The sequence below is a fragment of the Neovison vison genome, chromosome 12, assembly GCF_020171115.1.
Source record: "Neovison vison isolate M4711 chromosome 12, ASM_NN_V1, whole genome shotgun sequence".
In the NCBI taxonomy this organism is placed as follows: Eukaryota; Metazoa; Chordata; class Mammalia; order Carnivora; family Mustelidae; genus Neogale; species Neogale vison.
In genome coordinates this window covers 10,266,282-10,522,175 of record NC_058102.1, presented here as the reverse complement: position 1 = coordinate 10,522,175, position 255,894 = coordinate 10,266,282, and the positions used below count along the sequence as shown (strand labels likewise).

The window sequence follows — 255,894 nt, the reverse complement described above, 5'->3', positions numbered from 1 at the left end:
AGGTTGAAATCCCTACTCTGCCCCTCAATCAGTACTGGACTTCGGGGAGCTGGAAACTCCTCTCTTGACTTAGTCTCCCCCGCCCATGCAGTGGGCCCAGTCTGAACAAAATGTGAAACTGTGACCTGGCACAGGCTCTGGAACCAGACTGCCTGCATTCAAAGCCCTCTCTTGGTGCCTCGGTCTCTTCATCTGTGAAATGGGGAGGATAAGAGTACCAATCGGGGGCGCCTGGGTGGCTCAGTGGGTTAAAGCCTCTGCCTTCCGCTCGGGTCATGATCCTGGGGTTCTGGGATCGAGCCACAGTCAGGCTCTCTGCTCAGCAGGGAGCCTGCTTCCTCTTCTCTCTCTGCCTGCCTCACTGCCTACTTGCAATCTCTATCTGTCAAATAAACAAATAAAATCTTTAAAAAAAAAAAAAAAAGAGTACCAATCAGATAGAACTATTATGAGGATGAAATGAGTTAACACACTCAGTGCCCGGCACGTAATAGGTGTTCAGTATAGTACCGGCTGCTGGAATCCACGAGGGCTCTGTCTGCTGGGAAGGCCCACAACCAGCAGGTTCTACCCCGGTCCTGGCCACCCTACCTCCACATTCGTCCTGGCTTCAGTGCCCGCACACTTGGACCCCAAAGGAACCTCTGCCCTAGTCTATCTGGAATGTTCCTCCCTCCCTTTTCCTCATGACTGGCTCCTGTCTACCCTTTAATTCTCTGCTCATAGGTTCCCCCCTCAGAGCAGTTTCCTTGTCTGTTTTGCAGAAAGGACACCCTCCCGTTACTTCTCTTGGCTCCCCCTCCTTCTTTTGCCCTTTGGGGCTCTTGTGAAAATCTGCCAGTTCTTCAGTGCATCTGTCCGCATCCAACCCTAATAGAATGCAAGTCCCTAAGGGCAAATGTGGTATCCACGCCTGCATCCCGGCATCTGCAGAGTCTAGCTCGGTGCCTGGCACACAGCGGGTACAGCAGCAATACACGGAGAGTAAATGAATGAGCGAATGAATAATACATATTAGGGTCCCATGCATCTCACAAACCAAGTAAGCTCCCAGAGCTCAGAGCTGACAGGACCCCAGGGCTTGGGGCAATAATAAGGCTCACCAACACTGTGGAAATGCTTCCTGTATGCTGGGGTCATTCTGGGGGCTTTCCACAGATTAATCCTCACCACAGACCTGGGAATTAGCCACTACTACCACCCCATTCCATGGATGAGAAGACTGAGGCTAAGTAAGTTGCCCAAGGGCACCCACCTGGGAAGTCAGAAATCTGGGAATTTAACGCAGACATAATCTACTTATGGAGTCAGCTTGCTTTTTTTCTTTTTTAATAGGCTTTTTTTTTTTAGAGCAGTTTTAGGTTCACAATAAAACTGACTGGAAGGTACAGAGATTTCCCAAATAATTCCTGCCTCCCCCATTATGACCATCAGCTTGCTTGTCGGCACTGCCCAACTGCAGACAGGAAGGCTTCCTGGAGGAGGCAGGGCGGAAGCTGAGCCTGGGATATTGGAAGAGATTTCTGCTTGCAGACAGGGGGAGATGGCCTGCTCCTGCAGGAGGGAACTGAATGTACCTGGGCGCAGCTGGCAGGAGACGAGCAGAGAGGGCCTGGAGGGAGCCCTGGGGAAGAAAGTTCGGAGGTGTTCTGGTTGCCTGTTGGTGCATATCAACTCAGCCCAAACAGCAGCATGAAAAAACCACCACCACTTTATTTGGCTTTGTGACTTGGCAGTGGAGTAGCTGGTCTCAGTTCCCATGGCATCCGCTGGGACACGTGAAAGGGCGGCGTAGGCTAGACAGTTGCAGCTCCTCTGGCCCTTCTCTCTTTCCGTGGGCTCACAGCACGGTCTATCTCCAGGGCGTGGTGGCAGCGGGACAGCCAGCTTCCCAAACAGCGGTTTCAAAAACACACGACAATAAGAGAGTCAGGGGAAGCCATCCCACTTTATGACCTGGCCCTGGAAGTCAGCCAGGGTCACTTTGGTCACCCTCCACTGGTCAAAGCAGTCACAAGCTTGCCCAGGTTTGGCAGGGACGGGGGACAGGGCATAGACGGCCCCTCTGGATGGAGGAGTGCAGAGTTCCGCCAGACATTTTGGGGAGATTTATTCCGTCCCAGCAGACGGCTGGGGCTGGATCAAGGTGTTAGCCAGGAAGCCCGTACACCGTAGATTCAGTCTCTGAGGCGTGGGGGAGGGTGACCTTATGCCCCAAGCCTTTCTTTAAGGCTCCGCAAACATTTTTACCCCTGTCTAAAACACAGGAAGTTGCACAGATCTTAAGCGAGAGCTCAACTGATTTCTACGTTTGCGCATACCCGGGCGACCGCCCCCGCAATCAAGGTACTGACTGTTCTCCACGCCTAGTCAAGACCCCCCTCCAGAGGCAGTGACTCTCCCATCCTGGATCCCCATGGACTGAGTTTCAGCAATTGTGCTCTTCCCATGCAGGGACCCACACAGCAGGTGCCCTTTGGTCTCTAGGGCCTTTCACGCGGGTACCTGTGCCTGTAGTCTGCCCGTTCTCGGTCCTGAGTGTTGCTCTGTTACATGACCAGCCCGTGGGGTGGGCATCTGGGGCAGTTCCTGTTGGGGTTCACCGCTGCTGTGAACATGTGAGAGCACTTCTTTTTTTTTTTTTTTTTAAGATCTTATTTATTTATTTGTCAGAGAGAGAGAGAGAGAGCACAAGCAGGTAGAGAGAGCAGGCTCCCCAATGAGCAAGGAGCCCGATGTGGGACTCGATCCCAGGACCCTGGGATCATGACCTGAGCCAAACGCAGCAGCTTAACTGACTGAACCACCCAGGGGTCCCAGGGAGCACTTCTGATAAACACATCAGGCATTTCTGTTGGATTCATCCTCCAACAGGGAGCTGGCCTGATCAGGGGGTGGTTCCCTGCGGGGCCTTGGTGATCTGCCAGGCAGTCAGCCTTCCCCATGCCAGCACCACGGTACCCTCCCGGTCCACACCCTCCGCGGCACATGCTGAGATCAGTTTAATTTAAGCCAGCCTCTTGGAGGTGAAGTGGAAACCACTTTTTTGAGCTCGGTCTTCCTCCCGTTTCTAAGACAAATGAAAGCAGACGTGAAGTGAAAGCGAGCGCTAGGGAACACGGTGTCTGTGTTGGACTTGGTTGACCCTGTGTTATGTATCGCTACTTTTATCGGGGTGATTCTGTATGATAAGATGAAAAATAATAAACATCAGGCATGTCTGAGGCTTTCCTGGAAAGGTTGCCGGCAAGGACAAGGAGCCACGTAGGAGAAGACCCTAGAGTAATGATCTCAGAAATGGGGAAGCCGTGGGGACCAAGGCGAGCACGAAATCCATCTCACTATAGAATTAAAACGAAACAAGGGAAGAAGTTAGAGTGGGGGAAAAAACCCACAAAACCTAAGTGTCATAAACTCCAACAAAGCAAAAATAATGTAAGCAATAATAACAGAGAAGTGAGAAGGAGGGCAGGTGGGAGAAAGCGGAGAGGGAATCCAACGTCAAAGAGTCCATTCATGGGGCGCCTGGGTGGCTCAGTGGGTTAAAGCCTCTGCCTTTGGCTCGGGTCGTGATCTCAGGGTCCTGGGATCTAGCCCCTCATCAGGCTCTCTGCTCAGCAGGGAGCCTGCTTCCTCCTCTCTCTCTGCCTGCCTCTCTGCCTTCTTGTGATCTGTCTGACAAATAAATAAAATCTTAAAAAAAAAAAGTGTCCATTCATTCTGACTAAATGGAAATATGTCATTTTTTGGTTTTACTCCAAATATTCCAAGGGAAAGATAAAATTGTGCAACTAGATACAAATAACCAACCCAACTATGTGCTACATATGAGAGACACGATTTAAATCTAAGGACACAGAAAGGTTGAAAAGGTTAGAAAGACATACCACACAGGGCACTTGGCTGGCTCAATTGTCTGAGCGTCTGACTCTTCGTTTCGGCTCAGGTCATGATTTCTGGGTCGTGAAATCGAGCCCTGCATCGGGCTCCTTGCTCAGTGCAGAGTCTGCTTGAATTTCTCTCTCTCCCTCTCCCTCTGCCCTTCACCCCCGCTCATGCACTCTCTCTCTGTGTCTCATAAATAAATCTTTCCCAAAAAAAGAAAGGCAGGGACGCCTGGGTGGCTCAGTTCGTTAAGTGGCTGCCTTCAGCTCAGGTCATGATCCCAGGGTTCTGGGATCGAGTCCCACCTCCGGCTCCTGGCTCAGCAAGAAGCCTGCTTCTCCCTTCCACTCTGCCTGCTGCTCTCCCTGCTTGTACTCTCCCTCTCTATTAAATAAATAAATAAAATCTTTTTTAAAAAAAGAAGAAAGACATACCACCCAAACCATAACCAATCAAGTCTGCTACAGCTGTCCCAGAGTAGACCTGCAGATGAGAAGCATTACTAGAAATAAAAGTGGACATGTCAGGAAGATATCAATCATCCCAGATGTGTCCGTACCCCGGGGCAGAGCTTCAAAATACAAGTAAAACCTACTGGAACTGGGTCACCCGGCTGGCTCAATTGGTGGAACATGTGACTCTTGATCTCAGGGTTGTGAGTTCGAGCCCCACATTGGGTGTAGAGATTACTAAAAAAAAAATAAATAAACTTGAGAAGTATAGAAATTTTTTCAAAAAGATGCTCATCGTATGTCATTAGGGAATTGCACGTTCAATCAACTGTGAGATTACACATCTATTAGCATGGCCAAATCCAAAACATTGACAAACACCAAATGCTGTCGAAGATGTGGAGCCACAGGAGGGCTCATCCATGGTTGGTGGGAATACAAGAAGGTACAGTCCCTTTGGAAGACAGCTTGGCAGTTTCTAACAAAATTAAACAGACTTTTATCTCACGATCCTGCTGTCACACTCCTTGGTCTTTACCCAGAAGAGTTGAAAACTTAAGGTCACACAAAAACCCACGCATGGATGTTTGTGGCAGCTTTATTCACAATTGCCAAAAATTGGAAGCAACCAAAATATCCTTCATCAGGTGAACGAATAAATAAACTACGGCATCCCCAAGCAATGGTATATTTTTCAGCGCCAAAAAGGAATGAGCTGTCAAGCCATGAAAAATAAGGAAGAACCTCGAATGTATATTCCTGAGAGAAGCTAATATGAAAAGACAAGATATAGTATGACTCTAACTCTGTGACTTTCTGGAAAAAAGCAAAACTATGGAGAGGTCAAAAAGATCAGTGGTTTCCAGGGGTTGGTGGCGAAGGAGGGATGAAGAGACAGACACAGAGGACTTTTAGAACGGTGAGACTAGTCTGTATGGTCCTATAATGATGAGCCCATGTCGTTTCAAATTTGTCCAAACCCATAAAACGTACAACACCAAGAATCAACCCTAACGTAAGCAATGGACTTTAGGCAATAAGCGTCAGTGTAGTTTGGTTCTTGATAAAACAGACTGTGTGTAGTAGCGGGAGCTACATGTGCAAGGGATATATGGAAACCCTCTGAACCTTCTGCTCAGTTTTGCTGTGAACCTAAAACTGCTCTAAAAAATAAAATCTGGACACCTGGGTGGCTCAGTGGATTAGGCGACTGCCTTTGGCTCAGGTCATGATCCTGGAGTCGCGGGATCAAGTCCCAAATCGGGCTCCCTGCTTGGCAGGGAGTCTGCTTCTCCCTCTGACCCTTCCCCTTCTCATGCTCGCTTTCTCTCTCTCTCTCTCTCTCATTCTCTCTCTCTCTCAAATAAATAAGATCTTTAAAAAAATAAAAAATTAAAAAATAAAATCCATGCTCCATCTATAAGTGCATCAAAAACATCAACTTCCGGGGTGCCTGGGTGGCTCAGTGGGTTAAAGCCTCTGCCTTCAGCTCAGGTCATGATCTCAGGGTCCTGGCATTGAGCCCCACATTGGGCTTTCTGCTCAGCAGGGTGCCTGCTTCCCCCCTCTTACTCTGCCTGCCTCTCTGCCTACTTGTGATCTCTCTCTGTCAAATGAATAAATAAAATCTTTAAAAAAAAAACAAAAACATCAACTTCCTAGGCATACAGGTTTCCCCCACTATGCACAAGTGGAGTGTTGCTATGAAAACTTTTGTTTTCACAAATCCTGTAAACTGAGGGACCGTTACCATTCATTTCTATGGGAACATGTCTGAGTGTTCCCAGACCCCAAAGAAACAACCTGTCTTAGGCTTTTCTGATAGCTGCGGACACATCTTGCTAAGAGATGCGTAGAATAAACCTAGATAAAGCAAAGATGTGCAGAGTTCAAAGCTCTGGCGGCTGGATGCGGAGGGTACTCCCAGGGAAGGAGCTCAATGGGGTGACCCTTGCCATTCGGGGTGGCAGGGGCAGGCTGCTTCTATAATGGCTCCTTGCAAAACCAATGCTGAATGTTTTTGCTTTGGGCCTTTTTTGGTAAGACTGAAAATCTTCAGATTTCTTTAAGCTAGTGAAAACAGGTGCCAATGGAGGTCCTCTGTAAAAACGAAGTGGTGAGACACCAACTTTGGAAAATTGGGGCGGGGGGACCCAAAAACCGAACAGTGTGCAAGATCCCTACACTGAAAATACAAAATCAGATTTAGCGTCAGGAAAATAAAAACAGAAACCACAAGAAGATCATATTCCACACCCACAAGAATACCTTAATCAAAATGACAGACAGTAGCAAGTGTTGGCCAGGATGCAGAGAAATGAGAATGCTCCTCCATTGCGGATAGGAATGCAAAAAAAAAAAAAAAAAAAAAAAGGTGCAGCCACTTTGGAAAAGAGTTTAGCAGGTTTTCAAAAAGTTAAATATAGAGTTCCCAGATGATTCAGCCATTTTCACCTCAGGTATAAAATATCCAAGAGAATCAAAAATATATCTGCCCACACAAAGACTTACACATGATGTCCATCGCAGTGTTATTCACAAGAGCCCAAACGTGGAAACAAACCTAAATGTTCATCAGCTGATGCATGAACAAAATGTGTATATTCCTGCAATTAAATATTATCCAGCCACGAAAAGGAATGAAGTCCCGACACCTGCTACAACATGAATGAACCTGGGAGACATTATGTGGTGTGAAAGAAGCCAGACATATTTTTATTCCATTTATTTTTTTAAGAGTTCATTTATTTAGAGAGAGTAGGGGAGGGGAGTGGGGAGGTGGAGGAAAAGAGGGAGAAAGAATCTCAAGCAGATTCCGCTCTCAGCACAGAGCCGGATGTAGGACTCTATCTCACAACCCTGAGATCATGACGTGAGCAGAAATCAAGAGTTGGATGCTTAACCGGCTGTGCCACCCAGACGTCCCTGGTTGATTCCATTTATATGAAATGTCCAGCAGAAGCAAATCCATAGAGACAGGAGATGACAAGTGTTTGTCAAGTGCTGGGAGTGGGGACAATAATGAATGGCTACTACTGGGTATGGAGTTTCTTTGGGGAGTGATAATAATAATTAGGAATTAGATAGTGATACTAATTTTACACCTTTGTAAATATGCTAAAAAGCCACTAAATTGTAAACTGGCGAGTTTTATGGCACGTGAATTATATCTCAGCTTCTAATTTTTTAATAACATTTTAGTGTCGAGCTACAATAAGATCAAAAAGAACTGAAATTAAATAAGATCTAAATAAATCGAGGAACATGTCATGTTTATGGACTAGAAGACTCAATATTGTAAACATATCAACTCTTCTCTGATTACAGATTCAGTTGAATCCCAATCAAAATCCCAGAAGCTGAAATTAGCATGCTGATTCTCAAACTTACATGGAGATGCAAAGAAATAGCCATGATATAAAATACAAAAATAAAGGACAAAACCGGAGAACGTACTATACCAGATATTAAGAACAATTGGAAGTATCAAAATGTAGACATTGTGGGGGCACCTGGGTGGCTCAGTGGGTTAAACCTCTGCCTTCGGCTCAGGTCATGATCTCAGGGTCCTGGGATCGAGCCCCACATCAGGCTCTCTGCTCAGCAGGAAGCCTGCTTCCTCCTCTCTCTCTGCCTGCCTCTCTGCCTACTTGTGATCTCTCTCTCTCTCTCTCTGTCAAATAAATAAATAAATAATCTTTTTTTAAAAATGTAGACATTGTGGTGTTGCTATAAGAATAGATAAACAGATTAATGGTACAGAATAGAGTCCAAAAACACCACACACCGGGTCTATGACAAAATGACGCCACAGTGTGGTGCAGAAGGATGATCTTTTTAGTAAATAGTGCTGGATCAACTGGGCAGGACTGGGGAAACGTGTGTGTGTGTGTGAAAGAGAGAGAGAGAGAGAGAGGGAAAGAAATCTCCCTCTGCCTTCCTCCTATAAAGATATATGTCGTTGGGGCGCCTGGGTGGTTCAGTAGGTTAAGTGTGTGCTTTCAGCTCAGGGCATTACCTCAGGGTCCTGGGATCGAGTTCCACAATGGGCTCCCTGTTCAGAGGGGAGCCTGCTTCTCCCTCCGCCCCACCCCCACTCATAAAAATAAGTAAATAAAACCTTTTAAAAAAGGGTACATGTGGTTGTGTTTAAGACCCAACTAGAGGGACGCCTGGGTGGCTCAGTTGGTTGGACGACTGCCTCCGGCCCAGGGCGTGATCCTGGAGTCCCGGGATCCAGTCCCACATCAGGCTCCCAGCTCCATGGGGAGTCTGCTTTGCTCTCTGACCTTCTCCTCGCTCATGCTCTCTCTCACTGTCTCTCTCTCTCAAATAAATAAATAAAATCTTAAAAAAAAAAAAAAAGACCCAACTAGATAAGCCAGGATAATCTCCCTATCTCAAAATCCTTAACTTAATCACATCTGCAAACACACTGCAAGGGTTGGGGTGGGCACATCTTTGAGAGCCCAATTTTCAGCCTACCACAATCCCTACCTCACACCATAAACAGAAATAAATTCCATACCTAAATGTGAAAGATTAAAACAATAAAGCCTTAGAAGAAAATACAAGAGCACATCTTCATGACCTTGGAACAGACAAAGTTCTCTTAAACCAAAAACAAAAGCACTAACCATTAAAAATAAAAAAGCCATATGTAGGTGTAAATGGACGATACTAAAATTAAGAAATATGTTCAGGGCGCCTGGGTGGCTCAGTGGGTTGGGCCTCTGCTTTCGGCTCAGGTCATGATCTCAGGGTCCTGGGATGGAGCCCCGCATCGGGCTCTGCTCAGCGGGGAGCCTGCTTCTCCCTCTCTCTCTGCCTGCCTCTCTGCCTACTTGTGATCTCTGTCTGTCAAATAAATAAACAAAATCTTTAAAAAAAAAAAATAGAAAGAAAGAAATATGTTCAACAGGGGCACCTGGATGGCTCAATCAACTAAGCCTCTGTCTTCAGCTCAGGTCACGATCCCAGGATCCTGGGATTGAGCCCTGTGTCAGGCTCTCCACTCAGCAGCAAGTCTGCTTCTCCTTCTCCCTCTGTGATTTCTCTCGCTTTCACTCTCTTGCAAATAAACAAATAAAATCTTTAAAAAAAAAAAAAAAAGGAAGAAGAAGAGTTAAAAGACAACCCACAAAGTGGGGGAGGATATTTACAATATACACATTCAACAAAAAACTCTACTTTATATATATGTATAAATATATATATGTGTGTGTGTGTGTGTATACAAAGCTCTTACAAATCAGTATGAGAAAGGCAGACATCCCAATAGAAACATAAGCAAAAGACTTAAACAGATAAAAGAGAATACCCAGATGGCCAGTAAATGCATGGAAAGGGGCTCAACCTCATTAGTCATCAGGGAAATACAGACTAAAACCACGAGGCAACTGCACTGTACACCTACCAGAATGGCCAAAATGAAAAAGTTCAAAAATGCAAGTCAGGGAGGATGTTGAGTAATCAGAACTGATGGGAACGTAAATTGCTTGCTACCATCACCTGGGAAAATCTTTAGGGCAGCTTCTGCTAAAACAAAACATTAGCAGACCTCTGACCCAGCAGGTCTGTCCCTAGGTATACACCCAACATACTCACCAAAAGACACGTAGCACTCTAGAAAACTAATAGCAACACTGTTTGTAACAGGCAAAACCTGTAAACTCTCCGAATGTCCATCAGTGGGAGAATAGACAAAATGTGGGCACCTGGGTGCCTCAGTCGGTTAAGTGTCCGACTCTTGATCTCAGCTCAGGTCTTGATCTCAGGGTCAAGCCCCATGTTAGATGTGAACTTACTTAAAAAGAGAGAGAATGCGGCGCCTGGGTGGCTCAGTCCTTAAGGGTCTGCCTTCAGCTCAGGTCATGGTCCCAGGGTCCTGGGATCAAGCCCCACTTTGGGCTCCCTGCTCAGCGGGGAGTCTGCTTTTCCCTCTCCCTCTGCCTCTCCCCCTGCTTGTGCTCTCTCTCCCTCTCTCTCTGTCAAATAAATAAGTAAAATATTTTTAAAAAGAAAGAAAGAAAAGAAAAGAAAGAGAGAGAAAACTGTAGAATAGATAAAATAAAGTGTGGTATATTCATTCGCACACTGGACGACCACACAGCAATGTGAACAAATAGTGTACAAGCACAGTGACAACACGGAGGGTCCCACAAACATGGTGTTGAGCAAGAGAAGCTGAAGACAAAAGAGGATATGATTCTATTCACACAGAGAACAAAAATAGGTCAAAATTTAAGAGGTCAGGACAGTGGTTCCCTTTGTGGGGAGTTGCAAGGGGCACAGAGTTCATGAGGGGCTGGTGGTGTTCAGTGTCTTAAGTTATTATTTTTATTGTTTTTTAAAGGTTTTATTTATTTGAGAGAGAGAGAGAGTACCAGCCGGGACAGGGTGCAGGGCGGTGGGGGGAGAGGGAGAGGGAGAAGCAGGCTTTCCGCTGAGCAGGGAGCCTGATGTGGGGCTCGATCCCAGGACTCTGGGATCATGACCTGAGCTGCAGGCAGACTTAACAGAATGAGCCACCCAGGTGCCTTTGTTATTTTTTATTTTTTAAAAGTAGGCTCCATGACCAACATGGGGCTTGAATTCACGAGATCAAGATTTGCTGTTTGGGGCACCTGGATGGCTCAGTCCATTAGACGTCTGCCTTCGGCTCAGGTCATGATCTCGGGGTCCTGGGATCAAGCCCCACATCAGGCTCCCTGCTCAGCAGGAAGCGTGCTTCTCACTCTCCCTCTGCTGCTCCCCCAGCTTGTGCTCTCTGGCTCTCTCTCTCTGTCAAATACATAAATAAAATCTTTAAAAAAAAAAAAAGAAAGAAAGAAAAAAAGAAAAAAGTTCACATGTTCTACCAACTGAGCCAGTCAGGTGCCCCTCCATGTGTGGGTGCTGGCTGCTTATCAAGTTCAGTCTGTATACACTTACGAGTTTTGCATGTAGAGTTATATTCAATAGAAAATTGTACCCACAAAAGTAAATTACACATACTAGTATAGGTCAAATGTAAAAATGTAATAAAGTGACAAAGTAAATGCAGAATGTATATTGCATGCCACCATTTGTTTCAAAACATGGGGGGGGGTGTGAATATGTGTGCGTGGGTGTGTATAAGTGCATGTATATATGCAAACATATACAGATATATGCATATGCAGACTTCATCCCCTGACGGAATCTAGAAGCTGCCTTCAACTTACTGTCTTTCGGAGCAGGACCTGGAGGCCTGCGTGAGGTTTTATCCAGGAAGTACATTTTCAAAACTATTAAATAGTTCACACATGTGAAAGTGTTTACAGAAAGACAATAAACACCTTAAAAAAATGTCTGAAAGACCAGTATTTGGAAAGTACTGGGAAGTGGCAAGGTCCACAGGATACCTCATTTGGGTTTCTTTTTTTTTTTTTTTAACTTTTTTTGTTTAAGTTTTCTTTTTTTTTTTTTTTTAAGATTTTATTGATTTATTCTTTGAGAAAGACAGAGAGAGAGAGAGAGAGCATGAGTGGAGAGAGGGAAAAGCAGACTCCCGGCTGAGCCTGGAGCTCCATCCCAAGACTCAGATCATGACCTGAGGGGAAGGCAGGCAGATGCTTAACTCAGGTGCCCCCTCATTTGGGTTTCTGTCGAGATCAGAGAAGGCGTGGGGGGCGCGCACCCCCTCTCCTTTACAGGCCAGGAAACCCTGAGATAGAACGGGCAGCCCAAGTGTGCGCAGCGTGCCCCCCTCCCCCCAGGTTTGACTCCGGCCAGAGGCGGGGCTTTGGAGTCCGTTGGGGGTGGAAAGTTGTGTGACCTCTGAGCCGGGCTCTGCTAGTCTGAAAGTGGGGACAATAACCTCCACTCCGTTCAGATGTCAGCAGAACCGAGGTATGTGGGTGGAGTGGCCGGCGGGCCCCGGGAGCTCTCTAAGTGGCCGCCTCACATCGCCTGCCCGGAGGGGACTGCCCGGAGTCGCCGCGCGCTCCAGTCCAAAAGGGACACACGGTGGCGCCCTCCCCCCGCGGGTCCCGCGAAGTCCCAGCCTCCGAGGGCCGTGGAGGCTGGAGGGAGGGAGAGGTGGGCGGAAGCTGCGTGGACACACTCGGCTCAGGCTTCAGGGCCCTGGGGTTGGAAGGGTGAAAGGCGGAGGGCATCCCTGCTCAGGGAGGCAGGACCGTAGGGACTGGCTAATAAGCCCAGGAAGGAGGGAAAAGGCAAAAAAAAATTCCATCGGGCTCTTGGTTAAGATCTTGCCGTGTGTTGAGGGGTGGTCCCCTAAAAGATACGTCCACCTGGAGCACGTGAATGTGACCTTATTCAGAAAAAGAGTCTTTGCAGATGTAATTAACACAAGACTCTAGAGATGAGATCATTGGATTACCCAGGCTGGTCCTAAACCAATGACAGGTGTCCTTGGGAGGGAAGACACAGACTGGGAGAAGGCCTTGTGGGGGCAGTAGAGGTTGAAGTGTTGCAGCCATGAGCCAAGGAAACCAGGAAAGAAGCAAGAAAGGACCCTCCCCCTAGAGCCTTCCGGGGAGCCTCACCTGCCAACACCTTGATTTCAGACTTCTGGCCTCCAGAACCAAGAGGAAATAAATTTCTGTTCTAAGTCACCTAGTTTGTGGTCATTCGTTCTAACGGCCCCAGGAAACCAATACATGTTTAAATTCTTTCGCTGCTGCTCAGGCTGCTGACTCCCAGCCCCAATAGCCTACAGGACAGCACCCGAGGCCCCCTAGCTCCTGACCCCACGATTTGCTCCCCAAATCCAAGTTCCACCATACCCACTGCTTCCCAAGCATGGGCTCTTTCACACCTCTATGCTTTTGCTTTCAGTGGCCTGCTGCCTGGGGTGCCCCTCCTTATGGGTCCCCACCCCCCACATACAACTCCTATACACCCTTCAAAGTCCTCCTTAAACATCCTCTCCATCTCTCCCCAGGACTCTTGTGCCACTCCTCACCACAGTGTTCCGCTGAGGCCCAGAAGGAAGAACCTTCAGAAGTGGCAGAAGGATCTGACCCCAGCCTGCACTGTGGCTCCTCCCATGGGGGTCCTAGTCGAACACTGCCGATGCCTCCCCTTACCCACACCGCAGCTCCTGGCCCCAAATTCATGGCTGGCTCTTCTATGGATTCTTAACCTTGTCAACACAGTCCTCCAGTGAGCAGGAGTGACCCGATCACACGATGCTCTCCCCACTAGGAAGCGCCTGAAAAACTCTCTTTACTTCCCTTGCTCAGTGGTAACTGAGCAATAGCAATGGAGGGGTTCTGTAAACCAGAATGAATGAGCGAGCCATTCTGAATGACAAAATGGTTTCCAAGGATGTTAGGTCCTGGGAATGTATCACTCTCCTCAAAGGCCAGAATAAATTATGCATATCTCTGAAGCCAGACTTTTTGCCTTCTCGCTCCCTGCCTCCTTCCTCCAACCACCTCCACCCGCCCCCCCCACCAGGTTTCTGGGAGGGCACTGGGCTCTCCAGAAAATGCCCCAGGCTCTCTAGTGGCCCGTTTCCTGATTACAGACGAAACTAGAGCTTAAAGCCGGGTGAATCACTAGCAGCCACCAGCCAGGGCCTGTTGGGGTGTCGGGCAGGAAGGGAGAAACCAGGCTCCCCCACCCGCCTCCCCTACTCCTGCCACCACCAGCCCCGCCATCACTATACAACTTGGAAAACCTCTGTAGTCTTGGCCCTACAAGGTGGAAAGTGCCGAGCCCTGGTGCAGGCGACTTTGCTCAGCTCCAAGACTGTCCCCACTCCCAAAACCCACTTGGTCACACCCAGATCCCAAAGAACCCACAGCCTGAACAGCTTGTAAACCCTCTTCCCATCCCTGGCAACTCACCAATGACACCCAGGTACAGCAGCCCCATTTGAGCAGTAGGGAAACCAGTTCAGGGAGCAGGAACTACTGAGACCATCGTCAAGTGTTCCTGGGGCTGGAGGCAGAGGTGGGGGAACTATAGAACCCAATAGTTAAGAGCCCAAGTCCAGGTTCAAATTCTAAGTCAACTCTGGCAAGTCTCGGGATCCTGGCAAACTTGGGCACATTTCTTAGCTTCTATAGGCCTCAGTTTCCCTGTCAATAAAAATGGGAGTCCTGGGGTGCCTGGGTGGCTCAGTGGATTAAAGCCTCTGCCTTTGGCTCAGGTCATGATCCCGGGGTCCTGGGATCGAGCGCCCCCCCCCCAAAATCAGGCTCTCTGCTCAGCAGGGAGCCTGCTTCCCTTCCTTTGCTCTCTCTCTGCCTGCCTCTCTGCCTACTTGTGATCTCTGTCAAGTAAATAAATAAAATCTTTTTAAAAAAATAAATAAATAATAAAATAAAGTGGGAGTCCCTCTAAGTACCTGCACATCTCAAGATTGTTTTAAGGATCCCGTGAGTTGACACAGAGAAGGCTTAGAACAAGCAACGCATCCTCTATAAACAGTGGCTGTTTTTTAAAGGGTATTTTGAAGGAATCTTTTCCCAAGGACAAAGCATTTAGAAGAATCCTTGTCATCAGAGAGGAATGTTCTCCACACCTGTCTGGTAGAAAGCTTAGGCCTGGGGCCTCCTTATAAATCCTGAGGCCTGCCCCCCCATCCCCGCCACACCTGCCAGGTCAGAGTCTGGGGGTGGGAAGTTGATGTTTTTAATAAGGGCCCCCAGGGTTCCTTGAATCAGGCAAGTCTGGAGATCTCAAAAGACTTGGAAAGTCAAGTCTTCTGAAGATTCGTCTGGTAACATACCTTCCGCCCACCTGTCAACAGGTCCTTGGGGGGAAAACCAACTTTCTCTTTTTCCCAATTAGTAACACCACTCCTTGTAAACCAGTATAAGCACTCACCAGCGATACTGAATACTAAACTCATTCCATCCATCAACAGCCCTCTAAGGCAGGTTCTCTCTCTAGCCCCATTCTACAGAGGCAGAAACTGAGGCCAGGGAACTTGGCAGAGCCAGGACTTCATTCGCCATCCCAGGGTGGCCTGTGCCAGCAGCCCCAGCTCCTCAAGGACGTGCCTAGACGCTCTGGGACAGGTGTCTCAGGAATCTGCAGTCTTCTCCAGCTGCTTCGCAGAGCTAGAGGCCAAGGTCCCAGTCCCAGTCCCCAGGACCTTCCCTTCACCTTGGTCATGAAACCACACCAAATCCTGCGGGCTCCTTTACTGGACTCCCCTTTGCCTCCTGGCCTAAGAGCAGAAGAGGGCGCTCCAGAGCCAAGGCAAGTCCAGGCTTTGAGGCATCCCCCATCCCACCCTCTCTCCCCTCGCTCCCTCACCTGCTCCTTTCTCCAGCTCTATCGTGTCACTAGCGTTTCTCTGGAAGTGCAGTGCCTTTGACCAGGCTGTTTCCCACCCCCCACCAGGCCCTCCCTTTCCCGATTGTAAGCTTCCATGTTGAGAGGGCAGCCTCCTCCAGGAAGCCCTCCTGACTGCTGCTCTGGGTTAGTTGGCTCCTCGGTGCCCCCACCGCCCTCTAGGGCATGACTGCCTCAAACAGGGATGATGCTGTGACCTAAGGATCTATCTCCAGGTACTCTAAGCTGGTGGGGAAAGCAGGGAGGAGGAGCAGAGACAGAGAACAGGTGTCACTCACCTCCTTCCAGGCAAGGCAGGGGAAGAGGGACAGGGCCAGTCTCCCTGCCCTGCCTCTTCCACTGGCCATGACCCCAGGCCCTTAGTCAATACCTGTTGGGCAACCACAGGACACGCTGGCAGGGATTGACTGGAGGGGGAGGAGGGTAGAGCTGTTTGCTTCCTGAGGGGCAACTTTGACCAGCCCCACCCCTCTCTGCACCCCCCCAAGACACACACACCTGTGCTTGGCCTGGGGCGGAGCTTGGAACACGGAGGGATTCCTTGAGGTGTGACTTCTTGATGGGTGGTCTCTCCAGGGGTCCCAAGCCTCCAGGAAGCCCCTGCCCCATCCTCCCGGGGACCCCACGGGAACGAGGATGATGTTGTCACTGGCCCGTGGCCCTTGCCCACAGATGAGAGCCTGTGGCTTCCAGAGTCCGGTCAAGCCAGAGCTGAAGTCTTGTGGCCCCAGTGAGGCCGGATGGGGTCTGGCCTCCTCCCTCCCAGCTCCCACAGCCCTCCCTTCTCCAAGCAAGGGAGGGCGCTGGGGTGGGGGGAAGAGAATGGGGCCGGGTGCCCAGAAGGTGGGGGTGGGGGCTGGGCTCTGGAGCCAGGGATGCTTCCTGCGGACATTCTGGACATTCGACTCCCACATTCCGGGCCATTCCAAAGACTCCTCACTCCTCCTCCCTTCTCCCTTTCCCGGTGTAGGGGGAGGGCAGTGGCCCGGGTCTGAGCTAGCCGGCACGGGGGCCTCTCGAGGAGGGACTGAGGTCTGGACTGGAGGGGCTGCCCCGAGTCCTGTCCGAGGCACCGCCCCAGGGGTCCTTGTGATTCTCATAAACAGGAAGTCCCCCCCCACAACCGTTGCAGACAGGCCCCTGTGTGTGCAGACGCTGGCTCTGGAGGCCCAGCGGTCCTTGACCTCTCCGGCTGCTTCCTGTTAGCTGGGCCAGAGGAGAGAGAGGGAGACAGAAATGACCCGAGATGGGGAGAGGCCTGAGGGAGTGAGAGAGCAGCAGAGACAAGCACAGTGAGGCCAAGAAGGGGGGAGGCCAGACGTCTGGCCCATAGTAGGTGCTCAGGAAATAACGCGGCCTGCGGCTGAGTAGAGAGGAGCAGGCCACTCTGGGGACAGGAGCACAGTTAGGGGAGACAGAGGCACCCCACTCTCACTGAAGCCTGGCACGTAGTAGGTGCTCAGCAAGCATGGGAGGCCTATGTTTAGGATAGGCAAGAAGGGACTATTCTTGGGTGAGTAGCACTACTGGGGGGCGGGGATAAAGGGGCTCCCCTGGCCTGGCTGCTCCCTGTGTGCGGACAGCCCCCCAAGGCTCAGCATCCCATTGTCCCTGTCTGGCCCCCACTCACACCACCCCCCACAACTGGCTGGGCCAGGCCACTGTCTCAAGGCCCTTTATTTTTAAAATCCCTGTGGTGTTCCCACCCCAAACCGAAGGAGCGGTGCCAGCCACAGATCGGCCTGCGGCCTGGGCTCAGGGCCCAGAGGCACTGGGGGCGGGGCATCCGGCCAGCCTGCAGCTGCTGGGACAATTCCGGGAGGCCAGTGAGGCCAGCGAGGCTCCTGGGATGCCCCCACACTGGGCCCAAGGGGTTAGAGCCCAGAGGCCCCCTGGGGCAGCAACCAGAGGAGCATGTTAAATCCAGTGATATATTCTTCTGCCCAGCAAACGTCCGTGTCCCCCACAGTCCACCAGACATAGGAGCACAGCACCTACTGGGGGGTAAGGAAGGACCAGCAGGCTTGACCTCAAGAGGGGTGACAGGTGGGGTCTTGCAAGGATGCAAGTGCGACATCTGTGGAGCAATTCTGGAAAGGGCCCCCAGCTCCTCCCAGGCAGTGTGGCCTTGGGCATGGCATGCGGCCTCTCTGAGCCTCGGGCTCCTCCAGTAAGACAGGACAGTGAGAGCCACCACAGAAAGCTGTGTGCCACCTCCCTGTGCAGCAGTGAGCAGGGCAGCAGTGGTTCCTGCCCTCGGGGACCTTAATGTCCTGGGTGGAGGGGAGGGGCCCCTGTATGAGCAAGGTCATGGTAGTCTCTTAAGACACAGAGGAGAGGCACAGGAGGGAGTGTGCACGTGAAGGTCTATGAGGCTAGGGGTGGCTCCGAAGTTCATTTAAATGGGTGGTCTGGGAGCGCCTGGGTGGCTCAGTCGTTAAGCATCTCTCTTCGGCTCAGGTCATGATCCCAGGGTCCTGGGATGGAGCCCCACATCGGGCTCCCTGCTCAGTGGGAGGCCTGCTTCTCCCTCTCCCACTGGTCCATCTCTCACTGTCTTTCTCTGTCAAATAAATAAAATCTCTAAAAAAAGAAAGAAAGAAACAATAAAAGGTAAAACGTATCCCCTTAAATAAATAAATAAATAAATGGGTGGTGTAGCAGGCTTCCGAGGAGGTGAATTGGGGCTGACAAGGAGGCCGACTTTCACTTAACTTGGGGAAGAGTGTTCCGGGCAGAGGAAGGGCAGAGGAAGATGCAGTGCAAAGGCCCTGAGGCAGGGATGGAGGGGAGAGCCTCAGATCATGGGTAGAAAAGGACTTTGTAAACTCTGGGGGCTGTGCACTTGCCCTTCCAAGCCTTCTTGGTATTGTCATTATGTCGGTTCTGGGGAGGAGACAGGAATGTCCCATACACTCAAACCGCCGCTGAGGGCCGTCCAGGCATCTGTTCCCCTTCATTTACTCCACCTAGAGAATGCCAGGCTGGCTGGCTAGCCAGCCGAGGTGCGTGGGCCCTTGGACTACAAAGGGTGTTCACTCTGGCCCAACCCGTTTTCTCCTTTGATCCTCCCAATGGCTATGAGGTAGAGAGGAGGGGCGCTCATTATCACTGGGTCCATTTGATGGACGGGCAAACCGAGACCGGGGGTGGACGCTAGATGGTGGCGGTGGCTTGCTGAGATCACCCAGCTCATTAAGGGCAAAACAAAGCCATGTACCCAAGTAGCCTGGTTCCCAGGCAAGTCCATTTCCCCCCCTCAGTCGTCCCTTGAGACCTCCCCCAGGCCTCCCCCAAAAAGCATTTCCCTACCTTACCCCAGCATCTACGTTGGCACCCATAAACCAGCATGCAAACTCCACCAGGAGGTACCAGCCTCCCCCCAGGCTCTCGCCAGAGAAGAATGTGGCCTGACCCTCCCCGCGGGAGCTCTGGCCAGCAGGCCTTGGCAGAAGAGACTCTGGCTGAGTCAACAAGAGACTGGCAGGGGCTCAGCCTGCCCACCGAGTAGAGTCAGAGACCAAGAGGGGGCTGCCCATCTCCTGCCCCTCACTCTCCAGACCACCCACCCTCCTCCTGGTCTCGGCAACCCCCAACCCGCTTAACCCCTACAGGCCTGCCCAGGAGGTGGCCTGGTGAGAATCAGTTGGTCAGTCCCCTGCAGAGAGGTGCTGTGTGACCTCAGGTAGGCTGCTCCACCTCTCTGGGTCTGTTTTCTTACCTGTGAGACCCTCTACTCACCCCTGAGGCTGTCGTTGGCTTTGTGAATGAATCAAGGTTACTCTGCACAGAAAACCACAAGCCACTGTGTCTCTGCGAGCTGCAGGGGGCGCTCCAGAGTCCAAAGGCAAGAGCTGTGGCCTGTTGCCTGTGCCAAGTAGGTACTTCCCGAGCGCTTGCTGGGGTGCGACAACGGAGCCCATGGAACAATGCAGAGAAGGACAAGAAGGCTAAACATCTGCGATCGATCATGACCCACATCCCCAGCCTGTGTGTGCAAAGGTCCTTTCCCAGCTATTTTCCTTGATCACAGGCATTGTCATTCCCATTTTACAGATGAGAAAACTGAGGCCTTTGGAGGTGAAGGAACTGGCCCCATCCATAGCTGGGACTAATGGGAGCCAGGTCTTCTGACTCCTATGGGGAACATTGGGAGAGGGGGATCCCCCGGGGGCCTCTGTGTGCAGCATCAGGAGGTGGAGGAAGGTAGAATGAGCAGGGGTTATAGGGAGTCCATTTTGGCTCCATTTCAGGGAAAAATTCTTGACTGGCAGAGCTGTCCCCTCGGGATGAGCTCCCAGTCACCAGAAAGGTAGAGACAACACCCAGTAGTCAAGACTGCTTCTGAGCAAGTCCAGCACCAGGAGGACGCGTGTGTGGCCCTTCCAAGACACTAAGACTGACGGAACAGGGTCCCTCGTGGCCTCAGAGCCTTTGCCCTCAAGGCAGCCGAGCACTGGGGACACCACAAGCCTGGGCTTGAATCCCGTGGGACCACTTCCACACTGTGAGAGGTTGAGGAAGTCACTTTACCTCCTTGGCCTCAGTTTCCTCGTCTGTACAATGGGGGTGTGAGGATTAGAGCAAACCCAAGTAAAGTGCCCAACCCAGAGCTCAAGCTCGACCCAGACAACTTAGGTGGTGTTTCGTGAATGTTCTTCTGGCTTCTGATAACCTTCCTCTTGCCCTCAGTCTCAGAGAGGAAGGAGAAAACCAGGAGCTGAGAAGAGGTGGCAGGGAGAAGGGTCACTGGATGAACCCAAGACTTGGGAGCCGGGAGCCCCGGGTTTGAGCCCCAGCTCCACCAGGAACAGGATACCTGCTTCCCCTCCTCTGTAAGAGACCAGGTCCTTAAAAGCCCTTCATCGACCCAAGCGAGCCAGCTTTTGTTAGAAGAAAACAGATGGACCCATGCATCCTGGAATGAGCGTCAGGGTGAGAAAGGAACCCCGAACCCCCATCTTGGGGCCACATAAAGCCCCAAGGGCTGGGTGAGGTGGCTGGGGGGAGGTGATCCTGGAGATGGTCAGGCCAAGGCAGCGCTGGCTCCCAGCCCACAGGCCTATCTCTCAAGCCAGGCTGGACCGCAGAGAATAGTCCATTGTTTCTGCTCCTCAAATACTTTTCCTGTCCCCCTTGCCCCTCCTCTCTCCACACCCCACCCCTACCTTGAGAACAAAGATCTCCTGGAAGACCCCCTCCTCACTGCCCTTCCATCTAGGCTCCTGGACGCCTGGCCCAGCTCTGGAGAACCTGGTTCCTTCATCCCTGGGACAACAGGGTCACCAGGTCCAGACCCTTCGGCTGCCCTTCCCCACCTCCTGCGGTTACGGGCCCCTCAGACCCCCACCCCCGCCTCCATCCATCCATCGGACTGTCCTCCTCAGGGGTGGGGCTGGAGGAACTGACCCTACATCCTTCCTAGCCACCGTCCAACTTCTTGTCCTGTTCTCCAAGAGAAAGGGAGCCTGGCTTCCCCGCCCCCATTTCCCTGCAGAGCAGGGAACAAGGAATCAGAGCTGAGTTGGCCTGCAAGGGTCCAGCTGAGAAAACTCTTCCACATGGCCGGCCCTTTTCCCAGAGCCTGGAATTCTAGAGGCGTTTCCGGCCCTGACAGCTGCCTGCCTCCGGGAGCTGAGCTCTCCCTCCAGGCCTCCCAGCCACGCCCTCCCAAATACCCTTGGGATTAACTCCCATCCTAACCCCACAGTTCCAACAAGCCACTCACACCCAGGCATCACCCCTAGAAACAGCTGAGCTGGACAGCCAGGGACTAATCTGCCATCACCTGGCCCTCAGGCCACCCGCCAGCCCCGCGGCGGGGCTGGGGGAGGGGGGGCATTGTCCCTTATCACTCAGTCATCACTCCAGCCGAAGCCTCATGGGGCACACACTCGTGCCAGACACGCACACTTAGTGTACTCAGCCTGGCTCACACGCTTTCTGCTTTGCACAGCTTCACACATCTGTAGAGAGCCCCATCCTGCCTCCTCCAGGAAGCCTTCCTGGGAGCCCTGCCAAGTCCATGCTCTGTCTGAGCCTTCACTGTGTGAGTTTGTGTGTTTCATCATTAGGGCTGGGAGAAGGCACCAGTAGGCACTCAGCAGATGGTCACCCACACCGAAGGCAGCCCTGGGGAGTGTGGCTTCCGGGGACTCCCAGCTCTGCTGTGGGCTGGCTGGGTAGCCCTGACAAGACCTGACTTCTCTGGGCCTCAGTGTCGCCACAGCCCTCTGAGGCCCTGACACTCCACAACCAGTGTTGACTCCTGGGGCCCTCCTGTAAAGAGGAAGGAATGAGAGGATGGGAGTTTCCTTCCAGAAGGGTCTCCATCCCGTGGCTCCCTCAGAGCACATTCCTGTCCTCTAGGTCCACCAGGGGAGAAAGACCTGGGGCTAGCTTGCTGTCTGGTCTATTAGTGAGGAAACCCCAACCAGGCTCCCAAAGCACCCCACTCCCAAAGGCAGCCCTCACTGGGGGCAGAGCAGCAGCCCAAGCTAGCTCAGGCCACAGAGGGCCTGGCATTCAAGGCTTCTATCCCATCCCCCATAGTAGACCCTTCCTAGCTCATCCTCTACCCTTCTGGCCCCTGTTCTCTACCCAGCTCACCTATGGGCTATGATTCCCCAAGATATGAAGCACAGTTCAAATACCACCTCCTCCAGGAAGCCTCCCTGGGCCTCCTCAATCAGTCCACTGGCTCCCTGGCCCCTTCTGCCACCGTTTTGACCCTTCGTCCTCACCAGTATCTTCCCTGTGTCTTCCCTACCAGACCAGAAGTCTCTGGAGAATAGGAACGACATGCCTTACTCACAGCTGCCTCCTCACAAGACACCCCGCCTGGGGCCCTGACCCACAGCAGGAACTTACTTAAAATGTATTAAACGAAATCATCTTTGGGGAAAGAAAATAATAGTAACTGTCTTTCCTTGAGCAGTAACTATACAGGTCAGGCAGTGAACGTTCTAGCCCATCACAGACAACACAAATGAGGCCCAGGCAAAAAAGCGGCTTGTCCAAGGTCACTTTGCTAGTGAGAGGCAAAGCCGGGATTTGGATATGGGTTGGTCCAACTTGCAGATACACGCTGGGCTATACAGGTTAGAGCATTAAGTTGGGGGGGGGGACATGTAACCCCCTCAGTGCCATTGCCAGTCTACCCTAGCAGACGACATAATCTGTCTCATGAAATTCCTCAGGCACCCAGTGCTGTCCCCTCCCCCTGCAACGCCTAGGCATGTCTGAGACCCTGCCAGGAGTCTGGCCCACAGAGTCTCCCTAGAGTGGTCCTAGGAGGAGGGCTCCTGCCCTTATGGTGAGGGCAGTCAAGTTCAGGGTACAAGGATCCCCTTCGGATGCTGCCTGTGACCATGCACTTCCCCAAATGTGCCAGGAGTACTGGGAGACCCTCTCCTGGGAGACCTCGCAGGCCAACAGACATCAATATGCAGGACGGACCCGGTGCAGGGGAGAGGCTCGCTCTGAAGGAGGACCTCCAGGAGGAGGCGATATTTCAAAGCAGCCCATCAAGGATGTTTTGCCCCAGGGTGACCCACTGATGGAGGTGAGCGAGGTCTGTGAATGTGAGAAAGATGAAGAAGACAAGTTCAGAGACCATTGCTGGTCCGCAGAAACCAGGTGTGAGTCGAAGTAAGGGTTTGGACAGAATGGACAGGGGAAAGAAGGAGTGAGCACGGGAAAGGGTACGGGGGTGGGTGGGGCTAGTGGGTCAGCTGAGGAGTGGCTAAGTGGTTAGGTGATTGGAGGGGTAACAGGTCAACAGATGGGTGAGTGGGTGGATGAAGAGAGGGTGGAGGGGGAGTCGAGGGACAGATACGAGCGTGGGTGGCATGCGGGAGGATGGAATGGTGACTGCATCCGTAGATGGATGGACCACTGGCTGCTCAGGAGAGAGAGTACCGCGAACACCCATCAATGGGCCAAAAAGCCCAGGCAGACTTTGGGATGGAAAGGGTACGTGCTACACTCCCTAAGGAGGGGCTGGGATGAGGGCTGATAGATGTGGCCAAGCCAACTCACTCCGCTCAAGGATCCCACTCCAAACCTCACTGGAGCCGGGTGGGCAGCCACTGGCATTCTTGAGTCCCCAAGAGGGAAGTGTCCCTCTCTAGCTGTTCCCTGAGAGGACACCCGGCCCAGAAACTGCCTCCTGTGCATAAGCCCCAAGCCTCAGCCCACCCAGTCTGCAGGGGTGAGTTGAGGGGGCAGCTGAGCTCTGTGATTCAGCCCAACTCCACCCTCCTCCCCACCCGCAGCCCCCTTCCTCCGGGACAGAGGAGGAGCTACTAGTGGCTCCTGAATTCTAGGCAGCCAGAACCCACTAGCAGCTCCCAGTCCCTGGCTGGGACACATTTGTTCTGCATTCTACACGGTGATTACAGCTCCCCAGGGTTAACCCGTGCACTCCTGGACACAGACAGCCCCTCCACAGGGGAAGGAAAGGGACCCTGAGAAATTTGGTGGAGGAAAAAAAAAGCACCGGAAATGGGGACTACCTAGCCTTTCATCCTTCATAAGGGTGCCAAGATCCCTCCAATCCACCCATTTTCCAAAGGGAAAAACTGAGTTGGATCCTTAAATCAGGAGTAGAGCAAGGAACAGGAACACAGCCTACATGGAGAGGTAACTTCTATCTGGAGAGAGGCTTTGAATGAAGGTAGAGAGCATCTCTTAGCCTCAGTTTACCTATCTGTAAAATGGGGCCCAAAAAAAAAAATTCCTGGGCGCCTGGGTGGCTCAGTGGGTTAAAGCTTCTGCCTTTGGCTCAGGTCATGATCTCAGGGTCCTGGGATCGAGTCCCACATCGGGCTCTCTGCTCGGCAGGGAGCCTGCTTCCTCCTCTCTCTCTCTCTGCCTGCCTCTCTGCCTACTTGTGATCTCTCTCTGTCAAATAAATAAATAAAATCTTTAAAAAAAAAAAAATTCCTGACTCACAGACCGCCTTGCCATGTGCTAGTGGAGACCAAGTACCTCGCACATAGAAGGAAGGTTCTCAGCCACTGGTTCCCTGCCCCCAGTCCGGAGCTGGAGAGGATGGAGGGAGTGTGCAGCAGGCTGTAAGCATTCCCACTAAGACTGCCTTCTCAGCCATCTCTGGGGCTGGCGACAAGTAGCAAATATCTGTCCTGGTATATACCATTTTACAGACAAGAAACTAGAGGATCAGAGAGGCCAAGTGCCTTTCCCCCAGTCACACAGTGCCTGGGAAGCCGCTTGAGCCAAGTTTTGGGTTCAAGGCCTTTGACACGGCACTAAATTGCTTCCTTTGCTAGTTGTTCTGGGGATCCTCTGGCTACAATGCCAAGTAATTTATTGTCTAAATAGGTCACCTTTGAGAGTAAAAGGAACTGTTGTTAATACGCTGAGGGGGCGCTTGGCTGCGTGAGCAACTCTTGATACGACGGTTGTAAGTTCAAGCCCCACACAGGGTATAGAGATTACTTAAAAATAAAACCTTAGAGGTGCCTGGGTTGCTCAGTTGGTTAAGTGTCCTGCTCCGGACTTCAGCTCAGGTCATGGTTTCAGGGTTGTGGGATCCGGCCCAGTGTCAGGCTCTGTGCTTGGCATGGAGTCTGCTTGAGATTGTCTCTCCCTCTGCCTCCTCCCCTCTCCTCTCTCTCTCTCTCTCAGATAAACAACTCTTTAAAAAAAATTTTAATAACATCTTTTAAAAGATAAAATCATTGTGCTGGGCCCAACCTGGGCAAACAGGGAAGTATGGCCATCGTGCGAGAGCAGGAAGCTTTGGGCAAATCACTGCACGTCTCTGCAAAACGGACACGAGGCACTATTGTCCCTATGGGGCTCTCATGAGGGTTAAATGTGGCAGTGCCTGTAAGAGGCTGTAAGGGACTAGTAGACACTCGGTGCTCAATAAATGCTGGTTATTACTACCACTATTAATGATAACAGCCCCTAGTCCCTGCCCCCGTCACCGTCCTTGCAGTCCATTCCTGGCTCAAAGAAAGGGCTTCCAAATACACATCTGACTCACACTGCCGGCTGGCTCCCCATCCTGCCCGGGAGAGGCTGGACTCCCGGCCCAAGGTTAAGCCCCCACCACCTGGCCCAGTTCTCTCCCTGCCCCCATTCCTGCCTCTCAGGGGTAGTCTCCCTTCTTCTTCAGCCATGCTCTTCAGCACCCCGAGACTGTCCCCAGTTCCCCCCCAGGACAAATCACCTCCGAGCCGGACCCCGAGGAAAGGGCTCTGACCCTCGGGAGGCTCAGTCCTCCTGCTGTGCCACTCGAGCAGATGCTGGGAATTCTTCGGGCCTCAGTTTCCCCACCTGTTCCTCTGTCCATCTGGGGAAATAACCCCGTGCCTTGGTGGTCAGTGTGAGGATTCAGGGAGCCAAAGCCAGAGGTTGAGCCCTCTGTCAACAGCAAAACCTTGTCTCCTCCACCTGAGGGCAAACACAGCCCTCCTCCCCAGCCCGGACAGAACACTCAGACAACTTCCTCTGGCAACACCCGCCTCCTCCAGGAGATCCTTAGCTCCAAATCTTTGCTTGTGCCCTTCCCCTCCGTTCCCCCTGCCTACGTGTCCCTTACAGCTTAAGTCTGCTATCACCTTTGCCCTTGCTGGGCCCCTACTCTCCCCTGAAGGCTGTTAGGGGTCTCTGTGCAATGACAGCCCCGGGAACCTTCTGCCTGTCCCCAAGGAATTCACAGTATCAGAGAAGGGGGGGAAATAAAAAGAGAGAGAGACAGAGACAGGGATCAGAGCTCTATCTTTCCTCCTTGAGGACCTGTGCAGGGCAGTTCCCTGCCCCTCCCAGCTGGGGTTGGGGGATGCTCAATAAAGCTTTTGGAACCCATCCGTCTCAGGTGTGGTCTTACCACCACTGCGCACCTGTTCAGCAGGCCTCCTAGGTGCTGACAGAGCAGAGAACAGCTAAGAACATAACATCTGATGCCTACTATTATCCTATTTTACAGATGGGAAACTGAGGGCCAGGAAGGATAAGCAGTGACTAGGCCCGGGAGGAAACCAGGCGGTTGGGTTCTAGGGCGCCCATCCTTGACTACCACACCACACACCACTCTACAAGTTGCCTACCGGGATCTGCTCACGGGTCTGGCTCAGTCAGGTCTTGTCCCAGCACCCCTGAGGCCTGCACTGGACTGAAAAGAATCCGGGATTGGGAGAAAGGCAGTGGGCATCCCAACTTGTAGAGCTCAGGGTCTACGCGGGTCTTCCCGGCATTCAAGGCCCCGAGACCCGAAAGGATGGGCTGGGGAGGCCAGGAGCCAGAGTCCTCAGGTCTGGGCGCCCCGAGGCCCCGCGGGGAGCCAATGGGGGAGGGGAGGGCTGCCGACGACGCGCGTCTCCCCACCCCCCGCCCGCCCCCGGGCACCCGCACTTTCCCCGGATCCCCCCTGCCCGGGGCCGCGGGCCAGAATCCCGGCCCCGCGCCCCGGCCGCCCCCCCTCCGGCTCTCACCGCCCTTCGGGGCGGCCCGACTGGTGCCCCGGAGGGGGCCCGGCCCCGCCCGCGGGCGGGAGGAGCGAAGCGCGGGGAGGGAGCGCGCCCACACCCCGCCCCCGCCCCCGGAGCCAGCCCGCGGAGCCCGCGGCCAGGGCGGCGCAGACCGGCCCAGCCACTCGCCCGGGCTGCGCGCCGCGACGCGCTGCCGCCACCCCTGCCGGCGCGTCCGCCCCTCGGCCCCCGGTCCCCGGCCCCCGGGGCTCGCGGAGCGAAGGTAACAGCGCCACCTGGGTGGGCGTGGACGCCGGCTGGGGTAGGGGGAACCCGGCACCCTCCTAGGCGCCCGGGGGCTGGGGTGGGGGCGAGGCCAGGCGGCCCAAGGCGCTCCTGGTGTCAACAAGGAAGGCCCAAACGCCGACCTCGGGAGCGGCGCGGGGTCCCTCCAAGTTTGGGGGTTGTTTTGTACTGTCCCCGGCGAGCGGAGGGGCGCAGAGTTGGGGTGGGTGAGCGATAAAGCGGGCTGCGGGAGGAGGGGGCGAGCGGAGGGCCGTCTACGCTCCTTCCTGCCCTGGGAAAGGAAGGGAAGGAACGGGGAGGGGGCGATGTCCCGGAACGTCGGGCCCCTTGGCGAGGCCGGCGTGGAGAGCGGGAAGTGGGGGGCGGGAGGGACCGCTGGGGAGATGGACCAGGCACCCTGCCCCCTCCCCAACCGCCGCATTCCAAGCCGAGCAGCGGATGAGGTCATCCCGTCCGGTTCCCCTCGGGCCACGGCAGCCGGCTGTCCCCTTCTCCCGCGGAGCGACCCTCCCCATTCTAAACCCCTGCCTCCCAGAGGGAATGTTTTATGGCCAAAGTCTTCACGGCACTTCCAACGCCAACTGGCCTCGAGATTGCTCTGTCCTTGCCTCTACCAGGCAAGACCCACGAAGTCTGAAGCCCATTTTCTAGACCAGGAAACTGAGGCCTAGAGAGGTAGAGGGACCCGCCGGAGGCCGCGCCAAGCGCCTTTCGGGGACTGGAAACCAGGACTGGGGGACACTTGGTCCGTGGCCAATCCCCTCCCCGAGTAGAGGGCTTTGGCCCTAACTTGGAGTGGTGGGCCAAGAAATGTCTCCCCCTGCCCCCCACGCTCTTCCCTCTCACTCCCCTGTGGCCCTTGGTGCTCCCTCCTAACCCCCTCAGACTCCAGGAACTTCGGACTTCGAAGCGACTTTGGACAGCTTGATGCCCTTTTCCTGGTTTCAGTTTGCCCGTCTCTCCACGTGCGGGGGTTGTGGGGGCTTTAAGGGCTACGAGGGTCCCCAGGGAGTTAATCTTTTATTCTAGGGCCAGTCCTGACCCAGGCAGGGCCGCGCTGTCCAGCGGTACTGGTGGTGTTACCTAGCTGGACACCGGTGGCGAGGGGGCTGTGTGCATGTGCGTGGCCTTTCTGGTGACAGGTGGCGCGCTGGCAGGCACGCGGATGACCCCCAGGTGAGACCGAGGGTGCAGCCTCCCCGCCTCTGTCCTCCCCCAATGTCAGACCGCCCCCTCCCTCCACCGCACCACGGAGCCTCCACAGCGGCCCCTGTCGGCCGCTGTGAAGCGTGGTCCCTGCTTCCCGCCTCAAACCTTGTCCTTTGCGGTCATGACCACCATTGAGTAACCTCTTCCCAAGTGCTTCCGCCTGACTATCCTCTGTAGACTAAATACAAGGACTGCTGGGACCTTGAGGCCGCTCGCTGACCACTCTTGCCTGGGTCACGGGCACTGAATCCACACAGCTGAGTCTTCTGCCTCCCAGGCCTGCCCTTTCTGAGTTCAGCTGCTGGGTATTACCTCCTCCAACAACCCTCACTGGGCCCTTGTGGTCCTGCCTCTGCCCTGGCATTTACTAGTGATGGTGACAGAATCCCAGGGGGGCTCCCGGCCACGGCACTTTCTTTGCTCTGTGACTTGGGGCCTGTCAGTCACCTTTTCTGCACCTCATTTTGTTCCCCTGTAAAATGGGTGTCCTGAGCGTTAACAGGTAGTAATTCTGGGCTGGTGGGAGGAAGTAGGCCTTGCACCGGGACACCCGGAGCCCCTTTTCCTCCAGGGCCAGGTGGGTGCATCTGATCTTCCCCCAATAAACCCTGCAGTCAGCACCTGGGGCCAAGTAGCTGGAACCAAGGGGGCCCCGAATGAGAGGTGTTAGTGCTGGCATGTTGGGTTTGCGCTCAGGCTGCTCTGCTCCAGGAACTGGGGCTTTTACAGCGCCTCTGGGGAAGTACCAGCTCTTGATGTTTGTACTTGTTTTCCACGTGGGAAAAGAGGTCCCCAGTAGCAATGCCCTGCCCTTGACCCCACAACCACTCTACAGGCAGGGTCTCTTTCTTGCAGGGTGCAAGGTAGAGGGTGAGGACAGACCTTCCAGAGGCATCTGGGAGGCAGGAGCATCCTAAGACTGGGGCAGAAGCTGGGCTCGCAAGTCAAAGTGGCCGTGGGGATTCGGTGGGCACCAGGGTCCCTTTTGCTGAGACAAGAGCAGCTACTTCGAGGTGGGGACTGGGAGAGCAGTGGGTATAGCCACAAGGCAGACATAGGGACCCCTCAAATGGCATCTCAGGGTGACCCCCCCCCAGTTCCTTCCCCCTCCCAAAAAGTCATCCCTCATCTCTGCAGAGTTCGGAAACCTGGCCCCTGCCGTGTACCGGCTAGGTGACCTTAGCCAAGTCCCTTCCCTCTGCACCTTGGCTCTCCCTGTAAAAATGGGCTAACCCCTCAGCTTTGCGGGGCTCTAGGAGTCCGATGACGTCATGTACTGGTTGGCCAACTGCAGAGTGCTCCGTAACTTAGCAAACATTCCACGAGGACTTGGTGCCGGGGGTGCCAGGGAAAAGGATGATTCACACAGCCCCCCCCCCAGGGGGAGGAGTTAGCGTTGGGGGAGGATCCGAAGGTGGGAAGGCAAGAGAATGTAGTCAGAGAACAAAGCAAGCTTTGTTTTATTGCTTTCTTTGTTTTTATCTTGTTATTTAACCTATTTTGAATTTCAAATAACATTGAGAGGGCAGTATTGAGATTTTTCTGCTTGGAGGTGGCTGCAAAATTAAAAAAAAAAAAAAAGTTGAGGCACAGATCTAGGTGTTCTTGTTAAGGATTATTATCAGCTTTTATCAGCTGAGGTCCCAGGCCCTTGGCAGTAGGTGACTTGCTCAAGGTCATACACTGAAGCTTTTTCCCACCCACCCACCTACCTGCCCTCCCTTGGAAGGTGGCAAGGGGTGATCTTTCGGCAGGAAGGTCGTTGTAGCTATCTCCTGCGATTGAACCCCTGTTGATAAGGCACTTGCCATGTGCAGATCCAAGCTGGGTGCCAGGAGGGAGGGAGACAGGAACCTGGAGACATCGGCCACACCTTCACAGTGTGTTGCCAATTTGGGGAAATAAGAACAGGCTCCAGGAGCCAGTCAAAGGCTATGTGAGTCAGAGGCTCTGAGTTCAAGTTTTGACTAGCTCTCTTGACGTGACCTGAGTTTAAGTCTTGACTGGCTCTCTTGAGATGACCTTGGACCCTCTCTGGGCCACAGGAAAACCAGAGATCAGACCACAGGCTCATAGGCCTTCTCCAGGGATGGGATCAGACCAAGAGGAGCTTAGAGAAGGATGGGGCCGGGCGGGGGGTCGGGGGGGGGGTGGAGAGTGAGGAATAGCTTCTGGCACCAACCTGACAGCAAGTCTCCTGCCTCAATTTGAAAATAGTAAAGTTCTTCCCTGCAGGCCTGCTCAGAGCCTTGAATCTGCTCAGGCATGCAATCAACAGCTGGGAAAAGCCACTTTTGACCACAGGATCCTTTTTCTGGGAAGCACCTTGAAGGTGGAGGGTTCTGAGAAACCTTGGTGCAGGCTATTTACACAGAAGTTCCCAAATTCCGTGTGGCAGGACACCACCTCCTTCCTGGCCTCTCTGAGTGGAAGAAAGTTTAACCCACAGAGAAGGAGGGTGATTTGCTCAACCTGGCAGCCGAGGAGACTGTAGCTTGGGGCTCAAGGACTCTGAGTTGGTGGGGCAGAGTAAGGGATGGGCTGTGCCTTGGCCTTTTTTTTTTTTTTTAACAGAAGAAACTTTTTTTTTTTTAAGATTTTATTTATTTAGTTGACACAGAGACACAGCGGGAGAGGGAACACAAGCAAGGCAAGTGAGAGGGAGAAGCAGGCTTTCCACTGAGCAGGAAGCCCGATTCGGGGCTCAATCCTAGGACCCTGGAATCATGACCTGAGCCAAAGGCAGACGCTTAATGGCTGAACCACCCAGGCGCCCCTGCCTTGGCCTTTTGACCGTGTAGACTCATGCAAGTCTGTTCACTTCTCGTTGCTGCCATTGCTGTAAAACAGTGCCTCCTCCCTCAGGGCTGTCTTGTGAGTTTCATTAGTGACAGAGGTAATTTATCAGCACTTAGTAGGTGCATCGCAGATGGGTGGCTATAAGGACCATCCACGCTTTTTCCTGCTGCACATCTCGAGTGGACAGCTGGGTGGATTATTCTGTCCCCCCTCCCAGTGGACCCTGCTCAGTGGCAACCACAATGCCGACCTAACCCCTGTCGTTTCCTTTGCCTACTCTTTAATGTCAGGTGCCCAGAATTATACAGCGTGTCCTCCTCGTGCACTGGTGACCCCCATCTCTGTCCGGTGGGTGTAGTCCCCTCCCTCGAGATGATTTGGACCCAGGATCCCCTGGGCCCACCATCATTTTCTCTCTTTCTTTCAGGAATCTACCCCTGGGCAGAGAGGGGCTGACCACACTCAAGACACAACCTGTCCCTTCCCTGTTCTGAGACTGAACACCTACAGGGGCTTCCTCGGGGCCAGGAGGCAGGCCCCAGGGAGAGAACAGCCATGGGCCTTCCATAGCCGCAGCCTTTGGGGGTGACCCCTTAGGAGCTCAGGGGGCGAGGGGGGCAGCTTTCTGCAGGGAAGGAGGGAGCTGAGACGTGGACCCCAAGCCCAAGCCCCGGGCAGGGGCATGGACCAGCAGCGGTGAAGAGCCAGAACTGATGCCAGGCCCCCAGGGGGCAGGAAGAGCCCCCGCCATGAGCCTGGGCAAGCTCTCACCCGTGGGCTGGGTGTCCAGCTCCCATGGGAAGAGGCGGCTAACAGCAGACATGATCAGCCCCCCGCTCGGGGACTTCCGCCACACCATGCACGTGGGCCGTGGCGGGGATGTCTTCGGCGACACCTCCTTTCTCAGCAACCACGGGGGCAACTCGGGGAGCACTCACCGCTCACCCCGAAGCTTCCTGGCCAAGAAGCTCCAGCAGGTGCGGCGGGTGGGGGCTCCGCCCCGGCGGATGGCCTCCCCGCCCGCACCCTCCCCTGCTCCACCCGCGGTCTCCCCGATCATCAAGAACGCCATCTCCCTGCCCCAGCTCAACCAGGCCGCCTACGACAGCCTCGTGGTGGGCAAATTCACCTTCGACCGCAGCCCTGCCAGCTCCATGGACGGCCGCTCCAGTTACGGTGAGGGCCCGGGCTCGATGCTTGTTCTGTAGGTGCTGAAAGGGTTTGATGGGTCAGCCCAGCCTCCGAGTGGCCGCTTTTCCCCCGCGTTAGTTTGGTTTCCCCACGGAGGCCAGGCCCAGTCTACAGACCGTGGATGGGGTGGGGGGCCAAGGGGGACAAGCCAGCTTACTCCCCAAAACCCAAAACACACTGAGGTTGAGAGGTGAGGAGCTTGGGTTGGAGTCCTATGGGCCTCTAACCTGCCCCGCTGTGTCTGGGCCCCTGGCTGAGCCAGCCCATCCTCTCCTGTCCCCTTCAACCGAAGCAGCCCTCTTGAATCAGAATGACAGAGTGGAGAGACTGGGATTCTGGACTCAGGATTAAAATCCTGGTTCTGCTTGATGTCCGACAAGCCAGCTGACCTCTATCAGGTCAAGGCCTGGCCTGTATCATGGGTCCACGAGGGTCATTGCTGGGATCCACAGATGGGATAACATGCATCAGGTATGGCCCCGAGTCGCAGAGTAGGTGCTTAGGACACAGGACTCACTGCTGTGTTCTTACTTGAACAGAAGTTCCTGTAACTTGGCCAGTTTGGAAGAAACACTCCCAGGGACAAAAGCCATAGGTCCCTCCTGCTGTGGAGGCACGTGGCCAGGGCCACTTGGGAGCCACTGCTCAGCTCACCTGGGAAGTGGAGCCCCTGCTGCCCCCTGGTGGCCATTCCCTGCCATGTGGCTTTGCCTCACTGCCCCGGGGCTTCCTCCAGGGCTCCGCCTCCCCCCTGCGCTGCTCAGATCTCCCTTGGGGGGCTGGTCCGCAGTAAACACCCCAGGCCTCCGGCCTGGCGGTCCTGGAGTGAGAGTGTGGTCCAGAGGTCCTTCGCAGGGCATCTGCCTGTCCTTTCAGTCCTTGATTTCTGTGCAGTCAGATCCTGGTTGCTGGTTCTTTCCCTGTGCCTACAAAACAGCCCACGAGCTGTGGGTTCGCCTGCAACCCTCGGCCCCTGTCATGGAAGGGGACCAGCGACCATGACCATCAGTTGGGAATGAGAGCCAGGAGGTTTGAGCTCCAGGCTTGGCTCCACCCCCTCAAACTCTGTGACCCAGGGCAAGCCTTTCCCCTGGTCTCCAACTAAGTCCTGCTTTCTTAATCTGCCAAATGGGAATGAGGACTGTGTGTCCACTTTCCACTTCTAGACTTGATAAGAAGATCCTGTGAGAGACTCCAGGGTTCACTATATTGGAAAGGGGAGAAACTGAGGCCAGATGGGAGAGCGACATGCTAGAGGCCACTTAGCGACCTGGGCCCGGTCCTGGCTATCCCCTCCCCAGTTCCTGGTTAGGGACCCCAGCTATGACCCTGCTCCCCGTTTTTCTTCCAGGCGTGGACTCTGGGTTCTGCACTATCTCCCGCCTGCCTCGCCAGGAAAAGCCTCGTGACCGAGACCGTGATAGTACCTTCCCCCCGGAGTCCGGGCTTCACCGCTCTGACTCCCTCCTGTCCTTCCACCTGGACCTCGACCTTGGCCCGTCTCTCCTCAGTGAGCTGCTTGGGGTCATGAGCCTTTCAGAAGCCTCTGCAGCTGAGACCCCAGCCCCCAACACAAGCCCCCCGGCCCCTGCATCAAGCCCCCAGTCCCATGGACACTGCCCCAATGGGGTAACTACTGGGTTGGGCCCAGCAGCTGAGATGAGGGCCAGCCCGGTGGAAGAGGATCCCCGTGCACCTGCTCACATGGCCCCTGGCAGGCACTGGGGAGCAAGCTGGGGGGACAGGGACAGGGACAGGCAGGGCAGCCACCACCACACTGAGATAGATTCCTGGCCAGAGCCCAGGAAGGTGCTTCCCCAGGCTCGGGCTTCTTGGGAGAGCCTGGACGAAGAGTGGGGGGCTCCCCAGGCAGCCAGCAGGACCCCCGTGCCCAGCACAGTGCAAGCAAACACCTTCGAGTTTGCTGATGCTGAGGAGGACGATGAAGTCAAGGTGTGAGCTCAGGATCCTGCCTGGGCCCAGGGCACCGCCCGGGAAGAGCCCAGGTGCAGAGCCTGCACCCTACAACTGGGTCTCCCGGTGACTGATGGGAGAGCCGAGTCGCCCCCAAGCTCCTCCGCACCTCTGCAGGACAGACGAGGGAGAGAGGCCAGAGGAGACCAGGCTCCTTCTGGGTCCTGCTGGGCTGCCTCGCCCTGCTCCCCCTGCCACTCTGGACCCACGGCCATTCCTGAGGCCCACCCCCACCCCTGTGCCACCCCCCGCTGCTTGTGGAGGGCCCAGCCTCACAGTGCAGCCTTTGTGCTGGAAAAACTGTCCTTGCTGGGGGTGGAAGGGGGGGCAGCGGGGTGCATACCACACAGGGCCTTTGTCTCCTCTCCCAAAGGGACTGCCTGTCCCTAGCTCATCCTAGAGCTGCCCCCAGCAGGGTCCCTGCTGCATGCCCAAGAGCCCCAGCCCTTGCCTAAGGTTGCTTCCCTGACATTACAAACCTAATCCCTGGCTTATCCCAAACGTCTCAGAGAAAAGTCAGGTGTGACCTCACAGGGGAGGCATCCCATCTTCCTGTGCACCCCAGACCCACTTCTGGGTCCTGATTAAAAAAAGCTTTTTTTAAAAAGTGTCCTGCAAGATACTTGGGGACCTGGGAGAACAGGGTCCCCTCCACCTGCTTAAACAGCCTACCATCATGTTTGGAAGACCAAAGAATCACACTTTCTCCCCCCCCCATCACCCACACCCCCGGGGGGCCCCCAGTGAGGGGAGGGGCCAAGGCAGGGGGTAATGAGTAACCAGGTTGGAATGAATGTTCCCGCGATAAAGAGGCGCAGGTGGGAGCCTTATCTACAGTTCCTGGAACAGCCCCTGGCCCAGGTGCCTGGAACCAGGGCCTGCCCCGTGATCCCAGGGGGGCAGCTTGGCGCTTGGCCTGGTGATAATCAGAGACAAATAGGCAGACGTGGGTGCTTGCAAGTGTTTGGGAGCACGTCCCGACCCCCACCCTGCAGCCCCATGACCTCGAGCCTCAGTTTCCTTCTCTGTAGCATGAGAATGCTGAGGGCGTGACAATGTATGGAAAACACTGGCCATGGAAAGACTGGCTAAAGACAGGTTCTTTTTGTTGGTTCTTAGCCTTAGGGAAGGAGAGGAGGGGCCCAGGGGCAGGAACCGCTGGTCCTGTGTGAGTGGGTAGAGAAGTCCAGGAGAGGGCATCTGCACCCGGGGTCCTCACTCCAGGGAGGTGCTGTCCCCTTAGTTGATCTTGAAGGAGGAGACGCTCAGCCCGTCCAGCACGCTCAGGTAGCTCAGGTGGCTGTGGCCCAGCCTGTTGGGAAAGGTCAGCTGGTGCCCATCTGGCAGCTTCACTTCGAATCCGTCATTCCCAAAGGTCACGGAGATCTGTGGAGGGAGGAGGGTTTCAGGGAGGCAGGAGGCCCCAGAAGTGGGCCTGGGCGGCCCGCGGTGGCTCATAACAGTGTCAACACATGTCTAGGCCAGGGGGCCCTACCCTCTGGGCTCTCCCAGTGACTTCCTCCTCAGGCGCCTTTCCCCTTCGACCTCACCTTGACCTCTGACCCGGGGCTGAAGCACATGTGACCTTCCCGTTGCTCCTCCCCCCAGCTGCCATCCCGCGAGTTGCAGACGATAGTGGAGTCATTGAAGCGTGGGTTGAAATGCAGGTTGAGCTGCTCCGACCCCTGGCCCAGATTGATCACAAATCTGCGGGGAAAAGGGTGACAAGTCAGGATTGGGGAAGAAGGGGGCAGGGGAGCTGGAGGCCAGCTCTGGGGAAAACGGCTTGGCTTGACCACAAGCTGAAAGGATCACGAGAGAAAGTTGTTCATTGCAGCCCGTGCCTTAAAACCCGGTCAAAGTTAGCATGGGCAGTACTGAGTTCCGTTTGGTGCCCGGACTCAGGCTCTGGACAGGAGGGTCACTGAGAGGGACAGTCTCCGGGATGGGAGATGCCCATCCTGGGGGGGGGGCGGGGGACTGCTGTCCTCAGGTATCTGGAGGCCTATTAAGTTTGACCCTAAACATTTTAAACGTTAAATGTGAGCTCCCCGTCATTGCAGGTTCTCGATCAGGGCTTGTGTGAGTTCTTGAAAGCATCACTACAGCCTGACTTAGGCTGTCAAGGTGCCCGAGAGTAGGACATGCTGAGTCACAAAGAAGGTGCCTTCAGAGGGGGGTCTCAGACCCGAGGGCTCACAAATGTCTGTAAACTTGAGGAACCCAAATAGGAGGAGGGGGTGACCTTGCTCTTGGCTCCTCCCACCTACATTAGGCCGCCCCTCCCCAACCAAAAGTTCGTGGAGATCGGCCCCAAGAAATTCTCTACCGGTTCTGCACACAGGTAGACCCTGATGCTGAGCTGCAACACGGGGAGGGTCACTGAGGCCCCTTCTAATGGAGAGGAGGCAAGTGAGACCCCTTCGCGCCCCCTGGTGGCTGTCTCTGTTGTAACGTGAGAGGCTGGCCCTCTGCCTGTTCAGCGGGGTAAAGAGGGTGATGGAGGGGGCGGGGGTGGGGTTTCAATAGATACACCTGACCCCTGGGGGACTGGGCAGAGCTCCAGGGGCTTCTCCACCTGCCCCTTCAACATTTTGGGGGACCATCTTTGGGGAGTTGAGCATATAGCATGAGCTGTGAAATTCTGAGGGTCCCCAAGCAGCCTCAGCCATGAAGGCAGGCCCCCTCACAGGAGGGGAACCAGCGGGGGCATGGGAGGGTGTGAGAATGAGCAAGGATGTAAAAAAGGCCCCTTTGGCCTGAGGTCGCTGTTCTCTGTGTGCACCTCACAGGGCTGCCCTGCTGGCTGCCAACTTCCAGGCCTGTTGGGGCCTGTGGACAGTTCCCCTGCCCCCTTCTGCCCCACCCCATCCCCGGCTCCCTGCCCCTCTCCTTGCTCACCCATCAGCATCACTGGCAATCTTGCCCTTGATCTTCAGGGTTGTCCCCAACTTCATGTCCATGTTCGTTATCTCAAATTTTCCCTGTGCCGACAGAGAAGCATTCCACAAAAAGCCCATCACACATGTGCCCAGAGCCTTTCTGCTGGCGGCGCCCATTCACGAGCATTGTCTCATGGGGCTGCACACTCGAGGACACTGAGCTGGGAAGGGTTCTCCCACCATTAATATAAGAGATTTGGACTGGGTGACTCTTTGGAGCAGGAGGGAAGAGAGGGCAGGGATGGGATGAGTGGAGAAGCGGAAAGAGGTCGGGAAGGTCTCTGGGCCACAGAGCCCACCCCCCCCACCGAGGCCGACGACAGGGACGACATCATCCCTGCCACACATGACCCCACCCGTGGCATTCACCTTCTGCACCTTTTTTTTTTTCTTTTTTAAGATGGTATTTATTTATTTGACAGAGAGATAGCAAGCACAAGTAGGCAGAGCGGCAGGCAGAGGGAGAGCGAGAAGCAGGCTCCCCGATGTGCAGGGACCCCCTAAATCCCAAGACCCTGGGATCATGACCTGAGCTGAAGGTAGCTGCTCAACCGACTGAGCCACCCAGGCGCCCCACACATTCTGCATCTTATTCGTACTGGCTTGAACGGTGTTTCCTAAAAAGTCACGGCCACCTAACACCTGAGGCTGTGACCTATCTGGAGATAGGGTCTTTGCAGATGCAATCAAGTTAAGAATTGCTTAGGGCGGGCCTTAAGCCCAATATGATTGGCATCCTGATAAGCAAAGGGAAAGTGGGTCCAAGGGCACAGACATGCAGAGGAGAAGGCTCCGAGGACAGAGGCAGAGATGGGAGTCGTCCGGCCACAGCAAGGACCACCGGACTCCCTGCAACCACCGGAAGCTGGAAGACACCAGAAAGGATCCTTGCCTGGAGCCTTCAGGGGAGACCTGACCCTGCTGACCCCTGGATTTCAGACTTCTACCCTCTGAAACTCTGAATCAATGTGTTAACGGCAGCCACGGGACACTAAGACTCCTTCTGATCCTCAGACGCCGTCTGTGACCAGTTCCACAAAGGCAGGAAACTGAGGCTCAGAGAGGGAGAGTGACTTGTCTGAAGCCACACAGGCAACTATGAGAGAGAACCAGGGACCGCAAAGAAGATCCACTCAAACTCCTGCACTTCACAGGCTGTGACCTTGGGCCACTTCCTCCCCCAGCCTCAGTTTCTTCATCTTTGGAAAGCTCAGTCGAGAGGCACCTGGATGGCTCCGCCGGTTCGCCTGCCTTGGTCTCAGGTCACGATCTCGGAGTCCTGAGTTTGAGGCCCGGCTCAGCAGGGAGTCTGTTTCTCCTTCTGCCCCTCCCCCTGCTCGTGTGCATGCTCGCTCGCTCTCTCTCTCTCTCTCTCTCAAATAAATAAATAATTTTCTAAAAACTCGGTGTTGGCAATTATTATTACTCCTAATATTATTATTACTATTATGGATAAGCAACGGAGTATAGAGATGGGGAGAGGCAGGTGCGGGCCCACTGCAGGGTGGTGGAAAGAGCAGAAAACATCCCTGCGGCAGGGCGTGGAGACCGTCTGTCTGTCCGTCCCACTCGGTCACTATACAGGTAGGGAAACCGAGGCCCAGAGTAGGGCAGCGATGCTCTGCTCCAGCCCCCCTCCCCACCAAGCCGCTGTGCTCAGGCAGAGATCCGGGAACAGAGGAGGGGAGCAGCCGGGAAGCCGGCATCCTCACCGACATGGTGGCAGCTCCTGGCCGCTGCTCTCAGGGACTCCTGAAGGCCTGGGCTCAGGATCGCACTTCCTGGCCCAGTTTATATTCTAGAATATTACACATTAACTCTCTCAAGGCCATAAATGGGGACTTTGGTCCCTTCTGCCGGGTGTCTCTCCACGGGCATCTCCCAGTACCCAGAACAAACAGGTGAGACGCTTCTCACCTGGGCGCGCCCAGCCCCACCCAGAGCATCCTCCGGACTTCCCTTCTCCCAGCCTCCTGCCTCCAGCCCCCCCCCCCACCTAGCCTCCAGACCCCCTGCTCCCAACGGCCCACCCCCTGCCCAGCCCAGCCCCAGCTGGGTGTCAGAGCCAGCACGAATCCCTGTGAGCTTGGCAAGCCACCCGAGGTCCCCAGCCCTGCTTCCTCATCCTCAAACAGAGACTTGCTCTGTAAAAAAAAACCTCGAAGCTTCTCATTTTCTCTGATGTCAAGATTCATTCTGAGAGCCTTTGTTTTGTTTTCTCCCCTCACCCTATGGTTTTTCTGATTGTATGAGTAAGTCTTAAAAGCAACCCGTGGTGGATTCAAGGAAAACTCTTGAAGTATCTACATCCAACTGTTAAAAATCAGAGAAGGTGGGGGTGGCTGAGGTGGGCAGGTACTGGGGGTTTAAATGCTTTGATCTTCGGTGACTTGCGTCACTGACAGGCTCACAAAGACAGTTCCAGATAATGAAGGGTGAAAAAAGTCAGAAACAAAGCAGGCACTCACAGCCCTCCCACCAGAAGGAAACCTGCTTGCTCTCCGGGTGCCCTTCCCTCCTCCCGGTTTTCTGTGGACTCTGTCGATACGGTTTTCTGTCCTGCTTCATTGAGTAAACGTTAACGCTCACAAATCTGTATTTCACAACGATCGTGTAATGCCCCTGAACTATTACGCTGTTCACTGGCTAAATTGATTGAACCCATTTCCTTTTGCTGAACACTTAACCTTAATTCTAAATGTTTGCTCTTAAAAGTGCGGCTGCATTAAATCTATTTGCATAGGACGTTTGACTGCATCCTAACCACGAATTTAGGGTGGATTCCTGAAAAAGCAGAATTTTTCTAGAATCCTGGTTTGGAGGGCCAGAGTGGCTTCCATCTGAGCTGGCCGCCACCGCTCTGGGAAGGGGTGAAGGGAAGCCGGCCCCGCGGGGAGCCCTCGGGTGCCAGGAGCTGACGGGTGGCTTGCTGCCCAGTGCTCACAGAGGACACCACCTCCAGGCCCCCTCCTGCCTCGAGAAGAGGGTGATTTCCTCATTTTAAGCCACAAGGAAATCAATCCCTTCTCGGCCTTCCTCCCAGGGCTGCAGCAAAGCCCAAGCAAGATAAGGAGTTTCCAAGTGCTCTGTACACAAAAACCCCTAATCAACAGAAACTACACCTTGTAAAGGTGCTATTCTTCTGATTATAGCGTAATTCTAGCTCCCCGAGGAAGGTTTCGATAAGCTCACAAAGTAGAAAGAACTTACACGCTCGCTCACTTGTTTTAGAAAAGTCCTGAAGGAGGGGAGCACATGGCCACGTTCTGAATCGGACACTCTTCTGTGTGTATGTGTGACATCAGTGAAAGATTTGTTGAAAGAGGGGCGCCTGAGTTTCTCAGTTAGTTGAACGACTGCCTTCGGCTCAGGTCAGGATCCCAGGGTTCTGGGATCGAGCCCCGAGTTGGGATCCTTGTTCAGCAGGGAACCTGCTTCTCCCTCACCCACTGCCTGCCACTCTGCCTGCTTGTTCTCTTTCTCTCTCTCTATCTCAAATAAAAAAATAAATAAATTTTCAAAAAATCTTTTAAAAGGAAGGGGAAAAGGAAGGGAGGGAGGAAAGAAAGAGAAGAAAAGAAAATATCTAAATGTCCAATTCTTGCATCACCAATCTTGTTCTCTTAATAACATCTGCCTTCTGGGATGCCTGGGTGGCTCAGTCTGTTTAAGCGTCTGCCTTTGGCTCAGGTCATGATCTCAGGATCCTGGGATGGAGCCCCGCATTGGTTCTCTGCTCCCCGGGGAGTTTGCTTCTCCTTCTCTCTCTCTCTCTCTCTCTCTCACTCTTTCTCAAGAAAATAAAATAAAGCCTTCCTCCTATAGGATACTCTGTCCAGCAGTTCACCAAGCCCTCATCACAATAAAGTCAACACATGGGACACCTGGGTGGCTCAGTTGGTTAAGCAGCTGCCTTCGGCTCAGGTCATGATCTCAGCGTCCTGGGATCGAGTCCCACATCGGGCTCTTTGCTCGGCAGGGAGCCTGCTTCTCCCTCTGCCTCTGCCTGCCTCTCTGTCTGCCTGTGCTCGCTCTCTCTCCCTCTCTCTCTGACAAATAAATAAATAAAATCTTTAAAAAAAAAATAAAGTCAACACATGTTCAAGTGATATTTATTATGATCCCATTTTTCGGATGGGGAAGGAAGGTCCCATGTAAGGACTGAGTAGCAGAGCTTGCCTTAGCTCCCAACCCATGGTTCGCGGCCCTCACTTAGCGAAAGGAAGAGTTGCCCTCCAGAAGGATGACCTTTGTGTGACACGCAGCCTGGGTCTTGGTGCCCAGAGATCCCTACCTCCTGCCATTCACACCTTCATATATTGACTCCCCTAGACTGTGGCTGGACCCAGAGACTTTCATGTAACCAGGAGAATACTAGAATAGGGCAAAAGACACAAGGTGTCACTTCCAAAATTAGGTTCTGAAAAGACTGATTACAAAAAGCAACATTAAAGAGAACTGTCCCCTCTCTCTCTCTCCCTCTCTCGCCCTCCTTCCCTCTCTCTCTGTGTCCTAACTCAGGGAAGCAAGCCACATTATGATCAGTCCTACCGACGAGGCCCGTGTGCCACGTGCCAAGGAATCCATGTCCCCAGCCCACTGCCAGTGAAGACCTGAGGCTCGCAGACAGCCCGCCGAGTGAACCTGGCAATGGATCCCCCCCCTCCCCGCCCCCTGGCCGACTTCAGCTGTGGGGTGGCGGAGGTCGCCAACAGCTTGACCGCAGCCTTGTGAGAGACCTCGCCAAGTCCTGTCCGGACTCCGGAGTACAGAAGCTGTGCAAAACCTGTTTCTGGTTTTATGTCTCTACGTTTGGATGAATTTGTTACACGGCGAGGGTAACTAGTACACTTGGCTGAACGATTACTACCAAAAGCTCGGTGGAAGAAATATCCATGAAGGCCCCCACTGAGGAATCTGCAATCCAGGCATGTCCCCAGACATCCCAGTGTACTGGTCTTCTTAAAGACCCAGCTTCTGGTTTTGTGTCCTTAATTCCTTCCTTTATGTCCTATTAGCTCTTCCTCTTGACGTTTCGTTTATTTTATTGCTCTTTTTCTCACTTCTCAAGTTGAATGTTCAGTTCATTCATTTTTCATCTCATCTTTTTACCAAGAAATGTATTTGAAGCTACAAATTTCCCTCGCTGCCTCCTTGGCCGCTTCTCAGAAAAAATTTTTTTAAGATTTTATCTCTTTATTTGAGAGAGAGAGAAAGAACGAGCAAGGGGGAGGATCAGAGGGAAAGGGAGAAGCAGACTCCCCGCCATGGAGGGAGCCCAATGCGGCACTCGATCCCCGGACCCTGAGATCATGACCTGAGCCAAAGGCAGAGGCTTAACCCACTGAGCCACGCAGGCACCCCACTTCTCAGAAGTTTCAAGATGTTCTGCTCATGATCCCAGTGTTACCTTGAACCGAAGCCAGACCACCAGAACGTTGCTCTCAGAACTCAGTACACGCTTAATAACTATTTGGGGACGGACCTACCGAAGAGAGACTCACCACCCCCATCATCACTAGGGAACGGTTGGAAAATAAAATATCACGGATCAGAGTTGGCTACATTCACATTTGCTAAGCAAACGAACCATCATAAGGCCATCAAAGGTCACATTTTGGGGGGTGCTGCTCTAAGAGGCAACATTGAGGACGAACCATAGCAAAGCTGCTTGTGTGGGCACCTCCAGGGGTGCCTCCAAGCTGGCCACACAGGGTCTCCATCCTGGAACACAGGCACCTACGACTATTCAAAACACAGCGGACTGGGGGCTCCTGGGTGGCTCAGTGGGTTGAGCCTCTATCTTCAGCTCAGGTCATGATCCGGGGTCCTGGGATCCAGCCCCGCATTGGGCTCTCTGCTCAGCAGGGAGCTTGCTTCCTCCTCTCTCTCTGCCTGCTTCTCTGCCTACTTGTGATCTCTGTCTGTCAAATAAATAAATAAAATCTTTTAAATAAATAAAGAGATCAAGCTTCAGCAGGGAGACAAGCTTGAGCACAGGAAACAACCAGAAAACAATTAATTACCCCCCCACCTCCGGCGGAAGGCTGCAGAAAGTTCCAGACTCCTGGGGCGGAAGGGGTCCTCGGATGTCCTTGAGAGGGCAATATGGAACCAGTGGAATCCTGGTTCTGCCACTTGCCAGCTGTGTGACCTCGGGCCCAGTTACTTAACCTCTCAGATCGACCTCTTCCTCTGTAAAATGAGAACAAAAGTGTTAAAAAGATTAAGGGAGATAACGCCTGGAGTTTTGTTAATAGTTAACGGATATTATTTGTTATTAGGACCAGGAGTGCAGTGCCCCCCTTGTGTTGGCTGTGAGGAGGGTAACGTATCCCCGAGACACACCCACACCTGGCAGCTGCGTGTGGACCCTCGGTCTCAGACCTCAGGCCTGTGAGAATGTTCTGACAACCTCCCAGGGCCCCGTTATGACTTCTGCGAGTCCAGGGTAATTCGGCCTTCGTGGGCCTCTTCCTGCAGTAACTGCGCGTATTTTCATGTACACATACATAAACACACACACCTATTGTCATGTCCACTGCACTCAGTGAATGTGTCAGTGTTTCTATATTAACACACCAGAAACCAACTTAACACTGTATGTTACAACCTGACTCTGGATTTCAGCTCAGGTCGTGATCTCAGCCTGAGATCGAGCCCCGTGGGGGGGCTCTGTGCTGAGCAGGGATCTGCTGGAGATTGTCTCTCCCTCCCCCTCTGCCTGTCTCTCCCTCTCTCTCTCAAAAAAAAAAAAATTAATGTTATATATTAAACATTTTCTCAGGGATGGGCGAAACGGATGAAGGGGTCAGAAGGTATAAACTTCCAGTTATAAAATAAAGAAGTCACGGGAGGTACACATGGTGACTATGCTTAAGTATACTCTAGCATATTTGAAAGCTGCTAACAGAATAGGTCTGAAAAGTCCTCATCATGAGAAAAAGCCAAGAGAAACAAAACAGGGACACGCAGTGGCAATGGTAGGCGGTGGTCACTTCTCCACATACACGGATGTCAAATCCTTCTCTTGCGTACCTGGAACTAATACTGTGTGATATGTCAACTATTTCTCAATTAAAAAAATAAAACCACCCAGAACACCCACACTTTTTTCATTTTTTTCCGATTTTATAAGAAATGGAAACCTTCCGGTGAGCCTCCGAAGGCTGCTGGGTTCACAGCACGGGGTCTGCAGTGCCCACTGCGGGAGCCAGTCCCGTGGGCTTCTGGGGACTGCTGCCCACTGGCCTTTTGCTGTTGGGGGACTTTGGTCCCGAGGTCTGTGAGATCCCGGCCTATCTCCTCTCCTGTCCTGCTCCTCCCAAAGAACAAACAGCCCAACGCATCCTTGGTCTTCTTCCTGCTTCCCTTCCTGCTCCCCTCCCCCCCAACAGCCTCCTTCAGATGGCAGAGGGAACAGGGCGGGAGCACAGAAGTCCCCGAGCTCTGGGCATCAAATGGGAAAAAGTCAAGTGTCACCTACGAGCTGAGGAGCCATGGCAAGTCACTCTGAGCCTCGGCTTCTTCATCTGTGAGAGGGAGCTAAGAGAGCCTTCTGCACGGGGTGACTGGGATAATGTTTTTTTAAATTTGATTTAAAAACTTACATGGCATGTGGGGCACATTCCTAGATGCTAAAAAGATAAATAAACTCGTATCTTCCTTCCTTTGGGAGGATTCCTGGAACGGTTCCACCTGCACTGATGACCCCAGAGCCCAGGAGAGTGGACAGAGCAGAAGCTCGGGTGAATCTGGAGCGAGCAGCCCCCACCAGCTGCGGACGGTGGGGGGCGAGCACACTCCTTCCCCTGCCCCCTGGGAGGACAGTTCTCCTTGGGAAGCCAGTGTCCATTCTGCCAGAGCCCGGGATCCTGGACAGGAGCATGGGGCACGAGAAGAAAGTTGCTGGTGACAGCCAGATGTACCATACACAAATATCGAATCCGCTGGGGGCCCCGTCTCCCAGATAGAGCTGGGGCTCGTGATCTATGCTTTGCAATCCCCATGGAGATTAAAACCCTCCTAGCCTCGGTCTTTCTTCAGGTGTGTTAGCCTCAGGCACAGGGAGGCTGGTCTATAGCTGTGTGACCTTGGGCAAGTCACGTAACCTCTCTGGGCTTCACTTTGTCCATCTGTAAAATGGGAACTGTCACACCTCACTGGGTAGATATGAATCTTAAAGGAGAATGTGCATGAAATGCTAAACACAGCGCTGAGCCAAGTTCAGTGTTAGATAAGCATTTGCTGGTATTAAATGTTATCTCTTGGGACAACTTGGATAATAGGGCTGCCAGAGTAGATGTCCAGGCCGGTTGCTGTAGCGCCAAACAGCCGCCATCCGTCCGTCCTTCAAGAGCCTTCCACTGGGTTCTTGCCTCATCTGCCTCAGGGATCTTCCTTATTTAACCTGACCCCAGTTTCTGTGGCTCCACTCTGAGCCCCAGCTGCTGGCTAGACCTGGCCGCAGGCCTGGCTCACATCCCTCCAGGACCGCTGAGGTCCCCTGGAGCCCTGGGGTCATCCTCACCTCACCTGGAATTGGGGAGGGGCCTCGAAGAAGGAAGCATTTTGGAGAAGTGGTAGGAGGGGATGGGCCACAGTCACTTAGCCGTACCCCCAAGCCGTCCTCCACTCTTTTTTTTTTTTTTTTTAAGATTAAATTTATTCATTTGACAGAGAGAGAGAGCACAGGCAGAGGGAGGGAGTGGCAGGCAGAGGGAGAAGCAGGTTCCCACTGAGCAAGGAGCCCGACGCATGGCTCAACCCCAGGACCCTGGGATCATGACCTGAGCTGAAGGAAGACGCTTAACCCACTGAGCCACCCAGGCGCCCCCGCACCCGCCCTGTCCTCCACTCTTGCCCCACAACCTTAGCCACCCACTGGGATCTTTATAAATCTAAGTGACAACACCCCAGCCTCCTGCACTAAACCCTCCAGTAGCTTCTTGCGGCATTTAGAACAAAATCCTAACTCCCCTCTTGGCCGACGAGACCTATTTAACCTGGTCCTGTCCACCTTGGAGCCTCATGTGACCTCCCATGTAACCCCCGGCCAGGCGGACCCTTGAATTCACCAAGCTCATTCCAGCCTCAAGCCTTTGTCCTTGCTGTTGCCTCTACCTAGAACTCTTCCCCAGCTCTTGGATGGAACTTATCATATCCATCTCAGCCCCAAGGTGGGTGGGTGTTGAATTTAAGTTTAAAAAAAAATTGGGGGGACGCCTGGGTGGCTCAGTTGGTTGGATGACTGCCTTCGGCTCAGGTCATGATCCCGGAGTCCCGGGATCGAGTCCCACATCGGGCTCCCAGCTCCACGGGAAGTCTGCTTCTCTCTGACCTTCTCCTTGCTCATGCTCTCTCTCACTGTGTCTCTCTCAAATAAATAAATAAAATCTTTAAAAAAAAAAAAAACTGGGGTGCCTGGGTGGCTCAGTTGGTTGGGCAGCTGTCTTGGGCTCAGGTCATGATCCTGGAGTCCCAGATCAAGTCCTGCATCGGGCTCCCTGCTCAGTGGGGAGTCTGCTTCTCCCTCTGACCCTCCCCACCTCATGCTCTCTCTCTCTCTCTCTCTTTCATTCTCTCTCTCAAATAAATAAAATCTTTAAAAAAGAAAAAAAAAAAAGGTGGGTGCCTGGATGGTGGATGGGTGGCTGGATGGTGGCTTGGCAGCAGAAGCCCTCATCAGAGAGTCCACAAGTGGGGGAATTTGCAGGAGCTCCATTCTAGGGACGCATGGCCCCATCACTTCCCTCCCTGCCCCCCAGCTTATTACCAGGTCCTTTGGACCAGGAAGGCTCCCTATCAGGGTAACACCTCCCTATGCCCAGACAGTGCTGGGAAGATTTACAGAGGAGGCCATCATGTGCTGGGTTCTGTTTCATGTAAGTGGCAAAGGAACATGTCCATAGAGAACGTCTCTCTAGAAATTAAGCAAGTATATCCAACTGTTTCTGTCCTTAGGTGGTCCTGTAATGCTCTTCCTGGCGGAGGGGAGACCCCAGCCCTGAGCCCCACTGCTCCTCCCGGGGCCACTCCGTCTTCCTGCGGACAATGGTCTGCTTTGATGTCCCTTATCACACAGCGGATGGAGCAGATCTGTGGGGGACAGAAATAGCCCCAAACTGACATTCCCATCCTGCTCCCCATCCCTGTCCCGGCAAACTCAAGGGCAGAACTCTCTCTGCCTCGGGGCAGATGGGCGGTCTTTGTGTGGGTGAGGGAAGGGGAAGGGGCCTTTATCTGCCCTGTTTTGGTAAACAGCAGAGGAAGCTCACTCCCTCCCAAGGCCTCTAGTCCACCTTGAGCTCCGGAAGCCACGAGAAAGACCTCCCTCTTATTGAGTCAACATCCGTCACCATCTTGCACCCCAGAATCAGAGTAGATGCTGCAGGGTTCCAGGGGCTGGTGAAGTCCTTAGGGGAAATACCCATGTCAGAGTCTGGCCCTCTCTATTTAAAGTGGGGATGGAGGGCGCCTGGGTGGCTCAGTGGGTTAAGCCGCTGCCTTCGGCTCAGGTCATGATCTCAGGGTCCTGGGATCGAGTCCCGCATCAGGCTCTCTGCTCAGCAGGGAGCCTGCTTCCTCCTTTCTCTCTCTGCCTGCCTCTCTGCCTACTTGTAATCTCTCTCTGTCAAATAAATAAATAAATAAATCTTTAAAAAAAATAAAAAAATAAAAAATAAAAAAAAATAAAAATAAAGTGGGGATGGAAACTGGGACCCATAATACTTCTATGAGTCAACATCACAATTCAGAGAGCCACCGCCCAGAGCTGTAATGGGCCCCTGTCCAACTCCCAGAGGCCCTGCGGGAGACCATAGGCCGCTGGCACAGGGCTAGACAAGAGCAGTGAGGATGGAGACCCCAAGTCCAGAATAGCTGCGGGGCGGGGGGCGGGGGTGTCAGTGGAATGACATCATCCTCAAGTCCTGGCTCCGCCCCTTACTCACTGCGTGACCTTGGCCAGGCCAGGTGGCCTCAGTTTCCCTGCCAGGAAAGTCATTTTGTTATTAGTTTTTTAAAGATTGCATTTATTGGGGCGCCTAGGTGGCTCAGTGGGTTAAGCCTCTGCCTTCGGCTCAGGTCATGATCTCAGGGTCCTGAGATCGAGCCCCCCATCCAGCTCTCTGCTCAGCAGGGAGCCTGCTTCACCCTCTCTCTCTGTCAGCCTCTCTGCCTACTTGTGATCTCTCTGTCAAATAAATAAATAGAATCTTAAAAAAAAAAAAAAAAAGATTGTATTTATTTATTTATTTATTTGAGAGAGAGAGTGACGGGGGAGGGGCAGGGGGAGAGAGAGAATCTTAAGCAGGGTCCACCCTGAGCCCAGAGCGCGACCCGGGGCTGATCTCCCGACCCTGAGATCAGGACCTGAGCCAAAATCAAGAGTCTGGTGTCTGAGCCCCCCTGGCGCCCTTGGAAAGTCGTTTTGGAGATTTCTACTTCACAGTATTGCCATGGGGCTAAACAGGAGAACACACGTGATGGGTTTCACTGTAGAGTCTGGCATGTGGTAGGACCTCCACTACTACAACTCTTCTGTCGCCAGTAGCTGACGGCTGGCATTTACCGGGTGGCTCCCACGCTCTCCCTCGCCGGCATCATCACATTTACCGTGAGGCACTCTGGGGCCCTCACAGAGCAAGCACTCTGGCGACAATCATCCTCTCATCCCGACCCACGAGAGCCCCCACCCTCAGTCTCCCCAGCTGCACGGAGAGGAGTTGGGAGCAATGACCCTCCAGCTCAATGTCCAGGGGTCTCTCTGGGTCTTGGTTTCTCCCTCTGCCACTCTGCCCTGCCATGGCCACCCACCTCTCAGCGGCTGGCAGTCCTGAGTGCCCCTCCCCTCAGCAGAATTCTAGAGGCTTCCCAGCCCCTCCCTCCCTGGTCTCCCCTCCCTTGGTCACCCTGGGCCCTGCCCCCAGAAATTGATTTGCAAAGAGGATAAGGGACTTCACCCTCAGCTCACTGGAGTCTGTCCATTTCCCTGCAAGCCACGGAGGCAACCCTTTAAGGTTTTTGGGGCACCTGGGTGGCTCAGTCAGTCAAGCATCTGACTCTTGATCTCAGCTCAGGTCTTGATCAGGGTCGTGAGTTCAAGTCCTGCTCTGGGCTCCACGCTGGGTGTAGAGCTTACTTAAAAAAAAAAAAAGAAAGAAGGAAAGAATGAATGAATGAAAGAAAAAGAAAGAAAGGAAAAGTCAAGGTTTCAACCCCGATTCATTGCAGGTAGGAATGTAAAAGCATGCAGCCATTATGGAAAACAGTTTGACCGTTCCTCAAAAAGCTCAAAGTAGGATTACCACGTGACCCAACAGTTTGACTCCTAGGTAGGGTCACAAGGGATGGACAAGGACTTGAAGAGATCCGTGTACACTCCTGTTTACAGCAACGTCAGTCACAACACAGAGGATGGAAACAGCCTAGCATCCATCAGCGGGTGGATGCATAAACAGGACGGGCCGAGCACCCATGATGGAACAGTATTCAACCTTAAAAAGGAACAAGAAGCCAATCCATGCCGCCACGTGGATGAAGTGAAGGAAGGAAGGAAGACACGCGAAGCCACACATCGCATGATTCCACTTTGATGAAGTCTCTGTCATAGATAAATCCATAGAGACAGAAAGGGCATAAGTGGTTATGGGGGGGCTGGGGCTGGGGAGTTACTATCTGATGAACACAGAGTTTCTATACGGAGCGATAAAAAAGTTTTGGTAATAGATGGTGACGTTGCGCAACATTGTGAATGCGATTACTGCCACTGAGTTATGCACTTAAAATAGTTAAAATGGAAATGTTTATGTTATAGGTATTTTGCTATGATTTTTTGTTTGTTTATTTGAGAGAGTGTGCACATGCACAAGCCGTGCAGCCGGGGGGGGGTGTGCCCAGCGCTCAGAGGGAAAGAATATTTTTTTTAAATTTTATTTATTTATTTGACAGACAGAGATCACAAGTAGGCAGAGAGGCAGGCAGAGAGAGGAAGGGAAGCAGGCTCCCTGCTGAGCAGAGAGCCTGATGGCTGGATCCCAGGACCCTAGGATCATGACCTGAGCCGAAGGCAGAGGCTTTAACCCACTGAGCCACCCAGGCACCCGGAAAGAGAGAATCTTAAGCAGCCTCTACTCCCAGCACAGACCCCATGGGCTCCATCTCATGAACCCTGAGATCATGACCTAAAATCAAGAGTCAGACACCTAACTGACCAAGCCATCCAGGCACCCCAATTTTGCTACAGTTTTTTAAAATTAACAATGCAACTTACCAAAAAAAAAAAAATTGAACTGTACACTTTAAGTGGCTGAGTGTTTTAGTATGTGAATTATACATCCCTAGAGCTATTTTTTTTAGATTTTATTTTTATGTAATGTCTACACCCAATGCAGTGCTTGAACTCATAACCCCGAGATCAAGAGTTGCCCACTCCACCAGCTAAGCCAGACAGGAGCCCTATGACAGAACTATTTTAAAATCAGAGCTTGCCTGGAGTTCATGATGGCAACTTCTTTCAGTTATTTTCCTCCTGAGGTCCTTCCTGGAGTCTGGGGTCCAGCCACAGAGCAGAGCCACTGTGTTTTTAGGAAGCTGTGGAAGGGATAACCTCTCTCCAGGAGAGAGAAAGCATTTGCCTCCTCCTGGTGGTCACTAAGAGAACAGTCTAAATTAGAAAGAAAAAAAAAAAAAAAAAAGTGGGGTGGTGGGGGTAAGCATCCACCTTTGGCTCAGGTCATGATCTCAGGGTCCTGGGACTGAGCCCCATGTAGCTCAGTAGGGAGCCTGCTTCTCCCTCTCCCTCTGCCTGCTGCTCCTCCTGCTTGTGCTCTCTCTCTCTCTGTCAAATAAATAAATGAAATATATATTTTTTAAGATTTAATTTTATTTATTTATTTGACAGACAGAGATCACAAGTAGGGAGAGAGGCAGGCAGAGAGAGAGGAGGAAGCAGGCTCCCAGCTGAGCAGAGAGCCCGATGTGGGGCTCGATCCCAGAACCCTGGGATCATGACCTGAGCGGAAGGCAGAGGGTTTTTTTTGTTTTTGTTTTTGTTTTTTTTTAAAGATTTTATTTATTTATTTGACAGAGAGAGATCACACGTAGGCAGAGAGGCAGGCAGAGGGCGGGGGGCAGGCTCTCCACTCAGCAGAGAGCCCGATGCGGGACTCAATCCCAGGACCCTGGGATCATGACCTGAGCCGAAGGCAGCGGCTTAACCCACTGAGCCACCCAGGCGCCCCTGAAATATTTTCAAAAGAATAAAGTAAGTTAACAAAAAAATTAGCTTATCAATTGCTAAGCATCTATATCAGAAAAATGAGAAATTACGACATGCACGTGATTTAGAAAATACTTCGTAGAGCTCGAAAGGGTTCGACAGAGAAAAAGCAAGTGTTCCCTTACGAAAATTCCCACGGCCACCCAGAGGAGAACACCATTCTCGAGTTTCCTTCCAGAGTGACGCTTCATGCCTCTCAAGTTGGAGCCTGCCATACCTACTGTCCCGTATCTTGGTTTTATTCTCTTAACGATTTGTCTCGGAAATTGTTCCATATCACTAAAACAATTTTCTCTCTCTAGAGGCTGGGTCTACCTTGAAGTCCAGCCATGGGAGGCCGAGTTGAATATGGCTTTAGTTGGAGTGTTAGAGGGTTATTATGCTAAAGCTCACGTCACTGCCAGGAATAGTTAGGTGATGGCTCCCTGCCCCGGCACAGACAGCCGTCTCCAGAAATTCAGCTGTCACCAATACCATCCCCCCTCTGCTGATCCAGCTGGTGTCCTGACATAAAGGTGCAGGGAAAGAGGTCCCTTCACTCTGTCACCAAGACTATACCCCAGGCACCCGACGCAGGAAGAATGTGGGAGAACCGAGGTCTGCATCGTACAGACCAGCAGGTGGACTACGGAAAACACTTCCAGTTCTCAGACAACTGGTAAACTCCATTCTGTCACCTAGCGACAAGTCACCTTCCCGCACGGTCGGGAAGACAGTCAATGACACGTTGTCATGTGTGACCCTAAATGTACCACACGCTGTTTTCTTCTTTGTTGGGAATCCTGTGCAATCGAATGACCAGAACGTCTCTGCTGTAGGACCCAAGCCTGTAACGAGCGCAAACACCAAGTGCCTTTGTGTGTTCCGCTGAAGGTTTTCTAGAACGCAGCACGTGGGGGTGTGTCTTGGCGTAGAAAGCATTTTGTTCTGACCAAACTTTACAGTTCCTGATGACACTACACACCAAGTTTGGCTTCCCCAAGCCTGAAAATATGAGAAATTTAAGATTTATGTGACATTTCCAGTAACAGATTATAAAAAGCAGAATAAAATAAAAAATAAAATACAAACCTTTTTTGATCAAACAGGCTAGAAGCCTGACTTTTCTTTCTCATTATAGAAAATGTAATAGGGTGCCTGGGCGGCTCAGTGGGTTAAAGCTCCTGCTTTTGGCTCAGGTCATGATCCCAGGATCCTGGGATCGAGTCCCACATCGGGTTCTCTGCTCGGCAGGGAGCCTGCTTCCCTTCCTCTCTCTCTGCCTGCCTCTCTGCCTACTTGTGATCTCTGTCTGTCAAATAAATAAATAAAATCTTTTGAAAAATGTTATAAAATCACCGGGGGTGCCCGGGTGGCTCAGTAGGTTAAGCAACTGCCTTCAGCTCAGGTCATGATCTCAGGGTCCTGGGATGGAGCCCCACATCAGGCTCCCTGCTCAGTGGGGAGCCTGCTTCTCCCTCACCCTCTGCTGCTCTGCCTGCTTGTGTCTCTCACTCTGTCAAATAAATAAATAAAATCTTAAAAAAAAATCACTGGTCTCTGAAGAGCATACAGCCCAAATTGTAGGAAAAAAAAAACTGTTGGGGTGCCTGGGTGGCTCAGTCAGTTGGGCATCTGCCTTCAGCTCAGGTCGTGACCTCGGGGTCCTAAGCGAGCCCCCCCCCCCACCTCAGGATCCTTGCCCAGCAGGGAATCGGCTTCTCCCTCTCCCTCTGCCCCTCCCCCTGCTCATGCACGCACTCTCTCTCTCAAATAAATAAAATCTTTTTAAAAATGTACTACGGTGGCATGTCAGGTAGTTAAGTAAAAATTTCTTATTGTTCTGATCTTACAAGTATGGTATTCGTCAGCTTTTTTAAAGTTTGTAATTCATAGGAATTTATTTTCTCACTCTCCATGAATACCTAATTTTGCGTGTGTCATTTCATATTCTTTTGTTTTAATGAGATCTCCAAAGTCTTATAAGCTTCAGGCTCCATAAAACTTGAGTTCCCCTTTGGGGCACCTGGGTGGCTCAGTGGATTAAGCCGCTGCCTTCAGCTCAGGAAATGATCCCAGGGTCCTGGGATCGAGCCCCGCATCGGGCTCTCTGCTCTGCGGGGATCCTGCTTCCTCCTCTCTCTCTGCCTGCCTCTCACCGACTTGTGATCTCTGTCTGTCAAATAAATAAATAAAATAACCTTTAAAAAAAAAAAAAAAAACTTGAGTTCCCCTTGTCCTTATGTAAAGCGCGTTGCTTACACTGGGTACCTGTCAAAAAAAAGGACTGAACACCCCCCCCTTTTTTTTCCCTAGTTATAGTCAGATGTTTATTTAAAAATCTGATCCAGGGGCGCCCCGGTGGCTTAGTCATTATGCGTCTGCCTTCGGCTCGGGTCACCATCCTGGGATTGAGTCCCACATTGGGCTCCCCGCTCATTGGGATGCCTGCTTCTCTCTCTTCACTCCTCCTGCTTTTGTTCCCTCTCTCACTCTCTGTCAAATAAATAAATAAAATCCTTAAAATAAATTAAATAAAATAAAAATCTGATAGCCCAATATAGCATTTTCCACAGGTGGAGGAAAGATGCAGAAACCTTCCCAGGCTTCACAATCTCTTGCTTAGTCGCTGTCTTCGTGGGAGCCATTGCTGTTGTTTTAGAAACTTGCTTAGCCTTTTTTGCTTCCTTGGCAGCCCTGATGGCCTTTTTGCTCCTTGAGCCTTCCTAACTTCAGGCTTCTGATTCCTCTGAGCCTTTGTATCAGCAAGAAATGCACCAGGGATGGCCCTTTGGAATTTGATTGCATGGCGCGTCCTTTTCTTTTGAATTTCTTCCAACTGTCCCTTGTTGTGCTTTCTTCTGTAGCGGACTATCCGGTTTATCTGCCAAGGATTAGATAAACGATCTCCGAGATTTCCTCCAGTTCCAGAATTCTCTCTGTGGGAAATGCGCCCTGCCCCGCTCCTCCCCTCAGCTTGACTCTGCAGAAAGACAAGGAAGTCCTGTCTTGGAGCTTATCCAAGTCTTTCCTGCTGTACTCCGTGTCCTTTTCCGGCAGGGAGACAAAGTACTGGGATGCAGAGCTCTGGAGGGCGAGGTGAAGATGGATACCTTGAAGGTATAAACTTTGGGGCAAAGGGAAGACAAAAGGGTAGGAACCAAACCCTAAATCTAGGGGATAGAACAGGGTGGGGGGGGGGAGAACTCCCACTATAACAGCACTAGTGACCGTTCAGAGCCTTCTTTCATTTAGCATTTAGTGAGTGCCTACTGTATGCTAGGTGTGGCACCGTGTTATCTCTAATCCTCCCCACTGTCGGGACTCAAAGTAGAGTGCCCTGCCCGAAGTCACAAGTAGCTCTGCTCTTTCCTGCCCTGCATGCCCTTCCCTCCAGCCAAGCCATACTTCCACATCCTGTCCCCTTCTCTCGGGGAGGGCATTCCCGCTTGTACTTTAGTTCTCTGCTCAAGGGCACCTCCCCTCTCACCCCTCAGTTCGACACCGGGATTACTGGTCTCCCCCCCCCACCCCACCCCCCGCAGCCCATGCCCCTGCAACACTTAGAAGACACCTAAAGGATGATGACTGTGCAGCCAGCTCACAGCTCCCTGGGGCATCATCTTCCTGGCATCACCCCATTGGAAATTATACTGTTCATTTACAGGTTTGTCAGTTTCGTAGAATGTAAATCCCACCAGGGCACATTAATGAATGGTAAGCCCCTGTCCATCCACAATTAGAGAAGAGTCATGTTTGAATATTGCCTTCCGATTGGTGAATTCTGGAGTTGCTTCTTCCTTCCAGCCAATAGGGTGAGGGTCATAGTGTGGTGTCTGTGGCCACACACCCCGGTAAACCAGCTCTCCTTGCCTGCTGGAAACGGGTGTAGGGGGAAAGCGGTGTTGCTTAGAGCCTTCATTCCCCCACCTTTTCCTCCTCCCTACCAGCTGGGTTGGCGTGTACAATTCAGTCCCTGGAAACTGTGCCTTTTGCTTGGTACATCTGAGAACCAAAGCAGGGAAAGGTTGATATTACAATGAGCTGGGGCAGAGGGAGGCCAGGAATCGGGGTCCCATTCTGCTGCAGAGATCATCCGTATGACCTCTGGTCGGACCTTCGAGCATGAGTCCGTGCAACGCTAAATGTGCCCATCTCAGATCCGAGGTCCTGGATCCAGGATGGGCAGGTGCTGGGGGCCCGGGGAGCAGGGGGTGGTACAGCTAACTTTGGACCGTGAATTCCTGGGCCACAATAGCAGCAAGTCCAAACTGAATATGAAGTTGTCCGGGAGCCTGTATCCTTCAGCAGCTCCCCAGGAGACATTAACACATAAAGTCACCTTGGAGGAAATCAGCAGGGTAGTCCCAGCGCAACTTCAGAAATCAAACAGAAATTGGTCCCAGCTCCCCACTAACTTGCAGCCTCAGTCATGATCTTCTTTAACCTCTCTGGGCCTCAGTTTCCTCCTCTGCAAAATGGGGAGATGAATCCCCATCTCAGAGGTGTGATAAATTTGTAAGAGTCACGGCACACTTGACTTTCAGATCAAGTCATTGGCACACACAGCCGGTGAGTCAATAACCGGTAGCAGGTTATCTTTGTCATGGAATCAAAGCGAAAACAGTGAAACTGTCACAGGAGAGATGCCCACCCATTGCCCAACCCCCCAGGACATGGAAAAGTTCAATGAACAAGTTCATTTCCCCAAGGGCCTCAACCCTCTCTCTCCCTCTACACACAAGAAATGACCCAGTCCCCTGAGAACACATGTTTACTGTCCCATTGTTTCAGGCAATCCAGATTTGCTGGGACAGCTCTCATTGTAAACAACCAATTAGATCCTTTTCTGTAATAGAGGCTTTAGATCTGCGCTGAATTTATCCTTCCTTCCACTTCAAAGGTCAATCTTTTCAATAAGGATAATTCATTAAATGTACAGGGGGATAGGGGAGTAAATGTACCGGGAAATAGGGCTGAATTTTAATACCTCATGAGCCTTCTCATTTATGTCAATTAATAAATCAGGGCAATAATCTTCCCTATACTATGTGGCCTAGTTCTGATTCAGAAAATAGGAGCCCCTGTCCCTGTCCCCGTGCACATATGGGAATGGCTGAAGACATAAGCCACATGAACCCTCTCACCTTTCTGATGCCTGCTTTCCCCTTGGCTAGCAGTCAAACCCAGAATCGTGGTTTCTGGAACAAAGCACATACTGGGTGCAGAGACCCAAGCTTGAGCTCAGATTCTGTCTCAGGTTTGCGGAGTCTGATGACCTCAGGACCTCGGCACTCAACGATTCTTTTGGCTTGGACATACTTCCTACAGCTAGCTCCTTCTCAGCTATTATGTGAACTCATCAGAAAGGGCTGCCTCCCCCCACCCACCCCCCCGGCACCCGGCCTCCACTCCCACAGCAGCCCATCGCAGTGTTTTTATAATTAATTCAGCAATTTTGTTTGTTTTTGTATTTTCTGTCCTTGGAAGGCAAGGACTCAGGTCTTACGTAGGTCCTTGTGACGGAGGCCACGTGGTGACACTGGTCAAACAGAGCCATACGCAGGGCCTCAGAATTCTCATCTGTAGGACTGGGAGCATAACACCCAGCTTTGAGGTCTGTGTGAGGATTACGGGACACAAGGACACCTGTGGTGCTTTGTCATCCTCCCCCCCACCCCCACCCTCCCCAATAGGCTGGAAGGGAGATGTAAGCACAGCTTACATTCTGGTGGGGAAAGAGTGACTAGCAAACGCAATGAAAAAAGAAAATACATACTAAAGATAAGTACTAAAGAGAAAAATTCAGCAAAGAAAGTGGGTAGGAAGCATGTGTTGGGGGAGTTCACTTTGCAGACACATTTCTTTGGATTCTCACAACGATGTTTCAGATGAGATCATAGCCTGAGATCTAGGGAGGCTAAGTGACTGCCCAAGGTCATATAGCTTGGAAAGCAGTGAAGGCAGAATTTGAATCCAGGTCAAATCTATGCTACCTTTAAAAAAGTTGACTCCTGACTGCCCTTAAATCAGTACGGTAAATACGGTTGCCTTTTATTTCTGGGATAATTCATTTCAGTAAAAAAAGAAGCAGAAAGAGGTCGAAGTACACATTACCTTAATGGCTTTTATTGAGCAATGCAATAAACGTACATATCACTTTCCTGCATAATTTTAACGGCCTGCGGGGAGAATTTTAGAAAAGCATCTCAGTCGGCTGCATGGTGAGTTTAGGGGAAAAACTGCCCCAGCACAACCTAACCCCTTCATCTCCCAGATGAGGTCACTGCAGTTCTGCAAGGTGACTCGAGGTCCTTCAAGGCGCTCACCAAGCCCAACCGGCTTCACCAGATTTCCTGGTCTCTGCGGCTTTAACCCTCCCCGGGCCTGAGTGGCTCCAGAGGGCGCTATGGACTGGTTCCCCCGAGGGCCGCCAGAGGGCGATAGACCGCAAAGGACTTGGGAGCCGGGGACCGGCTCCCCCCGGGCATGACGTCATCTTGCGATCCACCGGCCGCGGGTGGGAAAGCCAGAGGAGAGAGACCTTAGATGGAGGGAGAAACGGCAGGAGAAAAGACACTGTGGCTAGGAAGTGTGTCCATTCCGCCCTCCCTGACTTCAGACTAGCCCCCACCGGTACCGTCTCCCCGCTGTTGCCGCCTGGACCGCGCTAAAACAAAAGCCTGACTTTGTCGCCACCCCTGAAACTCTTCAACGACACCAACAAAGCTTACTGAAAACAAGCTAAACAGGGACCTGCATGATCTTGCCCTGGCCTAATTCCAGGCCCACCTCCTCTGGGGCCCTACGGACATGCTATCAATTCTCTAAACGCATCCTACTCTTTCTACCTTGCGGACCCTGCGGGCCCCGCAACGTTTGGTTCCCTCCACCTGAAAGACCCCTCCGTTCATCCGGAGAAATCCGTCTGTCTTTCTGCTGAATGTCACCTCCGTGAAACCTCCCCACACAAGAGCCCCTGCCTCATCCCCGAGACCCCTCAACTCCAGTTTGGAGCCGGGGCAACCCCCTGAGCTGCCACGACCCCACAGCACCCGCTACCGCACTGTAATAAATATCCGGCCTCGCCTTTCCCCTCCGGTTCTCCTCCAGCGCCCGTCACAGAACAAAGCAAAGGCAGAGTTCATTAAAAGATCGCAGAATGAATGCAGAGACAGCACGGGGTTTAGGTTCTGCCACTTGCGTGCCCTCAAACTATCTCATGGACTCATGGGTTTGTTGTGGGAGTGAACGCATTCATGCATAAGAAGTGCTTAGAACAACGCCCGGAACACTGTAAGCCCGCAACAAACTTTGACTTGTCATTTTCGCCGCGACCAACGTACATCATTGCCCTTTTAAGGGCCCCTCCCACTTTCGCACCTAAGCGGAAATAGCCCCTCAGGGTTCCGGAAGTGACCTCAGAGCCCCTCAGAAACATGGCCGCGGAGCGTTCTTCCGGAAGCGGTCACGGGCATCTTCGTGACGCAGAACGAGTTACAGCGTCCCGTGAGGTTTCCATGGTAGAGCTCTCGGCCCCCAGTCCCTGCGCTTCCTCTTCGACTTGAGCGCCCTGAACGGGAAGGCAGGCGCCGGGTCCCTCCCGCGCCGTAGACTCCACCTGGGGGGAGGAGTTAGGAGAGCTGGTGACGCTCTAGGCGAGCTCGTTCGCGTCTCTATGGTGTTGAGCACTCCTGTGCGCCGCTCCCGCGCGTCGGGGCGGACGTTGCCCCTTTAATCGGCGGAGGGCGGTGCCGAGGAGGTCCCGCGAGAGCAGCGGGGGGCGGGGGGCGGTGCCGAGGCTGGGGGCCCGTGGCGGATGGAGCCCGCGATGGAGCCGGAGACTCTGGAGGCGCGAATCAGTGAGTGTCCGGGAGGGGCGCGGGCCGGACCGGAACCGGAACCGGGGGCACGAGGCGGGCCCCTTCCCGGCGGGGGCGGGGTACGCGGCGCCCCCTCCCCACGCTCCGCCTCCGGCCCAGGAGAGGCGGTGCCGGGAGCCGGTTCCTCCGACCCTGGGGTGAAGGAAGACCCCACTAGCAGCGCGGGCCCGCGGTGGGAGCGGGCACCGCCCACCCATCCGACCTGTGGGCCGCGACCCTTGCGGAGGAGTGAGCTGCGCCCAGAACCCCCAGGACGGAGACAGTAGTGTCTAAGCCCCTGAGGCCCAGACTTCTCCACCGAGTGTCGGACCCCCCAGTCTTTCCTTTAGGCCCGGGAGGGGGAAAGCCAGCGGCCTTAGGGCTGCACATTAGCGGCCCTAGGGCTGCATCTCCCCGAGGGAGGGACCCTACTCTCTCTGGGCCCAAGTCCTCCACTCTCTGGCCCTGCATGGCGTGATTCCCTCCTATCCGTTCCTTGATCCTGGAGCTCCTCTCAGATTTGCTCGTTTCCTCGCCCAGGAAGGGAGGACTCAGTGGCCCATCAGATCCTCCAAGCTCTGGCCACACAGTGAGAAACCCTTAAACCACACAGGCTTAGGAGGGTCCCATTTGAGACTCCAGAAGTAATGTCAAGTTCTCTGTCACTACCCTCAGCCCAGCCCCTCAGGTTCTGTACCTCCACCCGAGACCCCATTCCCAGCCCTTGCTGACCTTCCTCCAGAGGCCCCTGAACGCTTTTCTGTGTGTGTCCTCAGGCAATGGTTCCTACTAGTCCGACCTCCTATCCCATATTGCTGATGGAGATCCACGGCTCTCGCAGCCCCACGCAGCCCCACGCTGTACTCTCCCTGGGCTAATGATAGCTCCCTCCCAGGTCTCTTCTCTCCTTGGTCCACGTCAATGTCAGGGCCTCAGGGACCCCTCCGTCATCTACCTTAAGTTCAGCTCCTTGGCCCTTGGCACACCAGGAAGCTGTGCAGGGTGATTTAAGGTCACAGTCAGCCCTTTTTGAGCTAGTCTTGAGCAGAATTGAACCCTGAGGTTGGCCCTAGAACCACAGCTTTTCCAGGCATGTTTCAGAGTCAGTCTAGTCAGTGGAGGTGGATGGCATGGAAAGGAAGCACTAGGTGGCCCTCGAGACTGTTCCAGAATGCCACAAGTGTCCAGCTCCCAGCAGCAGCTTGGGAGGATGGGCAGGGCCCTGGCTGACAGATCTGACAAACCTCAGGATTTGAGCTGAAGGTGATACAAAGCACTGTCAGGTTTAACAACAGTGGGGATTTTCTGAGAGTCCCAAGTCTCATCTGAGAAACAGGAGTCAGGACACCCGGGTTTGGCAGTAGGCTGGATTTTCAATAGACTGAGGCCACAGTCATTCTCTGTTTTTCTTCCCCTTTGTGCCCCACCAAAATTATAAGCTCTTCCCTCAGCATTGGTTTGGAGGTAAAGAGTAGTTTCTGGTAGATAAGTGATGATATTGTCACCACCGTGGAGTGACAGGGTAGAGTCGTGCCCTATTGTGAAAGACTTCCCTCTTGCCCTCCCTGGGTGTTCTCCCTTGCTTCCTGCCAGGGAAAGTGCTCCCCCCAGGTGGAGGTAAGAGGGCTGGGGGTTGGGGGCCCAGGCCACAGAGGTTGGTCAGGCCTTCTTGGACCCAGCGGTTCTCACTCTGAGCCAGATGCAGGCAGGGGAGAAAGCTGATGTCTCGTGATGCCCTCGCTTCTTCCTCACTGGCTTTTGACTCAGGAACAGTTTCTAGAATTAGCTTCTCTGTCCTCACTCAGACTCATGTGTCCGATACTTGTACGGGACTTCCCGTTTTAGGGTCTCCCTGCCAGTCCCATTCTATCTTTCTGACTCCAGAAGGGTGTGCCCCAGCCTCTGTCGCTTCGAGGGGACTAGAAGGCAGAGTAGTTGGGGTAGATTGAGTAGATTGGTTGGGGGTGGGGCAAGAGCGGCTGTTCCTGGATCCCTGGGCAGTCAGCAGGGGCTTCGTCTCCCTGAGGGACAAGAGGGCTCTGCAGGGCTCCTGGAACAGAGATTTGTACCCAGAGGAAAAATGTTTCATTCAGATCTCTGCTCAGCTGTGCCTCCTCTGAGAGCTGTGCCCGAGAGAGCAGCAGCCCCCCTCCCAATCAAGACACCTTCTATACGTTCTCCTTGTTTTGATTTTCTTTATGATGTTTAACAACAGCATGCAGTGTCCTGTTTATTTGTTTGTCTGAGTCGTTGGTGTTTCTCTTGCTGGGTTCTGAGCTCTGAGAGGGCAGGAATTTTGTCTTTTTCACCTCTGTAGCCCCAGCTCTCAGAATATTTCTTGAATAAATAGGAATGGACTAAATGGCTGCCCGGCACTGGGATCCCAGAGCTCTGGGCCTCCCACCACAACATAGAACCCAAGTGGGCAGGCGCCACATGCTGGGTCCCCAGCCTCCTGCCATCCACAGATCCTTCTCTGTCCCACCTGCTAGGTTGTGTTCCCTCCACACCCCGGCTCAATGTCAGGCTTGGGCAGAAGAGGCCAGGATAGGGAGAAGCTTAGTGAGAGGCTTCTGGGAAGGTGATAAGGATCCAGCTCTGGCTGTCGCCATGGCCCCACTTTACGTCACGAGTTTTGTCCTCTAAATCAGTCCACGTTTCACTCCAGTTTTACAAATGGAGAAACAGAGGTTCAGGGAAGTTATATTAGCTACTTGATTGTTTTCTAACCAGCGCTGGGTGTCAGGGAGGTGACTGTCTGGCCTGGTGTGTCACCCCCTCCTGTAGGCCTGTACCTTCTCCTGGCCACTGCCTGTACCTGGGTTCAGACTCCCCCAGACCCTGCGCCCACCTGCCAGCAGCTGAGCCCTCCTTCATTCATTCGTTTGCCGAGGGGAAACGGGCTTGTGCCCAAGAGGCTGGGATGCCGCACAACAGCAGACTTGGGCCCTCTGATGAAGGTCAGAGCTGAGGCACGCACGAGAAAGAGCTGATCCGGCCGTGCCCCCCTGGGCAAGAGCCTGGGATAGGGAAGACTTCGTGGAGGAAGTGATACTTGAGCCGCACTCCTTACCAAGGTCCTTCATGCCCTGCTCTGTGCCCAGTGATCCACATCTCACCTCCGCCTGCACAGCCCTTGTGCTGTCCCCAGCCCGGTTAACTCCTGCTTGAGTGTTGCCTCTTCCGGGCAGCCTGCCTGGCCTCAGGCCCAACTGAGTCCCCTGCTCGTGGCTCCCTCACCTCCCTTTTTTCACACTGTGTTGAGAACCTAGCTTCCCTTGGCCCACTTCCCAGCCACATGGCTCCTTGAGAGCAGAACTATGGCTTTTTTTTTTCTTACCTCTGGATCTGAGTGTGTAAATTCCATGAGAATTGTGAGGACACATTCTGAAGCAGAGTCAGAGGAGGTACAGGCAGGCAGGCGGACAGGCATGCAGCTACGGTGATGGGAGCCCTGGGGAGCGGGGGAACTCCACCCTGAGCACCATCTCTACAAGTAGGGCTCTCCGGGAAGGAGACCACAAGGGGAAGCCCATGTACGGGAGCTCATCTGTCCACTGATCCAGCCGAAAGATAATCGCTCAGGTCTTGAAGCTGTTGGGCCAGGAAGTCAAGGGGAGTCTTTTTGTTTGCTCAGTCCTCTCTCCCCGTCCCCTACCAGCCAACCTTGCTGCCGGAGTAGGGAGCGGGAGAGGCAGGAACCCTTTCACCAGGCTACGGGGGGCCCTCTCTCTCCTCCTGCAGACAGAGCCACCAACCCCCTAAACAAGGAACTGAATTGGGCCAGCATCAACGGCTTCTGCGAGCAGCTTAACGAGGACTTTGAGGGGTAGGTGGCCTCCTCTTTTGCTCACGTACTCAACAGAATCCACCGTGCGCCTGCGTGCCCACTCCACACCCTGGCCTGGGGTGGAGACTTGAGTGCGTTGCAACTCCATTTTCGTTCTCAACGAGCTCACAAACTCAGGATGGCGCCACTACCGTAAGGCGCGCCACTTGTAAACTGGGCCTCGCTGAACCCATCGTACAGGTGAAGAAGCTGAGGCCCAGGGAACTCGGGGGTTCCCCACAAAGAAAGTGGTAGCCCTGGACTTAATTAAGCCCAGGCCCGCCTGAGTCCTAGCCAGTGTTCTGTTGGGACATGCTCCCCAGCTGGGAGGAAGCCAGCGGGCCCTCTGCGCAAGGGAGAGCAAGAACCACCAGCATTAGAATTAGTGCTTGTCATTAATGCACATTTGGGGTTTGGTGCAGGCAGGGGCTAGAGTGACAGGTAGCATGGGGTGGCTTTGCTCAAGTCTGGGGAGCACAGCAGGCCACCCCGTGCGGGCGCTGTGCTCTGGGAGGCCGTGCATACAGCGTGATGGGCGCGACACGGAGTCTAGCTGCTGGGGAGCGAGTCCTGTCCCTCTGTCGGCTGAGTCAGCCAGGCAAGCTTCCATTTTTTCTGTTGTAAAATGGGGGCGAGAGGGCTCTCGACTCTGAAGGGCCCCACTGAAGGCTGTGCAGGGAAAGGCATCTGGGGTGTTTCATCCATTCTAAGCACTCTGTCCATGTTCAGTGTCACGGTCACCGGTGCTGGGTCTTTTGTGACCTAGTAGATGGTATCACCACCTCCACTGTGAGCTGCTTTGCCTTCGCCCAGCAAAATGTCCCAGGGAGCTCTGTCTGCCTGTCTTTCGTGGTCCATTGTCATGGTGTACTCCCAGACCAGGCCCTTGGAGGCCATGGCCCCCTCTCCAGCTCACAGTTCTCAGCAAAACCAGACTGAGCTGATGCCTTTTGAAGGTCCCCGGCTCTGCATCCTTGCTTGGTCCTTCCCTGTTGGGCCACCATCTCTGGCCCCATCAGACCAGAAAAGAAGCTGGGCCTTTGCATCTCCCTGCCCCGCTGATGCGGCGAAGGGCTGCGGTCCCAGCAGGGTGGTGTGGCAGACCTCCCCTGGGGCTCCTCAGGCTCTGGCCATTTGGGATCTGTGCTGTTCCTCTTGTCCAGGCCTCCACTTGCCACCCGGCTGTTGGCTCACAAGATCCAGTCACCGCAGGAGTGGGAGGCGATCCAAGCCCTGACGGTGAGAAGGGGAGAGAGGGTGCCATCTGGGCCCTGACCATGGGGATGGCACCCGGGGAGGCCACGATTGAGGTTGATTTGGGGTCCCGACAGACTCTTCTTTAGAACCCAAAGGAGTAGTGCCAGAATGGCCTAAACTGGGAGTCTGGGCCAGCCCTTGGGGGCCCGTGGCCTCCTGCACCAGCCCCTACACAGTTAGGCTTCTTCTTGGGGGGAAAGGCCCTAGGATCGTCTGGCCCAGGGGTTCCCTGCTCGAGACCTGTGTCAGATCTGCAGGAGGCTGGGCACATGCTGAACGAGGGCTGCACCCCAGTCTCGGTGAACCTGAACTTCAGTATCTGCTCCCAGGAATCAGCATATTCATAAAGGTCCCAGGAGCAGTGTGCAGCCTGTGGAGCCCATCAGGGGTCTCCAGACCCAGGATGGTGCTGCCCTTCCCATGACGGTTTGAGTGCTGATGCCAGGCTCAGGCCAGAGCTTTCAAAGCTGTATCAGCGGAAGACTGGGTGGGGGGTGCGCTGCGGCCCCCAAGCACGGGCCACACAGCAACCCACTGTAGAGCATGGCTAACCTCGGCTGGTAAATAGTTTTTCTTTTCATAGTTCCGCATTTATTTTGATGGGATCGGGTTTTCTCAGATATATCCTAGTCCTCTGAGGGCATGGATGCGTGGAATAAGGCAAAGTAGATGGTGCCTGTTGAACTTTTAAAAAATCATCAAAGAAAAATCACAGGAAAGTCATTTATAAGCAGTGCTGCTCCGTGGCCAGGCTAAAGCGGGGCTCCCCTGGCACTGCTATTAGGTATCGCCAGCCCTCGAGGTCGCCTTGGGGTGTGGCAGTCAGGCTCAGGGCTCTGACCCTCAGAGTCCTCTGGTCCTCAGGAGTCATTCCCCCCTACCTTCCAAATGCCCACCCCTGAGCTCCTGGGCCCTGGCCAAGGTGTGAGGGGAAGCTGTCTCCTCTGACTTCCCTCCCTGGGATCCCCCCAACCCAGGTTCTGGAAACATGCATGAAGAGCTGCGGCAAAAGGTTCCATGACGAGGTGGGCAAGTTCCGCTTTCTCAACGAGCTCATCAAGGTCGTGTCTCCCAAGGTGGGTGCTCTGAGCCCCAGCTCAGGCCTGCACTGTCGCTTGGGGGAGTTGGGGAAGGAGGACACCTGCTCGGCCCCTGTTAGAAGTCTGGCACAAACACTTCATAGCGAAGTCCGGGGAAGCGTGGGGTCTGGGACGGGGGCTTCCAGGCCACCTGCTGGCCGGTGGCTCTGGACCTGCTCACAGATGGGGCTGCCCAGGCTTGGTGAGGGGTGACCGCAGGGCATGCACACAGCTTGGCCACCCCGCCTCTGCTCTCTCCCCACGGACCTGACTGCAGTGCCCCCCACAAGGGTCTAGTGGAAGGTCTCCCTGTCCCCACCTCAGGATGCTGAGGCCCCACACCTAAGTGGGGGAGCCGCTAATGGGCCCAGCCCCGGCCTTGGCCTGGGAGGTCCTCCCATAGGACATGCACCTGTTTGAGGCCCCTTGGATGAGACCCCAGTCCTTCAGCCCCTCCTTCGCTCATACGCCCCTCTCGACCAGAGCAGCTGAATGTCCCTGCCAGCGCCGCGTTCTTTTCCCACAAGGCGACTGGTGTGAGAGCCAGCTGCCACTGCCTAGTCTGCTGCTAAGAGACTGGGAATGGGACCCGCTGAGTGGTGCCACACCTGTCCCTTCCCTGGCCTGCCCAGCCCGGCGGCTCCTCCTTCCCGAGGTCTCAGGGTTAAGCCCTAGACGAGCTGGCCTCGGGCACTGGGCTCCGCGCCTTCCCTGGGTCAGCCTTCATCCTCGCTGTGGTGCCGCTGCTGTCATCCCTGCTTAGCAGGTGGGCCAGCGGCGCTCAGAGGCGAGCTCGGTGTGCACCGGGTCGCTCGGGGGCAGGGAGGGAATGCCAGGGCCCTGCAGGCTGAGCTTTCCGGAGGGAGTCCTGGGGAGGCGGCCAGCTCGGGCCGGGGGTTGGGACCGCGGCGAGCGGGGCTGGACGATGGCAGCGGCCTCCTCTCCCCTCGGTCTCTGAAGTACCTGGGCTCGAGGACGTCAGAGAAGGTGAAGAATAAAATCTTGGAGCTCCTCTACAGCTGGACGGTCGGCCTGCCCGAGGAGGTGAAAATCGCCGAGGCCTACCAGATGCTGAAGAAGCAGGGTGAGGGCCCAAGGGTGAGGTGTGGACAGCGCCTCTGCCCCTCCTCCCCGAGCTGGGGCTTCTGGCAGCTTCTGGCAGTGAGGTCATGGGGCTCTCCTTTACCTTTTCAAGAAGCTTTAGCTAGTGGGGCCTTTCTATGGCTCTGTCTGAAGCTAGGTTGGGTGGAGGGAAGGTGCGTTTGGGTCAAACTTCTCCTCAGAGAGTGGCCCCCACAGAGTGGCCTCAAAATATGTCTGCCTAGACTCCGCCACGCAGTTCGACACTGTAGTTCCGAGCCAGCCCTGGCCCACCCGAGTCCAGAGCTGGCAGGCTGGAGAAAGAGCCCTCCTGCCCTCGCCTGCCCCCCCCCTTCCCATCCCCCACCCTGGCCCGAGGCCTTTTTCACAGCCTTCCTACCACCGTCTACTCCAGGCATTGTGAAGTCTGACCCGAAGCTTCCAGATGATGCCACCTTTCCTCTTCCTCCTCCACGACCCAAGAATGTGATTTTCGAAGACGAGGAGAAATCCAAGGTGCAGCTCCAGGGGCGGGTAGGAGGGGCACAGGAGGACCTTCAGGGCCTACGGTGTCCGAGCTCCAGGCGCTGGCTGCCCCGCCCCGAAGCAGGGGCTCATGAGGGCCGGGTCACCGTAGTGGGTGACAGGAGGGTCGGTGAAGCACTTCTGTGCGCTGAGCACGTCCCACCCAGAGTCCTAGCGTTCAGTAGACACGAGCCAGCGCACGTCTGGTGTCCCTGGGATTAGTTTGAGGGCATTTCATAGGTTGAGCAAGAGTTTGTGTATTTTTGTCTTCAGTCCTTGTGATGGTAATTTTACTAACTTCATGTTAAAGAAGCATGTGCTCACAGGCAAGAAACTAAACACTACGGAGAAGATAAGATAAAAAGCAAATATCTATCTAGTCCTGACCTAGAGAGTAAGCACTGTTGAGTTCCTGGTACATCTTTCCAGAAGATTCTCTGGTGAGAATAACATAACATTCTGTACCATCTGTTGAGGATTTTCTCGGGGAGTATTCACATGCAGTGTTTCAGTGCTCCCCAGTTAGGCTTCGGGAGATGCTCACTGTCTCACGGAGAGCTTAGTACAACCCCCAGTGAGGACATGGGGAGCCGGGATAAGACCCCAGGCCCAGTACTGGTGTCCCAGGTGTGCCCCTCTGTCCCTGCAGATGCTGGCCCGCTTGCTGAAGAGCTCCCACCCCGAGGACCTCCGAGCAGCCAACAAACTCATCAAGGAGATGGTGCAGGAGGTGATCGCCAAGCGCACAGTGCGGGGAGGAGGAAGAGGCAGGATTTGAGCTGGGCCACTGAGGGGGCTTGTGTATGTGCATACGAGAGCCCTGTGGTGGTCCCGTAAAGGGCTGTGCCAGCCAAGAAAGAGCTCACTGGGGGAGCCCAGTGGACAGAGCCAGGACCCACGTGGAGGGAGAATTTCCCAGCAGCCGAGCTAGCCTGCTCTAGTTGGGCTTCTGGGAGGCTGACGGCCTCTTCCACAAGAGGTAGAAATAAATGAGGCCTCTCTATATGTAAGGTACTTCTGTACGTATATTTATCACAAGAGAGAGAAGCGTGCATGTTTAAGTTCTAAGTGAGTGTACGGACGCTGAAGGTGCGCACTGAAACTTTTTGTGTGGACCAGGGCAGGTCATCAGAGCTTATGGTCTGGAGACCCGCAGGGCAGGAGTCCCAGGCTGTCTCCCAAGGGCCAGCTGTGCGCCCTGACAGTGCAGCAGGAGGTCGGGGTGGCCCCCCACAAGGAGGGTGACTATGGCACAGCACAGCACAAGCCCACCTTCCATCCCTCAAGGAAGGAGCTTATATAGTCAGCACAGGGGGCCTGGGGTGGGAGGTTCCCTGTCCTAGCTTCTGGTTGTACTGGGTGGCCTAGTGGCCCCCGTTCTCTCTTGAGTGTAGGCACCTCCTTTCAAAGGACAAACGCAAGGAGGGCAAGGGTCACAGAGAGCCACACGTGTGGTCTGCAGCTCTGGTCCTCCAGAAGCACCTGGGCCAGATTCCTGAGCGATCCTGGAGGTGGTGTCCGAGGGCCCCAGCCGTTCTGACAGCCTCATGCGGAGGCCGGGGGCCAGGGGCCGTCGGCAGGATGAGAGGAAGTGAGCATAGGGTTGGCAGAGGACTTCTTGGTCTAGAGTGCCCTGTGGTGGGCACGAGCCCCGTGAGCAGGGTCACAGCAAGCCAGTGCGAACTCTAGAGTGCTGTGGACGGTGCCTGGCTCAGAGCCGCCGTGACCTGGGCTCCCCGGGCGGTGGCCTCCCTAGGACCAGAAGCGGATGGAGAAGATCTCAAAGCGGGTGAGCGCCATTGAGGAGGTCAACAACAACGTGAAACTGCTGACCGAGATGGTGATGAGCCACAGCCAGGGCGGGGCCTCAGCCCACAGCAGCGAGGACCTCATGAAGGTGCGCCTCCTCCTTTGCCCAGCCCCTGCCCTCTCTAGGCCCCTGCCGGCCTGACCCCCCCCCCAAACCCTACTGCCCCAGGAGCTGTACCAGCGCTGTGAGCGGATGCGGCCAACGCTCTTCCGACTGGCCAGTGACACAGAAGACAATGACGAGGCCTTAGGTGAGCCCCTGGCTAAGTTGGTCCTGTTCCTCTGCCTCCTTCCCTCTCCTTTCCCGGGCCTTGTTAAGTATCTGCAGTTGGCAGGAGCTGCCACCAGGGGGCCCCCTTCTCCAGCCCCTACCTTGGGTTCCTCCACATCCAAGAGAAAGCAGAGAACAGGGGCTGATAGGGTGACCGGAGAGCCCAGGGGCCAAGTCCCTTCTCAGGCATTTCATGTGCTGCTCCTGAGCTGAACAACCTGGAATGGGGAGAAAGGACTGGCCCAGGTCACCGAGCCTGACAGTGGCGAAGCCAGGGTATGCTGGGGGCTCTCCCCAGACACTGCCTCCCGGGTAAGGGCCAGAAACTGCGCACAGATCCCACAGTCCAGAGCTGGGCCTCGTGACTGCTGCCAGGGCCACGGATCAGGTTCTCATCCTTGTTCTCTGCTGCTGTGTCAGCCAGAGTCTCTGGGGCCACAGTCTGGGTACCATCTCAGCCCCTGACTCCTTGGAAGCCCACTGAGGGCCTCCCTGTGCCAAGTGCCTGGTCCCTGCCCATGGGACTCGCTGCCCGGACCCCTCTGAGCCCGGCCCCTGAGGGCGTGATGTTGGTACGGGTCTAGTCTATGCCGGGTGCTATTCTAGTCCCTGGAGACGTGGTGTGCTTAAAATGGACCAAAGCCACGTCCTCAGCAGAGCATGTAGCCTAAGGAGAGGGGACGGACAAGAAACCAAGGCCGTGAGAATGGTCGTTTCTCAGGTGGTCATCAGGGAGAGGGGTCATCAGAGCGGGGAGGGGTGAGGAAAGGCCTCCTGAGGGGACTTAGTGTGAAGACCTGAAGGCAGGCAGGAAAGAAGCCACGCAGAGATGCGCGGGGCATCCGGGCAGCAGAGCCAGTGCCAAGACCTGGAGGCCAGAGCGTGCTGTCACGGTCGGGGCGGCAGGGACACTGGATAAGGGGAGGTGGCAGAGGGTCCGAGGGAGCAGAGCCGTTGGGCTGCTCCCGGCCCCACCCCCTCACACCCTCACACAAGGGTTCGGATGGAACAGGGTGTTCTTCTCCCCCAAGAGCCCCCCACCTTCCTTCAGCCTAGTCTCTCTCCTCCTGCGTGTTCCAGCCGAGATCCTGCAGGCCAACGACAACCTCACCCAGGTGATCAACCTGTACAAGCAGCTGGTGAGGGGAGAGGAGGTGAACGGCGATGCGGCAGCCGGCTCCCTGCCTGGTGAGCGGGTGGCGGGGAGCCCGGGAGGGGCCTGGCAGCTGGAGCGGGGCAGAGCCCAGAGGGGAAGTGCAGGTTCTAGAGCCTGGGGCTGGAACTGCCGGGGTGACCCTGCCCCCTTAAGATGGGGAAGGCCCCTAGGGAGAGAGCTGGAGGGAGTCTATGCCCAGGCTGCAGCTGTTGGGGGGAGGAAAGTGGGGACATGGGGCAGAGGGGTTTGGGAGCCAGGTTTTGGCAAGGATAGGCAGAAGAGGGATGCAGCTGTTGGGGGGAGGAAAGTGGGGACGTGGGGCAGAGGGGGTTGGGAGCCAGGTTTTGGCAAGGACAGGCAGAAGAGGGAAGACATTTCTCTCATTTGCTAAATCTGGTACCTGTTGTGCAGGGCTGGATGGCACCCTCCAGGCCTAGTCACTTCTCAAAAGGTGGTTGGTGGGAGGGAATGACACACAGAAGTTGCGGGCTCAGCTCCAGTCAGGGTGAAGGGACAGCCATGGGGGTGTGTGTTCTCTATTCTAACCACAGAGGTTAGAAGAGGCCCTGTTGGGGTGTGGGAGGTGCGGCGGGGGGGGCACCACACAGAAGCAGCAGAGTTCAAGCAAGATCTCAAAGGACGGGAGGCCGTTGGCCAAGTAGAGGGAAGGAGGAAATAGGTTCTGGACAGAAGGAACACCGTGGGCTAGACAAAGGGCCTAGTGGCAGATTTGGGAGCCAGGGCAGTGTGGCCAAGGAGGGGGAAGAAAGCAGGAGGGCTGTGAGGGGAAGGGGTGCAGCTTGCTGCCTCCCCCCGCCCCCCCGCAGGCACCTTGGCTTCCAAGAGCCTTACTGTCCTTCATCCAGGGCGTGCCTGACTCCTTTCCCCACAGGGAGCACCTCCGCCTTGTTGGACCTCTCTGGCCTGGATCTCCCTCCTGCGGGCACCACCTACCCTCCTGTGCCCACCCGCCCTGCTGACCCGGCCAGCCCCGAGCAGCCTAGCACCTCAGTTTCCCTGCTTGACGATGAGCTCATGTCTCTGGGTGAGGAGGGGGCGGGGCCTGGAGGAGGGCGGGGCGGCTGCAGGAGTGGGTGAGGCCTCTGGAGGCTGGGGCGGGGGTTAGGCCCATTTCACGACTGAGAAGGCTGAGGCTCAGGGAGGTTAGAGAGTTGGCACAAGTTCTCAGTCCGTGGGCGAGGCCAGCCAGCTTCTAAACCCACCTCCGGTGAGCCCGCCACAGCTGCGTTCCCGTGGCCCCGGGGAAACCAGCGGGACTTCCCTGCAGCGGGTTAGAGCCGAGAATGGGGCACAGGCTGGCAGCGGACCCGCAGGGAAGTGGGGAGCCGTGGCTGGCCCTGCCACACCAGAGCCCCAGGCACCTCGTGCCCTATGCTGGTCCTGGACCATAGGCCACGCGCAGGGCTCCAGAGCCCACGGGGAACTGGGCGCACTCCTGGGAAAGACAGTTGTCAGGAGTCTAGCTTTGTGGTGCAGCGGCCCCATCTGAGGGCTTGGAAGTAGAGGACCGTAGTGACAGCCTGAAGTTATTAAAGGCAGAGAGAGCTTGAGCTCTGTCAAAAGAATCTGGAAGGTTTTGTTGGGGAACCGATTTGGGAGGCAAGAGTCAGACTGTGTTCTCTTGAGCCAAGTCTGAGGTTAAAAACCCAACCTGACGGACCGGAAAAAGTGCTCATGTGCCGGGGTCCTGGGCAGGGGACTGGGCAGGGGGCTTCCCTAACAGCTGCTACCGCACCGTCGTATCACAGACCATCCTCCAAGGAGCAGGGGCCGCCGACATCCCTGCTTCACAGATGCGAAGCAAGCCTTGGGAAGGCAGGGTTACTTGCCCTAAGGGGGGCGCGCAGGTTAGAACGAGGCGCTCTGATCCTAAGGCCCCTCTCCGAGCCTCTCTGCTGCTTGAACTCACCTCCTTGGCCAGGAAAGGGACATAAGGACTTGGAATGGGACACAAAGGAGGGGGGACAGTGGACCACCAGCAGACACCCTCCCTAAGAGGGTCTGACCACAGGATGTCCAGGCTCAGGTGGCCCAGCAGGGCCGGCACCCGGTGGCCGGTGCCCCACTGGGCAGTTGGAGAGTGGGGGCTGGCCCCCCGGTGACCAGCAGGGACCGAGCTGCCACCTCATGAGAAGCAAGGTGTGCCTGGTACTTCCTGTCCAGCCGCTGAGCGGCTGCAGCAGAGCCCTGAGCCTCCAGCTTCCGTTCATTTCTACTCAAAGGCAGAGAAAATGTGGGAACAGGAACCGCAAGTGCCAGGGCTGCACCCGCCCGGCTTGGCGGAATAGAGGAAGCCCCAGGACCACAGAGGGGGCTTGTCCTAAACGGTTCTTTGTGGCAGGAAGGGTGAGGGCTGGGGGCAGGGGAAGCCACGCGGACTTCCCGCCCGCCAAGGAGGGTGTCCCGGCCCTGCTCAGGCACTTCCTCTGAAGGGCTGGTTTGTCGTGGTCCCCTCGTGCAGATGCTGTCGTCAGCTTGGTTTTACAGATGAGGCGCAGGGAGGTTGTCACCAGCCCGAAGTCACACAGCCGACTGGCCGGGCTGCGTTCAAACCCCTGTAAGGAGGTTATAAACTCCGTTCAGGTCCCGGTACTGCCCCTTGCCGGCCACGTGGCCTGGGGCAGATTCCCTGACCCCTCTTGGCATCCGTTTCCTCAGCCCGGAAAGAGGGGTGATATCTCTACACTGGCTTCCACGGTTGTTCAAGGAGTCAGTGAGCCCCGTGCCTGAGGAGCCTGACGTGTCAGGGGCCGGGGGTACGCGTGGGAAATGTTAGCGGCCACCCCCGTGGCGTCCCGGTTCTCGGGGCAGTGCGCCCGGAGAAGACCGAGTCTTCTGAGCTGCCTGCGCCAGGCTGCAGCTCGCTCCTGCAGGATTTGCTAGAAACAGGATGACGTGTCTTCCCTAGGTAAAGCCTGTGGTGCACTTGGCGGGGGTTACACTGGCTGGTGGCCTGCCGCACGGCAAGCTGGCGAGCAGAGCCATGCGGAGGGCCGCCGGCCCCCCTCAGCCCTAGCCAGCCCACGCTGTGGGCATGGGCCAGGGCAGAGAGGGCCTGTAGGGTCTGCGCCAGCTCCGCCGGCCAGCGTGCACGTGGGGACACCACAGCAGAGCCACGGGAGCTTGTTCAGTGTCTGGGGCACCGCCTACCCCCCAACCCGGACGCTCAGAGGCCATTGTGGGGGGTGGGGGAGTGCAGAATGGTGCCTCCGGTCCGTAGCTGCTCACCTGGTGTCTCCCACCCTCCCTCCCTCCCCACCACCCCTGGGCTGCCAGCCGCCAGCTCGCTTTGAAGACAGAATTCTGGGGTCCAGTGGTGGAGGTGGCTTTAGAGTGGCAGGCACGGAAGCATGAAGGGTTGCGGGGAATGGGCCTTTGGGCTCTCTGGTTTCTGCTGCTCTGCCGCTGGTTCCCTCTAAAAGTGGGTTCTCGCCTTTGAGCTAAGCCTCTCGGGGGGAATGCAGGCGGGCAGGCGCCAGCGACCCCCAGGCCAGCACGCAGCACCCCCAGCTCCTGTGCTTCTGCTCGGGAAATCTGTCTCCTTCACCTCCGTCTCGCTTCCTCGCAGGACTCAGCGACCCCACACCTCCTCCAGGCCCAAGCTTGGACGGTGCCGGATGGAACAGCTTCCAGGTAGGAGGGCCAGGAAGCAGCCTGAGCTGTCCCAGGGGGAGGATGGCTGGGCCAGGCAGCCTGCAGGGGTCAGTGAGGAGGGAGGATCCCGTTGGGGCCCTGGGCTAAGGCACCGTGCGCGGATGGTGGAGGGCCGGTGTGCTCTCCTCGCCCCCGCACCCTCTCCCTGTGTCTCCGTGTTCAGTTGTGATGGGGTTCCCCCTTCTTTTTCTCTTGAGGGCGACTTTAAGGTCCTTGGAATGTGATGGTTTCTAGACTAGAACCCCGGATCAGGCCAGCCCACAAGAGGGGTGTGGGCCAGCAGGAATGTTGTCCCCTTCCGTGCTGCTGCTTCCCCAGATGTCACCTGCCAGGTGGAGAAGGGGCCTCAGGGCAGTTCCCGTGACTGCTCCTTCTCCAGCACAGCTCTAGCCGTCTGCACGCTTTGTATATGCCCAACAGTCCTCCGATGGCGCAGAACCCCCAGCCCCGCCTCGGGTCCCCAGCACCGACAGCCAGCCCTCCGCGCAGACGCCCCTGCCAGCGAGCAGTGGACTGGACGACCTGGATCTCCTGGGGAAGACCCTCCTGCAGCAGTCACTGCCACCAGAGTCCCAGCAAGTGCGGTGGTGAGCGCCACCCCCCGCCCCCGGGCTGACGTAGGGTGGGAGTCACGCCCATCCCATCCCCCACCCACCCCCATGGGTGGCAGCTTCGGGGCTCTCCCAGGCCCAGCAGGGAGAGACCCGGTGCCCGCGTGCTCCTGCGAGCAACGGCTGCTGGAGGACCAGCATGTGCCTGGCTCTGTGCTGGGCTAGAGGAGGTGGTGGTGCCCAGGGCAGGTGCAGGGCCCCCGTCCCGTGGAGCACAGAGGTTATGGGAGAAGGGGGATCTGCGCCCTACAGGGCAGGGGTGGTGGGCAGGAGAGCAAGAGCTGCCTGTTCCAAGGTAAGGAGACCAAGGCCCAAGAGACAGGAGGCGTCTGAGCTGGCTATTTGGGATGGTCAGGAAGCACAGCCTTTCCTGTGCCCCTGATCTCTCAGCCTCCCAAGATTCACACCCCAATGCCACATCCCCCAACAAGGGAGAAGCAGCAGCCGGCCCCCCGGCTCACACTTCGGGACCTGCAGAATAAAAGCAACTGCAGCTCGCCCAGCTCCAGCGCCCCCAGCCTCCTCCACGCCGCCTCCCCCGAGCCCCCCGGGCCTCTGCAACAGCCCGCGACGACTGATTTCTCACTGGCCAGCATCACTGTGCCCCTGGAGTCCATCAAACCCAGTGAGTGGGCCGGGGGCGCCGGCGGGTACGGGCTGGGCCGGGACCCCCTCGCCATCCACTTGGGAGCTCTGGGCAAGGCCCTTGCCCTTTTTGGGCCTCTGCTTTCTCATCTGTGCCAGAGTGAGGGCAGAGCGCTCCGCAGAGCCCGGGCTCCCATAGGCAGGAGGACATTTTTTGCTAGGTGTGCCTCCCCCAGAAAGGCAGGGCCAGGGCAGAGAGGTTCAGGGTCTCTCCAAGATCGTGAAACTAAATGAGGCTCAAGCTGGAGGCCCAAGCCTGAGCTGCCCCTGCCCAGGAGCAAGAGGGAGGCCAGCCCAGCCCAGGCCGTGAACAGACCGATGAAGACTGGCAGGTCTTCTCGGCCTTGTCCCTCTCGTGACTACACCGTCACCAAGGGCCTCACCCCCAGTGCCCCCAAGAAGTGGGGAGTGGGAGCACCCTGAACAGCAGGGTGACCATCCCGGGGTCGCGTGGCGAGAGTGTGACCCCAGCTCACCCCTTGGCCTGCACTCCAGCACTTGGGGAGTCCTAGCTGCGACCCCGTCTGGGGTGGGTGTCCTGCCACCACCAACACAGTGAAAGTGTCCCTGCCCCATCTGGGTGCCAGCCTGCAGCCCCCGGCCGCCCTGCTACCCAGGGTCAAGGCGAGGACCTGAGCTCCCGGACCCGTCCACCCCTTCCCAGCAGCTCGGCGAGTGCTTGCGGGGAGCCGGGTGTGGGGAGTGGGCTGGTCTGGCCAGGGCTCGGGCCTAGCACCACCCATCAGCCCTCCCTTTCCCCCTGCCAGGCAGCATCTTGCCAGTGACGGTGTATGACCAGCATGGCTTCCGGGTCCTCTTCCACTTTGCCCGAGACCCGCTGCCTGGGCGCTCGGACGTGCTGGTGGTGGTGGTTTCCATGCTGAGCACCGCCCCCCAGCCCATCCGCAACATCGTTTTCCAGTCAGCTGTCCCCAAGGTGACACACGCATGCCTCCCTCCTTTGGAGGCAGGGTGACTTGGGGCTGAAAGGGAGCCAGCTGGTGGGGCGGGGGGGGGGCAGGGTCCCTCTGGGAATTAGGGGATGGAAGGGAACCAAAGGACAGAGCCCCAGGACCCCCAGAGGAGGAGCTGGCAGGCGGACTGGGCCCGGCCCACCAGGATGGGGCCAGGAAGCCGGGCTAGCCGGGTGCCGTCCTGCCCTACGGTCTGCAGGTCATGAAAGTGAAGCTGCAGCCGCCCTCAGGCACGGAGCTGCCAGCATTTAACCCCATCGTCCACCCCTCAGCCATCACCCAGGTCCTGCTCCTTGCCAACCCCCAGAAGGTGAGGGGCCTGGCTGTGACAGCGCACCGCTGTGGGGGTGGGGCGGCTTCTTCTCTCCCTCTGACTCTGCCTTCATCTCTGCCCCAGGAGAAGGTTCGGCTCCGCTACAAGCTTCTCTTCACCATGGGCGACCAGACCTACAACGAGATGGGGGATGTGGACCAGTTCCCCCCACCGGAGACCTGGGGGAGCCTCTAGAACAGGGAGGGGGCGGGGAGAGGAGAGGGCAGCGGGACCGGGCACCGTCTAGCCTGGGTGGGAGGCTGTGGTGGCCTAGGACACCCTTTATTCCCATGGTGAGATCCCTTGGGCCTGGTGCTTCTCCCCTCACCCCTGTGGCCCCCCTCCTTCCTCGTCCCCCTCCCCTGCGGAGCTGCTGGGCCTGGGTTTTCACTGCTGGGGACCTTCGCCACAGGGGGGAGCCTGGAGCAGGGAGCAGCTGCGTGGCCCTGGAAGGACCTGGGGTCATGGGGGAGAAGCATGGCTGTCAGGCAGGGGCCAGGACCTCAGGCCCAGACCTGACCCCAGCCCGGGGTGGGGTCATCCCCACCTTTCTCTTATGCCTTATGGGAAGGCCCAGCCATAACTCGGGGGGCCATGCTGGTGCGGGAACCAGCTCAGGTCTCCTCCATAGGAACCGGGTGACTGGGGGGTGACGCCTGCTCCCCCAGCTCTTTGCACTCTGCGGTGTGTGGTTTGACTCTTTGCTTTTCTTTCTCAGTGGCCCTGTGGTCACCATCTCAGGAGGCCCAGTTGGGGGAGCCTCATGGGGGTTTCACTCCACTCACCTGCCCCCTTTGCCGTCAGGCCTCCTGAGGAGCTGTGGGGGCTGTGGCTGCTGGCCCAGAGGTTGTGGCGGAGCCGGGTGCCCCTGGGCTCCTGGGCTCCTGGCCGAGGGAGGCCCTGCCCTGGAGCTCCTCAGTGCGCCTCCTTCAGTCGCCAGCCTCTGCTGGGGCCTCCCATGGGTGCCTCCCCTCTGCCCATCCGTCTGTCGGGGGGCTGAGTGGGGTCGGTGTGTGAGTGAGAGCAGGAGTATTTATGGAAATAAAAACGTCCTTTTTTCCTGTACCAGCTGCCCTCCTGGCCTTTCTGAGGTGGAGGGAGATGAGGGCCCAGGAGCTGGAGGGCCCTGGGGCTGCCCCGCAGGCTTCTCTGGCTCAGTCTTGGGAGCTCCAGCCGCCCCCCCCTGCTCCCCGCCCCCCATCATCCCTGAGCCCTTCACCGGAAGAGGCCCTGCGTGGGGGCCTGTGGTGGTGCTGAGTCACCAGAGAGGGCCCAGGGCTGCGGCGGGCCCAGAGCCGTCCCAGCTGGAAGTGAGTGGCCGCTCAGGCCTGCCAGGAGTCCCAGCTGCTGCAGATGCTGAGTGGGAGCACCCCCCAGCCCCCCACCCCCCCACCCCCCCACCGCCGGCTGCTCACAACTTCCTCCTGCTGCGCTCAGCCCTCCAAACACGACTGCGTGGCGGCCCCAGAGGGCCCTGCCTCGCCTTCTCTTCTCGCTTTCCCCAGAGGCCGCTCCCAGGAAGCAGGGTGCTAATGGCAGCTCAGTTCTAGAGGCCTGGGGATGCTGCACTGGGCCCCCCGCCAGGCCCAGCTGCGGCTGGCTCACCACACACCCCCACCACCCCCGGTGCTACCAGAGTCCTCTCTTCCCTCGGAGGCTCCAGTCCGGTCCCCGGGAACGACTCAGCTTCTCCGCCAGCGAGGATCGGAGCAAGGGGCGGTTCATTGGGGGGGTTGCTGAGCCATGTGGGGCCAGCCCTCCCGTGCTGCTCTGCAGGCAAGGCTTCCCCTCGAGCCTGGGCAAGGCCGCCCACCATTTCCCCTCCCAAGCAGATGATGGGGAGTCCTATATTTCAAAAAACCAGTTTCACTTTGCCTTACTTGTTTCTGGGGCTGAACCCCTTCCGGCAGACGCCACTGGGACGTCTTCCCAGGGCCCAGCATGGGGGCCTTTTCCAACCAGCAGGTGAGGAGGGCTGCCTCTCTACCCCAGGTCTTGCTGGGTGCGCGTGGGAGAGCTTCACGTCCCCGCAGAACCCCCACCCCCACCCCAGACACAGGCCTCCTGCAGTGGGACTTCCGGGTGCCCTGACCCCTGCACACCCCCAGCCGCGTGGCTGGTTCCTGTCCTCTTCCCCAACAGGCCAGACTCCGCGCGGACACCTGTGATGTCCCCAAAAGACTGTAGTAGGAAGGCTCTTGTAACCGAGATGAAACCCTGCTCCCGGCGCTCCTGCCCCGGCGTCCCGGGGTCCCGGAGTACCAGCTGAGGGGGGATCTCGTGCAAACCATGCTAGGGCTGCAGAATGGGACGGGACTGTGCATAGCCTTGGGCTGGGAGTCTCTGCTCCCAGTGGGGTCCCTGGCGCACTATGTGACTTTGAGCGAGGGGTTGCCTTTTCTCGCCTTTGGGTTCCTTGTCTATAGTGGGGAGGGACCCAGGGAGCTCTAAGGCCCCCTGAGGCCTTCTCGAAGAGCCCTTGAGCAAACTGATTCCCCAAGGTGTTGGCCTGGAGTGACCCAAAGGTGACAGAGACAGGGATATCTTTTTCATCTTCCCGACCTACCCCCTTCCCTTTTCCCTAGTCAGTCCGAGCATCTGCCATGCTGCAGGGGCCTCGGAGTGGCCTGCATGGGAGGCAGGCCCCATGGTTAGCTCGGAGGCCAGCATGGAACCCGTGAGCTGGGAGCTCAGCATGTCACACGGAGAGCCCGGAGGGACGTGGACCCAAGGGACCTGCCACGGGAGCCCCGCCTCTGTCCGAGGGGCTGGGGTCTGATGATGGGAGATGGTCCTCAGCCTCCACTTCTGGAGGAGTCCTAACCAAATAACACATGTCCGCTCGGCCCACGGTCGGGGGCACCGAGCAGCACACAGGACACCCAGAGCCTCTGGGGCCCTCTGGCTGGAACTCAAAACAGGGAAGATGCATTCTCTTGTCTCTTGAAGGGTGACCCCCACCCCCCACGCCAGGGGCAGTGGGACTTCCCGGACCCCGAAGCCACACTTCCACTTCTATTCCTGCGGCTAGAAGCTGCTGCTCGTTTGGGTTTCTCTTTTGACAACCACAGCACACTGCTCCTCTGTTGGTGGCCGCCACTGGCTACGGAGGGGCCGCCACCCGCCGGAGAGCCTGTCTCCGCCGCCGTCCTGCTGCCCCTGCCCCCAGTCTCAGGCCAGGTGGAGACCATAGGAGCTGGAGCCCGACCAAGACCCGGCCTAGCCCTGCGGCAGGCCTGCTGCTCGAAGCCTCCCCTTCCGTCCTCAGGCCTGCAGCGATGAGAAATGGAGGCTCTTGGAGCTTGCCAAGTGCCCAAGGACACATGTTAAGGCTGAGGCTAACCAGCAGTCCCGCCAGGTGCCCCTGTGGTGGCATGTCGCCCCCCCATCTCCTGAGCCCTCTCTCCTTGGCCCTCCACGGGCTGCCCTCCCTTGGAGCCAGGGTTAAGGCTTGAGGGCATGGGCTCTCAAGGGCTGTCAGGACTGGGATGTCATGGCTCCGCCCCACCCAGGGTTTCCTTCTAGGACAGCCCTTCTGGCTTGAGGAGGAGACAGGCAAGTTCTCAGAGCCCCAGAAATCGCACCCCCATAACTGGCTGCCCTGGGCAGCAGCTTCTGCTCAGAGCTGGGCACCGAGAGGACCAGACCACAAACCAGTGACGCGTCCACAGTGCGACATTCTTGCTCAGTCCTGTGGCTGCGCAGCTGACCCCTGCTCCCACCCCCCCACCTCTTCCCCCCACCCCCCCACCCCGCCTCTGCACCAGCCACTGGGCCTCCCAGCCCGAGTCCTGCTTGAGCTTCACCTGCGGGCACTTCCCAGACTGGCCCTGGTTTGCCGCAGCCATGGGGATAAAGGAGAGGGCAGGGGGCAGCCTTTCGGGAGCCTCCAGACGGTGCCACCCCGAACAGCAGGAGAGCACGTAGGGGCTTAGAAGCCTGTCAGATCAGCTTTTTAACTTGGCCCCTACCCTTAACCAGCGAGGGCCCTGGCACCCTGAGCCTTGGTGTACTCACCTAAAAATGGGAATAATGACGCCAACCTCGCTGTCAGAGGGGGTGTGCTCAAGTAGGTGACAAAGCAGGCTACTGTCCCCAGAAGGCAGCAGGACACATGGAGGGGGCAACTAGGCAGGCCCAGGGGCAAGATTCTTTTCACGCCAGATAGTACAGGCTGGATAAGAAGAAGCAGAGCCTGTTCTAAGTTTGTTTTCGTTTTTTGTTTTTTTTAAAGATTTTATTTATTCATTCAACAAACAGCATAAGTAGGCAGAGGCAGGCATGGGCAGGAGGGAGCAGGCTCCCCGCTGAGCAGAGAGCCCGATGCAGGGCTCTATCCCAGGACCCTGGGACCATGACCTGAGCCAAAGGCAGAGGCTTTAACCCACTGAGCCACCCAGGCACCCCTGTTCTAAGTATTTTACATAGGAACTCGTTTAGTCCACAAAGCAGGTCAGGTCCCCGTTCTCATTCTTCTCATGTGACCCAGGACACTGAGGCTCAGACAGGTGAACCCCACCCCCCCCACCCGGCCCAAGGTCACCCAGCTAGCTAGAGGCTGAGCCCAGCTGGCCGGCTTCTTCTACACACACTCAAGCTCTGTTCTAGCTGTCTCTGGGCTGGAAATAAGCGTCCATTGATGCAATGCCTTCACTTGCATTCAAGTCAGCCCTGTCTGTTGAGCTCCTGTGACCCTGGCACGTCGCTAGACCATGCAGGATTCGGTACGAGCAGAGGAGAGCCAGCCAAGCCAAAGAGCCCTCCCAACGCCCAGTGGAGAGGTCTCCTGATCGGAGATGGTGTTGGCCGGTGATCTCTGACGCCCCCTTCCTGCACCTGCAGCTCTCAAACTGTGATCTTGACATTTCCCGATAAAACCTCATAGTCCAAAAGTCTCTGATTACAACATCCTTCGAAGGAACAGCCTATGATCCAACCTTTGGGGCTTCCAACCCTTTATGATTCAGCATCCAAGTGTGCTCAAGCTTAAATATAACCTAAAACATACCCCTCACCCAAGCCAAGAGGCACAGCAGCCCCACCCAGGGTCAGGCTGGAGGGGAGCCCGGATCCTCGGTGAAAGGCCCAGAGCTCCACTGGGCTGATCAGATGGCCCTTCTTGGGGGTTTCCAGCTGCTGCTTCTCCAGGCCGGGTGTCCTGACCCTTGTGAGCTTGGGCTTAGGCCTGGGCAAGCCTAGAGGGGATAAAGGTAGAAGCCAGACCATGCCCTCAGGGACCTTCACAGCAGCTAGGGAAGTGGACAAGCCCAGACCCAGAGTGTTCCAGGCTGGAGGCAGGGCTGAAACAGGGTGGGGAACCGTGTAACCCAGGATTTCCCAGACAGCAAGGCAGCGGCACCTGGTGTCAAGCTGCTGGCTTAGGAGCCTTCAGCTTCCTAATTGTGTACACAGTAGGCTCTGCCCCTTGCAGAGATGGGGGAAACTTAAGCCACCCTGGTGTTCTGGGATCTGGCCAGTGAGGAAGGGGGAAAGGCCAGGAGTAACACCCAGGCCTTGCAAACCCCAGCCCCACGTTTTAAGAAGCCAGGTCTACACTGGACTCTGATTGCTCCTTCCATCAAGGCATTCCTCAAGCCCTGCTCTTCTTCTAGAATCCTCTCCAGGGGACTTCCAGTTGGGGAAAAAGAGGTGGGTTAGGAAACCTTGTCTGGGGTCTCCTTATGCAAGCTTGAGCCTTCACTCCGGTAGACTCCATGCTCAGGTGGCCTCCCAGCTGGGAGGCTCTGACTCAGCAGCAGCAGCTGGAGGGTTCCCTTCTCAGCCCCTCCCGACTCCCACTGGGCTGGGTGTCCCTTGGGCAGGGGGTGGTGAAGAGCAGCCCGCATCCCGTAAGTGCTCACTGTGTGCCAGATCCCTTGTCTGAGGCCACTGGTCCTGCCCTCGTGCAGTACTAAGTCTGCCCACCCACACACAGTAGGTGCTCAAGTAATCCTCAAACTGAGTTAAAACTCAAAGCAAAGGGCGGGGAGCATGGCAGGACCGCACGGATGTCCCTCTCCCCCCACCCCTGGGGCCTGGAGGGTACGGGGGTTCAGAGTAAGCAAAGACTACTGTGTGTGGTCCCTCATCTTGTTTGAACAGATATGGAGCACCTACTGTATGCCCAACTGTGATTCGGGTGGAGGGCCAAAGAATGAACTACTACTGAGTCTGGGGGATAAAAGCAGCACCCCCCATCACTGCTTTACAAGAGGAAAGGCAAGGACTCCCAAAGTTCGCTGAAATGAGAGGCTCTACAGATGGATGGAGGCAACTGCTGGGGCTGGGAGGGAGCCAGGTGTCAGGGAGCTGGGAAGGAGGGTGGGCCACCCTCCTTAAAGGGAGACAGGAATAGGCAGGGTCATTGTTCACTCTCCAGGATGGGCAGTTGTCCGGCCCATCAGACCATTAAAAGCAGCAAGTCCAGAGTTCCAGGGACTTGTCCAAGGGCACAAAGCAGCAAGGTGGCCCCAGGAAGCCAAAGTCCCCCAGCCAGTCTCCAGCAGGGGAGGAGGGAGGGGGTAATCTTTAGCTCAAGTTGGCCAGGAGGTCCTCTGGAGAGGGAGTCCAAGGCAGCATCCTTGGGCAAGCCCAGATGGGCCAGTACGGGCTGGAGAGGCCCGTCCTTGGCCTCTGGCTCCCAACCCTCCTTGCCTTTAAGAGGGGTGCAGAAGTTACTGAAACCCAGGGCCCTTGGGCCGGCGGGAGGGGTGGAGCCCAGAGTCCGGCCGCGCGGTGGCAGGAGCCGGCTTACCTGCTTCCCGCCACCCGGGTTGGGCGGGGCGGGACCGGGGGGCGGGGCCGCCACACAACCTGTGGACGGCCGGGCGGCCGCCGGCGCGACCGTCCCGGGGACCGGCCGGGGGCCTGCGGGGCGCCCGGAAGCCGGGGGCGAACGAGAAAACAAACTTGGAGAAAGGAGTGACCTGGGGGCCGGGGGCGGAGTCGCGCGCGGAGGAGGAGGGAGCGAGCGGCCGCCGGAGCGCGGCTGGCCCAGGAAGCGGAGAGCGCCGCCCACCCATCCGGGGCGAGAGCGGCGCTGCGGGCGCAGGCAGGCTGGGCCGGGGGCTGCCGGGCCCTCGCCCCCTTCCCCCCACCCGTGACCCCGCAGCCCCCAGCCCGCGCCCAAGATGATGAAGAGGCAGCTGTATCGCATGCGGCAGCTGGCCCAGACGGGCAGCTTGGGACGGTGAGTGTCAACCCGCTCTCTCCCAGCCCCACGCTCACCGCCCGCCGGACCCTCGGGGACGTGGAGGGGTGGGGGAGGTCGGGGACAGCCAACCTCGAACTGGCCAGAGGTCTACTCTCATTCCCATGCCTCTGAATGCCACCCCCACCTCTCGGCCAGGGCAGAAGGGGCAAGGCCATTTGGGGAAGGGGGCACCCCCACCCCTTTGCCTGCCAGGGAGAATCAAGGATGCTGGGTCTTCTCTGCCTCCATGAGCCTCTTGAGCGAACGGTCTTCCCTGACCTCACTTGTCCCCTCTGTACAATGGGGACAGCTAACCATCTCTGGTTGCCTGGGGTTAAGGGGCAGTGGTCAGTGCCCTAGACTTTGGGGGAGGGGAGGAGACTAGGTCCCGGTGTGGTGTGGTGGGAGGAGGGGCCTGCCTGTCCAGCTTTGTGCCTCTTCCCCACCCTACCCGCAGCCTGGAGGCCTCCAGCTTCTCTATCTTGCTTCTGCTTTTCCCAGCCTCAGGTGGAAACATCCCTGGGCCTCTTTGCTCTCAACTACCCCACCCCCGGGGCCCCAGAGCCGATGGAGTGGAGGCCAGAAGTTTGGGGAGCTCCCAGGGCCTATCATCTCTCCTCTTCCCCCTGCATTGGGAGTTTCCCATTCTCTGCGCCCCGAGGAGGGGACCGAGTGTCCAGGCTCACATAGGCATCTGTGCCATGGGAGACTAGAGCCAGGGAGGTCAATCCCCCTTGCTCTGGGCCTCAGTGTCCCCATGTGTCCCTGGGCAGAGGGCCAGGGCCTGCACACCACTCCAGTCGAGTCCTGTGTGTCTGACAGCCCAGGAGTCTGAGATCTCACACTTCCCGTTCTTGGGGCCGGCCCTGCCTCCTCTCCCTAGGGTCAGCGCAACAGAGGCTGGGGTGGCTTCCCAACCCCGCCGCTTAGGGTTTCATCCGCCCTCTCTCAGGACACAGCCCTGGGTGGAGGAGGAAAAAGCCGTGTATCCTATTCCCGCCCCCATGGAATGTGCTCCGACTGGGATGAGGCAGACAGGCCGGCCACCCAGGGCGGGCCCCTCAAGGAGAGGAGGGGCACTGGAAGCGACCAGGGTCCAGGTGCCCTCTTGAGGGGGCAGGGGGAGGCAGGGAGTTTCCTAACCTGGGCGGCCTCAGCAGAAGCTCCTCCCTCCCTCACAGCACCCCGGAGACCGCCGAGTTCCTGGGGGAGGACCTGCAGCAGGTACAAGCCTGGGCTGGCAGCGGGTGGCAAGGCAGGCCCGCGCAAGCTGTCAGCGGAGGACCCGGCCAGGACGCCATCTGGGGGGGCCGGGCTGAGTCATTCCCCAAGCTGTTGGCCATGGGGTCTCCAGGAGGAGGGACGGGAAAGGTGGTTCCTGCTCTGGGAATGAACAGGGCGGGGGGTGAGGGGGGGACAGCAACCTCCAACGAGCCACCAACTCTGAGCACCCCCCACCCAGGTGGAACAGCGGCTGGAGCCGGCCAAGCGAGCAGCCCACAATGTCCACAAGCGGCTGCAGGCCTGTCTGCAGGGCCAGAGTGGGGCGGACATGGACAAGCGGGTGGTGAGTGGGGGTCCCAGGAAGTTGGGGCCCGCACAGGACACCTCTACCCAGTGGGCGAGTGAGGTCAGGGCTGGGGTCTCCCTGCTAGTTTGAGCCTCTGGCACACCAAGGGGATGAAGCCTGCACTGTCCCAAGACCCCTCAGGCACCCCACTCATGAGGCTCTGTTTTTTCCCCATTCCCTTCTCCACCCTGGTCCCCGCCGCACCGATCCCCTGAGCCAAGGCCAGGCCTCTGACAGCTCCTGAACTTCTCTGTCCTGTCAGGCCCCAGAGTGGAGCAGAGCAGGCCCTCTGAACTGAGGCAGTGCCTGAGGGCTTCCTGAAGGAAGTGGCATTTAAACCGATACTAATACTTACTGGTATTAATCAACGAGTCTGTTGCTAAGCTCTCTTAGCGCATTGCCTCATGTCCCGCTGACGACACCCCTAGGAGGAGGCTGCCTTTATTAGTACTTTGTACAGACGAGGAAACACAGAGAGATAAAGTCTTAAGGTCACACAGTGCGTTAGTGGCAAAACCGAGGCTTGATCCCTGGTCTTTCTGACTCAAGCTGGGGCTCTTCCTAACTCTAGATGGGAGTGTTTTGAGCTTAGCAGTGACTAAGTGCAGAGCCACTGATGCCCTGGGGCAGGGGAAGAGCCCCACCCCCAGCCTGCTCCCAGGGCCTCCATTTGTCCTCAGTCCAGCTGTGTGACCTTGGGCCGGCTGCCTGCCCCCTCTGTGTGTGAGAGTACTCGATGGTTTCTTCTGGCCCAGTTGATTGGTTTCTGGGAGAGGGTAAAGATGGGGTGGGGTGACATGGTCACAGGGAGATGCCACTCTGCCCTGCCTGGCCGTCTTCCCGTCTCCACTCCCACTTAAGACTGTGGCCCTCTTGGCTTCCCTCCTCCCCTGGCCATACCGAGAGTCTCAGCAGGGGCCCTGTCCCCAAGGAGCCCTCTGTCTGCTTAGGTGGGGTGGAGGGAGACTCGGCAAGTGAGCACATACATGCTCACAGCCAGACCCTGGCCTTCCTGCAGAAGAAGCTTCCCCTCATGGCTCTGTCCACCACGATGGCTGAGAGCTTCAAGGAGCTGGACCCCGATTCCAGCATGGGGTGAGCATGGACGGGGCCCCAGCCCTCACCCAGAGGTGGCAAGGGGGGCGGATCTGGGCTGGGAGGGGGTCCAGGTGAGGAAGGGCATCCCCCGTGGAAGGATGACCAGGCTGAGGGTCAGTTAGCATCTGCACTAGGGATAGGGGGGTGGTCAGTGTCCAGGTCAGAGAAGGCGGCCAGGCCTGGGGGGGGGTGCTTAGCTGAGAGATGAAGGAGAAGGGACAGGGGGTGATGGGGAGGGAGGAGGCCCCACCCAGTGTTTCTGCGTGGGTGTGAGGAGCTGGGTCCAATGGGTGCTGTGTCCACAGGAAGGCCTTAGAGATGAGCTGTGCCATTCAGAACCAGCTGGCCCGCATTCTGGCTGAGTTTGAGATGACTCTGGAGAGGGATGTCCTGCAGCCGCTCAGCAAGCTGAGTGAGGTGACCCTCCAGACTCCCCCCAGCCCCGCCCCCAGCCCCACCCCCTCCCCAGCCTCCTCTGCCCCCTGACCTCCACCCTCCCCGTGCCTCCCCACCAGGAAGAGCTGCCAATCATCCTTAAACACAAGAAGAGCCTGCAGAAGCTGGTGTCAGACTGGAACACCCTGAAGAGCAGGTGGGAGCCAGAGCCCCTAGGTGGGCTCCACACCTTGGTCAGCCCCCATAGGCAGCCGCAGAACCCACACTCGGAGGCCGTGGCAGGGCCCGCTGGCGACAGTGTGTGCCCTCGTGTACACACCTCGTCTCTGTGAACATGTGTGTGCACATGCTCATGCTAGCTGAGGGTGACCCCCAGAACCTAGGAGAGCCAGAAATGATCCTCCAAGATGCCTGGACTGCAGGAGGGCCCCGCCCACCTGGGGCTGGCTGGCTGCGATCACCAAGCCCGCCACCAGGGGGCGGCCTCGAGCACTCACGGCCCCCCAGCTGAAAAGGAGGCTCAGGGCAAGTGGGGCTCTGGGATGTTGATCCGTAAATCCCAGAATCCTGGGCGGTCAGGCATATGGAAGGGACCCTTGGCTCTGGACAGGCAGTGTGGGGGACACTGACCACCCCACCTCGGGATCGTTGTTGCCAGGCTCACTCAGGCAGCTAAGAATTCAGGCGGCGGTCAGGGCCTGGGCGGCGGCACTGGCAGTTACGGTCATACGGCCACGGCCACCAAGATGGAGACGCTGAAGGAGGAGGAGGAGGAGCTGAAGAAGAGGGTGGAGACCAGCAAGGTGAGCGGCGCTTGCCGGTTCCCAGGATGGGGGTGGGGGGCGGCAAGGGTGGGTCCTGTCCCCATTTCAGGGAGGGGAAGCTCCCGGAGGTGATCTGCCTCACCCAGGGCCACACAGCTGGCAAGCAGCAGAGCCGGGATTTGATCCCAGGGAGTGAGCCTCCGAGCTCTTAGCCTCCTGTCTATGCCGCATACTCGGTTCCTGGGAGGCAGGGACCTGGTGTGCTGGCTGCGGTCCCCGCAGGCTTGCTGAGTGAGTCGAGGAGCGAATGGTCAAGGACAGAAGCACCTCGCAAAGGGTGTGGCACAGAGATGAGGGCTAGAAGCTGTAAACATCCCTTGAGAGCTTCAGGGGGTTCCTGTGGGCCGTCCCCAAGTGCAGACTATACCAGAGAGAGGAGACGTGACCAGGGCCCTCCACAGAGAGCTTAGACAAGTCATTCACCCCTCTGGGTCTCAGTTTCCCCTCTGGGCCCCAGCCTCACCGGTGCGAGCTCCCTTCTTCCTGTCTCCAAGGACGAGTACTTGGCCGACCTCTACCACTTTGCCACCAAGGAGGACACGTATGCCAACTACTTCATCCACGTGAGTCCCAAGATGGGGCTCCAGCCACTGGAACTCAGGGGTGGACACCAGGGGCCACTAGGACACCCTTCCAGATGTGGGAGGGAGGAGTGTGTTCTTAGGGACTCCAAGGGGGCGTAACTTCCCTCACTCCCTCCGGGGGTGCCCCCCGTCTCCGCAGCTCATGGAGATTCAAGCTGATTACCATCGCAAGTCTTTGAGTTCGCTGGACACAGCCCTGGCGGAGCTGAGGGAGAACCACAGCCAAGCAGGTACAGACAGAGGCAGGGCCCGGGCCCACACCCCCGACCCCGGCCCTACTCCGGGCCTGTTAAGAAGCTGGCAGATCAGTTCCGATGAGATTTGTGATAGAGAGATCGTCTGCTACGTAGAGGATGGAGTGAAGGGGCAGGACTGGAGTCAGGAGAACTTTAGGAGGCAGAAGGGAGGGAACAGTGGCCTGGCCTGGGGTGGCAGCGGTGGAGTTGGGGGGGTTCGAGAGAGATGTTGGATGATTTCAGGATCTGTGGTGTGGGTGATTGGGCGGGAGGTGGTACCATTGGCCAAAGCGGTAGGCTTTGCGGATGTCTAGGGGTACCCTGGCTGTCAGGGAGGGGAGGACCCTGGGCCGCTGATCTGTCTCATCCCTGCAGACCCCTCCCCCTTGACGACGGCCACCCCCCTCGGGGTGTATGGGGTGCCCCTGGAAACCCACCTGCAAAATCTGGGCCGGGACATTGCCCTGCCCATCGAGGCCTGCGTCATGATGCTGCTTTCTGACGGCATGAAGGAAGAGGTGGGACCCACGGGGGCAGGTCGGGCGGGAGCCCTGGGGCCCTCCCTCCGTCCACAGCCCCCACAGGCTGCCCTGTGCTGGTGCTGTGACCCCACCGTTAGAGCCCAGGTCCCGTGAGGCCACGGCCTCCTGCTGCCGGGCTGACACCACCACCCACTTGGGGATGCCCGTGAGGCAGCCGCTGTGCCCTAAGGCCTTTACGTTTCTTGCTCCGTTTAGTAATCCCAGAAGCCCCTGCAGGAAGCCTTCACTGGCTGCCTTCTACAAGGGGGAGACGGAGGCCACGACGAACATGTGCCCCGCGGCCCAGGGGAGGGTGTCAGTAAGGCCTGGGCCCCACCGTGCGGCCCCTGCTGCAGGCGGCCGCGTCCATCCACTGCATCAGGCGGGCCCTAGTGTGTCAGCTCCGTTCCTGAGCCCAGACCCTTAGGGGGCAGAACCTGCTCGAAGGCCGACTTAGGCTTCTTTTTTTTTTTAAAGATTTTATTTATTTATTAGAGAGAGAGAGCATGAGAGGAGAGAGGTCAGTGGGGGAAGCAGACTCCCTGCCGAGCAGGAAGCCCGATGTGGGACTCGATCCCAGTCTCCACAATCATGACCTGAGCCAAAGGCAGTTGCTTAACCAACTGAGCCACCCAGGCGCCCCTCAGCTTAGGCTTCTTGACAGCGCTGCCTGGCCTCCTCTCTCCCTCCCACTTCTAACCAGACCCCTGTCTCCCCACCTCTTTGCCAGCTTCTCCCAGATCTCCCACTTTGGGCCAAATCCTAGACCTTGAGAGCAAGGGCAGCTGTACACACCGTGGGCCCCACGCTGCCCATCAGACTGGGGGGGACATGTGCCCCGTGAGGGCCGGGCACCCACCCCGAGTGAGCCAGGGCATCCTCTCCTGCCCACCCGTCCGTGACCCCCTGTCCGTTTCCTCTCGTACCCCAGGGCCTTTTCCGTCTGGCTGCGGGAGCGTCAGTGCTGAAGCGTCTCAAGCAGACCATGGCCTCGGACCCCTGCAGCCTGCAGGAGTTCTGCTCTGACCCCCATGCCGTGGCAGGTGCCTGCTCCCAGGAGCCCCGAGAAGAGGGCCTTCCCCCCGAATCCCTTCCCCTCAGCTGCCTGGAACACTTGGCTGAAGGCCTGGTGATCGACACCTCAGGACACACAGGGGTCTGTGGAGGGGAGGGGAGGGCTCGGTGATGAACCCCCTTGCATGCGTGGACATCTGGCTGGGAACAAGTCTGCCAGACGTCATCATTTTCTCCAAAAGGCCCAGGGCCCAAAGAAATGATCAGACCTGGTCACGTCAGTGTGAACAGGGCCTGGTTCCTAACAGATGCCGAGTGCCGGGCCCCGGGGTGGAGGTGGGGGCCTTGGGAACCGTTTCCGAGACCCTTGCCACCACTTCAGGTGCCCTCAAGTCCTATCTGAGGGAGCTGCCGGAGCCCCTGATGACCTTTGACCTCTATGATGATTGGATGAGGGCAGCCAGGTGAGGTGGGGGGCGGATGGGGATGCTGGAGACGGTGGGGCTTCGGAGGTGGGTTCCTGGACTGGCTCACCAGGTCTCTCCCCATCCCCAGCCTGAAGGAGCCAGGGGCCCGGCTGGAGGCCCTCCAGCAGGTGTGCGGCCGCCTGCCCCGGGAGAGCTTCAACAACCTCAGGTGAGCCCAAGCCCGGCCCCTCGTCCTAGGCAATGTCTCGGAAACCACAGCCGAGATGGTCTAGTCCTGTTTTTCCTACTAGACACTGAGCTAAACGCACTCCTAGAACCTTTGAAGCCATGCCACTTGGCTTGAAGTTCCCACCTCTGCTGCTGTGTGGCCTTGGGCAGGTGGTCTGACCTCTCTGTGCCTCCGTGCCCTCATCAGGAAAACACAGAGCACACCAGTTCCTACCTCACAGGGCAGGGAGGAAGATTCTCAGCTTAGCTCCGCGCCCCACACATGTGTGGCACTCAGCAGGTCAACTCATTTAGCTATTAAAAAATTTTAGGGACACAGGGCGGGCTCAGTCAGTTAAGTGTCAGCCTTCAGCTCAGGTTATGATTCCAGGGTCCTGGGATTGAGTCCCACATTGGGCTCCTTGCTCGGCAGGGAGCCTGCTTCTCCCTCCCCCACTCCTCCTGCTTGTGTCCTCCTCTCGCTGTGTCTCTCTCCGTCAAATAATAAATAAAATCTTTAAAAAGAAAAAAAAAAAGCATCCTGAGGGGGACCTTTGCCACTCTTTGGAAACCCCAGGTTGAGAAAGTCTCGGGCCTCAGGGGCATCACTGGGTGTTCGCGTCCCTGTCCGTGACCGTGCCTACCTTCTGCCTCCCCAGGTACCTGCTGAAGTTCCTGGCACGGCTGGCCGAGGAGCAGGAGGTGAATAAGATGACCCCCAGCAACATCGCCATCGTCCTGGGGCCCAACCTGCTGTGGCCCCCAGAGAAAGAAGGGTGAGGGGAAGAGGGCAGTCCCCTCCGCCAACCACAGCCGTCTGCTACTTACTTTTCCCCTGGGCCTCAGCTTCCCCATAATTGCAGTGGGTTGAGTTCCCCATCTCAAGGCTTGCCGTGAGCAGCGGCCCAAAGGGAACGTGGACCCCACAGGGGGTTTTGGAGCGAGGCGTCCCGGGTGAGAGTGATAAGGGGGAGCTTGGAGTGCGGGGAGCCCGGAGATCTGGTTGTGGCCCCACCCCCTCGCCCTTCCAGAAATGCCTTCGGACATCACTCTCTGGATCTCCATTTCTTTTTCTGTAAATTGGAGAGAAATTATACCGACTCTGAAGGGCTTTTGCTTTGGGAATTAGACAATGAATGGAGAAATGGTTTCCAAGCTGTAAAGTGCCGTGCGTGCTATGGGAGGGGTCGTTTCAATGCACCTGGCCACAGAGGGCAGAAAGATTTCATTCATTTGCTGAGGATGGTTACTCGGTAGAAGCTCCCTAGATCCCAGAACTGCGAGGGAAAGGGAACCATCCTGCCTAGTGAAGCCTGTCACAGGAGAAGGGGGGGAACGTGGGGCCTGTGAGCAACACACTGACCACCCACTGGTGGTCTGTGAGTTTTCTTCTTTTTCTGAAGATTTTATTTATTTATGTGAGAGAGAGAATGTGTGTGAGAGACAGAGCATGAGCCATGGGGAGGGAGCAGCGGAGGGAGAGGGAGAAGCAGACTCCCCGCTGAGCAGGGAGCATGACCTGAGTTGAAGGCAGATGCTTCACCCCCTGAGCCACGCAGGCGCCCGTCTGCGAGCTTGGTGAGAACAGGCACTTGATCTCATTGGGCCAGAAAGAGAATTGGGCTCATGAAGACTTTACGAAATGGACCGCTCGCTTTTGTTCCCTTTTGCTCCAGGGACCAGGCCCAGCTAGATGCGGCCTCTGTGTCCTCCATCCAGGTGGTGGGCGTGGTGGAGGCTCTCATACAAAAGGCGGACACCCTCTTCCCTGGAGGTAAAGCTCCTGCCTTTGTTTGGTTTCGTTTTAAGACTTTGTTTATTTGAAAGAGACAGAGCTTGAGAAAGCAGAGCAGGGCCAGAGGGGCCGAGGGAGAGGGCCAAGTAGACCTTCCCTGCTGAGCAGGGAGCCATATACGGGGCTCCAGTCCCAGGACCCTGGGATCATGGCCTCAGTCAAAGGCAACACTTCGCCCACGGAGCCACCCAGGCGCCCTGAAGTTCCTGCCTTTGTGAACATGTCCCTCTGCGCCCTCCTCTGCCCAGCTCGGTGCCCTCCAGACTCAGCTCAGTCCCTGGCAGCTCCATGAACTCACTACGAGACCCGGAGCAAATTGCTTCTCTGTTCTGAGCCTCAGTGTCTCATCTGTAAAATGGGCATGATCCTGCCTACCTTGCGGGATTATAGTGAGGCTCGTGTGGGAGCAGGAAGGTGAAACGTGGTCCACGGAGTGTCAGGGGAAAGGGAAAGGAGGGCCTGACACTGGCTGAGGTCCTGGAATTTAAGACATGGCTTCCTTCTGTCCGCAGACATCAACTTCAATGTGTCAGGCCTGTTCTCAGCCCCTGATTCCCAGGACAAGGTCAGCCACAGGCCAGAGGCTGAGGAGCTTCCAGCGATTGCTGTGGCCACCCCAGGCCCTGCTCCACTCCCGGCCCCTGCCCCTGCCCCTGCCCCTGCCCCAGCCCCAGCTCCGGCCTCCGCCCCAGCCCCAGCCTCAGCAGCTACCAAGGAAAGGTAAGGACTGACAAATAGGAATGACCCCGTCTTTGCCCGATGACATCAGCCTGAGGCATCATCTCAGGGCTTCCGACAATACCTTAGGAAATGTAATTACGGTATTTTCATCCCAAATACCAGGTTTCCCCAATTGGAGGGGGTGGGATGGAGACTCGGAAGCCATATTCCTCCCCGCCTCTGATGTGTTCCCTCGTTCATCATATGGCTCTTTACTGAGCACCTACTGTGTGCCGGGCACTGTTGGGGGTCCTGGGGATTTAGGGAACAAAGGTGCTGGTTAGCTGGAACTTAAAAATACCTTCCAGTCTTCTCTTTGAGCCTTTCGATCTGGAAGGGCTGCCTGGTCCCCTGGAAGTACCCTAGCTCTGTGCCAAGCAGGCATGGCTTGTTATCGCACAGCGGGGTCCCAAACCGAGACTTTCCCTAGATGAGCAAGGCAGACAAAGGTGGCCCTTAGCGCTTGCTTTCCCGGGGCAGGGGAGAGAGTCCCCAAGCCCATCCACCATGGATGCTGTCATGCCGGGCAGTGACTCATTCCCTCGTAGGAGAGGGGAGCAGGTTGGGGAGCTGGACTGGACGGCTGCTTTAACACAGGATCCCTAAGAGGAGCCAGTGAGCAGAGAACTGGAGGGAGCCAGGAATGAGCCGTGGCCTCCCCTTCCGCTTCTCAGCCGCTCTCTGACTTCTAGTGGCTAAAGCATCCAATGATGTTCAGATGGGGCTTAAAAGCCCATACAGGCCCTGCGCTCCACCCGCCTTCCTGGCCCACGGGAATCCAAGGACCCTGTCACAGTGTCACACAGAAACCAGGGCTTCCCTAGACGCAAACCCTGGCCAAAGCCAGAAGCATCCTCTGGGGGAGAGGGGGGCAGCCTGGGGACAGATCCCAGGCCCAGCCGCAAGGTGGTGGGGGACAAGTCCTGGGAGAACCCAAACTCAGCCTGTTGGCTGGGAGTCTCCCCAAGATTCCAGGAGACCTCCTGGGAGGTGGCCAGGCCTGACCACGACCCTGTTCTTCCTTCCTAGGGCAGAGTCTGAGGTGCCCCCCAGACCAGCCTCCCCCAAGGTCAGTAGGAGTCCCTCAGAGGCAGCCACTCCAACGGAGGACATGGCTCGGAAGAGTAAGTTGGCTTGGGGAGGGAGAGGGGAAAGGCGGGCAGGGAGCGGGGCCGTGTTTTCAGACAGCTGGTGAGGCCAGGCGTCCAGGCGGCCAAGAGCTCAGGTTTGCTGCCTGGCACTCTGGGTTCAGATTCCAGCTCTGTGACCCTGGGCGGGTGACTTCACCAGGCCTGCCCCTCCTCCCCTGCATCATGGAACAAGACCCACACCTGCCTTGTAGGGCTGTTTGTTAACGCTGCTGCCTAACCCTACCCGGCACACAGCTCATGCTCCGTGAAGCTTAGCCATCTCGGGGTGGGTGGCTGAGGGGTCCAGTCCATCAAGAAGTCCAGAGAGCGGAGCAAAGATGAGGGAATGTGGGGTGGAGGCTTCCAAGGGCAACTAAGGCGTGGGGAGGCGGTGGTGGTGAGAATTCTGGAGTTCCTCTGCATCCCTATGGTGCCCACCCCTGTTGACTTGGCCTAACACCAAGGCCCAGGGTTCCGATGGGGAGTCACTGCCAGGGACCAGGACACTTGGGAGGGCCCAACCAGCCCATGAGGCCCTGGAGTTTTCTACCTGGGGGTACAGTGTAGAGCCAGGAGCAGCCGTCAGGGCCTCTGGACCAGCAGGAGTTGACAAGTCACAGAGGGACTGTCCTGCAGGATGGGGCGTCTAGGGATACGTGTGCACTGGGGCACCACACTTCAGGGGCCCGAAGGTTCTTGTGCCAGCCCTGGGAAATCCAGGCTTGCTTCCCATCTCACCGATGAGGAAACTGAGGACCCGGGGGGCATGATCTACCCCAAACCCACAGTGGGAGTGGGTGGAGGTGAGGCTAGGACCAGAGTCCGGGCCTCCTGGCCTCTCAGCCATCTCATGAGGTTGGAACCGTGCAGTGGGATCTCTGAAAACTGGGCTGGAGGGCTTCTGGTGGGCTCCCAAGGGGCGAGCGAGACCCCAGAGTCAGGGGGGACAGCCAGCACTTCTTTGTTCAACAAATACGTATGGATATCCTCTCTGTGCCCCCAACACTGGGCTGGGTGACCCCACACAGGACGGCCTCTTCCCGTTTACCTGCTCCTCAGGGAGTCAAGCAAAATAAAAGCGGACATGCTCCCTTTGGAGGGCAGCGAGTCCTATGAAGAATGTATAACAGGAACCTATGACAGTACCTAGAGTGGGAGGGGGGAAGGGGAACTCTAGAGAGGGTGAGACCCATGGAGGGAGGCCTAAGTGAGGAGGAGTCAACCGTGGAATAGAGTTCCTGGCAGAAGGAATGGCAGATACAAAGGTCCTGAGGTGGATGCCTAACCATCTCCCCACACCATCCTTCCTCCACAGCCAAGCGCCCAGCGCCAGCCCGGCCCACCATGCCGCCCCCCCAGGTCTCCAGCACACGCTCCTCCCCTCCAGCCCCACTCGTGCCCCCCGGCTCTAGCAGCCCTGTGACCCCCCAGGCTCTGCCCCGCCGTCTGGTGGGCAGCAACCTCCGGGCCCCCACAGTGCCACCCCCATTGCCCCCCAATCCTCCCCAGCCTGCCCGGCGCCAGAGCCGGCGTTCACCAGCCTCCCCCAGCCCGGCCTCCCCTGGGCCGGCCTCCCCCAGCCCCGGTGCAAATGTGCAGGTGGACCTGGGGGCAGCCCCAGAGGACGGAGGGGCCCCTGAGGCTGTAGGCAGGGCCTCTACTCCCCCCGCTATCCCCCCTCAACCCCGGCCCAGGAGCCTCGCCTCGGAGACCGACTGAGCCTGCCGCCCCTCGCCAACAGCCCCTCAGCATTTCCTCCCTCCCACCTGTCTCCCCAGGACGCGGCCCTCGCCTTTTCCCGGGCTGGGGGCCTTCAGCCTTTGCATACAAGTGCCTCGGTGCCCGCTGGGTCGGCCCCCATGGCAAGGAGGACTCAGGACAGTCCTCCACTTCCAGACCCTTTCCTCTGTAGCTGCCCTGGGCTTGGCAGGGGGGCCCTCACCCGACTCCCAGCTCTCTGGCAGGGTCCCCGGGGAGCCGCCGGAAGGAAGGAGGGGCTTGCCTGTTCCTACAGGACTGTTATTTTTCTCTTGCCAACGTATTGTTTTTAAGGCTGGCAAATAAATTATTTTGGACAAAACTGGAGCAGCTGCCCCCATGATCGTCGGTTTTTTCCTTTCTGCCCTCAAAATAAAGAAGCCACTTGTGTGAAAGGGAAGATATTCCCTCTTCTTTGCTCCCTTCCATCTTTCTTGTCTGAAATAAAAAGATCCAGCGTTTTCAGCGCTTACTCTGTGCTTTCCCCCGTGCTTTTCTGTGCGTGGTTTTTCCATAGAACCCTCTCCCGCGGAAGTGAATCCCATCACCTTTGACTGGTTGAGTAGAGACTGAGGCTCAGAAAGCGACCTGCCAGGCACACAGTAGATGAGGCAGGGACGTGGAATCAGGACCCGGGTCTCCCTGATTCCAGAGCCTGGGTCCGTCCCTCACAGCCCGAGCAATTCACTTCTTGGTGCTCCGGGAAACGGGACAGCAATCTCTACCCCAGAAGTGTCTGGAGGATTACACGAGACATTCCTATAAAGGCCCAAGCACCAACCTTGCACACACAAGTGCCCTGTAAACGCTGGCCACTGTGGATGTCGGTGCTCCCAACTTCTGCTATTCCCAGAGTGGGGACAGGTAGGGCTCCCTCAAGGAGTAGAGCTGGATCTGTGTGCAGACCACGGTGGCTGCTCGGTGTGGGAACCTGGGCCAGGCCCCCAGCTCAGCCCTATGCCCAAGGAGCTCTTGGGAACAGACATGCAGGAGGGCTGACAGAATCAAGTATAATGGCACTGGTAGCCCACATCAAGCCAGTTAGGGGCCCACTGGCTAACCCAGACTGTGTGTGGAAGGCACAGGAAGGCTTCATGGAAGAGGTGGTTCAAAGAGTCTTTTAGGGGCGCCTGGGGGGCTCAGCTGTTAAGCATCTGCCGTCAGCTCAGGTCATGATCTCAGGGTTCTGGGATCGAGTCCCGCATTATCAGGCTCCCTGCTCGGCGGGAAGCCTGCTTCTCTCTCTCCTACTCTCCCTCTTTGGGTTCCCTCTCTTGCTTTCTCTCTGTCAAATAAGTAAAATCTTTAAGGAAAAGGGAAAAAAAAAAGTCTTTTAGGAGTTGTCCAGGTGAAAAAGTCAGGGAAGAAGGAAGAACATTCCAAGCTAAGGAAAGCACCTGAGACAGGAGCAAAAGGCCAGGGCATGAGGGAGCAGGAATTATCTGAGCCTCAGAGAGGGGGGACAGGGTGGCTTTTTGCAGGTCTTTGGAGCTCTGGTTGCTCCTGGAGGCCAGGTTTTCAGCACCTTCTCAGAGGTTGGCTGACAACTTGGAATTGTGACACAAGCCTTCCCAGTAGGGGACCAAGGCAGCCAAGTCACCCCAATCACTGTCCTGGGCAACTGGGTCTTCTGTCCCCCTCCATCCCCTCCCATCCCCAGGGTGCTGAGTGACAGGCTGCCTCTAGCAGCTTGGTGACCCAGTGCCTCTCCACCCTGGCCTGGGGTGTTTTTTTAAAAAGCCCAAAATATCTCGGCCCCACCCAAAACAAATCAGAATCTCTGGGGTGCAGCTACGCTTTAGTATTTTTTTTTTAAATATTTTGTTTATTTACTTGTCAGAGAGAGAGAGCACACACAAGCAGGGGGAACACCAGGCAAAGGGAGAAGCAGGCTCCCTGCTCAGCAGGGAGCCTGATGCAGGACTCAGTTCCAGAACCCTGGAATCATGACCCGAGCTGAAGGCCGAAGCTTAACCAATTGAACCACCGAGGCGTCCCCACGCTTTGGTATTTTTAAAACGCATTTGTCAAAGTCATCCAGCCTTGAATTTAAGATCTGCGCATCCTACTTGTATGTAAATTATATCTGAAAATACAAGTTCCCCAGGGGGACTCTACCAGCCAGCGCAGAGAAAGACTGGTCTAGGCCAGGGGCCCTGGAGTTTGAGAAGACACCACGTGCCTCTTTCCTATCGTCATACCAACACGCTTCTCTGGACTTTGCTCAGAACTGGAGCGTCCAGGGTTCAGAGGGCAATGAGATTTGACCCAAAGGCAACAGCTCCCTTAGCATCTCTGCTTCCTCCCTAGCAACCAGCTCTCCGAAGCTTCTGATTGGCTGGGGAACGCAAGGGCGGCTAATCGCTCCAGATTTTCTATTCGTAACTCTTTATTGGCCAAGAGGAACGTCAGTCCGTCCTGTAATTGGCCAGTCGGGGTCGAAACTCGGCGGCGACTGGCCTAGCCGAGTTTGGGGACGAGGCGAGGGCTAGGTCTTCATTGGTCCCCTCCCCTCGGCGGCGGCCGAGATTTACCCTTTATTCCAGGTTCCGTTAGGTCGAGGCCGCGCTCCTCTCCGAGGTACCTGCCCCCATTGGCCCGCGGGCCAGGCCGTAACTCCGCCCCCCGGCCCTTCCGGCGCGCCGATTGGTCGCTGCGGGGCACGGGGCGGGCTGCGGGCCGGCGCGCCGTGCCCGCGGAGGGAGAGCGGCGCAGCGCGGGAGTGCGGGCGGCCAGCCGGCTGCATGGCGCGCTGCGAGCGGCTGCGCGGCGCGGCCCTGCGCGACGTGCTGGGCCGGACGCAGGGGGTCCTGTTCGACTGCGACGGGGTGCTGTGGAACGGCGAGCGCGCCGTGCCGGGCGCCCCGGAGCTGCTGGAGCGGCTGGCGCGGGCCGGCAAGGCGGCGCTGTTCGTGAGCAACAACAGCCGGCGCGCGCGGCCCGAGCTGGCCCTCCGCTTCGCGCGCCTCGGCTTCGGGGGGCTGCGCGCAGAGCAGGTGTTCAGCTCCGCGCTGTGCGCCGCGCGCTTGCTGCGCCAGCGCCTGCTCGGGCCGCCGGGCGCGCCGGGCGCCGTGTTCGTGCTGGGCGGCGAGGGGCTCCGCGCTGAGCTGCGAGCCGCGGGGCTGCGCCTGGCGGGGGACCCCCGCGAGGACCCGGGCGCGGCCCCGCGCGTGCGCGCCGTGCTCGTGGGCTACGACGAGCACTTCACCTTCGCCAAGCTGAGCGAGGCGTGTGCGCACCTGCGTGATCCCGACTGCCTCCTCGTGGCCACCGACCGCGACCCGTGGCACCCGCTCAGCGATGGCAGCCGAACCCCCGGTGAGCGCGGGGCTGGCGGGGAAACCGAGGTGGGGTGGCGACCTGCGCTCTCCCTTCCACGCCTGGGGAGAGGGGTGGGGAGGGGGTGTCTACAGGTGACAGGTGGGGACCTGGAGAGACGCGAGGGCCGGTCCCACCCTGCAAGAGCCCGGGCGAGCTTTGTCATGGCCACGTCTGTTAATTCTTCAAACTGCCACCACTGGAGGGGCAGCAGAAGGGCCCCTATACGGCAGCTGAGAAAACTGAGGCCTGTTGTGCAGGGGTGGCAGGCGGATACCCAGCCCTTGCCTTTCTGAACCTGTCTCAGGGACCCCTGTCATTTTGTCCCCCTCACCAATCAGGGGTTGAGGCCAGAGGGTTGGAAACAGCCTGAAAGGACTGTGTCCCCCGCCCCGTTGAGCTGTTGGAATACCACTGGCAGCCGCTGATTGTAGGCGGGTGTGTGATAAGCATAGGGAGGTGGATGGAGTTTGACCGGAGTTCCAGTTCCAGCTCCAGGGCTCAGTAATCTGAAGTTACATAACCTCGGAGCATCGCTGTCCTGGGTGTAAAATGGGAAAGCTCACCATGCCAGTTTCCTCCCAGAGGAGAGTGATCAGAGTGACTGCCAGGCACATAGCAGGTGTGGGTTGTACCCAGACCCCTCTCCTAGTATTACAGAGTTTTGTGAAGTACCTTGCGGTTTGTTCTTAGTTCCACATTACTCCGGAAGTGTCCCATTTCTCGGTTAAAGAAACTGAGGCCAAGAGAGGGGAATTGAGCTGCTCCAAAACAGGAGGACCTGAACTTGGCTCTTGTGCCCCCATCCAAGGCACCCTTTACTGCTGTAATCTGGGTATTCAAGCCTTCAGAGGAGGCAAGAGCAGGTGGAGGCTCCCACATTTTGGAGGGTTTGAGTTAGTCAAGAATGGATGGTAGCAGCAGCTAACTGCCAGGGGTAAGTGTATGTGGACAAGTCAGTGCCCCAGCCAGTGGGCTGAAGGTGGGGACGATTTCCATCATGCCCTCCTTGCTGGCCACTGATTTAGACTGTCACTGATACCAAAACCTGGGGGAGCGGGTCTGGTATTGACAGAGGAATAGACATGGTATTGTGATGGGGTGGCAAGGAGGGCCTAGAGTCAGGCAGATCTGGGAAGGGTTCCTGGAGGAGGCATCCTGCAGGGCAGGGCAGTAGGGGATGAAATGTGGAGCCAGGCGTGGGCCATGGCAGAACCGATTCCAGGCCGAGAATCTATAATGCTAGGCTAGTTCTGTCCTCGCTTTGTTGCAGACCTACTTGCTGCATATTCTGGTCTCCCCAAAAATCCAAGCTGAGGGCTCTGGTCAGCTCTGTTGTCTCAGCTGCTGCCTGTCCTGGGCCATGCTGTGAAAAGCGAGTTACTCCCTGAAGGCTTCAAAGTTCGGGTTAAGACTGTGGGTTAAGAGGCCCCCCACTCAGGAAAGGTGTGTTGGAGGAGGTGGGGACCGGCCAGGCCCTGCCCATATGCCTCCGCCCCTTTCATCTCGGTCCCCACCTGCTGTGTCGCACAGGCCCTGTTGATCTCTCCCACGACCTAGAGGGGGTGGTAGAAGCTTGGCTATAACACGGATGTCCGGTTTGTACATAGCTGAGTGATGTGGCTTTGAAACAGTGGTATAAAAATATTAATAAAGGCCCTGCTATGTATAAAATCTGAAAGAATGCAAGTCTCTCACCCCAATGCCTCCATCCCCTTCCCCTGTGGGTCTCCTAAATTGTGTGTTTATCCTCTTGCCGCATGGCAGCCACTTGAACTGGCAAATAGAAGTGCCTGCTGTCTTAGAAAGATGTCACCACCAAAACATGTTGGCCTTGGATTACAGGATGTTGTTGTTGTTTAAAGATTATATTTTAGGGGCGCTTGGGTGGCTCGGTTAAGTCTCTGCCTTCGGCTTGGGTCATGATCTCAGGGTCCTGGGATCGAGCCCTGCATCAGGCTCTCTGCTCAGCAGGGAGCCTGCTTCCCCCGACCCCTCTGTCTGCCTCTCTGCCTACTTGTAATTTCTCTCTCTCTGTGTCAAATAAATAAAGAAAATCTTAAAAAAAAAAAAAAAAAGATTTTATTTTAGAAAGAGCATAAGAGCAGGGAATGGGGCAGAGGGGGAGGGGCAGAAGCAGGGGGAAAGGGAGACCAGACTCTCGGTTGAGCACAGAGCTGGACATGGGGCTTGATCTCACAACCCTGAGATCATGACCTGAGCCGAAACCAAGAGTCAGACACTTAAGTGAGCCACGCAGGCGCCCCACATTACAGCATGTTCAGTGAAGTAGCATAATGGTGGTCTGAGGACAGAGCTATGTTCTTAGATGCTTCTGCTAGGACGCTCATTCCCCTAGGGTCGACACCGTGTCCCTCGCGCTGCTCTATGCCCAGTGCCTAGCAGAGTGCCTGGCGTGTAGTTGGGCCTCAGTAAATATTAGCCGAGCGAATAAAGTGGGACATGGGGGGCGCCCAGGGTGATCAGCTCCATGGTGGTGGGAGAGGGCATTGCTGACACAGCTGAGACCATTCTGGAGGTGAGAAAAACACTTTGGGGTGACTCACTTGAGCCCTACCCATCCTGGAAGGAATTTCTAACCAACAGGGCAAGTGGCTTTTCTTCCCTACCCACTTACCGAGAAAACAAACAAGCAAGCTCTAGGTCAGATGTCAGGCAGAACCTCCCGGCAGAGTTGCCCTGGGTCAGCTCGTGACCTGAGTCAGGTCGTGACCTGATCTCGTGACACTGGGGAAGTTCCCCCTCCTCGTGTGGGGGCTGGGCAGGCCGAGGATTCTTGCTGTTTGTGCCCGCTCTTCTGTTCTGTAACTTTGACTTAATGCCACGGAATGTCCTCCCCTGTGAAGGGAGACAAGACCCAGAGCATTCGGGGGGGGGGCTGCCCCGTGTTGTACTGATGAACGTTTGATAACTGGGGTGGGGGGGAGGGGGACTTGATCTATACCATTTCCCAGTCTCTGTGGTGATAGCCAGGTTCAAGTCGGCAACATTAAGTCACTGAATGTGGAGTTGGGAAGATCTGTGTACAGTGTTCTATAGTATTTCCATCATTATAGATGTAAAGAATCTCCAGAGCATAGATAATGGCAAAATACTTAGGAAGTAATGAGCTTTGAGACTTTATTCTCTTTATTTTAAACATAATTAGACCATCAGTTTATATAAGTTGACTTTTCATAGTGGCTTTCACAGCGAGCTCACAAAATCCCTGAAAATGAAACATTCGGCGCTCCCAAGCCAGGACAAACTCGCCCAGCACATGAGTGGGTTGGACGCATCTGAGCACATACCCTGTCTCTCCCATTATGAGGCTGTGCGACCCTGGATAAGTTACTTAATGGCACTGAGTGGTCAGCTTTCCCATCTGTAAAATGGGCTTCCGTGAGCAACCAGCACAGCCCCCTGGTGCGTTAGAATGTGCTCAGTAAATTGTGATCCTCATCATCATTTGTTCAGGGACATTAATGTGAAGGCTGAAACTTGTGGCACAAGGACAGGCCTGTGGGACGGACACAGTGGACTTATTGTGCAGGGGGCCGCATGGTCCTGGGCTGAGAGTCAGGACTGTCCTTTTCTAAACAGTCTTCCTATTGTTAAACACTTGGGCGCGTTCACAGTTTTGCTTATTGTAGCTACTGGGGCCACGGACATGGTCAAGCATGCCGCTTTTTGTCTCCAGCTTGAATTCTCTCCCTGTGATCACTTTCCCGGCCACCGAGGCTGACTGGGGCCGGGGAATGAGCATTCCTGTGCCCTGCCACGTTCTAAAAGGGCTGTGCCCGTCTCTGCAGCCAGGAGCCCCCATTCTCGCAGCAGCAACCACAGCTCCTGTTTCCCAAGCACTTGCCCCTTCAATGCCCACAGCACCTCTTTGAACGTAGGCCTGACTTGGATCCCCCTGTTCCAAGCAAGGACCGACTGAGCCAAGCCCAGTTACACACCGTATGGCTCATTCAGCCCCTGCAGGGCCATATTAGAGATGGGGAAACTGAGGCATGGAGAGGCACAATGGCTGGCCTAAGAAGGGTGGAGATGATGAGGTCTGAACTCAGGCAGTTGGTTGCAGGGTCTGTACCTATACTTAGCGCTATGCTAAGCCTTGGAAGACTTTTAACTCATTTCGATGCCTCCTCTAACCCCCCATGCCAAGCCGCCTCCCTGGAAGTCCATCGTCTGAGCCTGACTGCCCCTCCCCCACGACCCTCCCCCCTCCCCCCGCCACTGGGCACTGACCACGTCTCCATCTCCCTGCAGGCACCGGGAGCCTGGCTGCTGCAGTGGAGACGGCCTCGGGCCGCCAGGCCCTGGTGGTGGGCAAGCCCAGCCCTTACATGTTCGAGTGTATCACCGAGCACTTCAGCGTGGACCCCGCCCGCACGCTTATGGTGGGCGACCGCCTCGAGACCGACATCCTCTTCGGCCACCGCTGTGGCATGACCACCCTGCTCACGCTCACAGGCGTCTCCCGCCTGGAGGAGGCCCAGGCCTACCTGGCGTCCGGCCAGCACGATCTCGTGCCCCATTACTATGTGGAGAGCATCGCGGACTTGATGGAGGGGTTGGAGGACTGAGCCCATGTGACCGGCACTGCAGCCCCATCCCTCCCTGACCCTGATCCTGTAGATGGAGGCAAGAGGCCAAGAGCTGCCGGCTCCCGGGCCCCGTTTACTGCAGCCTGGTGGGGTTGGGACCTAGGGAAGGAGTTAGGGCCCTTGCATCCCCTCCTGGTGGTGGCTGGGCACTCTGCTGTTCCAGAAGCTGTCTGCCCCACCATCCACCAGTTCGCACTGGCCTGACCCAGCCAGGTGGCCTTATTTCCTCCCTTGTGACCTACCCCCTTGGAAATCTGGGCCTTGATGCTCACTGAAGATTTCCCCCAACCCTGAGCACTTAACCCCCTACGTCCTCCCAGACTGGGGGGAGGGGGGCGGGGTTTGCCTCTAGAGCTGTACCTGCCCCTCCAGCGGCCTTGGGTTCCTGTCGGCCAATCAGAGGCCTAGGTAACAAACCTGCTCCCTGAATGGACCAATCAGAAGGCTAAGTGAGAGTGACCCATCGATGGGTCTGTCCTGAAGGGTTTCATTGGGAACCCAAGTGACAGTGACTCTTAGAAACCAGTCAGAAGGCTAAGTGACAATGCGCCTTTCATGTCCCTGGTCCTGAGTTGGACCAAGCAGAACACCAGGTAATAATGACCTGTTGGTCTCTTAGATCCTGAAGAGAACCACCCAGAAACAGAGACACCGTGGTCCCTTGATGATCCGGATCTCACTGGACCAGCTATGGGTCCAGATGTCCGTCTGTAAGGGTCCAAGGGCTGAAGACACCCCTCCGCAAAGGTGGTGATCGTGGGGTTCACACAGTGGCTCTGCGGGGATCTGTAGTGGAGCGCCCCGCCCTTCCCTGATGATGGTACCAGTCCAGCATAGACGGTGGCCATGGCTCCAGAGGGCGGGGCTTTCGTGTCCCTCCCTGTGCCATCCGTGTTTGCTGTGCCACCTGCCCCTAATGCCCACCCCCCTATTTATTTATTTATTTGTTTGTTTGTTTATTATCGTGTGCCAGTGATGGTGGGAGTGGGGGCTGGGCCTTCCCACTGCTTCCACCCGTTGTAACTCGTCCTCCCGTACTTAATAAAGTGCGAGCGGAATGTCTGTGTGGGCTCCCGTGTGTATGTGTGGGCAGCACTGCAGGAGGAGGACCCGCTCCCCATGCCCGGTCTGCACAGACCTGGCCCAGTGCTCCTTTCTCCTGCAGGAAATGACCCACCGCAGGCCCAGAGCATTTTCTGTGTGTAGTACTTACTGCCCTAACCCCACGGCGCTCTGGGCCTCATGGGGCTTTAGATACCAATGTGTTTCAGGCCTTCAGAAGACCGTGAGCTTGTCTTACTCGGCTCATTTTACCACTTGGGGAAGGAGGATTAGAAATGGCGGCGTTAGGGGGCGCCTGGGAGGCTCAGTCAGTTAAGGAGTCCATGATCTAGGCTCTGGTCTTGATCTCAGGGTCGTGAGTTCAAGCCCTGCTACTTAAAAATGATGAGGCTACTCTAAGAATGTGGGGTTAACTTACACAGTGGCACACATCTAGAAAGCGTGATCTCCCGAGGCAGGATTTGAACTGGAGTCGGCTGATCCATGAGGGGGCAGCTCCCACTCCGCCTGGACTGACGGGGAATGGTTCTGTAAATGTTTCCCTCACTTTTAAAGAAGTCTCTGGATGGAGGAAGGAAGCATTCTTCTGGGCTTTGGGTCTGGAAGCTGTTGCAGCCATTCTGTGATCGTGAGGCCAACCCCACATACTTCTCCCCTCACGCCTCTGCTTCAGGTGGCAGAGCAGGAAGATGGGAAGAGCGTGGTGGGGACCAAAACTTTTTTAAATTCTTTTACAAGATTTTATTTTATTTTATTTATTTAATTTTTTTTAAAATAAGTTTTGTGTTTTGTTTTTTTTTAAAAGATTATTTATTTATTTATTTATTTGACAGAGAGAGATCACAAATAGGCAGAGAGGCAGGCAGAGAGAGAGAGGAGGAAGCAGGCTCCCTGCCGAGCAGAGAGCCCGATGCAGGGCTCGATCCCAGGACCCTGAGATCACGACCTGAGCCGAAGGCAGCGGCTTAACCCACTGAGCCACCCAGGCGCCCTACAAGATTTTATTTTTAAGGACTCTCTACACCCAATATGGAGCTCCAACTCACAACCCCAAGGGCAAGGGTCACATGCTCTACCCACCGAGCCAGCCAGCGACCCTTCCCCAACTTTTAATTCAGAAAACTTCAAACGGGTAGAAAAAGTGCAGGAACAGCACAACACCCATATGCCCTTCCCACGGATTCCCAGCTCATATTTCAGGAAGCTGATGACACCAGTCCACAAAAGGAAATAACTCCTTCCCACTCCACTCCCTGGTTTCAATAGTTTTCCTGGTTTTGCCATCCCCCCTATTGACTCTCCTCTTGGTGACCAGAGGCCTTAGAGGGAATTTCTATTGACTGCATACATTTTTCCTATGGAGGTGGCTTTGAGGCTAGAGGCTGAAATGCAGATTCGTTGAAATCAGCTTGGTGGAGGGCGCCTGGGTGGCTCATGGGTTAAGCCACTGCCTTCAGCTCAGGTCATGATCTCAGGGTCCTGGGATCGAGTCCCGCATTGGGCTCTCTGCTCAGCGGGGAGCCTGCTTCCTGCTCTCTCTCTCTGCCTGCCTCTCTGCCTGCTTGTGATCTCTCTCTGTCAAATAAATAAATAAAATCTTTAAAAAAAAAAAAAAGAAAGAAGGAAATCAGCTTGGTGGAGCACCAGGGTCCCGCCCAGCACTCCCTTGATTTTATTTTTGCTATTACGGATAACCATGACCAGGGGATGATCTATGTGGCTCTTTTTCACATTTCCTTACATGTCCGGTACACTGAATGGGGAGTCGGAGCCATCTCTAAATTCCATTGGTCACTTTTACCATGAGTAACAGTTCAGCACCGATGCCACGCAGCTCCGCGGCCACCCGGGAATCAGAGGTTCCCCTTCCCAGCCCTGCCTTTCTCTTCCCAAACCACATCTTTCCATGAGCCTGGGCAGTTCTAGCAAATCCCACTCTTCTGACGCCAACTAAAACGGAAAACTTTCCTCTACCCACAGAACCCTTCTGTCACCAAAGGTGTGGGTTTTCTGCACCAAGCAAGTCTGTAGTTTTAGGCAGACCCCAGCTACGTGTCCTAGAATTCAATTCAACTCTGGAACTAAGTCAAGTTCATGCAGGCCCCCCAGCTTAAGGGTTCAATCCCACAAGACTCCCTGCCCGTCCCCCTTCAGATGCCATCCCTAAGTCCCCAGTCATCACTTGTGCCTCTGACCAACTAGCTATAAATTGGAGATTCCCAAAGCCCCCTTCTCAGATTCAGTCATTTGCTGTTACAGCTCAGGAAACTCAGGGAAACATTTGTGTTTACTGGTAATAAACCAGTAACAAACGATATGGAATGATACAGATGAAGAGCTGAATGCAGAGACAATCTAGAAGGGCAAGTTCCAGAAGGGTGCCAAGTGCAGGAATGTCTGTCCCCATGGAGTTAGGGTGTGTCACCCTCCCAGCATGGACATGGTTCACCAGCCCAGAAGCTCCAAACCCTATAGCTTAGGGAGTTTTTTTTTTAATGGAACCTTCATCACATAGACATGATCAATCATAGTTCAATCTTCAGCCCCTACTCAGCATCAGAGCCACTGAATTAACAGCTGTGGAGGGGCGCCTGGATGGTTCAGTGGGTTAAAGCCTCTGCCTTTGGCTCAGGTCATGATCCCAGGGTCCTGGGATCGAGCCCTGCATCAGGCTCCCCCCACATTGGGCTCTCTGCTCAGCAGGGAGCCTGCTTCCTCCTCTCTCTCTGCCTGCTTCTCTGCCTACTTGTGATCTCTGTCTGTCAAATAAACAGCCGTGGAAATCTCCTCCTTCCAGATTTGTTCATTTTAAAGCAATTTCCTTTGCATTTTCTGTGGCTCGCTGCCCAAAACTCTCCTGATATGCAGGCCTCAGGCACCTTATATAAAAGAGTAAAATGCACCCACTTTCCGGAAAGTTAAATATATGTGGGCTTTTTTGGCTATATAGTTTTAAAGTATTTTTCGATGTTTATTTTTTATTTTATTTATTTATTTTATTATTTTTTTAAAAGATTTTATTTATTTATTTGACAGAGAGAAATCACAAGTAGACGGAGAGGCAGGCAGAGAGAGAGAGGGAAGCAGGCTCCCTGCTGAGCAGAGAGCCCAATGCGGGACTCGATCCCAGGACCCTGAGATCATGACCTGAGCCGAAGGCAGCGGCTTAACCCACTGAGCCACCCAGGCGCCCCTATTTATTTATTTATTTATTTATTTTTAAGATTTTATTTATTCATCAGAGAGAGAGAGAGGGAGAGAGAGAGCAAGCACAGGCAGACAGAATGGCAGGCAGAGTCAGAGGGAGGAGCAGGCGCCCTGCCGAGCAAGGAGCCCGATGTGGGACTCGATCCCAGGACGCTGGGATCACGACCTGAGCCGAAGGCAGCTGCTTAACCAACTGAGCCACCCAGGCGTCCCTATTTATTTATTTTTTAAAGTAGGCTCCACAACGAGCCAGGAGCCCAACACAGGGCTTGAACTCACGACCCTGAGATCAAGACCTGAGCTGAGCTCGAGAGCCGCTCACTTAACTGACTGAGCAACCCAGGCGCCCCTATACGTTTGTTTTAAACATTATATGACTTGGGGGATCTAAGGTAGGCGTGCCCAACCTCTAGGAAGACTTGGACACACTTTGGAAATAAGAAAATTCAACCCTGAAGAACTGGTCTCAAATGTTTCCACTTTTATGATGAGCAGGGTTTACGTCTGAGCACCGTAAATGCTGATTGGCTTCAGCTTTGCAGTTTTAGCCTTTTGGCGCCAATGTATTTTTTTTTCTTCAGGTCTCAAATATTTTATAAGCTCTCAAAAAGCTCTCAGCTTCCTGTGAGTCTATAATTATGTCAAAAGAAAAACATGAAAAAAATTAAATGACTCCTGCCAGAGCCCTAGTGGGCTGATGAATGGCAGGATCCCACCCAGACCTCGTATGAGAGAAGGGGTGGCTCTCCAAAGATGAGTGAGGGTCTGTAATCAGAAGGGGGACAGACAGCGGGTGGGAAGGCAAAAGAACGCCACTGTGTTTGGGGAGATGGCTGTCTGGGCAGGTAGAAGAGCACAGCAAAGGCCTGGAGGTAAAAACGGACACTCAAGGTAAGTGGGGCTTGGAAGAGCCCCTAAGGTTGGGGGCCATCTCCCTCCCCCGCCCCAGTTCTTTCTACACTTCATGGAGCAAGTGGAAAAAAAAATTTTTTTTTTTTTTTTTTTTGAGGTCCAGATATCCCAGGACCACAGTGTTCAAGTTCTTTCCTTGGCTCAGGAGATGGATAGCAGGTCAGCCCTGGCTCCCTGTGACCTTGGCCAAGTGGCCAGCCTCTTAGGGTGGTTTCTGCATCATTAAATGAGGGAGCGGGTCAGGTGCAGAATCTCTGGGGCCCATTCCCGCTCTGACTTGTAGGACTCTGGAGCTGGCTCTGATCAGCCCCACCATTCCTGGCTGGGTCAGCCAGATTGGCTGAGGGGTGTGGATGGTGTTTCCGTGGGCCTGGCAGCCCTCCCAGCCACTGCCCACTGGAGGAGGAGGCACAGCTTTCCCGTGGGCAGGGCAGGCAGGAGTGGGCAGGCTGGGAAGGGCCATGCTGGCCTGGATCCCCTGTCCATGGGTACGGAGCTCAAGCCTCACCACAGCGGCCAAAGTCCAGCCTGTAGGATGGAGGAATTCCAGAGAGTTCTCTGCCTCCACTGCAGGGCAACGAGGGAGGAGGAGTCCCAGGACGGGGAACCCTTGGCCTTGGGGGAGCAGAAGAGAGGACAAATGCTGAGCCCCCCCCCGCCACATCACCTCTGTAATCCAACCGCTAGTGAATGGGAATGTTCCCACTTTCCGGGCCTGGAAACAGGTTCAAAGAGTTCAAGGACCTTGGCCACCGTCACAGCCAGGCAGCCCCCAAATTAGGACTTGCCTTCCCTTCTGATTCATTTCAGGTTCATTTCAGGGCCCAGAGCAGCTTCCCTGTGCGGTCCATTCCAGTTGACAGGCCCGAGGCCTAGGGTGGTGGTGGCGGGGGGAGGCGTAGATGGAAAGAGGTAATGTTTGAAAGCAAGGAGATAAGATGCCCATTTATCCGCACAGGGCCTGGCAGAATAAGTGGATGCCACCTCTAAGAGGCCCCGAGGACTGGGTGGGGGTGGGGTGCACAGGGGCCCCTGTTACCCAGGAAAACTATGGTCCCTGTTACAGGAGACACAGGAAGCTGGGGAGACCTGCTGCCCCAGAGTAGGCAGGAGGGGACTGTCGGCGATGAGGTAGCGAGGGGCGAGAGGGAGACCTCCCGGCAGTGTGGACCCCAGGAAGGTAACCTCAGCCTAGGAGAAGAGACAAGAGGGAAGCCAAACCCTTCTGAGACTGTGGGGAAAAAAAAAAAAATCACTATTTAGTTCAACAGCCATGAATTCCACCCTGGACTAGCTTTGTGCGGGGAGTAGGGTTTCACCTCCCCCAGTTTCCAGATAGGGAGGCCACCTTGGGAACGGTGTGGCAGGGCTAGGACCCGAATCCAACTCTCGGGACTCCGCAAGGGGCCTTTCCGGAGGCCTATTCATGCCATGGCACCCCTCTACCGGCCCGGAGCCAGCCGAAACTGCCCATCGTCCAGCAGCACGCACTTCCTGACACTGGGCCCGTCCTCCAGGTTGGAAGAAGCATGGGAGCAGCTCCCGAGGCCCTGAGAGCTCAGGACTGGACCCGGACCAGAGCAGCCTGCCAGCCCCACGTCATGGCAGCGGGGCTAGGACCGTGCCCACACCACCTCCGCTCCTCGGTCAGAACCCCCCAGATGCCCGCATTCCCTGATTCAGGCAGAGAGTGCTTGTGGCGCTTGGAGGGGAAACACAGAGGAAAAGCAGCCAAGCAGCTCAGCTCCACGCACCCCTCCCTGTGCTGAGGTTGAGGGGAGGCCCCGGAGGAAAAAATGAAAGAGCTGGGCTTGGTTTCTGAGGCTTGGTCTTGGAGGAGGGATGAGAGCCTGCCTCAAGGCCCAGGGCACTCCCCACCACTCCTCCTGTGCCAGGGTGGGGATTAGTCATCCGTGGGGGGGGGTGGAGGGTCGGGGGGCAGGGGAGAGGACAGTGGGGGACCTGGCTTCCAGATGTGAGTCCCTCCTGGTCCACATCTTCCTCCCTCTTCAGTGCTGGCAGTTTCGGAAGGGAGACGGCAATGTGCAGAAGGAGGTCCCGGTGTCAAGTCTCCTAATAAGCGCCCCACCTTGCCCAGTGCTCCCCACACCCCTCTCTCCTAGTTCCTGGCTATGAGGTGAGCACCCCTCTAACGCACCCACCCTCAATTCTGTTGCTCCAGTGGTCTTCCCCGCAGCCCACGTCTGCTCTCAGTACTTACCTTCCGTACAACCTTCCACGGCTGCCGCTTCCTGACGGCACACAGGAGAAGAATGAGGCATGAACAAGCCAGGTACAAGAGAGAGGGGAGGCATCTGGGTGGCTCAGTGGGTTAAAGCCTCTGCCTTCAGCTCAGGTCATGGTCCTGGGGTCCTGGGATCAAGCCCCGCATGGGGCTCTCTGCTCGGCGGGGAGCCTGCTTCCCCCTCCTCTCTCTGCCTACTTGTGATCTGTGAAATAAATATATCTGAAAAAAGAAAAAGAGAGAGGGAGCAGGGGGCGACAGGAGAAATGACTGTCGCCCGGAACAACTCCTCAGTCCCGTATTTATTAGACATAGACAGCTCCCACAAAGGAGCCGAAGAAGGCTGTACATTAATCATCTGCCTCGTAGATATACAAGAAAGAAGGCAAAATATATCTGGCCAGGCAGCATAAAGTTTATATTTGAGCAGCACATTCAGAGGGAACATCTGATTAGCCACAGGTGCTCTAACGGAAAAATGAAGCAGGCGGCATTCCGCCCTGAGCAGGTCGGCCTCAAGGATGGATATTGTCCTCTCCCCCAAAGGCCTGTTGCCTGTCCATGGTTTTCTTAAGGCCATATCTAAACATGCTCGTAACTAGTATAATTTCTCATGGGTCCTATTTTAAGTAATACATTATTCTGAGGGACAGTTACACATGGCTCCCCAGCACCCTCCGTTAAAATAATGGCCCAGCCCCTGGAATGAGGCCCTTCCTGATCCAGCTGCTGTCGGCCTCCCATCTCATGCCCGGACTTCCCCAGCATACCCGAAACTCCAGCCGAGCCCAGATGCTCCCTGTTCCCCGGACGTGCACTTTCTCAAGTCTGAGCCTTTGCTCATGCTGGAATGCCAGCCCTCCTTCTTCACCCATCCTTCCAGAACCACCTCTGGGGCACCTGGGTGGCTCCGTTGGTTGAGTGTCTGACTTCAGCTCTGGTCATGATCCCAGGGTTCTGGGATCAAGCCCCGCATGGGGCTCTCTGCTCGGCGGGGAGCCTGCTTCCCCCTCTCTCTCTGCCTACTTGTGATCTCTCTCCCTCTGTCAAATAAATAAATAAATAATCTTTAAAAAAAAAAAAAAATGAACAGAGAAGGCAAAGCCCGGGCCTAGAGAGAGATGTGAAGAAGAGTGGAAGGGAAGGGGGCAAGAGCCAGAAACCCAGCCCCTCCTGGCCTGGCCCACCCCAGGGGCCCCCTCTCAGGCCTCACTCAGGCCTGACGCTGTCAGGCAGGAGCCCTTGGAGGCTCCGCAGCAGGCCCCTCAGGAGGGCTGAGGCATGAAGCCTGAGGCCTGGCACCCGGCCCAGGCTTTCTTTAGCGCTAAATGAGGAGCGCCAGCAGCAGCCACAATCCCAGCTTCCGGGGAGGCCCGGGTGGGGCCAGGGCCTTGTGGTTCAAGGTCCCGGGCCCTCTGCAGAGGCCTGCAGTGCAGGCCACGCCCTGGTCCCTGCAGGGAGCAGCCAGATGAACCCCAGTTCTAATCCGCTGAGGGACTCTGGATCCCTTCAGCTATCTTCTCACTCGGCCTGCTGGCCCTAGGCCCCCTTCCCGCCAACTCTTGTGCCTAACTCATCCTCAAACTATTTTCCACTGGCTCCCCCCACCCCCAATCCCTGCCACAGCACAATTTTTTTGGTGGGGGTGGGGAGGGATGAAGGGGAATGGAAGGTGGAGCCTGGACCCTGGGGGAGTGGTTAAGGAAGACGGTGAGGGGGAGGGGGGGCTTGCCACTCTGATTGGTCACCTCTGCTCCAGAAAGTCTTCAAAATTCCATTGACCCCGCCTCCAGTGGGCCCCCATCCCTGTCCTGCCTTACAATTGGCTGGGATTCTAGGGGGCGGGACTTACCAGAGCCCAGTCCCGTTAAAAGGGTGGGAGCGGCCCAGGATCCCATCTCTCCCCCTGAGTCTTGAGACAGCTGGTGTGGCAGGCATTCCGCGGGAACATCCTCTGGTCCTCAGTCATGGCTTGTGTGAGTGTGGGGATCCCGTCCCAATGCCCAGGGATGGTGGGGGGGCAGACAGCTGGGGGAGAGTGGGGGTAGATGAAGATCTGGGTTTTAGTCCCTGGGGTGTGGCTTTGACCAAGTACCTTCTCTTTGCTGTGCCTCAGTGGCCGCGTCTGTAAAATGGGGGTGGGCGCCATGGCCCCTAAAGGCCCTTCCTGGCCTAAGAATTATCTGAGTTCCTCTGGGGTCTGACAGCACAGTTATTTCCGCCAGGGTTTGACAGTCTGCAGCACTCCGATACAGGGAGAGAGAAGGGTGTGGCAAACTGGTGGGGTGTTGACTTTGATGACACCCAGCCTGCTGTCCCTTCCCCCCTCCTTCACCCCAAAGAGCCTCCTGTCCCTTCCCCCCCTGCAGCTGTCCCCAGTCACTGGGCCAGGGCAGAGTCATCCTCTGCTCTAGAGAGCTCTGAAAAGTCGCCAAGATTTGAGACCGGCTGCCCGAGAGGGCGCCTGCTTGGGTTAGTGGGTGGAGGGTGGTTCTGTGCAGGGTAGTCAGGTGGGGGCTGGGTAATTCCCATCCCCCTCCACACACACATTCCCCATGCCTGCAGATGGGGTGCTAAAGGAAAGAGAAGGAGGCTAGAATCTTCTGCAGGCCCCAAGGAAAGGGGTTCAAGTTTCTAGCAGAAGGAACCACTCACACCAGTTAGCCTGTGCGGTCAGTCTTGATATTGCTGAGCTGGCCGGGCTCCTGAGTCTGGCCCTTGGCCACTCACTCTTCCTTCTGCACAGGAGCCTGGCTGCGCCCCTTAGGGGTCTCCTCTCCAGCCCCTGCGCCTCTCTGTATGGAGGGGCTTGAAGGGGATGGTGGGGGATCTCCCAGCCCCGGGTTGCCTCTTCTCCAGCAGAGGGGCCGACCCAGGTGCCTTTCTTTGCCACCGAGCCGCAGTGTCACTCACTCTGAGTCCGAGTCTCTCCATCCATCTATTAAATGAAGGGATGGAACATACCATCTCACCTCCCAAGCCGCTCTGAATCTAAAATCCCCAAGCTGAATGGCAAAAACTTCTAGATCTTGCCTTCCACAACCTCGGCAGTGGTAACAGACAGGAAATGGACCCGGCTGGGAGCAGGGACTTATCCGGGACCACACGGAGAAAGAGAGTCTAGAACTTGCTCCAGATTCCCCAGGCTTCCCGCGGGCGGGGCCAGAGGATCCAGGGCGGGCACGCCCCCGCCCCTCCCCCTCCCGCACTGTGTCCTCTAACCCCGCTGGGTGGGTCTCCTCCTTGCAGGGTCTGATCGCCAGCAACCTGAATCTCAAACCTGGGCAGTGCCTCAGAGTGCAGGGCGAGGTGGCCCCCGAAGCCAAGAGGTGAGAGGGTGAAGGTTGGGGTGGCAGGCCGCAGGGGCCCGGGCTGCGGAACCGGGCGGAGCCGGGCGGCGGAGCGGGCCCCGCTCTGGGAGGGGCGCGGAGTCCCCTGTCAGACTGCCCAGTCCAGGCCACCAGCTGGGGGACTCACTGAGCCGGGAGACTCTAGTTCTGGCCCTGCCGCCTCCTGGCTGTGTGACAGAGGCCCCGCACCTCCCTCCCGCGGCGAGGGGGTTAACGGCAGCCGCGTTCTCTGGGTGAGTCACTTCCTCCGCGCGGGGTCTGGATGCCCCCACTACAGTCGTCCCCATCCCTCCCCGCTGGAGCCTCCTAAGCTAAACCATCTGCAGCCTCGGCCTCTACCTTGCCTGCCCCGCCCCCACTGTGGGCGGGAGCCGAGGTCCCTGGGGGCCTGGGAGAGGGAATGGGGGCGCCGCTCCCCTGCTGGTCCGCTCCCCTGCTGGTCCTCCGAGGTCCTCTCCTCTTGGCCCCACCCTCTTCACTCACTCAAACTTTCACTCCTTCAGCCCTTCTTCCAAGCTGCCTAGTCTCTCCGCAGCCGTGTGACCTTGGACCAGTCAACCCACCGCACTGCACTGCACTGCGCTCCAATCAGTTGTCAGTTCCCTGCTTGGGGAGGTGGTTGTGTGGAGAAAGTGAGGTGCTGGGTCGCTCGGTGACCGTGAGGCTGACCAGCTGATCTTAGAAAGAGCCGCACACATCGTGTGCTTTATGCTTTTCATGCCTACCAAACCCTCCGAGGGACATACCGCTCTTCTCTCCACTTAGCGAATGCGTTTTGGATGATGATGATGGGTTTGCTAGCCACCTCCCCCAGCCCCCGCTCTTGAGCACCTACCGCGGGCCATCCTGCTGGGCACCAGGAGCACAGAGATTCACAAGGCAGAGAGGACACGCACCCTCCCAGAGGTCACCGTGCGGAGGAGGGTCTGTCGGTCCGTGACCAGTGGGACACAAAGGCATGTCTGTGAGAGTCTGGGCTTGGCCATCCGCACAGTCAGACCCTTAGCGATTCCTCCTGGGCAGCCCCCATGGGGCAGATGAGGAGACTGAGGCCCAGAGAAGGGCAGGGACTGGCTCAAGGTCTCACAGCCAGGAGGCGGCAGGGCCCGAACTAGAGCCTCCTCCCCGCTCAGTGAGTCCCCCAGCTGGTGGCCTGGACTGGGCAGTCCGAGGAGGGACTGCAGTCTGCTGCAAAGGTCTCAGTGCCCCCTGCTCCCCGCAGCTTCGCCCTGAACCTGGGCAAAGATGGCAACAACCTGTGCCTGCACTTCAACCCCCGCTTCGAAGCGCACGGGGACGTCAACACCATCGTGTGTAACAGCAGAAGCGAAGGGTCCTGGGGCGAAGAGCTTCGGGAGTCTAACTTCCCCTTCCTGCCTGGGAGCCCCATGGAGGTGGGCTGGGGCCTGGGGCCAGGGGCAAGGGGGGGCTGGCAGAGCAGGCCTTAGCAGCTACAGACCTAGGTCCCACCCTGCCCTCCCTCCCATCCCCTGTCCCCTCTCTCCCCTCCCCTGCTGCGATCAGGCCGGTGAGCACCAACCCCTCTCCCAGGGAGCCTGTGTCCTGGGACCTGCAGGCCAGCTGTGACCGCAGAGGCCAGGCTCCCGCTTCAGGGCCGCTGCCACTCCCTGCCCCTCTCCATCCTCCAGGTGTGCGTCTCCTTCGACAATGCCGACCTGACCATCAAGCTGCCGGATGGATACTCCTTCAAGTTCCCCAACCGCCTCAACCTGGAGGCCATCGAGTACCTGTCGGCTGATGGGGACATGAAAATTAAGTGTCTGGCCTTCGACTAAGGGCAGCCCGGACATGGCCCCTAATAAAGGCAGCTGCCTCTGCTGCCTCTGGACCAGCCTTCTGTGTGTGTGTTGGGGGGGAGGGGCGGGGGTGGAAGGGGAGGTTGCCACCAACTCCCGCAGGCTCCTCCTCCTTTCCCTTCCATTTGCTTCCTCAGCGCACACTGCCTGAGTGCCAGGGCCACACAGGGAACTCAGTGCATGGGAGGGAGCTGGGGACTGATGAAAGAAACCCAGTCACAGCCCCCCCAACGGCTCCCAACCCAGGGAGTCCCAGCACACACTAGGTACTCAGAAGAGGAGAAATCAACGAAACCAGGGGGAAATAGTCAAGGGGGGACCGATGGGTGCCGTGGTAGCTGGCGGCAGAGAGGGAGGTGGAGGGAAGAATCATGGGCTCCTCGACGGCTTTCAGGAGCTAGAAAGAGATGGGGTTCAGAGCTGTGTGTCCTGGTGCGTGTTAACTGACCTCTCTGAGCCTTTGGTTTATGTACCTATACAAGGCAGGGTTGAGAGCACGTAGCATATCAGAGGGCTGTCCGAGAAGATTACATGAGACCTGAGAAGCAATTCAAGTTCAGTGCCCGGCACAGGGCAAATGCCCTATGATGGACGTTGGCTTCCTGTCCCTGCTGCATTAGCACACGAGATGTTATCGTTGTGGTTTTGGAATATAAGTGAAGTTGGGTGGGGTGGGGCATGGAGCTGGCCCCCAAGAAAGAATTCTAAAGACATATTTGGTGTGAAAAGCACGGTCCCATGAGCAGAAAGAGATGCCCTGGGGTTGTGAGGAGTGGCCCATGATCCTTTCAAGTTGGGAGGGGGTTAAAGTCTTAGTCATAAGACCCTTCAGATGTATATCAGTGGGCCTCATGCTTGGGGATGATTGTCAACACGTATCTTGGGGGGGTTAGAGATAAAAGGAAGTTTCCAAAGGAATTTTTTTTTTTTTTAAGATTTTATTTATTTAGTTGACAGAGATCACAAGTAGGCAGAGAGGCAGGCAGAGAGAGAGGAAGGGAAGCAGGCTTCCCACTGAGCAGAGAGCCAGATGCGGGGCTGGATCCTAGGACTCTGGGATCATGACCTGAGCTGAAGGCAGAGGCTTTAACACTGAGCCACCCAGGCCCCCCACCAAAGGAATTTTTTTATGGTAAAGTAGACTTACAGGATCCTGGGGGTGGGATGTGTGTCAGTCAGGCTAGGTTTGCCTTTTGCCGTTAGCAGAGTTTTAACATTGAGGCAGTTGTGTCCCAGGAGGAATGTCACTCCGCCTATTTCAAGGACTTGTCAATGGGCTGTAGTTGGAAAGGAATTTTTTTTTGAAGATTTATTTATTTGACAGAGATCACAAGTAGGCAGAGGCAGGCAGAGAGAGAGGGGGAAGCAGGCTCCCGAGCAGAGAGCCCGATGATGTGGGGCTCGATCTCAGGACCCTGAGACCATGACTGAGCCAAAGGCAGAGGTTTTAACCCACTGAGCCACCCAGGTGCTCCGGTAGTAAGGAAATTTAATAATTTTTCTTCTGCCTTTGTTCCCCACATCAAAGAGGACCTACAAGATATTGCTAAAGAGGCCTTGCCACTATCAAGTTAAGGTTGTTTACCCCTCTACAAAGGTATTAACATTAAGATAATTGGGAGCTTTCTGGAGGAATGTCACACGAGTCCCACCCAGGCGTGGGAGTTGGGGGGGAAGGTTGTAGAGTGTCAGCTCGTGTGTCTTCAGCCAGGCTTCTGCTCCCTCATCGTGATCAGCCCAGTCTGAAGGGAAGGAAAACCGCTCTGCAGGATGGCATGGCTCCCTGGTCTGCACCGGCCCCGCTGAGAGCTGCGAGGCGGCCCAGACAGCCCAGCCTTGTGTTTCCAGGCCACAAGCTGGAGCCCAAGGGCGACCAAGTCTGAAAGCTGCTACTTCTGTGACCATGGCAGAACCCTCATCCTGACACTGGGGAGAGGGACTCAGGCAATGATGCTGGCTCAACTCCTGGCCCGTTCCCCCCACCCACCCAGAAGTTTGTTCATTTGCTTATAATCGCTACACCCAACCTGGGGCTTGAACTCATGACCCCAAGATCCAGAGTCACATGCTCTGCGGACTAAGCCAGCTGAGCACCCCTGTTGGCCAGGTTCTGTATGGGAGGAACTGGGGCGTGGGGCGTGGGGGGGGACATGCCAACCCCCCTCCCCCGCAAGGAACTGGGTAGAGGCAGGCAGTCTCCCTGCTCCCAGAGGTCCCTTTCGTGCAGAGCAGAGGAGTTCGGGGAAACTCAGTTGGCCTGGGAGGAGGTCTCCAGGAGCCCCTTCTCTCTTGGTTTCCAAAGAGGACATGTCTTGCAAGACCCACCAGGCTCTACTCCCCCAGAGGGCATTGATTATTATTTTATTTTATTAAATATTTTTATTTATTTATTTGACAGAGAGAGAGACAAGAGAGGGAACACGAGCAGGGGCAGAGAGAAAGAAAGAAGCAGGCTCCCTGAAGAGCAGGGAGCCAAACGCGGGGCTCTAACCCCAGACCCTGGGATCATGACCTGAGCCAAAGGCAGATGCTCAACAACCAATCCACCCAGGCGCCCGAGAGGGCAATGTTTAACCCAGTCCAGCGGACTCATTTGTCATAAGTGATGGGACCTGGGATGAGGGCCAGGCAACCCGGCAGACTGACCATCCCCTGGCTCCTTTTTGCTTCCTGCTCCCTGTTCCAGGGCCCCTACCTCCCTGGGAAGCAGCCCCTAGACCTGAGCCAATGTTCAGGATGACTTAGTATGAAAACTTCCCACGGGCTACCCCCAAACCACAGGGCACTGTCACCTGACGTGTGGAGGGTGGGAGCCTGGCCAATTTCGGTCTCCAGGCGAGCTAGCACTAGGTGGGACCTAGTGTGGGACCTGTGGGACCCAGGGTGGTGCTCCTCTACCCACCCCCCAGCCTTAGTTTCCTCATCTGTAAAATGGGGGTCGTTATTTGCACCTGGGCCCTTTTGGGTGGATAATCCCCATCAGTGGGAAGCACATCTCTAGCGGAGAGCCCAGGAGGATGGAGTGTACAGGCTGGGAGCTACCCCGAGCCTCAGGCAATCTCCAGGCTCTCCCAGGGCCGGCCAGAGAGAAACGGCTTTGGAAGTCTGGCTGTGACGGAGCGCCCTCTGCTGGACGTCGGAGAAAGTGTCTCTTGGACCGCCTTTCTCTAGTCCTCTAGGTTCAGCGTCACAGATTCTGGACAGACCCAATGAACTCCCACAATACTCCAGGACTGGGAGGGACGACAACCAGGCAGAGGAAAGTCCTGGGGCCGAGAGGAAAGGAAACCACCGCGTCTGGGCTCAGAGTCAAACAATCTTGTGTTCAAACCCCAGCTCCATCCCTGTGTGCCCCCGGATCAGGTACGAGAGAGCTCTCTGAACCTCAGTTGCCTCAACATCATGTTGCATGAATACTCTTATCTACCCCGTGGGGCTCTTGCACGGATTAGCTGAGATAAGGTGGAGAAATGCCTAGTTCCTAGCACACAGTAGTGAAGTAGGAAAGACGTTAGAGTTTGAAGCCAACGGACAAAAATTCTTGAGAGGTCTTTAGTGCAAAAAAGGTGTTGTTTTTTCTTTTTTTAAAGATTTTACTTTATAATTTGACAGACAGAGATCATAAGTAGGCAGAGAGGCAGGCAGAGAGAGAGGAGGAAGCAGGCTCCCCGTTGAGCAGAGAGCCTGAAGCAGGGCTTGATCCCAGGACTCCGGGATCCTGACCTGAGCTGAAGGCAAAGGCTTAACCCACTGAGCCACCCAGGTGCCCCCAAAAAGGTAGTTTTATTAAAGCACAGCGACAGGACCTGTGGGCAGAAAGACCTGCACCGCAGTCATAAAAAGTGGCCCACTATATACTTTCTAGTTGGAAGGGGGTTAGGGAAAGCTTAAGTCTCTAAGGAACTTGGAAGCAAGGTTTCCAGGACCTTGAGGGGGCTAGCTATTATTAGGAAAAAGGTCATTTTACTGTCTAGTAAAACCTTAAGTCATGAGACCCTCCAGATGTATACCGGTGGGCCATATGCTTGGGGATGATTGCCAACACATATCTTGGGGGTTTAGAGATAAAAGAAATTTCTTTTTTTTCTTTTTTTTTTTCTAAAGATTTTATTTATTTATTTGAGAGAGAGACAGTGAGAGAGAGCATGAGAGGCGAGAAGATCAGAGGGAGAAGCAGACTCCCCATGGAGCTGGGAGCCTGATGCAGGACTCGATCCTGGGACCCTGGGACCGTGACCTGAGCCGAAGGCAGTTGCTTAACCAACTGAGCCACCCAGGTGCCCAAGATAATAGAAATTTCTAAAGGAATTTTTATATGTTAAAGTAGACTTATAGGTGGGGGAAAGAGTTGGGCTAAGATTTTGTCCTTAGCAAAGTATTAACATTGAGTCCCTAGGGAACTGTCACTCTGCCTGTTCCAAGGACTTGCCAATGGGCTGTACCTAGTCAGCAAATTTAGTAATTTTTTTCTTGTGCCTTTATTTCCCACATCAAGTAGATGCTCAATAAACAAAAAAGTGAGATTCAAGGTGAAACCAATTCAAAGAATTATTATTAAGATTTATTAATTTATTTGACACAGATGCCCACGTGCCCAAGTGGGGGGAGGGGCAGAGAGCCAGGGACAGAAGCAGACTCCTGCCTGAGCAGGGGTCTGACCCAGGGCTCAACTGGGGCTCCCTCTCATGACCCTGAGATCATGACCTGAACCCAAACCAAGAGTCAGACACTTGACAGACTGAGCCACCCAGGCGCCCCCAAAGAGTGGTGGGTGTTTTCAGACCATGAGCTGTAGTGTCTTTCTGGAGTCTGGAGTCTGGGTGTGGTCCCAGTCCCTTGGCTCCTCTCCTGGGGCAAGGGGATCTGAAATCCCCTGGGAAGGGTGAAGCAATGGTCCCTGCCTGAGGTGGAGGGCTTCACGCTGCACTGGGTGGGGGCTTTGCACAGGAGGCCTCCCGGAGCGCTCTGCAACCCCCACCCCGGGGAGGGGAGGAGCAGGCAGGCAGCGAGGGCTAGGTGGGCTACAAGGGCCAACCAACCGCCCAGAGCTCCCCGATCTCCCTAGCCTGGAAGCTCAGCGAGGGCAGCAGCCGGAGAACGGCTCTGTACACCACTTACCTACTGGGCGACTTCCCCGCCTGAGCCTCCCTTTCCTCACCTGTATAACGGGCTTGGAAACAGCACCAGGAGGGCAAGTTGGCTGGCTCAGGGCAGCACGACACTCTTGATCTCTAGATGGTAAGTTCAAGCCCCACCTTGGGTGTAGAGATAGCTAAAAAAAATAAAATCTTTAAAAGAAAAGAAAGAGGGCCGCCTGGGTAGCTCAGTCGGTTAAGCCTCTGCCTTCAGCTCAGGTCATGATCTCAGGGTCGTAGGATCGAGCCCCATGGGACTCCCTGCTCAGCGGGGAGCCTGCTTCTCCCTCTCCCTCTGCTCCTCCCCCAGTTCCTGCCTGCACACTCCCTCTTTCTTTCTTGCTCACACTTTCTCAAATAAATAAATAAATAAATACCTTAAAAAAAATAAAAAGAGAGAGAGGAAGGAAGGGAGGGAAGGAGGGAAGGCACAAGCACCGACCTCACAGGGCCCTTGTGAGGATTCACTGGAATAATCCACAGGAGACCCTGAGAACATTCCTCAGCACAGGAGGGAGACAGACTAGTCCTGTAACCCCTGACAAGTTGCCTCCACTTTCTGAGAGAACAGGTAGGTCCCTTCTCTGGGTGCCTGGCACACAGTAGGTGCTCAATACATGTATACTTACTTATCTCCCGGCCCCAGTCACTTGTCCAAGGAGAAGGGGGGGGTGCTTTAAGAGTCTGATATTCCTCAGATATTCCTACTCTCAGCCCGTTCTGGGGTCACTTCCTCTGGTGGCCCTCCAGCAGCCTCCTGGGCTCCCCGCGGGAGAGGTACCAACCCCAGCTCTACCAGACTGGCCAGTCTTTCAAGGCGAGGGCAGCCGTCCCTCCGCAGCGCCGCGGCAGGGATGAAAATTGAGCGTGGGGCGTTCAGGCATACGATCCCAGTTACTAAGATTCCCCTTCAGGTGGTGTTTTACTGAATGCCTTCACACGCCCGCGCTCATCTTCCGTAAAGGTTGTGTTATTATGACACCCCCAGGCCACACTGGGGGAAACGGAGGCACAGAGAGGGGGAGATGGCTTGTGTAGCAAACACAAGTGTGGCACGTGTTACTTACACACAATGTTACACAACTCACGTGTCCTCCTCATCGTGGTTCTCACAGTGTGGTCCGTGGGCCAGGAGTACCAACATCCCCTGACAACTTGTTAGCGTTGCAGATTACAGGGTTTACTGTAGACCCGCGGAATCAGAAACTCTAGAGTGGGGCCGAGCGGTCTGGGTTTCAGCAAGCCCTCCAGGGGATCCTGATAAACGCCAAAGTTTGAAAACCATTGTCTTGCACAACCCTACCAAAGTCACTATAATTATCCCTATTTTACAAATAGGGTAATTGTGGCCAAGCGAAGGCAATTGGTGCAGAACCACAGCTGTAATTGGGAGTACCAGGATTCTAATCCAGAGAGTGTGGCGCCAGAAATGGGTTCTTGGAGACCACTAACGATTTGACATCAGAATCAGAAGTACGATCAGCAATATTTGGCCATTTGCTAATAATTCCGTATGGAGCAGCTACTGCATGTCCATGCACCGTGCTAAACTCTGGGACGTCTCTTTCTCCGTTGCTGGCCTAGGAGGGGTACTGGGGTTAGGAATCACCGAGGAGGGGTAGGTATCTGATTGTTACACTCAGAAAGTAGGTACCGGGAGGCGGGCTCCGCTGCCCCTTTAAAAGGCGGGGCCTGAGCAACGGAACTGAGGAGCGTAAGTGCGACACGTGCCCGAGAGGCTAAGAAGGATACACCCGGAAGTCTCTGAGGCGTGCTGGAACCGCGCCGCCGGAGGCCTCGCCGCTATGGGCCGCAACAAGAAGAAGAAGCGAGATGGCGACGACCGGCGGCCGCGGCTCGTTCTCAGCTTTGATGAAGAGAAGCGGCGGTGAGTGTCAAGGCTGGAGCGGATTTCCTTGGGGCCGCTGGCCGGGGCGGGCGGCTGATGCTCACGCATAGGTCCCTTCCGGCCCCGCCCTCCCGGCGTGGCCCGGCTCCCCTCCGACCTCCCCCTCCCCTGCGGAATGGAAGCGGCCGCGCTCGGCCCCCGCGCCCAGGGGATGGAATCGCCCGCCCCACCCTCCCTTCGCTCGGTCGGCGCTCGGGCTGGCCTGGCTCCTGCTGCGTGCGCCGCGGCAGGGCGGGTTTGGGGCCCGGGAGCTGAGGCGTCGACGTCCCGGGCCCAGTCCAGCGGCGCCCCACGCGGTAGACTCAGCAGTTGTTGATGAATGAGGAGGGAGTGAGATGAGCGTCGCTTAAGTTGATTTATGCCCTCATCACACGTGTCCCGAGTTCCTTCGGTGTGTGGGTGCCAGATCTCAGGGCACCCGAGCTGCACCCCTAAGCCTCAGCGTCCGGTCCATCAGATGTTTCCCGCCCGCGTGTGGAAGTTAGCGAAAAGCCTCGTGTTGGGGCCCTAGAACCTTTGGAAATGGTGCGGCCAGCACTAGAGAGATGAGGAGCCCCGATCAGATAGGGGAGGGGAATGCGGGGTGGGGGGGAACCCACGGGCCCTACAGATGGGTCGGGGGGCAGGTGTCCTGGGGAAATGGGGTGCCAGTCTAGTGGAAAGTTTGTGGACGTCGGGGTGAGTATGTGCTTTTTTTTTTTTTTTAATTCTATTTATTTATTTGACACAGAGAGATCACAGGCAGGCAGAGAGGCAGGCAGAGATAGAGGGGGAAGCGGCTCCCCGCTGAGCGGAGAGCCTGATGCGGGGCTTGATCCCAGGACCCTGAGATCATCCATGACCCGAGCAGAAGGCAGAGGCTTTAACCCACTGAGCCACCCAGGTGCCCCGTGTGAGGGTGTCCTTAAGAGCCTACTAGAAGTGGCTTAATTGACTGGGTCAAGGAATCTGGCAACATAGAAGGGGCCCCTCCTGTCCTGCCCACGTACCTGGCCCTGTTACGTGAGGCTGAGAGCCCTCCTGGAGGGAGGTGGGTGGAAGAGGCAGCATCTCCCTCTTTCTCCTGATCTTACACTCTCTATGTCTTTCGGCAAACAGCCTCGATTCTCTGTGCCTCAGTGGCCCCATGCGTAAAACGGGGATCGGTTACCTACCACATAGGTTGTTGTGAGGAATACGTGGGATAAGACATACACTTTTTAAAAAAATTTGTTTGAGAGAGAGAGCGAGCACACAGAAGCAGCACGGGTGGGGGTGAGGACGAGCAGAGGGAGAGAGAGAAGCCGACTCCTCGCTGAGCAGGGAGCCCGATGTGGGACTCGATCCCAGGACCCTGGAACCTTGACCTGCCCAAAGGCAGACGCTTAAACGACTGAGGCATCCAGGTGCCCCTGTGTACATTTTTGTAGCGTACGGTATTAGTGGTTTTTCTCTTCCTGGCATGAGCCTTTCTTTCCTTGTGTCTCTTCCTGACTCTTCATGCTTCTCTCCTGCAGGGAGTACCTGACTGGCTTCCATAAGAGGAAGGTAGAGCGGAAGAAGGCAGCCATTGAGGAGATCAAGCATCGGCTCAAGGAGGAGCAGAAGAAGCTCCGGGAGGAGGTGCAAAGGGCGGGGAAGGGTGCGGGAAGGGGGGTAGGGAGGGAGAGAGAGTGTGTGTGTATAAAATCTGACTCTTAAGGGATTTTCATCCTTGGATGGCCTTAATAGGGGTGTCTGCAGGAATGAGGGAAGGCGTGGGGAACAGTCTGTACAGGTAGAATCATGGTGGGCCCTGGTCTGGGGAAGGTTGAGGATGGAATCTTCTGGTGTTTCACCAGGAGTCAGTCCGTCATGGTCTCACTCACCCTGGAGACGAGCAGCGCTCCTGCCTAGGGTTGGCAGGAGAGGCCACACTCAACTGTGTTCCCTTCCCTTTTGGTTTCAGCGGCATCAGGAATACTTGAAGATGCTGGCAGAGAGAGAGGAGGCCCTGGGTAAGTCCCGTCTTTGCCCTGACCTTGGGGGTCAGGCCAACAGGCCTAGGCTTATTTATCCTTTGGTGGGAGGAAGCGGAGAGGTGTGGGGGCTGGTCAGAAGCTAACTTCCCTAGCTCTAGGGGTCTTGGTGGTGAGGCAAGGGCCAGGGGTGGTCTTCATTGACCTCTAAAAGTGAGTGGATCAGACAGACACAGGGAGGACCAGCCTCTTGGTGAAGTGACCCTGAACAGAAAGCCCAGTTCCGGAGGCCTGGACGGACTAGGGATAGAGGGGAAGGGGCAACAGCAGCTGCTGGGGTCACACCGGGTTCGTCCTAGATGAGAAGCAGATGGTCTGAGGTCTCCCTGGAGCATCAAGGGAGGAGTTGAATCATTTACATTTGTCTGCAGGCCGGACTCTGGAGCCGGTAACTTCCTGGACAGTCTCCCATAGAGGAGAGGGGCCACTGCACTCTAGGGCTGGGCAGGGGGTGAGAGTCCGGTTCCGTGCGCTCTGAGGCTGAGACCCGGTTCTGTGCCCACCTTGCGCAGAGGAGGCAGATGAACTGGACAGGCTGGTGACGGCCAAGACAGAGTCGGTGCACTATGACCACCCCAACCACACAGTCACCGTGACCACCATCAGCGACCTAGACCTCTCGGGGGCCCGGCTGCTGGGACTGCCTCCACCGGAGGTGGGTATAACTTCCAGCCCTAGGGAAGATGGGTCCCAGGAGCAGACAGCTTGTCGGCGGTGCTGAGTGCTGCTCCCTGTTACGGGGATTCCAGTGTGAGGGGCTCTTTCCCTCCTGGGCAGTCTTTCCGGCCTGGACAAAATCCCTGACCCTGGGTTCTATGACCCGGTTCTATGACTCAGCGGCTTTGGGCACATGGGCAGGTGTCTTCGCCAGTAAGTTGGGAGGGGGTGCAGCGGGGGAGTCCTGGATGATAACACTGCCTTGTGGCATTGCTGAGAGTGTTAAAGTGGTCCATCCAAGGGAAGCACTAGTGATAGTGGTGTGTGGTGGTCACTCCAGTACGTGGGCACAGCAGTAACACGGCCCGGCCACGCGCACGAACGGTGAGTTTGCAGCTGTGAATGGGGAGAGACTCACAGATTGCAACCAACATTTACTTACTTAAGTAAGCAGAGAGAGAGGGAGGAAGCAGGCTCCCCGCAGAGCAGAGAGCCTGATGTGAGGCTCGATCCTAGGACCCTGAGATCATGACCTGAGTCGAAGGCAGAGGTTTTAACCCACTGAGCCACGCAGGTGCCCCTGCAACCAACATTTAAGAAAGAAATAAGGGATCCCCCTTTTATTTATTTATTTTTAAAGATTTTATTTATTTATTTGATAGGGAGAAACACAGCGAGAGAGGCAGGCAGAGTGGGAGAGGGAAAAGCAGGTTTCCTGGCAAGCAGGGAGCCCAATGCGGGGCTCAATCCCCGGACCCTGGGATCATGACCTGCGCCGAAGGCAGACGCTTAATTGACTATGCCACCCAGGTGCCCCAGGATCCCCTTTTTAAAAGTGCTCGGTGGGCCCTGATCGGGAGCCACGGAGCCTTCCAGAAAGGGCAGAGGAAAGCACTGCTTTCAGGTGAAGCAGCAGCGTGTTGTGTCGTTTTGCTTGAGTTGGTATGACCCGGTATTCCCCCTTGGTGGCGGGGACGAGCTGCTGGGGAGCATGAGTGAGGGAGAGGCTTTGGAAGCGCGAAGGAAATGTTAACACAGTCAGCACCGCCTAATAAGCTCTCAAAACAGCAACAACAACAAAAACAAAATTAAAAGGTCTTAAAAGTTAAAAAGAAAAAAGGAAAGAAATAGAGCAGAATGTCACTAAAAGAATCAGAAAGCCTCCAGTGAAGTACCGTCTCGAAACGGAGCAGCGTCCGTCTGGGTGGGGTGGGCACTTGAGTCCCTGTCCATCCCCAGTCCACGGCATAGCATGTCTCCTGTCACGGGGGTCCTGGAGCCAGCGCTTCTGGCGTCCCTACTGCGCTCCTGCTCCTTCTCTATCTCACGCTCATTCTTCTGAGTCCTCCCGGCCTCTGCAGCGGATGTGCGGACGCTCACAGCTGAAGGAAGAAGGGCATGACGCTGGGAAACTCGGCTCTTCCTGCGTCATCTCTGCCGCAGGGCTGTGCAAGGCTTGTCCACCGTGGCCTTCTCTGAGCCCTGAGCCAGGCCTCCAGGCAGCAGGCCTTGCCCCTCCCTGGCAGAGCCGGGACAGCTGGTGTCAGGTCCTTCGATCTACCGCTCTGTGTGACAGTCCTTGTTCTCTGCTTCTTTAGCAAGGGACTGGCCACAGGCCCGAGGAAGAGGTGTCCTCCACGGAAAAGCCGACCAGAGCCTTACCCCGGAAATCCAGAGATCCCCTCCTGTCCCAGCGGTGAGCCCTGGCCTGTCCTCCCCTAGGCTTCTGCTTCCTCGTGACTGACGGTGGTGACGGGGCCGGTGGAGCCACCTCTGGCTGGCCTGTGGCGGGTGGCATGGGGCAGTGACTCTGCTCTGCCTGTCGAGTGTCCCTCCTCCCCAACAGTGGCCATCCCTGGGTGCCCTTAGTGCCTGTGGTAAGGGCGCTATTTATGAGCCGAGGAACTGGCAGGCCCTCTGGGATCAGAGCGGCCGCCTTGGCATGGATTTGGTGTTCCCGGCATTCCAGGCCTGTATGACTTCGTCCGCGAGTCAGGCGGTCCGTCGTCCTCCCCAACCCAGCCTTCCCCGCACGCCCCGAGAGTAAATGCGGCCCCAGCCTCAGCAGCCTCGCACCCTCCTACAGGATTTCCGCTCTCACGGCGTCACTGCACGCACACAGCCGCAAGAAGACCAAGAGGAAACGTCCCCGACGGGCCCCGGACTCCACCAAGAAGCCCCCAAGCGCCACCCGTACGAGCAAGACCCAGCGCCGCCGGCTGACGGGCACGGCCCGGCACGGTGCAGAGTGAGCCCCGAGAACCAGGCCGTGCCCAGCCCGGGCTGAAAGCTTGGCTGTCCCAGGAACCCAGCCCCGAGGGGGCGACTCTGCGGCCCAGGCCTGGGAGGCCAGCACCTGTGGCCCGGAGCTGGGCCGCCGGAGGGGGCAGGCAGCTGAGAGTTGGCTACCGGCGGGAGGAGCCTTCAGACTCGAATCGTTGGCATCTTCCCACCTGTGTCCCCACGGAGCCGTCAACAGATTGTGAAGCTGAGCGCGCTCTTGGTCTTGTTTGTCCCTGACCCTGACGCCACGTGCCAGGGGCCGGCTTCTGAGGTGGATGAGACAGTCAGGCAAGGAGGTCCACCCTCACGGTCCAGCAGTGTCCGTGTGGGTGTGAGAAAGTGGTAGAGTCCAGTCACCCCACCGCTGCGAGAAGCTGCTCCTGGGCCGGGGGCAGGGGGCGCGGTGCCAGACTCCGCCCTTTACTGGCTGCGACTCTGGGTCTGTCCCTTCCTGGCCTCACTGTCTTCAGCTGGAACTGAAGTGGTGGGAGCGGGTGAGTTCCAGGAGCATTCCCCACCCAGCTGGGGACCAGTGAGAGACGGGAAGGTGACAGGAGAAGCTACATGTCCCACCTGGCCCCGGGGTGGGGGTGGGGGTGCTGGCAGGAGGGGAGCTGAAGTCCCAAACCCGTCTTCTTTCTGCTCAGCCCAGGGAGGGCTGCCGCTGGGGAGGCTCAGGAACAGGGGCTCCGTAGGCTGTGTCTCGGGGGGACTGGCACTCTCCCGTGTCACCATCCAGACCCGACATCTGGTGCCTGCGTGAAGGCCACACCTGGACATGGGAACGCGAAGCTCAGGGCGTATGGGGGGGAGACGCTGTGACCTGGCCCTTTGGCTCTTCCCCTGGCTCTTCCTGCTAGCCTCCCTCTTCTCGGGGTGGGGTGACTCGCTCTGCTGGGCTGCATCCATCCTGGGCAGAGGCTGGGGCCTGCTAGCAAGCTGGCCTGGTGCTTCTAGTGCTCCCCCCGGGGTGGGGAGTGTGAGCCTTGCCCTCACCCGCCCCCCGGGAGCAGAATACATCCTGGGCCCAAGGGATTAGTGCACAGGGGTGGGCGTGGGTTTGAATCCTCACTCTGCCATTTGGCCTCTGTGTGGGCACTTTGCCATGCTGACCTCTCTGGGCATATCCCCACAAGTAAGAAGTAAGACCCCCCCCCCTCCTGGGGCTGCCCCGAGGCCGCCAGGAGCCCTGAGCACGAGCCACCTCCCGCAGCCCCTGGCATCCCGGCCTCTGCTGGCCCCTGCGATGGCTGACCCACGGCTCTTCTCCCGTCCCCAGTGCCACAGGGTCATTTACCATTTAGAGCTACACGTTGTGATGTTTAAAAATATTAAATTCTCATTCGCTCTCTTCTGTGGGCACCGTCAATTCTCACAGCAGCCCAAGGAGACTGAGTCAGCGATTTTGTCCATCTTGGGATCAGAAGTGGCGGAATCAGAGCCCTCTGGAGGACTTGCCTTTTCTCCCCGGAGCCCCTCTCTCCGTGCTCCACACCAGGAGCTCTCCACACCTCGCTGCTCTCCCATCTGGTGGGCCTCCTGGCCTTGGGGCTTCTAGGAGCAGTGTAAGGAAGGATTCAGTTTAGCTGTATACAATAGAAAACAAATTTTAAAAACAACAGGCTTATATCAGAGGTTAACAGGGAAATAACTAGCCTGGAGCTGGGGGCATAGGGACTTGGGGGGCTGGGATGGCAGGCTTTTAGCTCTTTGTTTTGTGCCATTTTCAACCTGTGGCTTCCACCTCATGGTCCAAGATGGCTGCTTGAGCTCCAGCCGTCATACTTGCCTTTCAGCCAGCAGGAAGGAGGCAGGGTTGAAGAACATGTCCCTCTCTCCTTTAAAGAACATTTGACGCTTGTCTTGTGCCATGGATTGGGCAGAGGAAAAGACAAGGGGTAGGAGGAAGAGGGAGCTCCTGGCTATGGGGAAGGCTGGGTCCTGTGGTTCATTCTGGGGAACCATGTTCCCAAATAAGAATTGAGGGTTGTGTGGGGCACTTGGATGTCTCTGGTCATGACCCCCTGAGTCCTGGGACGGAGCCCTAGGGAATCTGCTTCCTCTCCCTCTGTCCTTCCCCACTGCCCGTGCTCTCCCTCTCACTGGCAGTCTCTCTGCCTCTCAAATAAAAATCTTGGATACAAGCAGCAGAGTCTCCCACAGAAGCCTGATACGTAAAGAAAGGACTGTCATGACCCATCTGTACGGAACCAAAGTCACAGCAGACACTTGCTTTTCTGTTCCTTGGTTACTGCGGTGAACTTCCCCGATGCTACTGGAAGGAGCAGGGCCTCTCAGCTCGTAGAGGAAAGACCCTCCTGGTAGGACAGGATGTATTTTCAGGCGGCTGAGTCCTCCGCAGGGGGACGAGTTGGGATCCTGCTGGCCCTGCCCGCCTGGTCCCGGAGCTATAGAGAAGAGGGTTCCATGCCAGGGAAGCTCAGGCTTTCCTCCTCTCTGAAGTCCCCCGGACCTCAGAGGCTGGGAGCCACCAGGTTTGAACTGTCGACCTCAGTGGCTCTGGCCTGGGATTCCCAGTTCGTCCTGAGCTGGAGACCTCGCTGTCTGTTCCGTTGTGAGCGGCGCCAGCGTGACAAAATTCTCCCAGGTCTCAAGCTGACACCTTGCAGATGTCGGAGACGGAGTTGCCCTTTAGATGTTCACAGGCTGCTCACGCCTCGCTCTGCCTGTGAGCCACCTCCTCAGAGAAGCCTTCCTTGACCCCTCCTCCGGCCCTGGGATCGATCCTTCCCACCCCCTCCCCACATGGGCTCCAGTGATACTTTGTTTCCTTCTTGTAAACACTGGACACGTCCGTAACCCGCTTATGTCTTTCCCCTCTGTCCCCACTAGCAGACCATGAGCTGCCTTTTTTTTTTTTTTTTTTTAAGATTTTATTTATTTGACAGACAAGAGATCACAAGTAGGCAGAGAGAGGAGGAAGCAGGCTCCCCGCTGAGCAGAGAGCCAGTTGCGGGGCTCCATCCCAGGACCCTGGGATCATGATCTGAGCTGAAGGCAGAGGCTTAACCCACTGAGCCACCCAGGCGCCCCCAGACCATGGGCCTTCTGAGTGAGAAGTTGGGTGTCTCTGAAGTTGCTGTGTCTGCTCCTGGCACAGGGCCCATCTCCCCATAGGTCCTGAGCCAGTCCTGGCTGAGTGACATGGGACCCAATCCCCCACCCCACAGGTGCTCCCAATAACCCTTGGAATAATCTGTTCTAGAATTTTCTTGGCTGCACTGCCATGTTTGCCTGTCTGCAAGCTTCTGAATCTGTTGTTTCTTTTTGTTTTTCCCCTTCCCTTCACCACATCCATCTCTCCTGGGTGAACTTTGCCCTCTCCCTTGCACCCTAGTTAGCACGATTGCCAAATAACAACCAAGAGAAAGCAGATGGGAAAGTAATTTATCAAGCACTTCTCCTGTGCCGGTCACATTATTAACTCAGAAGCATTGCAAAGTGGAAATTACCTCCATTTGACAGGTGAGAAAACTGAGTCTCCACTTACATAACGTCAGAAGTTATCTGTCACAGCTAATAAGACATGGTCCTTGCATCCCACGGAGGGACAGACACATGGACGTCCCTCTGGAGGTCAGGGGTTCAACAAAGTGTCAGAGAGCAGGCATCCTTACAGCCCAGAGGCAGAGAGGAAGGCATCCAGGAAGGCTTCTGAGAGGAGGTGATCCTTGATCTGAATCTTGAAAGATGATCTGGGTTGGCCAGGCAGCTGAGGGAGGGGATGGGCAGGTAGAAGGCCCTGGTGAGCAAAGGTGGGGAGCAGCCAAAGGTGGGGAAGCCAAAGATGGGGAACCAGCTGCAGAGGCCCATGGGCCCCAGACCCTGAAAGGCCTCAGACTTGAGCTGAGGACCTAGACCCTTATCCTGTGGGCAGTGGGAGCCCCTGAGGTGGGGCTGGGGAGTCACCAGGGGCAAGTCAGGGTCAGTGATTGATTTAGAGAGATCTCCCTGGTGGCAGTGTGGAGGCTCCAAGACACTGTTGTAGTTATTCCAGGAGAGGCTGGGAGGCCCTCCTTTCACGCAGGCAGCCATTCACTCTCTTGCCGAGTATTTATTGAGCACCTCTGAAGTCCCGGTCACTGGGGTACACTGATGAGCAAGAAGGGGTGGTCCCTGCCCTCCAGCCACTTATATTTCATGAGCTGTAGCTGTAGGGACTCAGTGGAGGAGAGAGGATAATGGTAGCATTTATTGAGCACTTACTGTATACCAGCCACTCTTTTTTTTTTTTTTTTAAAGACTTTATTTATTTGTTGCGGGGGCGCGGGGAGAGAGAGAGAGAGAGAAAGTGCACACAACCAAGCAGAGTGGCAGGCAGAGGCAGAGAAAGAAGCAGGCTCCCCGCTGAACAAGGAGCCCAATGCAGGACTCAATCCCAGGACCCTGGGATCATGATCTGAGCTGAAGGCAGCAGCTTAACCGACTGAGCCACCCAAGCATCCCAGTATACCAGTCACTCTTTACAGGGTTTAACTCTGAATTCTCACAGTAACCCCACAGGCTACGCAACTCCATTGAGCCCATTTTGCAGTTGAGGTACATGAAGGTGGCCCCCTCAGGAAGCAGGTCACTCCCTAGATACAGACATTAATACTTTCTGGCGAACAAGCTGAGTTTTACCTTTGAGGGGGCGCCCTCACAAGGTCCAGAATGGGAAATACACCCCAGGAGCCATGTGGGTCCTGCACAGGATCTCTGCTCAGTGCAGTGAGACCTTACTTAAGGCTGGGGAAACCAGGGAGGGCTTCCTGGAGGGGGTGGCATTTAAGTTATCATTAAGGGAATGAAAAATCTGTGATTTACCATTTCAGAAACACTGCATAGGATAAAAGGCCTGAACATTAGTTTGGTTTGACTCACAGAGTATTTAAAAACAGCTTGACAAGAGGCACCTGGGTGGCTCAGTCCATCGAGCATCTGCCTTTGGCTCAGGTCATGATCTCGGGGTCCTGGGATCGAGCCCCACGTCGGGCTGTCTGCTCAGTGGAGAATCTGCTTCTCCCTTTCCCTCTGCCCCTTCCCCTACTCATGTTCTCTCTCTCTCTATTTCTCCTCAAATACATAAATAAAATCTAAAAAGAAGAAGAAGAATAATTCTGTGAAAGGGAACGATTCTGAATGTTTACCCAAGTTTTCGAGGCGAAAACCAAAACTAAAATAGGTTGACTTCGCCATATTTTCAGATGTTGCGATTTCATGCAGAAGTTCGGGTTTCTGGCTTCTTTAGTAAAAGCAGGCCTGGCTGCACCCGATCACCACTTCCCAGTGTCGCCGTGCACCGGAGTCAGCCCTGGTGACCCTGTGAGACACTCGGGCCTTCCTGCTTCTGCTCCTTGAGGCCACCGCCCCCCCCGGCATGTCTACCTGGCCCGCACACAGCGTGGGATCCTCCGACAGGCCTGTGGACATGGTGGGCTGGGAGGAAACTGAGGTCAGAGGGGTGGAGTGGGGCTAGAAGTGTTCGTGATGGTTCAGCCACCACCATCCCACCTGCGAATCCTGGCCCCAGGGAAGAGCATGAGAAAAGGTGGAGGTGAGCAGGCGCAGACCCTGCAGGGAGCAGAAGGGGGGTGGCGTCACCAGAATAAATGGTGACAAGGGTGACGCGCTGCCCTGGCTGCCTTGCATCCTTAACCCTGAGTCATCTGAGCCACCCCACAGGACTCCGGGAGTGTGTTTTTTAAACCAGGCTCTGTCAACAAGTAACTGAGCAGCTTCGGGCAACTTGCTTCGGCCGTGAGTTTCACTGTTGCATGATGCGGATGGTGACAGCTGTCCTTCTCTTTGCAAGGAGGTGTTGGGAGAAACCCAACTGTGTACGCAGAGAGGCCGGCTTTGCCCCGTCGGGGGGAAAAGGAGGGACTGTTATCCTCAACCACTCTTAGAGCCACTGTTCCCCCACCCCCAAGAGGGCGACCTCTTCCAATAGTCCCCGGAGCTCCCTGGCCCCCTCCTCCTGCCTCCTTCCAGTCATCTCTCCTCCAGTCTGCTGGCTACTGCCCACCTACCTGCTGTCCCCTTCTGCCGTCAGGGCCCAGCCAGGCGGCTCCAGAGCTAGGGGCAGCCCTCGGGACAACCCCTGGCTTGCCCCTTGGCTTTTCCCTTCCCCTCTCCCCCTCCCCAGCCTCACCACTTGGTCCCCCTCCACCAGATTGTTTATCCCCTGGGGCCGGCAGCCTCACTCCCTCTCCCCCAGGGCTTTGCTCGGATGTCACCATCTCAGCGAGGCCTTCCCTGCCCCCCTTATTTCAAGTGTAATACCCTCCCCACACCAGCCACTTCCACCCCCCTTCCTGGCTTCGTGGTTCTCCTTAGCACCTCTCACCAGCCTTCATACTCCATATCTTGCTTATTTATCTTGTTTGGCATCGGGGCGCCTGGGCGGCTCAGTGGGTTGAGTTCCTGACTCTTGATCTCGGCTTGGGCCCTGATCTCAGGGTTGTGGGATGGAGCCCCGAGAAGAGCCCTACATTGTACTGGGCTCCCTGCTGAGCGAGGAGTCTTAGGATTCTTTCTCTCCCTCAGCCCCTCCTCCCCCCCTCTCTCTCTAATAAATAAATAAATCTTTATCTTTTTTGGGGTCTGTTTGTCTCCGCTAGAATGTAAGCACCAAGGAATCACGAGATTCAATCTTTGGTTCACTAAGTATCCTCAGTACACAGCTAAGTAGGAGCTCCGTAAGTATTTAATGAATTGAAACGTCAAGAGGGCCACCCTGGGTTAGCTCCAGGTTTTACTGATTGGTGGGGGCAAGAGGGTGGGGGGATGTGGCTAAAGTGCCCCAGCCGTGTCCTGACCCTCAAACTCAAACCAAATGTCTAACTCACACCAGGCTCAGAGAGGTCAAGTAACTTTCTCAAGATCACACAGCCAAGAAGTGCTAGATCCAGATGCCAAATCTCGGTCTCACAACTTCCTGTTTTGCTCACGGTAACTGGGATCAAGCTAAAAGCTCATTATCCTTGCTACTAAACTTGCTACTAAACCCATTCCATCCTGGGCCAGGATGACCTGTTCAGGGGCTATCTCTTCCACTGGTCAGTGGGGTTCTCATCTCAGGAGGCACATTTTATCCATGTTGCCATCTCCCCAATGCCCAGCAGATATACGTGTGAAAGTTTGAGTGAATTAGTGAATGAAGATGTTCTGTGGGGCTAGTGGAGTCAGACACACCAGGGTTTTAGTCTTGGCTCTGTCTCGTACTAGCTGTGTGACCCTGGCAAGTTAATTGTCCTTAGTTGTAGTGAAATGAAGATCTTGGTACTTAACTCTTTGGGTTACTGTATCCCAATGAATGTGAAGACTTTGGAACAGGGGCCAGTACATAGTACAGAATAAATGTTATCTTAAAAAGGGGACAGATTAAAAAAAAAAAAAAAAAGGAGAGTTGCGCATTTTGTGAGTGGGTTCTGCATCAGTGGAAGCGAGCGAATGGAGGCTGAAAACCCCTGGGCTTTTCGTTTCATCCCGGCAGGTACTACTACTCTTCCCATTTTATAGATAGGAAAACTGAGGCACAGAGAATTTAATCTCTAGCCCAACATCTGGAATAAGTCTAGTGCAGGGAACTGTATCGAGAATGCACCGGCGGGAAAGAGATCAGAGGGAGCCAGACCCATCACTGCCAGCCCTCTAAAGAGTCCCTTGGGAGCCCTGACCCAGCAGTGGCTCAGGCTAGACGTGCGGTCGGTCCCGCGCTCAGAGGCATCTGGACGCCGCCCGCCTCCGCCCCGCCCCTTGCCCTCGGGTTGTCCAATCCGGCAGCCTTTATGTAAATGAGGCTCCTAGATCGAACCTATGCAAGAGCGGCAGGGGCGTGGTCTTCGTCCACCTCCCGGGCGACGTTCTGATTCATTGTTAAAATAGAAGCTGTGACCCCCAGCACCCCACCCCGGTACCCCCTGTGCGTGGAAACCGGAGCCGAGGTCAGTAGTACTGCGCGGCGGAAAGGAGGGACAGGGGCGGGGAGAAGACGCTACTGGGGTAAGGTAGAGGGGCGAGGCATACGGAGAGGGACTGGGTGACCCGCTGGAGAGGTCCAGGAGTCCATTCTCCGGGTGGGGCATGAGTGTTCGCCGAAGGTTTTTCATTGTTACAGCCACACCTAATGTGCATTTTAGAGGATTCTGCCAATTGGTTGGGGAAAAGGAGGAGGAGGAAGCGGGAGCAGTGAGGGGCACGTGAAATAGAGCCCCCAACAGCCCCCAGGGAAATGAGCCGCCCTCTCTGTCTCAGGCGATGGTCCTTTATGTGGTCAGAGCAGGAAAGAACCGCCCAAGCTGGGCGGGACCGGTGAGCGCCCCGTTCCACCGATGGGGCAGGGTCCTTGCGGGGAGATGATGGCCCAGGGAGGATTAAGGGGCCAGTGGGTACCCCTCTCTCTCTCACACACACACACTGGCTCCTGCCACCTCCCCAGGTCTGATGGTGGAGAAGCCGGGAACCTTCGCCCTGGCTGTCCCAGGGGAGGATGTGAAATTCCGCAGGTCTCAGCTGAGATTGGCCACCAAGGCCTTATGTCCTGGTATGCTTTGGAGGAAACTCACCAGGTGAGGACCGGTGTGTGGGCAGATGACCTGGGGGCACGGCAGGGTGCTTGGGGTTTGGGAATATGGGTTCGTCTTCTGCGCTACTTGCCTCCTGGGGCTCTCTGTGAGCAAGGAAGGCATCTTCAAGTCACTCTTTTATTGGGGTCTACCTCTTCTCCCCCATCCCAGAGCCCTCAGTGGCCTCACCCAGATGGGAGGGCCCCGTGCTCAAGTCAGAGCACCAGGGCTTCTTTTTGGCTAAACCAGGCTGCCTCCTTGCTGTGTGACCTGAGGTGGTTCGCTTTGGGCCATGACTTTGTCCTCAACTCTGAAAATACCTGCTGGCCTTTTGCTTCACTCCCAGCGTTGCCCAAGGAACTTGTGTGAACTGGCGGTGTGATCCAGTGCCCCTCATTTCCACCTCCGAGAGGGTGGGGAGGGACACAGACCTGGGCTGGAATCCAGATCAGCCCCTGGGACCTAGAGCAAGGTGTGGACTCTCGGTGAGCCTTAGTTGCTTCGTCTGAAATTGGCATTGAATTCATCTACAATGTGGTAACTTTGAGGCCAGGGTCCTCAAACTTTGGGGTGCATTACATCGCCTGGGAAACTTGTAAATGCACAACTGCAGACCTCCTTCAAGAGATTCTCACTGAGTGGCTCTGGGGAGGGAATTGGGAATATGTTTTTATTTTTATTTTTATTTTTTTAAGTAATCTCTTTGCCCAACTTGGGGCTCAAACTTACAACCCCCAGATCAAGAGTCGCATGCTCCACTGACTGAGCCTGCCAGGAGCTCTAGGAATGAGCATTTTATGAGCAGCTCAGCTGAGTCTAATGCAGTGTCCTTGGAACACACTCTGAATAGCACTGCAGTGATGACTAGAAATCTCGGGACAAGTGCTTGGCAGAGTGCCTGGTGCATAGTAGGTGCTTAATGAGTGTTTACCAAGTGAATGAATGAACAGCTACATGAATGGATGGATAACCTTATTTCCTTAGTCCTTATCTGTCTGGGGGCAGCTGAGGCTGGGTTCTGGGGGACGCTGCCAGCCAGTTACCTGGGCCTTGCCCTCTCCCCCCGCCCCATTCTTCGTAGGTCCCCCCATAGGATCGCAGGAGCTACTTAAGCCTGACTTAACCAATATGCAGGAAGACACTGGGAATGCCCCGTGTGAACACTCTGAGGTCAACGTGCTTGCCCAGAGCTGCTGTCAAAACTGCTTCCACCCCGAGGAGGCCCACAGACCAAGGCAGGAGGTAGGCCAGCTTTCCTGAGAGGTTGTGGTGGTCTGGGATGGGGGTGTCCGTGACAGGCTGCGCCTTGTGGGCCACTAACTTGTCGCCGAACACAGACACCAAACCAAGAGGTTCTGCCCTCGTACAATGAGCTGGTGAGACCACGTTGTGTTTCCCAAGTGCAAGTCATTCTCCTTCTGCTTTTGCGATTTTTTTGCCATGGCCTCATGTAATCTAGTACTTGTCTTATTATTCTTTTTTTTTTTTTTTTTAGATTTTATTTTTATTTATTTATTTGAGAGAGAGAGAAAGAGAGCATGAGAGGGGAAATGTCAGCGGGAGAAGCAGACTCATTGCTGAGCAGGGAGCCTGATGTGGGACTTGATCTCAGGACTCCAGGATCATGACCTGAGCTGAATGAAGGCCATCGTTTAACCAGCTGAGTCACCCAGGCGCCCCTTATTTCATTATTCTTAAAATAAACACCACTCCTTTTTTTTTTTTTTTAATTTTATCTATTTATTTGACAGAGACCACAAGTAGGCAGAGAGGCAGGCAGAGAGAGAGGGAGGGAAGCAGGCTCCCCATTGAGCAGGGAGCCCGATGCTGGGCTCGATCCCAGGACCCTGGGATCATGACCTGAGCTGAAGGCAGAGGCTTTAACCCACTGAGCCACCCAGGCGCCTCAATAAACACCCTTTAAAAAAATTTATACTAAAATAAAACTTATTACCATAAATAGGAGACTAGAAGTATATCCTTTATATAGAAGGTGAAAAGGGAAGAAAGAAAAGGAAGAAAATCAGAAAGGTCATTAAATTCTAACTAGAGAGTATTGTCAGCTGAAGGCTTTAAGCCTGAGTCTTGCTGTCTGTCTTTATTTTTTTTTGAGATTTTACTTATTTATTTGGCAGACAGAGATCACAAGTAGGCAAAGAGGCAGGCAGAGAGAGAGAGAGAGGAGGAAGCAGGTTCCTGCTAAGCAGAGAGCCCGATGTGGGGCTCGATCCCAGGACCCTGGGATCATGACCTGAGCCAAAGGCAGAAGCTTTAACCCACTGAGCCACCCAGGCACCCCACTGTCTCTCTTTAAAAAGAGAGACTGGGGGCACCTGGGTGGCTCAGTTGGTTAAGCAACTGCCTTCAGCTCTGGTCATGGTCCCGGAGTCCTGGGATCGAATCCCTCATCAGGCTCGTGTTTCCACGGGGAGTCTGCTTCTCCCTCTGACCTTCTCCTCTCTCATGCTCTCTCTCATTGTCTCTCTCTCAAATAAATAAATAAAATCTTAAAAAAAATAAAAAGAGAGATTGGTAGGTGTTAGGGAGGCATTAAAGGTACCCCAGCATCTACGGGAGACTTGTCCCTAGAGGTACTGAAAGAGTGAAAGGGGAGGGGTTTTCTCACTTTGCCATTCTCGTGGTCTTATGCCAAGCCCCGCTGTGTGTAAACCCAGAACTCCTGGTACAGAAGCTACAAGAAGCATGGGAGTGTGAGTCTCCATGGACCCCTTCAGGCTTGAAACCCCCCCCCACCCATGGCTCCCTCATTCCCAGCGGGTCCCAAGGCTCCTCCTGAGCCTGGCAGGCAGCTCCACGCAGGATGTTAGGCTCCACGAAGTGGCCTTTGTAAGGAAGTTCCTGCTAGCTTCAGAGCCAGGCAAGCCAGAGTCCCAGTCCTAGGTTTGCCATTTACCAGCCGTGTGACCTGGTTCTTACTGTCTCTGGCTTCCCTCTCCTAACAGGGGAAGTAGGGCAACAGAGCCTTCTCACTGTGGCACCGTTTAGTCCAAGGACATGTGGCTAATTCAATACACGTTAGTTTCCTCTCTTCCTCCTTCCCGACCCAAAAAATAAACCTGGGAGAGAATTTTCTACACGTCCTGATCCCTCCAAGAATAGCTCTCTCCCCTTAGTGCCAAGTTCAGAGAAACATGCCCCGCCAGTCCGTCTCTGACGCCTGTGCCCTTCTGCAGCGGGTGGGGAGACGCCAAGTGTGGAACTGGAAGAAACTTGGATTCAGACAGGTCTGAGTTCTAGTGTCAGTCCGGGCTGAGACTTTAGGCCAGCTCGTGTGTTCGCACATTAAGGACCAGGTGCCTAAAATGTGCTACCCAGGAATGTGCAGACCCCAGGGCAGCCCTCTCCCTGAGGCTTTCTCTAGCTCCTCTAGGAGTCTAGGGGCTGGATGCCTCCCTTCTCTGCTCTCAGCAGAGCCTCCCCCAGGCCAGGGTGGTGAGTGGTTATCCCTGGAAATCAGGAAGCCTGGACCAGACCACAGACAGGATCTGCAGAGGGAGGATGGGCTGGGGGGGAGGGTCCTGCTCTCTGCCAGGCACCACACATCCCTTTTCAATGGATTTATTCTTTTTTTTTTTTTTTTAAGATTTATTTATTAATTTGGGAGAGAGAGAGAGAGAGAGAGAGAGAGAGCATGAGCTGGGGGAGGGGGAGAGAGAGAATCCCAAGCAGACTCCCCACTGAGCTGGTAGCCCGACAAGGGGCTTGTCATGGGGTTCTTCCAGGGGTTCGATCCAGGACCCTGAGATCATGACCTGAGCCCAAACCAAGACGTGGATATGCTCAACGGATCGAACCACCCAGGAGCTCTTTCAATGTATTTATTCTTTTTTTTTTTTAAAGATTTTTTAATTTATGTATTTGACAGAGATTACAAGTAGGCAGAGAGGCAGGTAGAGAGAGAGGGGGAAAGCAGGCTCCCCGCCGAGCAGAGAGCCCGATGCGGAGCTCGATCCCAGGACCCCGGGGTCATGACCTGAGCCGAAGGCAGAGGCTTTAACCCACTGAGTCACCCAGGCACCCCTCAATGTATTTATTCTTAAACGTAGTTAACATTCTATTGATTCAACACTAATAAAATTCTATTTATTTATTTATTTATTTATTATTATTTTTTAAAATATTTTATTTATTTATTTGACAGAGAGAAATCACAAGTAGTAGGAGAGGCAGGCAGAGAGAGAGAGGGAAGCAGGCTCCCTGCCGAGCAGAGAGCCCGATGCGGGGCTCGATCCCAGGACCCTGAGATCATGACCTGAGCCGAAGGCAGCGGCTTAACCCACTGAGCCACCCAGGCGCCCCAATAAAATTCTATTTAATGTCTTCACATTATTTATTATATTGGAGATGTGCAGACCAGGCACTGTTCTCTGTCCTTCACAAATACTGACCTATTTAATCCTCCTGACATCCCTAGGAGGGATCTTATCATTCCAGTTTTGGAAATGAGAAAACCAGGCTCAGAGAGGGAAACCACAAGGCTGAGGCCACCCAGCTGGGAAGTGGAGGCGCCAGGATCGGGCCCGATGTCTGTCTGAGGCCAGAGCCCGTGCTGACCCGCCAGATGGGAAATCAGAGCCAGGGACTGGCCATGGGGCCCGCTCAGGCGGGCAATAGGCAGCGATGGGGGCTGCGGGTGGAAGTAGGGAGGAGGTGCCGAGACAGGCTGGGGGTCCTGCTTGGGCCCAGCTGGGCCGGACCCCTTGGTGGTACCCAACCAGCTGCTTCCTCGCTCATGTGGCAAGGTCCCCAGGGCGGCCAAGGCGCCAGGCTGGGCTGTGGATCTGACACCTCCCGCTGTCGAGTTGTGATCAGAATCTGGCTCCAGGGCAGGGGGCGAAACTGAACCCGCACGGGCCTCCTCTGGCTTGCATGGCCCTGCAGACACCCTGGGCCCACTCCTTGGCACCGTCCAGGGGTCCGCTCATAGGGTCTTTCTCGGAACTCGGGGCGCTGGTGCCCACCCTGCCCTGTGGCCGGGCTGTGGCCTCAGCCCTGAGCGCTGAGCTCCGGGGTCCCTGGGGAGCCCGCGCCCAGTCTCCCCCCGCACCCCACGCCGGGCTCTCAGGTGAGCGGCAGGGATCATGTTCCTGCGGTTTCATGTCCCGCATTGTTCTTGGCTGGGCCCCGGCTTATGAAAGAGTAATGAGGGGCCCCTGCTCGCAGCCGGCCCCCTCTAAGGTTTCCGCTGCCTCGGCTGCCGCCGCCACGGCCCAGAGTCGGGGCCTGGGAGGGCGGCAGTGTGGGGGCCTGAGCCGGAGCCCCCCGGGGACTAGGGTGCTGACAGCCGCCAGCCGCCACCGCCAGAGCCCGCCGCCCAGGTAACCTGAGAGGAGGCGGGGTGCAGGGTGCCTCGGCCACCGGCTCCCACCACCAGGGAGGGCCCGCCACCCCGGCGATGTGGGGAGGAATGGGGGGGCCCTCCCGCAGGTGAGCTGCTGCCGTTCCCCCCGGGTGAGCCCAGCAGGTGCCTCTGCAGGTGTGGCCTGGCCGAGGGCCGGAAGGGGAGAGAAGGGCCACCGACTCAGGGCCCCACCTCCACCCCCAGGTCCTGGACCCTCCTGCGCTGAGCCCCCTGTGTCCCCCGCATCCCCTGGAGCAAGGCCAACCTCCCCTTCTGAGGTCTTACTTTCCCGTCCCCTCAGACTTCCTCTTTCTCCCTCAGACCCTTTGCTGAGCTCTCCAGGTGGGCTTCGCCCCTCCTCCTCATGCTCTGCCCTTGACCTTGTCTTCCAGATGCAGAAGACCCGTTTGGGCCCCTTTGTTTCCTTCACACCCTCTGGCACACACGCACATGCACCGACACACATGTAGAAATAAGCTCACGTGCATTAATGTGCTCCCCCACCGCCTTGCAGACACATGCACGTGCGCACGTTTGCACACCCACAGGTCTTTCTACGCACACCTACCTGTACACACACGTGTGCTTGCACACACTCTGTGCCTCTGCTAGCCCCCGGCTTGGGTCCCCAGAGGCACTGCCGGCCTGACAGACAGCTCTCCTTCAGAAGCCTGAGATCCCAGGAGGAGATGCCCGGACACTCTTCTCCGTGGCCTGCTGGGGGGAGGGGCTGCGCAGGGGGAGGGGAACCCCCACGTGGGCCAGGAGCTGCCTCCTCTCTCCAACTCTGCCCCAGGAGCCAGGGAACCCTCCCAGTGCTGAGCCGCCTTACTGTGACTTGCCTCGCCGCCCACCTGCCTCTGAGGACCCTCCCCGTTCCTCAGCCTCCGGCTGCCCGTCGGTGGTGGGCCCGGGCCTTGGGCCAGGGCTGCAGAGGTAGGTAGAGCCGCAGGGCTTGGGGAGGGGCTCCCTAGAGGAGGATGCCTTCACCCACGCCACCTTTCACCCTTTCTTGATGGTGACGGCCGCGGGCATGGGTCACATGGGTGGGTTACGCAGCCTGGGCATGGGCCAGCAGTGGGCATGGTCCTCAGGCCCTAGCTGAGTCTGCCCTGGGGAATGGAGCAGCCCAGCACCCACCCTTCAGGGGGCAAGGCCCCCAGCCCGCTCACGTTTCCTGGTTCCTTTGGTCCAGCTTTAAAAGATCAAACAGGTGGGTGCCTGACCTCGAGGTGCTCTGGACTCTGGGATTCCCTCCACTCCAGGCCTGAGCTGAGCTGAAGTCACGGTGCCTTGGGAGGGCATAGCCGAGGGCCCAAACACCTGGGTTCCAGCCTCAGCTCCATTCCTGATGGCCTACGGGAATAAATCATTCCCTCCTTGATGCCTCAGTTTCCCTGTTTATCAAATAAGAGGAATTGAATCAAATCAGCTTTGCTTTGGGAACATGTATGCCTCACGGACAAGTATTACTTAAAAAAAAAACGAAACCAGCTCTGCTATTGAGTTTGTTTCAGAAAGTCCAGGATAAACTAATTTGAATATCTTTCTTGCAAGACTTGTCGGAACCTTTAGTTCGCTAGCAGGCCTTGTGCTTTTGCGTAGGGAGGTAGAAGTGTGCCGCACGTCGCAAACTCATCTGACCACAGACCTCTTTTTGGGGCCGTCATCCCTTTCCATCTTGTAGGTTGACCTGTGGGTCACTCTTTGGGGACACTGCCATCTGCCTACCTGGGCCTGTGGCCATCCTGACTGCCTTCTCTAAAGCCCTTCTCTAAAGGGCTTTCTCTTGCCACTCCCTCCCTTGGCATCCAGACTAGTGACCCTGTCATTACCCCCGGAGCTCTGCTACCTCCTGAAGCCCCACTTTAGCCTAGTACACTTGTCATCTCATTTTTACTGAGCTGGGGGTGGAGGGTCCCACTCCTGCTCCAGTGACAGAGGATTAGCTCTGGGATCACAGGTATGGTTCACCATGTAGCTCTCCCCCTTCCTAGCTCTGTGACTTTGGCCAGTCCCTTGAGCTCTCTGAGCCTCAGTGTCTTCATCTGTAAAATGGGCGCCATGACACGTATTTCAAAGGGACACTGTTACAACTGAATGAGGCTGTCCGTATGAAGTGCCCAGCACAGCGAGGCCTGAGTGTTTGCTCCCTTCTTTGGTCTAGTGTGAGGTGTGTGTGTACCTGGCTGGGGGTATTGGTCCCTAATTCCCCTGACTTTTTGGGGAACAAGTCATAGGTCTGTTTCTTCTCCCAGGGGTCCGTCAGCAGGGTCCTCAGCAGAGGTCCCCACCGCTGCCTCCTGGAGCCAGAGCCAGGAATTGGAGGCAGGACCCTCTCTGGAGGGTCTGGCCTCCTGCCTGGGTGGCAGCTTTGACGAAGGCCTTGACTCTGGCACCAGCTCCAGCCCTGACCACGACACCCCTGATGATACCAGCGACTCGTCCTCCGTGGTGAGCTGGGGAGGGCAAGATCGCCCCTCCGTGTCAGCCCTGGGGTCCCACCCAGACCTCCAGACAATCCTCTTACACCAGGGAACTGGGCCACGGCCCTTGGAGACTTAGCTGTCTCCTCGGGCCGCCTGGACCAACCGCCTGGGAGGGGCAGGGGTCTCGTCCATGAAAAGACTGAAGGAGTTTCAATGGGCAGGGAGATCCGCTTCAATCACCAATGGGGTCAGGCTGCCAAATACAGCGGGCCGGGATGTTGGGCGTGCCATCCAGAGCGAGGATGAGACTGGTTCTGGGCTTTGTTCTGGCCACACACCTCTGAGCTCCATAATCTGCCCTGGCATAGATCTCTGGGAGACAGAGGAGAGGGAGCAGGCTGGGGAGCCTAGGCTGGGGGCCATTTGGCTGGGAGAAGAGAAGACTCGGGATCTTCCTGGGGTATTCGCCCCCTCAAAGGGCTGTCGCAGGGTAGGAGAGGCAGGTGATCTGTGAGACCTCCGAGGGAAAGTGATGGGACGGCAGGCGTGGGCTCGAGAAGGCTCACCACCCACTCAGAGGTAGAGACTTTCATGGCCCCATTCCAGGGCAAGAAGACTGAGGCTCAGAGAAGGGAAGCAGCTTACCCGAGGCCATGTGTCTGGGAAGCAGAGAAGCAAGGCTTTGAACCCACTTCTGTGTGCATCCTGGGGATGTCTCTGGGGACGCCTTTCTATGGCAGGGAGTCCAAATGCCCTGGGTTCAAGTCCCCTCCCGCCTAAACTGTTTCCCAGCTGCATGACTTTGGGCAAGTTCTTAGCTCTGACGTACATGCCTGCCTCAAGGGTTGATGGAACATTAGCTAAGTTCAGCAAAGGGCCCCTCGGGGTCCTGAGTATGCAGCAGGTGCTCCTCAATGTCAAGCCTTCCCCCTTATCTACCTATCTCCTGCTGGGAGTGCAGATCCTAGGGGCTCCAAACACGCTTTCTCCTCCCTTCCCCCTCCCGCAGGACTGGAACACTGTTGGAAGGCAGGAGGAGGCCCCCAGCTGGGACGAGCTCACCGTGATGATCCCGAGGAAGCCCCAGGAAGGGCCAAGAGCTGACCGTGCCCGAAAGGCTCCATCTCTCCTCACCTGGTCTCCCGTGGGAGGGGATGCTGCAGGCCAGAAAAAGGAAGGTGAGTCCTGGCTAGGCCAGCTTGGTCACTGTGACCACAGGTGTGGTGATGGCCTGGGGCCTGGCCAGATCTCCCTGGCCATCTGGGTCCTCCGGCACTTCTTACTTTGGTGACCTGAGTAACAACAGTACAGTCCCCATGTAATTATGGAGCAGCCACAGTGTGCCATGTGACCTGCTTTAAATACATCATCTCACAACTGGTTGGTTAGGATCAGGTTGCAACTGACAGAAACCAACTGAAGATAAATGAAATGACTCACAGAAGTAAAAAAATTAGGCAGCTGTGACTTCAGGTATGGCTGGATCCAGGTGTTCAAATTGTATGAGAAATCGGGTCTCTGCTGTGTTTTCTTCTGCTTTGGCTTCATTCTCAGCCAGACCTTACTCTTGGTCTTGGCATGATGAGCCCCAGCAGGACCAGGCCATATCATACCTACAGATCAGCTCCCAGGAAAGAGGGTACAGTCTTCCCAGTAGGGTTTTCCCTGGGACCCAGTGTGGGTCCTATGCCCAACCTGGTAATCAGGGATGGGGTCGGTCCCCAGCGCACACCTCATGGCCTGAGAGTGGGGGAGGAGATTGCCTACAGGAAATCAGGGGGAATGTTTGCAGAGAAAAGGAAAAGGCCACTGGGCAGGCCAAGCCCCTAGATGCCCTTGACCCATAATGTGAGCCTGGTACGGGTGAGGGGAGCACATGGAACATGGGAGTCCGGGGGGAGAGAGAAGGCTAATGTGGGGGGGCACCCAAACTCTGGTTTGGGGGGCATCCAAACCTGTTTTCCTGCTGTTCCATGTCACCACCATTCTGATGACTTAGGCCCCAAGTCTTGTGTTCTCCCGATTTCTCTATTTCTTCACCTTTGCATTCAACCCGCAGTTCTGGTTAGCTTCACCTGCAGAGCACACCTCAAATCTGTCCCCTTTTTGCCATCTGTACAAGTACTCCCTGGCCAAGCCACCAGTGCCCCTGCTGGGATTGTCACCAGAGTCTCCTCCAAGCCTCCGGGTTCTGCCCGGCCTTCTGGGTCCATTCCCCACAGCAGTTGGAGCCACCTTTAAAAAAGCGAGGGGCACCTGGGGGGCTCAATTGGTTATGCATCTGAGTTTTGATTTTGGCTCAGGTCATGTTCTCAGGGTCACGAGATCGAGCCCTGCATTGGGCTCCGTGCTGAGTATGGAGCCTGCCTGAGATTCTCTCTCTCCCTCTGCGCCTTCCCCGCTCACATGCGTGTGTGCTCCCTCTCTCTCTATCTCTAAAAAAAAAAAAAAACAACAAAAGCATGAATCAGATCTTATCACTGCCCCACCCGCACTGCCTGGCCCTCTCAGGCCCTGGGGAGAGGGTGCGTGGGAAGAAGTAAGATCACAGAGGAAAGAGGGAGCCAAATGTCTCCCTGGAGTGAGAGTGGCTAATAGGCAGTCGGGATTTTGTATGACATATCTGCTTTCTTGCTTCTCATGCAGGGCAGTGGGGGGGAGGGGACCCGTCACTCTGAACCCTGCTTGATCAAAGGTAGCCTCGGAGGGACAGGCTACACCGAGCCCCAGCACATCTGTAGAGCCTACCCTGTGTGCACATAAGGGCGCTGCGGGACAGAAGTCAGATCCTGGGGGTGGCGCTGGGCCGAAAGGGATGCTCGAGATGGGCAGGCAAGGAAGAGGGGTGGCAGGGATGGTGACCCAGCGGTGAGCCCTGGGAGTTGTGGGAGCCCTGCTCGGCCAGCCCTGCCTCAAAGGGCGAGGCAGATGCTACAGGAGAATGGAGCCTTTCCAACGTGCTCAGCACTTCCCTCAGCCTAGGAGACGCCGTGGAAAACGAGAAGGCGGGGCCCCTCCCCGGATGGAGCAGGGATGCCCGTAGGGGTGGCCAGAGCCTCACCAGCCATGGGAAATCCCTGGATTTTCTTTGAAATGCCTCTGGGAGACCCTGATGCTTTTGCCATCTTTGATTTAGAGATAATTTTGGATTTATAGCGGAGTGGCAAAGAGTCGAGAGAGTTTCCATGATACCCGTTGCCCGGTTCGCCTAATGTTGACATCTTACAAAAGCAAAGTCCGACTGCCAAAATTAAGAAATGAACATCGATAGAGCACCGCTGTCTAAACTATAGACTTTATGTGGGTTCGCCCGTCTTTCCCACTAATGCCCCTCTGTGGTCCTGAGCACCCATCCAGGACCCCCACTGCGTGGCTCCCAGTCTCCTCCAGTCTGATAGCTTTCTTGTCCTTCCTTGTAAGCAGGGGCGATCTAGCTGGGTTTGCTTTTGGAAAGGATCTCCCTAAATGGGACGGTGATCCAGGGCCCCCAGAGCAACCATCTAGGCAAGGGATGCAGGTGGTTGATGGGGTTGGGGAGGCTAGGAGAACAGGATTTGGAACAACATGGGGCGTCAGTTCATCAGACAACAACGAAAACCTGAAGTGCTACTCTGTGCTTGGTTCTGGTTCCTTGCTAGGTGCTGGAAATTCAGACTTCGGGGACAGCAGCTCAGAAAGTCGAAAGGAAGCAGAACTTTCCAAGCAGGAGGGAGGCCATCTTAAGCATGGCCTTTATTTTATTTTAGTAAGATTTTATTTATTTATCCAAGGAAGAGAGAATGTGTGAGAGAGCTAGCCCAAGCTGAGGGGGTGGGGGGAGGGGTAGAGGGAAGGGGAGAGGCAAACTCCGCACTAAGCAGGGCGCCCAACACGCGGCTTGATCCCAAGACCCCAAGATCACGATCTGAGCCGAAGGCAGACGCTTAATCCACTGAGCCCCACGGGCGCCCCTTAAGCAAGACCTTTAATGAAAGCAGTTCGTGGCTCCTTCTGGAGGAGACCACTGTACTCTTTACTCCTCTCCTGAAGCTCTGGCCCAGGGACATGCACACAGCTGGGGGCCACCCCATGCTGGGTGACCAAGGGCTGAGGGGGCTGGAGGGGGACTGAAGTCATGGTGGTCCGTCCCTGGGGATGGGAGTTGGAAGGAGTCCCTGTTTAGGGCAGTTGCAGCAATCTCTCCAACCAGGGCTGCTTACACTATAATATGCTTGCAAATCCCCAGGGAATCTTCTTAAAATGTAGATTCTGCGCAGTGCTCCCAGGGGTGCGCCCTGAGAGTCTGCATTTCTAGCAAACTCCCAGGTGAGGCCTACAGGTTCACAAAAGCCCATCCCAGGCTCATGGCAGACCTGAGAGCCTCTGAGCCAGGAGCCTGTCTGGGCTGAAGGAATGGGAGCTTTCTAGAGCTATCGCACATGATGGAGCCTCATTAGAAGAGATATTGGGGGGGGTCACAGAACCCCTTTGCAGGAAGTAGGATAGGGAAAGGGAAGTTGCTAGGTAGCTGCCACCAGACCCACCTCTCCCGCTCTCGGGTCACGTGGGCGATTGTCTGAACCACTCCGGGGACCTCCAGTCTATGTGCCCTTCCAGCTCTAGGAGCCTATGTCCTAGTGACCAGTCAGGCGGGGTTTCCATTTCCAATTCTGAGCCTCAGCTTAAGAGAGGCCTTGGAGCTTTCTCCGATCGAACTTGCTCCAAGGGGTGAAGTCACTTGGCCTGGACAGCGGATCCTCTAAGAAGGGGCTCTGGGCTCTGCCTTCCTCATCTGTCCCAGGGGTCGTGTGTGAGACCCCTCCCCGTACCTTGAACCAGCCTCTCCTCTCTCCAGACCCCTGCAGTGGGAGCCGAAGTGCCGGACAGCACTGGGCGAAGCTCCGGGGAGAAAGTGGGCACTTCCTGGAGCGGCACCGGTCGGCGTTAACCCAGGCTTCCCGTGCGACACTGCCGGGCGGACCTCACGGTTCCACCCCCCAGGCTTCCTCTCTTCATCGTTCTGCCCAGAAGGACGCTGCCCAGACTGCTTCCACACAGGTCGATACCCCCCGAGCCTCCTCTCCCACACAAATCGCCCAACGGGACAAGCCCAGGACCTCGTCCACCCAACAGGACATCCCCAGGACCGCCTTCACACATCACAACACCCCCAGAGCCTCCTCTCCCTCAAGAATCGCCCAACGGGATGACCCCAGAACCTCCTCCGTCCAACGAGGCAACCTTCGAGTTTCCTCTCCCACCAGAACCACCAAACAAGACAACTCTAGAACCTCTTCTGTCCAGCAGGACAACATTCAGACTTCTTTTCCCACGTGTACTCCTCAGAGGGACAATCCCAGCGGCTCCTCTCCCAGCAGAACCACCCCGCGGGACAACTCTCGGACACCCTGTCCCCAGCGGGACAATCCCAGAGGCTCCTCTCCCAACAGAACCACCCCGCGGGACAACCCCCGGACACCCTGTCCCCAGCGGGACAATCCCAGAGGCTCCTCTCCCAACAGAACCACCCCACGGGACAACCCCAAAGCTTCTTGTATTCAACAGAACAACCCTAGGACCTCTTATAGTCAACGAGACAATCCACAGTCTTCCTCTCAGCGGGACAACCCTGGAACATCCTCCCCTCGATGCTGCACAAAACGGGACCACCCTGGACTATCATCTCCCCATCGCTCCACTCAACGGAACAATCCCAGGAATTCTTCTCCCCATCGTACTAACAAAGACATCCCCTGGGCCTCCTTTCCTCTCCGCCCAACCCAGAGTGAAGGCCCCCGAACCTCTTCCCCATCTCGCTCCAAGCAAAGTGAGGTTCCCTGGGCCTCCATTGCCCTTCGGCCAACCCAAGGGGACAGGCCTCCTCAGACCTCCTCTCCCACTAGGCCCGCTCAGCGCGACCCACCTCTGTCCTCCTCCGGATCTGCCCAGCACGGCTCGCCGTCAAAGGCTGCGTCCTCCTTCCATAACCCGGGCCCCCACGGTGCCTCCCGGACCTCTTCACCTCTGTACCCTGCTACCCGCGGGGCACCCCAGACCTCTTTGGAGCCCTCCCAGCCTCTGTGCTCGGTCTGTATTGGGCATCGGGACGCCCCTCGAGCTTCTTCACCTCCTCGCTACTTGCAACATGACCCATTCCCCTTCTTCCCAGACCCCCATGCATCTGAGACAGAATTGCCCCACCACAACCCCCCCTACATACCTCCAGCCGTGTGCATTGGACACCGGGATGCCCCCCGGGCTTCCTCACCCCCCCGCCACACCCAGTTTGACCCCTTCCCCTTCCTCCCAGACACATCTGATACTGAGACTCAGTCCACCCAGCACGACCCTCCTCAGCTCCCCCCACCTGTGTGTATTGGGTACCGGGATGCACCCCGGGCCTCCTCTCCGCCACGCCAGCCCCCAGAACCCTTCCTGTTATTCCAGGATCTTCCCAGGGCCAGCACCGAGAGCCTCGTCCCCTCCACAGACTCTCTGCATGAGCCCCCCCACATGCCCACCCCCGTGTGCATCGGGCACCGGGATGCACCCTCTTTCTCGTCTCCACCACGCCAGGCCCCGGAGCCCTCCCTCTTCTTTCAGGATCTCCCAGGGACTAGTATGGAGAGCCTGGCCCCCTCCACTGACTCTCTGCACGGCTCCCCAGTGCTGCCTCCCCAAGTGTGCATCGGGCACCGGGATGCGCCCCGAGCCTCCTCCCCACCCCGCCACCCCCCCAGTGACCTAGCACTGCTGGCGCCGTCACCTCCGCCAGGCAGCTCAGGGGGCTCCCGGGGCTCAGCAGCCCCTGGGGAGACCAGGCACAACCTGGAGAGGGAGGAGTACACCATGCTGGCCGATGTGCCTCCGCCCAGGAGGCTGGCGCAGAGGGAGCCAGGGCCCCAGTGCAGCAACGGCGGCCGCACCCGCAGCCCTGGCCGCGCGGAGGTGGAGCGCCTCTTCGGGCAAGAGCGCAGGTGAGCTCAGGGCGGGGCCAGCCAGGTGGGCTGGGGAAGAGGCTCGGTGGCAGGACAGGTGGAAGCTTCACAGGCTTAGGTGGCAGATGGAAAGGGTTCAGACTCCCACCTTGCCACTGACTGGCTGTGTAACCTTGGGCAAGTCACTTCATCTCTGTTTCCACATTTTAGGAGGTTTTTTTGGACAACGGAGTGATACTGTGTGTAGCCTAGTGGTTAAGATCAAAGGCCAGGGTCAGGTGGGCTGAGTTAAAATCCTGGGTCAAACCCACTCCAACAAACTATGTGACCTCGTGAAGTGATTTAACCTCCCTGAGCCTCAGTTTCCTCACCTGTAAAATGGGGAGAATGTTAGTACAGTAATTTCAATAAGGTTAAACTCTCAAACCCTTTCTTTGATCCAGAATCACAGGTTTATTTTTTTTCCTTCTTACATGAGAGAAAAGGAAGTACTTATGATATTTTTTCTGCTTTAAAAAATTTAAAATTTAAAAAATTAAAAAAAAATTTTTTAATTCTTTTTTTTTTTTTTTGCTTTAACCAAGAAAACTCATGGGTCACCTTGAACTTCAGAGAACAGAGATGTCAGTTTAAAATGAATGGCCAAAGCCACATATTTTAAATAAGAGAACTCCCAGAATTACAAATTTTGTAGAAGTTACATGTCACTTTTGTGAGACATGGCAACAGTGTCAGAAGTCCTTTCCATGTGTCCCACAGTGACCTTGGTCAGCAGGGACGCACAGGTGGTTTATGACCCAGAGCGTTGGCTTTGGCATAGCTGTGGGGAGGGAAAACATTTTCTCCCGATCTGGCTGAGATTCCTTTCTCTGGCAGTTGCAGCGTCAAGAATTTTCAAGAACCGGGGCTGGAATTCCATGAGTTAAGGTTAAGAGAACCCGAAAAAGTAGGTCTGGAAGTCTCAAAACTTAGGGTGTATAATTCAGTGCATTATAGTGTATTGACTGAGACGCAAAACCTCATTTGAGAACTTTCCACCACCCCAGGAGTGGGTCATATTTTGCATTCCAGAATTTTTCTGTTTTCCTTGGGGCAATGTTTTCTCTTAGATTTGAATCTACTAGAGCAACCTTACCTCTGATTCTTCAAATTTCCTTCTCCAGTTGAGTTTTATCCATTTACTACCACCCAGGTGAAAACCTGTGGGGTCTCCATCATTAATGTAATTCTCTCTTTGGCCTTAAAGAAAACCACGCATATACGCACATTAAAAAAATTTTTTTAGTTAATATATGCTGGGCTATTTGCTTCGGGGGTACAGGTCTGTGAATCATCAGGCTTACACATTTCACAGGACTCACCACAGCACACTCCCTCTCCCTACCGCCCCGGCTCCAGCAACCCTCAGTTTGTTTCCTGAGATTAAGAGTCTCTTATGGTTTGTCTCCCTCCCTTGTTCCATCTTGTTTCATTTTTTTCCCTCCCTCCCTGCCATGACCCTCTGCCCTGCCTCTCAAATTCCTCATATCAGAGAGATCATATGATAATTGTCTTTCTCTGATTGACTTACTTCGCTTAGCACAATACCCTCTTGTTCCATCCACGTGGTTGCAAATGGCAAGATTTCGTGGGTTTTTTTTGATGGCTACGTAGTATTCCGTTGTACATATCTACCACATCTTCTTTATCCATTCATCTGTTGATGGACATCTGGGTTCATTCCATAGTTTGGCTGTCGTGCACACACACACATTTCAATTTTCTTAGGGCAGCTTTAAGGTTCATAGCAAAATTGAGTCGAAAGTACAGAGATTTCCCATTCAGCCCCTACTCCACCTGTACATGCAGCATCCCTCTCCCCAACCCCGACTACAACAGTCCCCGCCAGAGTGGAGCGTTTGTTATAAACCCTGAACCTACATTGACATGTCATTATTACCCACAGTCCGTACTTTACAGCAGGACTCCCTTCTGACGGGGCACATTCTGTGTGTTTGGACAAATGTATAATGACATGTATCTACCATTACGCTGTTACACAGAATATTGAACTGCCCTAAAAACCCCCATTTCTTTAGTCTTTTATGATTACTATTTTTGGTCCAGTATCAATTTGCTTAACTTCGATTTTATCTGATAATTCAGCAGGGACGCTAAAGGTCTTTAAACCACAGTTATATTTTCTTCTTCTTGGTTTTTTTTTTTTTTTCTTATGGGGATAACTTTGAGAGAGAGAAAGCATTTATAATAGAAGTCAGGAATATGTTTATAATCTTGTTAACCGCTTAATTATTTTTCCATAGGTACTTATATTCATTTTATTTTACTCTTTTTAAAGTTGTTTACCTTTTTAAAGCTTTATGGTGGTATAATTGATAGACAAGAAAAATTGCATATATTTCATGTCTACATTTTCGTGAAGTAAACTATCTACTTTTTAACCAAGGCTTTATAACTCTACTGAAGACTTAAAGTTTTTTTTTCTCATGTATGGCACTTTTTCCAAATAGAAAAACATTTGCTGTCTGAAGATAAAATTTTAAAACCTATTTGAATATCTGTAAGGGACTGAAAGTTTTGAGTGGGTGGCTAGAGGACCATGCTTTTATGTTCTCCTATATATCAATTCAACATGTGTTTATTGAGCATCTACTCTGTCTAAGCATTGCGTAACTGAGCCTGGAAAATTTCTCTTAACGGACTATCACATTAAAGCATTAGGCGTTTTGGCTTGATGGCTTCATTTTTCTCCCCTAGATGCCTTTGGAATCCCTTATCTTAGCATCATATAAATACTTTGTAATTTCTTAAATTTAAAACAGAGCCTTCATGGAATTTGCTAGACTTGATGACTTTTGTTCTTTTTAAAAGATTTTATTTATTTATTTGACAGACAGAAATCTCAAGTAGGCAGAGAGGCAGATAGAGAGGCGGGGGGAGGCAGGGTCCCCACTGAGCAGAGAGCCCGATGCGGGCCTCGATCCCAGGACCCTGAGATCATGACCTGAGCCAAAGGCAGAGGCTTTAACCCACTGAGCCACCCAGGCACCCTGCCTTTTGTTTTTTAATACCCCCTCTAAGTAGAGTAGAGCCCATCCAAACCTCCAGAGGAAACATGTTTCCTTTGCCACACCAACACTGAGGATCAGGCAGCCCAAGGGGACGGGCTTCTCCTTTGGCTTCTCAGAATGTTCTTGAATCCTTTCTTCCTATCTCTTGATTCCACATGGGGGAAACTTCTCAGAAGGGATGAGGGTTAGGCAAGCTGGAGTTTATACAGAGAGTGCTTCCACGCAAAAGATCACCCATTCTCCTGTCCGCCCTGCACCTGGTGGTTTTCTCTATTCTCCTCCCCAACTGAGTCACGTTTGGGGCTTTCGCTTTGTGGAGCCTCCAACATCTGGTTCTGGGGAAAACTCCCTCTGAGGCCTCAGATCTCGCAGAGCAAGGAACCCCCCTGGTCTCAGATAGATAAAAAATGGAAGCGGATCAGGCAGCACTCAAACACAGAAGCCCTAACTCCAGGGGAGAGAAATTTGGTTTCTTGTGAGTCTTCTGCTCAGAACTCAAAAGAAAAACTTGATGTTTTTAAAAATATTTTATTTATTTATGTGAGATCGAGAGTGAGCGAGCATGAGCAGGGGGAGATGCAGAGGGAGAGGGAGAAGCGGACTCCCTGCTGAGCGCAGAGCCTGATGCAGGGCTCCATCCCAGGACCCCGAGATCATGACCTGGCCGAAGGCAGATGCTTAGCCCACTGAGCCACCCCAGTGCCCCTATGGGTCTGATTCACGGCTACCCCAGTAAGCAGGACAATGAACTGGAACAAGGGACTTTTTACAGCTTAGAGGTTGGATGTGGCAACAATGCCTGGAGTCCAGGCGTCTTAGAAGTGACATTTGCGTGGACAGTTTATGTTGGCCTTTCCGGGAATGTAGAGGATGTTTCTTCCTTCTGATCTTGCTCAGAGCTCTTTTACCAGCAGCTACGGTGGCCTGGGGTGTTCAAGGCTAAGTGCTAGAGAGCTCTTAGTTAGCGGGGGGGAGGAAAGGCGGGCCTGGGAAATCCCAAACTCACCATGTGGACAGGAAAAGGGCAGTAAGAATGGGATATGGGGGCACATAACTCTCTACATCTCCCCTCCCACCTCATGGGGTGCATGGACAAACTGGGAAGGTCAAAGGCTTGGCACCTGGAACATAGGAAGTGCTCAGTTAGTGTTTGCTGTTACGATCATGTGTGCACAGTGCCTGGCACACAGTAGATGCTCAATAAATCTTAATTCCCACAAGGTCCAGTCTAAACTTTGTCTAGGGGTGAGTGGTGGGCTGCTCGTGGGTGGGGGTCAGAAACAGTAAGTATTAAGTGAGACAGGAGGTAGTCGAGGCCAAGGCTAAGCGCCCCCCCCCACACCTGTACTTAAACTTTTCCCCACTTCATTGCCCTCCGAGGTAGATAGATTAGAGCGGTTGACCATCCTCATTTTTCAGAAGGGGAAACTGAGAACCTGAGAGGATCATCCCTTACTTGGGGCCCTTCGATGTGGTCATGGTGGGGCTCCCCAGTCTCCCACATCTCCTCCTGTTGTGGGCGGGAGTAGAGGAGCAGGGATGCTGGGACTGTTTCAGCCCCAAGGTCCCTCAGAGGGGCGGCTGCGTTTGCTCATAGGAAGTCCGAGGCACCGGGGGCCTTCCAGGCCCAGGACGAGGGGCGGTCGCAGCGGCCCAGCCAAGGTCAGAGCCAACTTCTCCGAAGACAGTCCAGCCCTGCCCTCAGCAGGGAGGTGAGCACTGCCAGTCTGCCCCGGGGCCCCTGCACCCCTGAGACATGGGCCACTGCTTCTCCTCTCCCCCAGGGACCAGGCAGGGGTCTTGGGAGGGGAGGTCCTTTATGAAAGGGTCAGAGTTCCCATCATGGGCATCCGGCTTCCCGTTCTCCCAAAGAGCCAGCAGCTCTTGGCAAAATTGAGAAGGACCCCACGTTAGTCCTTTGTAGATAGCCCTTCTTCAAGGGCTTAGGCACCTGCTATGTTGAGGCGTTTTCAGGAAAAGCTCTGGATGCGTCATTCCGGCTTTAAGGGCTTTCTCTTCCAAGGTGGCGAGTCGTATTTTTAAAGAAACTCTTAGAGAGCAAGGCCGACCCAGTGGAGTGGGGTATTGGTGGTGAAAATTCCGGAACCTGATAGCGCAGGTCGGAATCAGTACCTTGGCCTGGGGGGTGCGGGAGAGCAGGAAAGTAAGGAGCATTTTAAAGATCTCTTTCTGAAAGTGAGGAGACTGGGTGAAAGGAAAGAGCTGACCCCCCCAGGGAGGGAAATCAGGGACCCTAGGTGCTTTGCGACCTGCTATCCTCCAGGCTGCTGCGGAGACACAGACTGCCTTTCCCCAGGCCTGGTGAGGACCAGTCTGTCCTACAGAGGGGCTGCCCGGTCAGGGTCCTGGAGCCTCACCGAGCCCCTCACCTCATCCTCAGGTAACCAAGCCCCTTGCGAAGCAGGCAGAACCGGCCCGGCGGAGTCAAGCAGAGCCCTGTCGTCCCAGGAGCCCTGAGAGGCGGCCTGAAGGGGACCGGCGGCTCCAGGGGACCTCGCTGCCCCCAAGGACATCAGCCAGGACCCCTGAGAGGGAGCGGCGGACAGAGAGACCTCTGGAAAGTGGTCGGGCAGGCCCAAGACAGCCTCTGGGGGGGTGGCGGAGTCAGGAGGGGCCTCCTGGAACCCAGGGCCCTCACAGACGTCTGGAGAGAGGGTGCAGCAGCCCGCAGGAGGGCCCAGGCCTGGGGGGCTGGCAAGGACTTGGGGAGCCCAGCCGGGGGCTTGCCAGAGCCCCAGAGGGAACTTGGAGGGGCCCTCTCAGGGAGTCCGAGGAGAGTTGGGAGCAGCAGGGTGGCCCAACTGGCCACAGGGGGCAGGCAGAGGCCTGGGAGGAGCCCCCCGGGAATGGGTTTCGGGAGGCCCCTGACAGGCCCACTCTCAGAGGCTGGGCCAGCCTGCAGGAGCTGCCCAGTGCCCACCAGACTAAGAGCCCCCCAGAGAACTCCAGGGTAGGCCCAACAGAGTTCTTGAAATCCCAGAGGCCTGAGATACCCACTACCATGGGCTGGGGGGCGGAGGGAACGCGCCCACCCCTGCACAGTCCTGAGAGGCGATCCGAGCTCGACTGGAAGGACCTTGTGGGCCTTCTTGGGGCGCCCAGAGAAGGGGCCTGGGGCCGGATAGAGGAGTCGATGCTCACCTCCCACCTTCCCAGGTTGGACTGGGAAGGCCTCCTGGAGCTCCTAAGGGCCCAGCTGCCCCACAAGGACCCAGCTGGACACTGGGGTCCCCTGGCCCCGGCTTCAGGGGGTCCCCCGGCCCCGGCTTCAGGGCCAGAGGTGGGTTCCCCAGGCACAAATGGCACCCCGGAGCTAGAGCGACAGGGCCAGCCTGATGGCTGGGAGGAGTCCACCCTGGTCAATGGACAGAGCCAGAGCGCTGGGCAGTGGCCCGGGAGCTCCGCCCAGCCGCCCAGCCCTGCCTGCACCTCCACCCAGTGGCCAAAGACCAGAGTGACGAGGGGACCAGAGACCTCACCTATGGCTGGTCTGGAAGAGATGGGCCAGCTGGGGAGCAGGAGCCCTGCAGAGGGTCCCAGCTTGCCAGAGTGGGAGGTAAGTTCATCTCCCGTGCAAGGGGCAGCCTGACAATCTGCCCCACCCAGACAAGTATCCTCCGAAAGGCCTTCCTCCAGCTCCTGCACACCCTCCGAGGCTCAGCCCTAACCCTCCCTCCTGACCAGTACTTTCCCAGCCCCCAAACTGGGCAGCAGTGATAACGACCCACACTCTTTGATGACCGGCATTAGCTCCCAGCTAAGCCCGGGTCTGAATGTTTTCTGGATATTTTCATTTAATCTCCATAGCAACCTGATGAGAAAGGCACCATGCATTCACAGATCAGGAACCTGAGGCCCAGAGAGCACACAGCTAGTGAGGACTGGGGCAGGCAGGCAAGCAAGGTGCTCCGCCCAGGGCGCGCCCCTTTCCATGCTGCCCAGGCTCTGCTTCCTGTGGCCTCTGGTGGCTCCCACCTGACCCTGGCTGGGACCGCAACCAGTGTGGTCAAGTCCCCTCCCCCACTGCCCTATTCAAAGTTCCTCAAAGTCCAGACAGCATCACTTAGCCCTCTCTGGCCCCTACAGCTTCTCTTAGGCACAGGTAAGAGGTTGTGCAAATGCTGATTGGGTTGAGCCAAGAGCTAAGCCCTGCTGTTTAAATCAGGGCATGTGTGCAAGGTAGGCCCAGGGCCTGGCACAGAGTGGGAGCTCACTAGGTCCCTTCCCTGCCTCCTTCGCCCCAGCAGCAGGGACCCTCTGCCATTGCCTGGAGCCTCTACCTGAAGATGGTGGCCAGGGAGGGCCCCGGAGGCCAGAACGGGGCCTCAGCTCCCTGGAAACACAGCACATGCTTTGGGGCACCGAGCTTCTCTTGCCCTGTAAAATGGGACCAGCTGCTTCCCATCTAGCCTTCGCAGGGGTGGTATGGAGGCTCTGCCTGAGCACCCAAACTCCCTCACTTCCTTGATGTCCCGCCCCACGCCGCCTCCTTTCTGGACGACAGGGAGGGTTCATGCTGTCCCGGGTTCTGAGCCTGGTGCTTCACACCTTATGCCTCCCATGCCTCCGCCTGAGAGAAGGCTTGGCCTCGTCCAGCATTTACTGGGGGTCATGCATGTATCAGTTGTCCCCAGTGTCCAAAACCCCAGTTTTTAAGTGCCATGTTGTAAATCCTCTGAGCACAGGGCCTGCCCAGGAGCCCCTTCCGCTGTATTTCTCTGAGGCTTTTATCTGCTGGCTCTCCAATCGACTCAGTGCATGGACAAAAGAGTTGCAGGGATGAACCAGCTTGGTCCTGCTGTCTTGGCCAGAGGGAGTTCGGGGAATTTGGAGCCCCCCACCCCAAGAAGCTTCAGGCTAATCAGGGAGGCAGATGGACCCCAGGCAGCTCGGGGAGGAGGGATGCTCGGTCGCAGTGGATGCTGGGACACGGCTGCCTGGCCTGCTCTACTGGAAAGATCCTTCACCTGCATTTGCTCAGTGGTGAGGCCTCGGGAAGTTAGCCATTGCCTCCAGGGAGGGGCGGGAGCAACAGGTATTTAAGGGCATTTCACGAATGACATCGCAGAGGTATTTATCAGGTTGCTGGGGTGCCATTTTGTCCCCCTCTTTGCAAATCCTTGTTCTGACCTCCCTCTGGCCTTCCTCCCACCCCACATTCGCTCTCTCTTTGTGGAGCTGTTGGCAGAGCTCCGAGGGATCATCTCATCTCCCTACCTTTGCACGGGCTTTTCCCATTGCTTAAAATGCTCTTCCCTTCCCTCTTCAGTCACCAAACACTCGTTCATTGTTCAAGTCAAGGTGCGTTGCTCTGAGATACCTTCCCTGAGTACTCACCCCGCCTCTACATTGGTAATGCTTTCCCTCCATCTGGCCACACTCAGTTGCCATTTCCCCCATAAGAAAGACAGGCTGCATGGGGGCGGGAGCTGCGCCTACTTTATCTCTGCCCTTCTGGCCCCTGGCCCAGGACACGACACAAAGGAGGAGCTCAACTCAATGGATGATTGATCAGTGAATTCATGAACCTTGAGTGCATGCAAGAAACAAATGGAGGGTGGGTGGGTCATGGGTAGATGACGGATAAATGGTGGACAGTGGTTGTGTAAGTGGGCGATGGACAGATAAATAGGTAAATATACTACATGAGAAAGGGCTGTTGGGTCGAAAGTTGGGTGGATGATGGTGGAACAGGTAATGGGAGTTGGATAGATGATGTTGCTTAGATGACAGATGGGATGATGAACTAACTGATGGAGGGATGAATGTGAGTAGAAAATGGACGGATGGATGGTGTGTGGAAGGGTAAATGTGGCACATGGATGATGGGCGATGAATGAATGTTGGAAGATGAAGGATGGTTGGATGTTGGATGGGTTGAGAAAGGCTACATGGATGGAGGATGGATGGATGAGTAGGATGAGGGATGTTGAATAGGTTAGTGAGTAGATAATATGGGGGTAGACTTTGGCTGGTTGGATGGTTTATACATGGGTCTATGGATGTTGGATGCTAGATGGGTGTTGGATGGATGGATGATGAATGGTTGGATAAGAAGGTGGATACAGTCTGGGGAATAACATGGGCTAAGCTGTGTTCTTTCTTTTCTCCAGTTCCAATCAGAGGAGCCTGAGGAGTCAGAACCAAGCAAAGGCCAAGACTCACTGACCGACCAGAAGCGTGCAGACTCGGTAGTTGGGTCATGGGTGTGGGCTCATAGGGAGGTAAAGGGAAGGGAAATCAGGTTGGAGGTGGGCTGAGATCCTCTGATGAGCTCTGGGATGGTCCAGACCAGGGTTGGCTCCACCATGGGGTCATATGTGTGCCTGGTAGGGCCTTGAGAGGAGGGGCTCCAGAGGTTGTGGGTCACAGAGCCATCTTTGGGCCTGAGGTTCTGCATTTGACTTGCAAGGATGCCCTGAAAAGTCACTCCTCTTTTCTGGGCAAATGGCAGTTTGACCCCGATGATGACTGAAGGCAAGGCCCTTCTGGTTCTGGAGGGCTGGCCAGGCAGGGAGAAGGGGTAGAGATTCCAAGAGCTGGAGCCAGAGAACCACTGAAGAGGGCTGAGGAGGTGCTGCTGTCCTCTGAGCCTGGATGGTCTCCAGGGCCCGGGGCGGTTGGGAGAGATGTGTGCAGGGGGTGGGACTCAGCGAGCCTGCCGGAAGGCCTGGCAAGCGGCTGGAGCCCATCACTGCGCCCCGCCCCTCCCACAACCTGCCAAACAGACTGTTCTCATCACCCTCGGCCTCCAGAGAGGTGAGGTCAGAGCGGACCGCCTGGAGCAGCGGGAGGCAGGGCGAAGGAGACAGACTGCTTGGGGCTGTGCTTTCCTCATCCTGCCCTTGTTGCGCTGTTTCCTGGCTGCCGCGGGAGAAGCTGATTGGTGGTGTTGGGAGGTGGGGGGAGGCATCTGTCTGGCAGCCTGGAACCCCCTGGTCTGGCCCTGGCACTCATCAGAGCTGGGCGGGGGCGGATTCTGTCCCTCCCCGTGCAGATGAGGGAACGAGTCATCCCAGGTCACACAGCGAGGCAGAGGCTGACCTCCAGCTAGAACCTGGAGCTCGGGACCCCCATCCTGCAGTTCCTTTGCTGCCTGGACGCTGATTCCTGGTTCTGTCCCGATTCCTCACGTGGCCTCCCCCAGTGGCAGCAAGATTTTCATGGCTTGGTGGCCCGTCTCCCCGTCTGTGACACGAGAGGGGACAGAGGACTGGTCACTAAAGGCGCTTCTAGCTCTCACAGGGGCTCCGGCAACTTTGCTCTTCCTCTTTCTGGGTTATTTCTTCATACTTCCTGGGGCCAGAGTTTGGTGAACAAGGAAGAAATAGCCATCTAGGGGTCCCCCGATAATCTCCACCAACGTGGAAACCTCTCAGTATAGCCCCAGGCAACCAGGACTGGACAGAGCCGATGCCTGTCTTGTTCGCTCATTCGTTCATTCATTCATTCATCCATCCATTTATTCATTCATCCACGTACACTTAACCAGCACCTTCTGTATGCCTGGGTGTGGGCCAGGAGCCAACTGGATGCATGGAGCTATTGGTCCAGTGGCCAGAGCTGTGCCGGGGGAATGTGGTGGCAAGGTGGGGGAGCAGCCCCTCCCCCAAAGCCATCCTGGGCCTGTGCTCTGATGCTTTAGGTCCCATTGCCAGATGATCTCTTGATTCTGAAAAGTGGGGATACCTGGACTCTGTCCTTCCTCTCTGCCAGTAAGCTGCGCCTCTGCTTCTCTGTGGCCTGTCTCCCCAAGGATGTCTGCAAAGGGGCCGCATTTGGGGGGCCTGCCAGGGGTGGTTGCAAAAGTCTGTGACTCATTCCTTTCATGGGAGGGAGAGGAAGGCAGATGGGGGGTACTTGTGTGACCTTTTGGTTACCGTGGGGAAGATGGACCCGGAGTTCCCACATCTTTAGGTATTTCAAGAGAAGCTGGAACTATGCAATTATATGTTAATCTCCTGATTCTTTAACATTGGAACCTAACGCAAAATAATCTGAAAACCCTATGCAGGCTGAACACACAGCAAGGGTCTGCACGCCCCTCTGACTGGACACCGGTGGTCTGACTTTAGGGTGGTGAAGGGCATGTGTCCAAAGGTGCTGAGCCCCAAGAACCCTATCAGGCGAACACCCCGTAGTGTGAATGAGTTAACAAGCTCTTTCCTTGGCAGCTCTGTGAGACGAGAAAGATGGGGGCCCTGGGCCTTTGAGGTGGGCGTGGCAGAATAGGCAGGGGAGACTGTACTCAGGGACCCGCCCCCCATCCCACCAAAAGGCCCTGGGGGCCAACACTGGACCCTGTTTGACAGGCAGACAAGAGGCCAGCGGAGGGCAAGGCTGGGAGCCCACTCAAGGGCCGACTGGTGACCTCATGGCGGATGCCCGGGGACCGTCCCACGCTGTTCAATCCGTTCCTGCTGTCCCTGGGGGTCCTCAGGTGGCAAAGGGTAGGCTGGCTCCAGTGGGGTGGGAGGGATGAGGGCGGGAGAGAGTGGGAGGGGAGAAAGGATGTTGGCCTCAAGAGAGGGAGAGTGGGGGGTGGGGGGGTTGGAGGCGCCTACACGAGCAAGGAGAGATGGAAGCAGAGTCCTAAGGCCCCCGTGGTCTCTACAAGTGACTGGGATTTCCCGCTTCCTGGACAGGACTGGGGCTGTTTTTGGTTTTCAGGGTCAGGTGGATTGAACACACGGCTGAAAGCTCCCAGTCAGCACCTGGGCCAAGGGGAACCAGGCTGGGGGAGGAACGGAGAGAGGGATGGCCTGCGGGGGGCTCTGGGATTGCAAAGTGTGTCTCAGACCTGGGCCCGAGCCTGTTTCACAAACATCTGGCATTACGTAAGCTACCCGCTGCCCTGAGAGGCCTGTAAACACTCGGGCCTCTGGTTCAGGGTTTCCTCAAGGGCGGGGAGGGGAAGCAGCTGTGACCCGCTCCCTCCTGCCCCCTTCACAGCAGAGACAAGCGGCCTGGCCTCCCCAGGGACCACTGGCAGGCTCGAGGGCTCTCTCTTCTCTTAGTGATAGGCCGACTCTTGTACTCTCGTTGGCTCTGGGTCTGGCACTAGGCTGGGCACCTTAGGGACGGGACACCGATTTTGCAGATGATGGCACGGAGGCTCACGGAGGTGAGCTGACTGGCTGGCGTTGCATTGCTAGGGCTTAGAGGAGCCAGCCTCTTGCTGATTTTCCTCCTTCCTAGATGAGAGGATGCCTGCCGCGAACCACCCCAAGCCTCAGTGGCCACATCTGCGTAATGGGGAAAAGTCGATAGCGACTCTCAAGGCTGCAGAGAGAGCTCAGGGAGATGGGGATGCACAGAGATGGGGGGGGCGTGTCCAAACACTACCTTTCCCAGCCACTGCATGATTGCCTCTATGCGGCTTTTGGTGATCAGACAAACATGTTAGCGGGACATGGTGGGACCTTCAAGCCCTGGGCGAGATGATAACCAGCATGTATTGGGTGCCTCTGTGCTCAGTTCTGTGTCCCGTATGTGACATGCCGTGGTCATGCGGATCACGTGGACTCCTCAGCACCAGGCACGCTAAGTACGGTGCACACTGTCCATTTTACAGATGAGAACATGAAGCTCAGTGAGGAGAGAGACCGTTTGTTCTAGGTCACACGGGGGCAGAGCTGAGATTCGGACCCTGCTCGCCTTAACCGCAGAGCCCTCCCATCTCTGTGCCTCCTGCTCTCTTCCAAGCTGCTTGCAGCCCTGAGAATCTTCACGGATTTTCCCCATTACACAGATGTGGCTACGGAGGCTCATGAGTTGGCAGCCGGTTTCTCATCTGGGAGGGAGAACAGTCAGGAGCGGTGGGATGGAACTGCCAGCAGGGACTCCCAGACAGTTCCTTAGAGCGGCTTCAAACATCTCTTGGGTTGGAGAGTGAAATTGGTCCCAGGTCAAGAGCCAAGAAGCCCAGGCTTGAGTTCTGTCTCTGTCCCTAACGTGTATGTATGGCTTTGAGCCATTGTCACCCTCTCTGAGCCTCACGGTGTTATCCTCAATCGAGTAACAGTTGGAGATGGATAACCCTGCAGTTTGGTGGTGGCCCTGGGTCCCCAGGTCTGTGCCATCTCTGTCTGAACCAGGACAAGCTGTGGCAAGGGAGTCATTCCTTCGTTTGTGCATGCCTTCATCGGACCTATGTTTACTGAGGACCTACTGTGGGCTGAGGCCCTGGGCTGGTCTCCAAGATAGAGGCAAAAACACTCTTGTCTCTGCCCATGAGAAGCTCAGTGTGATGAGGACACTGACACGGAACTGGTAAGAACACAGCGTGGTCATCCCTTTAGTGGCCGGATATACAGACTAGCAGGGCGCACCGGACCAGGAGAGTCTCTGTGCTGGAGGCACTTCGGCTTCCTTTGGACTGAGACCGGGAGGGTGAGGAGGCATTTTCTGAGCAAACAAACATTTGGAGAGACGGAAGGGAGGGGCAGGAGAGAGAGGGAGAGTGTATGTGTGTGTTGGGGCACAGAGGACAGGAAGAGAAGTGTTCCAGACTCGGTGGGGGAATGCATTGTGTAGTCCCATCCGAGGTACAAAGGACCTGACTTTTTCCGAGAATTCCCAGTGGCTCCATGTTCTGTGTCCCTGGCATGTACAATATGTGTGTATAATAATGGAAGACAACAGGTAAGGGTCCGATTATGATGGACGCTGACTGCTTGGCACAAGTAGGCAGAGCTGATCTACTAGCACCGGGGAGGTGTTGAACTTGGAGCAGGGAAGTGATCTGACAATCGCTGGGTTGAGGGTACTACAAGAGGAGTCCCAGAGGCCAGGAAAGCAGCAAGGAGGCTGGTGCTCTCGGGGGCCACTGGGCCAGAGTGCTGGTGGCCGGGGAGGTCTTCTGTTTATTCATTCACTCTACCAAGGACCAGATGCCTGAGTGAGGTACAGGGGTAGAGTGGGAAGACTCAGCATGTGGAGGCAGGAAGGCATGTCTAAAGGAAGATAGGCTGATTTTCGGCCTCATTCCTCAGGGTGGAGGAGAGGCACCCAATGGGAAAGGCAGGGAAAAAACTTCAGCTCCCTGAGCCTCTTGTTTCTTTATCTGTGAAATGGGGAGAGTAATTAGAGTTTTGTGGGTTTTTAAAAGATTTTATTTATTTATTTATTTGACAGACAGAAACGCAGCAAGAGAGGGAACTTAGGCAGGGGGAGTGGGAGAGGGAGAAGCAGGTTTCCTGCAGAGCAGGGAGCCTGATGCAGGGCTGGATCCCAGAACCCTGGGATCATGACCTGAGCCCAAGGCAGATGCTTAACGACTGAGCCTCCCAGGCGCCCCGAGAATAAGTATAGTCACGACAGCAATAATTTTTGAACTCCAAACTGAGATGGCAGAAAATTGAAACGGCAATTATTCCAAGCTCTCCTGTATCCCGCCCCCAAAACGTTAAGGGTTGTTCTAGGCGCTTTACTTAAATTAACACTTCATTCTTACAGGAACATCAGGACATAAGAGCATTATTTCCTTTTACAGAGGGTGAAGTTGAGGCCCAGAGAGGCCGAGTACCCTGCTGAAGGTAACACAGGGTTTGAATCACAATTCAACAAATTCCACAGAAGTCTTTCTTTCCTCCGCTGCAAGGCTCAGAGGAGCTCCTGCAGGCAAAAGGCCTCTTACAACCTGCCAAGTGCTGTGAATGTGAGAAACGGGTGTAGCCCACATCCAAGAACCCAAAACCGGGTTCTTAAGCCCAGAAAGACCGGCTTGGGAGGAGGAGCCATTTGGGGAATGCCCTACCGTTCCAGAACTCGCTTTGTGCTTAGATTACGCGCTAGGAATCCCGTCTCTTCTTACTGTGACCTTGGGCAAGTCGGCCCACCTCTCTGAGCCTCTCTTTTCTCATTACTAAAATGGGAACGGGGACACCTCCCTGTCAGGTCTTTGGTGAGGCAGAAACTAGGTGACAGAGGTAACGAGCGGGGCTGGGCGAGGGGGACCCGCTGAGCTGTTAGGACTGGGTGAACTGCCCACGTCTCCGTCAAACCGAGGGGCCGAGCCGTTAGTGGACCCATCGCTCCGTCCGGCGGCTCGCGGGAGCCCTAATAGGGCGACTGGGTGCCACACCCGGCTGCCCCCGCCCAGCACTCCAGCGCCCGGGCCGGGCCGAGTCACCTGCACGTTGAGTCCTTCCTTCCTCCCTGCGCGCCGGCGGCCGGAGTCCGGCCCCTGGCTCCCTCCGCCCCCATCCGCCCGCCCAGACCGCCCTAGCGCGCCCGTCCCGTCGCGGCAGGCCCCGCCCCCGGGCCGGCCCGCGCTCCCATTGGTCCGCCCGCGGCCCCCGCCGCTGTTTGTCCTGGCTTTCCCGCCGCCCATTGGCCCTCCCGGGTCCTCCCAGGAAGTTTGAAAAAAAAAAAAAAAAAAAAGTTTTATGGGCGGATGGAAGGGCCCGGGGCAGCGCCGGCGAAGGGAAGGGCCGGAGGAGCGGCGGCGGGCGGCCGAGAGGGGCGGCGGCGGCGGCGGCGGCGGGATTCCCGCGCTGCTGGGCCCGGCCCGAGAGCCCTTCCCACCTTCCTGCCTCCTGCTCCCGCCGCCCCGGGGCGCCGCCATGACGGTGAGTGCCCCCGCGGGGCAGCCCCTCTGCGCCCCAGGCCGGGCGGAGAGCGACGGCCCGAGCCAGAGCCGAGCCGTTCCCCTCCCGGGCACCCGCTTCACTTCCCGGAGGCGAGAGGAGGTCTCGGCCGGAAGACAGGGCGACCCCAGCAGCACAGGCCGGCCGACCTGCCTCAACTAACCCCCAATCTCTTCCTCACCTTTCCGGGCGAGGAGCCAGGGCGACCCCGACGCAGTGGGAACTCCCTGTCCTGGGCAGCCCCTTCCGACACCCCCCCCTCCCGCCCCACCGCAACTTTAGCTGGACCAGTCGCGGGCAATGTGGGATGGCCGTTTCCCACCTCCCCTCCAGCTCCCTTGCATTCTCCCGAACTTCCGGACCGGTAGGGACTCCCAAGGCTCCAGGCAGTGGGAGGGAACGAGGATGGGCCTGGTTTGGGTCTGGGGTCTCATCTGGGGCTGGAGAGAGGCGCTCCCCGGCTCGAATGGGTCGCACAGAACCATTCGAGGTCTGGGAGGGCTGCCTACCCGCGTGGGCGCTGGCCCGAGGTTGGGTGGGTGAGAAGGAGCCGCCTCTTTGCGCCCCGTCCCGGAGCCCATGCTGGGATTTTTGAAGGGGCGCTGGGGCCTTGGGTGGGGCAAGCCCACGAGCGACGTGGGGGACACGATGGCAGAGATTCGCCTTTCTCTTGGGGATGGACGTTACCCAAGTCACTACCTGTACCTTAATGATCACATCGGGCCCCACAGCAGAGTTCACCATTATTCCCATTTCACATTTGGGTAAATTGAGGCATGAGGGATGAGGGGTGGTGTTGCCCTGGGTTACCCTGAGCGTAAAGGAAGGAGTAGCCTCTTTCCAGGTCAGTCTGGCCCCTTGACCATGATGTTCTGGAAGGGAGGGGCGGGGTTGCTTTTGGTTTCTGGCTAGCGCCTTAGGGAGGCTCTGACAGCCTGGACGGGTGGGGTGATGGAGTGGAGCTGGGTGTGTTTGCGCATGCGCACCTCCCCTTTCCTTGGCTAGTGGAGACCCTGCAAGAAGTGGGCTGGGCTGCCGGGGGTTGGCCCTAAGGGCCCCTGCCCCTGTGAGTGTGATGACCTGGCCGCTGCTTGGACTTCCTCGGCCTCCGCACATCCTGCCACCTCCCTCCTGGCTCTTCCTGTAGTCAGCAGCCTCCCTTTGGTCAGTGAGCAGAGAGGGATGTGGAGGGAGGCGCTGAGTCAGTGTCCTGGCCACCCACCCTCAGGCCCCCAGGCCCCGGGAAGGATGTTTGCATTGCCTATGGGGTGCCTGCCAGACCCTGAAGTGGGTGCTTTCACGTTACCAGAGTTGATCCTTTAAGGTCGATGATTTTAACTTCCCATCTAACAGATGAGAACACTGAGATATAGAGAGGGGAAGTAACCTGCCCAGGTGACATAACCAGTATTTGTAGCTAGATCGCCCCAGTTTTCTTTCTGGGGCTAGATAGAAATGTACTGTTGCCTTTCAAGGGGAAGCGCATGGTGAGGGGGCGGCTCCAGGCCGCCTGTGGGGGGTACTTGGAGGGACAGCATATCCCTGCGGTGGGAGGGGGCTTCCAAAGGAAGACACCCTCCCGTGCTTGGAGGATTTTGTCAGATGGAAATGGACTGGGGGAGGGAAGAGTGTAGACAAACACCTTGGTTGTGTTTGGGGAAAGGTGAGAACATAGAAAAGGGGCCTCGAAAGGAGGGCTTCAAAGGCCAGGAGAAGCAGTTTGGGCTTTGATCAGGGGCACTGGGGAGCCAAGAAAAGTTTCAGAGCAGAGAGATGGCTCATGATCTCTGCTGACAGCGTTAGCTGGGTTCATCATGGCTGCCTTCATGCCTGAGCCTGCCCCAGCCTGGTGTCCCTCCTGTGTCTTCTTTACACCCTTTCCCTCTCTCCTGACCCCCAGCCCTGAGCTCAGAGGTCTGTAGGGAGCGTGTGGTAAAGTTGCCGTGAATGGGTAAAGCCAGGCCTGGAGTCCAGATCTGCCCCACCTCCTTTAGCTTTCGCCCAGTGCAACCCTGCCCTTGGAGCCTCCTGCCTTAGCCACTGCCTGGCATCAAATTATATACCTGTCCACTTGTTTATTGTCTGTCTGTTTCCTGAGTTCCACCAGGGCAGGGGCCACATCTCCCCTTCGCAGCTGATTTCCTGGCCTCAAACAGTGCCCGGTGCTTTAAAAAAAAAATGTTTTTCAACAAACATTCCCTTAGCCTGGAGGGTGAACAGGCATGTCCTTAACGGTGAGTTGCTCCTATTCTGGCCTGTGAGGGATAAGTGAATGGCTTCGAGACCATCACAAACACAGCAGAGGCTGCAGGAGGGCACTTTCTGGCATGGTGTGTGGTGTGTACTGGGAAAGGGGCCACGGAAGTGGCAGTTAAGCTGGGTCTTAAGGCACGAGTAGGGGTTTGCCTGGTTCCGGGTGGAGGAGGAGGCCTGGTATTTCAGCAGAGGACATGGGCTGGTGTGGAGGGCCTGGAGTCCTGATGTGTTGCCGATCAGAGAGCATATGTGATGACGATATAAAGATGGGGTTCCCTGTGCAAGGGGGATGCCGGCTGGCCGGGTGAGCTGAAGCTTGTGCGCTGTCAGGCAGCCAGACCTCGTTTTGCAGCCCCCTGGACGTTTGAAGCAGACTTGTGACACTTAGGCCTTTTTGAGGGGGTCTGCCCGCCAAGCTTGTGTTTAGAGGGGTCCGTGTCAGTGATTCAGGCAGGTGGGAGGCTGTGCTGACCTGTGGCCGTGGCCATGACCCAAAGGAGGAGAGAGCTGGTCGGTACCCCTGGAGGGACAAAGGGCAGGTGAGCTTTCTCAGGTGGAGGAAGGATGGCTGGGCCCTAGAGGCCATGTGGGAAGGGACAGCAGGAGAGGTCTAGGCTGGCAGACCTTTTGACCCTGGACAGGGGTTCCCAGGTTACTGCAGGACCTTCCCTGTCAGCGGATTTAAAATCTCATGTTGGCAGCCTCCTCCCCTGCTAAGGTCAGTGTGCCTTCTAGCATCCGGGATGGCGAGCAGCTTTCAGAAGGTCACTGAGCTTCTCCATGTGTAACTCATTCAGCCCTCTCACAAAGCTTGGGGGAGCACAGGACCTGCCCCCCCCAATATTTGCTGTGTTAGATAGCTGGGGGTCAGGGAGGAGATGTGATGTCCGCCCCACCCTCTGCTTTCCAGGCAGCGCTTGGGGTCCCAGCCTGTCATTCTAGTTGCTCTCTCCTGGAAGCCTATGGCCAACTTCCCAACCCTGGCCCAGTCTGATGGGCTGGGTGGTCCACTGGTCCCTTCCCAGGAGCTTTCCCCTGGACCAGCACAGGGGTTTAGAGCAGGAAGGTAAAGGAGGGTAATATTTATTCAGCAGGCGTTTGCTGACACCCAGTCACAGCATGCCAGTCTTGGGGTCACTGGAGGTCCCCATCTGCATGGAGGTCACCCAGGTGATTTGGTGGCCCCGAGTGTAGCTGCCAGTCTTCGGTCGTAGTTTGGGACTGTTCTAAGCAGCCTCTGGCACTGGCGGGGAGCAGGGTAAGAGCAGATGGAGAGAGACAGACGAACACAGCCCCAGGGTTTCCCAGCTCTTGAGAGCAGAGCCCGGGTCCACTCCCTCATACAGGTAGGTGGGGAGGGGCTGCCATGCAGGGGTGGGGATGTGGGCCTGCGGAGATCCAAGGGCTCTGGCCCCACAGCTCGGGCTCTGGATGGCTCTGGATGTCCAGGCTGCTGGCACAAGCCCCTCGTGGGCCACTTCCTCCACCTGCAGAAGAGGAGAATGGGGAGGAAGGCAGGTCAGGGGAGGTAGCCAAGTCAGGTGGCTCCGGTTACCAGCTGCCGTCTCTGCTGCCCACCCCACTGAGCCCCGCTGCGGGCTCCTTCCACGCAACCAGCAACCAGACACCTTGGCCTGGTGAGGCCACGATGCCGGTGCTGATAGGTGGGCTCAGGGCCATGGCAACAGGTGGCCGCCTCCTTCCTGCCCTGCAGCCTGGCCCGCCCCACTCTCCGCCCTGCCAGGGAGCAGGGGCTGACACTCTGCTGAGGGGACCAGGACTTACAGAAGTCTGCGCCTGGGCCAGGAGGGTCTGGTGGCTGGAGCCCATCAGATGGGCGTGGCCAGAGAAAATGCCTGCATGAGTGGCTGCTTCATCTAGGCCCTGGGTGTCGGGGGGAGAAAGGAGGTGCCTAGCCCACAGCCCTCTGTGGGACATGCTGCAGCTGGGAGCCCCCAGACCCCGGGCCCGCGTCCCGCTGGGCAGCACCCATCAGGTGGGGCTTGCCAGGACTGAGGTACCACCTTCCTGGTCCTTCCAGAGATCTGGAGGGCACCAGAGGATCTCTGACCCTAGCCTGGGCCTGACTCCCATCTTTCAGTGTCTCCAGGAGGCACGGAAAGGGCAGGGCTGGCCAGAACACGGGAGGGTCAGTAAATGGGGGATGAGTGGGGACATGAAGGCGTTTTCCTGGTGGGCCTCCCGGCCTCTTCAGTGAGGGCAGCTGGACAGTTGGCTTGGGCCTTCCGGTCCAGGCTGTTCTCAGTGCTCTCTGGCGTCTGTAGGCAGAGCTGCTCTGTCTCTCACTGTTCGGTGAGGAGGTAGGCTGGTTGCAGGGGGAGCCTGGACATCTACGGTGGATGTCACCTTGCCTGCTGGCTCTCAGAGACTATTGGGGAAAGGGGCCAGGTCTGCCTCAGTGGCTGGGAGCCTGCCTGGATTTGGGGGTTACCTGGGTCCTCAGCGCCCCCATCTCCTGGTCTCTGTGTGGGGCAAGGTGGGTGCCCACTCCTCCCCAGTTCTGGTTGGCTCTCCACCAGCCCTAAATCACCTGCCTGCTCATCTTCCCACAGCCCGATCTGCTCAACTTCAAGAAGGGATGGATGTCGATCTTGGACGAGCCTGGAGAGGTAGGAGGGCTGCAGCGAGAGTGGAGGGAGTGGCCTGGGCAGCTTTGGGGCCCCAGTAGGTCCCTGGGGGCAGCCCAGCAGGCTGAGCTGCTTCCACGGCTTATCCACGGAGGGGGTCCAGGGGGGCCCAGAGTGGGCGCCATGAGGGCAGGGGTTTCTCGTTCAGTCCCAGAGGGCCTTGGGCTGGGGGCGTGGGAAGGCAGAGGCTGCGGTCATCTCAGCCTGCTAGAACAGTCCACAGGCATACAGGGCCTCGGGACTAGAGACCTCCTAGCCCCTCATCCCCATCCCCTCGTGTCATCGAGAGGCCCTGGGCCCTCTCCCCTCTTGACGACGCTGGCTGAGTCTGGGATGGAAGGGCTCCAAGAGACCAACTGTCCTGAGACTGCGGATTCCCAAGGCCTCAGCCATGCAGGAGCCTCTCCCTCCCCACAGAAGTGGGCCTCCGAGGACCAGCCTGGGGCTCCATTTGTCGTTCCAGAGCTTCCTCTGGCCTCAGGAGCCACATCTGTGGAATGGGCATGACGGACAATGACGATTCTCTCCAGGGTGGACAACAGGGTCAGGGAGGTCGAGACATGTAGGGTTCCTTACAGAGCTCAGCCAGTAACCCTTCCCTTTGTCTAATACGTCCATCCTTAGGATGAGGAGGGACAGTGGCCTCTCGCTGGCTCTGCCCTTTCAGCTGCCAGGCTGGATGGAGTCTGGGAGCTGGAACTGGCTTCCTGCCACTCAGCCTGGGAGGGGACGGCTCCCCGCCCCTGCCCTGCATGCGCCCATGGCTCGGCCTGCGTGCAGCCCGCATGCCTGGGAGGGCTCAGAGCCAAAGGGAATCTCATTGTGTTTCCTACCCACATGTTTTATTCCCTCCAGCCCACAGCCTTCCGTTCGCCGTTCGGCGGCTGGCTGTGCTCCAGGATCACACAAGGCCTGGCACCCTGCCAGTGACCCTTCTCAGCCTCCCCGCCCAGGGTCTCTGGAGGGCAGAGATGATGGGCCCCACCCAGAACTGGCCGCTACTCATCTTCTTTCGCAGGGTTTTGGAATGTCCAAGCTGGAAGGGCCCTGGGAGTTCAGCCAGCTCATCCCCTGGGTACACAGACGGGGGACAGGCTCACATCTGAGCTTCCAGCTCTTCTGGGCCTAGTAGCCCCTGCAGTAGAGCCAGGCCTAGAACTTGGGCTGCCTAAGGCCACGGAACTCCATCTGACTCCTATCTCAGCCATCGTAAATTAGGCCAAATTAGGCAGGGGCCAAAGAGACGATTTTGGCACAGAAGCCCTGCCCTGCTTTGTAGAGGGACAGTTGAGGTCCTGAGTGGCAACTCAGGCCATTGCTAGGACAGTCCCCAGTAACCTAGTGCTTGACCCTATGCTGAGTGCCACGAGAGACATAGAAGGAAGGGATCGATACTTCTAACCTCACAAGAAGGCTTAGGAGACTTATTATTAGTCCTGCTTGCCAAGCCAAGAAGAAAAAAGCTCAGAGAGGTCAAGATACCTGATCAAAGACACACAGCTAGCAAGGGATAAAATAATTGTAACCTAGGTCTTTTGGATGCTAAACCCTATTTCTTAGGAGAGGCTGTGTGCAAAGAAGTCGAAAGTGTCATTCTGGCACATCCTTGAAAACTTGCCATCTTCTTAGGGAAAAACCACTAAGTATTTAGACTTAGGCTTGGGTAGAGTTTGTTGGTGTGGGGGAGCCCCTGGAGGGCCGAGGACTGGGTGGCATGTTCTGACCCTGGGAGTGGGCAGACTTTGACTGGCATTCCAGCCAATGGCCAGAAGCCCAGGGATGGGCTGCGCTTGGAGTATTTAATAATGAGCTGTTCTGCCACCCCTCCCTTCCCCTCCTCACCCCACTGGAGCAGACAGGCACTGCAGAAAGGGGCCCAAGTCATAAATGTGCAGAGAATATCCTTTCACAAGCTGAACACGTGTGTAACCAACACCCGGCTCAGCGAACAGAATAGGACCCACGTTCAGACGCCTCCCCCCAGGCCACCTCCCATTCACTCTGAGACACTTGTCCTTGACTACTGAGGTGACCTAGAGGGGTCTAGGGAAGAGACATGTAAAGTTCTGCTCCCTGACTTGCCAGGCGAATGACCTTACACAGGTCACAGCCCCTTCCTCGTCTGCACTGGAGGGATTGCGTGTAGGAACCATGGTGCTCTCGATGGAGAGGGTCAGGAGGGCTACAGGACTGCCAGCACATCAGAGAAGGGCTCCCAGAAAGACAGGGAAGGTGTCGGCACTGAGGAAAAGCCAACCCATTTCACAGATGCGGCCCCTGGAGGGGCCAGGCTTCAGATCTGAAGTTTTTGCCTCTGCTCTGTACCCTGCCCCCCGGGCCATCAGCAGGGCAGAAGAGGGTGCCGTCAACCCAGCAGCACCGAGGACAGCTGCAGAATGGTGCCCACACCCCCGTTTTGTCATCCCCCGCCCCACAGCCCCTCTCCCCTTGCTCACTGCCTCCTCTCCTTCGCAGTGGAAGAAGCACTGGTTTGTGCTGACGGATTCCAGCCTTAAGTACTATCGGGACTCCACCGCTGAGGAGGTGAGACCGAGTGGGGGCGTTCTCTGCCCCTATCAGGTGCTTGGGGGGCCCTGGAAGGGGATCGGGGCGGGGGGCCCGGGGCAGGGCAGTGGAAGGCGTGGACCATCGTGGGCCTCCCTGCGGCAGGCCGATGAGCTAGATGGCGAGATCGACCTGCGCTCCTGTACGGATGTCACCGAGTATGCCGTGCAACGCAACTATGGCTTCCAGATTCACGTGAGCCTCGTGCAGCTGGGGTGGCATGGGGGGGCAGGGGGCGGGCTTCGTGACCGGCTCCTGTCACCTGCTGTCCCGGAGGCGGTCCTCAGAGCCGGTCAGAAGTTCTGCTGCCAATGCTTGGCGTGTCTGGGGAGGCCCCAGAGATCACAGGTGGCGGGGGAGGGCGGGACGTTGGGGAGATCCTGGAGCTTTGACACACACACACCCCCCCCGCTACTCCCTGGGCGCAGGACCTCAGGTTCTGTCCTGCAGGGAAAGGGCCACCCTCCCTGGGGCGTGCAGTGGCGAGGGAACAGGGGTGGGGGGGCAGGGCTGGCCATGTGGCAAACCTGCCTGCGGGGTGGACTTGCAGACCAAGGATGCCGTTTACACCTTGTCGGCCATGACCTCGGGTATCCGGCGAAACTGGATTGAGGCTCTGAGGAAGACTGTGCGACCCACCACGGCCCCGGATGTGACCAAGTATGTGCCAAGCCGTCCTGGGACCTTGAGGGAGGCACCCAGCCCTGTGTCCCTGAGTGGAGTTTTGGCACCCAGCCAAAGGCCCCGTGGTTGTACCTCTGGGGCCTCAGTTTCTCCATCAACAGAATGGAGAGAGGCAGTGAGCATTGTTGGCACTCACCCGAAAATACTTGGAGGATCTGAGGTTTGCCTGCCATCCCATTGTGGTCCCCACATCCTGAAAGGAGGGGAGGGGACCTTGACTCTTGGAGAAGATGCCAGTGAGTCGAAGGCCCCTGAGAGGTAGCCGACTGTCTGGAAGCCGTGGGAGCCATGTCTAAGCCTGTGCTGGGGAGAATGTGTGGTTAGGTCATCTGGGTGAGGTGCTCACCCCGCCCGAGGTCGCCGTGCTGGGGGGTAGGGGGACTGGGCTGCTGGGAGAGCCCCCACACAGTATAAACGCTCGCTACCTGCAGGGGGCTGGGAACCACAGCAGATGGATAGCACGAGCAGCGTGTGGTGGTGGGGGACCCACGTCCTGGGCCAAACTTTAGCTATTCAACCCCAGGCCAGTGACTTCCTTGTCTGACGGTCCGATTTCTCATCTGTCGTGCTGAGTGTGACATTGGCTTCATGGGAGGGATGTGCGCAGAAGCCCCCTGTGGACTCGGGGGCCTTCGTGGCTGGACTTTCAGTTAGTCTGTAGGCCTGGCGGCTCTAACAAAGAAGCCCCCCACACACACACACACAGGCAAAAATAAGGGAGCATTTGCTTTCTCTCTCTAGAACAATCCAGAGGTGCATGATCCAGACCTGGTGGGGCAGCTCCGTGGCCCAGAGCTCACACCTTTGCGTCTGGCTTGGTTCTCCCGGAGTCCCAGCCCGGAGTCCAGCCAGGGCATGGCCCGTCCTTTAAAGGGAACCACACCCCTGGCCAGAATGTAGTCACGGGGCCCCGCAGCTGCAAGGGGCTAGGGGCGGGGTTGGCTGGCTCACTTATGTACCCCGCTGCTACTAATGGAGCAAGGGGAGGCCTGCCGCAGTCGGCGCTCCGGTCCCCGTCCAGCTCCTCACCACCATTCACCTCGTCTTCCCTTTTCTCTCATGAGCCCCTGGGGCCCCGGACCATGCCTTAAACCACACTTCGGGTGACGATTCTATGACCAGCACCGGCCAAGGGCCCTGGTTGCTTTGCACGCTTGCCCTCCCCGGGACCTCGTGTCCGTCCTGTGAGCGGCTTTGTGGGCCCATGTTACAGATGAGGTCCCTGGGGGCCCAACAGGGAACCCAGCTCTCCTGGTGCCTCTGCTGCTGAGCGCGGGCCCTGGAATGGTTGCCAGGGTCTGTTAGTGACGAAGCCCAGGTCCTAACCTCTAGATGGGGGTCCGGCCCTGGCTGGGGGTGGGCAGCGGGGCACTGTGCTTCACTCCATCCCCTGACGAGGCTCTGCTGGCCGCCTCCCCCCCCAGGCTCTCGGACTGCAACAAGGAGAACGCGCTGCACGGCTACAGCACCCAGAAGGGCTCCCTGAAGGCGGGAGAACAGCGGGGGGGCTCTGAGGTCATCGGTCGGGGCGGCCCGCGGAAGGCGGACGGGCAGCGGCAGGCCCTGGACTACGTGGAGCTGTCCCCGCTGACGCAGGGCTCCCCGCAGCGGGTCCGCGGCCCGGCCCGCACGCTCGACCGCCCGGCCAAGCAAGAGGAGCTGGAGCGGGACCTGGCCCAGCGCTCCGAGGAGCGACGCAAGTGGTTTGAGGCCACGGACGGCCGGCCCCCGGAGACCGCCGCTGGCGAGGGGCCGCGCCGGGGTCTGGGCGCCCCGCTGACCGAGGACCAGCAGAACCGGCTCAGTGAGGAGATTGAGAAGAAGTGGCAGGAGCTGGAGAAGCTGCCCCTGCGGGAGAACAAGCGGGTGCCTCTCACCGCCCTGCTCAACCAGAGCCGCGGGGAGCGCCGGGGGCCCCCAGGTGACAGCCACGAGGCCCTGGAGAAGGAGGTAGGCGTCATCGCTGGCCTCCGGGAGCCCCCTCGTGCCAGCAGCACCCCACCTGTGCCTGTGGTCACACTGTGGCATTTATCTGGCATACCTAGTGAGGGGGAGCTCAGCCCTGATTCGCTGAGACCGCAGACTCTTAGAAACTGCAGTCTTCTTTCCTGGACCTCAGTGTTTCTTGTTTTGGGGCATTTTTCCTTCTTCGTTTTGTCCTCAGCAACCACAGAGAAAGGAAGAGGGAGAGACCACTTACTAAGCACCTTCTGTATACCTCCTCCTCAGTCTCCTTTACCTGTATTGGCTCCCTGAGCAGTCTCAGGGTCCCAGACGGTAGACTTCGTCACAGTTGGACTGGTGGGAAACTGAGGCTCAGAGACCACCTCCTACGTAATGTGATCAGTGTCTGTGACCACAGTGTCCTGCTCCCAACCCTGTTTAGTCTTCTCTGGGACAAAGTTCTCCTGGGTCACTGACCTGGACATCCAGGAAACAGCTGAAATGTCCCCTTTACATGCATTTCCACCACTGGCTGCTTCCCCTGCTCAAACCCAGGGCTCCTCACTGCCTCCCAGCATCCCTTTCCCAGCTTCTGGCTTCCCACTGACCAACCCCACCCCACCCCCTTATAGGTCCAATCTCTTCGTGCCCAGCTGGAGGCATGGCGTCTTCAGGGAGAAGTTCCACAGGGTGCACCCCGGTCCCAGGAAGATGGCCACATCCCCCCAGGCTACATCTCGCAGGTGAGGCCAAGGGGCTGTTCGGTGGGGGCTGCGGGCAGGCTTCTGGTTGCCAAGCTTTCGGAGAACAGCCAATGTTCTGGGAGTGTTTTGACACCCATGGGTGTCATTTGACCTGCAATGTCTCATTAAAAGTGCCCCTCGGGTAGACGTGATCACTGTGCCCATTTTACAGACAAGCCACTGAGGTTATGGGACTTGCCTGAGGTCAGCTGAGCTGCAGAGGTCAGAGGTGGGATGTGAGTTCGGTTCCGGCTGACTGCAGAGCCTGTGTGTGAGCTCCCCGGGACACTCTGCTCTTGGACCCCTTCTCCCATACCGCCCAGGAAGGAGACCCAGTGGGGAATGGGATCCCCAACGGGCAGGCCTCCAGGATTGCTGCCTCGGGCCAGAGAGATCCCACTCGTGCCTGTCAGGCCAAGACCCTACGGCAGGTGGCCTGCGGGATGTGGGACCCTCTGGTAGCCCCCAGGGCACACTCGGTGTGCCTGGGACAAGTGGTTCTCAGCTAGGGCTGATTTTGTTCCTCTGGGGACATTTGGCCATGGCTTACTATCAATTTTACTGATATAAAGGACATTTAGGATACAGTGTACAAATACAAAATATATCCCTTTCCTTGTGAATTCCATATATAGCGAACTGACTTGTGTCAGAATACTGTTCACTGGTTTTTCCGAATGCTTGTATCGTCAGCTAATTGGCAAGCGAGGATTGTTCTACCGTGAATGTTGCTTGACAGTTTTGTTCACGTCATTGAGTAAAATGAGAAGACATATGTCAGAACTTTACTTGGTCAATGTCACGAGTAACTTCTTGACCGAACTGGATAATAGTTTTCTTTTGAGAAAATTCCGTTTAGGAGTATGTTCTCAGGTTTGTGTTCTAGTTCCAGTGTGATGGTTAAAAATTTGGCAGACATGGGAGTTTAATCTGCATTATTAGCATTTTCTCAGCCTTTGCTAACGTCCAGACAATCACAAAACAATATATCAAGCCCTGATTTGTGATGTTTCCCAACTTCCATGGTGTAAATACTCCCGCTATGGCTAATGTCCCCAAACTCCGATATGGGAAGAGATATGTGCACAGAATCGTAGAACATTTCCACCAGACAAGATGCAGAAGATGTAAATAAACCTGAGAGCACATGGGTGCCCCGGCTGGCTCCGTCCTTGGAGCGTGAGACTCCTGATCTCGGGGTCCTTGAGTCCCAGCCCCCACATTGGGTGTAGAGATCACTTAAAAATAAAATCTTAAAAAAACAAAACAAAACAAAACACAAAAACCTCAAGAGCATAGACAATAATAAAATGCAGTGAAATAATTAAGAAGTGATGAATTTTGAGTATCACCTTTGTTTTCCATGAATTATAAGTTTATATAATTTAATTTTTAAAATGGCTTCGCTTAACAAATGTGTAACAGAGTTGTGAAGAGTAAACCGTTGGTTGCCTCCAGTCAGCACACCATTGCCTGAAGTAGAAGAGGCTGCTGAGGTCCTGGGCTCTGAGCGCGGGGACTTCTAGAAGTTTCAGGGTTGGAGATGGCTGTGCGGAGCGGTTTTGGGGTGGGGGCACGGGCCGGGGCAGAAGGTGGAGGGCTGGTAGGTGTCTACAGTGAAGACGTCCAGCAAGCCAAGGAGCTGGGATCTCAAAGGACCTGAGGGGGTTTGGGGTCTGACAATGATATCAGGAAAGTGGTGTTGGCGTGGAGGGGATTTTGGGAGGGGGCAAGGGTGATGTCAGGGGCTAGGACGGGGGCTGGGGGAGAGAGGGCTTCATGGGTGTGTGTGCAGGGAGAGGTGAGGACTGGGTGACAGCCCAAGGAAGACAGTGGTGGAGCCTCCAGGGGCCCTGAGTCTGGGCCGCTGTGCAAGGCCAGGGAGCCCCATGGGGCTGAGTGGTGGGTGGAGTGTTCAGCTGAAGGGAGACCAGGGTCAAGGGGAGTTGGGATCTGGCTGGGGGAGGGGGACTAGCTTTGGGGGTCACCTGATGTGCAGGGGGGAATGGAGCAGGGTAGGCGGGAGGGACCAGGGTTGTCAAAGGCTCCCTTGAGGCCAGAGGAAGGAGTGGGTGGGGCTTCTTCAGGCTGGGTGAGGCCCCACATGCCCCTGGTGCTCCAGGCAGCTGGGACACCCTCAGAGACCCCCACCCAGAGGGCTTCAAAGTATACTCGGAGACCCTGGATGCCCCAGGAGCTGCCTTTCTGGGTGGTTCCATTCACAGCCATCGGTATCTGGCATTAGAGCAGCCTTATCTCTCTGTTTTACTGTTGGAACCTGCATTAGATTTCCTTTGGGAAAAGATTTCTCACTTAAATGAAGTTTGGAAAGCACTACTTTGATTGCTCTGCTTATGGGTGGGGAAACTGAGGCACAGGAGGTGAGACCTTCAAGCTAGAGGCAGACCTGTGTTTGCAGTCCAGGCTTCCTGGTCCCCAGGGGGCCACTGGGCACATGAAGGGCTGTCAGCCATTTCATCCTGTTAGGTTGGGATGGGCAGGGGTGCAGATGGAATTGGGGGGGGGTGTGCAGGTGAGAAGGGAATGATAAGAAAACAGAGCCAAAGACGGGTAGAGGAGGGGCCCCAGAGGTGGGGGCGCCGGAGAAGAGGAGCTGAGCTATCTCTATCCCCTCCGACCCGGGAGGAGGTGGCTGGGGATTCAGGGGACCCTGGAGAGGTGACAGCTGGGAAGGGGTTCGGCACCTGATATCTTCGTCTGGGTGGGCGCCCCTCTTTCAGCTTGTGGAGCTGATCACATAGGATAGTAGCTGGGGTTGGGGGGGGCTGTTCTGGGGCTTCACCAGCTAGGGCTCCTGTGTCTCCTCTATGCCCCCTCCCCCAGCTTCCTGCAGAGTAACGGGCATTTCTTGGTCTCCTTGGATCCCTATCAGAGGTGGCTGCTGGACACCTTGGGCCCTCCTAAAGGTAGATCAGAGAGAGCCGCACTGGGCCTTCTAGGAGCCCCTCCTTCCTCACGGGCTGGTTCCTGCCTCTGGACCCCCTGTTAGCTGCCAGGTCGGCGTGCGTCATTGGGCCCATCTCTGTAGGTGGGCTTATCTTAGGGACCCTCATGAGTTGGTCTTATGGGCCTGTTTTATAGAGGAGGACACTGAGGCTCCGTGGGGAAGGGGCTCGTTCAAGTTCACTCTGGTACAGCGAGGATCAGGACCCGGTGTGTGAAACTCCAAAGCCATGTTCCCTTGTTCTGACTGGAGGGGGACAGGCGTCACCTGCCCCCCCCACTCAGAACACCTGGCCCTTCCCCCAGACCGGTCCTTGTAGCCCCCGGTGCAGCTGCTGGAGAGGTGGGGGTCAGTCCCCCCCACACCGCAAGGTACGCTGTGGCCTGGGATATATTCTCATATCTGGCTCTCGGCTTCGGTTTCCTCCAGGGCTCTTCCCCTTTCGTTAGTGCTCTTAAATCTCATTACATAAAAAATACGTTTATGTCTTCAAAAATTCAATCCAATCAAAAGGTTAGAAATGACCATGGGGGCTCTACTTCCCCTGCCTGCTCTGCCCCCTCCAGGGGTCAACTTGCTCCCCATCGGAGCACATCCCAGGAGTTTCCTGTTGCTGCTGGAACAAATCACTGCAGCTTATAACAAGGATGTATTTTGTCGTGGACTTGAAGGGGGGTAGCTTAACCGGGGTCTCGCTGGGCTCAAATCCTTTCCGCGGGTTCTGGGTGGGACCTGTCTCCTCTCCTTTTCCAGCAGCTTCTAACCCCCCACATTCCTGGGCTCCTGGCCCCATCTACAAAGCCCGCAGTGGAGAGTCAGGCCCCTGAACTTTCCATCACTGCCCTCCTGCCTCCACTTCCGCATCCGAGGCCCCGTGACTCCACTGGGTCCAGAGGCTAATCCCTGATAGTCTCCTTATTTTAAGGTCAGCTGATTAACAACCTTAATGCCCGGCTTCCACATAAGGTGACACATTCAGAGGTTCTAGGGAGTAGGACATGGGCATCCCTGGGCACCTCTGCTTAACCACACGTTCCGCTGTGTTTGACGCATGTGGACTGGGATGCGTGCCTCTGTGTTGTTTCGGTGAATGGGATCACACAGTACGTGTTGTCAGAAACAAGCTTGAGTCACCTAACTTTGGGACACCTTTCCACAGCCGTCCACGTGGGCAGCTCTGCCCTTCCCCATCTGCCCAGGGGCCTTTGTAGTGTTTGATCCCATCATTTATTTAAGGGCTCCCTTGCTAGGTGTTGTTTCTGGTTTTCATCTCTTACCAACCTTCCCGTAGGGAATACCCCTGTCCGAGAATCTTTGTACACATGTGACTTCTTTGCAGTCAGCGGGAGGTTACTAAAAATGTGGTGACAACACCCAACTGCCCCCCCCATTCCACGCACCTGTCGCAGGTGACTCTCCCAAGCAGTGCGTGTATCAGTTTTTTAAACACTTGTCGGCCTTGTCTACAGGCCCTGTTCTGTGATGTCACCAGTGTCAGCTCCCTCAGCACCTGCTACCTGTCAGGCTCTGGTCCGGACCCTGCGGGGCTCTGAGCTGGATCAGGTCTTCCTTGTCTTTGGAGAATGTATAGTCTGGCGGAGCCAGAGCAGGGGCTGTCCAGAGATAGAGCAGGGAGGACATTAAGCTGGACTGCAGGCCAAGTCCATTACCCTGGAAGAGAAAGATGCAGAAGAACGTTCCAGGCAGAGGGCTTAGCCTTAGCCAAAGTTCAGAGCTGTGACCATGCCATGAATGATTTCTCCTAACTGGAGTTCCTTGGTGGGGAAAGGCCTGGCCTGAGGCCACGAGGGTCAGACACAGGAGCAGGGATTTGACCCCGTGGGACAGGAGCCCCTGACGGGCTGGGAGGAGAGTGACAGGGTGAGGTTTGTGGATTCTTGGAGCAGGGGCAGGTGTGGTAGGTGGGGCCCAGCTCCAGAGAGGAGAGGTGGAGAGGACTGGCCCGGGGCGGGCGTGACCCTGAGGCTGGGGAACGGCCACCATCCTGGCAGTGGGGGCAGCCCTGGGACCCAGCTGGACTCGTGCCCGCAGGAAGCGTGCGAGCGCAGCCTGGCCGAGATGGAGTCCTCGCACCAGCAGGTCATGGCAGAGCTGCAGCGGCATCACGAGCGCGAGCTACAGAGGCTGCAGCAGGAGAAGGAGTGGCTCCTGGCCGAGGAGACCGCGGCCACGGCCTCAGGTGAGGACCCTGGGCCCCACCAGCCTCCCGCGGCGGGTCCGCGCTGAAATCGGGGAGGACTTTAAATAAGGATTGGGGGAGTCTAGTGCCAAACTTGGGGAAGGGGCCTAGGAGGGGATGGAGCCCCCAGAACTGGCCTCTGCTTCTACATGAGAAGGGGAAACCGAGGCAGCAAAAGCCCCCCTGAGCCCCCATGTCCTCCTGGATTGCAGCTCCTCTTCCTCAGGGGCCCGCAGCCACTGGGGATCTCACCCTAAGGTGCACGCCCACACTGGGTGCCAACTCCATGCCCTGGTGCGCACCGTGTGCTGGGGCACAGACTGCTCAGCTGCGGCCCTGGGAGTGGGGAGGGCAGGAGCAAAGCTGTGAGCTGTTGCTAAGCCATGTTCCCCATGCGAGCATCCCTAGCTCTTTGCGGTGCCTGACGGAGGGACCCCATTTCACAGATGAGGAAACGGGGGCTCAGAGAGGTTAGTGACTTGTCCTAGACGGCACAGCTTGGAGATGTCAGAGCGGGAGTTAGAACTCAGAGCACCCTGACTGCAGAGCCGGGCCCTGAACCCCACCCTCTGCTCTCCCAAGCCAGAAACAGGAACACCCGAGATGTTGAACATCTCCCTCCCTCCCTGTGTTCCCTGCATTCCTCCCATGTGGGTCTGGCACATCCCAGGAACTCCCGTGGGATTTCCAGAATCACAGCAGTGATGCGAGAAGTCCCTTGATCTAGAACATTCCACCTGCCAGCACTGAGCCACGTGCTTCATGCACTCAGGCCCCTCATCTCAAACCCTGGAGCCAGTGTGTTCTGTGTTTTAGGGAGATAACCTGGTACAACCATGAGATATCCTTCCCAGCAGAGTCTGGATTCTTCTGTGAAATCTAGTGCAAAGGTTTTCACCAAGAAACTTCTCAGAGTCCCGCTTAAGTGGGCTGCGAATGACCACAGATGACCTTACCTCTGTTCAGGTCAGGGTTTGCTACCGAAAGAGTTATGAAAAACTTCCAGTGTTCTGAGCCTTTGGATTTTAGAATTATGGATAAGATTATGGATGAGGGCGTGTTTAATCCTCCCAACTACCCTGTGTGAGTGTGAAAACACTTGGTCCTTGGTTGCTGGCAGTCTGGAAAATAAGCCAGCGGGAGCTCTGCTCATCTACTCTGGGCCAGGCGTTGTTCTAAATGCTCTCTGCACAGCTTCCAGTAACCCACAAGAGAAGGTGCTGTTGTTCTCCCCGTTTTCCAAGAAAGGACCCGAGGCACGGGGGGGTTAAGTCCCCGGTGAAAGGTTGCCGCATTTGTACCAGCTGCAGTCCTTGTGTTGAGGACGATCAGCGGGCTGGGCCGGAGAGCTCGGTCCAGGCTCTGCAGGGCTGGTGGGCTGTGTGGGGTCTCACCCGGACGTCAGTGACAAGAGGTTCCAGTGGTCAGATACTGACGTGTCTCCCCAGGGCTATCCCATCCCAACAGACCGTGATTGGTACCTTCTCTCGATAGACAGGCTCAGAGAGGTCAAACAACTTCCCCAAAGCCACTCGGTGCCTGATACAGGCCGGCTCAGTGCTCTTTGGCCCTGTCTGCATGGTCCAGGTGGGGGCTTGGAGGAGGTGGAGCTTACTGCTTCTGACCCCTCCCCAAGCTCCCCCATGCCCTTGCCCTGCTTCTAGCCATCGAAGCCATGAAGAAGGCCTACCAGGAGGAGCTAAGCCGGGAACTGAGCAAGACACGGAGTCTCCAGCAGGGCCCCGATGGCCTTCGCAAGCAGCACCAGTAAGATGGCACCCGGACTCCGGGGACTGCAGGCTGGTCCTCATTCTGAGCTAGGGGCTGCCCACCCTGGTGTCGAGGCAGGAACCTGTGTCGAGGTCCCTTGACAGAGGACATGACATTTTGCCCCCAGCTGAGACTCCCAATCCAGTCACCTGGCACAGGAAACAGCGGCAGGGGGCTCTCAGCCAGACCCCCATGCCAGTGCCCCGAGATAGTTCCTTAGGCCCCCTCCTTAGGCCCCTTTGTGTCCAACTGGTCTCAGGCGGCTTCTGGTTGGTGTCCCCTAGAGCTGGGCGGCAGTACTACCCTCGGCCAGTAGGTGTCCCCACCACAGGATGGTTCTGGACCCTTAGGGCTGCAGAGGCCTTTGAGGCTTAACCCCTACCTTGTGGAGGGGGCACCTGCTGCCCAAGGAGCCTGTCACCAGTTCCCAGCCCCGCAGCAGGCTGAAGGCAAAACCAGAGCGGGGAACATGAAGACCGGAACTGCTTTGCGTCTCTCCTGAGCCGAGTCTCACGCCGTCCGTGCCCTCCTCTGCCCCCGGGACAGGTCTGACGTGGCGGCGCTGAAGCGGGAGCTGCAGGTGCTGTCGGAGCAGTACTCGCAGAAGTGCCTGGAGATCGGGGCCCTGACCCGGCAGGCTGAGGAGCGGGAGCACACGCTGCGACGCTGCCAGCAGGAGGGCCAGGAGCTGCTGCGCCACAACCAGGTGAGCCCGGCCCGTGGTGGGGGGTGCGGTGGCCGTCCTCCCTGCACTGACCGCCTGTGCCTCCCAGGAGCTGCACGCCCGCCTGTCAGAGGAAATCGACCGGCTGCGCAGCTTCATTGCCTCGCAGGGCACCGGGGATGGCTGTGGGCGAGGCAGCGAGCGGAGCTCTTGTGAGCTGGAGGTAAGCCTACCCCCGTGCCAGGCGGCCTGGCTGATTCTCAGCCCCCCCGACAGGCTGGCTATGCCCTGCAGCAGGGAATGGCATGGCCCCGCCAGCCCAGGCCCCAGGGAGAAGCCACTGCAGCTGGGACGGCCACCTGTGACAAAACCCTCCTGCCAGAGTCCAGCCCTGCCATCCGGGGCCTGCCACCCAGCTGCTGGTGGCCACAACAAGTCACCCCACCAATCTGAGCCCCAGGAGCTCATCTGTAAAAGGAGGCTAGCATCCCCCTTACTAGGAGAAGCTGGAGTAAGAAAATGTGTGTGATCCCAGGATCCCCTAGTATTTTATTTTATTTTATGAAAATTTATTTATGGCCTTACTCTGTATTTGGAACGTCTGGAAGGCCTTCATATCTGTTAACTCATGGAATCTCTGCGACAGTCATACAAGGTAGATATCACCGTCCCGGTTTACAGATGAGGGCACTGAGACGTAGGGAGGTCAAGTGCCTTGCCAGATCTCTCGCGGCTAGTCAGGGCAAGAGTTGTGATTTGAACCTGGCAGTCTGGCTTCGGCGTCAAAGCTTTTAAGCCTCCCCAGTCCTGGCTGAACCTGTCTCTGACTTGGTCAAGTCAGAATAGCAAGCCCTGCCCCTTGGGGTTTGGGGAGGGGTTAATGAAGTATTTTGTAGGGAGGCCTGCCCTCTCTGGCTCCTTGGGGGGCTACACTATGGTCACCCTCTTTGCCCTCAAGTTGAGGGTGGGGTGCTGTGTTGGGATAGCAGCAGAAGTAATCATGAGATACCCACTTGCTAGTATGGACAGAGTGAGACAGCAAGGAGAAATCAGAGAGGCTTCCTGGAGGAGCCTGGCCCTGGGGTGTGGTGTATTTTGGTGCAGGTTGGGAGTTAAATTCTGGGGGCCTGAAGCAGAGAAGTCAGCTCTCAGGGTGCTGTGGCCCTGGGTCAGCCCGTTCCCCATGACCCTAGGTGTTGCTGCGAGTGAAGGAGAACGAGCTTCAGTACCTGAAGAAGGAGGTACAGTGTCTCCGGGACGAGCTGCAGATGCTCCAGAAGGTAGGGTCTTATTCAGAGCTGGTGGACAGGAGCCCTCCGGATCCGCATCAGTGCCCCATCCCTAGAGCACCCACTCTGCCAGCTGGCCTTCTCCCCTCTCATTCATGGCTCTCCTGGTGTCCTTGTCCCTATTTATACGTATCCTTATCCCTATTTATAGACAAAGACACTGAGGCTAAGAGAGGGTAAGCAACTTGCCCATGACCACACTTGGCTTTATTTAGTCAGCAGATACTTAATTGAGCACCTACTGTGAGCCGGGCACCGTGCTCGGTGCTGGGGAGACAGCTGTGAATGAAAAAGACCCAAGGCCCCATGCAGGGGCACCCACGCTCCAGTGAGGAGTGAGCCGTACGGCGGGCAGTGGGAAGGATTTGGGCCCAGGGCTGTGTCCCTGTGGGTTTGGCACCCCCAGGTGTTGGTGGCTCTGGGAGGATGTGTGAGTCACACTCACAGAAGGGGCCCCAGCCCCGGGCCAGGCTGACCAGGTTCGCACCTTGGCCACTCATTGTCATGTGGACTTAGACAAAAGCTTCCCCTCCCTAAGCCTCAGCTCCCATCTTGAGGGATGACAATGATGCTGGATGCCGTCCCTGGGCCATGCCGGGAGGGTGCACCCGGGCTGGGGGGCTGCCGAGGGAGCATCTGGAGGGACCGGGCCATCAGGGCGTGGAGGAGCCTGGAGGCTTTGTGCTGGCCGGCAGGGGCACGGTGGGCATGGGCCCGGTAGGCAGGGCCAGGAAAGGGGCCTCCGCACCCTCACGGCCCTTGGATGCCCTCCCAGGACAAGCGCTTCACCTCGGGGAAGTACCAGGATGTGTACGTGGAGCTGAACCACATCAAGACGCGGTCGGAGCGGGAGATCGAGCAGCTGAAGGAGCACCTGCGCCTCGCCACGGCCGCACTGCAGGAGAAGGAGTCCATGCGCAACAGCCTGACTGAGTAGAGGTGAGTGCTAAGGGGAGGGGAGAGAAGGGGTGAGGCTGGGCCGAGCTGGGGGGAGGCCTGGTGGGGCACTGGGCCTGGAGCGGGGAGCTCAAGGCTCACCCACACCTGACTCGTGGCGCCTTCTCCCCTGGGACTCTCCCTTGCTGTGGCCTGGGTTTCCCTCTCTGTAAGCGGGGAAGGTGGCACTAGCCGCCGGGGGCCGGGGGGCTGGGAAGTGGACCTGGGCGTGTTCTTCAGAGGAGGGCAGTTCCAGGGGCCCGATCGTGGCCATGTGCCCCCCCGCCACAGCCAGGCACTTAGCGCAGTGCCCCGCCTGCAGCCTGCCGAGCCCGTACCCCTTGTCAGGGCCCCCCTGGGGACCCCAGCAAATGCAGCTTGCCGGCCCCACCTTCCAAGCTGGTGGCATGGCCCATGTCACCGATCAATGACGGCGTTCCTTCCACCAAGTTCCATGCCGCTGATGTCATGGTCGGGGCTGGGCCCCCCCCAGAGACAGTCTCACGGCCATCCTTGATGTCCCAGACTTCAGAGCTTTCTTACGCTGCCTCTCCTGATGCCATATCTGCCACCCGGGCTTCTGCTTTCGGATCGACCCCTGTGGACTTCCTGAGGCAGTCGGGAGAGGCTGCCCTGGGGGCCAGGCTCGGGAGGGAGAAGCCCAGAGGAACAGGAGCAGGTCTGGCCCAGCCTTCCGGGCCACCGTGCTCGGCCTGAGCCCGCAGCTCCCCAACTCTTGTCTTCCAGGTCCTGGTGGCCCAGCTGTGCCAGCAGACCCTCCCCCGGCCTGAGGGGACCAGTCAGTCGCCCTCCTTCCTGCTGGATGGAAGTCAGAAGCCAAGCTTTCTCGCCACCCCCTGTGGGCTGCACATGCACTCATGCCCACCACACACACACACACACACACATGCACACACACGTACACACACACTCTGCGTATCTGAGCGCGCCCCTCGCACTGGGTCTTACCTTGCACCTTCTTCAGGATTTTATATGTGAAGAGATTGTTATATAGATTTTTTTCCCTTTTTTTTTCCAAAACACGTTATACTTTGAGAAAAGCAATTCCTGGAGGCCATGTGCCTCCATCGCTGGCCTGCCCTCCGGCTCCAGCCGCCTGCCCGGGCTTCTGGGCCCGTGGGCCTGCCCCAGGGGCAGGGGCCTAGCAGACGCCCAGCAGCAGTCGTGGCAGGGTGGACTCTGGTGGGAGAGGCAGGGAGCCAGCCGCCCTCTTCCTACCCTACCTCCCACTAACTACTTCCTGCCCTGAGGCGCCCCACACTATGGGACTCTGGACAGAGGGACAGACGGGCAGAGGGAGCCGGCAGCTGTCCCTAAGTTCTCATCTCCTCGTCCGGGGGTGGGGTGCTGGACAGGGAACTGCCCGAGCCGCCCCATGAAGGCTTCTCTCCTGCTCCATGAGCCTTCTTAACTTAATAAAATGTTCCCGCAGCTCTGGTGTCCGGGCTGGCTGGGGCAGGGTGGATTATGAAGGTGGGGGGCCTCACCACCCACGCCCCCCCGGCGCTCCACCCTTCCTGAAGGGAGGCGTGGGAGCTCCCAGGGGGGAGGCGAGAATCGAGTCTGTCCTCTCCACGTGGACCACCAGTCACAGCCAGGTCCCCGGGGAGCCGGGTAGAAATACCAGGTCCGGACCCCGCGGTGATTCATGTGCGTCTCTGTGTCTGAGAAGGCCCAGGGTGGGCCCTGGGCCCAGGCCTCAGAGAGAGGTTGGAACCAACCAACCAGCTCTGTCCCTGATGGGGCAAGCCACACCCCCTCTCTAAGCCTTCATTTGCTTCCCTGTCAGATGGGTGCCTTTCGGGCCCAAGTCCTGTGTTGAGGTTGTGCTCAGAGGTCACGGCCAGCCCCGGGCAAGGTTGGGGGGTTGGTGGACGTGGCCGCCCCAGGCCCACAGGCTGGAAGCCTCCTCGCAGGGCTGCCAGCTGTGCTGCTTCAGAACCTTGGCCCTGGTTGTGAGCCCCGGCAAGCCCAGGCCAGGTAGTACGATCTGCAGGGCTGTGGCCAACATGGGATGATGAGTGACCCGGCCTTGCCTGCCCCTCACTGCCTTTCCTGGTAGTCCAGGCTGGGCCCTGGGGGAGCTGACCAAGGACTGGCCTTGCCCCCACCGAGGCCACAGACACAGGTTGGGGCCCACACTCTGTGGGGTCCCCAGAGGCTGTGGGCACCCCAAGAAGACCCCGACCCAAGCTGGGGATAGAAGAGGGCTTCAGGAGGTGACTTTAAGATTGTTCTTTTCTAGGTAGAAAAATCCAGAAGAGCATTTCAAGTGAGGGAACAGCATGAGCAAATGCCCTATGAACATCCCCGGCGTGTTCAGGGAAAGACCACAGGGGAGCAACTGTGTAGGCTATGGGGAAAATGTACGCCTCCCCCGGCCAGTGATGAGTTTATGGATGGGCCTGCGGGGTGGTTCCAGTCACTGAGATGCTGGGGGAAGCCTTGAGTTGGGGTGGAGGGCTGGAGGGGTCATCTGGGAAGTGTTCCTTCCTCTTACAAGAAAGGGAGTCTCTCTCCCAGCCTTTGGACGGTTTTGGGTGAAGTTCCCATATTGCTACCATTCTACCTTGTCAATATGCTAAAAATGGCCAAGTAGAGGGGCACCTGGGGGGCTCGGTCAGTTGAGCGTCCAACTTGATTTCGGCTCAGGTCATGATACTGAGCCCTGCATCGGGCTCTGCGCTCAGGGTGAGAGTCTGTTACGACTCTCTCTCCCTCTCCTGGCTCTACCCCCACTCACCCATGCTCTCGAACTCTCAAATCTTAAAAAAAAAGAAAAGAAAAGAAAAGAAAAAATGGTCAAGTAGAAGGAAGGAAGGACTGGGACCTGAACCTTCAAGTCACCCGGGCTTGGCAATGCCCCCTGTCTCGATGAGAGAAGGAGCATCCCTGAGCCACTCGGAGAGGGGACATCTGCCACTGGCCACCCCAGGATCCAGACAGTTGACCCCAGAGCCCTGCCCATTCTCGCCATGCTCTGTTGCCTCCCACCAGCCCTCCTGACATCCCTCGGCTTCCATCCTCTGCCTCAGCCCCACTCGCGCCTCCCGCTTCCCCACACCTCCCGGGCTGTGACCACATCCCCCTCGGTGACCGCCTCCCACCCACCCGCTCCTCCGTGGCCGGGACAAGCTAAAACATCAGACCAACATGGGGAAAGGCGTTCCACCTCAGTCCTTTAAAAACAGTGGCCCAGCAGTCCCTCCACTAGAGCAACGACAAGGGCTCAAACATGAGGAGCATCAGCGAGGGTGTGGAGAACCAGAATTCTCCCGCACTGCCCGTGGGGGTGGTCTGACGGCTGTGGGAGCCTGGCGGTCCCTTCAGGAAGGGTCACAGATGTCCACCCATCCCGTGACCTGGCATTTCTGTCCCCACAGATGCCCCTGAGAGAAAGGAGCACTTGAGTCTGCGAAGCGACTCGTACAGTGATAACTCCTATCAGCTTCGCAGTAGCCCAGGTCGGAGAACCAGGCAAATGTCCGCATGAATGAGTAGACTGTGGGGTAGTCCTCCCTCAGGATGCTACATGGTAATAGAAAAGAACCTGAAATATGGGGATGAATCTTCCAGATTATGTTAAGGAGAAGAAGCCAGACACAAAGGAGCCAGACACAAAGCGGTCACTGTGGTGGTGGGCATCAGAACACTGGGGGCCTCTGGGCCCAGGCAGGGGAGGACATGGACTGGCAGTGAGCACAAGGGACATTTCTGGGGTGCCAGGAATGTTCTAGATCTGGGTGGTGGTCACAGGGGCGTAGATGCATGTAAAGCGTCCCCTGCTGTATGTGTAACAATTCATGCATTTGACTGTGTGTGACTCATGTCTCAGTGGAAAAAACCCCAGTGACCTGTCACACAGGGAATTTGGGCCAAACCATGTGGTGGGGCTGCGGGTGTGGCCTCCGGCAGCCAGGCACGTGCTGCAGGAAGGGCAGAGGCAGGGGTACTAGACAAACCTGCCCTTCGAACCCCGACTGCTGCCTCCGGCGGGCTGCGGGAACCTCACTGAGTCACATCCCTCTCTGGGCTTTGTTTCCCCATCTGTTAATTGGGGACAATAATGTCTACCCTGGAGGGCTGTTCCGGTACTAAATTACCCAAGGTTTCAATGATCTATTGTGGTTTAACCAGTTACTATAGACTTCATGGCTTAGAAAAGCTTTTTTATGATCACTCGTGGTCCTGTGGATGGACTGGGCTCAACCGGGCAGTTGTCATGGTGTCTTTTTTGCAGCTGTGTCCAGTGGTGACTGGGCTGGAGTCATTTGAAGGCTCCTTTGGGGGGGACATCCAAGATGGCTTTTTCCCTCGTAGGTCTACAGCCTCAGCTGGGTGGCTGGGACAGCTGGTGGGGTCGGGGGCACTTGACAGCTCTCGCCTTTCTCCATGTGGCCACTTCACGTGCCTAGCTTGGGCTTCCTCACAGCATGGCCGCCTCAGGGGCAGTCTGCCGTCTGATTTCTTACACGGTAGTTGACTTTCCTGAAAGAGAATTTCAAGAAACCCGGGTGCAACCTACAAACTTCTTACAACTGAGACTTGGAAGTGTTCTGGTATCACTTCTATCACATTAGCCAAAAACAGTTCATAGAGGGGTGCCTGCGTGGCTAAGTCGGTTAAGTGGCTGCCTTCTCTATAGGTCATGATCCCAGAATCCTGGGATCGAATCCCACCTTGGGCTCCCTGCTCAGCAGGGAGTCTGCTTCTCCTTCTCCTGCTCCCCCTGCTTGTGCTCTCTCTGTCAAATAAATAAATAAAATCTTAAAAACAAAACAAAACAAAACAAAACAGTCACAGGACCAGCCCAGATTCAAGGGGAGGGGACAGTACCAGGGCGTGAATGCTGGCAGTGGCCCACTGGGTTCCATCTTTCTCCCCGCCTCCCGCTTCTCCCCCTCCCTCTCCATCTTCCACTTCTCCGTCTCCGTAGAGTTCTGTTCTTCCGTGCAGCCCTGTAATTCTGGAGTTCCCCGGGGTCTGTCCCCAGTTCTCCTACTGCCTTCTACCTGTTCTCCTGTGACAACCTTGACTGCAGTTCTCGGATGAGCAAATCCTTGCCTCTTGTCCGTGTCCAGCCCAGATCTTTCGCAGGAACTCCAGACCTGAGCAGCTTCAGTCTCAAGGCCACTGTCAAGGCTTTTTCTCCCCTCCAACCCGCTGCCCTATGGTTAGTTACAAGGAGCCACAGTTGGCACAGAGGATGCAGCAGACCCGACCTGAGAGGTCAGGAGAGGCTTCTTGGAGGCGAGGGTGCTGGAGCTGAGCCAAAACTAGTGAGGCTAGGAGGGCAGAGAGCATGTTCCAGGTCAGGAGAAAGCACGTTCAAAGGCACTTAGGAAAGTAAAGACCATTCAGGGGCAGGACGGGTGGGTTTGGCTAGAAGGATGCATAAAAGGATTTGAAATGAACCCAGAGGGGCAGGCCAGGGCTCGAGTCTGATTGCAAAGACAGTAGGGACCAGGGGTCCGGTGCTCTAACTTGATTCTTAACCAGGTGGGGAGCCACAGGGGAGATTTAGGCAGGCAGTGCCCTGGCTCAGGACAGAGGTCTGGGCAAAGACGGAGGTGTGAGTTTCCTCCACATCCGGAGGGTAGCGAAGGCTGCGGTTTGGCCGAGGGGGTGGTACGTAGCATGGAGCAGTGCGGAGGACAGGACTCCCGGGGCGAGCAGAAGCTAGATCCACAGCAGCCAGAGGATGCAGGACTCCAGGACTGAGTGGCCAGCAGGGGCTGGAGGTCAAGGCCAACAAAGAGGCCACGGAATTTTGTCGGGCCACAGAAGGTGGGAAGCTGCATGGGCTACAGGGTGCTGTCAGGGAGGACAGAGTTTTGTCACTTCCTTGACGCCAATGAGTCAGACCCTGCCTCCCTTTATGGAGCTTCGGTCACCCAGCCACACCCCATTCAGGGCCCTGTGACCCCCACCCACACTCAGTCCCAAGGACCTGCCACTGCTCTGATGGGAGATTGTCACCCCACAGTGGCCCCCTCAGGAAGCACTACTGGTGCGGAACGCACCCCACCCCACCCCCCAGCCTCCTCCTTCTCCCAACTGCCCCTGCTCGAGCCTGGACTCCCCTCCCTCCTCCGGAGGCAGGAGCGAGATCTCAGTCCGGGTCCCCGTCCATCGGCAGCCAGGCTCCATCGTCCCCTCACTCCCAGCGCTGCTCATCTGGCAAGTTCTATAACTTTTCTGTGCCACCTCCATGCTTTTCTGTGCCAGCCAGTAAGTTGGGGATCGTAGTGCATAGCTCCCAGAGCTATGTGAAGATCTGAAATGAACTAATACGGGGACAGGGCCTCTAGCCCAGGACAGATGGTGCCCAGTGCTCTCACGTGCTCGTGGTCACCGTTACGGGGGTTCAGGAGGAGTCACCAAAATAATGGGAAAACGCAGGGCCCAGGGCCTGGAGCACAGTGGGTATTTGAGAAACAGCAGCTATTATTTTATGGTTATTAGTCAGAAGCCAGCTGGATGCCCCTGCCCTCCCCAGGAGGTCTGGTTAAACTTGGTCCAAGAGAATCCAGATCTCTGCCTTCTGTTTTGGCCAGTTCCCACCCGTTGCTTTTCAGGGTTTGCTGAGACTTCCTTTCTCTCAAGGCGAGATGTGTTACCAGGTACAAGGCCAGACCCTTCCGTGCAAAAAAATCCTCTCGAAGGGTGTCCTATTAAGAAACTCAAAACAGCTTGCCCTGTGCCATCTCGACCGCTGGCAGGCGGGGGGCCTCAGGTGGTCTGGGGGGAGCCCAGCCTGGCCAGCGGGTAGTGCCTGACGCCGCCTCTGCGCTAAGCCCCTGCCCCTCGCTCCTGGATGCAGCTTCTTGTCTTCGTTCATCCCCTTCCCTGGTCCCCAGTCTCTGGCTCTTCCCCTCCCGTCCAACCCACACCCCACAGCACGGTCTTCCTGAAACAGGGAGCCGGCTGGCTGCTGTTTCCCTTCACGAAGGCCTCCTCAGTCCCCTCCAGTCTTGGCACAGGAGCGCCTCAGCCTGCCCAGCGCCTCTCTCTGCCCCTTTGGGCTCCGGGCTTCCCCACGAAGCCTCCCCCATCTCCCGAGGATTCCCAGCCGTGCACCCAGCTGTCCTCACTGCTCCCCACATGCCTGCCCACTCCCCGCCCCTCTCCTGGTAGAGTCCGGATTCAGATTGGTCATCATCTGCCACCTCTGGGAAGCCCTCCCAGATACCCCAGAGGGGGCTGAATGACTGCTCTGGCTTCCACAGCTTCTCCACTTAATATGTTCTCTCCGCATGGCTCTTCCAGACTGTGAGACCCCCGAGGCCAGGGTCCAGCTCTGATTCTCTTCGGTTTCCCCAGGGCCCTGCACAGAGCACATGGGGTCTCGGCTGAATGTGTATGTGTTGACTGATGGACTGACCGACGGATCAGAAACAAGTGTCTACCCAGCCGGGCACCCTCTAGACCAGGCACAGCCATGGCCTCGGCCTCCCCGGCATGCCAAGTGGCGACGGGCTGGGTCTCCTCATAAACCAACTGGGAAGCCTGGAAGCCAGCCTGAGAGGCCGGGAGCCGATGGCGGCTTCTGGTACCTCAAAGGGCTGGGGCGGAACTCTGAGTCATCCCTGTCATCCAGCGTCCCGTCTGGACTTTACGAGGGCCCCCGCAGGGCTCGAGGGACCGGCTCTGACAGAGCTCCTGCTGTGAGCAAACACTCTGGATGGCATCCCCGTTCCTGCCCACGATAACACTTTGAAGTACCCACCGCTGTGCCCATTTTATAGGGAAACTGAGGCTCAGAAAGGGGACATGACTCATCAAGGTCAGTAATTCCGTGGTTCACCTCTTGGCACATCTGTCTCCAGCCCCCAAATCTCCTGCCTCACACGGTACCCCCAAGTGACAAACATTCTGCCTTCATGTTCTCTTTTCATCTCCAAAACAGCCCAGCGAGACACGACTGTCCCCACTTTACAGTGAAGGGGACCGGGACACAGAGCACCAAAATGAGTCACCGGGTCACAGAGCTGGTCAGGTCTGTGGGTGTCGCTGCACGGGGCGGGGTCTTCCTGATCTGCCCGAGGTCTTCTCCTTGGAAACTGCCCAGACCCCTGAGGTTTTGGGTCCCCTACTTGGGTGTAGGTGTGGGGACAGGTCTGGGTGTGCCTCTGCTGGGCTGACTTGGATGGCTATCCTAGAAAAGCCGAGCAAGAGCTTCATCCCACGGGGTCCAGGAAGGCTGGAGACCCCCCGGGAAGGGCAGGGGTGTGTTCCCACGGTGGTCCCGTCATTGGCTGGCTCTCACGCCCTCGCCATCCTGCGGCTCTGGACCCTCCCTAGGTGCCATGGAGGGTGCCAAAAAGCTCCTGCAGGGTTGACCTCTATCCTCGCTCCCTCCTCTCCCACACCAGGCCTGCCCAGTTGGGCAGGGGGTAGTGTGACTAGATACAGCCCATTGGTTTCTCCAAGCTCCCTTGTTGCTCCTTAAGGCCGGTGGCCATCTCTGGGGCTCCATCCCCTCTACCAGGAGCCTACCTCCCAAAGATGGTCACCCGGGCCTGAGTCCTGGCCTGACCCCTCGCTGGCCCGGTGCCCTGAGTCGAAGCCTCTCCAGAGCGCGGCCCTGCCTGCGGAGTGGGGCAGCCGACTGTGCCGGCCAAGTGAGACCGAACAGTGGGTGCCCCTCACCAGCAGGGTGACGCAGGGGTACTGAGGGCTGGTGGCGGGGAGGGCAGCTAGCTGTGATCCTCTGCCCCCACCCCGGCAGATCCTCACGCTCTCCTGCATCCTTAGGGAGACAGGGGGCAGGTTCCTCCAGCCCCAGGCCCGGGGTGCCCCAGGACTCGGGCCCCAACGTCGTGCCCTCTGTCACATCTTCCCTCACTCGTTCAGTGACCATCAGTGTCTGCACTAGAACACGCAGTAGCGCGCTGGAAGGAGGCAGCGTTCTAAGTAAATTCCCCACCACATGAGCCACGGGGTCACGAGCCCGTGAGGAAGCTCTCGGATGCTGACCCGGCAAGATCTCCAAGATGAACTGTGAGGGAAACAAAGTCAGGTGCCCAGGAGTTGTGGGATGTGTCACTATGGGTGTGAGAAGGGAAAGACGGAGGCACAGGTGGGCATATGTGTTTCCATATGTTTAAAACCTCTCGGGGGCTGTGGGGGGTACACACACACACACACACACACACACACACGGCGAGCAAACCCACTGGGAAGGGGGCCCCAGACATACCAGGAGACTGGCATAGCGGTTGCCTCGGGGGGTGGGGGAGCGGAGGGACCCTTATTTCAAGATGATACGCTTTCATAGATCCTGAATTGTTTCTCGGGGGCGTGCGACACCTACTCCAAAATCAGTAGAAGTTGGGGCGCCTGGGTGGCTCAGCCGGCTAAGCATTCGTCTCGCGGCTCAGGTCATGATCTCAGGGCTGTGGGATCGAGCCCCGCCCCCACCCCGGTTGGGCTCTGTGCTCTGCCCGCATCTGCTTAAGATTCTTGCTCTCCCTCTGCTTCTCTTCCCTGGGCTCCTGCTTTCTCTCTCTTTCTCATGTAAATAGATTTTTTTTTTTAAGATTTTATTTATTTATTTGACAGACAGAGATCACAAGTAGGCAGAAAGGACGAAGCAGGTTCCCCGCTGAGCATAAAGCCCGATGCGGGGCTGGATCCCAGGACCCTGAGATCATGACCTGACCTGAACCGAAGGCAGAGGCTTTAACCCGCTGAGCCACCCAGATGCCCCTAAATAAATCTTTAAATAAGTAAAGTTTAAAAAAATATATGAAACAGCCCCAAAGGGAGCTCTGTATGGGGCAAACAGAGCTGGAGCCTGGTTCTGCATGTCCCTGCTCCCATCACTGAGCCTTTGAGGTCCTGTTTCCTGCACACGGAAGATGGGGTTGATGACTGGGACTCGGGGAGGTCGGGAGGGCGTCACTCCTGCACACACGGCTGCCACAGCCACCACGCCCACGGACTGGCAGCTGTTGTCATTACCGTGAACGTCATGGTTGGGCCTGTTCCTGTCACCAGGTGACACAGATGTGAAGGGACACACCCTTACCCTGCTTGAGGACAACAGTGCCAGGGAGGGCCGATGATGCTCCTGACCCGGCTGGAGGAGCCAGGACTGGACGCAGGCAGAGGCGACACACGTGAGCCTGGTCTCCAGAGATAAGTAGGCAGGATCCGGGGACAGAAGGGAGGAAGTGCTTCCCAGGCTGGGGGGGGGAGGGGACAGGCTGGACACACCTGTAGCCACACCACACAAAGAGAGTGGACACGTGGTTGTGAGCACCTGTATGCACGTCCAGCCCGTCCCACACATGGCCCTTGCACTGGCCTGTGGGGGCTCCTGGGGTTCGCAAGCAGGCTGTGCGTGGAGGGCAGGGCACCGTGGGGTCCACGCCATCCCGGGGGCTGGGGACAGACTTCAGCCAGCCTGTGTGACCACAGGCAAGTCACTTAACCTCTCTGTGCCTCAGTTCCCTCCTTTCTAACCTGGGGATCCTAACAGTACCGACTTCACAGGGACATCATGAGGTCTCCATGAGGCAGTTCCCCTACGGTTCACGGCTGTTCACTGGTCTGATTTCTAAGGCTCCTATTAACACATTTAAAGTACTTACTAATATCGTAGTATCACTACATCGTATGTTCGTGTTTCATAGTATATGTTCACGTTCTCTTACGCACATGCCAAGTGTGCACGTATTAGCTATCCACACAAAAGCCTCTATGCACCCCCCATACATCTCATGCACACCCACATGCGTGAGTGTGTGTACACGTGCACACTCACTCCATTACACACATACTATCAGGCACACACACATGTGCATGCACACACGCACCCTTTCCATGTGTTCACGCTGCCTCCGCCCTCTCCTGCTGAGCTGAACGTCCACGCAGAGCAGTGGGAGAGGTCGTCCCCCGTGTTTCCCCAGGCTGAGCCCGGCCAGTCCCCCAGGCTCCAGCTGCCTTCCCAGACCCACTGAGAAGGGCCGACCCAGACTGATGCCGGGGACGGCATTTGAAACCTGCTGGGTCAGAGGCTGCTGCTCTGGATGGAGAGAAGACTCCAGGATTCAACAGTGTGATTTAGCCAAGGAGCCCCTGGAAGGCTAGCACAGGTGTCCCAGCACAGAGCACAGCTCCTGGTGCTGAGCAGGAGGCCTAGCTCGTGGCAAGAACTCTGTGGAAAATAGAGTTGCCTTGGGATTGTCCATTTTATCTTCATCTTCCCTCGGGAGCTGTGAGTTTTGTGAAAATAGGGCTCATGCGTGACTTGTCTTTGTCCCCAGAGACAAGTAAAAAGTAAAAAAGAAAGACAAGTAAAAAAGAAAGATTTATTTTAGGCAGAAAAGTCTGAAGGGAGGGCTCCCAGGCTGAGCCACAGTGTCTAGGATCCAGGCTCCTCCTGTATTTACATCTAGGACTTAGACTCCGTCATGCAAAGCCTCCCTTCACAAATGCACCTCATGGTCCAAGATGGCTGCTCTGGTTCCATTCAATACATCTGCATCCCAGCCAGCAGATAGAAGTGAAATGAAGGAGGGACAAAGGACTTAAGCCAGCTTTCTCTTAAGGAAGCTCTAGCACAATGCTTCCACTTACATTCCTTTGGTCAGAACTTGGGCACATGGCCACTTCTAATTGCAAAGAAGCTGGGAAAAGCAGTCTCCACTTTAGGTGGTCGTGCATCGAGATAAACCTCCGACGCTGTATCACTGTGCTCCGAGGGGGACACAGATCCTGGTGCCACCATTATCAGGATTTGCTAACTCAGCTGTCTGAGATGCAGAGGGCACCTGGGGAATTCTTTGTCAGGCTGGGGACCATCAACAGCAGTCAAAGAAGGAGGGAGCCTAGTGGTAGCTCAGCACGTACGCCTGAGCACGGAGGGGCTGGCAGGAACTCTTGCTACCCAGAGCTCAGAGGAAGAGTGAGAAGGGCCAGATAATGGCGAAATACACTCTTCTTAGGATCCAACATGTTTTGATTCTGACTTTGGCACCTGTCACCTGTGTACCGGTGGCTGGATCCCTTACCTTCTCTGAGCCTCCACTATCACGTCTATAAAACAGAAAGAATCGTCTCTTCCTCAAAGGAAGGTCATGAAGATGCAGTAGTGTCATGAACACAGGGCTCTTAGACCCTGAGAGGACCCTCAGAAAATTCCTTTGGGGGGAGCAGAATGGGGCTCCTCGATCCGGCAAATCTTGGGGAACTGAGGTGGGGCTTAGGCTCAGCCACCACGGGGCCTGGAGTTCTCAGAGTATAGCAGAAACCAATTTTTTTTTTTGCCTCTTTTAATATAACTTAACATTATATATAATATAATTATATATAATACAATATATAGTTATATAATATAACTTCACTATAACTTTTATTATAGTCCCTGTGAGTTCAAAAAACTTATTTACTATACACGTGAGCTACGTGACTTTTTGAAAGTAATGATGAGCAAATGAGCTAAAAGAAAAAAGAATCATTCAAAACCCACCACCTGGAGCTAAATGTTATTCATTTGTCAAATATCGGGTCAGTCTGTTTTACGACCCTATGTATATACGTAACTACTCACGCGTATACACTTCTTTTAATGTATATACTTTTGACAGGATTGCACTACACATGGGCTACTTCAAAACCTCAAAATGAGGGTTACGTGGGGGGTGCAGTCAGTTAAGTGTCTGCCTTTGGCTCAAGTCAGGGTCTGGGAGACCCAGGATGGAGCCCCCAGCCTTGGGTTCCCTGCTCAGCGGGGAGTCTGCTTCTCCCTCTCCCTCTGCACCTCCCCGCGCCTCCCCCACTTGGTCTCTCTCTTTCTTAAATAAAGAAAATCTTATAAAAGAAAAATATGCAGTGGTGGATATCCTTGTACACAAATATTGTGTGAATTTCTCCTTATTTCCTTACGTTAGATTCCCGTATGTGGGTCTCTCCCCATGTTTTAAAACTTTTGGCCTCTCGGGGCACCTGGGTGGCTCCGTGGGTTAAGCCTCTGCCTTCAGCTCAGGTCAAGATCTCGGGGTCCTGGGATCGAGCCCCGCATCGGGCTCTCTGCTCAGCGGGGAGACTGCTTCCCCCTCTCTCTCTGCCTACTTGTGATCTCCGTCTGTCAAATGAATAAAATTTAAAAATCTAAAAAAATAAAATAAAAATTTTAGCCTCTCAAACAAACCAATTTCAGGGACGCCTGGGTGGCTCAGTTGGTTGGACGGCTGCCTTCGGCTCAGGTCATGATCCCGGAGTCCTGGGATCAAGTCCCGCATCAGGCTCCCAGCTCCACGGGGAGTCTGCTTCTCCCTCTGACCTTCTCCTCGCTCATGCTCTCTCTCACTGTCTCTCTCTCAAATAAATAAAATCTTAAAAAAAAAAAAACAATTTCAGAAATAAGAAATTCCTACATTAAAAAAAAAATTAAGCAAAGCCATAGGGAACAGAGCTTTGGATCAGCAGGAGAAATCCACTGCTCCCACACGGAATTGACAGAAGTCATAGCCAAACGGAAAGACACTCAACACGTCTGAGAGTCTCTACAGCCTTCTTGTGGGTAAACACATCGTTTCTGTCCAGGAGTCTGAAATGCCAAGAGTGAGGACAACAGCTAACATTTACACCATGCTGGCCATGGGTCCGGCACTCTTCTAAGTGATATACATGTGATACACATCATATGATAGTATCGTTTTTGAAAAGATTTTATTTATTTGACAGGCAGAAATCACAAGTAGACAGACAGGCAGGCAGAGAGAGAGGGGGAAACAGGCTCCCTGTGGAGCAGAGAGCCCGATGCGGGGCTCGATCCCAGGGCCCTGGGACCATGACCTGAGCCGAAGGCAGAGGCTTTAACCCACTGAGCCACCCAGGCGCCCCTATATATCATTTTGTATATATATAGAGAAAGATAGACCTGTCTATATATATATATAGAGAGAGAGAGAGAGGCCTATCTCTCTCTCTATATATATATATATATCATACACGTTATGTTGTATACATACCCAGGCACTCCTGTTTCTTTATTTTTAGAGATCTCTCTATTTATTTGAGAGAGAGGAAGGGTCTACGGCCATACCACCCTGAACGCGCCCGATGTCGTCTGATCTCGGAAGCTAAGCAGGGTCGGGCCTGGTTAGTACTTGGATGGGAGAGAGAGAAAGGGAGGGTGTGCATGTGCACACGTGCGAGCCGGGGGTGGGGGAGGGGTAGAGGGAGAGAGTCTCAAGCAGACTCCCTGCTGTGCCAGGAGCCCCTGCGGAGCTCGATCTCACCACCCTGACATCATGACCGGAGCCAAAACCAAGAGTCGCACACTTCACCAACTAAGCCACCTAGGCATCCAGCAAACCGTGAGGTTTTAAGAGAGCACATGTGTCGGGGACGGCCTCCGGCCGGGCAAGTCCCCGCCATTACAAGATGGCGCTTGGCTCACTGCCAGCAAAATACGCTGCAAGTAAACAACGAACGTTCTGGTGAAGCTCGCCTAAAGGAGGACATAGTCATTGGCTGTTTCAAATTTAATCAGCATAGTAACAGGACTCTCATTGGCTCTCCCCATTGCTTGGCCCCTTATTGGTCACCTTGCTCGCTGATTGGTCATGCAAACGTATATAAGTGTGTAGACTTGCGGAAATAGAGAGAGAGAAGATACATCTGAACCGGGGCTTCTTGTCGTCCTTGCGGGCCATCTTGTAATGGCGGGGACTTGCCCGGCCGGAGGCAGTCCCCGACACACATGGGCCCAGAGAGGGTTAGAAAGCTACTTTGGAGGAGGGCACCTGGGTGGCTCAGTTGTTAAGCATCTGACTTCCGCTCGGGTCATGATCCCAGGGTCCTGGGATCAAGCCCCGAATCGGGCTCTCTGCTGGGCAGGGAGCCTGCTTCTCCCTCTCCCACCACCCCCCCTGCTTGTGTTCCTGCTCTCGCTGTCTCTCTCTGTCACATAAATAAATAAAATCTTTAAAAAAATAAAAATTAAAAAGGAAAGCTGCTTTGGGTACACAGCAGTTCTGGGGGCTTTGCCCACCCTGCTTGCCTTCCACAGGGTGTGAACCCCCTTAGTGCCCATGGGAAACTGGCCTACACCTTTCTAAAGCCCCGGTGACCCAAGCTTGCACCCACTCCTTCCTGCGAGCAGGGCTTTGCTTTCTACGAACACCTGCGGGGCTCGGTGCCAGCTGCGCTAGGGCCCTAAGTGGGCGTTGCCCTTGCTGGCTAGCCGCCAGGCCTGGTGTGTGGGCCTCCTTCCACCTGAGGCATCCCCACCTCAGCTCCAGATGCCTTTGGCCGCTGGTGATGGTCAGGGCTCCAGTTCGTGGATCTGAGTGTGGTGCACGGGGTGGAAAAACAGTATTTGCTTATCTGCCTACATGCTTTCTGGCTGTAAGAGATTGTGATTCTACTATTCTACATTTTAGAATTCTAATATTAAGAAAGAATTCTAATATAAGGGAGTACAGATTTCCCAGCTTCCATAATTGGATTATCTGGTATTCTTGGGATTCTAGGAGTCTTTGTCTTTTATTCCCAAAAGCTGGGGCGAAGGAAGGCCATGGCTCCTTCCTCCAGGCAGTCAGGAAGTGGGCGTGCCTGGAGGACACTCAAACAGCGGGGGGCAGCTGGCTTGGGGCTCTCAGAGGAAAGGAGCTGTGACCGTGTATTTTGCCATCTTTTCCTGGAACCTCTGATCTTGTTTTGTGTGTTGCTTTCAGATGCCGGAGGCCCCCCCCACCCCCGACCCAGGTCCCTCTCCTTATCTCCTTCTTCAGGCGGACTCTTGCTCCTGTGAGGGGCCCCAAGGTCAAGCTCAGCTGACTGCTTTGATAGCAGAGCACGTGTCCTGAGGTTGGGGAAACAGCTGATGCCAATGTTGGTATTACAGTTTTTTGGGGAAAAAAAGAGAAACACAAATGGACCTTCCATGGGTCCCTGGGCGTCATCAGCAGGCCCCACATGCTGAGGGACAGAAGCAGGGCTTCCTCCAGGGGACCCCCCCACCACCACCTCCAGAGCCTTCCATGACCTTCCGGGCTGTGACTGCCCTGCCAAAGCTTGTCCGTGGTGGGAAAGGACACACACCCCAAGCACTAGGGGAGATGGAGGGGCAAGTCCAGCAACGAAATGGCCCCAGAGCTGGGCTAAGGCAGGGACTCAGGCAAGACCACGGGCATAGCCACGATTGAGAGCCACTGTCCTTGACACAAGCCAGGTGTGAGTGCTGAGCTCCGGGACAGGGTTGCAATTTGGCCTCATCCTGAGTCTGCTGTGGGGGATGAGGGGTGGTTAGAAAGGACTGTTCCAGGGGTCCGGAATGGGGCCCCAGGGTGGGGGCGGCAGCCCATGGCAGGAACCCCTAGAGAGGGTCCTGCGGGGTGGGGCTCTAAGGACCAGGGAGAGCAGGAGTGGGGAGGGGCGGCGGCCTTCCTGGCACCCTGCCTCTCGCCCGCAGGTATAGGGCTGAGAACAGGCACCGCTGCTGGACTCGGCCTTGAACACTGGTCCTCAAACTTACTCTGTACATTTTCACCCTCCAGATGAGCCACTAGAAGAGGGCAACAAACACTTCCCCATCCTTTGCCCCAGCTCACCAGCTGTCAAAAGTCTGTCCCCTTTGTTTCTCTCCTGTGGCTCTCTGTCACACCTGTGCCCGCATACATACGCATTGCGGACATCATTACACTCTCTCTCAACCCTTCCAAGTTCATCTCCGACATAAACAACACTGTCCTACGTCATCACCCTCTGCGGCTCGTGTAGGAACTCGAAACCAGGTACTAGAGGCTCTAATACACAGCCCGCACTCAAATTTCCCCACCTGCCTCCGCGATGTCACTTAGAATTGGTTCTTTTTAGAATGCAAGCTCCAGGGGTGCCTGGGGGGCTCAGTTGGTTAAGCGTCTGCCTTCGACTCAGGTCAGGGTCCCGGAGTCCCAGCACTGGGCTCCCAGCTCCATGGGCAGCCTGCTTCTCCCTCTGACCTCCACTCTCTTGCTCTCTCTCACTCTGTCTCTCTCTCTCAAATAAATAAATAAAATCTTAAAAAAAAAAAAAAGACCTGTAAGCCCTCTTCTGTATGCCACAGATAGTTTCCATTCATCATGTTTCCTCTGGAGGGTTTTTTTCTATGTTATTTTTTGTCTTTTCATCTTATGTATGTTTTTGGACATTATGAAGGTTCTGTTTTCATTATAAAATATGTGCTTATCGTTTGCCAAATTAAAACAATATAGAACTAGCTTAAATCACAAGTTTAACAAAATAGAACTGTATAAAAGTAAAAACTAGGGCCGTCTGGGTGGCTCAGAGGGTTAAGCCTCTGCCTTCGGCTCAGGTCAGGATCTCAGGGTCCTGGGATCAAGCCCCGCATCGGGCTCTCTGCTCAGCGGGGAGCCTGCTTCCCCCCCACCCCACCCCGCTCTCTGCCTGCCTGTCTGCCTACTTGTGATCTCTGTGTCAAATAAATAAATAAAATCTTTTTTAAAAAAGTAAAAACTAAGAGTCCACCATGACCCAGGTCCCCTTGTCAGAGGAAACAGTCCGTAATAACATGAGGGTAAGTGCGCACACCTCCTGGCTCGCTTGCCCGGCTTGGAGAACGAACGCTGCTCGGTTCATTTTTTTTTTAACCAACCTCTCACGCACTGCCATGCGTTTATTGATAAGAAGCCCAGTGCCTCCCTCTTGAGGTTTCTTCCAGAATAGTCTGAGCGTCCCAGGGGATCACTCAGTCCAGAGGCCAGTCTCACTTCCACGGTGCCCAGTCCTGCCTGCCCTTGCGCCCCAAGGTTACAGCCTGCTCGTTCATACCAGCGTCTGTCCTCGCTTTTGGAACTGGGAATGACGCCAGAATGGGTGGGTCCGCTGTGGCCACTGGCCCAAGCCACCCATGGCGTCTCCCCCCAACCCCACCCCCATGAGGCATTGTGAAATGCCCAGCCTCTCGCCCTGGGCTCCGGTCACCTGGCCACACCCCTTTTCCCACAGAGCAAATTCCCTCTTTTGAGGCATAAGTGGTCAGGACTGTCCCAATTCAGATGGTGGCTAATCTGACCCATTGACCTGCTCAAGGGAGAGCTTGGGGACCAGAGCTCATCCCTCCTGAGGCTCCCTCGGGCAGCAACAAATTTGCCGGCCTCGTTCCCAGATTAAGGGAGTTAAGAGCATGGGGCCAGACCCGCTTCAGGAAAGTTCCTTCCCCATCTGTCCAAGGAAGCGAGAACAACAGCAGAAGATCCAACGCACCAGGACCAATGGATAGAGCCCTTAGTACAGTGCCCAGCACACAGAAACTCTCGATAAGCGTGAACTATTATTTTATGCCTAATATACATGAGAACTCTCCAATTTCCCTGTTCTATAAAAATGAGACACACACACACCCCATTTTTCTTGGCTTGCTTTTCTCAAGCACACCGTAGGCACTTCCCAGATCTGCATGGGGAGCCTCTGCTCCCGGGAGAGAGGTGCAGAGCCCTCCAAAGGATGGTGTCCACACAGCGGATTAAACCATCTCTGTGAAGTCAAAAGCCTCAGTCTTTTCCTTGGTGATGTCGCCTGTTGCATTACATCTTAGAAAGTTAAGACTGCGAAGCTGTCCCCTACATTTTTTGTTTTTTCTTTTTTAAGTAGGCTCCGTGGCCAGTGTGAGGCTTGAACTCATCATCACCCTGAGATTAAGGGTCTTATGCTCTGGGGCTCCTGGGTGGCTCCTTTGGTTAAGTTTGTGACTCTTGATGTTGGTTCAGGTCATGATCTCAGGTCATGATCTCAGGGTCGTGGGACTGTGCCCCACGTTGGGGCTCTGCACTCAGCGTGGGTCTGCTTAAGAGTCCCTCCTTCTGTCCCTACCCTCCCGAAAGAAAGTGAAGAAGGGGAAAGAAAGGAAAGGGAAGGGAAGGGAAGCAAAGGGAAAGGAAGGGAAGGGAAGGGAAGGGAAGGGAAGGGAGTTGCATGATTTACTGATGAGCCAGCAGGCATCTCATCCCCTGCACTTTTCTTCCTTTGTCCTGTGAATATTTGTCTTTTTCTCCATCATTTGGCTCTCAGTCCCTCTGGGGTTGCCATTGTTCTCCTCCTTTGGAAGAAGCTAGGGAGAGGTCAGCTTCCACAGCAGGAAGAGGGAGCAGGAGAGCTGTCAGGGCAGGAAAAGGGAAGGCCGGCCAAGCAAGGGTCCTAGTATCAGAACCCCTGGCCACCACCATCTCGGGAACCATCCCACCCATCCTTGCTTCTGCTCCACGAAACTGGGAGTCTATCTGGTTCTTCCCTCTCCCCTAACAACAACCCCTTTAGCAAACCCTCCAGACTTGTTCTCCTAAATAGTTCTCACACGTGCTCCTTCTTTCCCCTTCCAGGCCCCTCTTTAGTTCAGTCCCTGCCCAGCTGAGATGGCCCTGGAGGGCCTGACCACCCTCACTCGGCCCTTCCCCAACGCACCATCCATGCTGCAGCCCGTGGGAAGCAGCCGGCACGAGCTGGTACAGCGGAAGCTACCCTTAGTACTACTCCTTCCTGTTGGCCCCAGGACACTTGCTATAGAAAAGTCACCACAACATTGTCTGGAAAGCAAGACCCAAGAAACTGGAAACAACCCAACTCTCCGACCAGTACAGTAGAGTATGAGTTTCTTGAGGTGGCTATAACAAATTACCTCAAATGTGGTGGCTTCAAACCACACAACTTGTTACCTCACAGTTCTAGAGGTCAGAAGTCCAGAATGGGTCTCACTGGGCTGTCAGCAGGCATCTGTTCCTTGGAGGCTCTCGGGGAAGAGTGCCGCCTTTCCCGGCTTCCAGAAGCCTCCAGGAACCAAGCACTCCAACAGAGGCAGGTCAGAGGACCCGTGGCTCACAGATGCCCTGTGTTCTGTCAGGTTTGGACATTTGGAAGATGGGACAAGTGTGGGGAATGGACAGACCTGAGTTCCTACCTGAACTTCCCCCTTTACAAATCACTAATAATACCCATTATACAGGTTTTTGTGTGAGAGTTAAATGTGAGAGTGTGCATATGTATGCACCTGGGATTCAATAGATGTTCATCTCTGGAAAAGAAAGAAAGAAGGAAGATGAAAGATGGGAGGGAGGAAGAAAAGAAAAAAACTCTTCCAAACTCGGAGGCTTGTGGGCTCTTTCCGTCTTAAAGTCTGCAATGAAGACTAATCCAGGCTAATTCCCATCTCAAGGTCAACAACCTTAACTCCATCTCCAACCTTACTTCCTCCTTGCTACGTAACAGAACCCATACACAGGATCCAGGAATGAGGACATGGACGTCTTCGGGAATACTCTATCACAGGAGAACAGAGACAAACTGTGGTCTTTTCCTCTAGTGGAACAGAGCATAGCCTGGGACGGATTCCCTGGGCAACTGATCTCACTGAACACCTAGGGTCCCTTCCTTGCCAAAACCCCTGGCAAGGCCCTGTGAGGGAGTCCCCAAGTCCCTGGCGAGGCCTGAGAAAGCCACCAGCAGTGTGACTCAGATGGTCAAATCACAAGCAGGGGCAGTGGGACAGAGAGAAGCAGGCTTCCCGCTGAGCAGGGAGCCCCATGTGGGGCTCATTCCCAGGACCCTGGTGTCACAGCCTGAGCTGAAGGCAGATGCTTAATGACTGAGCCACCAGGGCGCCCCAATTTATCAGTTTAAAAAAAAAATCTGTCATTGTTATGAACTCCTTTCTCATTCTAAATATAGTTTTTACCTAAAATTGTATTCTAATCTTATATATCTTTAAGAGGACCTCCCAGATGGTATACACTTCAGGCCCATACAACCAGAATGTGCTCTGACCATAGGAGCAAAGATGAAGGAACCACAGGGACTGGCCCGACGGGGATGACTTCAAACTACACCGAGAGAGAGAAGCAGGTCACAGAGAAGAACGCTGCAGCGTGACACCTTTGTATGCGGCCCCCCGCCGGGCACAGCTAAGCTATAAAGTATGTGGGGATGCGTACATATATGGTGAAACTACAGAAACCAGAGAATTCTTTACATGATTCGGGATAGAGGCATGGCAATGCGACCAGAGAGGGGAACAGAGGGCACTTCTGAGGGACTGGTAGGGTTGAGTAAGGGAACCTGACAGACGAAACACACTTCTGTTTCCGTATTACCTTTAGAATTGTGTACAGATGTTGCATACTCTCTAGTATGAATGATGCGCTTCATAATTTAAATTTGTGTTTTAAAATAACTGGATTGGGGGCACCTGGGTGGCTCGGTTGGTTGAGAGTTTGCCTTCAGCTCAGGTCATGATCCCAGAGTCCCAGGATCGAGCCCCAGTCTCGATCAGTCTCCCTGCTCAGTGGGGAGTCTGCTTCTCCCTCTGACCCTCCCTCTTCTCGTGCTCTTTCTCTCTCAAATAAATAAAATATTAAAGAAATAATAACTGGGGCGCCTGGGTGGCTCAGTGGTTAAGCCGCTGCCTTCGGCTCAGGTCATGATCTCAGGGTCCTGGGATCGAGTCCCGCATCGGGCTCTCTGCTCAGCAGGGAGCCTGCTTCCCTCCTTCTCTCTGCCTGCCTCTCCATCTACTTGTGATTTCTCTCTGTCAAATAAATAAATAAAATCTTTAAAATAAAAAAAAATAAAAATAAAAAAAAGAAATAATAACTGGATTAACTCTTTAAAGAAACTTAACATTTTAAGCTTAAAATTCTGCTGTGGCTTCTCAGTGCGCTTAGAACTAATCCATGCCCCTTGCTGTGGCCCAGATCCCACTTGCACCCAGGAACCCTCCCTCTCCAGCCACAGGGCCCTCTGGCCCTCCCCTGCACCTGCTCCTGTGTAAACCGCAGGTCACTCCCTTTCACAGCCCCTGCTGTTTTCCTGCTTGGAGCTCAGCACAATGCTAATGCAGTGTGGTCAGTCATGCCTCCCCCTCCACGGGACCCTGGGCCTTGAGAGGCCAAGCACAGGCTCTGTTCCGGCACCCCTTGGACCTCCCCGACTTCTGAAGGGCTTTAGCCTTGTGCGGGGACAAATGGGCCAGTAGGTGGCAGTCCCCTCGCTCAGGAGGGCTGGCTGCTACACCCCGGAGGGCTGGGGCCCCTCCTGTTCACAAGGTTCTGGGATAACTCATTGTGGGGGACACCTGCCAGAAATAGGAGCCGCCCCTCACCCCCACGTGGGCTTGGTGTCCCTTAGACTCTTTAAATGGAAAACCAACTGACTTTTGGGGGCACCAGAAATCTAACCGAGTCCAGCCCATGGGTTTTTACCAATGTCCCCTCCTTCCCCACTGGTCGCCCCGCTGTGAGATGACCGGAGTACCCACCCTGCCCCTAGCTCTCTGCCCACATGAGATTTCTCAGAACACGGAACAGCCCTGGGTGGGAGCTGGGCCACACCGGGAGCCATGGCAGGTGTGGAAGGTGTTGCTCCCATCCCCCACCCCCTGCACCCTGTAGGTGTGTGGGTATCCATGTATGAGAGGACCACCGGCTCCCCAAAGATGTCCAAGGTCTGCTTTCCACAAACCGAAAGTGTTCTGCTGCAGTGCCAAAGGGGGAGTTGAACTGATCTTGAGCCAGAGATGAGCCTGGATTATCCGGATGGCCCAGGGTCATTGCAGGGGTCCTTACATGGGGGATGAGGGCGGGGGAGGCGTCAGAACCAGAGAGACAGCATCAGGAAGGAGACCTGACCCATCGTGGCTGGCTTTTGAGACGAAAAGAGCCCACAAGCCAAACAATGCAGGCAGCCTCGGGAAGCGGGAGAAGACAAGAAGCAGGTCCCCCCCACCAACCCAAACCCACAGCCTCTGAAAGAACACATGTCTGCCCACTCCTTTGTGTTGTTTCAAACCACCTTCTATGAGGTCATTTGGTACTGTAGCAGCAGGAATTTATACCCTGGGCAACTTATTCTTTTCTTACCTTTCCCTGGGGTAGAAGTGAGACGGGCCAGGCATCGCTCTCTGACCTCATCTGGGGCGCAGCAGGACAAAATCTCCTCTACTCTTAAAAGAAGCATGGATACACCCGTTTTCATAGCAGCGTTACTCACAACAGTCAAAAGGTGGAACAGCCCAAGAGTTCATCGGCGGATGAATGGATAAACAAAATTCGATACACACGTACAACGGAATATTGTCCAGCCATCAATAATGATTATTATTCAAAAGGAAGGAAATTCGGACACAAGCTACAACATGGATAAACCTTGAGGACATGGCACCGAGTGAAGTCCGCCACAAAATGCTGTATGATTCCCCTCACACGCGGGACCTGAAGGAGTCCAGTTCATAGAGACAGAAGGTAACATGGGGGCGGCCAGGGGCTGGGGAAAGAGGACAGGGAGTTGTTTAATGGGGACAGGGCTGTGATTTTGCAAGATACAAAGTGCTCTGGAGATCGGTTGTACAACACTGCGAATATACTTGACGCTACAGAAGGCTTAGAAATGATTAAGATGGACATTTTTATGTTGGGTGTATTTTACCACGATTAAAAAATAAAAGCAGGGAGCCCCCCGGGTGGCTCAGTGGGTTAAGCCGCTGCCTTCGGCTCAGGTCATGATCTCAGGGTCCTGGGATCGAGTCCCGCATCGGGCTCTCTGCTCAGCGGGGAGCCTGCTTCCCTCTCTCTCTGCCTGCCTCTCCATCTGCTTGTGATTTCTCTCTGTCAAATAAATAAATAAAATCTTTAAAAAAAATAAAATAAAATAAAAGCAGGGAGCGCCCGGGTGGCTCAGTGGGTTAAAGCCTCTGCCTTCAGCTCAGGTCGTGATCCCAGTGTCCTGGGATCCAGCCCCGCACTGGGCTCTCTGCTCAGCAAGGAGCTTGCTTCCCTCTCTCTCTCTGCCTGCCTCTCTGCCTATCTGTGATATCTGTCTGTCAAATGAATAAATAAAATCATGTTAAAATAAATAAGTAAGTAAGTAAGTAAGTAAAAGCAGGAGAAACGTGGAAAGTAGTGAGCATCACCTTAAACTAAGAAGGATTTCTCAGCAGCAAGAAAAATCTGCGGATCCTTCCTTCCCCATGTAATATGGATAATCTGTTTAAAAGAAAGGGACGCATCATTTGTTCAATGAAATCATGTAAAGGCTCCCTGACTTAAGGACAATGGTAATAAATCTATTCACTTGGTGAATTTCCCAGAGAAGGAAGGATGGCTACCAGTGATGTGAGAGGGCCCTTGTCCCCTGAGCCATCAGCCTGGTCCAAGGACCTCATCCATTGCTCATTTCCTTCTGTGTGTACTCTTTAAAAAGAAGCAGCTGAGCAAAGTGGTAGGTTCTTGATGTCAGATATGCCTCCGTTTGAAATCGGCTCTCCCACTCACTGGCTGTGTGACCTTGGGCAGGTTACTTTACCTCTCTGTTTCCGTTTTCCCTATCTGTATACTGGGGACAGCCACAGCCACTGCTAGAAAAAAGATTGAATGAGTCTAAAGTTAGGCCAGTGCTTGGCACATGCTGTCAACATGCTGGCCATCCCAGGGATAGGACTCATCTGAGCTCACACTGTGTTGGTTAATATCCTCTGAGTGGCTCTGATAAGAAAACTCCTATATTCTGCTGGGGACCGACAGGACATGCGAGGCAGGATCTACCCCCCACCCCCAGCCAGGGAGCTCCCGACCTCGCAGTCTTCTCTGACTGTATCCCAATTTGTCTGCCTTGGCACTCTGGACATTGGGGCTGGATAATTCTTTGTTGGGGGCCCGGGGGGGGGCCTGGGCTGTGCCTTGGAGGGCCTTAAAGGACAGGCATCCCTGGCCTCTATCCACTAGACTCCAGAAGCAGCCTCCCACTGGGACAATCAAAACTGTCCAGACGTGGCCAAAGGTCCTTGGGGACACAAAATTGCCTCCATCTGAGAAGTACTGAGCTAAAGGGCAAGACAGGGGAGGCTGGGAAGTCAGCAAAGCTTCAGGGAGGAGACACTCCAGGGGCTGAGCCTTGAGCTTGGCTAAGATTTCCAGAGGAGTGTGTGTGTGTGTGGGGGGTCATCATTCTGTCCTGGTTCTCACCCCCCCTCCCCAGCATTTTTGGCTGCCGCCTCTTCTGCCCCCTGATCTCAGGGGCTGTGGACTTCTATCTCCACACTTCCCTCGAGAATAGCAGCTCTTTGCTACAAATCCTTCCAGTTCCCCATCTCCAGAAGCAATCTCTCTCCTGGCTCTCTGACTCTTCATCCAGCTACCTCAGGACACCTTCACCTGGAGCCCTCCAGGCTCTTCAAGTCCAATGTGGCCAGAGTTGCCCTCTCCCCTACCCACCACAGTCCATATACTGGCATCTCTGTTGGTACCTGTTTGCTTGCCCTCATCCCTCTCTCCCAGAGACTTGGTGGGTTGACCTCTTAAATGTCATTGAAATCCAGCCCCTCCTCTCCATCCCCACAGCTGGCATTGCTGCCCCAACCTGTCTGATAGCACACTCCCCCTCCAGGGCACCATCACGCTGCAAAAATGCCAACCCTGGGGGCACCTGGCTGGTTCAGTGGTAGAGCTTGTGACTCTTGATCTCAGGGTCCCAGAGTTCAAATCTCACGTTGGTGTAGAGCTTGCTTACTTATATACATACATAACATAAATGCCAACCCGATCGTGTCACATGCACTCCTTCCCTTGCACAAAAACATCCCATGCCCTCTCTGCGCAGCTGTGAGGCCTGGATCACACTCGGCTGGATCTCAGGATCTCGGCTTGAGCCGCTTGGTCACCTCACTTCTGCCTGTACAGTCACCTACATGCCCGTGGCCACGCCTCCACTCCAGTTGCTCCACCCACTTCCAGAGTCAACGCCCCTTTCCAGTGAAAATCCTGCTCCTCCTTCAAAGCTTGGCTCCTGCGTACTCTGGGAAATCTTCCGGCGTTCCCCAGCCTCTTGCCAAGGTTCTTATTTCCTCTTTTCCTTGAAGGAACCATGTTTGAAAGCTGGGAGCTGAACCTGTGGCCCGAACACCCTCCCACCCTAGGCCCCCAGCCCTACCTGAGTCCCAGAGAGCTGGAAGGGCTCTAGTAGATTCTCTGGTCAACCATCTTCATTCTCCAGATGACGGGGACGTCCCTCCCATGAGGGCAGATGATGGCCTTTGCGGCCCTGGCTCCTGGCATTGGAGAGGTTGGCCTGCCTGCCCCACCCTGATACTCTCTCCTTCCTCCCTGGCCTTCGGGACATCCCTTCTCCCCTGGTTTGCCTTTCAACTTGGGCAGTTCCTTCTGGGTCCCCTCTGCTGGTGCTTCCTCTTCACTCCCACCTCCTCCTGTCAGTGTCCCCAGGCCCGGTCCTTCTTGCAGTCAGCTGTCCCTCTGATCCTGTCCTTTAAATGCCCACCGTCTGCTGACAGATCCCAGATGCGCATCTGAGACCTCAGACTCTCTCCCTGTAGGGTCCTCCTATTCACCTGCTTTCTCCACATCTCCACTCATCCACCTGGGAGACATCTCCAGCCTAACCCAACCAGACCCCTCCCACCTGCTCACCTTCAGTCTTCCCAGCCTCAGTCCACGACAGCTCCGTCTCCTAGTGTTCAAGCCAAAGTCCTTGGGGTGCCCCTGGGACCTGACCACTTCCCATCCCCTCCACTGCTGTCATCTGGGTCAAATTACCATTATCTCTCACCCGGATTATCACAATCACCTCCTCACCCTGCTTCTGTCTTTGCCCTCTGCAGCCTCTTCACCCAGCAGTCAGAGTTAACCGGGTCTGACTATTGTCTGTGGGTCCCCTCGTGTCCTCCTCCACTCAAATCTCTCCCATGACTCCCATCTCATTCAAGTAAGACCCAAAGTCCCACAAACCCCATCTGACCTGTGCCTCCTTTACTTTCCCAGCCCTTACCTTTTTAAAATTCATGTCCTTCTGCTGTCCTTCTTAATTCAGCCACCTTGTATACTCCTGCCACAGGGCCTTTGCACCAGCTGTTCCCTTTGCTTGGAAAAATTTTTCTCCAAGGATAAGAATGCCTTCTTCCCTCACCTCCGTTGAATCTTTGCGCACATGTCTGCTTCTTAATGAGGCCTTCTCTGACCACCCTGTTCAAAATTGCCAACCACCTCCTCTTAGCAATGCCCTTCACCTTCCCCTTATCCTGTTCTAATTTTGTCTTTGCAGTTATGGCCTTCCAATGCACTGTAATTGACTTCTTTATCTGGTCTATTGCTTATCTATTTTTCAACTAGAATGTCAGCTCCACAAGCGCAGGAATCTCTTATCTCTTATTCACAGCCATATCCAGGTGCCTATCCCAGTGCCTGGGATTTAAGGTTCTAAAGCCCGGAATGAGTGCATGTCTTGCAAGGTCTCATGAGACCACAGGTGGTGCAGTGGAAGTCCTTGGCTTGGGAGTGTCGCCCTGCCACCCACCTTCAGGCTGACCCACCTTGGACAAGTCATTCAGTCATTTTAGACCTCCTCTTTGAAAAATGAGATGTTATGTATGTACCAAGGGCTTAATAAAGGCTGGCACACGCAAACATAGGAACATTAGAAAAACTTGACCCACGGCATTCTAATGCAATTTACACTTTTCCGTACAGGATTTCATTCCACCCTCACATCAACACCAGAGGTAGGTAGGACAGATGGCCTCTCACCCTTTTACAGGTGGAGACACTGAAGCCTTTCTTCACAGGTGGAAAAACAGCTGGGCGCCCTGGGCCCCTCCCCGTGTGACTGGACAGATGATGTCTGACCCCCGCCCCTCGCCAGGGGTGGACAGGCGGTTCTGAGGTTCAAGAGGGTCCTGGGTGGGAGGGGGATGGGAGAACCGCGCGAGGACTGGCGCCAGGGGACTACATTTCCCAGGAGGAGTTGCCCGCCGCGCTGCGGCTCCCGGGTTTTTAAAGGGCTCGCGTAAAAGGCGCGGGTGGGAGGGTGGTTAGTTTCGCAGTCCGCCCGCCGGTAAATAGCTCGGCGCTTGGTGCGGACCGAGAGCGGTCCGCGGGGGTGCCGGGCCGGAGTCAAGAAGCCCCCAGGCCCTGCAGTGTCAACCAAGGGAAGTGAGGCCAAGCCAATCTGGAGGCAGGCTTTCCTCATCTTGTCCCCTTGATCTCGGACTCTGCTCCCAACTCCCGGCCCCCTCCCTTCTCCTCCCAGTTCACTCCAACTGGGGCGGCGGGCCGGGGTGGGGGGGGGATTGGTTGGGATAGTGAATCCCGCCGCGGGACTGAACGTGGGCTGTCTGCCGGCGGGAAGCTCCCGCGACTCCGAGGCGACCCCTCCCTCCATTTCTGGCTTCAGTTCCGGGAGAGAATTTACAGGTTTCTGGGATGGGTAGGGTTATGGGATGTGAGAGCTACAAAATGAAGGGAAGACCTGGGGGCGCCGGGAGTTGAGCCTCAGTGCGGCCCCATAGTCATCCTTCCGAATCCCGCGGCTTCCACGGTAAAATGGGGTCGGGGTGGGAGGGGGGGTTGCGGAGTGATCACGGTGGCTGCCTCCCCAGGCTGGAGGCGCAAAGAAACAAGAAACGTGGAGAGCAAGCACTTTGCAAACTGTAAGGCGCTGTGTAAATAAAATTGTTTCATCATCGTGCCAAAGGATTCATCTAGTCCTTATTTTAAGACGCCCAGGGCCGTGGCGTGGGTGTGGGGTGTGTGTACCCATCTCGGACCCAGGGGTGGCTATTAGAATGGCCTATTTACCCCTCCAGATTTTAGTGAGAACCAGAACTGTCTTTGTAAATAACTAAAACAAATCCACCAAAATGTTGTGTTTTCAAATCAGGAAACTTCGGGGTAAATGACATCATCCAAATAAGAACCTTGACCTTTTGAACTAACCTGGCCCTTGGTCGCTTACCTTCCCTGCCTGTGCCACTAAGATAAGCCGGTGAGAAGGCATCTCATAGCGAGTCTCAGGCCTCCCTCTCCCGCCACCTCCCCCACCATTTGGATTAATCCATCCCTTGGTGTTTGTGGGGGAAACCTATTAATTTCCCTGGCCTCAGAGACTCCCCAAGTCCAGTAAGAGCCCTTCCCCCAACCGCAGCTACGACCCCCCATCCCCCACCTAAACCCTCCAACCATCCCCCCTCCCTTCCCCAACAGCCAGTGTCTGCAAACAGCACCCGGACCATAACAGAGACACGTTCATCATTTTGACCCGCTATAAACCCCCACTCCCAGGGTATTGTTTAATGAAGAGTGCCCTGCCTCTTAGGGAATAAAAAAAAGCGGGCTTGTTGTGGGAGGGGGCTTAGGGAGGGAGCATCCCAGAATCTCAACCCAGGGTCCCTGCCAAGCGGGCCCTGCACGTGATTAGGATGTGTTTCATAGACAAGGGGTCCCAGGAACTCTGGGGTCCCTTCTGCTGGCCTCTGAACCCCTAAAGTCCCTCGGAGGCCCTCAAGACTCCCTTCAGACGGTGACACCCCTTGTTCACTTGATCTATACCTGCCAAGCAGCACGGAAAAGAGGTATACGTTTTAACAAAGACATCGCATCCTCCCAGCAAAATGGCGGTGGTCCCGGCCACCGCTCCCTGAGCAACTGCACACTTTCCGAGGATTAGTCAGGACCCAAGTAACGCGACCCCCTCCTCCACCTTTCCCCCAGAGCCCCGTTTTTCCAAGTTCCCAAAGCACTCAGGGCCTCTCTTCATCCCAGGGGCCCCCAGGACAAGTCTCTTTTTGGAGCCTTTGGGACAGCTCCTCCATTGCAGACCCCTCCCCCACTGACTTCAAGGGAACTTGGGAGGGTGATTTGACCCCCAGACTGTGCCTCAGGTGTGGGGACAGCAAGGGTCAGCCTCTGAGACCCCCCAAAACGCCCAGGCTGAGAGAGGCAAATGAATGAATTCCCGATTAGGATATATGGGCGATGTGGGGGGTCTCTGAGGAAAAGAGAGGACTCGGGAGACCCCTCCTCATTCCCTCGGGGGTCCCAGGCAGTAGTGGGGGTCTGGTCTCAGGAGAGAACCGCCACGCAGAGGTCAGGGGGCAGGCTGGGGGAGAGCCGGCAGAGGAGGGGGAAGGGACAAAGTTTGAAAGTGCCCTTACAACTCTTCCAGGGAAAGTTTGCTTAGGGACCCCAAGGACAGAGAAGGGGTAGAGGTGCGGGGGGCCCGGTGGCGGGATGACCCCCGAGGGGTGACCGGACCCCGGGGGAGCGACCCCTCCCCCCTGTCCCGGCTCGGCCCGGCTGGGAGTCGCCCGGCTCTGGGCAGCGTGTGTTAGTTGGGGCCGCTTTCCAGCCGCTCCGCCGGGCTGGGGGGTCCCGCCGCGGGCCGGGAGCGGGCTCTCCGGTAGCCCCAGGGGGGAGCTTTGCTACGGGGGGTTTCCCGCACCCGGGCTCCCCGGCCCCGCAGAGCCAGCCCCCCGCAAAGGGGAAATGTGCAGGCGCACCAGCGGTCCTCGGCGCCGTTTGGGGCGCGTGGTGGGCGCGGGGGGCGGCGGCCGGGCCGGCGGGATGCCCAGCCGGGGAGCCCAGGGAGCCAGGCAGCGGTCCCGGGCGGCGGCAGGGAGCGGGAAGGCCCGGGCCGGGGGGAAAGGTCGGATTTGCTCGGCGGAAGAAACACAGATGGCGGCGGCGCGGCGCCATTCCGGGCCGGGAGCAGGCAGCCAGCAGCCCTGTCCTCACCGCGGTCCGCCCGCCGCCGCTAAATACCCGGATGCGCCGCCCGAGCGCCAGACGCGGAGCTGGGAAAGGGGAGGCAGAGGAGGCGGAGGCAGAGCCCGCGCTTGAGCCCGAGCCCGAGCCGGGCGCCGAGACCGAGCGACAGAGCGGCGGGGCTGGGCCACGCAGAGGCGGCCTGGCGAGTCCTCCCGCGACCCGAGCCAGGTCCCTGAGAGCCGGGCCCCGGACTGGCCCGGGAGTCAGGAGGAGCGCCAAAGCAGATCCCGAGTAAGGCTTTCCTCGGCCTCCGACGAGGACTGGCCCTTTTGAAGGCGCGTCCTCCCAACAGCTGGACCAGACAGGCCACCATGACCGAGAACTCCACATCCACTCCTGCGGCCAAGCCCAAGCGGGCCAAGGCCTCCAAGAAGTCCACAGACCACCCCAAGTATTCAGACATGATCGTGGCTGCCATCCAGGCGGAGAAGAACCGCGCTGGCTCCTCGCGCCAGTCCATCCAGAAGTACATCAAGAGCCACTATAAGGTGGGTGAGAACGCCGACTCGCAGATCAAGTTGTCCATCAAGCGCCTGGTCACCACTGGGGTCCTCAAGCAAACCAAAGGGGTGGGTGCCTCAGGGTCCTTCCGGCTGGCCAAAAGCGACGAGCCCAAGAGGTCAGTGGCCTTCAAGAAGACGAAGAAGGAAGTCAAGAAGGTGGCCACGCCAAAGAAGGCAGCCAAGCCCAAGAAGGCTGCCTCCAAAGCCCCAAGCAAGAAGCCCAAAGCCACCCCAGTCAAGAAGGCCAAGAAGAAGCCGGCTGCCACACCCAAGAAAACCAAAAAACCCAAGACTGTCAAGGCCAAGCCGGTCAAGGCATCCAAGCCTAAGAAGGCCAAACCAGTGAAGCCCAAAGCCAAGTCCAGTGCCAAGAGGGCCGGCAAGAAGAAGTGACAATGGGGCTTTTCTTGTGGACACTCCTGCCTGTCTCCTATTTTCTGTAAATACTTTTCTCTTTTCTTCTCTCTTGATCTTCTGCAGTCCTTTGCCCCTTATTTGGATGCCTCAGAAATTAGGGAATAATCATTTTTCCTTAACCAATCGTGCAAGGACAGCAACCACAAATCTCATCTCTAATGATGAGAATGTACTTATATTTTGTTTCGTTGACTTGTTATTAATCTACTTAATGGGTTTAGGGACTTGGGTGGGTTTGTGTGTTTTGTTTTGTTTGGTTGGATGGTTTGTTCATTAGGAAGGTAAAGGGGCAGGAGGGAATGGGCAAGGCCGTTCATTCGGACTAGAAGAGGGGGATCCTGGAAATGGTAAGGTTTGTAGGAGTAGCTTTAAGGTGAGCCAGCCTTCTCTAGGTTGCACACCGCTTGTGAGAGTTCCAGAACTTTGGTGGGGAAAGGGGAGGGGTGGCAGCAGCTGGATGGCGAAGGAGGGAGTGGGAAAAAAAACCCTCTCTAGGCTGACTTCCACCTTCCAATACTGAGCGGTCTCACTGTTTGAGTGCTCCTGTGGCCTCCCTATTGTCCTAGGGAAGGGAAGGGGGGGGTGTCCGAGTGACAGCTGGTCTGAGAAGCTGTCTTAGCGGCTTTTTTCAGTCAGCTGGAAACTAGCCATTGGGGGGGTTTTGTGGCTTCAGAAAGTCTCATGTAATCGGGAGTGGAAACTTTGGGGGAAGGGTGGGGACTCAGTCAGCCAAGTGCCTCAGTGTGCCCTCTGAAAAGTTGGGTTTTTCCACACAATTGGATTGTATCATAGGAGGACTTCTTTCCTTTTCCCCTGGTTTTTGGTTCCTCCTGTGTAAGAAAGATTGGTGGTTTGGCCTGGTGGCCTGGTGGGGCTCCAGCCTTGCCACCTGCCACTTAAAAACCTCCCGACCTCTTTACTTTTGAGTCTTTTATAAAAGTAGCTGTAGATGGGGGACGGGGGAGTGGGCGGGGAGTGGACAGTAAGACATACTGCAGTTGATTTTGAATTGCTAAGTAGTTTCACAGAGCTAGGTCTGTGTGTATGTGTGTATATGTATATATACATATCTAGAGCTAGTACTTAACGTTTCACGCCCGGGAGCTGGGAGAAAAAACCTGTACAGTCGTCTTTTATTTTTAATAATATGGGAAAATACGCACTTGTGCGTGGTCCACCCCCCTCCTTTTTTTTTTTTTTTTTTTCTTTTTTTAAAACAAGTGTTACTTGTGCCGGGCAGAATTTGGCTGTCTTTGTAATTTTAAAAACTTTAAAATAAAATTGAAAAATGAAACCTGAGCGGTGCATTTTTTTCCCCCTTACTTTTAAGGCTGGAGGCAAATGCAGAGCAATCGGCTAAGCGAGCTGGGGTGAAATCCTGGGGGTGTTTGCACCTGCGAATGGGGGACGGTTCCAACAGATCGACCCGAACCGGGAAACGGGACTGAAGAGTAACAGAGCGTGCCTCAGCCTGCTTCTAGGGTCTTGCCTTTGGGGTCCAGGGTGCACCCCGTTTCCTTCCGGGCGCTGGGTGGGTAGGCAGGGGCTGGGAGTACCGCGGGGGGGCTGGTGGGCTGGGCCCTGGGACTAGCCACCCTCCGCCAGGTAGCGTCCCTTTCCCCCACGGGGAGCGCTCCAGTCTCAGTTTACACATCAATCTACTTCCATCCTCTGTGGGTCACGCCAGGCCCCTCCCCCCGATCCCTGGGCCCGCCTCCCCATCCCCGGGCTTGCCTCCCCGCCCCTTTAACGGCCCTCTCGCTCCGATTGGCCGCCGAGGCCCGGCCCCCGCCCACCCCCCAGGCCACGGGACCGCGAGTCTTCCGCGGCTCGCGGGACTCCGGACTAGCTGGAGCGCTCGGGCGAAGGTGGGCACCATGTGGGCGGGTCGCGCGCTCCACGCCGCTCTCTCCGCGGCCCCCCGCAGCCGCCGCGCGCAGTCGGCGCTGACACAGCTGCGTGGCGTCCTGGAGGAGGAGCTGGAAGCGATCCGCGGCGCTGGCACCTGGAAGAGTGAGCGGGTCATTACGTCCCGTCAGGGGCCGCGCATCCACGTGGACGGAGTCTCCGGAGGTAACTCCCCCTCCTCCTGGGAGTCTTCGGACCCGGCCGGGTGTTCGCAGACCTTAGTTAGTTCCAGGCTGGAATGGAGGGCCGGGTGGCAGGGGGCCGGGGAAGGGGCAGTATCTGCTCTCGTAGCCGCAGGCACCTTTCCCAAGCTCTCAGGCTGACTTGACGGCTTCCCAGGGTTCCCTGGAACCTAGTTAAACCTGTTTCCACGGAGGGAGGTGATCTGCTGTTGAGTATCTTCTTGACTCAGGGTAGGGCTGGAGTGAGACCCGGTCCTGTGAGAACGTGAGAGAAAAAGAGAGACACCCAGCTGGCTCCCACCTGGCTGCTTCAAGGACGCGGGTGGGAAGGAGGCAGCGAGAAGCCCAGCGTTTCTGGAGCTGTCGCCTGGAGCTGGTCTCCACTCCCTGCTGCACGGGGACTCCTGCGGACCTCCAGCGTGGGAAGAACTAAACCCACTGTACAGACAGAGAAGCTGAGGCTCGGAGATGTGGAATGGCTTGCCCAAAAGCCCCTGCCAGCAGCAGGCAGAGCTGGGCTTTGGTCCAGGTTCTCCCTTACATTGGAGCTAGAAGGTCAGCCAGTGGGTGAGAAAAGCCAACTCGCTGCCCAGAGTCACAGCGACAGGGAGGCGGCCGGCTGCTGCAGGAGGCACACCACGAGCTGACCCACTGGGCCTTCCTCATGTCTGTCTAGCCAGTGGTCACCGCCTGTCGTGTCGGTGCCGGGCCCCAGATGGTTCTGCTTATAAACAGGCTCCCAAACCCGCTTTCTGCTCAGGAAATAGGCCTGAGATCCTTGGTGCTGTTGTATTTATTAGTAAACCGAGGTGCCCCCTAAAAAATCTCTGCCTCTCTCCCCATCCTCCCCCCACCCCCACCCCTGCCTGGGGGAAGCTTGGAGCAGGTCAAAACATGACACAGAGACACAGGTTCTCCTCGTGGTTTCGTCCTTTACAGGCCTCAGTTTCCCCCTCAGGTCAGCTGTGTTCACTTTGGGCTTTATAGTCAGGAGTTGAGGTCTCAAGGAAACCCCCACACCCACACACTTCAGACAGGTGATGCTGTACCAGGCAGCAAAGTCAGCTGTTCAGAGTCTGAGGACCACACTAGGCTCATGAGCCTGCTCACTTCCCCACAAGGGAACCAGGGCTCACATGGGGCTTTGCTGGTGGTGTTCAGGGGCAGGAGAAGCCTGTGAAGTAGGGCTACGTTCCTCATTGGGTACAGTATGATTAAGAGTCAGTCTAAACTTCTTATCCTTCAAGGCACCACTCTGAGGGGGGCCTTTCCTGACCCTCCCTCTCCTGTACCTGTCGGACTGGGTCCCTCCCCAGGGCTCCTAGCTCCCCATCCTGGCCTCTGCCCCACAGTGGATCATACTGTGTGGTTGTTGCCTTGTGAAGGGCGAATCCAGGTTCGTTTCCTGTCTGAGTCCCCAGGGCCTGGCACAGACACCTTTCCAGGCCCTTTCTTGCCCTGAGCTGCTGTGTCTGTACCGTCCTCCACTTCAGGAATCCTTAACTTCTGTGCCAACAACTACCTGGGCCTGAGCAGCCACCCTGAGGTCATCCAGGCAGGTCTGCAGGCCCTGGAGGAGTTTGGAGCCGGCCTTAGCTCAACCCGCTTCATCTGTGGGACCCAGGTACACAGTGGCTGTTGGGGGGGGTTGGGGGGTGCCCTGTCCCCAGCGTTGGGCACTGACCCCCAACTGCCTGCTTCCCACAGTCAACAAGGCTGGTTTAGCCAGCTCAGCTCATCCAGGGCCCTGGGCCACGCTTAGCCTAGAGCTATCCACCAGAAAGGCCAGCTCAGGCTTCTGTTGTGTTGCAAAAGAAACTTTCCAGTCTCCCCAAGCATCCCTCTCCCCGACCTGCATGCAGAACTGCTTAGAACAGTGCCTGGCACGTAGTAGTGCTCCGTAAACATTGATTATTTTATTGTGTAAATGTTACAAAATAAATACCTAGATGGGAAACTTAACAGTGCTTCCTGTGTATCAGGTGCTGTATTAAGAACATTACAAATATTAACTCATTAATGCCCCTAACGGTCATAAGTGGTAGGGGATATTCTTGTCTCTTAAGAGATGAGGATGCTGAAGCCAGAGAAATTGGGTGACTTCCTCTAAGGCACGCAGACTGTTATGATAGGAGTTTAACCCAGATGGCTTGGCTCCTGACTGCTGTGAGGATTACTACCCATCTTCTCAGAAAGGGGATGGTGAAATGAATGTCAGAAACAGGACTCCTAACCCCCAGCCAGGGCCCTTTCCAACAAAACCCTCACCCTGACCGAACAGCTTTCAAATATAGGAATTTCAGGCCCAAATAAAGCTATGTAATCCTTTTCCTTGGCATTACGCAACCAAAAACGTCACTCACTTTGATGTCAGAAAGACATCTTCCCTTGCCATCATCCCCCATAATTCATCATTAGACCTCCATTATAGACGAAGGTCCCACCAGGTAGGGGTATCTAGCGAACCCCTGATCCCTCAGGGAGAACCATCTGCCAGGTTCCTGTTGGCTCTGGGGGAACCCACGTGGTGAAGAAAGAAGGGAGAAGCCAAGGCTGCAGGTCCTCTGTGCTGAGTCTGTGACCTTCTAAGCCTCTGTCCCCAGAACTTGTTTCATGTGACCCCACAGGCATTAACACCCATTTCACTCTGTTTCTGCAGAGCATCCACAAGGATCTAGAAGCAAAGATAGCCCGCTTCCATCAGCGGGAGGATGCCATCCTGTATCCTAGCTGTTTCGATGCCAACGCTGGCCTTTTTGAGGTTTGGGGGGGTGGGGGTACAGGTGGGAGTGGTGAGGACTGCTAGGCTATGGGGGAAGGCTTGGGAGTGAGCAGTGAGGGGAACCTGGCAGGATGTCAGTGCTGTGCCTAGAGGCTCCAGGGCCCTTTTCTTCTGGAGGCTAAGCTTGGGCCAAGCTTCTTCCTTGCTGCAGGAAGAATCCTGGGACCTGCAAGGGACCAGCTTCCAGGGCACTGGGGAGATAACCTACAGCAGTGAGAAGGTCGGAGTTAGCCGGGGCCGGGCACTCATCAAACATGTTCTCACCTGCTCTCACAGGAGCTGGGCCCTGGTCCAGCCCAGAGGACCCAGATAGGGGCAGACAGGGGCTCCGTGCCTCCCTGCCGGGAGGAATGCCCTGGATGGCAGTGAAATTTTGACTCACGTAGACATGAGGAGGGAGAACCCCTAGGTGGTTGGGCAGAAGCTCCACTTCAGCTGCTTTCTCCCAGGCCCTGCTGACCCCACAGGATGCAGTCCTGTCAGACGAGCTGAACCACGCCTCCATCATTGATGGCATCCGTCTATGCAAGGCCCATAAATACCGCTACCACCACCTGGACATGGCTGACTTGGAGGCCAAGCTGCAGGAGGCCCAGGTGGGGCGAGGCCCAGGTGGGGCGAGGCCCAAGGTTGGCAGAGGCAAGAACCGGGCTTATCCTCAGCCTCGCCCCTGGTGAAAGAACTAAGGCTTGGAGGGACCCACTTTGCATTCCCAAAGAACATGAAAGTTTGAAACAGGATTTGAACCCAGATCCTTCTGCCCCAAGGCTTTCTTCCATTGTACTGAGCTGCCTTGACTTTTAGCCATCACCTTCCATGTGGCAGGCCCCGCTGGGCCTAAAGGGATGAGCTTCGGGATAGAAGTGGTCCCACCCCACCCTCCCTCTCGCAGGGGAGACTGAGCTGTTCTCACTGGCCAGGACTGCCCTGGAAGAGGTGGGCATGGCTCAGGGAGGCACAGATCAGGACCGGGATGTTCCGGCCCCAACACAGTAATGCTTACATGCCGGCCTCTGTGCCAGATTCTGGGCAAGGTGAGCCCTTGGAGCCCTGAGCAGCGTAGAGAATGGCAGGATTGGCCCAGCTGGGGACACCAGCCATCATCTGTCCATGGCTTCCCTACAGAAGCATCGGCTGCGCCTGGTGGCCACTGATGGGGCCTTTTCCATGGATGGCGACATCGCCCCCCTGCGGGAGATCTGCCACCTTGCCTCTCGATATGACGCCCTGGTCTTTGTGGATGAGTGTCACGCTACTGGCTTCCTGGGGGCCACTGGACGGTGGGAGCATGCATCTCCTTGGGTTGGGCTTCTGAGGATGGGTGGGAAAGCAGGAAGCCAGCCCTTCCCCTAACCCATGGTCCCTGGGTGCTCAGGTAGCCAGTGGTGGCAGTGCTAGCTTCCCTTGCAGGGGCACGGATGAGCTGCTGGGTGTCACAGACCAGGTCACCATCATCAACTCCACGCTGGGGAAGGCTCTGGGTGGAGCTTCAGGTACCTGCAGGGTCATGCCCCTGGGGTCCCCTTATCCACAGGCAGGGCCCTGGAGAAGTCTCAGGGCAGGTGGGGAGGGGAGGCTGGGACGGTACAGAAGAGGGCAGTGTGGACTGTTCTCCCAGGAGGGGCTCGGGGTAGGCTCTGGCTCCTGGCCTCTGACTTCTGCCCTGCACCTCACCTCTGCCCTTGTCCTCAGGGGGCTACACGACAGGGCCTGAGCCCCTGGTGTCCCTGCTCCGGCAGCGCTCCCGGCCCTACCTCTTCTCCAACAGCCTGCCCCCTGCTGTCGTCGGCTGTGCCTCCAAGGCTCTGGACCTGCTTATGGAGAGCAACGCCATCGTCCAGACTATGGCAGCCAAAACCCAGCGGTGTGGTCCCTGGCAGGGGTGGGACAGGCTGGGGGTGGGGGAGCTGGTAGGGGCCTGCCCCCATGTGCCCACCCTCTGCCCATACCATGCCTCCAGCAGATTGCACTGGGACTCAGCCCTTTTAACCAAGGGCTGCCTGCCCACCCACCTACCTCTTCTCTGTCTCCCTCTTCCTTCCATTTCCGGGTACGTTACTTCGTCAATGACCCTGTATCTCCCCATCTTATATTATCCTGTCTTTTCACTCTCTGGTTTGGTCCGCTGGTTCCTCTGCCCAGCTCCCCATCTGCATCTGGCTCTGCTGGTACATCCTGCAGACTTGGGCACAGATCACGGGCCCATCAGGAGTGGGTGTGAACCCTCCACAGTCCCCTGGCTACCTGTGACACCCAGCTTGTGCCCACAGTTTCCGCAGTAAGATGGAGGCTGCCGGCTTCACCATCCTGGGAGCCAATCATCCCATCTGCCCAGTGATGCTGGAAGATGCTCGGCTAGCCTCTTGCATGGCGGATGACATGCTCAAGAGAGGTGAGGCAGCCGGGACAAGGAGACCGGTTATGGGTCTTCAGAGAAAAGAGGAGGGAGCCCTTGCACTATGAATGCTCCCCCATACCCTCCCCCTACCACCCTCTCGAGACGAGCTGAAGATCCCAGGCCATGACTTACTTGCATGTCTGGGACACCTTAGGCATCTCCCTTGCCCTCTGTGACCCTCAGGGGAGTCGGAACCATGTGTCACGTCTCCCAAAGCGTGTGTGGCTTTGCTGAGCCCCAGGTTGACCCTTTCTACCTTACCAGGCATCTTCGTCATCGGGTTCAGCTATCCAGTGGTCCCCAAGGGCAAGGCCCGGATCCGCGTACAGATCTCAGCGGTGCACAGCGAGGAGGACATCGACCGCTGTGTGGAGGCCTTCGTGGAGGTGGGGCGGCTACATGGGGCCCTACCCTGATGTGGCTGGCCACGAGCAGAGCCGAGATCCCCCTCCCTCCACATTGACAAAAGGGCCCTTTGGTCAGCCCGGGCCAGAGGCTCTGAGCCCTGTCAAAGTCCTGGGGCTGGGCTGGGGCAAGGCCCGTTCTTGTGGTTGAGAGTGTCAAGCAACAATGTGGAAACGGGCTGACATGTCAGTGTGCTTCATTCTCTCTGGGCAGGCCCAGCCCTGTGACCAGTTGAAGAATCAGGTGGGAGCTGAGGCTCCTGAGTAGGTTTCAGAGCTGACCACCTACCCTAGGTTAAGATGAGACGCAGGCCATGGGGATAATGTGGGTAGTCCCCCTATTAGGGGGGACAGCTACCAACCCTGCAGGCCCTTTCCCACCCCACCCACCCATTTGCTCTTCAGCCTCAGGGGAACACCTCCGTTTTCTGCCCCCACCCCATCCAAAGGATGGTTTACAGCTGCCCAGATAAGGAGGGGCTGAGCACCCAAACCTGCCCCAAAGGAAAGAACGTGGGTCACTATCAGAAAGGCCCCCGACAGTTTGGAACCATGTATTCTAGCCCACTTTGGTTCCTGGGCAGGCCCCTTCCCCTCTGTGTGCCTCAGTTTACCGCACACCAAGAGTAGATGGTACAGGGTAACTGGGCTCCTTCCATCCCTCTCCGTCCAAGGCCTGCGGGCCTGCTGATCAGCCGCCAGGGGGCACAGCGAGCTCAGACTCTGGCTGCTGTTGCCGCTCCCCCGCCAGAATCCAGGCCTCGGCGGGCAAGGCTTTCCGTAGAGTTGATTAGCTGCTGCCAGGGCCCCGTCCACACTTGTCCCCAGAAAAGGCTCGCTGCTCCCCTAGTGGACACATTCCTGTAGTCGCTGTCCCTGGTCCTTGTCTTTTCATTGCCGTCCTCACTCAGCTTTATGGGCACAGGGCAGGGGCCCAGGCGGGATAGGTTCTGACTCACTCGGCTCCAGCCTCACTGGGGTGTGGCCTTGGGAAGCTGGGACCTCGCTGGACGCTGGACGTAGGGCAGGGAGGATGAAAACGCCCTTCTTCGTTCACAGCAGGGAACTAGGACCCCCTCTCCGTGTCCTCGAACCCCCAGCCCTGCCCTTAGCCTGGCTGTCGGGATGGATGGCCTGGGCCAGCTGCTGCGATCCTAACTGGGATTCTGGGAATCTTAGCTTGTCGTGGGAAGGAGCTTGAGGCTGGGGTCCAGGAGCTCCACGTGCTGGGAGATGGCCGCCCAGGGAAAAGGGCTGCTGTGGGCACAGCAGCAGCTGGAATACTCGAGAGAGCCGCAGCCACGCGGTCGTGTACCTGTCGCAGGCGCACCGTTGCAGCAGCGAGTGCCTATGGCCTGGCACCAGCCTCGGGCCCAGCCAGCAGCTTGATGTGCGTGATCTTCGTAGGCCGGCGGATTACACGGGGTGGCCCCAAGCAGCCACCGGGCAACGCATTCCAGCAGTAGGCGTGGCGTGTCCGGCAGGGACAGAAAGCCGCGCCCAGGTCCACCCGGCAGTGGCTCAGAGCACGCGCCGGCTCGTCCTGCGACTCCCGGGCGCCCCCCGGCGGCTGGCATGGGCAGCTGCGTTGCCCCGATAGCGCGCCCCGCGGTCTGTCAGCTCGCGGCTGTGCAGGCTCCCATCCGCGGAGGTACAGAAAGGCTGGTGGGAAGCACCCGCAGGCACCGCGGGCACTCTGGGCGCACATGCTGCGGGTTGGACGCGTGCTGGTAGTGGCCCGACGGCCGTGGGTCGGCCGCACGTCCACTTCCAGAGACCGCTCCCACGGCTCACGGTCCACGTCCTCTGCGTCCGGCTCTGGGTTCAAGGCTGCGGCCTCCTGGAGCAAGAGAAGGAGGGGGCGCCAGGGACGTGCTGGAATCGGGCCTTGGCAATGCGGTTTTTCCTGCCTGCTGCTCGCCAGCCCTCTGTGGTTGCCTCGGTCCTCCTGCCCTCCCTCCTTCCCTCTTTCTCCCTCCCCCACTCCCCCTGCTTATGTTCCCTCTCTCTCGCTGTGTCCCTGTCTAGTGAATAAATAAAATCTTAAAACAAACAAACAAACAAAAAACGAAAAAACCTCTGAGCACACAGAAAAATCCCAGGGGTCTGGGAGATGCTAGTCCTAGAGTTTCTTCCCCAGTTCCTTGGGCCTTGAATGCAAGTCCTGGCTCTATCAGTGTCCCAGTGTCCCCTCAAACTATTTTCTCTTCCCTTTCACGGACTTCCTATTAACATTCTCGCCTACCTCCCAGCTTCTAGAAAGACCACAAGCAGTCCCTACCACCTCTTCTCTCCTTAAACTCATTGCAGACTCTTTTGCCCCCAGTACACTTGTCCAGTTTACAAACAACCTCACTGTTATGAAATCCAGGGTACCTCGCCCCCCCCTTCCCATCCCTGACTAGTCTCTCTAACCCTCTGGTGGCATTTGGCCATGTGGCTCACTTCTCCAAGAGTTCCAGGACGGAACCCCACGCCTGATTGAATCACACAGCCATGAACCAAGACAGACTAACCTCTTTGGCTTCTGCCAGCACAAGAGGCTCATAATGGATCAGTCATTAAATCACTCTCCCTCTGTCCATCTTTTTCACGCCAGGCCAAAATAAACCAATTACAAATTAAATGGGCAGATCATGTCCCTGCTCTAAAACTTTCACTAGTTCCCCATTGCCCTCAGGCTAAAGCCAGACTCTTTGGATGGACCCAAACACCCTCCATCTCCAGACACACTGAGCCTCTGGAACAAGCTTAGGAAAGTTGACGGGCCCCAGGATTCTCAGGAACTGGGGGAGGAGTCCAGAAAAGAGACTCCAATTCTGGTTTCCTAGCCTGGACACCCCATTCCAGATGAGGAATCCTTTCTGAGCTTGGATTAGAGCCCTCCTTGGGGCAGAGAGGGAAGATGGGGAGTGAATCATTAGGCTGGAGGTAGGAGTGCCAGGAATGGGCTGGGCCCCGGGCACGGAGGGGTTAACTCCAAAGCGAATCTCGGTGAGTGAGATCAATGGGTTACTTACTGCAGAAAGAGGCAGAAGCAACGCAGGGAGGCAGAAAAGAACCAGGCAGAAGAGCATGCCACCCGGGGGAAATCAGGGACCGAGGAGGAGGAGGTGGTCGGTGGCTACTCCGGAGGGAGCGCCCAAGTCTGGCTCAGCGGAGGAGGTGTCTTAAAGGAGAAGAGGGAGCAGCGGGAGGCAGACCAGCACCTACAGGGAGGTGCCAAGGGGTAGCCGCTGAGCCAAGAGGCAGCCTCAGTCTGGCCGGTTCACCCAGGACCAAGCAGGGCCCAGTGCCCAGAGTTGAGGTGGGTGTTACCCATCCTGAGCCTTGGCTTGCTGCATGCTGGGGGTTGGGGGGCGCAGATACCACCTTTCTTCCCTCCACCCTGCCTCCCCTCCATGCTCCTAATGTGTCCCACCAACCCAGAGGTCCCAGGCGAGCAGGGGGATCCACAGGTAGTAGCTGATAGGGCCGAGGGATGGAGCAAGGGTGAGAGTGGGCACGGCGGGCATAAATGCGCACGCACCCACACACACGCGAGCACAGTTACTCGCATGGGCGTCGGAAGCCCCACCTGTTACAGGCTGTTAGCTGAGCACTCCAGCCTGGGAGTCAGGGTACCAGGCGGCAACAGCCCCAGGTCTTCCACTCAAAGTGTGATATTAGCCTCCCATGTCCCCTCTCTGAGCCTCAGTTTCCTCTTGTGCGAAAAGGGGGGGCAGTGGCCTCTATGGTTTTCCCAGCTGTGCCACTGTGGGGCTTTCACTAAACTGGACTTTACGATGACTCAGGGATATCACCCGTGTTTTGCTGACTTTGACCCACGTCCGATTCTCCCCCTGAGCTTCCAGACCCTGCGGAGAAGTAAGGTCCTTCTATCAGCAACTTGGCTTGGGCTCGCCCCTCCCCCACCTCCAGGGTCCTCAGCCCATTCTGCTGGGAGGTATCCATTGACTAATCCTTTCTCAGGGGGGTGTTCCCTAGGAAACTGAGAAACCCACCTCAGACACGTAGGCAATTGTGCCCGGCTTGCACAAGTGGATCTCAGGGAGAACCTATGGCTGTCACCCTCCTCCTACCGCCATTCCCCCAGGAGCTCCCCGCGCCCAGGAGACATGGCCAGGCCGAGGCCGGGGGTCCTGGATGGAGACCCCAGGGGTCGTGTGACCAGAGCCGGGAGCTCCTGTCTGAGGACTCCAGCTTCTTTCCCTCAGGTGCCCATCGGATGGGAAGATGGCTGATGCGCAGAACATTTCGCTAGACAACCCAGGGAGCGTGGGGGCCGTGGTGGTACCCGTGGTGTTCGCCCTCATCTTCCTGCTGGGCACCGTGGGCAATGGGCTGGTGCTGGCCGTGCTGTTGCAGCCCAGCCCCAGTGCCTGGCAGGAGCCGGGCAGCACTACGGACCTGTTCATCCTCAACCTAGCGGTGGCCGACCTCTGCTTCATCCTGTGCTGCGTGCCCTTCCAGGCCGCCATCTACACTCTGGACGCCTGGCTCTTCGGGGCCCTCGTCTGCAAGGCTGTGCACCTGCTCATCTACCTTACCATGTATGCCAGCAGCTTCACGCTGGCTGCCGTCTCCGTGGACAGGTGCGCTGGGCCTGGGACCTGGCTGGGTCTGGGCTGGGGAGGGAGGACCTAAACAGATTCCTTAGGAAGGAGAGCTTGGGGGACCAAAAAGGGAGAGGATGGCAGGGAGAGAAGGAACAGCTCTCCGGCCCCTACCAGTCTCTGCGCACCTGCAGAGCCTGCTCCAGCGGACCATCCTGCCCCCCACCTCCCAACTCCACCGTGAGCTTCCAGAAGACATCTCTGTGTCTTACATGCCGGCACAGAGGCTGGAACGTAGTAGGTGCTCCGTAAGTGTGACATGAATGGCAAAAAGAACACATGAACGAATCCATCGGTTACTTTATTACCGCCCACACCCAGCCTAGGCTGTGGTCATACCTGTTTTTGCCGTTCCAAACTTGGGGTCCAATCCAGGCTTGGTGGCCTTGGGCAAGTCTCTTCCCTCCGAGCCTCGATCCCGGCCTTGCTAGGAGGTGCCAGGCACTGCTCCAAGCGCTGGGCGTGTTACTGCCCTCTACCCTAGCCATCACCGGGCAAGGCAGGTCGCGGGTCCGCAGATAGCGTCCCCGCGGGGGGTGGGGGCGCGGGGCTCTGCAGCCCGCCGCGCTGACCCGGCGCCCGCCCGCAGGTACCTGGCCGTGCGGCACCCGCTGCGCTCGCGGGCCCTGCGCACGCCGCGCCACGCCCGCGCCGCCGTGGGCCTCGTGTGGCTGCTGGCGGCGCTCTTCTCGGCGCCCTACCTCAGCTACTACGGCACCGTGCGCTACGGCGCGCTCGAGCTCTGCGTGCCCGCCTGGGAGGACGCGCGCCGGCGCGCCCTCGACGTGGCCACCTTCGCCGCCGGCTACCTGCTGCCCGTGGCCGTGGTGAGCCTGGCCTACGCGCGCACGCTGCGCTTCCTGTGGGCGGCCGTGGGCCCCGCGGGCGCCGCGATGGCCGAGGCCCGGCGCAGAGCCACGGGCCGCGCGGGGCGCGCCATGCTGGCGGTGGCCGCGCTCTACGCCCTCTGCTGGGGCCCGCACCACGCGCTCATCCTCTGCTTCTGGTTCGGCCGCTTCGCCTTCAGCCCGGCCACCTACGCCTGCCGCCTGGCCTCGCACTGCCTCGCCTACGCCAACTCCTGCCTCAACCCGCTGGTCTACGCGCTCGCCTCGCGCCACTTCCGCGCGCGCCTCCGCCGCCTGTGGCCCTGTGGCCGCCGCCACCGCCACCGCCACCGCCGCGCCCGGGCTCCCCCGGGTGCCCGTCGCCGCGTCCGCCCCGCCGCCTGCCCCGGGGACGCCCGGCCTCGCGGGAAGCTGCCGGCGGGCGGCGGCCGGGCGGGCGATCCGGGGGAAGGGCCCTCCCGCGCCTTAGAGGCTGGACGACAAGCCCCGTCTGCCCCAGGACCGGAATGAACCTCATCCGCCTCCCCTCTGCGCGGGGGGCCGTCTGTCTGCCATTCCGCCTTCCCCAGGGTATGGTGCCAGGCAGGAGTCCTCCGAGGTGAGGAGGTGCACTGTCTGAGCTGGGGCTCCAGCCGGGTAGACGCCCCTGGGCCGTGAAATTGTGTCCCCCCATCCCGGCTAAGCGCAGGCTCCCCGGGCCCGACAGCCCCCAGATTCCGGCCATAGCTCAGCCAGCGGTTTCCAGGCTCTGCTTCCTCCACCGCCCTTCCTCAAGCCCCTTTCCCCATCCAAGCCGTTCCCTGGGTAATGTAAGACTAGCCAGCCGCTAATTCAGCAAATAGTTGTGAAGCATTCACTGTATATCTTATGCGGTGCTACATTCTTCAGTCTAATTAGCAAAGCAGCTTTGCAATTTAGGATTAGTTCCATTCCTGCAGTTGGAGAAATCAAGAATCAGATCGAGTTCGTGATTTGGGGCACCCGGCTGGCCCAGTCAATGGAGCGTGTGACTCTTGACCTCAGGGTTGTAGGTTCTGAGCCTGTTGGGTGTAGAGATTATTTAAAAATAAAATCTTTAAAAACAAACAAAAAAGTTCAGTGATTTGCCCAAGGTCACATAGCTAGTGTCCGGCAGAAGTTGGTTGAAACCCACCGCTATTTAACTTTGTCTGCTCACTGGAACGGGCTTTACCTCTGGGGCGTCTGTTCTCAGTTTCTGTGTTTTCCAAGGTTTTCCTTGGTCCTTCCTGATTCTGTATCGGCCCTCTTCCCTAAACCAGCAGCTCCCCACACTTGACTGGATGCTCTGGAAACCTCAGCGAGCTCCCAGTCCCCTCCCTTAGGATAGTTCTGTTCAGCCACTCAGGCCAGCTGATGGCCTTATGAGTCCTGATGGCCTTCCCCAGCCTTCCCCAGCCACCCGGTCCCATGTCCACTGTCTGACCCAAACCTCTTGCATTATTCCCTCAGCCACTCGCTGCTCCTGGCTCAGTGAGGCACAGACCCACACTTGGGTCCCAGCCAGCAGCCCCGGCTTCCCCGTGGCCCCCTCCTTCCTGTCCATGCACACAGCGGGGTAGTCCGTGGCTGTGGCAACCTGCTAATTAACCAATAAATCAGTCTCAGTTGTTGGAGAGCTACCCACTTCCCTCCCTCCCTCCCTCCCACCACCCCACGCCAATAATATTTATTAGCTCAGGCTGAGGCCTGAGACCTTTCAGCCTCCTTGTCTCCCTGGCACACCTCCCAGCTGCTGGGCACCCTGGGAAGGCCCCTCCCGGACACTAGGCAGCTGCTGAGTCCGCCTCACTGCCTGCCACCTGCCGCAGACCCTGGGGTCAGAGTGTCAGTCACCCTTCACGGGGGAGGCTGAGACGGGCTGGAGAGTGACTGCTTTGAGAGCCCAGCGCAGGGGCCTGAGCCCAGGTCCAGTGTTCTCTCTACTGCGTCTCTGCCAAGGTTCCCGCGGCTGGCTCTGGCCACAACGGTGGGAGTGTTTCCGGGATGGCAGTCCGCCCGCGCGGCCTCTGCCTCCACATGGCGGTCGCTCACTCCTGCACTGGCTCCCCCGTGCCTCGCAGACAGGAGATACTACCCCCATTTTCACAAGTGGAAACTGAGGCTCCAGGACATGAGGTAGGCTGACCAGAACTGGGATCCGACCTGGGCCCGACAGAGGGCTCTCCTGGCAGGCTGGGCAGCGTGGGAAAACATCTAAGACCACCCGACAAAGTTCGCCATACCACACTGGTGAGTTCCTGCTAAGTAAAACAGGGAGCGACATCTCCTTGGGCCAGCCACCCTGCTGGGCTGCCGCTCCTTGGTCAGCTCCTCGAGCAGGGACAGGCCCCCGACTGGGAACATCGACCATCCCAGAGAGGCAAGAGACAGGATTACCTAGCCAGGGAGGGGCAGAGCCAGTATGAACCTGCATGAAACTCCAGGCCCGGGGTGAGTGGAGAGGGGCGGTCAGGGGGAACCCTCCACCGTGGCCTGGGTTTCTGCTCCCCTGGCAGAGGAACCGTGGTAGAACCCAGGCCCCTGGCTGGACTCCAGGGCCTCCTGCTCCCGAAAGGAGTCTCTCCGGCCCACTGGAGGCTCTGATTAATGGAGGACAGAAGAGCCCGGACCAGGGCGCCTGGGTGGCTCCGTGGGTTAAGCCGCTGCCTTCGGCTCAGGTCATGATCTCAGCGTCCTGGGATCGAGTCCCGCATCGGGCTCTCTGCTCAGCAGGGAGCCTGCTTCCCTCTCTCTCTCTCTCTCTGCCTGCCTCTCTGTCTACTGGTGATCTCTGTCTGTCAAATAAACAAATAAAATCTTTAAAAAAAAAAAAAGAAGAGCCCGGACCAGAGCAGGACAGGACAGGTGTTTGATACACAAAGATGGAGATGACCCTTCCCTTCCTTCTTTCCTTTACCCCCCCAGGCATCTGGGTGCCTGCCTTAAGCTATGCCATGAGGGGAGCACAGAGAGGGTCTGAGTCGGACCTGGTCCCTGTCTTGCAGGGGCTCCTCTGTCTAGCTGGAGAGGAAAACACCAAAAGAAGGAAAGACAGCGCTGTGTGGCAAGGCTGGTATGGGAGAACACACGGTTCTGAAAGGGCACAGAGGAGGAAACTCCTTCCTTCCTGGGCAATCCAAGCAGGAGTCCTGGAGGAGGTGGCAGTTCCTAAAAAAGGTGAAAGGGGTCTGCCGGCTGGAGCAGCAGCCTGTGCCAAGGCAGGCACAGGCAGGAGCAATAGGGGGCTTGTGCAGTTGAAGCAAGGGGGGGTGGGAGGAGTCTGGGGAGGCCAGGAAGGCGGGTGCAGTGAGATCACATGGCCTCCTGGGCCAGCTGGGGGAGCAGGAACCTCATCCTTCGGCAGGCAGTGATGCCTGGGCTGGAAACACCAGGCTGGGAGCGAGCCACCGATCCAGAGGCGGCTCTATGAGCCTTCGGCCAGGAACGCCGCCGCCAAGGGCCTGGCCTGGGGCTGGGAAACTCTTTTGCCTTGGATCTGGCAGGAACACTGATGGCCTGCTGCTGGGCTTGGGTGAGGCCTCGGAGACCCCTGGGTCTGCTTCAGGCGCCTAATGAAATGCGTGGAAGAGCAGATGGTCGTAGTATTTTGGCTTGGAGAGAAATGTGAGTCCTGTAGGGCCCCAGGCAGACACTGCGGGCTGGAGGAGAGGCTGAATGTGCTCTGGCCATTCTCCGAGGCCCATGAGAATCCACTGAACCTGAGCCCCCAGCAGGATCTCAGGCTGGGCCTGGGGGCAGCCTGGGGGTCCCAGTAGGAGTTGAGTTGTAAGGAGGCCTGAGTTCTACAGTCCTCTCATCCTCCTATTGGTGCAAACTGCTCAGGGAGGGGCCTGCAGTGCTCACGACCGAGCACTTACTAGGCACAGAGTTCTTCTGAAGGAGGAAAAGGCAGAAGCATGGGGGCTTAGAGGAGCCCAGAAGGCCCTAACCCAGCTTAGGCAGGCAAGGAAGACTTCCTGGAGGAGCTGGTGCCCAACCCAAGTCCTAAAGTAGGAGTCAGTCAGGGTAGATGGGGAAGGGAACAATGGAAGAACATGGGCGGGCACAGGTCACCTGGAGTCGGGCATAGCACGGTCTGCTGAGGATCTGCCAAGGTACAGAGGGGCCCCAGCAGGAAGTGAGGTGGGGACAGTCTCAAAGGATTCTGTCAGTCCTCTTTGAAATTGAGGCTGTAAATTGTCCTGAGGGCAACATGGAGCCACTGAAAGGTGGTAAACAGAAGAGTAAAGAGACTTCCCCTTTAGGAACTTTCTGGTTGCCAGGCAGGCTTTCCTGGGTAGGAGGGCAGAATGAGATGGGGACAGGGCAGGGACACCAGTTAGGAGGCTGATGGGAGATATCTAAGACGTTGATGGTGGGGATGTGAGGGTAGACGGGACAACCACTTACAAGGTACACTCGTTGGAGCTTGGTGACTAAATGTTGGGGGGGTGTCCCAGCTGACATTCCAGACTTCTGGCCTGGGCTACTGGGGGTGATGGGGGAATAATGGGGGCACATGTTTAGGGGGAACATGCTGAGACTGAGGGGTCTGGGGGGCACAGTGGGGGGGTGTCCACAGGGTACCTGCTACACTCAGGCTTTGTGCTTGGCCCTGGAATGTGTCTCCTCTGCTTTAGAACTTGGAGATGGAGAAACGGAGGCCCCGAGAGATTAAGTAACTTGCCCAAGATCACAGAGCTGGGTCTACTTCAGGTCTGTCTGATCTCTGTTCCATGGTCTTTAGGGAGAAGAGGCAGGAAGGAGTTGGTTGAAGTGGAGGGAGGAAGTTGAAGGTGCAAAGGTGACCCCCCGCCCCCGACCCAACTCACCACCCTGTGTAACAGCGGTAGCCGGGGCCGACACTCAGTCCTGGGCAAGGTGAGCAAGGGCAGGGCCCAGGCACAGCTGCTCAGCCCCTCACCCTGCTTCAGGCTGGCAGGAACGGCATCATCCATCAACTTCGAGGTGTGTACCTGGGGATGAAAATACCAATTAACCACCCCGAGACTTCCTGTTAATGAACACCAGTTCCTCGGGCCTGACTCAGGGCTCATTTGCGAGCTGCCAGCCAGATCCAAGAAGGCACGAGGCCAGAAGAACAAGCTGTGCACGGGCGGGAGGCAGGGGGGCATGGCTTCTGGCTTAAGTGGACAACACTCTGATTTACTGAGGCATCTGCTTGATGCCACGTGGTGGCTCAGGCTCTGTGCAGGGGTGATCCAGGAGCGGGAGGCGGGGCGGTGTGCAGGGCACGAGCTCAGAGTTCCTGGGATGCGGGGGAGGGTGCTGGCCTGAGTGTCTGATGGGTGGACATGCAGGGCTGACACAGAGTGGTCGGTGGCAGAGTGCAGAGGTCAGGGCACCTGGGGAGTCAAATTTGAACCCCGGCTCCTGCAGCTCATGTCTCTGAGCTGTCTGTGCCTCGGGGGCTTGCAGAATTGAGCTGTCAGAGCCAGGTCCCATTGGAGGCAAACCACCCTGGGTGGCTCCCCGGCCGCTGCCACGTGTTTGTGACATTGCCAGCAATGTCTCCAGTCTGGTCTCCACCAAAGCCCTCACAATCCAGCCCAAGAGGCATGACTTTCCCACTTCTGCCCCTCGGGGTGAGCCGACTGCCAAGTCCTGCGGTGACGCGTGCCACCCTCCCAGGCTTTCGAAGTGGGGGAAAGTCACCAGGCTGGCATGGGCTAGTCACAGGGACACGCATTCTGGTCCCTTGGCTGGGGCTTTGGGAAGGACTCTTGCTTCCCTCAGCCTGGTTCTTTAGGTGGAAAGGGAGCTGATCATATCTCCCTGATGCTTGGAGGCCTCTGTGTCGGCTTGAGGGCCAGCCCTGGAGAGGCAGGGTTGTAGTTCCCTTTGGGACCCAGAACTGGGGGGAGCCAGGGACTTGGTTGGGATCGCCCTGGCATCAGACCAGCTTCCCGATCCCCTCTAAGCCAGCCTTGGGCTCAGCATCTGAAGCGGTCTGGGAAGCAGGAAGCACTGGTAGAGGTAATGACTTTTCCCAGAGGGGCTTTTCCCAGGAGCTCATGGTGCCTGCTCTGGGTAAGAATGCACGTGACCTCTAGTACGGAGGTGGACATGGCTTCTGCCACCAGGGCAAATCTTCAGACCTCAGGACATCTGCAGCCTCGTCCCTCCTCCCTCTCTGGCCAGCCTCTCACCCTCCTGGGCCCAGTAGTTTCCACGGTCTCTGGGACCCACAACCAGCTTCTGCCTGTCCTCCAGCCTCCAGGCCTGGCTCACGCTGTTCTCTCCACCTGCCCAGCTCTCCCACCACCCTGGGCAGGCTTGTGATAGTGGAGGCAACCCCCAAGATCATCAAGGGCCCCTCCAGCCTCGCCAACTCAGACTGTCCTCTTTCTCTGACCTCTAGTGACCAGGTGCCTGCTTTGTCCACCAAGACCATGGTGTCATGTGCTCGGCAAGTAAAGGACCTGACTGACCCTCCCGTCATGGGAACAGAGATGTTCACTCAGTAAGGTCCAGCACTTCCTACCAACTGTGCCCCAGGGGACACTGGTGACCACTGGCACTTTGGAAACCTTGGCAGAGATCATGTCAGCCCTGGGCTGGGCCCCACACACCAGCTCTCTGACCTCAAGCAATTTCTTTTCTCTCTCTGAGCCTCAATTTTCTGTATCCATAAAATAGCAGCGAAGTATGTTGGCGACCTAACATTTTATCCCAAGCACTGAAGCAAAGGACTTGAGAAAGGGCCTGCTGGCACCTAGTAGGAACTCAGCAAACGTGATCCCCCTCAGTTTTGGGAAACTCTGCTTCTGAGAAGGCTCTAACATCAGGCATGGTGGGAACAGCATGAGTTTGGGGCTGGACCCAGGCTCCAGCCCGGCTGCCCAGCCGGGTCACCCTGGCAAACCTGCATTTTCTCTGCTGTCAAAAGCAGCAGTGAGCCTAGTGATCTGGAAGGATGGTTGTGAGAACCTGTAGCTATTCTCCTGTAAGCACTCCCCACGGTTTGCCAGGGACTGTGTCCTTCTGTTCATGGCCACACTCCCACCAAGGGCATAGCTGGTGTCCTGTAAGTGTTTGTAAGTGTTTGTAACCCTGAAACGTGAGATCTAAAACAAAGGACCTTGCCCAGAAGGTGAAATCAATGGAGGTGGATTTCTTCTTCTTCCTGCCAGCCCCACATCCTCCCCTTCTCCTGCTCCCTACACAGCACCCCCACAACTGAGTAACTCCCAGAACAGCTAGGAACAGAATTAGACCCTCTACGGGTGACCTTGAGGAGTTCTCCATCCTGCCCCTGCCCAGCTCAGCCAGCTTAGGGCCCACTTGTGTGCTTTTTGACTCACTCCAGTGTCTGGAGCAGACTTTAACGGGCTGGCTGTCCAGACAGATTTGGGGTGGCAGGCATTTCCTGGCTGGAAATGGGGTAAGACGGATTGGCTGGCTGCCTGGCTGTCTGGCAAGCATTGGATGACTGGCTTATACGGCTAGGGTTGGGGGGAGAGTGGACAGTAACTTCTTCCCTTGTCCCAGTGGCCCATTCTCATGGCGATGTGGTTCCAGGGGGCCAGGAGTGGGTGGCACCATGGGATAGAGGATGTTGCAGGGATGTGTCCTGCTTTCCAGGTGGGGCTGGCTTGGTCCAGGCCACGGACTTGTTGGGAGTTAGCCAGTGAGTCTCTGTGTCAGACTGTTCTAGAAACAGCTGCAGTCATCTCAGGGCAACTTCACAAAGTCCCAGCAGCCCCCACCCTCTCAGCTCTGTCCATGCAAAGCAGCCTGCTCAAGGGCATAACCCGTCTCAGAAGTACCCAAGCGGTCCCCAGAGTGTCCTTGACCTTACCTATCTGCTACCAAAGCTCTGTAGCAAGAGTTCCTAACTTCTTCTGATCGTAGACCCTGCTGAGAGTGAAAGCTATGGTCTCTTTTGTCAAAAACACATGTACGCTCTTCACACAAGGTCCTGCACGGCTTCAGGCGGATCATCCGTCTCTGAGGGTGCATTCATCGAACCCCTGAGACCTGAGGTTGAGAAACTGCTTCACCTCTCCCCAGGTGATCAGTCCCAGGAATATGGTTAGGGGAGGTCCAGAGAAGCAGGCCACAAGAGAAGGGGCCCACCGCCTTTGAGGTCCATTCCCTCCCACCCCTGCCTCGCCTTTGCCCTCACTTTCCTCTGCCCAGCCCCACCCCCAGGGCCACGGGCCAAGGGGCCTGTGTCCAGGTACCAGCACCAGCAGAGCCCCTGCAGAGGGCCAACTCCCACGCGTTCCGGAACCGAGTGAAAAGCCGCCACTGTACTTCTCCCCCCTCACTCCCCTCTCTCCGCCCCTCCCTCACGGAGCACCTTCCCCTCGTGGCTCCTCCCCTCGGCCCGCCCTCCTCCACTTCGCCCCTCCCCTCAGTCCGCTGTTTTCTCTCAAGGGTATCTCCTCCCTCTCAGGGCTCCTCCCCTCAGCCTGCCCCTCCTCCACTTCGCCCCTCCCCTCAGCCCACCACTCACTCTCGCAGGGCCGCTCCCCGCCGCTCCGCCACGCACCACTCCTACCGCACCCTACGCTTCTCTCGGCTTCCCCCGCCCCAACCGAGTGCACTTCCCCTCACTCCTCGATGTGGACCGGCAGCCACTTCACTCGGCTTGGGCCCCGTGGAAACCTGACTTCCTCTGGCCCTCTGTCCCCAGTCTTGGCGCTAGCGCCACACTTTCCCTCCCCTGACGCTGCCGAAGTGGTGGGGTTTCTCCTCTGAGTCCAGAAGGCAGCTCCCAGCCTGTGTCCTATACCCACAGAGACACTTTTCAGGGTCTGGGGAGCAGCTGGAACCCATGGGTTCAGCTACGATCGGATGAGGCTGGGCTTTGGGGGGCAGCTCCCCCCTGAAAAGTAGCCAGGATTCCAGTGTGCTCCGTGGGCACGTGGTGCTGGGCCAGGGTGCATGGGGACAGTGGCCTGGGGAGTCTGTCTGTACTCTGTAGTCAGTGCCCTGGAGAGGGCCCGGTCAGGGGTGCTCTGCCCTCCCGCTCCCTGCCTGCCAGGACTCATGCCAGGCGCGCGCGCGCACACACACACACACACACACACACACACACCGCCCCAGACCCCTGCAGGTCCACTACGCACAACAACGGCCTGGCAGAGCAGGGTGCCTCCTTCGCGGTGAGCTCTGTGCCTCCGCAGAGCATGTCAGTTTCCCATCACTGCTGCAACAAACGTCCACAGACTCAGTGGCTTAAAACGACAGATATTTATTCTCTTACAGTTCTGGCGGTCAGAATTCTAAGATCGGTCTCATTGGGCTAAAGTCAAAGTGTCAGCCAGGCTTGTTCCCTCAGGAAGCTCTGAAGGGAACCTCCCTTTCCTTGCCTCTTAAAGCTTCTGTGGGTGCCTGCGGTCCTCAGCTCTGACCCCCTCCCGCTGTATCTCCTCCTTCCTCTCTGACCTCCTGCTTTCCTCCCATCGGGATGCCTGTGATTATGTGAAGCCCCTGGGGTAATCCAGGAGAGTCTCCTGGTCCACAGATCATTTATGTAATTACACCTGCAAAGTCCCTTTTGCCCAATAATATTCACAGGTTCCTGGGGTAAGAACACGGACATCTGCGGCGGGGGGCAGGGGGACTATTCAGCCTACAACTAGGCTTCAGAATGGCCCAGCTTGCCCTCCCTCCTGGTATTTTAACGACTGGGCAAAAGAGTCTGGGGCTCTTCTGCTTTGGGTTCTGCAGGGTCCTTCCTAACACCATGTTTCTACGGTCTTGGCTTCAGCAACTCTCTGTTCCACCTGGAGAAACTCACTGCGACGTCTCCTTGAAAGGCAGGTGACAAGCCTCAATCTAAGTGCTGGTGAGGGGTGCAGGGCCGGCCAAGATGCCCCCGAGGATGCCTGCCTTCAGCCTACACCCTGCTGGCCACAACAAGCCCCTGGCCGGGAAAAGGACAATAGAGAAGGGTCTGGGGCTGGCTGAGGGGGCCAGGGAGGCCGCGAGACGGGTGAGGCTGGCTGGGCCGGTGCACGTGGGCCGGCCCTGAGTGGCTGCAGTGCTGCGGGAGCAGAGGAAGAAACTGGGGGCTGTGGTCCCGGCCCACGGAGATGGTACAGGCCGTGGCTGGGAGTGGCTCTGTGGTCGGCGAGAGCATCTGTGGCCCGGAGCATCTGGGCGCGAGGGCCTCGCCACAGAAGTGCAGCTCCAAAGTCCCAGGCGTTGGGCTTTTTTTCTTGGTACTGAGAGAGCAGTGCGGGCAGGGGCAGACAGCAGCCGAGCGGGACGGCGGGGGGCCTCTCTTGCTACCTCTTCTCCATGTTCTGCATCTGCAAGCTGAGGGATGTGAAGCTGGCCAGGAGGTCGGTCACTTCATCCACCTGTGGGACAAAACCAGCGCCCCGTCACAGGTGCCACAACAGGCCCAGGTGTCCCGGCCCCCAGATCTCCACCCCGTGCCACCGACATGGAGGGTAGGTACGGTCTTTCCTCCCAGGGCACGTGGCGGCTTCACCACGGACTACGGAACCAACCAACGGTCCGACCGATGATCCTTGACTCCAGGGTCTCAGACTGCCCCGGAGAGAAGAGCCATGGGGCAGGAGGAGCTTCAAAGGTGGTGGACAGAGGCTTTGGGGTCCACAGCGGGCTGCAACCCCACAGCCGCGGCCTCTCTCTGCATGAGTGGTTGGCTGTGTCACAGCAGAGAAGGACTGGCGCCGAGCTCCTGCCAGGTCCCAGGCCCGGGCGGGCCACTGGCGCTCACCTGCTCTTTGGTGCTCGTCATCTGGAGGCGGGTGCAGAGGTCGTCCAGCCGTTCCCGCTGCTCGTGCCTCCCCAGGCGCTCCAGGTACTCCCTCAGCATCTGGATGATCTGGAACAAGGGGCGGGGCTGAGCTGCCCGGGTTCTAGCTAGGTGGCCCAGACACCAAATCAGGTCAGGGTGAAGCAACCGGGAGCCCTCGGGTTGGAGGCGAGCATGTCTGTGGTCCCGGAAGCCCCTGCCTCGGGCTTGTTTGCTGGCGAGTCTGTGTTCGGGCAGCCCCCGCATGGGGCCAGTTTGCTGCCATTGGCTCCGTACGATGGACACTCACCTGCTTCACCTCCAGCCGCACGGCCTCCAGGCACTGGGAGTGGCCTTCCTGGAGGATGTTCAGCTTTGACTTGGCCAGGTGCAGGGGCGTGCGGCCAGCTCGGTCCAAGGCGTCCACGCGGGCCCCTGCAGCAGCGGGCTGAGGTCAGCACACGGGGTTGAGAGCAGGGGAGGAGCGCAAAGGGGAAGGGAGCACATACCTCCTCGTAGCAGGGTAGTGATGACAGGGACGTGGTTGGTGCAGGCCGCTGAGGAAGAAGAACAGGGCCATGAGCGTCCCGAACATCAGGGCATTGGCCGGTGTGCCCACGAGAGGGAGGAGGACCATGACTCCCAAGTATGCCCGCTCCAGGTCACACCTCCAGAGATGGCATCCCCAAGGCCGCCATGGGCGGGCCCAACTCTCTCCCTATACAGCTAGGGAGACTGAGGCTGGGAGACGGGACCCACCTCACCGCCAGGAACAGTGCGGGGCGGCCGCAGGCTGCAGGTCTCACCTTCCCTAGCAGAGCCCTGCTGAGCTGCCGAGGTTGCTAAAGCAGCTGTGCCCAGGGCATGGCTCCCTGGGGACCGAAGGGGAAGGCCAGGGGACAGAGCGTGGGGGCAGGGCAGTCACCGTGGGCTCAGGTTCTCCCCAGATGACAGGAGATCCTGCTGGGAGTTTGCAGGACCCCAGGCTCCCCGGCAGAGCAGCCCACCTGCACTGCACAGAAGGGTGGGCCGGCGGCTTCCCAGGCACTTACCCAGGTGTAGTGGCGTGTTCCCCAGCCCATCTCGTTGGTTGGGATCAGCCCCATGGTCCAGGAGCAGCTGCACTGGAAACAGCAAAACCCGCCAAGAGTTGCTGGAGGACTTTTATGGACTGGATACTAACCCCCACCCTGAACCTAGCTAAAGAGGCTTCCTCAAAGTGTGGGACACTGAACGTAACACGGTTCTCTACGTGGTTTTGTCCATTTCATTCAGTCGTTCATTCACTCGCTCACTTACTCCCTCACTCACAGGGTTTATGTATAGGACCCTGAGGGCTGGGCACTGAGGATTCCGGGACAGCCTTCCAGGCCTATGCAGGACTGCGAAAGGACGGGGCTTTTAAGGGTTAAAGAAAGTTCTTTCAACAGCAGTGGCTGCTGGTAAAGGCTGTCAAGGACACTTTCTGCTCTTTCCACAGCCAAGTGCCATAGCGGGAATTAGGCCAACAGCTGACGCTGATCATCCCCCTCCCCGAGTCTCTACGCCACCTCTAGGGTGGGCTTCGGCATCGCCCAAGCCATCAGTTACCGCAACGGACGTGCAGGTAGACTGACGCGTATGACGCGGCCAGGCTGGGCTGCACACCGAGTACAGAAACGCATGGGAGTCATATCATAGACCTACATGTGCAAGCTCTAAGTCCAGCCTGTAGAAACAAACAAGATTATATCTCCATGGGGGTGCCTGGGTGGCTCAGTGGGTTAAAGCCTCTGCCTTCAGCTCAGGTCTTGATCTCAGGGTCCTGGGATTGAGCCCCGCATCGGGTTCTCTGCTCAGTGGGGAGCCTGCTTCCCCCCCACCCCCCTCTCTCTGCCTGTCTCTCTGCCTACTTGTGATCTCTATCAAATAAATAAATAAAATCTTAAAAAAAAAAAAAAGACCATCTCCATGACCTCAGGGTAGGTAAAGATTGCTTAAGTAGGTCACAGAAATGCTAACCACAAAAAAGAAAAGATGGATGCACTGGATTCATTAAAATTTAGAATTTGGCTTCATCAAAAGACACCACTCAGAGAACAAGAAGGCAAGATCAGAAAAGTTAAGTCATTTATATTTGATAAATGACTTCTATCCAGAATATATAAAGAATTTCTACAAATCAATAATTAAAACAACAACAACAACAACAACAACAACCAGGCAGCTTGTTTTGAAACCCAGACAAAAGGGGTGCCTGGATAGCTTAGTTGTTAAGCATCTGCCTTCTGCTCAGGTCATGATCCCAGGGCCCTGGGTTCAAGTTCCGCATTGGGCTCTCTGCTCCACGGGAAACCTGTTCTCCCTCTCCCACTCCCCCTGTTTGTGTTCCTTCTCTTTATGTGTCTCTTCCTGTAAAGAAATAAATAAGACCTTTAAGAAAATAAAACGCAGGGGTGCCTGGGTGACTCAGTGGGTTAAAGCCTCTGTCTTCAGCTCAAATCATGATCCCAGAATCTCAGGATCGAGTCCCACATTGGGCTCTCCGCTCAGCAAGGAGCCTGCTTCCCCCTCTCTCTCTCTGCCTGCCTCTCTGCCTACTTGTAATCTCTGTCTGTCAAGTAAATAAAATCTTTAAAAAAAAAAAAAAGAAGAAAGAAAAGAAAACGCGGACAAAAGACATGAACAGGAACTTCACAAAAGAAGATATAAAAATGGCCAATATTACACAAGACACTATAAAAATGGCCAATATATACATGTTTAACATCTGTTGCTACCAGAAAAACATCAATTAAACCACAATAAGATGCCACCATACCAGAATGGCTAAAATTAAAAAGACATAATACAGAGCTCCTCGGTGGCTCAGTTGGTCAAGCAACTGCCTTGGGCCCAGGAGTCCTGGGATCGGGCCCCACATCAGGCTCCCAGCTCCATGGAGAGCCTGCTTCCCCCTCTGAGCTTCTCCCCTCTCATGCTCTCTTTCACTGTCTCGCTCTCAAATAAATAAATAAAATCTTAAAAAAAAAAAAAAAAGACACAATACCAAGCATCAGCAAGGCTGGGGAAAAATGTGGAACTCTTACATTGCTGGTGGGAGTCTATACCGGGACAGCCACCGGAGGAAACTGTGCAAGCACGTACTAAAGCAAAATCTACGTGTCCCCTGGTGAGCCAGCAACTCCACACCTGCAACACCATCTAACACAAGTAAATGCTTATATCCACCAAGTCACAGGTGCAAGAATGTTCCCAGCAGCTGTATTCATACAAGCCCAAACCTGGAAACAACACAGACACCCATCAACAGTAGAATGGGTGCACCGTGGGGCATCACACGATGAAATGCCGTCCAGCAGTAAGAAAGGAGAAACTCCGGATTCAAACAAGATTCAGGGGTGAGTCTCAGGGATGTAAGTTTGAGTGAAAGAGAATACAAAGACTGCAGGCTCTGTGCGTCCACTTACGTGAAATTCAGAACCAGGAAAACCAATCTATGGTGAGCAAGGCCTAACGGGGATAAGGACTGGAAGGGGCATCAGGTAGGCTGCTGGGGGGTGGAACTATTTTTTTTCTTTTCCTTTCTTTCCTTTTCCTTTTCTTTCTTTCTTCCTTTCCTTCTTTCTTTCTTTTTCCTTCTTTCTTTTTAAGTAGGCCCTACACCCAACATGGGGCTTGAACTCATGACCTGGGGACCAAAAGTCTCATGCTCTACGGACTGAGCCGGCTGGGTGCTCCTGAAACTATCTTTTATCTTGATCCGGATGGCAGTAACATCAGCGCACACATACAGAAAGGTCACTGTTTGTAAGTTATACCACACGCAAAAAGGACTTTGTAGGGGGACAGGGGTTTGTCCTGCTGGACGCTTGGCACTGAGAAAATGCTGCCTGAATGTCTTGAAGGACTGGCGGCAACCCTGGCCGTGTAGACAGATCTTCCCCCAGCACCCCTGCCGCGATGCTCCTTGGCCAGCTCCATTCCCTGCCCCCGTGCCCACGACTCACCGATCTGGTCGTTGCCATTGCAGGAGGCGAAGTGCAGAGCTGTGCGGCCCTTGTCGTCAGCTGCACAGGGATCAGCGCCATCTTCCAGAAGCTGCTGCACTGACACCACCAAGACAGAGGGGCAGAGGGACAGAGAGGCAGTTGTTAGCTAAGCAGCAGCTCCCAGGGTGGAAAGAAGGGTGATCTGGGGTGCTTGTGGACTGGGCATCGATAAGCCAGGGGAGAGCTCATCCCACCGGGATGCCGGCCTCACAGGAGATGCCAAGATAAGGGACTTGTTCTCCCGAAAGCACGACTGAGGACCACAGATTCTGGCAGCTCAAACTCTGTCTAGAGACAGAACATCATAGAAGGATCTTGGCCCTCGGAGTCAGGAATTCTAGAGTCACAAGCAATCCCTAGCACGGACTCTGGCCTCACATCCATTCAGATACGCATCCATTCCAGCTGGACACAGCTGCCCGAGCTGCTGGGGAATGCTGCCTTCGCTCCCGGGAGGTGGCCCTCCGGAGCGGCCGGAGCACAGACATGGAGCCACACGGACTAAGTCCCAGGCGAAGCTGAGTAACGACAAAAAGAGTACATTGCTGACAGCACGGGGCTGTAGAAAGAGCTGAGCTGGGAGTCGGAAGGCCTGAATTTGGGTCCCAATTCACCGCAAATGGGAATAATCGCCAATCTTCAGAGCTGCTCTGATGAGAATAATGGATGTGAAATGCCTTCTTTGCAAAACACGGAGCCATTACAAACCATAAGCCATTACGTGCCACACACATACGTCCAGCTGAAATGTCGAAATTGCTGCCAAACAGCATTTTAGAGCAACCAACAGTTTAGTCTCCGTTGGCAAACCTCTCAAGGACTCCAGACAAAGCCCAGAATCTCTTCCTCCTCTTCCTCTTCAGGCTCAGATAGCCACTCCGGCTCCCACGTCTCCTCAGGGCCCTGTTTGCCCTGCTCCTCTAATGTGAACATGCTGTGCCATTCTAGAACATTGGGGAGTACTCTGAACACCAGCCTGGCACCAGGCACCTGTCTGCTAAGCCCCTCGCCCACCCAGCCAGGCATCATGTCCCATTCTGGGAGGTGCCCCAGGTGCCCTCAACCAGCTACCAGGAAGCAAAACTGGGAAAGAAACCCAGGCTTCCCTGGCTTCTCTGGCTCCAGAACTTCTGCCTCTCCAACTATACATCAGTGTTTCTGGGGGTTTTGTTTTAGAAAAATGGTATCACTTCACATTCTTTTTCTCCAATTATATTGCACATTTTTTTTTTGTTTATCTTACTTAATACCCAGGATCAAGGTCGGACTTGTTCAGCTCCATGAACACTGTTGACTGAAGAAATGAATAAAGGTGGCAGAAACAGGTTTATGAGAGTGGAAGAGAAAGAATGTACCGGTCAGCCTGGTACATTGGCCAAAAGATAGCCAGCCAGAGAGAATAGACAAAGCTAAAAGAGTCCGTTCTCTTTTATGATTTGTATAGTTACAGTCTTCTTGGAAAGCACTAGAGGCAGCATCTGTCAGAAGTCATCGAAATATGCATACTTTTTGATGTGATAACCCCATACCTGGGAAATTCTCTTAAAAATGAAAAACTGGGGCTCAATTGGTCAAGTGTCTGACTCTTGATTTCAGCTCAGGTTGTGATCTCAGGGTTATGAGATCGAGCCCCGTGTCAGCCTTTGTGTGGGGCATGGAACCTGCTTAAGATTGGGACGCCTGGGTGGCTCAGTTGGTTGGACGACTGCCTTCGGCTCAGGGCGTGATCCTGGAGTCCCGGGATCGAGTCCCGCATCAGGCTCCCAGCTCCATGGGGAGTCTGCGCTCTCTGACCTTCTCCTCGCTCGTGCTCTCTCTCACTGTCTCTCTCTCTCAAATAAATAAATAAAATCTTTAAAAAAAAAAAAAATTCCCTCTCTCCCCTTTCCCTCTGCCCTCCCCAACTCAAAAGAGAAACCACTATGCAAATATATGACTAACTAAATAATTCTTTCTTTGTTCCTCTGAAGGCACAGTGGGCTTCCATAACAAATTGTGGCTATTTCTGGACAATGGAATTATAAGGTAATTCCTGATTTTTACCTTATAAGCTTAAAAAAATCATACAGCCATGTATTCTTTCTGTCAATAGGGAAAAAAAACACATTTCCCTTTTGAAAAAAATGAATGGTTACAAAGACTATGAAGTCACATGGGATATAAAATTGAGTATCTGGCACAGTCTGCAAGCCCATAAAGAAAATTTCTCTGCATAGGAAAAAGGACTAGAAGGATAGTCAGCAATATATTTACAGAGATTTGTTTCTCTGCTGATTATGGATGTTTTTATTGCATATTTCCCTCATCTCCCAAACATTTTAAATGTATATAATTTTCATGTATTTGAAAATAGGTTATGATTTAACAACAGCAGGGCATCAATTTTGTGTCCAATCTGACTGCTCAGCTACATCAAAAACCCAACAAATGTGCAGGGAAGGAAAAGGAAATGCAAACCATAAGAGAAAAGGAGTACAGGCGAACCCCACAGCCAGGGTCAGCATCAGAGTCTTGCAAGAACCTGGTCAATCTGAGAGCCACTTAGATGCGGACACGGCTGGGTGTGTTAGAGACTCTGACCGAACACTAAGGCATTTCTGTCAAGACACTGAAACCACCGCATGAGTATCTGATTCAGGATGAACTAGGCTTTCTGTGGAAGGGAAATAGAATTCAAATATTCTCTGGCCACACACTAGAGATACGCAAAGGAGAATACTTATCATTTTTCCTTGAAAAACTATCTAGGTTGCTGCTCAAATATTCCAAAATATTAAAGTTCACGGAAAAGAGACCAAAGTGAAGGCCAGTTCCCAGGCCTGCTTACCATGCTATGCCAGGGGTAAAGGAACCATTTTTTTTTTTTTAAGATTTTATTTATTTATTTGACACAGAGAGAGAGACCACAAGTAGGAAGAGGGCAGGCAGAGAGAGAGAGGAGGAAGCAGGCTCCCCGGTGAGCAGAGAGCCCGATGCAGGGCTCAATTCCAGGACCCCGAGATCATGACCAGAGCCGAAGGCAGAGGTTTAACCCACTGAGCCACCCAGGCACCCCTAAAGGAACCATTTTAAGGCCCACAGTCTAACACCCAGCTCCCTGAGGTCAATGACTTCCTCTCCACACCGGCTGTAAATGGGCTCTCTGATCCCACGGCTCTCAAGCAATGCTCACATCTTCTCTGTTCACCGCAGTGCACCGCCACCACCAAAACAGAATGATGTCCACTTGAGGTAGGTAGGCTCACGGCCGCCAAGATGTCAGGCCCTAACCCTCAGAGTTTATTGGACATGTTACCTTATGCAGCAAAAAAGACTTTGCAGATATGAGTAAGATTAGGGGCCTTGAGACAGAAAGATTATCCTGGATTATTCAAGCTCAAACTAATCACATGAGTCCTTAAAATCAGAGCACCTTTCCCTGCTGTGTGAACCAGAAAGACAGCAGTGTGAGGGCTCGGTCCACTGTTGCTGACTTTGAAGACGGAGGGAGAAGACTATGAGCCAAGGAATGTGGGCAGCTCCTAGAAATGGGAAAAGTCAGGGAAACAGAGTCTCCCCTAGGGCTTTAAGAAAGAAATGCAGGGGGCGCCTGGGTGGCTCAGTGGGTTAAAGCCTCTGCCTTCGGCTCAGGTCATGATCCCAGGGTCCTGGGATCAAGCCCCACATTGGGCTCTCTGCTCAGCAGGGAGCCTGCTTCCTCCTCTCTCTCTCTCTGCCTGCCTCTCTGCTTACTTGTGATCTCTGCCTGTCAAATAAATAAATAAAATCTTTAAAAAAAAAATGCAGCATTGCTGACACCTTGCTTTAAGCATGGTGAGACCTGTGTTGGATTTCTGACTTCCAGAATTATGTGCTAAGAAATCTGTGTTGTTGGGGCACCTGGGTGGGTCAGTTGGTTGAGTGTCTGCCTTTGGTTCAGGTCATGATCCCATGGTCTGGGATCAAGCCCCACATCAGCATCCTTGCTCTGTGGGGAGCCTGCTTCTCCCTCTTCCTCTGCCTGCCATTCCCCTTGCTCGTGCTCGCTCTCTCTCTCTCTGTCAAATAAATCGATAAAATCTTAAAAAAAAAATCTGGGGGCGCGTGGGTGGCTCATTGGGTTAAGCCTCTACCTTCAGCTTGGATTGTGATCTCAGGGTCCTGGGATCGAGGCCCGAATTGGGCTCTCTCCTCAGCAGGGAGACTGCTTCCCCCTCTCTCTCTCTGTCTGCCTGTCTGCCTACTTGTGATCTCTCTCTCACTGTCAAATAAATAAATGAAATCTTTAAAAAACAATCTGTGCTGTTAAAAAAAATAATAATAATAATTAAAAAAAAAAAAAGAAATTTGTGTTGTTTTAAACCACCATGTTTGTGGTAATTTGTTGCAGCAGTCCTAGAAAACTAACAGGTGGATAAAATTACAAGCTTTCCCCTAGAACTTGTCCCTGTACCTCTGATGCTGCTACTGTCCTATCAGCAATGAACGCAGGGGAGCAACAACAAAAAACTAGAGTGGCGTCCTGCTGGGAGCCCCTCCCATGCCTTTCTGAGGTTCCATCAACTAAACAGGTTTGAGAACCACTGACCCAAATACCACAAAGCCTTGGCTGAGCAGTTGAGGGTGGTGGCTTGGTTCCGATGGTGGCCTGGACGGCAGCTAAAGCTGACTGTCCATTCCCAGTAACTGGAAGTTCTATAAAGCTCCTACTCTGCGGGGGATACAAAAGCAGACATGGTCCCAACAGCAGGGAGCCCACAGAGTGATCAACACTATGACATCAGGAAGTTCCGGGTGACAGAGAGGCATGGAAAGAGTAAGCATCCAAGCCAGACTTATCTTCTGCGAGATGATCATAGTTACAGAATATATACAGTGAGCCTAGCCCATGGGGTGAGCGGGCATACTGAACTCAAGTACTCTCTTCCCAGGGACGGGTCGCCTGGATTTTGCTTTCCCTAACCAACCCACAGAGCTAGACCTGCTTTGCACACTCACCTGTTTCCACATCGTTGGCGTTGGCCGAGTCCCTCAGCCTCTTCAGAGCTGTGAAGAGAGGAAAGGAGTTCTAGTTAAAAACAAAATAAAACAGTCATGATGAAGCTGGAAGTGGGTGACAGCCTAGTTAAGCCATAGTTCACCCACGACAGCATCTAAAAGAAAAGAAAGGCACCAGGATGCGAGACACTGGGAACAAGGGAAGACTGGAAATGTGGCAGATCTAGTGCAAAAAGCCACATTTTGTAGCAAATCCTTCAAGGTCTTTGGAGCCAGATCTTGGCTCTGCCACTTACAGTAGCTGGGAGACCTTGAGAAAAGAGAACTAACGTCCTGGCCCCAGGTTTATCATCTGAAGAAAAAAATACAGTGGACACACGAGAGCAGGAGTTTGACTCTGGCAGGGGTGGGTTCTGATTCCATCACAGCCACTTACTAGCTATGTGAGCTGGAGCAGGGCAATTGCTCCCAGCCTCAGTTTCCTCTTCTATAGAATGGAAACAGTATGAGGCTCCCACTGAGTTATTGTAAGGATTAGAAATGATCACAAATGGGGGCGCCTGGGTGGCTCAGTGGGTTAAGCCTCTGCCTTCGGCTCAGGTCATGATCTCCGGGTCCTGGGATCGAGTTCCACATCGGGCTCTCTGCTCAGCAGGGAGCCTGCTTCTCCCCCACCCCCCGCCTGCCTCTCTGCCTACTTGTGATCTCTCTCTGTGTGTCAAATAAATAAATAAATAAATAAAATCTTAAAAAAAAAAAAAGAAAAGAAATGATCACAAATGTCCCAACAGTGTTTGGGACAACAAAAGAAGAATAATCGCTATGAATTCGTCGCCTTACTTAACTCTGGCAACACCGCTGTATGGTACTCATCTACAGACGAGAAAACGAAGGCTGAAAGGTTCTACGGTTCGCCTAAGGCTTCAACGAGGTAGGGGAGTCCAGTCCCAGCCTGTGCATTTAAACAGGATAGTGGAACTTGGCTTCAGACTCTGGCCTCCCCTCTCTGATAATAAAAGTATTCGCCAGTACCCCCCCCCTTTTTTTTAATCTACTGATAAATGCCTGGAGTCGTGAAAAGTTTCTGTCCAGGAATGACCAAGTGCTTCAAGACCGTCTCTTTCATATTCGCGGTCCTTATCCGCTCTCCATCCTGATGGCTCCTACAAGGAGACTCAGGGGTCGCCATGGGCCGGGAGCTCGGCCGTCCGAGGACCGAATCCCGAGGGGTTGGGGAGGTCAGGGCCCCGCCTCCCGCCGCGCTCCTCACCGTGCACCTCCTTGCCCGTGGGCCCGAGCCGGCGGTGGGGCCTGGCGGCGCGCCTCAGCCGGCCGGCGGGGATCTTACAACGCAGCTCATCGCGGGGCTCCGCGTCCTGCTGCCACAGGACATGGAGGTAGCGCAGCGGGGACTGGGCCCCGCCGGACGCCCGGCCCGGGAGGCTCGCGCCGCCGCCCAGCGCGGACCCGAAGTCCGCGAAGGAAAAGAGGCCCTCGGGGCCTGTCAGAGGCTCGGGCGCCACGGCGCACTCGCCCTCCGAACTCGAGCGGCCCGAGCGCGGCTCCTCGTCCGCGTCCCCGGCGGCGGCTGCCATGGCAACGGCTCTGCGCGGGTCTGGCCGCCGGAGCCTCGTTCCCGACCGACCAACGACCCGCTTCCTCCGCCCTAAGCCTCGCTGTCAGCGGGCGAGCGGGCGGGTCCGGCCTGCAACCACGGCAACCGGGCGGGGGCGGGCTCCCGTCGCCAACAGCCAACCGGGCACGGTTGGGGCGAGAGAATTGGGTTCCGGCAGCATGATTGACGGACACAAAAGCCAGTCACAAACTTGGACAGCCCACGCTGTCGCCGTGCGTCCCCACCGGAGCCAATAAAACAGCCAAGTTTAGGCCACTCTCTCGCTCTTCCCCCACAACCCATTTCCCCCGCCGGCTCCTGGGAAAGATAACGGGCAGATGCTTTAACCAATCACTTTAAGACGATCTGCAGCCAATCACTAAGGAACGTGAAGAAGCCGCACTGTAGGGATAAGAACAGATACGTTTTAAATCAGTGAACGTAAAAAAAGAAGGACTTCCTGGTGGGAAGTGCATAGTGTGAGTAGGAAAGTGAGAATGTGTTAAAACTTGGGGCTCTGCCGCAAATTGAGGAGTAATAGCTTCCACATGCGAAAGATCCCTTGAGTTAGGGTCCTCTCGGTAACCCTGCGTTGATCACGGACTTGGGAAGAAGTGTAATTCAGCGTCATTGCCCCCCAGCGACAGCGAGGCAGGTGTCTCTGTGCTACGTTCCGGGCGCAGCGTCAGGCTCGCTCGCTGAGATGCTCGCAGCCCAACGGGAGAGGACGGAGCCGGAAACACGGAAGGCTCCCTGAGCGGCCGATGAGCGCAAGCGCTCTCACAGCCCACGACCCCGTAAACACTTCTATAAGGTGGACGAGGAGGACCATCCCTATATTACAGACGAGGAGTTGAAGCAAGAGAGACAGGGGACTAGTTTATGGATGCCCCGCTCCCTTTGGACCAGGGCTTTTGTCCAGGAAAAGTTCTTCCTTCTCACTCAACCCAGTCTTTCTCTGACAGTTGAAACCACTGGTAGTGCTCTCAGAACACCACTGTGAGGTTTCTCATGGTACCGTATGGAGACAAACGCTGTGTGATTTTTTGTCTCTTCAGCCCCATAACCGGTAAGTACGCATATGCCAACTCCACTGGGAGCTAAAAGGAAACCGAGGAAAGAAATGAACAATGAATATGTGTCATATTCCGTATACCAAGTGCTTGATATATATTATACCACTTACTTCTCCCTTACAAGAATCTTAGCTGGTAGATTTAAAAAAATTTTTTTTTTAATTTTTAAATAAATAAAATCTTAAAAAAAAGAAAAAAAGGAAAGAAAACATCACCTGAGGGGCGCCTAGGTGGCTCAGTGGGTTAAGCCTCTGCCTTCAGCTCAGGTCATGATCTCAGGGTCCTGGGATCAAGTCCTGCATCGGGCTCTCTGCTTAGCAGGGAGCCTGCTTCCTCCTCTCTCTCTCTCTATCTCTCTTTCTCTGCCTGCCTCTGCCTA

At 56.0% G+C, this 255,894-nt stretch overlaps 11 protein-coding genes across 22 annotated transcripts; 9 read left to right on the top strand and 2 right to left on the bottom strand.

Annotated features, from left to right (window-relative positions):
* Nucleotides 1–27,268: 27,268 nt before the first annotated feature.
* Nucleotides 27,269–35,162, top strand: CDC42EP1 (CDC42 effector protein 1). 2 transcript variants are annotated; one of them, XM_044226782.1, is made up of 3 exons: nt 27,269–27,359; nt 31,818–32,566; nt 33,933–35,162. In XM_044226782.1, exons 2-3 carry the CDS (start codon nt 32,104–32,106, stop codon nt 34,538–34,540), a joined length of 1,071 nt encoding a protein of 356 aa, XP_044082717.1. In that variant the 5' UTR covers nt 27,269–27,359; nt 31,818–32,103; the 3' UTR covers nt 34,541–35,162. The 2 variants fall into 2 exon arrangements, with proteins under 2 accessions (XP_044082717.1, XP_044082718.1); XM_044226783.1 differs by lacking the exon at nt 27,269–27,359 and adding an exon at nt 28,112–28,558.
* A 632-nt stretch (nt 35,163–35,794) lies between these two features.
* LGALS2 (galectin 2) lies at nt 35,795–39,393 on the bottom strand. Its single transcript, XM_044226784.1, has 4 exons — nt 39,210–39,393; nt 37,457–37,539; nt 36,106–36,262; nt 35,795–35,941 (listed from the first exon to the last, which is right to left on the bottom strand). Exons 1-4 carry the CDS (start codon nt 39,213–39,215, stop codon nt 35,795–35,797), a joined length of 393 nt encoding a protein of 130 aa, XP_044082719.1. The 5' UTR covers nt 39,216–39,393.
* A 19,803-nt stretch (nt 39,394–59,196) lies between these two features.
* Nucleotides 59,197–77,908, top strand: GGA1 (golgi associated, gamma adaptin ear containing, ARF binding protein 1). Its single transcript, XM_044226890.1, has 17 exons — nt 59,197–59,619; nt 63,364–63,448; nt 64,612–64,687; nt 65,683–65,781; nt 66,745–66,868; nt 67,280–67,380; nt 68,039–68,119; nt 69,146–69,286; nt 69,368–69,449; nt 70,550–70,657; nt 71,518–71,670; nt 74,215–74,279; nt 74,721–74,887; nt 75,343–75,536; nt 76,324–76,493; nt 76,730–76,840; nt 76,928–77,908. The coding sequence occupies exons 1-17, from the start codon at nt 59,577–59,579 to the stop codon at nt 77,036–77,038; spliced, it is 1,911 nt and encodes a 636-aa protein (XP_044082825.1). The 5' UTR covers nt 59,197–59,576; the 3' UTR covers nt 77,039–77,908.
* Nucleotides 77,909–83,782: 5,874 nt separating this feature from the next.
* On the top strand, nt 83,783–105,309 carry LOC122891371 (chronophin). 3 transcript variants are annotated; one of them, XM_044226975.1, is made up of 18 exons: nt 83,783–84,032; nt 85,217–85,259; nt 85,498–85,602; nt 86,624–86,700; nt 87,009–87,120; nt 87,219–87,295; nt 87,758–87,902; nt 88,418–88,486; nt 88,647–88,737; nt 89,119–89,261; nt 90,196–90,307; nt 90,661–90,742; nt 90,834–90,914; nt 91,573–91,689; nt 92,590–92,687; nt 93,221–93,428; nt 94,458–94,552; nt 103,910–105,309. In XM_044226975.1, exons 1-18 carry the CDS (start codon nt 83,974–83,976, stop codon nt 104,224–104,226), a joined length of 2,031 nt encoding a protein of 676 aa, XP_044082910.1. In that variant the 5' UTR covers nt 83,783–83,973; the 3' UTR covers nt 104,227–105,309. The 3 variants fall into 3 exon arrangements, with proteins under 3 accessions (XP_044082910.1, XP_044082908.1, XP_044082909.1); XM_044226973.1 differs by lacking the exon at nt 103,910–105,309 and adding an exon at nt 95,874–96,795 and having other exon boundaries at nt 83,785–84,032; XM_044226974.1 differs by lacking the exons at nt 83,783–84,032; nt 85,217–85,259; nt 85,498–85,602; ... (12 more) ...; nt 93,221–93,428; nt 94,458–94,552 and adding an exon at nt 99,061–99,634.
* An 8,246-nt stretch (nt 105,310–113,555) lies between these two features.
* Nucleotides 113,556–116,877, top strand: LGALS1 (galectin 1). Its single transcript, XM_044226588.1, has 4 exons — nt 113,556–113,649; nt 114,923–115,002; nt 116,246–116,417; nt 116,673–116,877. Exons 1-4 carry the CDS (start codon nt 113,641–113,643, stop codon nt 116,817–116,819), a joined length of 408 nt encoding a protein of 135 aa, XP_044082523.1. The 5' UTR covers nt 113,556–113,640; the 3' UTR covers nt 116,820–116,877.
* Nucleotides 116,878–120,067: 3,190 nt separating this feature from the next.
* Nucleotides 120,068–130,170, top strand: NOL12 (nucleolar protein 12). 5 transcript variants are annotated; one of them, XM_044227509.1, is made up of 8 exons: nt 120,068–120,203; nt 122,459–122,546; nt 123,619–123,863; nt 125,381–125,486; nt 125,812–125,860; nt 126,394–126,536; nt 128,137–128,234; nt 128,625–130,170. In XM_044227509.1, the coding sequence occupies exons 3-8, from the start codon at nt 123,781–123,783 to the stop codon at nt 128,788–128,790; spliced, it is 645 nt and encodes a 214-aa protein (XP_044083444.1). In that variant the 5' UTR covers nt 120,068–120,203; nt 122,459–122,546; nt 123,619–123,780; the 3' UTR covers nt 128,791–130,170. The 5 variants fall into 5 exon arrangements, with proteins under 5 accessions (XP_044083444.1, XP_044083445.1, XP_044083443.1 ...); XM_044227510.1 differs by lacking the exon at nt 122,459–122,546 and having other exon boundaries at nt 123,314–123,863; XM_044227508.1 differs by lacking the exon at nt 120,068–120,203 and adding an exon at nt 121,949–122,078 and having other exon boundaries at nt 122,459–123,863.
* A 6,534-nt stretch (nt 130,171–136,704) lies between these two features.
* On the top strand, nt 136,705–189,897 carry LOC122892450 (TRIO and F-actin binding protein). 4 transcript variants are annotated; one of them, XM_044228970.1, is made up of 24 exons: nt 136,722–136,770; nt 137,265–137,394; nt 138,473–138,633; nt 143,550–143,689; nt 145,012–145,207; nt 146,192–146,360; nt 150,017–152,138; nt 156,768–156,882; nt 157,572–158,747; nt 161,305–161,382; nt 163,504–163,641; nt 172,611–172,667; nt 175,161–175,229; nt 175,356–175,445; nt 175,801–175,910; nt 177,359–177,884; nt 178,511–178,621; nt 183,639–183,786; nt 185,451–185,553; nt 186,103–186,262; nt 186,330–186,443; nt 187,414–187,500; nt 188,285–188,448; nt 189,193–189,897. In XM_044228970.1, exons 3-23 carry the CDS (start codon nt 138,520–138,522, stop codon nt 188,444–188,446), a joined length of 5,985 nt encoding a protein of 1,994 aa, XP_044084905.1. In that variant the 5' UTR covers nt 136,722–136,770; nt 137,265–137,394; nt 138,473–138,519; the 3' UTR covers nt 188,447–188,448; nt 189,193–189,897. The 4 variants fall into 4 exon arrangements, with proteins under 4 accessions (XP_044084907.1, XP_044084905.1, XP_044084906.1 ...); XM_044228971.1 differs by lacking the exon at nt 163,504–163,641 and having other exon boundaries at nt 136,723–136,770; XM_044228972.1 differs by lacking the exons at nt 183,639–183,786; nt 185,451–185,553; nt 186,103–186,262; ... (2 more) ...; nt 188,285–188,448; nt 189,193–189,897 and adding an exon at nt 178,794–179,956 and having other exon boundaries at nt 136,705–136,770.
* A 29,149-nt stretch (nt 189,898–219,046) lies between these two features.
* On the top strand, nt 219,047–221,236 carry LOC122890832 (histone H1.0). Its single transcript, XM_044226272.1, has one exon. It carries the CDS (start codon nt 219,329–219,331, stop codon nt 219,911–219,913), a length of 585 nt encoding a protein of 194 aa, XP_044082207.1. The 5' UTR covers nt 219,047–219,328; the 3' UTR covers nt 219,914–221,236.
* A 521-nt stretch (nt 221,237–221,757) lies between these two features.
* GCAT (glycine C-acetyltransferase) lies at nt 221,758–227,789 on the top strand. The gene is made up of 9 exons (XM_044228009.1): nt 221,758–222,010; nt 223,521–223,651; nt 224,687–224,788; nt 225,259–225,405; nt 225,935–226,089; nt 226,220–226,302; nt 226,502–226,673; nt 227,080–227,201; nt 227,472–227,789. Exons 1-9 carry the CDS (start codon nt 221,815–221,817, stop codon nt 227,621–227,623), a joined length of 1,260 nt encoding a protein of 419 aa, XP_044083944.1. The 5' UTR covers nt 221,758–221,814; the 3' UTR covers nt 227,624–227,789.
* A 4,058-nt stretch (nt 227,790–231,847) lies between these two features.
* Nucleotides 231,848–233,585, top strand: GALR3 (galanin receptor 3). The gene is made up of 2 exons (XM_044226318.1): nt 231,848–232,206; nt 232,817–233,585. The coding sequence occupies exons 1-2, from the start codon at nt 231,848–231,850 to the stop codon at nt 233,583–233,585; spliced, it is 1,128 nt and encodes a 375-aa protein (XP_044082253.1).
* An 8,697-nt stretch (nt 233,586–242,282) lies between these two features.
* ANKRD54 (ankyrin repeat domain 54) lies at nt 242,283–254,463 on the bottom strand. Of its 2 annotated transcripts, none has more exons than XM_044227685.1 (8): nt 254,095–254,463; nt 252,825–252,872; nt 247,806–247,904; nt 244,869–244,940; nt 244,326–244,373; nt 244,127–244,251; nt 243,799–243,906; nt 242,283–243,412 (listed from the first exon to the last, which is right to left on the bottom strand). In XM_044227685.1, the coding sequence occupies exons 1-8, from the start codon at nt 254,417–254,419 to the stop codon at nt 243,338–243,340; spliced, it is 900 nt and encodes a 299-aa protein (XP_044083620.1). In that variant the 5' UTR covers nt 254,420–254,463; the 3' UTR covers nt 242,283–243,337. The 2 variants fall into 2 exon arrangements, with proteins under 2 accessions (XP_044083620.1, XP_044083621.1); XM_044227686.1 differs by having other exon boundaries at nt 247,806–247,899; nt 254,095–254,156.
* Between the last annotated feature and the right edge of the window lie 1,431 nt (nt 254,464–255,894).

Bases quoted from the DNA above. Each gene is read 5' to 3' on its own strand.
- GCAT (XM_044228009.1), top strand. From the start codon at position 221,815: ATGTGGGCGGGTCGCGCGCTCCACGCCGCTCTCTCCGCGGCCCCCCGC. The intron at 224,789-225,258 runs GTTTGGGGGGGT...GCTTTCTCCCAG, and splicing joins CCAACGCTGGCCTTTTTGAG to GCCCTGCTGACCCCACAGGA. The intron at 226,090-226,219 runs GTGGGAGCATGC...CTTCCCTTGCAG, and splicing joins TTCCTGGGGGCCACTGGACG to GGGCACGGATGAGCTGCTGG.
- LOC122890832 (XM_044226272.1), top strand. From the start codon at position 219,329: ATGACCGAGAACTCCACATCCACTCCTGCGGCCAAGCCCAAGCGGGCC.
- LGALS1 (XM_044226588.1), top strand. The intron at 115,003-116,245 runs GTGAGAGGGTGA...TGCTCCCCGCAG, and splicing joins GTGGCCCCCGAAGCCAAGAG to CTTCGCCCTGAACCTGGGCA. The intron at 116,418-116,672 runs GTGGGCTGGGGC...TCCATCCTCCAG, and splicing joins TGCCTGGGAGCCCCATGGAG to GTGTGCGTCTCCTTCGACAA.
- LOC122892450 (XM_044228970.1), top strand. From the start codon at position 138,520: ATGCAGGAAGACACTGGGAATGCCCCGTGTGAACACTCTGAGGTCAAC. The intron at 145,208-146,191 runs GTGAGCTGGGGA...CCCCTCCCGCAG, and splicing joins CCAGCGACTCGTCCTCCGTG to GACTGGAACACTGTTGGAAG. The intron at 177,885-178,510 runs GTAGGCGTCATC...ACCCCCTTATAG, and splicing joins ACGAGGCCCTGGAGAAGGAG to GTCCAATCTCTTCGTGCCCA.
- NOL12 (XM_044227510.1), top strand. From the start codon at position 123,781: ATGGGCCGCAACAAGAAGAAGAAGCGAGATGGCGACGACCGGCGGCCG. The intron at 125,487-125,811 runs GTGCAAAGGGCG...TTTTGGTTTCAG, and splicing joins AGAAGAAGCTCCGGGAGGAG to CGGCATCAGGAATACTTGAA. The intron at 126,537-128,136 runs GTGGGTATAACT...CTGCTTCTTTAG, and splicing joins TGGGACTGCCTCCACCGGAG to CAAGGGACTGGCCACAGGCC.
- GALR3 (XM_044226318.1), top strand. From the start codon at position 231,848: ATGGCTGATGCGCAGAACATTTCGCTAGACAACCCAGGGAGCGTGGGG. The intron at 232,207-232,816 runs GTGCGCTGGGCC...GCCCGCCCGCAG, and splicing joins GCTGCCGTCTCCGTGGACAG to GTACCTGGCCGTGCGGCACC.
- CDC42EP1 (XM_044226782.1), top strand. From the start codon at position 32,104: ATGCCAGGCCCCCAGGGGGCAGGAAGAGCCCCCGCCATGAGCCTGGGC. The intron at 32,567-33,932 runs GTGAGGGCCCGG...TTTTTCTTCCAG, and splicing joins GGACGGCCGCTCCAGTTACG to GCGTGGACTCTGGGTTCTGC.
- ANKRD54 (XM_044227685.1), bottom strand. From the start codon at position 254,419: ATGGCAGCCGCCGCCGGGGACGCGGACGAGGAGCCGCGCTCGGGCCGC. The intron at 247,905-252,824 runs GTGAGTGTGCAA...TGGTGGTGTCAG, and splicing joins CGCCAACGATGTGGAAACAG to TGCAGCAGCTTCTGGAAGAT. The intron at 244,252-244,325 runs GTATGTGCTCCC...CCGCTGCTGCAG, and splicing joins CACTACCCTGCTACGAGGAG to GGGCCCGCGTGGACGCCTTG.
- GGA1 (XM_044226890.1), top strand. From the start codon at position 59,577: ATGGAGCCCGCGATGGAGCCGGAGACTCTGGAGGCGCGAATCA. The intron at 67,381-68,038 runs GTGCAGCTCCAG...CTGTCCCTGCAG, and splicing joins AAGACGAGGAGAAATCCAAG to ATGCTGGCCCGCTTGCTGAA. The intron at 68,120-69,145 runs GTGATCGCCAAG...TGGCCTCCCTAG, and splicing joins TCAAGGAGATGGTGCAGGAG to GACCAGAAGCGGATGGAGAA.
- LOC122891371 (XM_044226973.1), top strand. From the start codon at position 83,974: ATGATGAAGAGGCAGCTGTATCGCATGCGGCAGCTGGCCCAGACGGGC. The intron at 84,033-85,216 runs GTGAGTGTCAAC...CCTCCCTCACAG, and splicing joins CAGACGGGCAGCTTGGGACG to CACCCCGGAGACCGCCGAGT. The intron at 90,743-90,833 runs GTGAGGTGGGGG...CCCCATCCCCAG, and splicing joins GATTGGATGAGGGCAGCCAG to CCTGAAGGAGCCAGGGGCCC.
- LGALS2 (XM_044226784.1), bottom strand. The intron at 36,263-37,456 runs GTGAGCAAGGAG...TTTTCCCCGCAG, and splicing joins ATTGCCAGTGATGCTGATGG to ATTTGTGATCAATCTGGGCC. The intron at 35,942-36,105 runs GTGAGGTCGAAG...CTCCCTCCACAG, and splicing joins GCCCCGGGTCAGAGGTCAAG to ATCTCCGTGACCTTTGGGAA.